The sequence below is a fragment of the Plectropomus leopardus genome, chromosome 18, assembly GCF_026936395.1.
Source record: "Plectropomus leopardus strain MGB_pleo_1.0 chromosome 18, ASM2693639v1, whole genome shotgun sequence".
NCBI classification, from domain to species: Eukaryota; Metazoa; Chordata; class Actinopteri; order Perciformes; family Serranidae; genus Plectropomus; species Plectropomus leopardus.
In genome coordinates, this window is record NC_142193.1 from 15,986,054 (window position 1) to 16,235,846 (window position 249,793).

General features: G+C 39.8%; 17 protein-coding genes across 22 annotated transcripts; 11 read left to right on the top strand and 6 right to left on the bottom strand.

Annotated features, from left to right (window-relative positions):
• Positions 1–58,904: 58,904 nt before the first annotated feature.
• On the top strand, positions 58,905–71,219 carry adgre5a (adhesion G protein-coupled receptor E5a). The gene is made up of 18 exons (XM_042504796.2): positions 58,905–59,310; positions 62,475–62,555; positions 62,841–63,011; positions 63,123–63,275; positions 63,947–64,069; positions 64,201–64,244; positions 64,344–64,454; positions 64,704–64,857; positions 66,111–66,233; positions 66,339–66,526; positions 66,608–66,772; positions 67,387–67,581; positions 67,848–68,065; positions 68,169–68,229; positions 68,309–68,400; positions 69,045–69,213; positions 69,298–69,393; positions 69,881–71,219. The coding sequence occupies exons 1-18, from the start codon at positions 59,280–59,282 to the stop codon at positions 69,920–69,922; spliced, it is 2,217 nt and encodes a 738-aa protein (XP_042360730.2). The 5' UTR covers positions 58,905–59,279; the 3' UTR covers positions 69,923–71,219.
• A 674-nt stretch (positions 71,220–71,893) lies between these two features.
• ptger1c (prostaglandin E receptor 1c (subtype EP1)) lies at positions 71,894–79,172 on the top strand. The gene is made up of 3 exons (XM_042504370.2): positions 71,894–72,335; positions 77,037–77,960; positions 78,799–79,172. The coding sequence occupies exons 2-3, from the start codon at positions 77,037–77,039 to the stop codon at positions 79,027–79,029; spliced, it is 1,155 nt and encodes a 384-aa protein (XP_042360304.2). The 5' UTR covers positions 71,894–72,335; the 3' UTR covers positions 79,030–79,172.
• Positions 79,173–79,416: 244 nt separating this feature from the next.
• slc27a1a (solute carrier family 27 member 1a) lies at positions 79,417–88,020 on the top strand. Its single transcript, XM_042504798.2, has 13 exons — positions 79,417–79,819; positions 80,103–80,270; positions 81,768–82,162; positions 82,920–83,087; positions 84,324–84,393; positions 84,491–84,582; positions 84,672–84,781; positions 84,895–85,104; positions 85,187–85,313; positions 85,422–85,559; positions 86,434–86,598; positions 86,712–86,858; positions 86,971–88,020. The coding sequence occupies exons 2-13, from the start codon at positions 80,104–80,106 to the stop codon at positions 87,126–87,128; spliced, it is 1,947 nt and encodes a 648-aa protein (XP_042360732.1). The 5' UTR covers positions 79,417–79,819; position 80,103; the 3' UTR covers positions 87,129–88,020.
• On the bottom strand, positions 87,329–91,397 carry trim35-13 (tripartite motif containing 35-13). Its single transcript, XM_042504805.2, has 6 exons — positions 90,897–91,397; positions 89,875–89,970; positions 89,557–89,787; positions 89,446–89,468; positions 89,260–89,378; positions 87,329–88,651 (listed from the first exon to the last, which is right to left on the bottom strand). Exons 1-6 carry the CDS (start codon positions 91,296–91,298, stop codon positions 88,116–88,118), a joined length of 1,407 nt encoding a protein of 468 aa, XP_042360739.2. The 5' UTR covers positions 91,299–91,397; the 3' UTR covers positions 87,329–88,115.
• A 4,771-nt stretch (positions 91,398–96,168) lies between these two features.
• Positions 96,169–99,501, bottom strand: vac14 (vac14 homolog (S. cerevisiae)). The gene has a single exon (XM_042504795.2). The coding sequence runs from the start codon at positions 99,355–99,357 to the stop codon at positions 96,997–96,999; it is 2,361 nt and encodes a 786-aa protein (XP_042360729.1). The 5' UTR covers positions 99,358–99,501; the 3' UTR covers positions 96,169–96,996.
• A 43-nt stretch (positions 99,502–99,544) lies between these two features.
• Positions 99,545–103,748, top strand: LOC121956537 (uncharacterized). Of its 2 annotated transcripts, XM_042504806.2 has the most exons (4): positions 99,545–99,973; positions 100,087–100,199; positions 102,655–102,757; positions 102,860–103,748. In XM_042504806.2, exons 1-4 carry the CDS (start codon positions 99,697–99,699, stop codon positions 103,705–103,707), a joined length of 1,341 nt encoding a protein of 446 aa, XP_042360740.2. In that variant the 5' UTR covers positions 99,545–99,696; the 3' UTR covers positions 103,708–103,748. The 2 variants fall into 2 exon arrangements, with proteins under 2 accessions (XP_042360740.2, XP_042360741.2); XM_042504807.2 differs by lacking the exon at positions 100,087–100,199 and having other exon boundaries at positions 99,545–99,930.
• A 1,774-nt stretch (positions 103,749–105,522) lies between these two features.
• LOC148186462 (uncharacterized) lies at positions 105,523–110,136 on the bottom strand. The gene is made up of 4 exons (XM_088091044.1): positions 109,735–110,136; positions 108,575–108,711; positions 108,366–108,471; positions 105,523–108,280 (listed from the first exon to the last, which is right to left on the bottom strand). The coding sequence occupies exons 1-4, from the start codon at positions 109,994–109,996 to the stop codon at positions 107,667–107,669; spliced, it is 1,119 nt and encodes a 372-aa protein (XP_087947170.1). The 5' UTR covers positions 109,997–110,136; the 3' UTR covers positions 105,523–107,666.
• Positions 110,137–111,316: 1,180 nt separating this feature from the next.
• On the bottom strand, positions 111,317–116,044 carry LOC121956240 (uncharacterized). Its single transcript, XM_042504371.2, has 4 exons — positions 115,570–116,044; positions 115,361–115,436; positions 115,161–115,263; positions 111,317–112,078 (listed from the first exon to the last, which is right to left on the bottom strand). The coding sequence occupies exons 1-4, from the start codon at positions 115,866–115,868 to the stop codon at positions 111,390–111,392; spliced, it is 1,167 nt and encodes a 388-aa protein (XP_042360305.2). The 5' UTR covers positions 115,869–116,044; the 3' UTR covers positions 111,317–111,389.
• Positions 116,045–116,997: 953 nt separating this feature from the next.
• On the top strand, positions 116,998–121,114 carry pgls (6-phosphogluconolactonase). The gene is made up of 6 exons (XM_042504812.2): positions 116,998–117,135; positions 117,502–117,776; positions 117,857–117,964; positions 118,078–118,179; positions 118,894–119,034; positions 119,410–121,114. Exons 2-6 carry the CDS (start codon positions 117,513–117,515, stop codon positions 119,554–119,556), a joined length of 762 nt encoding a protein of 253 aa, XP_042360746.2. The 5' UTR covers positions 116,998–117,135; positions 117,502–117,512; the 3' UTR covers positions 119,557–121,114.
• A 138-nt stretch (positions 121,115–121,252) lies between these two features.
• On the top strand, positions 121,253–130,854 carry colgalt1a (collagen beta(1-O)galactosyltransferase 1a). The gene is made up of 12 exons (XM_042504799.2): positions 121,253–121,579; positions 125,165–125,275; positions 125,364–125,481; positions 126,055–126,189; positions 126,304–126,508; positions 126,663–126,782; positions 126,957–127,033; positions 127,163–127,269; positions 127,370–127,502; positions 127,582–127,709; positions 129,147–129,353; positions 129,453–130,854. The coding sequence occupies exons 1-12, from the start codon at positions 121,356–121,358 to the stop codon at positions 129,718–129,720; spliced, it is 1,833 nt and encodes a 610-aa protein (XP_042360733.1). The 5' UTR covers positions 121,253–121,355; the 3' UTR covers positions 129,721–130,854.
• A 1,732-nt stretch (positions 130,855–132,586) lies between these two features.
• Positions 132,587–151,472, top strand: gmip (GEM interacting protein). Its single transcript, XM_042504792.2, has 21 exons — positions 132,587–132,889; positions 134,352–134,442; positions 135,239–135,335; positions 135,483–135,522; positions 138,447–138,572; positions 141,245–141,309; positions 141,448–141,555; positions 141,674–141,754; positions 142,024–142,185; positions 142,363–142,500; positions 143,520–143,710; positions 145,229–145,320; positions 145,410–145,472; positions 145,578–145,664; positions 145,775–145,917; positions 146,143–146,319; positions 146,417–146,554; positions 147,384–147,583; positions 147,674–147,998; positions 148,996–149,098; positions 149,734–151,472. Exons 1-21 carry the CDS (start codon positions 132,844–132,846, stop codon positions 150,372–150,374), a joined length of 3,114 nt encoding a protein of 1,037 aa, XP_042360726.1. The 5' UTR covers positions 132,587–132,843; the 3' UTR covers positions 150,375–151,472.
• Positions 151,473–151,647: 175 nt separating this feature from the next.
• On the top strand, positions 151,648–175,017 carry lmx1al (LIM homeobox transcription factor 1, alpha-like). Its single transcript, XM_042504808.2, has 9 exons — positions 151,648–152,822; positions 154,592–154,680; positions 155,577–155,766; positions 169,206–169,438; positions 171,150–171,313; positions 171,488–171,565; positions 171,660–171,780; positions 171,891–172,046; positions 172,954–175,017. Exons 1-9 carry the CDS (start codon positions 152,779–152,781, stop codon positions 173,109–173,111), a joined length of 1,233 nt encoding a protein of 410 aa, XP_042360742.1. The 5' UTR covers positions 151,648–152,778; the 3' UTR covers positions 173,112–175,017.
• Positions 175,018–175,425: 408 nt separating this feature from the next.
• Positions 175,426–177,831, bottom strand: chchd5 (coiled-coil-helix-coiled-coil-helix domain containing 5). Its single transcript, XM_042504816.2, has 4 exons — positions 177,686–177,831; positions 177,288–177,428; positions 177,018–177,169; positions 175,426–176,744 (listed from the first exon to the last, which is right to left on the bottom strand). Coding segments are annotated over exons 1-4 (318 nt in total). The 5' UTR covers positions 177,688–177,831; the 3' UTR covers positions 175,426–176,721.
• Positions 177,832–178,124: 293 nt separating this feature from the next.
• Positions 178,125–190,577, top strand: atp13a1 (ATPase 13A1). Its single transcript, XM_042504790.2, has 25 exons — positions 178,125–178,641; positions 179,969–180,058; positions 180,861–181,124; positions 181,284–181,439; positions 181,585–181,654; positions 181,936–182,042; positions 182,189–182,318; positions 182,458–182,513; positions 182,661–182,787; positions 183,276–183,413; positions 183,545–183,665; positions 183,802–183,959; positions 184,927–185,102; positions 185,219–185,329; positions 185,446–185,571; positions 185,645–185,753; positions 185,889–186,082; positions 186,974–187,070; positions 187,156–187,340; positions 187,456–187,570; positions 187,661–187,857; positions 188,008–188,150; positions 189,055–189,166; positions 189,253–189,396; positions 189,481–190,577. The coding sequence occupies exons 1-25, from the start codon at positions 178,288–178,290 to the stop codon at positions 189,589–189,591; spliced, it is 3,591 nt and encodes a 1,196-aa protein (XP_042360724.2). The 5' UTR covers positions 178,125–178,287; the 3' UTR covers positions 189,592–190,577.
• A 1,631-nt stretch (positions 190,578–192,208) lies between these two features.
• dsn1 (DSN1 component of MIS12 kinetochore complex) lies at positions 192,209–197,124 on the top strand. Its single transcript, XM_088069034.1, has 11 exons — positions 192,209–192,329; positions 192,604–192,640; positions 193,272–193,545; positions 193,645–193,718; positions 194,553–194,625; positions 194,754–194,841; positions 194,981–195,031; positions 195,163–195,234; positions 195,340–195,487; positions 196,719–196,806; positions 196,901–197,124. The coding sequence occupies exons 1-11, from the start codon at positions 192,223–192,225 to the stop codon at positions 196,978–196,980; spliced, it is 1,092 nt and encodes a 363-aa protein (XP_087925160.1). The 5' UTR covers positions 192,209–192,222; the 3' UTR covers positions 196,981–197,124.
• A 4,811-nt stretch (positions 197,125–201,935) lies between these two features.
• pbx4 (pre-B-cell leukemia transcription factor 4) lies at positions 201,936–236,712 on the top strand. 5 transcript variants are annotated; one of them, XM_088091066.1, is made up of 10 exons: positions 201,936–202,815; positions 205,079–205,192; positions 206,783–206,856; positions 222,907–223,151; positions 226,055–226,245; positions 226,399–226,534; positions 227,679–227,835; positions 230,122–230,225; positions 231,180–231,266; positions 232,749–236,712. In XM_088091066.1, exons 1-10 carry the CDS (start codon positions 202,631–202,633, stop codon positions 232,836–232,838), a joined length of 1,383 nt encoding a protein of 460 aa, XP_087947192.1. In that variant the 5' UTR covers positions 201,936–202,630; the 3' UTR covers positions 232,839–236,712. The 5 variants fall into 5 exon arrangements, with proteins under 5 accessions (XP_087947192.1, XP_087947193.1, XP_087947194.1 ...); XM_088091067.1 differs by having other exon boundaries at positions 201,938–202,815; positions 230,155–230,225; XM_088091068.1 differs by lacking the exon at positions 205,079–205,192 and having other exon boundaries at positions 201,957–202,815.
• An 86-nt stretch (positions 236,713–236,798) lies between these two features.
• Positions 236,799–242,296, bottom strand: lpar2a (lysophosphatidic acid receptor 2a). The gene is made up of 4 exons (XM_042504814.2): positions 242,136–242,296; positions 239,082–239,834; positions 238,122–238,384; positions 236,799–237,065 (listed from the first exon to the last, which is right to left on the bottom strand). The coding sequence occupies exons 2-4, from the start codon at positions 239,830–239,832 to the stop codon at positions 236,979–236,981; spliced, it is 1,101 nt and encodes a 366-aa protein (XP_042360748.1). The 5' UTR covers positions 239,833–239,834; positions 242,136–242,296; the 3' UTR covers positions 236,799–236,978.
• Positions 242,297–249,793: the final 7,497 nt, after the last annotated feature.

Consider the following 249,793-nt stretch of genomic DNA (forward strand, 5'->3'; position numbering starts at 1 on the left):
CTCCTGTCTACTGGAAGTTGGCAACATGATTTACGAGAACGGAGAACTTAATTTATATATTTTTTTCCTCTTGCATCCTCTCATTTATTTATTAGATTTTTCTCCCAGCCGCCTCTTCCTGTCTCTGGCGTGGAGGGGAGGCGGAGGATAGAGGGAGAGAGAGGATAGGATTAGATGGAGAGTGGTCTCGGGGCAGACCAGTAGACTGGCAGGCCTGCAGACATGGAACAGATCTGTCCCACACTTAATGGCATTAGTGCCGTCCCTGAAAGGGGGAGGGGAGGCCAGCAGGGAGACAGGCTAACATATTAAAACTGTTTCTATACCAGACGCTTGTCTACTCCACTCAAACTCCAACTTCAACTCCAACTCTCTTTCTTTCTGGGTGTTTTTGTGTGTTGTTCTGCTGAGTGTGTGTCGATTGTATTGTTGAAACTAAGCTCTTAGCTGAGATACACTATTTTGCCTTTAAACAAATCTTAACAGTGGACACCAGAATAAATTTTTCTAAATATGCTCGCACACACACATGCACGCACACACACACACACACACACACACACACACACACACACACACACACACACACACACACACACACAGAGTATGGCCTTTGTGCTGCACACATGTGGACTCAGGCAGAAAACTTGCTCTCCCATCGTGTCAGGTGCAAATGGACTTCAGCTCAAAAGCTAACATGGCCCTCGGTGGTAAATGACATCTCTGTCGACTCTGTCTATGTGGATAAAACTACAATCGCTCCTTTCTCTGCACTCTCTCCTTAACTCATTTACACTTACCCTCTTCCCACCAGGATTTTACACATCTTACCGATCTGTGTGACTTTGGTGTGATCAGTGCCGGATTGCTGACTGTCAGCACACCTTCCAAAACTAGATCCAAGCCCCACGGCACCCTCAGAGGCTTAAATTACCCTCTCTAACCTGCTTGGACAGCACACTCATACTACACACTACTACTCTTCCAGGAGCATTGGGAAACTGCATACAGGAGTTAGACAAGAAAGGGAAGAGAAGAAAAAGACAGTAAAAAAGGTGGCAGATTGGAGTCAGCAACAAAAGACTGGGGACCGAACAGAGTCAGGGAAGACAAAGAGGAGAGCGCTCTCCTTAAACATGCACATATCAAGTAAAGGAGACCATGGAGTGGCCGGGGGAGAGAAAGTGGCCAGGGAATGTGAGAGGACACTGACAGACAGGTGGAGCCAACATGCTGTGTCTTTTGATTAATGGAGCAGAGAGTTAGTAAATATACATGGACCCCGCCCTCCAGCTCTTTCAGCTGTCTCAGCACACCCCGGCATGGATGGATGGGGAAGATTTTTTTCCTCGCCTTTAAGAAAAGGTTAAGTCACGACAATATTGTTGTGGATCGTGAAAATATTAGTAATACTTCCCCCTCTGTCATGCGGGTTTGATTTATCCATCTTCCTCAGTAGAGGTTGAGGAGGAGGAGGAGGAGGAGGAGGGGGGAGGGAAAGCGGGGACAGGAGGAGATCGGCAGACACTAACAGCCTGGGGAGTGTTTTCTCTTTATCTCTGTGTCACAAAGGCCACCCCGGGTACTGCAGGTGTGTCTGGGAACAGCTTTAGAGAGAGCTATTGATCCTACTGAGTACTCCTACTGTATATAGCCGAGCTCTGCCCACAACCCTGCACCCTGAGGAAAACTATACAGGAACAGGCCATGCTAAAGGTCACCCTCTGATGGAGATAGGGAGCTGCATCTAGCTCTGCATACCTATTTAGTGTCTTAACTGGCTTGAAACCTTATTACTAAGTCAACACACATTCTCACACGCTTTCAATTCAAAGCAGCAGTTGTGTGTAGCAATTGTTAACACTGCCATGGAAAATGAAGGAGAAAGAAAAACAAAGAAAGCATGTCAGACCAATGTATAGTTAGTTATTAGTATATTAATACTTGTTTACAGAATACTTAAGAATACAATTAGAGGCATGTTGATTAAGTAGTTACCTGCAGAGCCAAGTAATTATCAGAATCAATTATTGCTTGTTTCAGCTATTAATTTAATTAGATGCATAATCAAGGCTTTTCTGTCACTTAATAAGCATTCAGCCCGTTTTTAAGATGCTTTTGTAACATGTCCTTCCTTAAAAACACTTCAAAAACACTTTATTGTCACTGATGTTTCACCATTACAAGAAAAGTGTCCTTTTTAAAGAGCAATTTAAAGAGGACCTATTATGCTCATTTTCAGGTTCATACTTGTAGTTATAGTGTTTATTAGAGCATGCTTACATGCTTTAAAGGGCTGGTATGTAGGATTTACTGGCATCTAGTGGTGAGGTTGCAGAACTGAAACTTGTTCCATATGGCAAGCATGCAGGAAAACGACATGGCTGAAATAAAAGCGTGAAAACATGAATGGCTTTCATGAACAACAGGGTGGACTCATGGGAAAGGGCCCACAGCAGATACAGATAAACATGGCTCATTTTAAGATAATGAAAACACAACAATTCTTATATATTGATGAAAACATAGTTATACATTTTATACTCCATTTTTTGCAAACAAATGCCCCTAAATCCTACAAACTGGACTTTTTATTTAAAAAAAAAAACAAACAAAAACAGCAATTTATTCTCATCATACTGTCTGTGCTGGAACACTTGTATTCACCCTCTGTGTCTCTTTAAGCCCCTCTCCTGAAAAGCCCAGTCTGATTGGTCAGCATTGTGGGGTCTTCCACATCTGCACTCTTGGGATCTGTTAACCATCATTGCAGCCAGGGAATGACTGAAACGAAGTATAGCAGCACTTTCTATAGCAAAAATCTTCACAACTGGTCATGTTCCAGCAGTAATATTATCTGGAATCAGGGTGAAATTTACAAGTTTACATTTTTCCCTGACGTTAACATGAAGCTACATGTTGCACTATAGGCTGCATAAAGTAAACAGTTGCTATCTGGAGGAGATAACCATATAAAGAAAGGTGTCACAAGATGACATCAACTTGTCTCATTAGTAGAGAAAAAATGTTGTTAACAGTATTGAGAATGGCCTCAAACCTGCAGGGATTACTTATAAATACGTTCACTAGGGTTGGTACCGTTAACATTTGAACCAATACCAGTACCAGCTCCACTACCTGGAATTTGGTACCCAACAGTGTCTTTTTGATACTTCACTTTTTCTGTATAAACAATAATTTATTTTTCAAACAAGCTGCAGCAGCAGTGATATGATAAACTAAAAGGTAAATTCTGCCTCTCTGCTCTTTTCTAATCATACATAAAGATAATTTTCTGTCTCTGCCCGTCTGTCAATTTGTGTGTGGGGAGGTGTTTATGTGTGTGTGTGTGTAGCACTGATAATAGGCTTTTACTAAAATATAAAGAAGCACAGCAGATCCGCATCACAGCAATGGTTTTGGCTCACTAGGAAACTCGGTGTTCTCACCCAGATGTGCTCTCAGATGGATTTAACGTTAATCGGCAATGGTAGTACCAAGGTAATTTAGTGGGTTCCCTTAAAAGTACACAGTTTGGAGGTTTTACCTCATAATTGAAAAACTTTGGTCACATTTAATTTGAACATCTGACATTATAAGTTTATACATGTGACAGAAAATAAGGAAAAGTATTAAAGGTCCCCTTTAATTTTAAAGCACATTGTTGCACCTTATTTCAAAACAACTTAACAACATGGCAGTAGGATCATTATTTTTTATTGGAGATACAATTCTCATGAATAAAAAAAATATCCAATTCACTGAGGCTAAAAAATACCTGTTATTTGAAAATGCCCAATTGATGAATAAATAAGTTTTTCCATTCGGCTGATAGTTGTAGAAATGTTCCTCATCACTCCATAAAACAAATACTCACTAAAGACTTTATTTCAAAAATTGTAAGCAATTTTATTTAGCGGTGAGTTTCTCAGACACTTCTTTAACTGGATGCTGAATTGGTTTGTTGGACGCCATGTTATGTGCAGCTGTATGTGTTTAGCCTGCAGTTAATTCTGGATGTGAGTGAATGTCCATTAAATGTAATCTTGTTTTTCAGTCCAGCGCTCAAACCACAACTTCAGAGAATTGGCCACCGATGAAGACATCATCCATCATCCCACTGACGCTCTGCCAGAACACTTAGAGATAAATATGGAGGCTTTTCAAGTTGTACCTGTCTTTGAAAAACCACACAATCATAAACACACACAGACTAAGAGTACACAGACCCATAATTCCTATCTATTTCTGCAAATCAAATGTGTAAAAAATCTATCTTTCTCCTGCCTATTCATCATCTTCCGCTCACTCTGTCAGCAGCAGCTTCGCCGCCTTTTATCCAGCATCATTATTTCACATCCCGATGGCTGCTGCTGTATGTCTGCTGTGTGTGCACGTCTACAAGCTTCTCTACCTCCCTATCTCACCTCCTCAAAATGTACCAAGAAACCCAAAATGGTCCACTCAGAAATTTGAGTTCTTGGTTTAATGAAATAGTGCTTTTAGAGTTGAACTGAGGAGCCCACTAGAACACTTATCTCAGCATCAACAGTGCTGCAGGAAAAAAAAGAGCTGCCTTAATCGGATTGCTGGAGCTCTAAAAGGTTTTCTGCACATGGGTTCCTCTGCAGGCCGCTGGGCTCCAGGGCCAGGCTGGGCACTGAGGCCTGACTGCCAGCCCGACTCCGTGGCTGGACTGTATGATAAAGTCCAGAGACTCATTGGTGTCTTTGTTAGCCGCTACGAGCCTACGAGTAAGATGATACTAATTAGAGGCTTTGAATACGTGATTCAATCAGTGAACACTGCACACAGACGGATGCAGAAGCTCGCAGATACACAACACCCACACCTTTTTCCGCACTAAAAAGATACATTATGCAGATATCATGGCATGTGTGTGCACGCACACATGCAGACACACACTTTTTAGACTCTGTGATTTGCTTTTGTTCTCCTTTTCTCACTGTACACCTACACATCAGTCCACGGACTCACACAGAGGAATTCATTTATCAGTGGTTCACTGTGCCCTGAAGCAAGTGAGAGCTGCAGCAGACATTGATCAAACTGACTTCTAACATGAAGAAGTTCAAAATTGCACTTTTCAAATCCCTTTACTGCCAGCAACCTTCCACTACCGAAATAAAAGAAATCAAACACACACACACACACACACACACACACACACACACACACACACACACACACACACACACACACACACAAATTACACCTTGCTGTATGTATTCTAGCAAACATGAGCACATACACACTCTTACAAAATGCAACATAACCCTGACATTTTTAGCTCACACTCGTACAAAAATGGCACCATTGCTTCACATACCCCTCAACTGAATGACTGAGAAAATATTTCAGTTACAACAAAGGTATTTCAAAAGTGACAGTGAAAACAGTGACTCAGTGACTTTCGATGGAGCAAGGCAGGTTTTGGGATAAAATTGTTCCTGAAATTAGCAGTACATATCATGTCTTAAAATTAGTAATTTGTACACTCTCCCTTTAACTTCCCCGAGATTGGTAAATTGTACCTTCAAATTATTTAATTTACACCCTTGATTTAATAATTTATGCCGTCCAATTTCCAAATCACGCACTCAAATTCCTTCCAATTATTAGTGTTATCACCTTCATTTCATTTGTCCTTGTTACCCTGACATTCTTGCTACACATGCTTTGATTTAATACTGCTTTATCAGGTTTCAGGGCTGTTAAATACAATGTAGCATTATCTTTGGAATTACTTAGACTTATTTTACAGGATAAGAGAGAATGCAAATGTGAAGGCTAAGTAGTTCCAAATTCAGCCCTTGTCAGTTTGCCATTGAGACGCAAAATCTGTCCCTATGGTTCAGATAAGCTCTCTAAACTACTCAAAGAATAACAAAAACCTGTGTTCCTCCTCCAAACGATACAAAATCCTGTTTGGCTTCCACAAAAGTCAAGGAAATGTACCATCTTTTTTGCACAGTAGCTCCAGAGTTATTAGCCTTTGTTCCAACTGTTTTGCATATTCAGCCTCCCTTCCAGCCCACATAGATGTTAATGCACTCCCACACAAACAGATCGGTGTGAACAGGGCAAACATATTTTCCATCTCTCTCTCTCTTTCTCTCTCTAACACACACACATACTGTCTCAACTGTCTTTCACTGCTGTCTTTTTCTAAAACCCACTCACATCACTCGGCACAAACGTGTCCGTGCGCACACGCACACACACACACACACACACACACACACACACACACACACACACACACAGAGAGAGAGAGGTGCACAAAGTAAGTTTTTCGTGAGTCTCTGGCAACCACCTCTCAGTGTGCTGGATCAGCTGAAATAGGATCCATCCCTCAGATCCCGCTGTACCTCTCACACATACTGATGTAGCCTGATCTCCTGTCAGTGAGACGGCCTGCAGGGAGTGAGTCTGGGGCTTATAGCACGGCCTCCAGAGACCATCTCGGCCAGATGCTCAAAAAGCTGAAAAGCCAGGAAACAACAGCCACTACAGACAGCCAGGCATATTACGCGGCCAGGGATGCTGCTCTGTGGACCTGTGCTGCCTTAGGCTGCAATATATGACATCACCACACAGTTCACATCTGGCAAGGTACCAGTGTTTTGACGTGAGACGAGTGCAGTATACACCTCAGGACACACGCAAGTGCGTGCTAACCTGCTTATACACACTTGCACAAAAGCACACACCTACTTAGCTCCCCGTGGCAACGGTGTCCCAACAGTGGGCATGAAAACAGACTGTGTCAAAGCAAATCTACAGTACAATGGCTGCGTGTCGCAGCATGATAGCATTCAAATGAAACCATAGCCACCATGGCTCTGACTCTGCAGTGGCTGGCGTGCAAAGAAAAAAATGTTTGTTTTTTTTACAACTTGGGTATTTATTTTGGTTTGTATTGGCTAATATGCAGTCACTTGTTTGTAGAGATTTGGAGCTGTGAATCTCAGTAATTTAGTTGGTCTTTCACTGTTTGTAGCCTCAATTTGTTTGCAGATGCACACGTGTCCATTAAAGCCCATTTTCATTCCAAGGGAGTCAAATATGGCAGCTAGGTCAGCGGCCGTTGGCATCTGACTCAAATGCACAAGGCACCTTTTAGTGCCTGTATGAGACGCACCAAGCTTTCAACTCACTCCGAAGTAAACCCAATGACACAGTATAGAAAGTAGGGCTGCACAATCAATCGAAATATTATCAAAATTGCAATATGGCTAAGTGCAATATCCAAATCACAGTAGTTTCTTTTTCTTCAGTGAAAATGCAATGCAATCATAACTTAAATGATTCATATAACAATTGTAATATCTGTCAAAATAATCCCTATAGATTTTTTTTTTTTTTTGTGCATATCGTGCACCCCAAATGACGACCAAGGAAGTCTACATAGCATGGGCAGGAGGGTTGGTGGATCAAAAACAGATCTTTAACCCAGTAGTCCACTGTTTGTGTCCCATTTGAAACATAACGTCAACTTTGAAATATGTTACATCATACCTGATATTTGTTAACTTACTAAGGCGAGTTAGGAAACAAACAGACTTATTTTAACTAAATGATCGTTAAACCCACTAAAGTTTTGTTGATGAAACCTACATTTTCTGTAAACACAGAAAGTTTATTTCAAAAAGACAGAGTGTATGTGACAAGCAGAAATTGAGACACTTACCCTGAGCATCCAAAACGGATGCTACAGGGGTGCCTAAAGCATCATAGTTTGAAGGATAGGGCCACTGACCTGTGAGTGAGAATGCATTATCCGTTTATATGCCTATGAATGCAAGAAGCCTGTGAATAAAATTTCTGGCTAATGTGGAGAATTATGTGAATAAAATTCAATATAGCAAACGTAAAGTAATACTGGGAGTTTAGAAATGAAGATAAGATAATTATTTATAGTTCATCCTGGGTTCAAGTGAATCGTCAATAAATATCAATCTCAACAGGGCGTAATTCTTTACACAGAGGTGCAAGTCGTTAAAATAAAACGGCACACACTCGCCTTGTTGTGGCAGTGTTGCATTCATTTCTTCCTGCAATACTGTTTTTTGCTCCCAGGGGAGGAAAATATTCCACTTTGCAACACAATGTGGAGTATCCACCCTTTTTCCTCCCATCTTTCTCACTCTCTTTACATCAAAATGTGTAAATATGGAATTATTCAGAAATTGATTGTTGCTCTCTTCTGTCCAGTGTGGCCTTCCTCCCATTAATCTCTCAAGCCTGCAGAAGCAGCTAAAAATCCATCTGGGGCCCTCACTGCAGACAATTGTCTGAAAGACTCGTTCCATTCAAACTGAATTAGAATCAATGTGGAACATACACAAGCACGAGCATCATTAGATCAAGAGACGCAAGTAAAGAGCGGGACAGTGAAGAAGAAGAAAAGCAGCTGATCGCTCTCCTCCTTTTCAGGCCGCATTATCAAGCCCTCAAATGAGATTGGCATGAATGAAATTTGGTTTTTCTTCTTTTCAGCGCTTCAAGTGTTCATCTCCGCGTCTGCCTGTCAGTTGCTTTCTCGCACTTTTACACACAAACAGAACGCGGGCACACAAAGGAAGAAGTTTTCTAAGTGAGCCCAGCCTTGAGCCTTCAAGTCTTGATGTAAGCACCACTTTCTATCTGCAGACAAGGAGAACAAGGGGATGCAGAGTTAGAAGAGGAGGAGGAGGAGGAGCAGGAGGAGGTAGCAGCGGCAGTAGAGGAGAAGGAGTGGGAGGTGGAGGAGAGAGGAGGGCTTGGAAAAAAAGGAAGCGAGGAAGCAACGGTGAGTCATGTGCAAAGACACAGCTGGTGTGACTGGGCTGCCTGAGTGAGAGCAAGATGGGTGACAGAGACGGAGGAAAAGATGAAAGGCTGTGGGAGGGTACAGTGGAAGAAGAAGAAGAGGCGTGTTATAGTGAAGCTGAAAGCAGGTCAGCAACAAATGGAAATACAAGGTGATTGATATGCCTGTCACAGAGGCAAAAGCTCGTGATATGAGTTAGGGAAAAATGGTACGGAACCTAGAGAGGAGTCAGCAGGAGATTAGCGAGTGTTAGATAGCGAGATTTAGTCGACAGGAGATGAAGAGATACTTTGGAGAGAGCAAAGCTAAAAAGCAACGGAGGATAGGGTGGGCGGACGATTTAAGTAATTTTGAAACTGATACAGTTTGTAGGCAGGAGAGAGTTGTGTGAGGGGGTTGAGACAGGGAGAGAGGAGATATGGTGTGAAAAAGAGAGATACAGAGAAAATAAGATATGAGAGGGGGTGAGATAGAGATAGATAGGCCGGCCTGGAGTGAGACAGAGTTATCGGCCATGATCGATCTGGCCGGCTGATGCCAAATGGGGGGTGTAATGATGGGTAATGATATGAGCCCGGAGTGGGAGCACAGTGTGTGTATATGTGTGTGTGTGCGTCCTGGATCCATGACCACACAGTCGCTCACACTTTCATTAATAGAGCCAATTCATCGCACCTCGCAGAGAGGGTTTAATACACGCCCCCATAACAATCCATATATACTGTGCACATACATGTCACAACTCTAATCTCTCTGTATCTCAACATTTTTCCCCCTGTCTTTGGCCCAATCCCATTTATTATTTTTATCCATACCCCTTGTTTTCAAGCGGCACCCTGCCCCTCGGAGCAGAGTTACAAAGGGTAGTAATGGGACAACTCTTAAAGACCTTGATTCGTCATTGGCAGTCTACAATGCTGACGTTTACAGCAACATGACAAGTGTTGTCGGACATGCAATTATGCTATCATCTGCTGTGGTGATTTCTCCTGCAAGGGCTCTAGGCGTCCTAACTCCCAACATAAGCTTCACACTATCAATCGATCAATAAGCTAGTAGCCGTGCTCTGTAGGCTTAAGTTAGCAACCCATGCTCCTACCCTGCCGGTCCGCACCATATAAAGACAGACAACATGACAGCTCCCAAAAAGTGAAGCCAAAACATCCGGATCACCTCCTGGTGGCCAGCTGCAGTATAGGTCATGTTCAAGCATTCATTTTTCTGATCAGCTTGATTTGAATGAGTTACTTGATCTGAAAAAAGTGGGTGTGGCATCTTGATTGACAGCTTTGTCTGCCAACTGGTGTGCTCGTGATCAGTGGCGCTGCTCACAATTGGGTCAAACAGGTGAATGAGCAGGAACTCCACACTGCAGACTAACAACAACAAACTAAGACAGGGGCATCCAGTAGCTTACCTGGTCGAGCAGACACCCCATGTGCGGAGGCTGTGTCTTCGCCGCAGAGGTTGTGGGTTCGACTACAACCTGTGGCTCTTCGTCATTCCATGTCATCCCTCTGCATGTCATTCCTCTTTCTCTCCAAATTTCATGCTTAAGCTGTCCTGGAAAATAAAGGCAAAAGACAAAAAAATATTTAAAAAAATAAGATAATACAATAATTAGCGTAATTTTTTTAATTAATTTGAAAGGAAATTACATTTAAGGGTTTCTTTTATCATGCAGCCATCTTGCCAATGTTTTCTCATAACATTTTGTTTAAAATACGCCTAAAAGAACCTCCATTTAGAGAACCATCTAGCGAAATACTTCTACCCACCCGTTTTCACAACAAGATTCAGGACACCCTAACCCTTCATGTGAACGTACAAAATGGAGGGGTGAGTGCCAAGTGATAGGGGCGAGGAGTGTATTTGGATAGAGGCAAACACTAGCTCTTTTTCCTGATCCAGACTCTTTCCTCACTCTTCTCGCCTCCTGCTCCTCGACACTCGTAATGCATATTCCTCCCCCATCATCTGCCCGTTTCTTTTCCCTCCGCCATTACTTCTTCATTTCTTTCTCACCACCATGAATTTCCCTGAATCTGTTCATCTGTTTTTTCAAACGAACCCGTCAACGTGCACTGCCGCCGGGTAGTGCTACTTTTCAATTGATAAAACACATGGCATGCCAAGCCGCACAAACACAATCACACACACACACACGCGCACCCACATTGACATGTTTATCTGCACACCCTTGGCTGATCTGCTGACTCTTAAACAGTTTCCACAGCAACATGAAGTGGCTAAGAGTAATGTATTCTGTTATGGCTGGGGATGATTAGCATTATCCTGTTCTGTTTCAACATCAGCGTGAGACTCCTCGTCTCACACTACGGTTTTAGAGGCCATCAGAAGTGATTGTAACCAGCCTCTGGGTGAGCTATATGATCAAAATGAGCAGTTTTGCTTGAATATTGATGTTAGGCTGTTAGGAAGCAAAACTATACAGACTGGCTGAGTAGTTATAAAAATGCATGTCCACTGGCGCCATTCAATAGATGAACTAGTCTGTGGCATTACTATGGAAACCAAATCCAATCCAATTCAGAAATTTAGGCCAAGATCACATCTTTCAGAACTGACTATTTTCCAGCAACAGTATTTGACCATACTGATAGTAACTCACAAACCGGCTGAATCAATGACGAGCAGAATATTAAATAGTTTTCTCAATCACTGGCAGCTTTAAACCACTGAACATTTGCATATATTACTGGTTCTGATTCAACACAGTTTTACTGAAACTCAATGTAACTGACTGACAGAATTTTCTTAATTGTAAAACGAATCCATTAAAGTTTCATTCGTGTACAGTATCTATTAGAGGATTTTAACTGTGCTTGATGCTGTAACGATCTCCTGCAAGGACACATAAATAGAACCGGCTCTCCAATCGAATTATGAAAACATGTTTCAGATGAGGAGCTCAAACAAAAACCAATTAAACTGAAACGATGAAACTTCAGCCGAGTGGAGGGCAGAAGGTGCTTGCAGCACATCTTGTTAAACTCCGACCACGCAAAACTAAAGATCAGTGCAGAGGATATTAGGTTTTCTTAACATCAGCCATCAAATCGTGATCATAAATCGTTATGACTTAAGTTGAGTCTCTGTGACAAACACTGTAGATTCGTCTCTTCATCATGTTGCCACAGACAAGACAAATGGAGAACAAACAGAGGAGGTGACATTAAAGTGCCCTAATGAACTGAATAATAAGACTGTAATAGCTTGTGGAGGTGAGATACTTTTCATCAGCAGCTAAATCAGTCAGTCAAATGCAGCTCTCTTCCCCACCTCGCTGTTTGTTGAACAAAAAGACTTTTTTCATAACAATTACAGTCATGGCAACACTGTTTTGTTTAGCAGAGGTGAAATCTTGTTTGCCCCTTGTTTGGTGGGCAGGATGGTTCACTTATTTTCAGTCATCCTACCTCATCCTCAATCCTGACTCTGGTTAAATACAGTAATGAGAGACACCTAACCTATCAGCTAAAAAAATGTTGTCATCGTACAATTTCTGCAAACCATAGATACATTATATTTGTGCATTATTATGTAGCGGGCACTTTAAGATTTTACATTTCAGCTACGCTATGGTTCACATGTGTTTATGTTTAGACACAAAAAATATTTGGTTATGGCGAGGGAAAGATCTTGTTGTGGCTTAAAATGACTCATTAAAAACAACAACTTTTTGGGGCATTTTCTTATTGAAAACACAGCGATGGGTAGCTAAAAAAACACCTATGGACACCCATGTTTTGGTGACAAAAATTGGTGAAACTGCAGCAAATTTTGTTGTTTCTTGGTGTCTAACAATGGTCTGCAGCCACAGTGTTCTCATACATTGCTCATATGTTTTCCTACAAAAAGAAATGGAACAAACTGCACATATCCCATAGGCCAATAAGGCAATAAGGCTGCGATCACATGACCAATATACTTACGAGAGCAAAAAAGTTAGCACTCCCTGTGAGGAAGCAGGTTGGGGTGATGGATGGCTCATAAAACACGGGACTTTTAAGTCATTTTAAGTTAGGTAACAAGTCCCTAACTTTATTCATTATTCCCTCCACCTTTCCATGAAAAAGTCATACTAAATCACTTTAGAAACACTGATATGATATCTCAAAAAAAGCACAAATGTAACGTATTCATCGTTTGCAGAAATGTACAATGTCAACATTTTCGTCTGGTGACTGATCTGGATTTGCTTTATCCATCATGACTTATTCATCAAAATCTACACATTTCCAAAAAAAGTCAGTCAAGATGAAGACAAGTGTCTGATAGAGATGTTGCTGCATCATTGCAGTTCTAAAGTGTCAGTGACACCTTTTAATGTTTCAGAAAGATGTAAATGGAGTCTGACTGCACAGTGGCTGAAGTAAAACAAATGTTGGTGCTCTCATTTTTTTGTATTTCTTCACCCTGACTCACACTTTTCTCTCTTTATTTTTCTCTAAATGCCAACCAAATTCATTTTTAAAAAAAGTTAAAACTCATTCAGAGTTAAAAAAAAAAAAAACCCACTGAAGTCAACAGTGTGAATGAACCTCGTAAAAAGTTTTCGCTGGTGTCATGAAAATCAGACCTTGTTTATCAAACCACTTGCCATAAACTGTTAATTCTGTTTGTCTCAAACAATATTCACACCGAGCCAGGAACTGTCAGTTTGAACAACTAAACTGGCTGTTTCATTCCCATTATGTAACTTGATTTGTCACAAGATATTAAGAGTTGATAAATCAAAAGGCGATGAGTTTCTGATGAAAGCCTGCGGAGGGCTGAATATAGGAAGCAGGAAGGAATGACACCGAGCGTCGGCCCATTATCTTTTCCTCCAGCAACTCCTCCTCACAACTTCACAAGCTGTGCCTAAAAAAACACTCATGTGGACAAACTGGCAAGTGAGGATGAGGAAAATAAATGAGAGGGAAAGGCTGGTTAATGAGAAATGCTATTTTTACTGCTTTGATGTCCCCCATCCACATAAGCACACAGCTTAGACAAAAACAAATTAGAGATGTCGACTGCATCCCAAAGACATTAAAAACATATTAGCACAACAACCATTTGAGACTCTGTCCACACACACTCACATGTGGTGAGTGTGTGTGTCTCCATTTCAAATTCACAAAAAGTACTCTCAGCGCAATTCGTACCGCTTGTCCACCCTGGCTGGCATTATGCATATCACTGTGAGCAGTTGTTCCTTATGGCTAATAGTAGACAAAATATCAACATAATGACACCATAGTTTCTGCACGGCTAGATGACTCAGAGGCATAGTACCATGATTCATTTCCCGTCTGAGAACTGTATAGAATACAGATCAACATCATCAGCATGGTGATGAAAACAAGGATCTAAAGGCACTTTGTCTAACTTTTTAAACCAATACTGATCATCACTTTTCTATTTGCTCCTCAGGTAACGTGCACATTTACACACAGCTACAGGATTGAAAAAAGAGAGGTCAGCGAGTGAAAAGAAGAGACCTTCTGAGAGACTAAAAGGCTGGCCAAACTGCAACAAATAAAGAAAGCAAAAGGATTTTAAGAGTTGTCCAATTACTATTTTCTTACATGATTTGCATTACCCAATTGAGCGTCATCACCTCTGCCACCTTTTCCTTGTCGCTGCGGGCTTGTCAACACTCATAAGCTTTAGCAAACTTTGCTTGTTAGCACGCACTGAGTAAATAACCAGCCCACCACTGACTGCAGGAATTTGCATGACTTTGTGCCAAGCAGCACTTGGCTTTTTTTTTTTTTTTTTTCCGTGGCAAGGGTCTTGCAAAAAAAAAAAAAAAAAAGGAATCCCAGAAACTTAATGATCTTCGCCTGCACAGACATTCCTCCACATCTGGTGCAGATAAAACTTACTGGCCTGCATCTCAGACTGTTATCTGACGAAACACAACAGCACCTCCAGGCACAGTTAGCACTTTTTTGGATGAAGTTAAAATTTAACCTTTTAACTTTAAACTATGTGAACTGTTAACCCTCAAATTCTGTTCTCACATTGAGGGCCAATGCTGTGCTGCCTGCTGTTCCACAGCGCCTTTAGAAACGATTCTCTCCCATATAAAGTAGCAGCAGACATCTTGTAGCACCCTGAGGAATCCACTGACTACACTTTTTGTCTCCTAAAACTAATTTCAATAACTAATCTTGGGATATTACTTAGGCTCGGTGTTAAATTAATATTATATTGATATCCCGATATGAGACAGGATATCGTCTCAAATATTGAGTACTGTAATATTAAAAGTGTTGTCTTTTGCAGGTTTTAGAGACTACATAGAAGTAAAATTATGTAATTTTCTGAATTCACTTTTACCATCTTATTTATTATTTGCAGATTATTGATAATTATCAAAAATCTCATTGTGTGAATATTTTGTGAGAACATCTGTATTCAACGCTACAATTTTGCCACAATATCAACATCAAGGTATTTGGTCAAAAACATTGTGATATTTTATTTTCTCCATATAGCCCAGTCTTACACTGTAAAATCTGTCATGCTGATTTTACCTTTAAAACAATCTAGGAAACACATTGCCTTGAAAAATGTAAGTAAGTATGACTATTAATCTTAATTTGTGCATTTGTTATATTTACTTTTTTTAAGTTGTTGCAACTTGAAAATGACAATTTTAATTCAATCAATCTTTCTAAGTCATCAACTTCAGAAAATCAAGTTTACTGTGCTATATATTTGTATTCTGCTGTTTGTAAACTAGTCAGTCATATTTATGTTTTCTTAAACATGTTAAAACAGAACTCACAGAACTTCTGACTTCATCACTGGCAAGTGAGTTAAGTCAGACTAACTTGGTAAAGTGAAGTTGCTAACACTTAGAAAGATCATGGTAATTTCACTTGTCATTTTTCAGTTAACTAACTTTAAGTTAACTTCACAAAGTTAAGTAAATAAAGCTGCATTTCCATTAAAATCAACAGTTAGATATAAAGTAAATGTAAATTAAGATTAATAGTTATGTCTACTCACACATTTAAAGATTATACATGTTAAAAAGCAGAAAACAACAATATTCTTTTAAATATTTAAAAAAAAATTTAAAATTTGAAAAAGACTAAAAATCCAAATTTGTAATGTAATTAAAGCATTCAGATAAATGTAAAGTAAAAAGTGCAATATTTCCCTCTAAAATGAAGTAGAGTAAGAAAATGCTTAAGTACTAGTACCTTAAATTTGTACTTAAGTGCAGTATAAATGCACCTGGTTACATTCCACCATTAATCTCAAGTAATATTGCTATCACAATCATCAGCGTTATCACATATCATATTTTCTAACACTGTGTAGCCCTAATACTAATGAAATGTATCTGATTGATGTCTCACTAATTAGCCTAAAAATCTATAGGATCCTAACAGAGCACACATTGCACAAAACACAGACAGAGACAATTGTGTGAAAAGGAGAGGCGCGGGGAGACAACAAAGGAGGAAAGGTTGAGGGTATTCATGACATTAAGGGAGCGGTAACAAGTGACATCAGAGAACTCGCATTGTGGGGAAAACAGAGGGGACAGGAGAGATGAGGGAAGATTGGTTAAAATGAGCAAAATAGAAATGGCTGCAATAACTGACCACTGACTCGAGACCACAGTCAATATATCTAAGTGGATTTTAGCTGTGCCGCGATAGAAGAAACGCTCCAGCATGCCCACAATGCACACACAAACACATCCAAACACACACACACCCACCAAAACAAACAAGCTCAAAATTGGTTTAATTCCACCAGCTGGGTTTGAATGTGAGAATAGAAAGTGACATTATATACACACAGTGCTATGGTTTCGCGCCTGCCTGCAGCTTCATTGGGTAGGTGGGGGCAGTAAGGTTGCAGGCTGCAATATTAAACCATCAATCACCCCCCAAATTAGGCATTTTACATCACACAAGCACTTACAGCTCTCTCTCCCCTCTCCCACAGGTGGGGTCCAAACCAGGAGAAAAGAGATTACATCACAAAAGCAATGATGGTGCAGCAAGACCCATGAATACATTACACCGTCACATAAACGCAGAGCATCGGCGGAAGGTAGCGGCGAAATAATAAATCATAATGAATAATATCAAATCAACTAGTTATTTCTTTACTCTGAGGTACATAAGGTATGCATATATGCAGGAACTTTCTTTGCTGTGATTAGTTTACACTAATCATAGAAAATTGGAACAAGTGATTTGAATTAACAGTTGCTCGCAGTGTCTCATATCTGATTCATAACACAATGCAATTTGTTTTGTTTTTTTGGTTTTTTTTTTTTTTTTTTAACTGAGCAAACAGTTCATTTCAATCAGCAATGGTGGAAGAGACGGCACCGTCCGTGTCCACTTTGGCGTTTCTCGTGTTTTGATTATTTAAAAAAAAAAAAAAAAGAAAACATCTGGGTTATCAATGAGCCGGGAAGCCATTAACAAGTGCAAGCAAAGAGAGCAACAGACGATAGAGAGGAGGGGAAAGACGAGGTTAAAGCAGAAGCGAAGGAGGAGGAAGAACACGTAAGACAGAAAGGAATAGAGAGGGTGAGGGGTAAATGAAGCATGAAGTTGCATTTATCCCAATTAGCTACTGCAGGGGTCTTGGGTGAGAAGGGAGAGAGTGTCCACCCCCATTAACAGTGTTTACTGACATGCCTGCTGATTACAAGCCGGGGAGAGAAACTGATTGCACAGCTCTCTTTGCAGACATGAAAAGAAAAAAAAGGCGCAAACACTCAGGCCATGCACAGACACACAAAACCGGGAATCGTTCTGTTTTACTTCTCACTTCTTTTTCATCCTCTTTCCTCTCACCATCCTACCTCTCTCTATGACTCCCTCATTCTTTCTCAATCTGCCAGTGTGCACGAGCTGAAGGTAGATTTCATATGCCCCCTTTGTGAGTCCCCCTCAATTCTTTCTCTGTCGCTCTGTGTTGTGTGGCAGTGATAATGGAAGTAATTACACTGGCTCCATGTCTGTTTCCCAACACAGCGGCAGCAGCACAGGCAGGCTGTGGCACCATGACGCCCGCTGCCTGGCCACATCCACACGCACTCTGAAGAATCGCAGTTGAAGGGGCCTGCACACAGAAACACAGACACCGGGGAATAAAATGGTGTTTGCCTATGAGGTGATAGAAAGCCTGTGGATATTTTTCCTGCTGTAGTTTTCACTCCCTATTCATTCTGCAAGCATTTTCACCGAGCTCGAATATGTTATGCGGTTTCAGTGGGATTTGCTAGAATCTAGTCTTATGGCGTTGCTGAGATAAGCTGCCCGTGGGCGAACATACTGCTGCACTCCTGACCCTCCAATACAAAACGATATAACCTCTGCAGCACGGGATTGCAGTTGATACAAGGGAATAGAAGAGCAGCCAATAAAGAGCATGGAGGAAATGTGTGAGTTCCTCTTGAAGAGCGGGAAGGACAAAGGAATGGAAATGCAGAGCAGCGTATCTCAACAAAACCAGAGAGGAGGAGAAAGAGAATGTGCATTTGGCAGAACTAAAGGCCTGGGGAGGTGAAAAAGGAAGATAAATAATGAATACAAAGTACTTGTTGGGTAAATGAAAACATGAAAAAGAGACATTTCATTCACCGGCTTCGGGATTTCAGGAACGTTTTATCTCTGCAGAAGTTATAAGCAACATTTCTACATTTTACATCACAAATGGGTCGAGGCCAGGAGGTGAGCAGAATGCACCTGAAGGATTATTTGGAAAAAAACCAAGTTGGACAGTTAGGCACCAGGCTTTTATGGCTCTGCGGGCAGCAGAGAAAACAGTCACGTCTGTGTACAAACAAGGGCACAAAGAGAAGCAGAAGACCAAGTAGAGTTGCCCTCCTCTCTTTCTTTTCCTCGCCTCTCTCCTCCCTCTTCTCTGGGTCTGACCTCTCTCAGCCTCTCAGCCCCTCTGTCAGCTTCGGTCTCCAGCCTATCTGAAGAGAGACACCTAGTGGTGTAGAACAAACCCTCTACCCCCTGGACATGGCTCCCTATCTCAGCGGACTTAAATGCACATCACCGTTACACATCCCCCTCTCTTAACGAAGCTGCATTAATCAAATTGAACCACTAACTACAGCAATTATTGGTGTGATTTGCACATCACTCGCTGTCAGCCTCAAACGCCTTCCCCAAAGACAGAGGTAGTTTTTTTTAGACGGGCTGGGCTTTCTGTGAGGTAGGACAAAAATGGTGATCATTGGTTATGGATGAGGTGCCAGCTTATGTAGCTGCTTGGTGTGTGGTACACCGCAGGAATGAGACTCATATTACTGACCAAGGATGATTAAAAGCCGCCCTTCAGGTAGGCGGTGTAATTAGAAATCAATTAAATTCAGAAAGAAAAAAAAGATTGCTTTTGGAGTAGCCTGATAATGGCAGTGCACAGAAGTTAACATGTGCTCCAACATGTTCTTTTGCATTATATTCTGAATGATTTGCGGATGTTTCATGCTTTAAGAAAATAGCTTTCTACGTGGAAGCCTACTCAAACACAGTGGATATCCAAGTTCAATCAAACCGCCTAACATCGCACGAACCGCAGCAAACTGTGAGAATTAATCAAACACACCTCTCAAGCTAGCAAAGGGTCTCTTGAGGGGTTAATAACACAGTTAAAATTAATGTGACAGGTTGCATACAGCGTGTCATTATTCTCCCCAAGAGGAGGGTAGACATGACAGTTATGATTGGATGGTACCTTTAAAATACCCGTCTCACCTTATAGGTGCGACACTAAATCAGCTGATGCGAACATCACTGCACTCCCTTCCAGTCAAAAATCAGTTGAATCATGGAGCTCTTGAAAAGCTGATCTGCCATGACTGCTCAATGGGCTTCACTGATAAAACCAGACAAGGTGGTATTACACTGGCGAGCCCCAATCAGAGAGGCTGCATCGATCTATCATGGTGTTATCTGCGGAAGAGGTATATTACCTGCGGCCCCGACAGCCCTGGGTATGCGTGGATGTATGGGGCCGATAGCGGAGCTGGCTGTCATCCCTCTGGGCTGATTAATGAGGAGCTCGGCCCAGTGTTTAATGTGTTTAATATGGGCCGCTGACGAGGCCGTCACACTGACGGAACCCACCCGTCTCTCTGACTGATGAAGTCACCTGCAGCTCTCCCTCTCTTTTTCACCGATACAGTAAAATAGATACACACACACCACCAAACACACACACACAAATTACAAAAACCTGCCTTCCACAGCATCATCTCTCCCCCGTTTAAAACTGTTACTCTTGAGTCCTGCTTTTTAATGTGTGCAAAATTGAAAAAAGAAAATCAACCAGTGCCATCAGTGGTTGCCATCTTTTTTTTGCTAATAGGCTGATGACAGTAGTCGAGACGAATATTGACTGATACTGATTAAGGGTCGATCGATATTGGTTTTTGGGGGCTGATATCGATACCGAGTATTAGTAGTTAATGAGACCAATCACCGATGTTTGGTACAGATATGCATTTACAAAAAAAAAGAAGAAAATCTTCCTGTCCGTATTTAGAATTTGGAATATAACAAACTTCAACACCAAACTTTGCTTAAATGCCTTTGGCAAATGTTTACTCAAAACTGAAATTTCCAACATTATACACAATAAAAAACTTTTTTATAAAGTCAAGTGAAAACTTATATATAAAAAAACTGATAAATAAAAAGGGCTCCCTGAGGTTTTGCAAAGTTCATCACACAGATAATCTGCAAAATGCCAAATATTGGCTCCAATAATCGGCCAGGGTGAAAATCTGTCGACCCCTAATACATGCACTCAGCCAATAAAAATGCTACTTTTTGGAGCAGTTGTCTATCAGAAACATTCCCTCCACATAATATGTTTTTCAAAACAGACCGATTCAAACATGTTTTAGATTCACAGACAGCTGAACACACACACAGGCAGGACTGCTCACCACTCTGCTCACCACTCTGCTGTGACCCTGCTTTCATGGTGAATAGGAGGGAAAATTAGGGCCAAACGCAGAGCTCTGTTCTGAGGGTTTTTTTGGGAGCCGGAGCTCTCTAATGGAAGATATTTACACCTTTCTGTGTGGAAAGATTTGGGCTCTCTTGCTCTGTGTAATGAAACAGCTAATGTTGTACCTTCTCTGCCCAGCAATCAGACTCTTCTCCTTTCTTCCCTTGCTCCCGCTCCATGATACGTCTATTACTTTCAGCCTGCCTCATGCTCTTTTTCTTTATTTCAGCTCCTCGACTCCCACCTGTTAATTTTCACTTCTTTCTGCCTTTCTCCCTCCCTCACTATCTGCTGCCTTCCCACTCCTTCCCAGCACATTTCTATCTCTCTCTCTTCATCTATCACCTCCTCTGCAATGTTCTCATTTAATCATCCCCTCAAGAAATATATTCACCTCTGAACAACTGGGCTCCTATTAGATCATACTCTGTTGTTACAGCTGTTATCATGGCCGATTCATGTGCTCTTGGGGTGGCCAGGGGCCACCATGTAAACAGTCCACTTCAGGAGATGTACACACAGAGAGGAGCAAAAACGTGTACCGTAGGAAGTAACCTATTTAACGGATAATGGCATGCGACTGTCCACACCATGTGAGAGTGACAGTGCCTCAGCACAAGACAGACACAGATGTGTTTACACCAGGATGTTAACAAGCTGTACATCCCCTGTTGCTTTATTACATTATGTCAGTTTTCACACCTTTTTCCGCAACTCACATCTCTCTCGTGCAAAGTCAGGACTGAAAGTAATAAAAATCTACCTTGTGGCAATTTGGTGTGCTGATATTCATAGCAGCTGGCTTGGCCAAGATTATTTCTTAACATTTTTTTTTATTATTTTCCTGGCAAGCTGCAACATTTAATATTACATGTTCAGAGAGGTAGCATCTACAGGATTCAAGTGCTAAGTGCTTGTTGAGTCACCCTTACATGTGTGGGCTGGATTGAAAATGTCATTTTCCAGTCCAGAGTCCAATGTGGAGCTGCACAGTGTGAGCTGTGCTCCCACAGGGAGTTTCCAGCTCAGGTACAGATCAAGCCGGGGAGCTGGGGAGGTGGGGCACGCTCAGTCCCTCCAGACTGGAGTAATGAAATATCAGCACTCTGAGATGCTTGTTCTGCCTTCGGGGTGATTAGCTAAGGTCCAGTTTAAGTTTACATTACGGACAGAATCCTAATGACTCTCGGCCCAGTCCTCTTACCGTGGGCTTTGCTGTTTTTAATATATATGTATCTGCTTTTTTAATTATCTCCGTGTCATGTTATACTTCCTTTGCACCGCCTGCGAGAGGAAAGACGGGCAACGCATGGCTGCTGCTCCCACTGCAGCCTTCCCTGCTCTAGCCACCCGAATCCCATCTGTGCATTTATTCACACGTGCACAGTTTGCACGAAGGCACACACACACACACACACACACACACACACACACACACACACACACACACACACAGATGAGTGGTGGAAATGGAAACAAATGCACACTTTCATGTGAGCATGCAACCACGCACAATTGCATATGCAAGAGCAGAGGAACATATGTAAATCAAATAAATATCTATTGTAGTTTATGCACAGTAGAAAACCTGATGAACATGAGACAGGCACATCATGCATGTGTAGTGAACACGAACGAGGACATAATCTAGATAGAGGAATGAAGGAAAACCCACAGGTTTCAAACTGTACCTGTTTTTTTTTTTCGACAGTGGCAAATACAGGTTTTAAATAAAAGAACATCTATTATATGTGGTCAATTCACGTATATAAGCACACAGCATGTAGATGGAGCGTGGTGCAATGTAAAGAGTGTTTTCAGCTCTCAGTTCCCAGGTGATGTATCATAACAATAATCACTGTCAGGCCCAGAATGAAGGTGTTTCTTTCAGAGAGGGGGATGAAGGCAGAACTGTGGTAATTATGCAGCCGTAATGGAGTTGGTGCCTAGTGAGAGCCTAATGAGCTTACTGAAGTCTACCATTGAGAATTGATTCCTGGGGAAAAAAAGCAGTTGTGCTTGCAGGAGAGGGCTAGTGGAGGTGAGCTTGTCTCCATTGTTGTGCACTTAATTGACAGGGAACCAACATGCACTGAAATTCCCCAAGAGCAATTAATAATAATGAAAGGCTCACAAAATCTTTATACATGTGATCTGAAGACCTTCATTCCACTGTCATCTGTCGGAGTCTGATCACATTCTTAATAATGTGAGTGTGTGTGTGTGTGTGTGTGCGTGTGTGTGGCAGTGCATCTCACTCTCTTTTTCACTTTCTTCTGTACTCTGCCTTAATGTACAAAATAAGATAAAACTGTTCATATCAGCAGGGGAAATTGAGATGTCTTTCCTGGGCTGGCAGAGCTGTCACAGACCTACTGCAGGAGAGGATGAAAAGAAAAGCACTTAACCCTGAAAGCAATGAAAATTAATCTGACCTCTTCGTGCTGCCCAAAGAACTGGCAACTAGACACACGTGTTCTTTAATTCTGTGTGTGTGTGTGTGTGTGTGCGCACACCCCTGTGTGCTGCAGTTATAACCTTCTCAATGCATGCACAGGATCATGTCAGAGAAAGTATAGTGGCAACACTTACTTTGACATCCATGTCTATAATGAATTATAAACAGTCTTTTAATTATAGTTATAAGGACTCATACATATTTATTTGTAATAAAAACATAAAGCATTTTATAATGTTTTATAAGATCAAATTTTGTAATACTTCAAATTATTTTTTTTTAATTTTAAAAAAAGTCTCTAATGTAATGTAATGTTTCCAAAAAAAAAGGTAACTCTAAAAGCACAACTTTAGAAACAACATTTTTTGATTAACCACCAAATGGTGGAAATTTACAGGTCAATTTCAAAGTGAATCATTCAGTTGTTCATCATCAAAATGGAGAACTGTTATAACTCATATAACATTTTATAACATTTATTCTTTTCTTGCTTATATTGTCACAGTGATGGAATTTCTAACTGATAAAACACCTTGAAATATATCAATAAAATTTTCAATACCACAGGGGAAAATTGGTATTAAGGCCGTAATAGTTAAAATTTATATTAAATATTAACAAGGCTATAACATGACAAGACGCAGAGTGACTGTTGTGAATATTACCAATAAGAGAGACAGAGAAATTGCAGCTGGTGCTGGTATATCAATACTGAGGAAAATGAGCATTTAAACCATTTACATCTAACTTTACCTCAGGAGTTTTATTCCTTTACTTAAACCACCCAACGACCACTGAGAGTAAATTGTAATAACATTGCAATGCATTATAAAATTACTGTAATGTCTGTCAACTCTAACAATTATAATACACTATGATCCTGGCAAAAAAAAAGTCAGTGAGTGACTGGCAATTATGAAGTTTTTATACTTGACCTTATAAGTGATGATTAAATGCTTTATAATGTGTTTAGATTTTTGTTTTAGAGCAATATGAATATTTATGAGTGCTTATGACTCAGACAAGTGGCTAGAAGAAATTTTGCACATTGTACATTTTGCAATCCACAGATATGTTACATGTGGTTGTTTAATACTGAGACATTGCTGCATTTTCCCCTGAGATAGTGCCATTAAAAGTTTTTTGTTCTCTTTTTTTTCAAGACATTGCTGCATTTCTATCCAGGATTTTGCCACCAAAATTGGGTATTTTTTAAGCAAAACCTTATCTTTTCCTTGTGCCTAAAAATAACCACACGTTGAACACAGCGTTGTTGCATGACAGTGTAAAGTTTCACTGTATTTACTACATAATTATGTGCGAATTTAAAGTATCTGTGGTTTGCAGAGACGTACAGCAGCAACATTCATTCTCATGATTGGGTTGTATGACTTTAATTAAAAAGCGCTACAAGCAGATTACACCACATCATTGAATATGCATGTTTATAATGATTTATAGACATGAGCATCATAGAAAGTGTTCTTACTAAAGTGAATCATATTACCTGATAGTTTTGTTGTAGCGGCACATGCTGTAAAAACAATGCTTCCTCGAGACAGAATAATATCTTTTTTTTTTTTACATGTTCAGGCTGTGACATTGTTGTGTCGTCTTTTTCACCTTCCCAAAAAACAGACTAGTCTATTAGTATGGCAAACAAGCTCCCTTTCAACACATCTGCCAGCCACAGACAAAGCTTTCAGACTCAATTTTCACACGTACTTCACTCAATAAGTGCTCTCTCAGCTTTTTACACTTTTCCTTCATTACAAGCCTTTTCTTTTTGCCTCTCGCTTGTCCCGTCTCATCATCTCTCTCACCACTAATGTTTATCCAATTTACTTACAATTACAGTGAGAGAAATGAAAATATTTATTTTAATTAAGAAAACTAAGTTATGAAGGGACTGACTCTGGGTGGCAGTGACCATATGGACACTGGTGATACAATCCTGGCAAGTAGGCTGGTAACAGATGCCGCAGACCAGTTTATTTTCCCTGGAAGCAGGAACTCAAAGTAAACTTAGTCTATTCTTGTGAGAGATTTGTTTAATTCTGAGAGACAATGTTTTAGCGGAAGAATTATTTCACTTTGGAAAGAAGAACAGGTGTTGAGTGCCGAAATGGGACATAGTCCTTATGAGTCCCATCACAGTTGTTTACTGAATCAACTAACTTTGTTTGTCTTCTTGAACCAATATGGGCATTTAGAAGTAGGAGTTTTATTGAGCCTCGTAATAGTTTTTTTAGCTACCAAGGCTTATAAGTCAATCCCAGGTGACATGTTTTGGGGTGAACCTGAAGCTTAGGAAGTATTTTAGTGGCTTTATCAGAAGCTTTGCTGCACACCCTCTCAACCGGCTCTCCCCCCACATGCTCCTTGCCTGAAGCTCAGAAATTTCGAATATGCACACCAGCAAAAATAACTCAATGAATATATGTGTGTGTGTGTGTGTGTGTGTGTGTGTGTGTGTGTGTGTGTGTGCGTGTGTAGGAGAGAGACAGAATTTGTGTGTACAATCTGCCCATCTGCCACGAACAGACAATGCGTTTCTTAAAATGTTGTCATATTCCACATTCAAGGCATAGTACCAAGCATGTGGCGGTGGGACCGAACATGCAGCAGCTAAACATGCAAGCTGTCTAATGGGTGAATCTCAGGAAACTCATTTGACAGCTTGCTGAAAAAACATCCTCCGCTCTGGGAGTTTTTTTTTTTTTTATGTGCACAGTGAGCTGATGTTTGGCTATTCACAGTGCAACACAGCTGAGTGTGATGTCGCAAGGCTCTTAAAGGGATAGTTTGGATTCTTTTTGAGGCTTTTTCTGTGTGCATCAACAGTATGTAAAAGCTTCAGTAATATACTGTTTATCTGCACTTTTGTCTTATTTGTGTCTCATTAAACCAGTCATGCACACATTACTGTCCAGCTTCTATCTGTGGACATGTTGCTACAGTGTTTATATGCATCTGCAAAACACTATTTAATGTGTTGTTATCAACTGATATTAAACTGATATATAACAATAGCTAACCTGGCTAGAGCAAACCCCTGGATGCATCAATGAAAAGGGTGAGAGACAAAGAATGACATGCAGGAAAGGGTTGGAGTTGAACCCGAAGACGCTGTGGTGAGGACACAGCCTCTGTGCATGGGGCACCCACTCTATCAGGTAAGCTAAGGGGCACCCCATAGTTTGTTTTTTGATTTAAGTGGGGTTATATAAGGGAATTATCTACAGTCAGTGTATTACATACAGTGGATGGCAGTCAGCATGCCCCTAGTTTGGAGAAGCAGGCAGGAGCACAACCACAGAAGGTCAGCGATGTACTGCTGTGGACGGAGGTTTGCAGCAAAATGTATTTTATCCACTTTAAAAAAGGCCTAGCTAAAAAAAAATCAATATCAGTTTAAATGGACACTATACTGAGAATATTTTCATGGCTTTACCTTGCTGTCAGATAGCCTTTCCTTTTGGCACAACATTTTCTAAACTGTAAAACATTCATATTGTAGCACTGTATTCGAGGCAGGTCAGCTGCTTGGGTCAGACTTCAGCAGTTTATGGAAAAAAACAACAAATACAAAAAAAGAAAATTAACTATAAAATGCTGTTCACTGTAGAGACAAAACAATACTTTTGTGAACCAGAGTGATGTAGAGGCTATCTACAAGCACCAATTAGTTGCTGAGAGGGCTAATGCAGGAAGGTCTGTCCAACATTTTATGTTGAAACAATGAGTCATTTATTGGACATAAACAAACAGGTTTTCCTTACATGATAGTTATTTTATTGATTTGTAGATTTTTAGCATTATTTTACTTGATGGTTGGGTACAGGAATGCATTTCCATATCTCGGAGGCTCATTTGGTTTTATATAATCCTCGTGATAGAAATGTTTACTTCACACACTGTGTTGTCTGAGTCTTGCAGTTGGAGAGTTGATGCGTATGTTCAGTCTTACTAACCACAGCTGTTTTCATTTCTTTCTTTGAACAGCCTTGAAAAGCACAAGCATGAACCATCTTTAAATTCTTATGAAAGTCAAGTTTGTCAGACTGCTGCAGTAGCACTTTAGGAATCACCATAGCACCTACGATTCAATATTATCACGATACCTAGGTCATGATACAATATTAATGCAATTTTAAATGTTTTGCGATATGCTAAGTATTGCGATAACATATATTGCAATTTATTACCTTTGTTCAACTGTAAATTATGTTGCCAAAAGAAAAAAATTGCCAACATAGAATACAGCTTTAAAGTTTCTCACAGCAAAATGTATCTAGCAGACTGAAAAAGCATTTGACTTATTATTTAAGTAGGCTACCAAAAGTTTAATTTGTGTTTGCAATATTAAAAATTCCAATAATATATATTTTTTTTAAAAAAGATAATTTGCATCCATGTATCTATACTAGGAGTCAACCGATATTGGTTTTTCAGGGCCAATACCAATACCGATTATTAGTAGTTAACAAGACTGATAACCGATATTTGGAACAGATATACATTTACAATAAAAATGAGAATCTCTCTGTTAATATTTAGAATTTGGAATATAAGAAACTACCACACAAAACTTTGTTTAAATGCCTTTAGCAGGGGCACCCTGTAGAGCACTTGATAGAGTCCTCACTGCAGGGGCCGTGGATTCAATTCCAGCCGCAGCCCTTTGCTGCATGTTACCTCCTCCCTCTCCCCCTTCACACTTAAGCTTAAAAATACTTTTAGCAAATGTTTAATCAAAATTGAAACGCTCAACATAATATACAGCAAGTTCCTAGCAACTTTTTTTTATTGTAAAGTGAAGTGAAAATTTCAATAGACAATGAATTTAAAAAATAGCTCCCTGAGGTTTTACAAAGCATAATTTCCTTCCATGCTGACCCTTTTTTTTTTCCATTTTTTTTATTAATTCATTTTATTGGCGATCATTAAAATAAAATGCCAATACAGATAATCGGCAAAATGCCACATATCCGCCTGGATAATCGGCCCGGCCGATAATCTGTCAACCAATAATCAATACAATAATGCCATGCAAAATACCGTAACAATATGCCCTCGCCCATAGCACTTTCTGACCTGAACAGCCGACCTGCAGCTTAATAAAGTGCACAGCATAGCTGGGCTTTTGGTAAAAAATATGGAAGTTATACAATTCAGAAATCTGGTAGCAAGGTAAAACAGCAAAAATATTCGCAACATGGCATTCACTTAGACTGAAATAGATTTTTTGAGGTGGGATGTTTTTCAAGTGGCTAAAATATGTTTTGCTGCTAACCCCTAATGTTTAGCTTCCATAGCACGACTCCTGCCTGCTTCTCTAAACGGGGAGCGTGTCGACCGCAGTCTACTTACACTGACTATGGATAACCACCACATACAATATCCGTACTATTCCTTTAATTCTTTAGTCATCATCAAGGGGCAAAGAGTGCATTCTTATTCCAAAAATATATACAGTATGACTATAATATATCCAGTATATTTGCTGATCAATACAAATGAGTCATTGATCAATTCCCTTATGCTCTTTTTCTTTCAAACCTCTCTTCCTAGTCCAGCTCACACTCTCTTAAAGCTACCGCTCTACTCTCATCAGTGCTCGCATTTTAAATTGCTAAATGATGGAGGATGGTGCTACGAGCAGGCGAACAGAGTTTTAACAAAACAAATCGTTGAAAATGAACATTTTAACATTTCGGCTACAAAAGCCGGAAAGCCTCGTGCCCAAGCCCAAAAAAAGCAAATGACACAGCAGTATTATTATTGCAATGTTTTGTATTTTGCATGGTGATGTATTACCTTTTTACAGGCCATTTCTGTTGGATCTCGGGTCTAATTAGCCACCTTATTCATCTCACTTGTGAATATATGACTTCATTGTTTGTTTCAGTTACAGACCACCTTGGATCAAGGGAGTCGGAGCAGTTGGGATGGGGTGGGGTGAGGTGAGGTGGGTGGGGGGGTTGGCTGTGTGGGAGGAGATGCGTTCTATTAATGTTGTTGCAATTCCTGCCGGTTCCCAATAGAGGTCGATAGAGGTCATAGATTACTTAACAGACCTTTAAATCAGCCTACTGCTGCCTGAAGGGAAAGCATTTATCATAATATTGCAGAGTTTTCTGTGTTTTGGAGGGGTTTTTCTTTTTTTTTTTTGCATCTGCACGGGTATGAGTGAGTTTGAGCAGAAAACATAGCTCACAAATTAGCTCCAGCATAAACATTTTCAGTGTCAGAAGAAAATGACAACAATGCGGCAACGGTGGCTCGAGCACAATGGAGTAGAGCGTTATTATTTGTTAAGTGAAGGAGTGTGGGAACACTTGAGGATGGCGGCCACCGGAAAGCACGCGGAGCCAAGTTTACACGTTGGTGCATCAAGCCACAGAGGCGTGTTGCTATAGAAGCAAGGGCAGGTTTTACAAAGGGACATTACACACCTACACACTAAAGAACTGTTCACTTAATGTGTTCCTGAGGGACTGGCTCACTGCAGCACACTCTATTCATCCCTCCCCCCTCTGCCTTTCAATCATCATCTCTCTCCCTCTCTCCCTCTCTCTCTCCCTCTCTCCCTCTCTTTGTCACTCTTTTCGTTTTCACTCTCTTTTCAGGGTGCAGGTGTCTAATTCTGTGTATTAAAAACTGCCTGCGGCTCTTAACTGTTGAATATTTCATGCCTTTTAATTTTTTCCCGGGCACTTAAAGCAACTTTTACAATGTCTTTCTCTCCCTGCCTCCTTATCTCTCCCTCTTTATTTCTCACCACTCAATAGATATCTGCTGTTACTGTGGTAACATTTGCAGTACAGATGTGCTCTACGTTATCATTATGAAATGAACTGACCCCAACATTTTACATTGAATAATGTAGTCTAACAACAACACATTCCCTCCCACATGCTCTCCTCGTCCTTCCAAATGAATCGCATCAGTAGCCAAACTGGGGACTCCGGCGCTGACAGCGGTGACAGTGACATACTTTATCATGGCATTTCAAATCTACATTGAGGTTATTAAATAGTCGAATGGAAATCCCACAATGGCTCGACTGGACCGTTGAGGATTGATACGTGTGGGTGTGCCAAGGCCAAACATTCATAGCGACCAGAATGATTAAAAGCAAAGGAGAACCGGCGATGAATATTAATCAGACATAAGAAATGACACAGGACAGAACAGCATTTACAGTCTCGCCTCATGCTGCTTGGAGAAGACGAAAATATACCAATCAAATGAAAAGGCTTTTGAAAATGCAATTAAGCAGCGGCCCTGACTTAATTAGGTTGCCTGTAGATACCAATGGTTTTCATTAAGGATTTCATTGAATCTCCCCGACATTCTCATTTTGACCCTGACCAATTCAAAGTGGACATTTTAACCTGCAGACTTTGTCTGCAGGTTAAAATGGTATTCATGAGCCGTTTCACTTCTCCTTTATAAAAGCACTTTTCCCCCCTCAGGTATACTACAGTCCAGCTCTTGGCTTCAATTCCATCCCTCCACTTCCATCAGGGGGCAGAGAAGGGGAAAAGGAGGGAAGAGACGGGAGAAGGGGAAAGAAGGATGAGGTCTGGGAAGTTGCATAGCCCCATTGAGTTGAGCCCAAACATTTCCAGGCATGCATCATGGGATCCTGCGGGACCCGCTGTGATTAAGACCTGAATGAGACGAAGGGGTCGCGGGTTGCAGTCAATCTCTTACAGGTCTCTGGGTCTCTCATTGCTCATTGATCGGTCACCTGGAGCAGCAGCAGCGGCAAACTGCAAACTATATAATTACGCGGCCAAAAAATAAATAAAAATACTTTCAAAAAAAAAAAAAAGAATTCATACACATACACCCACAGGCGACACCTGGACTCTAGAGATTTCCTGAGACAGCACAGAGAAGAAAAAGACTGCAGTAAAGTGTTTGAATAAATTCTGTCTGAACAGAAACAATGTACTCATCTGTCACAGTGGGTACCATTACAATGCTTCTCCTTGGAGCCTTCTTTTTTTTTTTATTTATTTTGTTTTATTTTTTTGCCACTATGTGTAGTGTTGTGCAGTGTGTGGTGTTGTTTTTTTGGGGGGTTTGACGGTGTAGATATATTGTCATGAGGATGTTTTCTGAGGTTGTCACAGCCAACTGGGAGATTATAATTGAGGGACCCTGTGCTCATGTGTTGTGTTTTCTTTAAAAAAAAAAAACACTAATTACGTTCTCATTAGAAGATCATCAAGGATAAACCAGGTATTTAGCTTAAATCGAACACTGATGGGGATGGGGAACACTTAAAACATATTATTACCATAATTAATACTGTTAACATTAGCCCTTTGAGTCAGAGAGCCTTTTATTTAAAATGGAGCAAAGTCACACCAGATTTGAATCATTACATAAGGGGGATTATGACAAGAAAGAAATGATACTGATGTCTATTTCTGTGGGACGAGTTGGATAATTTACATGTAATTTTATTTTAATGTGTCTAAACCTCAAGTGGATTTTCATACTTTGCAGTTCATGAGAATTTTAGAAGAGGTGACGCACATTCATTATTAATGATTGGCCCGTACAGCTACAATACATCACCTGTGCCCTTAACATGGCTAATTACGCATTCACAGGCCATAAGAAAGCAGGACAAATGAACTGTCTGTGGCTGCATTGCTTCATACTAATTACCTCAGTAAGCCAGATGTTAATTAGTTTTATTACCATCCATATGTTTAGTTTTAATTCATCACAAAACTAGCAAATCTATGTTTTGCCATCATGATTACCGACATGATTACAATATATATGATAAAAAGATATATTTCGAGTGTACGAAGTTGTTTCCAGCTACCTCGGTGGATACAGACATGCACATATTAGAGGCCAGAAACAAGACTTTTGATTCATTACAATTCAATTAGGCTCAGGTCGTGACAGCTCTCTTGGGCAGCTCCTGGTGCCGCAATAAACGTCAGCCAGAGAAGGACCCCCAGACAGAAATCTCTAAGAGCACGCAACCTGCAGAGATAGAGGTCAGCCATGTTAACTGGATCCTCAGAGAGCAGAACAGATCTATACCCCGCAGGCGAACTAAGCGACCACCAGCTGCGCTAGGACCCAGGTATCACAGCAGCCGCATCGGGAACATGCAACAGACAACACTGTGTGCTACTGCTGCACAAAGGGACTGTGACCCGGGATTTAGGTACAGCATGTATGTCAGAGGTGGATATGGAGAAGATGGAGGTCCAAGCATGAAAACCGACACCCGCCCAGCATAAAGCTAGTGAACTATAAAGACCACGATGACCACAATGCAGTAACATGTCATACAATACCGTGACATGACATGACATGTTTTTATTGATAATAGTTTCTGGAGTTCTACAGTATAGAGACACAAGATACATTAGACTCAGTGACTAAAAAAAAAGAACCTCACCTAATGTAACAAGTTTCAGTCTCACACCCTCGAGACTGAAGTTGTTTGCTTTCCTCACTTAATCTCTTCTGGCACACTGAGCTAAACTGCCAATCAAAGCGATTTCAATCACCAGTGGGCTCTGCCGTCTCTGACGGCAATTCACCATGCTAAATTAACAAAAATAAGCCAACAAGGGCAGCAAATGGCCAGCTAGTGCTGACAAGCAGGGCAAACTGTCTAAGGCAACAGATGCTGACCAACAGCCCGATATTTCCAACTGTTGGCTTGGTGTGTCAGGGCCCTTATGGGGTGCATCATTTAAACTGGGAAGCTGGAACTTCCTGAGTTCCCAGTCAGAAATTTCAACTGGAACATTCCCTGATGGACGAGTTTCGTCTCAGCAGGTCAGAAGAACCTCGCCAGCGCCAACCTCTCAATCCAAGATGGCTGCTTTGTGCATCAACAGTAAGTAAAAGCTGCAGTAATATACTGTTCTCTGCACTTTTGTCTTAATTTTGTCTTATTAAACCAGTCATGCACACATTACTGTCCAGCTTCTATCAGTGGACATGTTGCTACAGTGTTTACATGCATCAGCAAAACATTATTTAATGTGTAGTTATCAACTGATATTTTTAACAAAAGCTAACCTGGCTAGAGCAAACCCCTGGATGCATCAATCTTGGTTCTCTGACATGAACTGGAATGCGGTCAGCTCGGGTGTAGAGCTGCAGCTAATAATTATTTTCATTATTGATAAAATCTGTTGATTTTATGTTATTTATTGCTTAATCAATAAGCTGTTTGGTACTTTGGTCTATAAAACGTTGTCAGTGTGTCCCAAATCTCAAGCTGATGTCGCCAAATGTCACGTTTATTGCACAAACCAAGGATACTCAATTTACTGTCATAGAGGAGTAAAGAAACAAGAAAATATTCATATTTAAGGGGCTGGAATCAGAGACTTTTGACATTTAAAAAATACTCAAACCAATAAATCGATTATCAAATTAGTTTGCAATTAATTATAATGGTAGACAACTGCTGGATTATTCTTGCAGCTCTACTCTGACTTCCGGGGGAAATAACATCACAATAGCCGGGAAAAATCCTCTGTTTTTGTTTGTTTGAAACCATTGCAAAACTTTCATAGAAATCTTGACTGTCTATACCATACAGATAGAAACAGCTCTCACAAGCATAATTTAATGTGATGCCTTCTAAAATCCTTCGTCCTTTGTCCTCTGTAAAATCTGTCCTATAGTGCAAGCATCATTGTCTAATAGTGTAACACAACATTGCAGGCTAATTATTTATGTATTTACTATGATTTGTTACAACAAAATGATTCATACTTATGAAAGAAATCTGTGTTTATGTTTGTATTTACAGTAGCTCCTCACTGAGAAAAGATCAGTTACTGTTTATTAGCCTATAAAAACATTTGAGGTCATTCAGGTTAGCAAGCTGGCATTCGTTAAGGAAAACAAAATACTAATATTTAACACACTGAGAGTGACTGTTCCTGAACAACATCCATGTCGATAAATAAAACATTTGTCAGGTTCAGAGTGTGCATTTTATTTATTCTATACATCAGCATGTGCAGCGATAAGGTGTGCGATAACGAGCAACTGTGGAACATAGCAGCAAAAAGAAAAAAAAACAAAAAACGGAGGGAGAAATTTTATATTAATTACTGAGTAATCATTACTGAGAGTTATAAGGTGCTCTATTGGTTTGTTCTTTCTTAATAACACTGTCCATTGTAACTGGGTTGACCGGTACCTACCAGTACCAAATCACAACGCAGATTTTGGGGCTTCATTTCGGTGCCAGATTGTGTGCATAGTGAGCGTGTGGCATGGTATAATGTCAAAGGAGAGAGAGGTGGTAACACGTGACAGTGAGTGTGAAGCTAAATGTATCAGTGTAACGTGACCGAAATTTATGTAATCTGTCTGTGAATAAATTCAAAAACTCCTAATGACCCACGCAAAGTTCCTTGTTCCTTTAAGGGGGTTAGCCCCCAAGTTAGGGAGCGCAGTTAGCCTACCTCAAGGTGGACTGTTAACATGGACCAGCTACTCTCAGTGGTGTGACAGTCCCAGATGCTCCTACACAGATAATGAAGAAACGGCAAAATAGTCACTACTTTTTTAATGTAGCCTTGCACACGTTTTTATCAATCTATGGAACTGTTGTCTGATTTTATGTGAGTCTCATGGGTGTGAATGCTTTTTATTCATGTTGTTTGAGCCCCTAACCGAAGGCAATTTTCTGTTTATTGAATCTTGAATCTTGAATGTCTGGCTACTGGGTCCCTCATGAGTTAAGGAGACAAATATTGATTCCAACCCAAAATATATTTTGCTGTTGTTATTATTATTACTATAACTTTAGGGTTACATTATAGCAGTTGTATTAGGTTTTATTTATTATGCAAATGTGTTGTGATTTGTTAATGTTTAGCATGTATTTATATTTGTTATGGATGAGCAAGTGTACCAATACTCTGTGTTTGTATCTGTTACACCAGCTAAAAAATTTTGTCTTAGACAAAGTGGGCTGGACCTAATCTTGAGTTGTGCAGATTTTTACACATTTTACGCAGATGATACAAGTATTCAGCCTAATCCTAATATTCATATATCTAAGTAAAACTTCAACTTTTTGAAAGTTCATATCTTGTTCAACTTCCCAAAGTAGCTCTTTAATGTCCTTCATTGTTGTTTCCCCCCCCATTTTTTTTATAAGAACAGTTTAGTCACCAGTAATGTTTTAAAAAGTATCTTTTCAGCAACAGTACTGCAAAAAAAAACTAAACGCTACTCAAATGTATTTGTAATGGATGCAAATGTGATGCATAATCTAGTAAAAGCACTGCAAAAGCAAAATGTGACGTCACCTAACTTACCCTGACAAGCTAAAATAAAAATAAAAACCGACAACTTTTTTTTTTTTTTCGATGAGATACTATACTTCTTCACAAATCCAACACATCTGTTGTGTTCAATCTGCACCATGTAAACCAGCCTTACTAAGCGGGAAGGTTGGAGCAGGATAAGGGCTAAAGCCGGGCTCCAGGTGAATCAGAACAAATTAGGGAGTAGATGGTGGAATCAGGATGGCTCCGAGGGCCCCAAGTTCTCTGATGTGGTCCATCTCCCAAATGGAGCCTCTGCTCCAAACACCAGCTCTCTAATTAAAAGGTTATGCACATTTCATCCAGTGAGCAGGGCAGGACAACAGGGATACATAAGTAAAGAGTCACGGTAATTACTGGGTTTCAGTTTGCAGTCACGAGAAGATGAAACGAAAACCTTCATGCAAAAAATAGATGGTTTTTTTTGTTTTTTTTAATCTGTGTTCCTTTAACTTGTGTTTCTGAATCTTTTTCACACTTTCCCTCCAAGTGTGACAGTCACTCACACCAAAACTAGCCTGAAAATTAGTTAACCTGTGGTTTTCAGTTCACATGAATGTCACTAACGTATGGCATTCAAAGTCCTGCTGTGTCACTGTGACTGTGTATTAATTTTTTTTTTCTCCTGAGGCCATAGAAGTGTAAAAGTAGCTGCTTTTCCAGGGTTTAGGGTGCCTGTTAATCCCCTGCCTGTGTGGTTATGGAGGTAAAACACATTTCCGTGCTCATGCTCTGTAGCACGCCGCACTGGTGTGTGGCTTAAGCTCCGAGCAACAGGGAAGGGAAGATTCAGCCATTTTTTTTTTTCTTCCTTGGGAGAGAGTTTTTTTTTCTTTCCCAGTGTCGTGCTGTTGGACGCGTGTATTTTGGGGATTAGTGGCTTAATCGACCTTGTAATGGGGAGATCAGAGTGGCATGCAGGCATGGAGAGAAGTGCACACACACATGCTGATACACATATACTGTATTCTCTCTCGTCATATTTAGGCAAACACACTTAAGCACACAAATCTGCGCATCCTTACTTTATTAAAAACTCCTTTATTCCATAGGCCGACACGCTGACTGAAACCAACTACAACCTTTTCAGCTTTTACAGAGAAATGTGTACACACACACGCGCGCTAATAACCTCATACTTCTCCCCAACAGCCAGAAAATGTACACTCACACCACATAGTGTACCAGAGTACATTGGACACCTTATCGCTGTTTCCACCCACTGCTCCCTCTGTAATATGCTGCGGCTCTGTGGGTACATTGCACTGCAGACCGAGGGCTCTCCGGGGGGTCAGTGTATTGTCTCAGTGAACAATGAGCACTCTGGCTAATGCTTCCGTGGACTCGAGAGGTCAGCCCTGTGAGTCACCCCCTCCGTCTATGAATTTCCTACAGTACACGTCCATCTCTTTCCCTCTCTCCCTGAGGGTTTGTTTGCCCGCTGTGCCCGGGTCACTCCTCGTTCTGACTGGCGTGGCGGCTCGCTCGGAGTTGTGTGGACTGTAGGGGGGTGTGTATGTAAGTAATGCGTGTTATCTCATATCAGCGGCACTCGTGGAATCCAGTGCAGCGCAGCTGATAAGATGAACAAACAGTTGGGATCATTAGAGCGAAGACATTGTGTAATCACTGCTCTAATCTCCCCCTAATCCCAACATCTCCAACCAGCCAGGGGCTCCAAACTGCACGGGCCCATCCACCAACCCAATAGCCAGGCCTGTGCTGTGCACGAACCCGCACACCTCACACACACGTGACGCCACTTGGGCAACGTAAACTCTCACGCAGAACAAAAACGCATGCAAACAGTGCAGCCAGCACACACATACACACACCCGCCAACTCTCCACATTCCACTTTTTTTGTTTCTAAACTAATAACAGGCTGTGCGCACATGGTCAACCCAGAGGAAAAAATCAATACTCTCTCAGACAAAATCAAGATTTCTTTTATCCTTCTATTTATTCTCTTTGGCTTTCCCCCATCGCTTCGTTTCCTCTCTCTCTCTGCCTCTCCCTCTCCTCAATCGACATCGGCAGCTTCTTGATCTCAGTGGAAGTCCTTGGAGCACCAGGCACTAGTCACTCCACTGGCAGATCTTTCGCTGGTACTCACCCTCTGAGGTTGATCGATTAAAATAATAAGATATTTTCCCAGGATGCTCATTCTTGTCTCTGTGACCCTCACTTCTGCCCCAGCCCAGTCCATTCCCAGTTCATCTGTGTGTAACAAAGCGGACCCTTGCAACAGCGGGTCAAGCCTCCCTGTTCCAGCCTCTACGTGTGTTTGAAAGAAACTCCTGGATCGGCTTCAGCTCTCTCATCGCCCCAGGACAAAGACTCCAGCCACAAATGATGAGCTGGGACTGATGCTCACAGAAGATGGTGAAATACCCAGACCTACTACTACGCACGTGCGTGCACATACATGCACGTGCACATACACACACACACACACACACACACACACACAGTGGACAAACAGAGAAAAGGAGGGAGGCCAATGAGCAGGAAAAGGGGGTGGAGAGGACAAGCAAGCAAAGATGGAGACGCCACAGCTTCCAATCCACCCATACTGCCGTCTTTTCATCTCTAATGGGAAAGACAAACAGAAAATCTCTGTTTGAGGGCTCGTACAGATGGACAATAGAGGAAAAATACCCAAACAGAGGAGGGGCTGAGGAAGATGGGCAAGGAAGGAAAGAGATAGTTTGCGCTTTCTGCTGGCTGCAGTGATTGCACGCTGGCAGGGGGAGAGTTGGGAAGCGCTAAGGCTGCGAAGCGAGGAAGACATGGAGAGGCAGATATAATGCAGCATGTTTTTTCTCTCTTTTTTTTTGCAAAGCTTTGGCACCATCAAAATGCCTCAGTCATGCCAATAAAGCCTGTTTGAAATTAATTGAATTGACAGAGGCAGCCAGTGAGACAAAGATGGGGAGAGAGGGGAGAAAGGTGTCAGAACAGGGAAAAGGAAAACTCATTACAACCCAGGTTTTTTTGTAATATATAGATCCCTCATTTTGTCTCTGCAGTTTGTTTTATTTATTTGAAGTTAGTGGCTTAATGAGATCCCAGTGGTACTACAATAGCTAAGAATGAGGAAAAAGAGAGCGCGAGAGAGAGAGAGAGACAAGAGAGATGGGAGACAAATAATCTCGGGAAAAGAGGGGAGGGAGGGATACAGGCACGCAAAGAAACAAGAGAGAAGAAGAAGGGCTATGGATCAGAACAACAGAGGAAGTGTAATGTTGGCAAAAGAGGACAGGGGAAGTGAGACCATACTGCACCAGCTCACTGTAAAGTACATTACAGCTCCCCCGTAAAGCTCAATAGTTTCTTTTTTCCTCTTTGTTCTGCAGCCGTTCTGATAGATACGCATCCAAACTCCTGGGAAAAGACAAAGGCATGTTCAGCCAGGCTGGTGTGAGCTCAAATGAGATGAAGCCCAATGCAGATTGCATACCTCAACCCTGGCTGAGAGAGATTGGCCACAGTGCCGCGGCACCCGGCCAGCTCTTTGTGCCGAGCAAAGGAATGGAAAACAGATGCCACATAAAATGCCCTGGCATGGGGGCTGTATATTGATTCATTTGCTGTATTTTCTCTCTTTAAACAATGCTGCTTTATTACTTAGCTAAATATGCTGTATGGTTGCATGAGCATGCACACACTGGAGTTGTGGACTGTGTGAGTGCACGAGTGTGTGTTTACGCTCCAATGTGTATCTAAGCTTTTTTGTGTACGTACAAGAGTGCTGTTCCAAAATGTTCTCTCTAGTAAAGCAATTGAAAAAAGTTGAAAAACCAGCACAGAGGCAAGTTTTACGTGCCTGTGATTAAAGTGCACGCTGCTCCTCTTTTAAGATCCGCAGGTATATATTTCCTGTATAATCTTTAAAAGTGATAATGCGTCTCCGCTACTTGCCAAGCTCTTGTTATCTGCAGTACAGGAAGCAGGTGAGGTGCCCTCCAGAGAAATAAGATCAACGTTCACCTGAGCTCTACACCAGACCTGGAGTGACTCATAAACACAATCTGCCTGTATTTTCCTTTTCACTTTTTTGCACATAATACAGAACCATTTTCTCCTCAAGTTACACTTGATCATGTGGACCAGAACTGTGACTTTTTTCCCTTTGTCAGGAGAATCTCTATCCCCTTTAAACGTGCTTTTTTTCTCATCCTGAGTAATTGCCTTACACTTGGCTCATAGATGATGTCCCTTTCTCTCTTATCACCTGCTTCCACTCTCGCACTCTCTGCTCCATCCACACCGCGTACACTCGTTCCTTTCACCATCACCAAGGTTCATAGCTGTCTCATAAATGTCAGACTCTTACTTTTTCACAGTATTGCTTGATGCTTGCTATTTCATGTTGTTTGTAACTCTCTGTGTGGGGAGAAGGAGGTGGTGGTGGTGGTGGTGGTGGTGGAGGGTTTTTTTCTTGTTTTTTGGCAGGGTTGGAAGGGGCTGAAGGGGTAATGAAAAGGTATGTGTGACGAATTGAGGCAAAGGGCGAGGAGGCAAGCTGTGTGGCGATGAAGAGAGGAGAGGAGATGAGGGCACAGTGGAGGGGGGAAAAGTCTGTGAAAAAATGCAGAGTTGAAGGGTTTGGAAGAGCAGAATCAGCACTTATGCAAACACTCTGAGGAGCTAGCCACACACACATACACACTGACACACAGACACACACAGACACACACAGACACACACAGACACACACAGACACACACACCTGTACACAGCCATGCAGTTTTTTGCTGTAGCGCCGTTACGAATATCTTCCATATCAGGATGTCATACTGGGCAGAGTCGGCTCTTGGAACAGCGACTCCCTGTTGCGCTGTGAGGCTATTACATGGTCTAACAGAGCTCGACTAATAACATGGACCGGATCAGCCACTTCCCACTTCCTCCTCAGATCATCACGTATCACAGGAGTTGGGGCATTTTTACCACCCACTCATGCCAGAGACCTCTCTCAACCCTAATCCTACACAGAAACACACACAAAGTACAAGTTTTTTTTCCTCTCTCTTGCAAACCTTTCCAACCTGCATACATCCCATAAAAAAATAAATCAATTGTTGCCACTGGTCAGTTGGCGACCGGCCACTGTCAGTGTTTTATTGTGCTTTGTTTGGCTGTTTGTCGACGGTAATCTGTTTGAATAGCTGTGGGGGGCTTTCCAAAAGCACTTCCCGCTGAATTTACTGTCTTGGTGGCTGAGCACACATCTGTCTTTTCCTCAAACAGAATTCACACCCAAATTCACAGTCCAAATCCTACGCACATAAATACCTCCAAACCCCCAATCCCCAAATCCCTGTTTAGTAATTGTGTGAGCATGCATGTGTATTGGTGCGTTGTGGGGGTTGAGATGTTTGCTACTGTCACTGCGAATTGCCACCGAATGGGTGATTTCTTTTTGTTTTTTCCAGTTTGTGTTGTGTGCTGTGCCGCTGATTGAATCAATTCTATTGACTGACCTGAGCGATAAAGAGAGATGACACGTAAAAATCATTGTATTAAACAGTGAGGTCTTATCGACTCTCATAATGTTGCAATTGCGCCAAGCCGAAATGTCTCCCTGATTAGGTTTTAGATCACATGAGCTGCTGCCATAGCTTTTAAAAGGAATCCTTAAGGCTCGCCTCAGTGCTTTCTATGGCGCAAAATGAACCTACAAACAACAGAGCGGAGAATAAAGGCATCATTGGTCTCTTTCTTTCTACAAAGAGCGCTGTGCTCTTCTTCCATGGCCAAATAGAGGCGGTAATTTGGCAGTCGCCTGCAAGGTAAACATGAGAGGCAGTATTACAAGCAGTTTAATCAGTACGCTATGTTTTTTTTCTGTGTGTATACGTTAGTGCCAGACAATGCACTTAGCTTCAGGTGGCAAAAGATTGCATAAGACATTGGAAACTGACAGTCTGTGCGTATGTACAGAAAGAGGTCCCCTGGGAGACTGTAATGGAGCACCATTAGAGGAGTCACAAGCACCAGGCTGTATGGCTTTATTGCAAGCGGTGGCACACTAACTGCCAAGTGTGTTTTCACCAGGATGGAGCATTTTACACAAGACACACCCGCAGGCATAATGTCTATCGCTCTGCCTCTCTGTCTGTCTGTCTCCCTCGCCCACCGACACGTCCACACACCCTCCTGTCAAGCCCCTCCCTTGCCTCAGTCCTCCATTTTTTCCCTCCATCAACTCAGTGACACCCAGCAGTGGGCCGTGTCATTACAGAAAAACAGAGCAAGGGAAAGAGGGGAGAAAGGAGGGAGGAACACTGCAGAAAAAGAGGTGCAGAAATTGTGATGGCAAAAGAGAGAGACTTAAAAAAGGGGTTAGGAGGGCGGGAGCTTGAAAAAAAAAAGATTGAGAGGGAGCAAGTAAGTGGGATAGTGAGTGAGAAGTAAGTGAGGGACATGTGAGTGATTTCCTCAATGTCATGAGGCAACATGGGGGCGGCTGCAGCCACGGGTGAAGGAGCGGTGAAGCAAGCTTGATGGCCTACACATGTGATGAGAGGAACTGTTCCCCAGAAAGAGCTCAATAATTCAAAGGGAGGTGGGAAAAAAAGAGTGGAGGAGAGGGACGTGTCAAAACGGGAGCTGCTGGCTGACAGGTGTTTAGAATATACTGTATTTAGAGGGTTGGAGGGCGAGCACGGATCGCCCACAGGTCAGAAATTATCAATCAACACCAGCGCCACTTCCACTGCATGTGGACGTCAGGCATGCCAGGAAACACCTTGCAGGTGTGCCAGTGTTTATGGTCCAGAGGCAGAATTCCTGGCACGGTTGCGGTGCAACGAAATCTGTCACGCTTTGTTCCCAGGTAAGCTCTTTGTGCAGGACATCACTCTGGAACAATTCATTCACGCTGGCAGCCGCGCAGTATGGCCACAATCAGAGCTGCCACCAGCCTGCAGTGCAGACACAAGCAGAGGAATTATACTCTTATGAAAACCGCGGGGAGTCCATTCAGGGCCCCAATGCTCAATGCACAACTCCATTCTGTAAAGCAAACGCTGTGTCATTTGTCTCAGCTGGCACAGAGTTCAGAGTGAAAGTGAAGAAAATGTGCTGCAGATATAGCATAGTGAACTTCCATTTGTCTTGTGAGAGGTAAGACACCCAGCACTTACACAGCATGTAATGAGGGTGACACGGTAAGAAAAAGGAATGAAGGGACATTAATTCAGAGATTTTGCTCTTAGCTAAATTAATGTTGAGCAGGATGAGAATTAAAAAGAGGTCACAGTGGGTGAAGCTGTGACAAGAGGACACAGATTAGAATTCTTCATAATGCAGTAGCTTTAAATTTATTTCTAGGGGGCCAAATTCTATTCTCTCCTTGTTGAAAAGTTTTTCGAAATCAGGAATTGTTGCTAAGTTGGATGATAATAGCCAAGCTAATTAGGAGCTGACTTCAATTAAGCATTAAGCAACAAGATAATCTCCGCCATTCCTCCAACCTCTAATTTGAACGCAGATATTCATTTATGTGAAAAATGGTATTCATTTTCCCACACACATAAATATTCATCTCAAGACTCGCTGAAATGGTGCTTTTCAGCTTGATAGTTTTCCTGACATTAAAGCTGGTGCGTGATGGGGCTGCAGTGCATCCTGCTGGCTGAGAACAAGCACAACAAGCCTCGCACCCTCCCCGCACTGTACACGGCCACTTGACCAACTCCTGCTTTATCTGCAGTTTGTCATTTACAGCAGGAGCTCTCTGCAAACTCAGCCCTGATTGAAGCTAAACCGGAATGCACAGCCTGATTTTGAGCAGGACTGATATAACTCTGAAGCTCTATTACTTTTCCCCGGCTCTGAGACTGAATGGGAACTTTGACTTTTAGAGCTGACAGGCTTTGAATTATTTTAGATTTGGCAAACATGTCAGCTGTTATCACATGACTAACCTACCGCCGCTCATATAAAACTGGTTGGCGAGACTTAGAGCTGTGCCGCTGTTGTTCTCCAGGCAACTCCTGAAGCAATCCCTCTGACAAGCACTGATGTCCAAATGAATTATTCTCTATTAATCCTACACAGACAAATGCTTATACATGCAGTGCTTGGATAGAAGTTGGAATAGAGACGCGTGCACAAAGCATAAGCACATCAACAAATCCTCAAGTCTCAGATTTAAGCTCAAGGAATTTTAAAAAAATGCTTATGCAAACAGATGTACATAAAGCATCTAAAAAATACACCTACAGTGATTTCTGCTCACATTGATTGCCACTCATTTACTATAGATTTTTATAAGATACATTTTGTGCCAATAACAGGGGAAAAAAGATTAAGAAAAAGAACCTTTAAGGTCCAATGTTTAAAATATTTCCATATCTTTCATTTCAATAAAAAGCAAGTAGAAAGGTGTTGATTCAACTTCATGATAACTTTGGAGGATTTATCATGTATTTTATTTTATTTAAGATCCAAAATGCTGTTATTGTTATCTTGCCTTTTCATTTGAGAATGAGGAGCAGAAATGGGCATATGTATTTTGTGTAGAGACAATGGTATGCAAACTGTTCATGGTTAAAAGAAAATATTGGACAAAGTGTTTTATTAATAAATCAATTATAAAAACCAAAACTGATATATTATTTATTCTGTCTTAAGTAAAATCACTTACTAATGCTTAAAAATATTTAGGTAACAATTTGCATGGACAATTTTCAGAAGAAGGAAATTAAAATAAATGAGTTAGAATAGCTTAAATAAAACAACCTGACAATTAAATATCACAGCTTATTAATTAGTATTACGTTGGTTGTACTTAATTAAGCTTTTCATGGTCAAAGCAAATTGTGTTGGATGAACTGAACTAACTGGGTTTGTCAGACCACGAAAAAAACTCATCAGATTTACTCAATACATAAACACTGCCTGAGTCGGAACTACTTAAAAAGATCCAGGGAAATCCTAACTATAATTATTCAAAGTTGAACCAGGGGATTATTTTCTATAGTGTTGCTTTAAATCCTATAAATGTATCAAAACGCTCAATCCAAACAGGCACACAGTCAATATTAAGAAACTATGACCCTAAATGAGCTGTCAGGACTTCTGTGAAGTTGTGATGTAAAAACTATAGTATATATAAGTAGAAAATGCTGTTACAGTCCCGTCACAGTCACTCCCTGCGGATGTGGAATCCTGGAAACGCGGACCAATCAAAGCAGACAGGGCTTTTTTTGGGAAAAGAGGCTTTAAAGAGACAGAAAAAAATCTGTTGTTTTTTGTTTGTTTCTTTCTTTCTTTGTTTTTAGAAATAAAAATATGTAAACATCGAGTAGAAATCTCAAATACAAGTATGAACCTGATAATTAGCATAATATGGGGTCTTTTAAATGTGTTGTCTCTTAGTTGGTTTGCAATAAGTAAAATACAGAAACGGTCCTATTAGACAGGTCACACGATATGCTGTGGAGTTCAAAGTGATTCCACCTTTTAGCAGTATTTTGACTTTGACTTTCCTACTCAACAACATTTTCAAAGTACTTCAATTTTTGTAGGGTAAGCAGAAAATTTTAGCCTAAGCACTCCAGGGAATCTAAACACTTTTGCACTCATGACTTCGAAAAAAACCTATGGGTGCAACTCTGCGATATATCCCTTAACACATGCATGCATGGACACAACTAATGGTATGAACACTACACTATTGAGGATATTGCAATGCAATTATCCTAATGTTATCATGTGTAAGGGTTTGATCATTTATCCCCTGAGCAGCCCGGCAGCTTTTTGTTTATTCATGCTATTCAAAAAGCGAAAACGCATTTACATTTACACCGTAAACGCTCGCAATCAAATGATGGGATAATCAAGTTCAAATGTGTTTCGTGCAATATGAAGTACATCAGTCTATGATTATTAACTTGGAGATGTTGAATGGGCCTGGAGGGGCTCACTTTAAGACAAATGGGCTATCTCGGGGTTGTTGCTGACAGCAGTGAATGCTTAAATCCACATTAGCCACAGACATCAGTGCTCTGTAGTGTGCAGCTGCTGAGCTGTTAGTGGTTCAGTCTGGCTTCAGATACAGTACTTACTCGCAAAGAGCCCAGGCAATATGACCATAATAATATAATTACCACATTATTTTAATTAATTTGGGGTAATATACTTTAAACTTCGGACAGAATCTTGCAACTCCAACAATAATATCTTAAAAGGCACTGCCCTCTATACTGAGAACACTGACTCTACTGACACAGTGGTTAGTGTTTAGTTGGCTTGGTAAGAATATAAATATTGTCATTATTAACCATTAAAAAGCCTTAAACTATCATCCATCAACCACTGTGCATCAAATGGACCTCCTAAAGCATCAATTTTCTCCGAGCTAATCTGGCTAATAGCCTCAAAGACGTTGGTAAACAGTGTTTTATGAAATGTTTTCACAAATATAATGCAATACAATATGCATTACACATAACTTTGGGTGCAGCAGTAGGCTGTGACAGCTTTAATGGGGTTGTTATAATGTCTGAGACTGTGGTCATTAACATGATTACTGATACATCCAAGTATAATGTAGTCCAAACTTTGTACTCTTGCCTAAAATCTGCAAAACGCATTGAGACTTACTGATATTCATAGAGTTCTTTATGAATAGTATGCATTAATGGAGTCTGTGAGGGAAAGGTTGAGAATTTGTTTAAAGGAAATGTGGTCAAGAATGCTAATTTTACATTGTTTTTTCTTTGATTAATTATTCGAGAAAACTGAAATGGTAAGGCTATAAAGACCAAATTACATTTATGTTGTTGCTATAACATTAACCCCACCCCACCCCTTAATTTACTTGTTTATGTCCCCTAAAATGTCCGACCTTGACTACACTGACTCTTATCGGTACACGGTTTTTCACAAAAGAGGTGTTTTCACCTCGGTGGGCACTGTGTATTTCCTCAGAATCTGAGATTCAAACATGTGCCGGGCAAGTTATTTATACGATTATTTTCATCATCTATTAATTTGAGAATTATTTTGATGACTAATCATTTAGTCATTTAGCCATCTAAGTCAAAATTATGAAAAATGCTCATCACAATTTCCCCAAGCCCAAAGCAATGTGTTTATATTGCTTCCTTTGACCAAACAACAGCACAAAACCCAAAGACTCTTCATTTGCCATCATGAATTACAAAGTAAAGCAGCAAATCCTCACATATAAGACACTAGAACAAGCAAAAGTTTGACACTTTGTCTTGAAAAATGACTGAAACCATAAATTGATTATGAAAACAGCTGGTGATTCATTTTCTTTCCATCCACTAACTTATTAATGAAGAAGGCCAATCACCATCTAATACTGAAACCTTATATCAACGGGTAGACAGACTTCGGCACAACACCAGCAGAGAAACCTGAAACCTCCAGCGCAGAGCGGACTTGTCAGTGCAGACACCAGAGTTAAAGTTAGCATAGTGAAAGTTTTGACAACAAACATGGTAGAGCGTGCAGTTTTTGGATGTAAACCCTGGAGCTTCCTTCCGCTTTCTACCAAAAAAAAACATCGTAGCAGATATCACTGTATGTTTCACAACCACCTAGCTCTGTGTCAGCTTCTGGCAGTTAGCCCAGAAGCTTACAAACAATAAAAATAAATGATCCTAACTAAACTTACCACTCACATCTGCTAGTCGCCTATTTTGGTGCACAACAGACTCTGGGACTGATGGCTCAAATATGTCTGAATCCCCACAATGGTTTTCCTAAGCTAATACTAGCCATCTTAATGCTCTTTAAACCCAGCAATAGTGGATAGCAAAACATATCACAAGCGGTGGTGATCGAGGCGGAGGCCAGACCCAGAATACCTCAATGAGGGAGAAAGAGTAAAACTGCTCTAAAGCTTGGTAACTACCATTTTTTTCCAGTTAAAGTGGTTTTTGGGAAGTAAAGCCCTGTATAGCCCTCTGAGTTAATCTGTGATTTATAAATAAAACTGACTCGATGTGCTTTTGAACCCTTTTTAGAGGTTTGGTTTGGTTTATATCATTTTGTTTGATACTAACAAATATACTAATATTTGTTAGTATCAAACAAAACAAAAAAATCAGCAGGGCTCAACCATTATGATTGCCCAAATGCCACGGTAAGTAAAATGCCACGTAGGGTTAGTAAATGTATGAACTTACTTGCCTAAGCAGGCAAGTGGTAAGAAAGAATTAAACACATTGGTTTTTTTCCATAGCTGATATTGGAAGTAGCTAAGTTGCTAAGTTGCACATGCACTGTAGCCTTCCAATTAATATTTTATTTGATAACTTCTTATTTTACAAAAAAAATAACTGACTTCAGGCAACTACATTTCTGACCCGACCAGGCAAGTGAAAAATAAAATGAATGTTGAACCCTGATAAGTATTTTTTTTACTTACTTTAAAGACAGGTGTGGTCCTGATTTAATGCTAAATTTCTCCTTCTGAGAGTCACTGGTACAGATCTGTACAAGTCCGCATCCTGGCATACTGTTGTCGAATGTATAGCAATAGCATGCATTCTTTAGGAGAAACTATAGTTCCTACATGTCCTCATCCCCATCCAAGCATACAGGAGGTGTTTGGCCAGAGCCTGAGGCAAGGAGAAGCAGACCATGTGGATAAAAGCTTCACAGAGGATGAATTTTCCACAGTTTTCTCTTGCAGGCCTGCGCACCTCAGGGACCGAGTGTAGCCTCAGAGGCCATGCAGCCTCTCTGTGATACACAAAAGTCCTTGGATGAAGTTCACAAAGGCCAGGTGGATCGTGCAACCTGTATTCCCACTCACAGAGAGAGGGGGGTCTGTACTGTATGTGAATATGGATCCACGAGTCTCACAGTACACTAATCTATTCTGCTGTATACACTCCATTTGCAAATGATCCTGCAGATCTGACTATTTTAGTGAGTGACAAAGCCAATGTCTCCTTCGCTGCCCTCGTAATGACAGCACAGGGCAGGATAATATCTGCATCATGTCTCTAGTACGGGGTCCAACTGAACTCATTATACTGACCAGATTGCATTGGAAGATGATTCGAAATTCATCCACATCCATTTCCAAGAGGGTGGCCGTGAGCCTTGGAGCAAATTAGACTAGTCCAGTTCAATCTCTCTATGGGGAATTAAAAGGGCATCTGCCACTCTGCACAGCTCTCTATTAGCAGTAAAATGACAGTCTTTCGTGTTGAATCTTGACATGCAGGAGTTCACGTCGAAAAGACTGCTGAAAAGGCCAGAGATCTATTTTTCCAATGCTGGAAAGGTTGTTAAGGACTCTTAACTCATAATTAAGTAATAACAAAATAACTTCTGTAAGCATTTACTTAAAAAAAACAGTTAAAGAGCTTAAATTTACTTTGAGTCTTTTTAAAAGAGGTGGTTGGGTAACCTAACTTAAACAGCACCAGCCTCCTGCCCAAATATGGTCATCTCCGGCTCCAAAAAACCAAAATGATGATGGCCAAAATGCCAAACTTGAGGCCTAAAAACAGGAGTTTACAAAATGTGTAACGTCACAGGAGCAATGTCCATTATTATAATAGTCAATGATGTATATACTACTGAGACAGTATGACAAAGTTTCAGCCACTTCACAGAGTGTGCATATAAGCAATAATCAATAATAAACATACAACCACCTTCTTACAAGACTTTAAGGTCCAGTGTGCAGAATTTAGTAGCTTCTAGTGGTGAGGTTGCAGAACTGAAACCTCTTTCATGTGGCAAGCATGTATGAGAACTACACTGGCCAACACCAAAAAGCAAAGGTGCAAACAGCCCTTAACAGAGCTAATGTTTAGTTTGTACTTTCCGGACTCCTGAACAACATGGCTCCATGGGTGAAGACCCGCTCCTTGTGCAGATGTAAACAACTCATTCTAAGGTGAATGATTATTAACTAATAAAAACACACTTGTGGATATTATACAACATTTAGCAATCTCACACACAACTCAACAGAAATGGGGGTACTGACACCACATCGGGTGCAACCAGCGTTAAAAAGCTACAAATATTAAATAACCATGGTAGAGAATTAGAGCAAAACAAACCATCACCAATGCATCAATGCAAACAGCAGATATACAGTCAGTGAAATACAGAGGATAGTCCATAAAGACTCCACAGCAGCTTTCAGCACACAAACATCCCTGCTGAAAATGATGGTCTTGACCCAGTTCTTGCTGGTCTTTAATGGTTTGACATGCTAGTTTGACCAGCCTGACAAACTGTGCCTTGGTGCACAACACTTAAAAGAAGACTGATTTATGTCCTTAGCTTTTCATTATTTCCCCTCATGACCCTATTATGTCTCCGTACTCAAGGACATTTATCTGATTTGTATTTTACTGGAACTTCAATGGATAAACCAGCAACAGTGACAATAACAAGCTGGTATGAGCAGCGAAACCATCAAAACTTATGCGAAAACATACCTTTAAACTGGTCAAACGAGCAGGTCAAGCAGTTTTTTTAAGCAGGGATACATTAGAGCAAAGTAAGCATACATGATTATTTTTTTCCCCATTGACGAGTTACTGAATAATCAGCTGTTGTAGCGTACTCACTTGGGTGACCGGCTAGCTGTCAGCCATATGCACGCGAACTCCTCCACAGTTTACTGCAGGTTTAACTTCATCTCGTTCGTCTTCAAAACTTCGCTGCAAAATACAACCCGTCCGCAATTTAGAGCAGAAAGAGTGCTCCGTCACTACTGTCAAAACAGCAAATATGTCGCACACAAATAGCAGTGAACGTAGACGGCTGGAACATGCACAGCTGATAGCTCGCTCAACCAGCACGCACCTATGGTCCTCGCGACCTTTAGAGCGTGTTTGATTTAGGTCAGTGGGCGTGCCGGCCGGCAGGGTGGCGCATTAAAATCAGCAGATTTACCTTGCAACTTTTTTTTCTTCTTTAATCAACACACGTTCATACATAAAATAAACTGAACACGACAGAGGTACATGTAAACAGAGAAGAAATTAAAGAAAAAAGAAACATTTAAATAAATGATAAAAAAGTAATACAAATTCAAAATATCCACTCTTCAGTGCATGCGAAATTTATCAGACACACTGATTGTCCTAACTGCCTTTTTATTTTTAAGGCCACTTATTATGGTGCCATATTGTTGTTAAAGTTCTTGTAAGAAAGTCTGGTCTGGAGCCTGCCCATCTCTTTTTAGTGTGGAATTTCCCCAAAAGTAAAAGCAATTGCGAAAAAAAGACACCTCATGGCTTTTGAAATCCATAAAAATGTACCCAATCGTGACATCATCCTTAACTTTACTGCATTGCCTCCTATTTTATTTTATTTAGATTTTATTTTTTTGTTTGTTCGTTCTGTTCACAAAGTGATAGGCTTTAAACACCTTAAACTGCACTAGTGAGTGTAAACTCAGAACAGGTTGATGTACATGACTGGCTTTTCCTAAATGTTTATCAACTTGAAAACGTTTCTCAAAGGGATTCATCATGGAATAAAGCAGGAATGACTTTCTGGATAATAACATTCTTATGCTTGGACAGTCACATGTATACCTACAAAACCAAATATATAAAGTTGATAACTAGGTTTAGTGTTTTTCATAATAAGCTTTTTTGTTTTTTCATATTTCAGAATCCTTGGATGCATGAAGCATAAAAATGCAGTGAAACTGTTTAACTATTAACTATTTTCTGTTTTCTATGCACTTGATCCTGTTCTATAAAACTGAAAAAAATAGATCATGTAGCTGAGGCCTTATTTCCTCCAGCGTGTCAGCAGAGTGCAGACTGTCACCTTTTCAGAGTCGTGCCCTCCTACAACTGCAGCTTCCTCTCTGCTGCAGCTACTGATTTGGCACCTTTTTTTTCCCCCAATTCTCACACGGTTTGTCCTGACTTTTGTTTATACTCTGCAACAAATGTGACAGCATAGTACTTAAATGAAAGTAAAACTGCAGATGATGGGTCTAGATTACACCCTATTTTGCTTGTATGTAGAGAAAAAGACATAAACCTGAGAAGGAAATGTAAAAACTCTCATATGAACAGAGAGAGTGCAAAAGGAAGCATTATAAAGACATCTGTATATGATTATAATTGTAATCACTAATTACTGTTGTTAGCCTACATTTCTTTTCTGTCAAAAAACATACTTAAAAATGTAAACTGTACTTAAAAATTAAAAAAAAAAAAAGCAATGAAGCTGATTAACATGAGACCAATTAAATGACTGCCCTCATTTTAAGTGTTGTGTGTTGCCTGCCTGTCTTCTATTTTAGTTTGTCCATCAATGCACACTCACACTGGGAAATGTCCCCTTGGCAACTCAGATAATTCTAATAAAAAATGTATCATAAACTGTTTGAGAATTTAACTGTGTACCGTCTCATAATCCAGCTCAATATGATTAATTCTAAAAGAGTCTCAGAGATTCTGTTTTCGACCTGGGAGGTTAGAGTGGGTAGTGCAAAGTGTCTCCCTGTTAACATAAAACATGGTTTGATCATTTGCCCTGCAGCGGCCCTCTGGCTTTGGTACTGTACATGTAAACCAGCAGGGTGTTCAAAATGCTCAAGTCAGCATCTTTTAGAGTTTTCCTTGAACTTGCTGAATTTGCTGAGTTTGTGGCTCCGCCTTAATTTCCAAACCAATAACGGGAGGTAAATTGTTGTTGCTGATAAGAATAATTCTCAACACTGAAAATTATCTCACACCTATTACGGGCTCTACTGAGAGTTTCTCAGCCCTAATCTGCTCCAGCAAGATGCAATTCTCTCTACTAAACTTTTCAAAGGTAAACAAATATGAAATCTGCCCTTGATGCAATAGATGCACTAATGCATCTACAGCTAGTTTTTAGATTATGTGAGTCAAAAAGTAAGGTGGTGCATGGGAGACATGCACTCTAGAGATTAAAGTGCTGCAACTGGGATAACTTCATCCACTGGTCATTTTTAGCATTTGCAGTTCAATTTACAGGAGGAGCTCTCTGAGTGGTGGTGTATTACCCACTTTTTTCCACTAGATTGTACTATTTCACCGTTATGAAACCTTTACAAGCAGCAGCAACACACCATTTTGTTTTGGCATTAATTAAGTTAAATATGTGCAGTTTTGAGGCAGGTTCTTCCCGAGACACAGTGGATTAAAGCCCGTTTGATTTTTTATTTTATTTTCTTTGGAAAGGAATGGAGTGGATATCACTACCAGCTGGATTGAAAATCTTTTGAACCTGAGAGTTTTAAACATAATCTGATACTGTAAAAGTTTGTTCTCTATATATCTGTTCTCTATCATTTTTTTAAGGTGTGTGGGTTTTTTTTATCAGCCAGTGTTTCATCCATAAGTCCAAGTCTTCAGTTGTACAGCAAATGGAGATATCATTCAGTATGCTTCTGGCTTGTTTTTGCTATGTCACACTAATATTTTGAAGACCTTTTTTCACACCAATCATCACATGAAAAAAGCATTGACATTTAGTACATTACAAAGCCTCCACCCTCAATGTTATATTTTCCTTTTGTAGGATCTTCAGTACTTTAGACACGGAGTAGGACAAAGAAAGTGACATTCACTCTGATGTATTGCACTGAGGAACTGCTGTCACCAAGACAGAAAGAAGATAACGTACAAATACTAAAGTACTGAGCGTACAGTTATTCAACACAACAGATGTTTACCACTTCCTGCATGTGAACTCAGCTAGGTACTACAGGTACTATTTTCTCACAGCTATACAAAGGAAATGTCTTTTTGCACACATTATGAATTTAGTTTAAGAAGGTCAGTGTGCTGCACATTGCATTCAAACATTAATTTACATGGAAACATTACATAATTTTGTAAATTCCAAAACACAGTAAGATTACTTTTTTTCAGTACAAGCATTAACACACAGTAATGTAAGAAAAGTCAAATAAAGGTCTCAGCAGGAATCTTTATCAACAGACCAGCAGATTAAAAACTGAAATGGAATAGCTATACTGACTAGACTAGACAGATCCTCATGTTTTATGTATCTGTATTGAAATATTGCATTATAATATGCGGTATTATCAGTTCCCCAGAACTCAGTCATGGTGCTGGGTGAGATCATGCTCTGGGGCTAACTATAAGCTATAAGCTATAACTATAATTTTCACTTTTACTTTGAAAGACAAAAATCTTCTTCTTAAAAAAAACCCCCTAAAAACATACACTCAAGGAAGAAAATATTTTTTAAAAATCCGATTACCAATTAGATAAGCAGTTACAGTAAAACAATATATATATTTTTGATGGGGTAAATATAAAATCATGTGTCTTTAAAGACGCTTAAAAGAATGGAAAAAAGGACTGATCTCTGATTTCAAGCTTACACCCAACTGGTACCCACCAAATGATGTCAGTCGGCACTCAGGAGTTAAAAAAAATGACATGGGATATGATCAAGAGCTAACTCCATGTGAGCCATAAAAGTAATCATAACAATTGTAAAATCACCTCCTTAGATTGCGAGTATATGTTGAGATGCTAAAACTGGGGTTAAAAGTTTAGTAGCTTCTGAGACTAGATGTTTAGTTCAGGCAGATATAAAGTACTGTCTTTCTGCTCTGGGCCCCTTTTAAAAGACAGGAAGCACACGGGGGAAAAGGGGAAATGGAATTTAGACACTAAAAATTTTCATATGGGTGTGCTGACTTTATAGTTTCCAAAGTCACACAGTGACAAGAAGGAAAGAAAAAAGGTTTGACATTCTGCATTCAGTTTACTGTTAAGGCGTCTTTCTCTCTTGGTTTCCATAAAAACATTAACTCAGCAGTGGCCTGGCAGGATAATAGCTCTCCAACACCCATATGTGGTTGGTTAATCAAAAGACCAGCATTTTGCTTAACCACCAGCCACCTACTGTATAGTGAATGTTTCACACAGCCATGTGGCTGTGTGCACCATTTCCAAAACATTATCACAAGCTTTTCAAAGTATATTTTTCAAGAGAAAGTACAAATGAAATACATGCAAGTAGAAGGACTTCAATGTTATTCCATAACTGCAAAGATTACATCATCAATGTCATCATGCGTCTTTATAAATGCACTTCAGACTTCAGCTTTCTTTGGAAAAAGAAAAGTTTACAATGACTCAGTCTCAGTCATCACTGTAAAAATGAGGGGTTTGACCAGACTTCTCCGTCTCCACTCTGACCTCTCTGTTCAGGGTTTGACAGGAAGTTGTTGAGACAGCTGGGCCACACTGAGGTCCCTCCTCATTGTTTGAGAATCCAGAAAGAAACAAAAAGAAAAACAAACGCAGCTAACACAAAACATCCAAAGCTGTACATGTACACTATCTTGGTACGGACAGGAAGAAGGTCGTGAGATAACAGGAGAGGCCCTGGATGCTTGCCACCATAATATTGGCTGGAAATCACTTTTTGAAAAAGAGGCTAGAATTAGACACTATAGTTCAATTCACCAGCTCAAGTGAAACAGATTTATCATTTTAATACAGAGTATGTAAAGCTGTGATATTCAGGCTTTCACCTCATCAGTCTTTGCAAGAATTCATCAAACTCAGTGCAGTTTAGACTGGGGAGTGATCACAACAATCTCCCCAAAAGTTCATTATGCAAAGCCTAACAATGACTTTAATTTTGATTCAATGTATCTGATCTTTTATAATGTTATCAAGGTTATTAATCAATAATATTTATATATTTTATTCCACATTTTAGACCCTTGATGTATGAATATTCCCATAGTTGCTGGCTGCCTTATGAGAAAGGGTTTGTCCATATTTTTGCACTGAGTGTCCATTTCATTGTGATCCCTATTCAATGTTTTCTAATCATGCTGTACACAAACTGCACTTTGTAGCCTTTATATACAGCTTGCATGCTTGGTTGCAAAATGTGCACTTGATTATGATAAACTGTGTGGACAAAGGGAGCAGAAATATGTATTTTATCTGTGGTGCTCTACTTCTGGATTATTTATTACCATCCCCACCAGCACTGCACAGCCTGTGCTGTGGCTAAGAGCTGTCACCAAAGGAAGTCAGTACCCAACTTATATAGTACATGATGTACTGTGAGTTAGTATTGCACAGTGAAAAAGTCCCACTGTGTCTGGTCAGCTCGATTTGCCTTTGCAAGTACATGTTGTCTTTGTAATCTAGAGCGTGTGTCATGTTGTTATTCAAAGCCACCTTTTAAAACAGCTCTGACTTCTTGTCTTCACAATGTGCTTTTTATTTCAGTCTGTGTCTCACTTTATTTTTCATCCAAAGACTCATCCTCATCCACTTATGTCCACCCAGCCCATTAGCTACAGTCCTCAGGTGATTTAAGGGGGGCGCCATTCCCCTTATAAGCAAAGTAACCCCTTGTTAACCTGCTATCCCTCTCCATCCAGGTCTATAACCCCTCACCCCTTGTTTTGGTATTCTAAATATTAACCCCCCAAAAAATAATTACACAGTCATTGTCACATAGCCATGATTTAAAAAAAAAAGCTGTCAAGGTCTGCAGCACTGTGTGTTATGATTTTAGGTTTTAGTCTTTAATTTGGGGTTTTTTGTTTGTGTTCCATGTTTCTTGTTTTCCTTGTTACTCTTGTACTGTTTCCTGTTTTATGTTGTTGTTTCACTCCTCATGTGTCATGTCTGTTTTTTTAGTCCCTGTCTTTGTGTGTTTTCCAGCTTTGGGCCCTTGTCTTGATTAGTGCCCTCTATATATATATACCTGCATGTTCCCCTTCGTTTTTTGTCAGTTTATGTTAGTCCTGTTGTGAACCTGTCCTGTTATTCCTTGCTGTTATTCTCCCTGTGTTCTCCTGTGTGTTGCTGCTGCTGCTGCCTTCACCCAAGTCCTTCTTTGTTATTCTGGTTTGTTTCAGTTTAGTTTGTATTTTATGCCTACTTTGTCATTTTGGTCACTTGTTTGTATTTTGGACATGTTTATTCAGCATTAAAGTCTTGCTTTTTGTTTGCACACCTGTCTGTATTTGGTTCCTCATCCTGCCTCACCTTCTTGACAAGGTGGCTGCAACCATACCATTCAGAGCCCATTGGCCTCCTAAACTGAAGGCGGATCCCCTCCACAGAGAAAAACACATAGAAGAGTTCATGGACACATCTTGTAGTCAATGAGGTATATAAACAAGCATACCCAACAACACATTACAGAAAAATGAGAAAATATGTCAAAAGAACTCAATTGCTAACAAATGAAGTTAGCGTCCACTGTTAACAATAGACTTCATGTGACAACATTAACAATTTATGAAACCCCTTTTGATTATTTTTATCAAATACAGTATAGGCCTTTTTATGGAGAGGTTTTTTTTTTTTAAATGCTATAGGTCATGCAAATGTCAGTGCATTTCAAGGTCCATCTGTGCTCTGTAACACAGCTGTACACCACCAGTCCCTAAAGGGCTGCTGTCTGTCACCTCCATTTTCCCAGGCCCACAAAGCCCACCTCATTGTTTAGAAGTGTGAAATAATGCAATAATCACCCTGCCTGTCAGTGAGAATTGCGACAGTGTGTTCAGACCTGAAAATGACCTCACCACTGGGAGCTGGAAAAAAGAAAAGTTGCTGAAAATTTAACAATTTGCTTTGTTCCATTAGGTTGCTCTTTCTAAACTTACAGCATGTCAGAACTTCCTCTGTTTTTTTCATGTCAACCCACAAAAGTCAGTGTAAGTAAAGTAGCAGAAGTGATACCTTGTGATGCAGGCATTGTGAACATCAAAAATGTGTGATGGAGAAAAGAACATTATGTCCCCTCATGACAAAGGATTTTTTTCTGAGTTGTATATCCTCTTACTGACAATGTATGCATTTGATGTATAGTTTCAGAGCATCTGAGGGACTACACCTCGGTGGACATTAAGAAAAACCTGAAGATATATTTTTTTAGCCTAGCTTTTACTTAATGGTGCCTCATCATCATTCTTCATTCTTTTTTACTATTTTATTTAATTTTTATTGGATCTTTGACTCTTATTTTTTGTTAAAATCTCATGTTTAGCCCCTTTTTACCTGTTTCTTTCACATGTTGTTATCATTTTGCTCTGTGAAGCACTCAGGAGTGCATGATTGTATGAAAGGTACCACATAACTAAAGTTTTATTTGATTTTCTTCATATGAGCATGTCATTGGTATAAACAGATAATGGCCTTAGTTTGAAATATCAGCATCGGCCCAAAATGATATTTTTTGCAGATATAACAGGCCGACAAAACATTTTAATTAGTTTTAATTGGTCAAATTTGCCTTGGTTTATATAATATATAATTTATATATACATATATATATATATATATATATATATATATATATATATATATATATATATATATATATATATATATATATATATAATTTTACAGTTTTGTTTAATATTTTTTCCCTAACAATAGATTACATGTTTTACTTGCAACCTAGGTTAAAGCAGTTTTATTGTTTTGCCCAATGAATATGTACATTTTGAAAAGCACCTTATTTTATGTCTGCATTTGCCACCAGTGAGCCATCATAATAACAGTCTGCGTAATGTGTTAATTCCATCACAGAAGAGACTTGATGTTCTCTGCAATTACACTGAAAAACATATGTGCATAAGTCGTTATCAGAGTCAGCAAAAAAAAAAAACATGCATTCCTACTATTTTTGTTGTTCATTCGTAAATGTTAATCCATGACCCAAGCTGAAAATAAGCACAATAGGTTGGCCTTTGGGGAATGGGGAATTACACATATATGTACTCCACTATTCTTTGTTCGCTTCTTTCCAAATGAAGCTCAATATTTATATCGTTGTTACATTGTCTCAGACAGATGAACTCAGATGCAAAAGTTATATAAATGTCATCGCCATAGTTTGCAGCAATGTGCTGAAATCCTGCCTGTGGGAGGGTTTACCCACCAGCAGGACAATGCCCACTCTCATGACCTCCATTTCGCCCCCGTCTGTCCCCTAAATAGAGAATCCAGCGGAGAGGAAACATACAAAGAGATGAGCAAAGACATACAAAGAGAGAGAGAGAGACTTACATGTTCAAAACACTGTTAAATAACACATTGCTGTGATGGAAAAAGAGTTGAGTGAGTTGCTGTAGCCATTTCCTCTCACAATCGCTCCACCCTAACTAGATCAGTTCCTGAAAAGTAGCTCCTGACTTTGCTACCCTGCAAACCTCTGTGTCAGAGGCGTGATTCAGACAGAGAGAGAGAGAGAAACGCCTCCACAGTAAAACTAGTCATCTCAGCATGTCACCTCATTAGAGAGAGCAGATGACGATTCAAAGGGCAGGAGAGCAAGAGAGTGAGGAGAGGTCACTGTATGAGATGAGAAACTAGAGATTCTCCTCCACTCATATTTTATATGTGTATATATTTGACTTGCTGGTATCAGCATATACTGTAGCTTCTTATTCCACGCTCATTCATTTGCCTGGTGGATAATTTTTTTTTTCTTTGCGTTTCTCAACTTTTTAAAAGGCAAAAAGAAGAGAGAACTTCACATTTAAATGTAGAGAGCTTCCAGATTTATGTTTTGGTTGTTTTAACTTACCTCATACAAATCTGGACAGTGTTTCCCGCTTCACCATGGCGGGCAGGTGGAACCTCCTGATACTGGGTGAGTCACAACTGTCATCCATTTGCACAGTAGTTGGGACAGAAAATCATCTGCTGAGAAAGTTTCGAAAATGTGCCGCGCTCAAAGGAAGAGGGAAACTTTCTGGCTGCAGTAGCCTGAAAACTTTTAATAAGAAGTATTTTTATCTGCGTGTTTCTGCTGAAATCTACCACAAAATTTTAGACAAAAAAAAAAAAGATGTTTATGTCACTCATAGTATTACATGTATATCATAAGTAAATGTGTACATTAGTTTGATAGTTGTCTAAAATAAACAAGTCACATCAAAAGTAATTTAAAGTCAAATAAAAAAAACAAATTTAAAACAAAAAATACACCAGAAAATAACCGTAAAATTAAAACAATTCAATACAATTTCTAAATTATTTGTTTTATTACTTTGTTTGACAGCAGTCTTCTTCAAAAACTTAAAGAGTGTCAACATCACAGTACTTACAGATACAGTTCACCCCCAAATAAAAAATACATATTTTTTTCTGTTACCCTCTGTTACCCTTTTTTCTGTTGCCCTCTCTCAAATGTAATAAAATAGATGGCACTCAGCTTGTGGTGCTTAAAACACCAATTTTATGTGTTTTCATTTAAGATTCTGTCTGCAATGTTACATAGTTGGCATGTGTAGTTCAGTAGAAAGAAAATAGTACTGACATGAAACTGCTCACAAAATGGTCTGTGGTTTACCTTGAGCAATTGGGTTGTAATGAAAGCGATGTCCCTTAGTTTGAATTCTGTTGTGTCAATCACTTTTGGGCTGACTGAGAGTTCTTAGCCGCTTGTAGTTACTTGACAAAAAATTAAATGTCCAGAAACGATTCAAAAGGAAAAATGATTGTTTATTTTCCACTTGTTTTGTGTTGATTGTTAAATAAAACTGAAAAAATGGCTTGTTTTGGCTGGTATGAACAATAACATGAAAATAATAAGTAAATGAGGAGAAGACGTCAGGCTACAGAAGGTCTAAAGACTGGAAAGAGACATTGCTGTTGAGTTTTTCAAATGTATTTATGTGGTTTTCTTTAGCTTTGAGTATCTAGCATCTAGTTTGAGTGCCATCTAGTTCCATTAAGTTTGAGAATAGGCAGATATCTCTAAGGCAGATATCTCCAATACTCAGTAATTCACACCAAAACAATCTGGACTGATAAATAGCATTACCATAAGAAGAGAAATATGTATGTATGATCTTGGAGTAAACTGTCCTTTTAATACAAACTGCTCTGCAGCAGTTAGCCTGAAGCACAAAAAAGTGGGAAAAGAGCCCAAATGAATTAAGAGAATAGGAAGGCAAGTGATGCTGAACACTGCATCTCACTATCTGGTCCCAACTGCACAGAGGACCTCTGTTCCTCTGCTTTTAAAGTGATATTTATACACTATGACCTCATTGCACAGCCCCCGCTACCTGTTGCTTGATAGTACCCACAGTCACACAGGAAGAAGTACTATGTGTTGCCATGAGACAACCAAACATTGCAACTTGTGAAAACCCCAAAATATTTCACAATATCACGACCACTATCTAAGCAAGCTACTTTAAAAAAATAATTTTTTTATGTAGTTACACAGATATGAAGCTAATCTTCATCATGATATCAGCTGCTCAAATAGAGGAAAAAAAGCTTATCTGAAAAACATTTTAACAAGTTGGCTTTGCATTACGTAGTTTTGCATGCTGTACTTTTCCAATTACCCTTTACGTCAACCAACAGTCCACGGGGGGGAGGGGGGGTTTCAAGTAGAAAATTCCATTCACCTTAAATGTATTATTATTACTGCAAACACTTGTGCAGCAAATATCTTAAAATGTTATCTAATAATATAAAAACTATCTGCATAACTAGATACCAATTACACAGTCTCACAGAAATGCATGAAATGGACGCAGACTTTTACCAAGGAACAAACGTGTTAAAATTCCATGCTGGCAACATAAAAGCAATGCCAGGAAAACATCATGGTTTTGATCAAAATAGCTGTGTATTGGACATAAGTGATGGTAACTTACGTAATGACATAAAGTACCTACATAACGTATTTTGTGTTGTTACCAAAATTATGGACATAGCTACCATAATCTCTGTGGACTTCTGTTTTAATATCTTGTATTCCGCATTTTGGCCATCGCCGTCTTGTATTTTTTTGGGGGGTGCATTTTAACATGGGGGTCTTTGGGGCTTGCCTCAAGTGGCCATTAGAGGAACTGCAGTTTTTGGCATTTCCATGTTGGCTTCATTTTTCAGCCTTTGTGTTTGCCATTTGGACATCATGTCTGTAAAGTCACCTAACTATATAGAGTTCTGGATTCACAAGGGACACAAACTGTGGTCTCCTGGTTCAAAGTCTGTGTATGTTTGATCAACAGCCTTTCTACACGCCACAGACAGACTTTCTCACTCTTCATACTTAATTTGTGTGTCCATCATCACAAAAAATCCTCACTGACATTCTGTTGGCTTTGTTTTTCATTTTGCCAGCACACATTTTTAACAAACCAAGTGCTTGCCACTACATAAACTGTTGTCAAAACTTTGTGTCTGATTTCACAAATTTATATGGAACCAAGTTTTTAAAGCTAGTATTATGCCTGTTTGTGTTTTCATTGATTAGACAATTTAATTAAGTTGATTGACTGCTTCTTTTGATGATTACACTGGTGTAAACTAATAATGGATGGAAAAAGTAACTTTCTTCCTGTTTCCACTTACTGTACATTACACCCATCTGGTGTCATTTAAGGAACCGCAGAGGACTGACTCTGCACTCTTACAGTCTGAGGATGTAATTCTTTTTTGTGCTTGTGCCATGCCAGCTGATGTTTCCTCATTCATAGGAAGCAGAGATCTCCAGACACCCATGTGTTGTTCGTTTTGTATTATGGTGCAGACACAGTTGGAACAATCTGAGGAAATGAGAGCAAAGAATCAGAAGAAAACCCTTTTCTGCAGAGCCCTTTTTAAAACTCTGCCTGGTGTTATTTATGTGGTCAAACAGATCCTTCAGTGTTGCTATAGCTACACCGAAATATCTTTAGATGATTTTTAAAATAATAGAGTTGGCTTAGATGGGTTATAGTGTAGCAGATGTTACATTAATGCTCAGAAGGCGGTGAACTGTGGACTGACAGTCTTCTGCTTGCTTTTCAGCTCTCAACCTCTCCATCGTCATGGCCCTCTCACAAGCAGATTGCGGTCCAGGAAAAACACTTGTGAAGGATACATGCTATGGTATAAAAAAAACTTATTCAGCATATGACCCACACTGATCATTTGAGCATGTTGTGGCATGTGTACACTTTTATGGTGGTGGTTATACATTCCTTATCTTTGCATTTAGAATTTAGCAACTGAAAACATGTAACGCTGTTTGCTAGATTATCCACTTGAAATCAAATCAAGTATACAAGTGGTATATAAAATGCACTCCGATAACCGATATCTTTGGTATAAAAAGAGTCTCATTTGCACTTATACTTATGTGATCTTTTCCACATCCATGTCTCTTTAATTAAGATACTGATGAATGTGCCGTATTTAAGACCTTCCCTGAAGATCCTGGACATTGTGTAGAGAATTCAGCCTGTATAAACACGATTGGCAGCTACCTCTGCCAATGCTTGCAAGGGTTCGAGTCATCAACAGGGGCTGTGAATTTTTCAGCTGCAACGGCTGTAAAATGTTTGGGTGAGTCATCTCATATATTGAATAAACAAAGAGGCTCTGATTCAAGTTTTATTGAAATTTTACTGTGGCAATTGCCATCTAAATGTAAAATTCCTGTCTTTGTCTTTTAAGATATCAATGAGTGTAGGAGGTACAATGACATCTGTGGACCTAATGCCAAATGCATTAACACAATTCCCAATTACCACTGCATTTGTGAAGATGGGTTTAATACCACTACTGGAGTGAAAGATTTTCAAAAAGGCAACAATGTTACATGTCAAGGTAAGATGCTTATTAGTAGCCTCACTACTGGTATCTTGTGTAAAACACATTGGTGGTTAAGTGATGGTTTCAATAGTAACTAGAGTTACTGCCATATGGTTGTATCCCTCTGCCAACCAGTCAAGTTGCAGTCACAGTTTACATTCACGTGTATGAAAACATGAATGCTTCACACACAACACTCCCCCATCAGCAAATAAGATCTATACAATTAGCACACAGAAGTTTAGTGTCACCAGTTCAGTATCCAACCAAATGTCTTCTCATCTGTTTCTGAAATATAAGTGTTTTTGCAGAACATTATAATGACACAGTGACGTTGAACTGTTAACCTTTTGGATATGAAAAGTCAGCACTCATCGTCAGAGCTGTGATAGTCTGATAGCTGAAATAGACGCAAAACGTGGTACAGCATTGACAGAAAGTTTAAATAATTGATTTTAGTTCTGACCTTTAAGTTAGTTGAGCTGGTTGGTTTAAATGGCCGTTCTGTGTTTTGATTCTACTTTATTTTATTTTATTTTTTCAATCTTTAATTATCTCTTAAAACCTATCAAGTATTATTTTTGGATCTGGACATTCAGACGGACCAGGATATTTATTGTTCCATTAACAATGACTGAAACACACAGTGTGACTATTTCCCTCACCCCGATTTGTTTTCATTTTAGACATATGTATGATTGATAAGACAATCTGCGGAAATGGAACCTGCCACCGTGGATCCAGCGGCCATTACTGTGCATGCCACGCTGGGTTCACTAACCATGGCAACAAAGAGTCTCGCTGCACGGGTAAGGACGCAGCAGCACTTTTTCCATCATCCATCACTGACTCACTGTTTGTTCAGCACAGGATAAGATACATACCTCACAATATGAATGTCATCAGCTAGCACATCTAACAAAACTTCCTGTTTCCTTAGCATTGCACTGTGATGTATTTGAAGATATGGGTAATCTGCAAGAGGTAACACCACACCAAAAGCAAACCTACCACAGCTTAACATATATTTGAAAAGTCTATTGCCTAATATTTCTGTTCATTCTCCCCAAATTTTTCTCTTAGGAACTGCCCTTTGCACGTGATCTTGTGATGCAATTGAAAAAAGTCTGCGAGGACCATACAGAAAGACCTGTTGAGAATCCAACAGGACTGGATGGAAAGAAAATGCTACAGGTATATTTCTGTACAAAAGTCATTATAAAAAAAAACTCTTCAGTTTCTCGGAACCACCACAGTTAAGAGGAAATTCTACCCCCTTCAAGCTCTGTCACGTGGTGTTCAGATGTCTCAACTATGTAGACTGTTTATGTTGACCTGAGGTGGTATGCAGCCTGAAAGTCTGTCGCGCTCTGACTCGGTCTCCTGTTTTTCCCTGCACATGCTCATGTTGCTCGCTTTCCCCCTCCTCTCCTGTTTCTGTAGAGAGTGCTGTCTGTGATCGACGAGCTCTTGTCTGGTAAAGCCATCAATGATCGCACGAAAGTCTCTGCCTTTCTGGGCATAGTGGAGAGCATTCTGGGGCTCATGGGGCCTTTCATTGAGCCCCCCGGGACAAACATATCCTCCACACACACAGGTACAAAGAGAGTTTGTGCAGGTTTATGTAGGACTGGGCAATATGGAGAAAATGAAATTTCACAATATTTTTGAGACAATACCTCGAAACAGATTGTACAACGGTATTGTGGAGTTGCTGAATGGTGGTTTTACAAATATCACCAGAGGCTGGACTCGAGTCATGTGACTTACACTGGAATCAGACACAAGTGAAAAAATTTAATGACTTTAGGCTCAATTGACGGAATCAAAAAATACTTTCAGACTAATTCAATTTGGACTACGTTCACGTTCACTTGTAACTTCACTTTGACTTGAGCCTTTTGACTTAGAAATAATTGATACCTTCCTAAATACTAAACATTAAAAAGTGTTTTATCTAAAAAGTAAAGTGCCATGAATCAACTTATTCCCCTTCATTTCCTGAATCAGCAAACATTAGCACTGTTCATTTTTAGCAAGTCGACACTTGATTCCCTCAGATCCATTTAGTTTGAACAAATCAGACAGCGTCCAGTCAAGTTGCAGGAGAAAACGATGAAGAACTAAATACCAAAGATAATTCAATTTTTATACCAAAAAATATAATAATAATAATAATAATAATAATATGTATAGAGTGCTTTTCAATGTACTCAAAGTCACTTTACAGAAGTCAAAGAAGATCATAAAATAGAATACACTAAAATACACAATAAAAAACATGAAACTTTAAAATTCACTTGACATTAATCGCACATTTAAAGCAACATGTAATTAAAATTAATTGCAGTACGCGGGTGAAAAACCGCAGACAGAGATGAAACAACTTTCAATGAACTTGTATTAATATTGAAAAGCATTCATGACTTTCATAAATTTGAAATATTATTAATCTTTTGTTAAAGTTGCATTACATTTGGTCAAAGGCACATTATAACATGTTTAGGACTTGAAACTTGAAACTCATCAGTAATGTGGCTTTAATGATCACATGGGTAAAGACATATAATACACCAGCTAGAACAGTCTGGTAAGTTCTGAATGTTGCATCACTCAACTGTAATACAGCATTTATATCCAGGAAAAGACAACACTCACAATGTCCAAAATCTAAGATGGCATCTGGTCTTATATCACCATATTGATGTAATATCGATATATTGCCCAGGCCTTGGTTTACACCTCTTTGGATGCAATGTATTTTTTAACAGCTGGTAGCTATCTCATTTGCTGACATTATCTACTGTATTAATTGACAAGCAATGCAAAACAATTTGTCTTTGGATCCAGAGCTGGGGCTACTGGTACATAAGGGGGTTGACATACCTCAGGGAGCTGTGAATATATCATCTAAGCATACTCGGCTGGACATCCAGTTGGAGACAGCTGCTGGGGATCCCTTACATTACCCTGGTAATGACCATCCCTATAACTGACACATTTGTGGTCACTGTCATTAAGATGACTTACAAATCTGCACTAATGAATGTCCACTTAATCCGGCTATGATTGTGACAGGCTTTACAACAGTGTCCTTGCTGAGCTACGCAAACCTGAAAGAGTCTGCAGACGGCTTCTTTAGTGGGATGGAGCCACAAGTGAACCACAGCTATGAGATTGACTCTAAAGTCATGACTGCCACCGTTAGCAACAGAAACACAAAGCACCTCGAGAAACCTGTCAAGTTGACTTTCCACCACCTCAAGGTAGATTAAAGTTCAATGTTAGAATAATAATCTATCTCTACTGTGAAATATTACATCTATTATCTCTGTTTTGTTTCTCAGCCAAATGAATACAACCACACCTGTGTGTTCTGGGATTCCTCGGTGGACGGAGGCTCATGGTCGGCTCGTGGCTGCTATGTGATGGAGTCCAACTCTGAATACACTGTGTGTTCCTGCAACCATCTGAGCAGCTTTGCTGTCCTCATGGCGCTCTATGATATCGAGGTTAGAACATGGCAAATTATGATGCTTATAGTTTATATAGTTTAAACCTCAAGGTCCAGCCTGTAAGATTTAGGGGGATTTAGTGGCATCTAGTAGTGAGGATTACAACAAGGTAAAACTTCTCCCAGTAAGATTTCCTGCAGACTTACAAATCAGCATTTCTCCAATGCTGTTCAACATGTCGGAGACGGCCAAGTTCCTGCCAATATCTGTTCACCTTATTTTCTGATAGCTAATTATTCTGACAATTAGAAGGTTTTTACCAGGAGACGAACAATTCACACAGGTCTTTTTCCTCTCCTAAACCGGTAAAATACTGAAAACATTTAAGAAAAAAAAAAAATCAGTGTTTTGCTAACTATGGTGATCGATGCGAAAACATAAATAGACCTGTCTAGAGCCAGTGTTTGGTTTGACCATGCAGGGCTGCGGTGGAAACATTGCAATGCAACAACCCTTTGCAGACGAGAACGCGCAGCTATGCACTCAAGAAAACTTACTTATTAACTCATATTTCATTTTCACCAGCATATCTCTGTATATCCAAGACACTGGACCTTTACGTCTGTTTCTGTGCACTTTGATGTAACCCCTGTCTCTTACCTCCACAACAGAACAAGTTTGAGCTGCAGCTGATCACCTTGGTGGGTCTGTCCCTCTCGCTGATTTCCCTGTTTATGTGCATCCTGACCTTCTCGCTGATTCGCTCCATTAAAAGCTCAAGAACCACCATCCACCTGCACCTCTGCATTAGCCTCTTCATTGCCAACATCATCTTCCTCGCAGGCATCACTCGCACGGAGAACCGGGTAAATATTTCTGTAACTTGCACTGTCAGAACGCCTGCACTGTCCATGTGAGTGCAGTAAAAGTTTCTGACATCTTCAAATACAGCAGAGGAGAGCAGATACTGAGTAACAGCACAGCTACTGAATGATTTATGTAGGTGCTGAAGGTTTATAAACAACAATTCTGCAAGCAGCTTCTCCCTATTTCTTCCCCCCGTTTCCCAGCATCCTTTGTCCTTTTTTCACCACTGTCATCCTGATCTTCATCTTCCTCCCTGTTGTATTAGGTTGGCTGTGCCGTGGTAGCTGGGCTGCTGCATTTCTTCTTCCTGGCAGCATTTTGCTGGATGTGTCTGGAGGGCATACAACTCTTCAGGATGGTAGTCCTGGTCTTTAACACCAACTTCAAAATGCTCTACATGATGGCAGGTGGCTATGGAGTCCCAGCTTTTATTGTCGCTATCTCTGCTTTAGTTAATGCCAAGGGATATGGCACCAAGAGACAGTAAGTTTCCCCCCAACCGATGCTGATCTTGTTTCATTTTTTTTCTTTATAACTGAATTGTGTTGACATCGTTTGCTCAATAAACTCTCAACATGCTTTGCAGTTGTTGGTTACACCAGGAGTTCATTTGGAGTTTCTTTGGCCCTGTCTGCGTCATCGTCATAGTGAGTAAGAGAGGAAGTATTGAGTTTTAAAAATACTAACAATCCTTAAATTGATTTCTTCTTTTTTGCTCTCTTTTAGATCAACATTTTCTTCTTCCTCATCACTGTGTGGAAGCTGGCACAGAAGTTCTCAAGTCTCAACCCCGACTTTAACAACCTGCAGAAAATAAAGTGAGTGAGCACAAGCAACAATCAGGCACATAATCAGGCATCTATATAGACATAGGAGTAGATTTTGGGGAGAACGCAGGGGACATGTCCCTCTTAATATTTAGATCATGTGTATTTGCAAAGGCATAAACTGGTGGATTAAAAGAAGAAAAATTAAGAGCTTGATGCTCACAATTTCCAAGGGGAGGATCCCAACCCCCTATTTTTTTTTTTATAAAGGGGAACAATAGTAAAATATTATATCGACAATATGTTGAGTGAAAATAATATGAGCATAGGTAGCGTATATTTCCTTTTAGGGGAGAGATTTGTTTGTTTTTATATATATATATATATATATATATATATATATATATATATATATATAATACAATATATATATATATTTATTTGATTTTATTGAAGTGAATTAAATGAGGATAAAAACATCAAATGTAGCAGCCTCCAGTGTTGACATCAGATATCTTCGCCCTTGGCTGTATATGTGAGCATATTTGACATGTGGACCCTCACATTTTCTATAACGCTGTTTCTTCCACTTAAGAAAAATTAAATAAATACATAAATTCTCTCCATTTAAGTAAGCCTTTTCCTGTTACACTGCCTCAGATTGGACCTGTGTGTATCTTTGTTGCCTCCTGCAGGGCGTTCACCTTTACTGCAGTGGCTCAGCTGTGTTTGTTGGGCATCATGTGGATCTTTGGCTGTTTCCAGTTTAATGAGGGCACAATAGTCACGTCCTACCTTTTCACCATCTTTGGCAGCTTTCAGGGTGTGATGCTCTTTGTCATGCACTGTCTGTTTTCCAAGCAGGTCGGTGACGCTCATCTCAAACATAAAAGAACAAGCGCTACTGCTTTTTGCGGTATCACAACTCAGTGTGTCCTCTGATTTTAGGTGAGGGAGGAGTATGGAAACATCCTGTCCAGATTCTGTGCACCTTGGAAGAAGAGCTACTCAGAGTTCAGTTACTCCAACACCAGCAAAGCTCAAGTAAGCAGTAACTTGCATTTCTTCACAGTGTCTCTGATTCAGGTGGAATAATGAGAGGTTAAACTGTATTATCCAAAAATGTTGCAGTTCACAGTTGCTCAAAAACAGTCAGACAATTTTGACTGATAAACAACACCACGTGTCAAAGGAATTCTTTTTTTTGTTTTGGGGATAAACTGTCCCTTTAAGTAAGAGATACCTTGATTACTCACCAAGCAACAGTAAAATGAAGTCAAACATTTAGTATGCATGTGGACAGCATAGTTTAACATTCGATCTGTAATTAGATTGCTTAATAGAGTTAATGCAATTAAATCATTGGAAGATTAATTTGGAAATCTTCCAAAGGGAAACACACAATTCAGGGTTTGATGATGACGAGGTACCACAGGAGATGTAAGGTGTGTGAGCCTGTCTTGATGAACGAGCACTTAAAGTGTCTGTTAAGACTTGATCATGGCTTTTCTCTCCCTTCTGTGGCCCTAAGGGATCCAAGAGCACCCATGACACAGCAGAGTCTCGTATCTGAGGAGCTAAATAGCGACGTGGGAGCAAGGTCTGATTTATTTCCCGGAGACACACCGCCTAATGCTGAGCTACCATTTCAATGCACTGGTTTGCTTCACTGCAAAATGTTGTAAATGGTATCCTTTGTTGTATTTTCTTTGCATTTTCATTGTTCACTGTATTTGAAGCTACGTATTTAAAATGCAGCTGATCGCTGTTCTAATTAAATACAAATTAAGGATTTCCTTTTTAATGAGAACATGAGAGATGATACTCCACAGTGAGTGTTTGCGCTTTACTTTCATGCACACAAGTACTGGAGTATTTGTCAAGTGGTAAATAATGTCACTTGTTTTGATTATATATATATATATATATATATATATATATATATATATAAACATGTTTTGATTTATTCATGTGGGAAAAAAACAAAAAAATTTGGACCAAAGTAATCATATTATTAATACCTGTTTTATCAGGTACATGTAATATGGCTGGTTATATCATCCAGGTACTACTTAATTCAACCAAAGACAATCTGAAAGACATTTCTGAGGCAAGCACTTTTTTCTGTATAACTTATCTGCCATATTTAAAATGATATTATTGAAAAATGACCAACAAAAATGAGGACAAATATGAAACAGAGATGAATTTTAAAGATATGTCTGTGTATATATTGCTGGGCAATTCATTGTGTATAACTGTAAGTGATTGCATTTGTCCATTTAGCGTGCTGTAATATGTTAAATGTATCTATATATTTGAGAAGAGGTTATTCAGAAATTCACTGTTCAAAGATAAATTGTGTTATTATAATATAGAACAGTGGCTCTCAACCATTAGACTCACATTCAATCCCAGACCCCCATTCTGTCAGATTTCACAGCAGGGATCTCCGCCTGAAAAGATTTTGCTTGTTAGATAAAATTAAGACCTGAATACTAGAGTTGCCATCTACAGTTGAGGAGATAAATGTGGTGGAAGTGAAACCTATGATCAGAGTAGTCAGTCATACGGCTCTCAATAGAATTAAATAGTGAAAATAAGCTATTCCACATTTTTCTGGGAACCCCTTGACAAACCCCTGGTTGAGAACCACTGTGTTAGAGTATTGATACTGTTGTAAGCACTGGTTTTTAGCACAAGTTTGGGCTATTTGAACGATGTTTAATGAACTTTTGTTCTGTGTTTCAGATTTACGTTTTCTGTCTTTTACAATGTAAATAATATAAGACGGTCTTTTCATACTTTTTTGCCTCTCCTGGAAGTTTTAAATTAAATAAATATTCTATTGCACATTGTGTTTGAGAGCATTTCCAAGCGTGACCTTGAATTATTTTGTTCAATAAAAAGATAAGAAATCACTCTTAAAAATAATCTTTTTAAAAACATTTCTTTATATCAGAGCACAGAAAAAGCACCAAAACATCAACAAACAAAGAGTAGTTAAGTTAAGAGTTTTGTTTAAGAGCATACAGAGAGTCAGTGCGTAACCCAATATGACATTATCTTCATTTCTACCTTAATGTCTGACACTGTCTTATCTGCTTACTGCTGGACCATAGTTTTTTTTTTGGCTGTTTGGCGTGAAGATAGAAATAGTTAGCATAAAGGAAATAGAAGATTATCTTCTCTTCCTTCCTGTTTGTTTGGGATGTTGGTCTCTAAAACAACTCTGAAGTCTCAAAACTGCTACTTCAATTTTAATGAGCAAACAGACAATAATGCAATAATTAATAATTGCAATAGTCTAAGAAAAATTGTACTGTATACTATTTCAGTGCAGATTAAACTGAGTAAACACTATAAACCTTGGTAGAGTTGCTGATGATGTATCCTTGATGCATCTGCATACCAGAAACCTCTGAGGCTCTTTCAGGCTCCTCTGATGTGCGTCTCTGTGCTCGCTGTATGTTTATGTGATGTACTGTGGGTGATAATTGTCATGTCACCAGCTGAACTGCAGACTCAAGTTTCTCTCTGCTTTTAGGGAAATATAATTATCATTGAGAATTTCAGAGAGTAAGAAAATGTTAGTAATAGCTGACTTTTTTCAGTGTTGAATTATTCAGCTCTCACTGGATCAATACTACAAAATGAAAGTGATGGCTAATATAATCTCTGGTTCAAAAGATCAGCAGGGAAGATGAATAGATGGAAGGACCACTTCCAGAGGGGGTGAAGAGGATGGAAAATGCAGATCCGGTATGTCGAGATAAAATAGCTGTCAAGCCTCCAGAGAGAGAAAAAGCTGGACCAGGGAGAATCTGTCAGTGAGTCAGGAGAAAACAAAGGGAGGAGAACGGGAGCAAATGTTTGTGAACAATAGTGAACGTGGCAGCTCTGCGGACAAGAAAGATACATTTGCCCTTTCTTATTTACTCTGAGCCATCCCGAATAATCCTGTGTTCATCTGGAGTCATCTGAAGGTGAGTTTCATTCATTATGCATAACTATTTTATGGTAATTTACCTCACAGATAGGCCTATAGCACATTATTCTCAGGTAGCAAATTAGTGTAAAGAAGCATGAATCTGTAGGAAAGCTTGGATTCCTCCTCGATTTCATCTATTTAATCCATTTTTATTATGAATGAGAGCTGCAAGGCATTAGAGACAATTTTAGACATCCTGATTAGGGTGTTTAAGACATGGATAATGCAGAGGGAGCGCTGCCCCGAGGTCAGAAGTTCCTGTATTATACCTGAATTGTTAAGAAAAGCTTTGTTCTGTTTTGAAGTAAAAAAAAAATCAAGATGGTTGGAGTAACAGCTTTGATATTTGAGAGAAGCTCCATTATCCATCTGAGGACACTCCCTTATAAATTATAACTCGGTCAACCAGTCACCTTTCCTTTATTATAACATCCTCCCAGTCCTCATGTAACCCCTGTATTCCTTTTTATCATGCAGTTTCCCCTGTAATATCCTCACAACTCTCCAGGGAAAACACCTCTCTCTGTGAAAGATTGCGGACTATTGATGAAGTAAGAGAGAGGTAACAGAAGGAAATGCAAAAGAAAAAAATACCATAAATAAATAAAGACATGATAAAACTAATGGTCTGCCAGGTCAGCTGTGAGTTAGTGGTGCAGACGCAAAGAGAAACTGTGGAGTTTATTTTCTTTTTTATGAGCACCAAGAGTCTTTTTTTCCTTTTGTTTTTTTTTTGTTTTTTTTCTTTTTGAAGGTCTCTAAACTCAGATAACAGTCTATGAGAAGGTTGCTAACAGCAGACAGGTTGCAAGATTCAAAGGATTCTCATTGTCACCAAAAGATAGGGGAAACTGCTGAATTTACTTTGCTGCTTTGGCTTACTTTATGTTTTCTTATATAAAGAAATGTCAGCCCTTGAAATCTTTTGCCACTGGAGTGCTCTTGAAAGATTTCTACCCACGTATAAGTTTAAGCACGATTGCTGTTGCCCCCAGTAAAAGGCTGAGTCTGGAGAGTGAGAATCAATTAACATGTTGCAAATATCAAACCCAGTACCTGATGCATGATGATGCATAACAATAGGATTAACTGCTAATGCACGTTGCCTGCATCCTGTTGATTTAGGTTTAATGACATCACATATCATGGAGAAAATCAAATACAAAAGTGTTGTTGCTCAAATTTTCAGTTCAATACAGGAGCATAGCCAGATGTTGTAAACATTCTGTGCATAGGGGGAGATTTTCTTTCCCCATTTACAACAACTATAAGTACTATTTTATAGAATCCATAAAGGTCTGGACACTGTTTGGGAAAAATCATACACCGTAAAAGAACAGACTGCTGTTTTGAAGCCTCAGGTCCGGCATTTCGGCCAAAACAGTGATTACTTTTGGAGCCAGAAATGACCATATTTGGACAAAAGGATCGAGGAGGAGGAGCGAGGGGTGGATTTGACTGAGAAGCTGTGGAAACTATTGGCGGATAGTCTGTCACTCAAAGCAAGCATGCCCTTCATCGTGTGTAACTTTAATTCTTAATAAAATGTAAAAAGGAGTTTCATAAAAAAAAAAATACCCTTATGAAAGGGAAAAATAGCTAATGAAACCAAAATTGTTTTTGTACGTGGCTGTAAACATGTTTATTTCTGCTGTAAAGTTGGGAATTTTAACATGGGTGTCTACAGGGACTGATTCTATTTTGGAGTCAGCCTCAAGTGGACGTTAGAGGAACTACAGTTTTTGGCACTTTATATTGGCTTTATTTTTCAGTCCTGGGGGTTGCCACTAAGGAAAAGCTTAAAGCCTCCAAGGAGAAAAATCACCACGTGGAGCCTACATCCTATTCTGTTTTTCAGCTGTCTTTATCATTTGGAAATCATAACACAACAAATGTTGATGATCACTAGTTTTCCCTCTTGCCACCTAAAAAGAGACAAAATTACATAACAGGTGGGGTAGGAATTTGATGCAAACAGCATTGATAATCTTGAAATCTTTTTTGTAATACTATGCAGGTGTAGAGTTCGCAGAATGAATGTCTGGCTGACAAATCTGCTTATCCATCCCATAATACTATGTTCTTTTTTAATTGCAATTCAATAATCCCCCCAAAAAATGCAAAGTAAATGTGATCTTCAATAGTCTAAATTTAACATTAGGCCAACAGAATGACATCAGTTTGATTATAGTAGATGTCTTTAGGGAACAGCATAGTAGGATAAACAACATGGGCATAGATTATAATCTAAGTGGCACAAAGCTGAAGGTATTTTAAAAAACTAAAAGATTCAAGGCTTTTCAGAAACTATGTGGGACTGGAGCCCCCGAACCCCCCCTACTGCTCTGCCTCTGATTAAAAAACCATCCACATGTTTATCTTCTCTTTAGTTTCGGTTCAAAGCATCTTAAATGGCGATTACAACAAAAAAATTGTGAGTGATTCTATGTTATTATGTATCCCACATTTAAAGACCCAAACTCTCTCTCCCCAACACAAACTGAATCACACTGATGCCATTCTGACAGTTCAGCCAAAACCAAAATAATGAAGGAGTAATGAGTTAGGAAACTAGTCAAGTGAGGAGTTGTGGAGCAGAACCAAAAGATAAAAGAGCAAAGTAGGTGGAGAGATCTGAGGAGTGCCGAGAAATGTGATGAAAAGAAGAACTTTGTGAACGGGCACACATAACGCCTGGTTTTAGAGTCTGTTGTGCAAACTAACCAAATAACATCAGCAGAAATGACATAACTTCCCTACATGTACACACCACAAACAGCAGTAACATTTGTTTCAAGTTTGACAATCCTCTCCTCAAGACATCCACTTGGCACAGGTGCATACACAGTATTTTCTGTATTTAAACCTGAGGCCTTTGTCATGTTTCACCACATATCTTAATAGCAGCATTGCACCTGTTTTAAAATAGCTGCTCTAGGTACCTATTAATTTAAAATTGATTTTAAGATTATTTTATTGGCTTGACATGGTTTTAAGATATGTATTTGCTAGATCCCCCAGAGTTCAGCGCAAGACCCAGGGCAAGGCCATTTTTAGGCATATGACCCCAACCTATGGAGCTGCTTCCTGGGGGACCTGAGGGTGGCATGGATATCTAAAAAAACAAAGAACAAAAAACAATTTAAAATATGACTTTTTTCCTGCCTCTTAGCTATTATGCGTCTAATTTGACTTGCAATTTATTGTTATTTCTTATTTTACGATTATGTTTTGTTTTTTCATTTTTGTGTTTTTCATGTAAAGGTCCATTGTGTAGGATTTAGGGGGAAATATAGGCAAAAAAGGGATTTTAATGTCATAAGATTTTTTTTTTTTGTGAGTGTATAATCACCTAAAAAGAAAAATAGTTGTTTTTCATTACCCAGGAATGAACCATCTGCATAAGAAGTGAGTCAAAGTCTATGGAAATTATCGTCTGTAGATGGGGACATTGACATTGGTAGGCCATTGTAGTTAGCAGCCCCTTGGCAACAAGTGCATCGGAATAACGCAGACTTTTTAAACATAAAACTACTTTAATCTGTGTTTTTACTGGTTTACATCACAGGGTCTGTTTGCAAGGAAGAGACCTTTGTGGATCATTATGATCATAATAAGAAAAAAACTCAGAAAGTCTGGATCAGAAATACTACTGGATGGAAACTGCTTTACTCTGTTTTAACCATTTTAAACCACCTGGTGTGTTTGTTTTGGAGAGGAGGAGACCCCTGGGTATAATTTGGCCTCAGGTAGAAACCTCCTGAACACTGAAGGAATTTTAACCAGGACAAGTTTCAACAGGTTGCAGTCTGCAATCCCTTGCTCTGGATGCCACAAAATCCCCCTAAATCCTCCTAAATCTTATTCACTGGACCTTTAAACTCATGTTCTTTCTAACTGGCTTTGATTTCATTTCTTGTGCTCAAAAAGCATGGGGGGATCCAGATGACAAAAAAAACTAGTTGCTGGACAAGAGGTAATACAGAAGAAAAAAACAAAGTCTGAACAATAGATTCTGCTCCCATAAATATTTAATTGAGTTACCATCGAGGTGCGTTTGGAGCTATATGCTCATCATCAGACATGTGGTGTACATGTGCCATGACGTGCTATATAAATAAAATTTAATTTTATTTCCACTATCTGTTACTGTCAGGTGTATAAAGACAAAGACACCCTGCACAGTTCTTGAAATATCCTACAAATGTGACACACTGCAATAAACACATAGCTGGAGACCGATGATTCATTTGTAATTTCCATGAGCAGTCATGTTTTTTTAAAGTTTGTATTTGTGAGAGTGTATCCATCTATGTATTCCAGGCAAGCAATTCTGCGTGCATGTGTTTGCATGAAACTGGTCAAAAAAAATCTCTGCAGGGCTTCATCCACTCATCATCCACTTCATTACTGTATGCACAGCAGTTGCTCTTCTAATTAATGGCTAAACCCAAGTGTCATCTGCAGACCACTTGTTGTAATCAGTCTTTGAGTGGCCCAGAGAAGCTTATATCATACTATTCATTAGTACATCATTTTGCATTAAGTCTGCTTTGTTGTCCTGCTGTCTGTGAATCACTTGAGACTGTTTAGATTACAAACCAAGATGACATGAAAACATTGGCTAAAAATGATCACTCTGTGGCTTTGTTTGAACTAATCAAAGTATTTTAACTCTGCCTGTAATTCTCTGCAGATGACAATGAAGATGAGGACACCATCTGTACTCATGACCTCATTCTCCACCTATTCTACGCCGTCCATCCTCCACCAGAACCTGGCGATCAACTCCTCTGAACAGCCTAGTCCCTGGCTGAACACCAGTACGTGGCCACCCGTCAGATCTTCAGGTTTAGGAATGTCCTGCTTCACTATGACATTTGGCGCCATCTCCAACCTCACAGCTCTGGGCCTCCTGTTTAAGTCCCGTGTCCGATTACGCCGCCAGTCCAGAGCACCATTTCTGCTTCTAACAGTGGCTTTGCTTTTGGCTGACCTGACAGGTCATGTGACCCTAGGTGCCTTTGCTTTGCATCTGCACATGGATCAGAAGTATAAAACACAGGCCATGAAGCCCACTAAGGAATTCTGTCAGATTTTTGGGGCATGTATGGTGTTTTTAGGCTTATGTCCTTTGCTGTTGGGTTGTGCCATGGCAGTAGAACGCTGTGTGGCCATCACACAGCCCTTTTTCCACGCTACTATGATCACACTGGGTCACGTGTGGCGAGTTGTATTATTTCTGTCCTTTCTTGCACTTGTGCTGGCACTTCTACCTTTAATTAATGTGGGGACTTACACGACCCAGTCTCCTGGGACATGGTGTTTCTTGCCTCTCCATGGTCCACAGTCTACAGCTGACACCATTCTGGTTCTGGCCTTCTCATGTCTGGGCCTCACAGCACTCACTCTTTCCCTACTCTGCAACATCCTGAGCGTTCTGGCATTGCTTCAGGCCAGAATTAAGTCCCACAGTGTCAACACAAAATCAGCAGCTCGCTGCAGCACTCGACGTGCATCGTCCACGTCTTCCTCCTCGTTTTGTTCGTTGGATGTGGAGATGATGGTGCAACTGGCAATGATCACTGTGGTTTCCTGTGTTTGCTGGGGCCCCTTTCTTGTGAGTACTACTCTTTTAGAATGCATAATTTGTTTATAGATGTGTTTTCATCAGGTAATTTTAATGATATTGTAAATGTTAAACATAGAGACACAAAACAACTTCTCAGAGACTCAAAATGACAAATTAGAGACAGAAAACAACGTTAAAAATACTCAGAAGTGAGTACAGATATACAAAACCTGAGAAAGATGCGTAACAACTGCAATTAGACATAAAAAATGAAACAAAAAACAAAAAAACAAAGAGAGTCTAAACATATATAAAGTCTGTGGGTGGGTTTCCATTACAGATTTGTGCAAAACTTAAGTGACATTTTCAAAATGCAGATAAATTACAATTGCGAGATGACTAGGTTTCCACTGAGTGATAGGCCTGTTATGTAACTTCTCTTTCTGTGTTATGCGGCTTCTCCTCTCGCAATAACATGTAAAGCATGGCGATGGACTTCAAAACATTGGCAGGTTTCTATTGCAGCCACCTCACTAGCTGTCATTATTTCCAAACGAAGGCAACATAAGCATGTTACCTGAGCGATAATGTAAAGGTAAGCCCCTTGTATGTGGGAGTGGCCACGTATGAGTCGGTCATTAGTTTTATGAATCACCTGCAATACTAGCCCATGCAAGCGTAAAAACTTTTTTGCAATAAATGGGAGTTTTTTTAAAACTGACACATTTCTATCTGAAACCCGCCTTGTCTGTCTTGCCCCTATGTAGAAGAGGTGGTGGAGCCTTCTGCATGTTTGTGCCTGGGGGCCTGTTTTCTCATAACCCGCCCATGATGGTCAAGTAAGAGCTCTACCTCTAGTGTCTCTATGTGTCTCTGTGTTTTACAGATCCAGATTCTTTTGATGCAGTTCAACCAAAGGATCTCAGCTGGTGAGAAAGACAGGCTCATGCTTCTGGGCTTGCGTATGGCCGCCTGGAATCAGATCTTGGACCCTTGGGTTTACATCTTACTGAGGAAGGCAGTGCTTTTCAAAGGTTGCTGTGCTGTCTACACACAGAGACCTTCAGAGAAAGAAAATAGGTCCAGTGCAGACAGGCCAGCCTCCAGTCTGCAATGACCATGTTGCTCTTGGACTTTTTTTCTTATGGACTTAAATAAATTATCTCTTTCGTGCGTGTTGTGAAAAAATAAAAGTAAACTTTGCCGTGTTATTTTCTGCAATGCTTAGTGTCCATATTCAGCAAGCCAAGCTCCTACAAAGCAGCAGTGTGAATAAGGGATGGCAGCAGACTTCCCCAACATTTAGTTAGTAGTCTGTGCCGGTGCGGCTATCCATAGCATCCACCTGCAAAACTGTTTGCTGGGCATCCGGGCGGGGTTAGTATCGCCCAATCAGAATTGAGAAAACCTTGACAAGCGTCGAATTCATCCAATGGCTGACCTGCTTCAGAACGCTTACACCCGGGTGGGCAGGGCTTCTTTAGCAATGACTCTATTCAACATGGAGTACAGCAAATAGCCTGATTCACTCTGCATTTCAAGCCCTCATTCACTTTTTTGGACATTTTTGTATTCCGGGCACAAATGATGAACTGTCCCGCGTAGATGTCAGTCTACAGGACTCACTCACGTACGTTTGACACATTTCCAAAAATCGTCCGAAAGCAAAGTGTTTACTAGCTTACTTAACGGTTACAACAACCGTGCTAAAAAAGCAGTTAACTGCACAACTGTTGAAACTCTCCAAAACTACCGGTTTCCTCAAAAACGCGGTGTCTTCTCGTCTGTTTCAATAACCGGAGGAAGATTTGAATCCTCGACAGTTTCGGTGAGAGTAATTAGCAAGTTGTTGACCGGCGGGGTTATCGGGTGAAAGGTGACATCGCTTTCAGTCTGTTGACTCGTAGGTAAGTTTTGTGCATTGCATGCATATTTTGCAGTCAAGTTGACGACGATGTACTAATGTCTGTTTATGTTTATTGCTTAAATGTGAGCCGATTGATGTGTGTTCATCTCTTCGCTTTACATAATAGTTTTAGCTATTTTTTTTTTTTAAAAAAAGTCTGTGTGTACTTGTGTACCAGCCTGCACTACAGAAATTCATACATCTGAGTCAAAGCCATGTAGGCGATTAGCTCATGCCCACTCTCTCCTAAAAGCTCATCTTTCTTCATTATGTTGCATGACAAGAATGCACAATGCGGCGAGTGTCTCAGCCTCTTTGGGGTCCGTGGGACTCTTGCGTCTCTTCGGGGTGTCCTGGTCCTGGAGTCTGGCAGCGGGCCTTGGGGTTTATCTGGGCACACGGAGCTGGAAATACTTCTACATCGCAGCACGCACAGCCAAGAGAGACCTCAAGTGAGTTCAATATGTCCAAATGTACAGATGGGGGACACATTTAAAGAAACAAAACAACATAAAGTGTCCCAAGCCACCACAAGCCTCCAGAATAGCTTTAGAGATCCTTGCCAAGTCTGTGGATGAACACCATTCCTCCACAAGATATCCCCTCATAACCTTTATTTAATCAGGTAATCTCACGAGATCAAGATCTCGTTTGTAAGAGAGGCTCCAGTACAGCAGATGGAATGAAAAACAAACATAGCTAGACAAACCAGAAAGGAATATAGCATCAGAGACATCACTGAACAGATTTGAAGATGAAACTTTTTGTTAAACCATTTGTTCTTATTGAGATGGTGGTGGAGAGCATTGCCTTCTGTGAACTAATAGACCTTGGAAATACTTTTGAAAGACAGTGGGCCTTATTCACAGACATTTACGTATGCACAAATCTGTGCGCAAACCATGCTCGCAAATGTGTAAGCAGAAATTTGTTAATATTTTCCTACTTGAATTTGTTTCCACGCTGTGAACAAATATAGAAGTGCTGCAGACCAGGCGTACGCACAAATAAAGAAGGCACGACTCTCTTAGAAAATGTAAAAACACACCTTTTTACAAAATGCATAACATATTATAATATTCCTTAAAAAGTACTTAAATAGACAATATCTAAAACCATGAATTAACTTGCGCATGCATTTATTTGACGCTCTTTTATCCTCATTAATTATTGTTATAGTTGAAATATTTGACTATACACTTATTGTCCCACTCATAGTTTACAGTGGATTATATAAGAAAGATCATAATTAAAGGTGACATTTTTTTTGTTTTCACTTTTTCAGTTGAATTTGCCTGTAATAATGTCTACTCCCACCAATTCTTACTGTCATGAAATAATAATTATTATTATTACCACTGACATACATCCCACCCAGGGTATATTAAAGATTATGATCTACCTGCAAGGGGGTGTTAAGATGGGATATCTAACCTCACTGGGAGATACTGCAGCCCATGCCTTCAGGGGTGGGCGCATCTTTAGAGACCCGCATGTTTGATCATGTTTGAAGAGAGTGGCAACATTTACAGACGCTCACTGACAGTCGGACACTGGTGTCAAGCCCTAGTATGAGGGTAGAAATAACTTTCTCAATGGTACATCTCGAGGAGCGCCCACAAAGGTCAAACATGATTTTACTCCGACATAATATCTCTGCAACAGTGAAATCACTTTAAACGTTTTTTTGGTGTAAGGCCGGCAGTACGCGTTGGTCCAGAATCTTCCATAGTTTGGTTGAAATCAGGTGACTCTAAAATCTTTAAAATGGTATTTGCATCATTTTCATCAAGCTATTGCTACATGTCAGCTTCTGCGTTTGATGTTTCTCCACAATTTTATCTATTTGCTTTTCTTTAATTTGTCCCGTGTCTGTAGTTCTGATCATGATTTGGGTTTACATTTTTACTGACCTGTTTTCTCTTTGTCTCTTCTCTGACCCTCACCAGTGGCCTGTATGTGCTGTTGAGAGTGAAGCTGGATTTGTGGCGCTACATGCGCAATGGAAGTAACATTCCTTCCATTTTCACCCAGACGGTAAAACATTACCCAAATAAACCAGCACTGATCTATGAGGCCACAGGGGAAACATGGACGTTCACCCAGCTGGACGAGCTGTCTAACGCGGTGGCCCACTGGGCAAGAGGTCAGGGGTGGGTCTCGGGGGATGTGGTGGCCCTCTTTATGGAAAGCAGGCCGTTGCAGGTGGCGCTTTGGCTGGGCTTGGCCAAGGTCGGGGTGGAAGCTGCACTCATTAACTTCAACCTCCGCCATGACTCCCTGCTGCACTGTATCGGCGCGTCGGGATCTCGGGCTGTTGTGTTTGGAGCTGAGCTTGCTGACGGTAAGAGAACGTGTTCGACAAGGTCCAGTCAGGAAATCAGGTTCTAGTTTTATATGAGTGGAGGAGTGAATTCTAAAATGCTGCTTTACGGGATAAAATCTTTTCTGTCATTTAGTGAGTTCTCTAAAAAAAGACAAATAAATACTACAATCAGCAACACAATTCATTTTTAAATCACATTTTGTGTGTATCATCATGTGAGGGGTCAACATCTCGTCCCGTGGTGTCACACTTTAATATTCAGATGGTGTGTGAACTGTGATGATAATGACTGTGTCTCCTTCATGTCATGTGGTCAGCGCATGCTGTTTGTAACCACATTGCCAGTGAAACTCCTGTGCCATCTAATTTGAAGTTAACATTTGATTCTGTTTGTTCTCTGTAATACAAACATGTCACTCTTTTCTCTCTGGGGTTTCCGTGTGTGTGTGCACGACTTAGCTATATTTACTTTGAACATAGCTAACTTATATATAGCTTACTTTTTTGAATGTACTATTTGATCAGCACTAAATATGTTCCACGGATGTCTATGTTTCCATCTTAATGTGGCGATGGGTTTGTGACGCTTTCACGCCTTTAGAAATTAAATTATAATTAATTTAACCATATAAAATGAAATCTTAATTGTTGCAGGACGTAGCTATTTTCACTTGAAAAATATAAAAAGTTTCTACAGTACACTCCAAACTGACTAACTAACCTGACTGGTGTGCTCTCTTCCCGTCTCCCTCTTGTTTCTCGTACTGAATGTCAGCCATGTTGGAGGTCAGTTCCTCCTTCAGCCAGTCGATGGTACGGTTTAGTACAGGTGACCTCAGTGCAGAACATCTGGCCCGACTGAGTGCACAATCCCTGGACCCAATTCTAGCCTCTTCACCTCGACATGCCCCTGCACCGTGTGTTCCCCCCAAAGGCATGAACGGTGAGTACCTTATCTACCACTGAACTCAGCTGTGACTCTGCATGAGTCTTAATCTGTGTGATAAAGTTTCCTTTTAAATGCCGTCTTCAGACTATTTCTGTATGCCATGTTTGGCTGATATCCTTTGTTTGCTTGTTCTGAATTAGTCAAGTGTGCGTCACACAGTAATTAGTTTTCTCACTCTAAAATTGCTTCTTAGTAGTACTTCCTATTTGGAGTATGAATGACTTATTAAGATATGTACTGTCTGAACAAACCAATAACGCTGGTGAATGTGTCTTAGATGAATGAATACAAAAATCAGCATTGAAGGGGTAAGCCCCGGATATATCGTACATTAGGGATGTCGCAAGAACAGATGCTTCTGACAATGGCAAAATTCACGCTCGTTATTCTCCTCAACAAAGTTACTGGTAATGCGTTCTTTTGCACTCGACCGGGCAGCATATATGCCTACAAGTGTTCTTATCTGCCATTGAATTTCCAAGCGCAGCTGCTGCTACAGTTCTGCTTCCTCTCGTTTTCCTGAGGCCAGCGTTTTTTTTTAAGCTCTTTGCAATGGGAGCGCCACATATACAAACGTGAGCAGTGTGATGAGACATTGGGCATTTATCCTGCGCTGAGCGCTCTACATTTGAGATTTTTTTCCCCAGGGTCACTTTTAGGTAAAATTTTTTGCACGTCACTGTCACATTTAGCCCACCTGTCCAATCACAGTGGAGGAGGGGTACCACAAAGACCGACCATCACGTCTTACATTCACAAGCACTGACCAGCAACAACAACGAAGGAGGAATATGCTAATATACTTTAGGGCTATATATTCATATGTGTTCCTCGCCCACAAAATCTTAGGAACCGTTCAGGGAGTAATATAATTTAAATTTAGTTTGATTTCAGTGCGCTTAATAATGGAATGTCCATTTAACTCCATGGGATTTATTTTTTTGGTTATTGCCGTGATATTAAATTCTGTATAAAGAAAGTGAAATTTAACTCATATTGGCATCGACTAGTAAATTTCTGGTTTTATGCCTACACTGCATAACAAACTTGAGGTCTGTATTGTACAGGAAAATATGAGGTGCATTCAAAGCAATGACTATATTTTCTGTTGTGTCATTCTCTGGGTTTAGTGAAGGTGTTCCAGCAGTGACTGAAATGCTGTGAAGCCCCGTTATGGATCTTAAACTTGCAGTGTGTAATTGTAATCCTCTGTTGTATTCACTTCTGCAGACCGTCTATTTTATATTTACACCTCCGGCACAACAGGACTGCCCAAGGCTGCCATTGTGGTACACAGTCGGTACGTTACTCACCAAAAAAAAAAGCATCTCTCTCCAGACTTTAGCTGTGCGGATAATTATAGATGTCTGAGAATCTCTCCTTTGTTTTGACAAAAGTTACTACAGAATTGCTGCTTTTGGGTATTTCGCCTTTCGCATGAACCCTGCTGACATCATCTATGACTGTCTGCCTCTCTATCACTCAGCAGGTATGTGATGGCAGGCTCCAGCTCTTCATGAATACAGCTTTCCCCTTAAGGTTTGCATAACCGAAGTGTTAGCTTTCTCTTCTTGCCAGGTAATATCATGGGAGTCGGTCAGTGTCTGATCCACGGCCTCACTGTAGTAGTAAAGAAGAAATTCTCTGCCAGCCGCTTCTGGGAAGATTGCATTAAGTACAACTGCACTGTAAGAGCTTTTTCTTGGAAATTATTGAGAAGCTCCTTATTTTAATAAAATCAATAATCATAAAACATTCATTTCCAACAAGCCTCGAAAACAACCCTGCTCTCCTGTTGTAGGTGGTGCAGTATATCGGGGAAATCTGTCGCTACCTCCTCTCTCAGCCAGTGCGGCCATCAGAAAAAGGCCACAAAGTTCGTCTGGCAGTGGGAAACGGCTTGCGCCCCAGTGTGTGGGAGGCCTTCACAGAGCGTTTTGGCGTGGCGCAGATTGGCGAGTTCTACGGAGCAACTGAGTGCAACTGCAGCATTGCCAACATGGATGGCAAGGTCAGCAATCACTGTGTTAATTGTGTGTCCTGACTGATAAAATGTAAATTGGATCAGAGTTTAGCTAAATCTGTCCTGCCAGGTTGGAGCATGTGGGTTCAACAGTCGCATCCTCCCCAACGTGTACCCAATCCGTCTGGTGCGGGTGGACGAGGACAGCTTGGAGCTGGTTCGTGACAGCCGGGGGCTCTGTGTGCCATGCCGCCCTGGTAACTTACACTAATATTGCAATACTGATTTTTCTAGAGACAGTATGTGATTGCTAAATGTGTTGATCTTCTGAGAGCATCCCGCTGAGACTTCTCCGTGTCTTGCAGGGGAGCCAGGGCTTCTGGTGGGTCGTATCAACCAGCAGGACCCATTACGACGTTTTGACGGCTACGCTAACCAGGATGCTACGCGGAAGAAGATAGCTCATGATGTCTTCAAGAAAAATGATTCTGCATATTTATCAGGTTGCCCATCCTTTTTTATTTCTCAAAATACATATTTATATTGCATCATAGCACTCAACACAGCCTGCAGTGCTCCTTATACCTCTGTGCTGGCAAAATATATTTTGGGGGCGTCCGACTGTCCATATGTGTGCCTCATTGTCGTAAAGGCAATGTCTCAAGAAGGCTTTGAGGTAATTTCTTCAAATGTAGCACAAATGCTCACTTGGACTCGAGGATTAAATGTTTAGAGTAGCGTTCAAATGTTGTTTTGACCTCACAAAACATGTTTTTGGCTGAAAAACTTAAGAATTCATACATTAATTTTGACAGAATTTCACATAAATGTCTAATAGGCTAATTGATAAAGTGATGGCATTTTATATCCAAAAGGTCAAAGGTCAGCTTCACTGTAAAGCAATTTTCTGCAAAAACACCTTTCTGGCCATTACTCAATGCTGTAACTCGGGAACAGAAGGGGGCACATTTGATCTGAATTGGTGACTGATCATTGATGTCCACCTTGAAACTGTGCTGACTGTATCGTAGCTCTGCTGCCGGATGAAACATGCGTGTGAAGCATCCGTGTCTTAAAATTTGTAGCTTCTTTGCAGAAACATCCATAGCCTATTTGTCACATTGTTAACTGTCATGGCTACAGTTGACTCAGGTGTAAACTGTAACTGTAACTGCAACGTGACTTGCTCACAGAGACATACAACTGCAAGGCAGTAATATTAGTTTTGAAATGTTCAACGAGTCTTGTACATGTTCAAGAAAAAGAAACTCGAAAAATAAAGGCAGTATCAGATTGCCAAGCTTCCTTTGTCAGTGCTCAATAGTAATAATGTGTTATGATTATTTATCCATACTTTGCTTTCCATCTGTACCCTAGGTGATGTACTGGTGATGGATGACATGGGCTACATGTACTTCCGTGATCGTGGCGGAGACACGTTCCGCTGGCGAGGAGAAAATGTCTCCACCACCGAGGTGGAGGGCGTACTCAGCAGTCTTCTGGGTCAGACTGATGTGGCTGTGTATGGCGTGGCAGTGCAAGGTGATGGTTCATTTTGTGTGCTTTGGGACTATAATTGTGATTTCTCTTTAATGCATTTTGCTTTTGCATGTACTCACTACTTGACAAGCTTTTATCTCTGTGTGTCTTGTCAGGTGTGGAAGGTAAGGCGGGCATGGCAGCCATTGCAGACACGACAGGGAGTTTTGACTGCAATAGTTTCTTGCAAAAAGTCCAGCAAGCACTTCCTTCGTATGCCCGCCCTGTGTTCCTGCGAATCTCCCCACACGTGGACACCACAGGTACACTGTCCTTAATGCCCCTGAGTTTACAAAAATATGAAGCATCACTCATGATTTCACATCAACAAGTCATAATCTGTGTTATGCATCTCTACATTATCTCTCTGCACAGGTACATTTAAAATCCAGAAAACCAGGCTGCAGAGGGAGGGATACGACCCTCGTCTCACCACTGACCAGATTTACTTTTTGAACACTAGAGCTGCATGTTATGAGGCTGTAGACGAGGAGCTGTACAATGCCATAGCAGAGGGAAGAATGTCTCTATGAGATGGAGGCTGTAGCAGGGCAGACATGGTGCCTCAGTGAAAGACACGCTGTAGAGAAAGGATACGCTGGTGTCAGGTCAGTACGTCTTAAAGCACCACCTGTCTGGATTTTAACCTTTCAGGGTGAGAGGACTACTTACATAGGCAGCGTATTGTTACAGACGATTTTTAACACTGTATGAGTAACACACAAAGACTTAATGTGAGGGCATTTACTCCCTTTAATAACATGTTATAATTATTAAATGAACACCTCAAGCCTTTGAGCATCACCGCACATGCAGTGGGTTTCTCCCACAACCCAACTGAAACAGGATACATGTGAAAGTAGTGTTAGGACAGCAAAGGTAGAATCAGGTCAAGCTGTTACTGGGTATATACCCATTTATGAAAAGTGCTGCAAGGATAATTCTGTGTAGGTTTAAGCAATACTTGAGTGTGAAGCTATGAAGTTACTGATGTTTGTTTGGATTAAGCTGAAAGACAAGACTTGAACATGCAATACATGTGGCTACTAGATCAAACACTAACCATAGAGTCTTAGTTTTAATGCAATAGAAAACTAATCTCACTCGTCATATCTGAACCTCCGAAGAACACTGGCACAGGTTTGCAAATACACGCAAGTTCTTACTGTATGTGCCTTATATGAAACGACGGATCCGTGTTTCAGTTTTTAAATGCATTTCATGGAAAGGAGCTCAACAGATTGTGGAAATCACAGTAGTGATTTTTTTTTTTTCGTGCAAAGCTGAGTCACACAAAGTGACTGTCGTTTTATGTACAAACTTATCAGTGTAGTAATATATGGGTGTTAAAGCTATATACAATTTCAGATCAATATCCAGACAACAATTCTGTTGAAGCTAACTCAAATTAAATATTTTAAAACATGTCTGTTTCATGTCATTCATTAATAAAAAACAAATTTTGGATGATTTTTATGCAAACAATGGCATTATATCTCCAGTGTTAATTAGTCCATTAACTAGTCCATTGCCAACAGTATCCTAGTGGGTAAGATTTTCAGTGGATGCTCTTTGCAGGCAGTACAAAAGTAGGGATAGGCTCTGGGTGTGATGATCTCTGTGAAGGTGTAGAGGGGTGTTCTCTCTCCAGGGTCGTAAAAGGTCACCTTGCCTCTGTCCATGTCCAAAACTATTCTAACTACTTCTGGCTTCCTAGTCATGTTCAGTGGCTCCCATGGTGCAGTGCAGGCCTTATGCTCTCCATTGCGAAACCTTATAGTCCAGAATCCCTCTGCTGGTGTCAGCACGTGCTTGCCCTTCCTGTTGATAGACTCACTGGCCACTCCCACCACCCAGTAGGTGTTTTCCTTCACCTCCACATCCCAGCTGTGGCGTCCAGAGGTGTAGCCTTCAGCAGCCAGCATCTCAGCACTGATGTCAAAGCGTTCTGGGTTGTCTGGCAGCTTGAAGATCTGGGTCGAGTTCTGCACAACTGTGAGATCCTCTGAGATGACAAAGCAGCTAGCTGCCGTGTTTGGATCGATTATCACAGGATCTTAGGGAAAAAGCAAGATAGGAGTTAATATTGTGGCAGGGAAGGAACTTGTCAATAAAGCCGTGTTTCCACTGAACACTTTAGGTAGAGTACCCTTAGAAGCCATACATGACCTTTGTGGACACGTACCTAAATTTAAGATCTGTTTTGTGTTTGCACCTAAGACAACACTCTTAAATGTAGGTGGGGCTTTTACACAGTGGTAAGAGCTGCATTACTGCTCCATTCAGCTCTTGCTCCATTTCCTCAGCACGGGGGATGCAGAGGAACTTCTGGCCCATGTTGATTGTCCACTGAATGGGTTTGCATGATGATGTTTTCAGATCCAAAAAGAAAAGGCTGGATAAGAGTGCTAAGTGTTAAGAGTTTGTGTTGTAATGGATTGGATGTTTAAAAATAGCGGGTTTGTGCATTGAGTCCTTGTCAAGCAAGAGAAAGGTTTTCCCTTTACCATTCAACAGACTGCAGTGTTTCTAGCTCAGTGTGCCTCAAAAGAGGAATGATGAAACAATGAGTCAGAATGGAAAATATTTACTTGTACCATCCACAACTTTTGACAATGGAAACACAAGAGTAGTAGTAAAGTAGTTATTGTTTTAGGAACTCACTGTATTTAATGATTTTCTTCATCTTCTCCCACACTTTATACTTCAACGAGCCCAAGTGCCTGGCCACATCAATCAGAGCACCAGAAATCAGTTCTTGATCCAGGGAAGGTCGCCAGGTTCTGAAAAGACACTTGAGCAGTTAGCTGTTTAGAACCAAGTCTATAGAGCTACAGTGTAAACACTTACCTCTTAATTGTTTCCTTGTAATTCTGAAAACAAAAGAAGAAGAGAACAACTTAAGACCATTTTTGGAAAAGATTTGTCATTCGAGTTGTCTGAAGCAACAGTCTTATCTACCTTAAGAAATGGGATGTCTTGAGAAGTCATCTCCAGTTCCACTAATCTGATGGTGTTGGAGAGAGATGCAATTTCATCGTTCATTTCCTCAAAAGTCTGGTTCACCATCAGGTTCTTCTGGTCCTGTTCTGCCTTTAAAGCAGAGAGTCTGGCAGCCTCCTGCTCCTTCAGAAAATGGTGAAGGGCTTCAAATTCCGCCTTGATCTGTGTTTCAGTATGTTCAGCCTGGTTCTGGAAAGATGTGATTGACAGGTAAGCATTGCCTCCACACCGTGGCTCTCTAGTGAGTTCAAGGTAACATGATGGAACTGACCGTACCTTGACATGTTCTGCCATTTCTTCACAGACCGTTTTCGCCTTCTTGTACCGCTGCAACTTCTCTTTCAAAGGCAGGAGCGCATTCTTTAGTTCCTCCTGAAAAGTCATTGACAGGTCATCAAAACTTAAAAACAAGGTCAGCCTGGCAGACGGCCCAGCTGTCAGCACAATGTGGGGCTTTCAGCTGCCACATACTCTTTCCATGGCACCATTCCCTGTAAGCTGCATAATACAGCAGTGCCACATTAAGAGGACAATCAATGGAAAGAGACCTAATGCTCTGGCGCCATGAGCAGAACTGAGCTCATGCAACTAAGAATCAAGACGCAGTAATGGCAATCAATAGATTCATAACACATCAAGGTTTCCACTTCTCTAGAGAAGGCCGACGAGAGCAAGAGGAGAATGAATGTGTCACAGAAACCTTGTGGGAATCGAGTTTCAGTCCTCTCGGGACCCGGATGGCGTCGGCAAACCAAAAATATAAATCTATTATTAGATTGTGAATGAACTCTGACAAACACGTTCACACACATCAGTTTTTCAGGCTTAGAGAAGCACAAAGGTAGTTAGAAAAAATGTTGAAAAACACAACAAACGATGCCTTTGCGAAATGTTGACAAGCTGTAAGTTAAAATTATGCTCAGCTACAAAGTACCACTCCTTTTATTTTTTAAATGATGGATCGCCTTTGAGATTTAATTTGTAAATTTGCAAATAACCAGTCAAGCTAATCAACTATGATTACCATCTTCCCATTTCATTTATGAGGACTCATCCACACAATGTAGCTGTTGTTATATTGGTGATGTTAGATTCTAGTCCATAAAGACGTCAAATTCAGCATCCAAACAATGTGACATATTGTGGTACATTGTTGTCATTCCTTCCAGCTGTAATCATAAGAAGTAAGACAGGGAGACATTTTTGGAGATTTCAAGTTCTCTGAAGTGCCTGCTGTTGAGGATATGCAGCTCAGACAGTAAAAATGTGCCACCACTGTAACCAACCCTGTAACTCACCTTACAGTCATGAGCACCTTCCCGAATGGGATAGAGCCTGTGCCCAGTGTGTGCAGCTGCTTTCCCACATAACCCACAGATTGGCTCCAAGTCCTCCAAACAGAATAATGTGAGCTTCTCCCCATGCTCCCTACAAGCTTCTGGGTCATTCATGCTTCTTTTCATCTTGAAGGATTCGCAGGACTTCTCCAGCACAGAGCTCACCACGATTTGATCCATAGAGGAACGGCGCCAACACAGAGGACAGTGGTGCGAATCCTCGCTGCCTTGTGTCTCCCAGCTGTCTTTTAGACAGGCTTTACAGAATCTGTGTCTGCAAGTGAGGACCACTGGCTGAGTGAGAATATGTCCACAGATTGGACAGGAAAGGTCATCCTCCAGATGAGCACGTCGAGTGGCCATTCTTCTTCACTGGGCTTTGATGAGAGGGCAGTATTCGAGGCCCCTCCCACGTCACTTGAGGGCTACCTCATCTTGACCTTAGGAATAAGTGTTGATACCGCAGCTCCCGAAGGCATATCCCGTGTTATGCCTTGTTGTGTTGAGCATGCATATCGCACTTTCTCAAATAAACACCACAGGAAAAAAAACTAAACTGGCTGAACATTTAGGAGACTGTAGCTGTGCAGAGTGGAGCAAATGGTTGCTGGACAAACCCAACGATGACAAAAGAGAGAATGGTATGCTGAGATCACGTCTGTGCTATTTGAGAAGTCTTTTGAAACAGCCTGTCACGGTGCTATGTAAGAGTTTATGGAAAAACAATATTGGAAAAAAAAGGCTGGGTGTAGATATAAATAGAAGTAACCAAATTCGACATAAGTTATTGGGGTAAAGAAATATCGTCCTGCTGACCAGTGGAATATTTCCAAAGTCAAGTTTAGCTTAGGGGAGCGGCTTTTTAAGAACTGACACATGGTTATTTTTAAGATATCAGAGTCAAATCCACCTTCTGGTGGAAATAAACACAAACAGCTCATGTGTCAAGTTAAGTTTCTAAGGACAAATAGAGGATATTTCAAAGTAAGGTGTGCACACAGCAGCACGGTGGTCTTGAGAGTTAATTTGTTAATATTAAAGAATTTAACAGTAAGCTCATCTTGTTTGTGCTGTAATCCAGTACTGTGTTGTGGGTGTTAGTTTACTTGAGTCAGTGCTGTGCCAAAGAGCCAGGGCAAGAGAGTAAAGACAGAAAGATAATACAATCCTGCACTATGTAGGCCAGTGCTGCTGCAACTCTTGCACTTATTACACTGTGTTAGTCCTTACATGTCACACATGCTATATTAGGATTCACAGTCAGCTTTAAACCATGCATGTAGGAGAGTTATTAGAGTGTACGGTATCTGTGCAAACATACGTATATTACTCGAGGCTTTATCTTTAGATGGCGGCGCACACAAGTGCAGCGGCTTTTGGCTCTTAATTTATTGTTGTGTAAATGTGTTTGTCTTATGTATGTATGTCTTATTGTGATTTTTATGGTGTGGATGCATTTTTTACTGTGTTGAAATGAAGCACCTTACTTGAGCAGTGCTCTGATTTCATTGTATTTTTAATGTAATGACAAATAAAGGCATTCTGATTCTGATCCCTATATTGGCATTTCCTTAGATATTATGAAATGCAAAGTTTTAGAATTGTAAAATCAGGTATAAATGCATTTTAATGTTGACAGTCACCTAAAAGCCCGCCAAAATATTACATATTACAGAATTTAATAAGAGTGAAAACTTTATTTTCATTTACCCATCCTGAGAAATGTCTGACCAAATAAGTGGCAGTCTTGTTGAGATGCCACACACACACACACACACACACACACACTATGGCCTTGCTAGATTAGTAGTGGCTCTGCATGCAGTCACTGGACAGATGACAGGTATTTATTTTACTATTTTTTACTACACATTTTTGTTATTTAAGGTTAATTTCATGTGTTGTAAATAGTTCATAACAACTTCTTAAATGTAATTTAAAGCGACGGTTTAAAATCTGCTTTGCTTAAAGTGGGTGCATTTAGGTGTGCCCCATGTACAAAAGCTATGTCCTAATTCTGCCCCACAGCCCTGGGCTGCGTGACATCCCCTAACTTTCCCCCTTTTATGCTACAGCTTTCCTATCAAATAACGGCCAAAAATTTTTAAAAAAATGATATTTAAAGAAGTGGTTGAATTAATAGCTGTTTAATTTTGTTAAAATGTCACAGATGTTTTAATCTTTGAATTAGTCATTTGTTGAGGAATAGTGTATTAAACTGATCAACAATTTATTCAAGGTCTTGTGTTTAGAATTAGGGGCAGCTATTGGCAGAAAGTGAATATAAATATAAAAACTATGTTTTCTATAGTATATAATCACCCAAAAATAAGTGTGTTTTCGAAACCTTTGAATGAGCTATTTATATCTACACAGGCTACAGAGCAGGTCCTCTTCCATGGAGTGTAATGTGTTTCTACATTCACTTAGAATGGACATATTATCTTACTCTAGATAAATATATACGCATTTTCGCTTTGGCCACTGTAGTGCTCCTTCATGCCTAGCACGTGGGAGAAGTTTGAGTTTGTTGCAGTCTGCAACCTCACCACTAGATGACACTAAATCCTGCACACCAGGGCTTTAACCTTCAAAGCCATAAACAGACCAGGACAACAGACCCATTAAACAAAGTCCAGTTTAGAAGTAGTAATTCAATGCACCTATTGTACAGATTTTTTTTACAAGAGCTTTAAATTCTCCCAGAGAGACAAAATCATTAAACTGTAATATGTTCTGAAGATAATTCAATGACCAGGGTGCAAAACAGTAAATCTTGAGGACCTGTTTCTAGATTACAAAGATGGAATCAGTTGTGCAAAGACAGATGAATTGTTTTGCTTTGAGAGTTTACATGTGTTTACACACACACATCTGTGCATGTGTGTGTGTGTGTGTATGTGTGCGTGCCGGCATCTCTCACACAGAAATGATGAGGAGGCTTACAGATATTTCACAACAGTGCATAATTAAACATGTTTCCTTCAATTTTAAAAAGCATGTGTCTTCATAATGACTGAAAATAATCACTGTCAGCTCTGAATGTTGAAGTACTTCATGTGTAGCAGTTACAAATCCACGCTCAACAGTTTTTTAATGAATGCCTCTTTTTCAGCTTACCTTACGGTCGTTGAATGCCTCATATATGGAATACACTCTGTGGTTCACATGAAGGCCTGTTCTGTGGCACGTACAGCAGACCAGGTCTAACTCGGCCACACAGAGCAGAAACAGTTGCTCTCCGTGTGCTCCACATGATTTATGTGGAAGTTCAGGCCGCTCTTTAACGCAGAAAGGACACTCTTTAACACGGTGTTCAAACCAGAATTGCTCCAAACAATTGTTACAGAAGTTTTGATTACACCTGATGCAGGAGAGGACCACTGAAGCCAGGAAGACCTCCCGACACATGGCGCAGCAAGAGTCGTCCACAGTCTCCATCTGTGAAATTCAGTGCGGCACTGATGGATCTCTCCTCCAGGCAGTAGAGCCTATGTTCCTTGTGAATGTACAGTATGTACCATGGGTGTTCAACTACATATAGTGCTGCAGCAGGAGAGAGAGGAGACCCAGCTCCTCCAGTTTCACCATAAATAAACATGCACATGAAAGACAAGTTTTCAGCTCAGTTTCAAACTGGACAGGAGGTTTTTTTGGATCCACACCTTAGAAACGCTGCAATCACTGGGTCTGAGTGAGGATTTCAATATGAGTGTTATGAATGAATTTTAAAATATTTTATATGTTATATGATGGCTGGAGTCTGATGTCTACATATCATCTATTTCTATTCTTATTTATCAATTGTAAACATGAAAAATTTTGTAAATATGTTGTGCTTGGTGTTGAACTGTCTCTGTAGTCACACTGTTCATTTTGTAGTCACTTTCCAAAGGACTACAATCCCCTTGATGTCTTTCTTCTCAAGACTCAGTGATTGACACAAGTGTTCTGCATTAAGGCTAATAAAGTGATGCTCTCCCAGCTCCTCATACTGCTGATTCCACTTGTTTTTGTCTTATTGTTATGTATTGAAGAAGGTCTCTAACCGAAAGCTTGCAAAGTAAACATGATTTTTTAGAGGATTTGAATGTGCAGATGTGCTTTTTTCACTGTTGATAACGACTCAGCTCCTGCGCTTCAGTCTAAGTCCAAATACTGGGTGAGCAGTGTTTTTTGATTTGATCAAACCATGCTAATAAGAAAGTGGCACAATGACACATGAAAAAAATGGTACTGTATATGAACTATGATGAGCTACTGCAATTTTGAGCAATGAGGTTTAGATCACTCTTTGATATCAAGAATATCGTAATGTATTTATATATTAAAGTTTTAGTTTTGTTTTTATGACTCAATGTCTTTCAATGGGGAAAATGATGGTTTTTTTGGTCACTTTAACTCCTTTTAATTTATTACCCTGCAGCATAACTATTATTTTGTATTTTATACCCATCTTAACTTTTATTTTTTTTATTCTCTAGCTCTTTAATTTTGAATTGCATGTAAATGTCATTTTATAATGTTTTTTTTTTTTTTGCATGATGTCTCGATGCTTTTGATGTTTTATGTAAAGCACTTTTAATTGCCTTGTTGCTTGAGTGTGCTATATAAATAAACCTTGCAGATCTGGGGACAAGTAAAAGCAGTAACTCTAAAATTAAGTTAATTTACACACACACATATATATATATATATATATATGTGTGTGTGTGTGTGTGTGTGTGTGTGTGTGTGTAATTTTCCAATCAGTTAAATTGTATATAGACTGTTATAAGGTTTTAGAAGGATTTAAACGATAGACTGTGATCTAAACAAGTGAAAGGCTCCATTTACTGGGCCGAGTATAAAGGAAATAAAATCCTCTTGATTGCAGTTGGTTACTACTAATTCATTTGAGCAGAGCCCTGTCTGTATTACAAACTCATAATCACAATAGAAACTTATAGGCAATGTTAACCAAACACATTTACACAATTCAAAGAAGTAAAACTGATTTAATGGTGGACATTTGGAGCCGGGTGTATAATGAGCCTAAATGTAATAATAAATCTGGAGCAGAATATCGACCAGAACATTTTCAAAAGGCTGCGATTTATAAAGAATGTAACACAGACAGGAAAAAGGTCATTTGTAGTATCACTGACACTTCCCTTTCCTTCTCTACCCACACACACTTTTAACAAGTATTTCTGATACGTTTCGTTAAATACATGTATACAGAAAAATATAATATTTTTAATCATGTGGTCCACTTTATTGATCTTCACACAGCAATGACAAAAGTGCGAAAGAACACAACACAAAAAGACACTGTACATAGAGAAATACGAATTATCTTAAGAGGTTAAAGGAAAGAAATGGGATTAAAAACTGAAGGTGTGTAACATTTTTTGATTAGCTGCACTAACAAAGAAATGGCAAAAGGTGCAACAACATGGACCTACCCAGGATTTATGCCAGAGTTCAGTCATCCATGGCTTCCAAAGTTTAAAATCTCATTTGAGCTGGGTCAATACTCGACACGTGGGTTTGGCTGACAAGAGATTAAGGCAACCCTGAGCACATGCTGCTCTATTATTACTGCTCACCATGAAATATTGTGATTTACATGAATATTAAATAACAGATGTGTGCTATTAAACACTAAAATGCATGTCACAATAACTTGAAACAATGTGAACATTTCAATTAGCTGGACATAATCTCCGCTGCAGACAGAGCATGATCGGGATATGGCCGTATAACATCACCACCAGTAGTAAATGCTGTGTGAGATTGTATGTACATTCCTAAAATATTCACAGAAATTAGTAACTATTATTTTGCATGTGTATAGCCTGAAGCCCATTAAATGTGTTTAAAATGTTTTTTGTTAATGTGACAGAACATTCTTGATTTACAAACAATTCACTGGTTTTAAGACAATGTATATATCCAGTGCTCTGATTAAACAGTTTTTAATCATACTTGATATTTGGCTTCAACATGTATCTATATATTTAACATTTTCCTTCACTGTCCTCTCGCTGTCCACAGGATCAGAGGAAGCACAATATCTTCACATTAGCTTCCTGTCCGGGTGATCGGAGGCTCGTCCAGAGCGTTGGTGTCGGACCTCCAGGTGTTTGCTCTGAACGTGGTCAAAATGCTGGAGCAGCTCATTGTAATCCATCTGAGTGTGAGAGGCACGTTTAGAGGCCACTTTCTGTTTAGAGTCCATATACTTGGACTCATCCACAGTCCTCATGAGCTCTGGGTTGGGCACGCACCGCAAGCGATGTGAGAGCAGCTGGAAGGCCTGGCTCTGTGGCAGCAGCATCAGCAGGCCGTAGAGCGCCTTTATCAGGTAAGGGTTGTTCTCAACGTCCAGGAGCTGCAGGCGCAGGTAAGTGAAAATGGGGCTTTCAATGAGTTGAACCAACTTGTCGACCTCAACCAGGAAATCTACCGTCACCTCCAGATCTCCAAACTTCTGGATGAGGTCATAGGCGTGTTTGTAGTTCTGTGTGAGGAAACAGAGTGACACGGTAGCCACGGGGTTGTGGCACCAGGAGCGATACAGGCAGTAAAACAAAGCGCAGCTCTCCTGAGTACACAGGTCCTTCAGCTGGTTTCGTAACTGGAAGAGCTCAGCCGAGGTGAGCAGGATGGTGTTGAGCGTCTGAACCATAGTGGAGGCAAATTTGAGGTCCTCCTCCTTTAGCAAGATGTCCGCCATGGAGTGGAAGATGTTCTCCGCGTGAAGCAGCAGACAGAGCTGCCTGATGATGAAAGCTCCTCTGTTTTCCAGAAGTTTCCTCTCCAGACTGAAGCGCTTCAGCAGGTTGATCATGAACTTGTAAAAATAGGAGTTCATACTGGGAGTGGAGGGGGACGAGTCCACTGCTTTGGGCTGCTGTCCTGGCTTGGCACCCTCTGGGACCTTGAGCTCCAGTTTGTTGTCGGTGCTGTCGCAGGAGCCGACTTGGTCCGTTTGGCCAGCAGGAGATGATGCTATCTCAGCTAACACCTCCAGATCTTTCAGTATCACCTCATCCGACTCATCCGACAGCGTTTTCAGCAGCATGGGAAACAGGCTGTCCGTATGGCGGAACATTTTGCGTGGCGTCTTGATGTAGAGGTGGTAGAGCCATTTGAGCACAGCGATGCGGGTCATCATGCCAGTGGAGGAGTCGTGGAGATGGCGGTCCAACACCTGGACAATACCGTCCAGGTCCAGAGTGACCTGAGGCCTGTCAGAATTTGCTGGAGTGAAGAAGCTGATATTGCTGAAACCAACAGATTCTTGAGACGCATTCAGCATGTCATTACCATCCACCTCCGTCTTAGGCTGGCCGTCCTCTCTGGACGGTGACCCTGTACTTCCACTTTTGTCCTCCTCTTCATCTTCATCATCCTCGGGAGTCACCAGCTTCATCAGACTGTGATTACAGGCACTGGCTGCTTCTTTGGTATTCTTCTTTCTGTCGTCGTAGGAAAGGCAAGGCAGCACTGCAGTCAGGATTCCAGAGGAGTAGGGGAGAACTACTCTGCCTGCCAGCTGGATAAACTCTCTCATCCAGGTCATAGCCGTCAGCTGGATCAGGTCGTTTGTGAGTTTTGTTTCATCTGCAACCTGACAGTGGATGACCAGGATGTTGGCCATCTCAGCAAATTTCACGCTGGATGGCGTCTTCTTAATTTCCTTGAGAAACTCTCCAAGCACCACCTCACACGTCCTGCGGATCTCTTTGCTGTTGTCTCCGAGGATCTGGAAGAGCCCGTCCAAGATCTCGGGGAGGTAGTCTAACAAGTTGATGTCCGGCACAGACTCCAGGACATGAATCCAGGAGATAATAAACTGCCGAGCATATTGATTATTGGAGTAAATTCTCTCTCTGAGCAGGGGGACAAACGCCACTAAGTCAAACTTGTGACTCTCTGTCACAATGTCTTTGAGCAGTCTGTCCAGGAGTTCAGATCCACTTTTCACATTGGGGTCCGGGTCCGCTGCAAGCTTGCTGAGCCCATCAAAGAGCAGGTTGAAGTGGGGCAGCACAGCCCCCCTGGCCACCTTCACTATATTATAGAGGGCCTCGCAGGCATAGTAGCGCAGGCGGCTGTCTGAGTCATTAAAGCACGTGAGCACTGGCTCAATAAGCTCCTTCAGATACAGACCTGAGTCCTTGCCCAGGGCGATGGAGCAAGCTGCCAGTCCGATGAGACCCCCCTTACGGCTGTGGGGGTGCTGGGAAAGCGCAAACTCCGACGCCAGGATCTGGATGACATGTCTGATCTGAGTAGAGTTGTTTTGGGCCACAAACTCGCGCACCAGCTTCTCTATTTCCAGAGCTGCGACTTTCCTCTTCTCGTACAGTTTGTCATTCAAAGCCCTGACGATGTTGGGCGTCAGAGGAGAAAAGTCCTTCTCCGTGTTCATGTTTGCGGCTGCGGTTGTCCCGGAGACTGCTAAAAGAAATATAAGTTAACACGAGAGAATACTGTCCGCATTTATGTTCACTTGTGTGCGATAACACATCGGTTTTCCTCGAGAATCAGGAAGCTTTGTAATAAAACGCAGCTGACCGGTTACATCCGGCGGAAACACGTCACGGCTGCTACATTTATTTAGTTCCCGCTTTGTGAGGACCGTTAACTCAAATTAGCATCATTAGCTTCGCGCTCGGCTAATGCACTCAACACTATTTCGCTTCTTGAATTTGTCATATTTACTTTTTTTTAGCCGTTGAAGAGAGTTGTGTCACAGCCAGCGTCCGCCATGACGAGCCGCTTCTCCTTTCACTCCCAGCTCTCCTCCATCATGGAGACGATGGCCAGGTCTGCCCTGAGTCAAATCAGCAAGCTGGTGGACGAGGACACGGCGGAGCTCCGGCTGCGGTTGTCTCAGCTCCTGGTCGCTAACACCGCCCTGGCAGAGAAAGTAAACAGTCTGGAGTGCGAGCTGACGATTGTGAGGAGCGACTCTCCCACATTGTGTAAAAGTTATCGCACCGTAGGTGTACAAACTGTGTGCCACGGGGACGGGGACGCTCATGGTACTCTATTGTTTCACAGTAACAAAAGCTCAGAGGATTTGAACTCAAATCATCTTGCATTGTTTCTGTGTTTACTTTCGCTGCTTTACTTGTATTGTTTGGCTCTTCCTTAGTGCCTGGGTCGCCCACCATAGAGGGGATCTTTGGGAAAGATTGGTGTATGAATCTGTGGAAAGACAGAAACCCAGACAGTGCGGAGAGAGACTCACCGCAGTCCTCCGAGGAAGTAAGAGGGAGGTTTACAGAGCTGTTAATTCTTTGATATCGTTATGGCCTTTAGTAATTAAAAAAAAAAAAAAAGGCTGTTTTTACAGGCGTCCAACATGCACTGCAGCAGGTGATGTGCAGGTGTAAATGTATTCAAACGTCACAATACATCAAAAATATTCATGTTCTGAATATTGCAATGGATAACAACTGAAAAGCAAATTTGATGTAGTAAGGGAGTTTAAAGATGCCCTGATAAATGTCTGAACTGTGTAATTTATTTCCCACTTAAAAAGTGCATTAAATTTATTCATCTAAAAATAAGGCCTTAATTGGTATTACATATCTTAAATCAAACTTTCAAAAATCCTAAAATGCGAAGTTATTGGGAAAGGGATATTGTGATTTTTTTTCTGACATTGCCTCCTGAAATCTTCAAAAAAAAAAAAAAAAAAAAAGGTAATAGCAAAATTTAAAAAAGCTAACAAAGGATGTAGGACAGTTTAGGATAAAGCAACCAGCAGCACTTGTGTACATTTACTTCAGCCAATCGATTATATATATATATATATATATATATATATATATATATATATATATATATGGAAAAATAAATGGATTCTTTAATTAAGTTATATCTTAAGTGTTTTATATGTGTTCCACTGTAGAGTTTTTTTTGTTTACTAGCATTTGAAGTAGATAACTAACTTTTTAACTTGATCAAAAAACATTATTTTTATGTTTAAGTAAATATTTGGGCACAAATGTCCCCAGTAAGTAATTGATGAACTTCATATCTTTTTTTTTTTATTGTAAAATTGCTCTTAAATTTTACTTTGAGTCGCATTAAAAAACTCTAACAATGTCTAACTTAACTTAAACTGCAGGACCCCTGTTTAGGTTATAATATTCATATGATGTTTACCGAAGGAAATTATGGTAAAAAGAGTACACAATGATAATATTAAACTGTTATTATGCAAGTGAACACAACAGACACATCGCATCAAGAAATGCATGTAACTATTTTTATTATCAAGGTTTTTGTTGCTTTTTTTGCGTGTGTTTTTAATTAATGATAAAAGTTAGGGAGTCATAGTTGTCCAAAAGAGGAAGACGGATACGTGTATAACGCCCCAGTTTAGGAACAATTTTTACATTAAATACATGAGATAGTGAATCCTAACAATTCCTTTGCATCAATTTAAAGCTTAGCTGAAAAGCACAAGACCTGTCCCCATAATCACCCACCAAGTCACTGCATGCTCGGCTTGTCTGCTCTCATTTGCTTGTCTGTGTTTGTCAGATTGCATCCCTTCTGCCTCTGTAGTCTGTAATGTAATGTGATTTTAGAGATTTTTCAAGATGTAACTGCTTGTACCGATTGTGCTTAATATCATTTTGCATCTCCTAGTTGGCATGATGTTTGCTTTGCTCCTCTAAGCTTTTTTTTTCAGTTCAGCTGTTCATGTTTTGCTTTCCCCAGTTCTAATTTGTAATGTTGTGTGTTTTATTTGTTGGCCAGTTTGAGGGATTGTGTAACATAGGCTCATTAACAGTGATGTGGATCAATGTGCATTGTCCCAGAAAAGAAACAAATTAAATAAATAAGAAATCCTAAAACCTTGGTCTATAAATTGTCTAACAGTTGTGCACATATCACTCATTCATTCATTATGTTTTTTATTTTTGTGTCATGCCAAACCATTGCATGTGCAAAGCATGTGCAAAAAGGAACATAAACTTAAAAACAAAAAACATCCCAAAATAAACTGCTACATGAGCAGCCACTAAACATCTACAGATGATCTCAATAAAGAGCTTTTTTCTGTACTTTGTACAGATGGATTTTGTGAACACCCATCTCAAAATTTGTGCTACTTCCATATTTTTAAAGAAATCGATAACTTTTGTCTAACTCAACAAAGCACTGCACAGTTCACAATTAAAAGGGCAACAGAGAATATGGAACTCATCTTCTTTAACATTTAGAGTTTAGATTTCCTTGTCAGATTTGCGTTACTTTCTCTAAACTAACATGCCGTCTGGTTTCAATAGGCAAAGTTAAAATACCAGATTTCAGCTGAGTGCACAGAGATCTTTACCTCTTAGACAAATCATATACAACATACATCATAACATTTTCATCGCTGTAAAAGTAGGCAGTTATTGTTTAGTCCGCACATCATCAGCTGTCTGTCTGTTACCCATGGCAAACACAGATTATCCAAACAAACCAATATTGAGTTTTTTATTATTTAAAAAAAGCGTCACTAAATCCAGATTGTTGTCATGGTAGTTTCACATATTCTCCTTTTTATTAAAAAAGTAATTAATCAATGATAAAATTGCTGCTGATTAAATTATCACTTGGCTACTAGAACAGTTACTTCAGCTCTAGTCTGGTAAAGCATTGTTGTCAGAAAATGTCACCGTATTTTACAGTTTAACATTTGGACTTTTCCATTTGGCAGTTTACAGAGACCCTGTCCAACCACATTACTGAGACAGAGGTCAAAGATGAAGACGGGGAGGACGCGGCCAGCAGCTGCCAGCAGGAAGCGCTTACTACAGAAGGTAAGAGAGTGAAAAAATGTCGGCATTAAAGGAATACACAGCACAGAGTCAGCAGCCTTATGTGCTTCCTGGAGTGTTTGACTTTATGTTTGTATGCAACAGAACATGAAGAAAGCATGGCCGTGGAACCAGAGCGACACTCAGTCGGTATCTCGGTCGATGGCAGCACCTACAGCCTGCCGTTTGATGAGGATGAGGAGCCTGCTGTGTGTGCAGGTGGTATGGAAGAAGCGTCCTTGCAGCTGATTTGCATCAGTGACACAGAGGAGCCTTTCAGCTCTCATATCATTCCAATTGAAGAAGACGATGAAGATGACAATGTACAGTTTGTTGAAGAAACCCAGCCGGAGGAAACGTCGAATGCTGCAAGTATGCCCAGCTACAACAAAGAGCTCACATTCCCTGCAAACGACTCGGAAAACAGCACCGCTCCGGATTCCCAGGATGACTTTAATATGCATCATGTAGAAACCGCGAGAGATTCAGACAAAGATGGATTTAGCTGTGTAATATGCGGCAGGATGTTCTTCCACAAGGGCGTTCTAGCACACCACATAAAGTCCCACAAGTCCAACTATTGCAACGTTTGTAAGCAGGTTTTCCCCCACAAGCAGTTTAACACGCACACCTGCCAGCCTCCGGTTCCCTCTATGTCAGGCACTAGATACTGTGAGATATGCAGGAAGACCTTCGCAAACCCGTCAGCACTGAGGATTCACTATCTTGTCCACACAGGAGAGAAACCACACAGGTGCAGCTTCTGCGGGAAAGGGTTCACCCAGAAAGGCAATCTGAAATGTCACCTTCGTATCCACACTGGAGAGAGACCTTTCTGCTGTGTCAAATGTGGGAAGACATTCACTCAAAAGGTCAACCTCAACCATCATTTAATGGCACACAGAAAACAAGAGGTCCCCAAGGCGAGGAGAAATCAACCTGTCAGGAACTGACGAGAACTGTAGCTTTATTTATCTGAATGCATCATCTGATACTTGTCACATTAGTGTAGGGGCATTTAATGCCATGTCTGTAATGACTTGTAGTCTGTACTGTAGTGCTTCTAAAGCAACATGTCCTGTTCTTGCCAATTTATTTAAGTGTCAAGCACATAGATGTTGTTTCTGTCCTTGTAATAAAGCACATGAATGTTCTTTTTATTAAACTTTTATTTAATAAAACTCCCTTTAAAGTGTATTTCTTTGTCTACACTATACTGAAGTTGCCTTGAAAGTCTTTACATCTTCAACTCTGACAATTTGAACAAAACACATCTGAAGGAGCTCCGTAAGGGGCACGCAGGTGCGAGTGGAAAAGGGGGAAGGAAAATAAACAGCACAAGATTTCTTTCCTGTGTGTGGACAATTCACTCAGTTGGGTCAGCATGGTCTGTTCAGGGGAATTATATATATTATAAATGTACACTGAGCAGCCATAACATTAGACCCATTAACGGGTGAAGTGAATAATAAGTGAAGAATAAGTGAATAATCAAGGTGGAGGGCACGTACATCCAAAGTACTTTTACAGGTCGAACTAAGGCAAAAGAAGCCAATCTTATGTAAGAATGTACCGAATACAATGCAACAACAAAAAACACTAACCATCAAAAAATACGATTAGTATTTTTGGATGATCTGTGATATATTCTTGTAACCTTTGATGTGTTGCACTTAGTATATTGCACTTTTGATGTGTTGAATTCAGTATATTCTTGTGTAATATTGGTTTCTTTTCATGGAGGCATGTTCTGTCCGCCATGAGGGCCTGCCAGCTCTGCTCTGATTGGCCCAACCTGATTGTCTCAGCCTGAGAGTGGATTGTCTCTCAATCGAGCAGATCACGATCACCTGAGAGATGAATGTGTCTGTCTTCGCATTGCTTGCCCTGTGATGATGATTTAAAAACACCTGATGGAGATCTCTTGTAAGATCCAAACATTGCGCAATTCAAATTTACTGGGAGCTTTTAATATAGTGTGAGGATCTTTCGTTTGATTCTTCCCCCAGCAGGACAGAGCCACTGAAACTGCACAGGAAGGACCCGAGGAACGTGGAATGTGACACAGATGTCCTCTGTCCATGCCTCGACAGGTCAGTGGCGATCCATGGTGTCCTGTGGTTGGTGTCTTGAGTGTTAAGGGCAGATCCTGTGAGCGCTATAGGTTGCAAAGTGTAGCGCACTTGTTTCAACATGTCTCACAGATGCTCAATCAGACTGGGATCTGGGAAATTTGGAGGTCCGGTTGACTCATTGAGCTCTACGTCATGTTCCTTGGGTCATTCCTGAGCAGTTTTTGCACTGTGGCATGCTGCATTATATCAGGACCAGAGGTTTCCCAGTGAGCTGATCAATGTTATTCTCTCCACCTGTCAGTGGTTTTAACCCTCGTGTTGTCCTTGGGGTCATTTTGACCCAAATGAAATCTTTTGCCATCAAAATATGTTTTTTATACTTCTGTAAACAAGGTATATTGGCCCTAAATTCCAAAACTAAGGGGAAAAAGTGTGGTGGTGGGTTGGACTGAAGTAAGACTAAAGGTGTAACACAGAATTGATTGACAATTTATACAATATGCTTTAAATAACAGTCAAAACAGGGCGGGGACAGGACAAAAGCTGTATGGCAATCGGGACGACATTACGAGGGCTGATCGGCGTACGGGTGTAGATGCTAGTAACTGCTCTGTTCAGGTGTGATGACAGGTCAGTACACAATAAAATTATGTGATTTCTTGAACAGAAATTAACACAAAAAACAATGAAAAATTGGCTTGACTGTACATTGGCAACACAAATCATACAAACACATATAGTTACAGCAGTAACACCATTTAAACGTATTTAAATATTATGTAACAAACACATTTCATAACAGTCAAGTTTTTAAAGAGACAGACCTGCCCTCTTTTTGTTCAGTTAAATGCCAGCAAATTAGGCATAACGTGCGAAATACAGAGCAGAGGTGATGGTTGTGTAATGAAGCAAACAGAGGGAGTCGTTTTACTTCTACGCTGTAGTGAAGAGGTAGCTTCGAAGGTTTATGCTACATGTGTGCAAACGATGGAGCGCTTGTCCAAAGTATTTTGGCATTATTTGACAGAGGCCTTTTGTGGCATGAAACATGACACTGAGGTATGTTTTATATGTTACACCAACCATATGACAACATGCAATTGGTACACAGGGTTCCCACAGTCATGGAAAACCTGGAAAAGTCATAGAATTTCACAATCTCATTTCCCAGGCCTGGAGAAGTCACGGAAATTTATAAACTCCTTGAGTGTTTTGAAATAGTCATGGAATACTGTTTGTAATGAAATTGTCACAGTAATGTTCTGTGGCTAACCTTCCATGTAATGTAATATAACGGCAAATTTATTTTCTGTAGCTAATGATGTCATGTAGCTTTAATATGTGTCAGTGCATGACATTTTGTTTACTATCACGTGTGTGTCCCGCCCAACATACTGTCTCTCCCTCCATGTATGCCTACTAGCTGTAATTATGTTTGAATAAGTGAAAGATAATGATGTAAAAGTATGATATAATGGGATAGTTTGGATATTTTGAAGTGGGGTTGTATGGGGTACTTATCCAAAGACTGCATGTTGCATACAGTAGATGTCAGTCAGCATGCCCCCAATTTGGAGAAGAAGGCCAAGAAATGTACTGCTGTGATTGGCATGCAGCAGCAAAACATATTTTAGCCCCCAAAAAAATGAATACCAGTTTAAGTGTATGCTATATTAAGAGTATTTTCAGCATTCAGCTGTTAACGGCTTTAGTTCCTCATCTGTGCTCTCAAAACTACAGACTCCACTGAGAAAAACAGTTAGCTGCTGGTCTACCGCTGCGTCAATCAGTTTGTTTGTGTTATTGTGTGACTTTGGTGAATCTGAGCTAACCACTTTAAACGCCAAAGTTACACAAGAACACAAACAAACGAAGTGATTGAGGCAGCAGTGCACCAGCAGCTCTGTGGAGTCTGGCTTTGAAGAGACAGATATAGCAGCATCATTTTCCCGTTGGAAATCAGTCTGACAGCAAAGTTAGGCTGTGAAAATCAGTTTTGCATGCATTCTCTACTGATATTAATTTTTAGAGAAGGACTTTTTTTGTTAGAAGACCATGATACATTTTGTTGCTGACCCCTCCGCAGTAGTAGACTGCTTTGTTACCGTGTCAGACTCCAGTTTGCTGACTAACATCAACGCTATTTAATAAACGGTCTGTGGATAAGAAGCCCATGCAGCCCCACTTCAAAACAATCTGAACCATCCTTTTAACATTTAAGATCATCAATCAAAGTTTTCATACCCGTGGTATGTTTAACTTCTTCTTTTATTGTACTTCATTTTTGAGATAGAGCCAGTTCTACACTGAATAGTCATGGAAATTCCATTACGGGTCCTTAAAAGTCATGGAAAAGTTTTTGCAATCATGTCAGTGAAAATGTGTGGGAACCCTGGATACAACGGACGTATATTTTGCCATAGTTTCAATGAGCACCTCTAAACGGAAGCAGCAAACATGTCTCATCTGATCTGTGACACTCATCGATCAAGATGTGAAACTGACTTTTAAAGGCTTGTTGAGGGCGTCACAAATTTAACAATGAACCCGCCAACCAATCAAATAAACCCAACGCCGGCAATTCAAATCGTACACTCGGACAGATATTATCTGTTCCCTTGTTTGGCTGCGGCAACGTTACTATTAGCAATAAAGCTAAAAACACATCAAACAAACACATTTTTACAGCAGCACCATTAACAATAAGGCTGTAAAATAAGCCTTTCTTTAATATAGGTGGGGTGTTTCAAATCTACATTTTCCATCCACGTTTGAGTTTCCTATAGACATATTGGCACGTTGACCGCGTTTGTAGAAATTCTGATCATTATGGTCTGTCAGTTGAAACACTGGTGGTGATTTAAACCGTACTTGTATGCATAACATTTTCCACAATCCACACAGCTGTAAGGCTTTTCGCCGGTGTGAGTCCGAAGATGTATGTTCAGAGAGCTTTTCTGGGAGAAACTTTTGCCGCAGTCCGGACAGCTGTAAGGCTTCTCTCCGGAGTGCACGCGCTGGTGCAGCTTCAGGTATGTTTTCTGAGCAAACCGCTTCCCGCAAACCGAGCAGGTGAACGGCTTCTCACCGGAGTGCCGCCGTATGTGGACTTTTAAGCTGCTTAAATAGTTGAATATTTTCCCGCAGAATAAGCATTCAAAGCGTTTCGGTGTCTTCATGGGTCTCGGCTGGACGGTGAGTTCTTTGGTTGGGTTCATGTGGATAGTGTTGGTGTAGTCGGAGTATTCTGTGGTGGCCGAGGAAGAATTTGTGTTGTCCACCATTGTGCTTATTGTTGCATCATCTATCAGTTTGTCCATAATTGTTGTCTGCGTGTGTTGTTGTGTTTGAGCGTCAGCCGTCATGGGGAAGTTGTTTAATTCCGCTGAGTGAAGCTGCAGTTCATCGACGGACCTATGAAGCATGTTGCTGTCGTCAAAAATCCCAACAACTGTCAAATGAGAAGACACGCAGTTAAATCACAATAACTGTCCATTACAGTGATTTGTCTTCGTCAATGTTTAATCCAAACACACCTTTTCTGTTATCTGTGAGCCTCATCTGCTGACCGATCGGATGATCGTCATACGTCTCCTCTTTGACAAAGATGAGGTCAGGTTCTCTCTCCATTAAATCTATCCCCTGCCAAAAAAAAAACCACAACACAACACACAAACAGTCATCTCAGCTCAATGAGGAAATGATGCTTTGAAAAAAAAAACAAACTAGTTTATGACTCACTGACCTGTGGCCCCATGCTCATCATGGCAGCAGGCTCCACTGTCTCTTTTCTCTGAGGGGGGAGTTTATCGTCTCTCCACAGATCCATGCACCAGTCCTTCCCAAAAACTCCCTCGATGGCTGGAGCAGGCTGCTGCTGTTCTGGAAGAAGAAGCAGATGTGAAATGGTGACCTCTGCGGAGGAAATACACCAGTACCCCAAGATCAATTCCCTTTATAGGACACTTAAATGTAATGCTTTTTAGACCTTTTCAAGATGATTTTTAAAAATGAATTCTAAGACAGATTTTTGGACAAATTACCTTATTCTTGTTCAAGCATTGCAAGCCGAGTCTGGAGGTAAGTAGAATGTAATTGTGGTCATGTGCAGAGAGAAATATATATATATATATATAGTGATTAGAAGGAGTTAAGACCTATTAGGGCTAGGCCTTCTATAATGAAAACTAAACAACATTATTTATAAAGTTTAGATATTATTCAAGACATAAAATTAAAAAAAAAAAAATCTGACGCAATAAAGGCATGGCAAAGACCTAAACACAAACTATAATCACAGAGCCGTACCCCTCTGCTAAACAGCCTCTTTCTGCATTAGAAAAGTACGTAGTTAAAACAACCAAAGAACTAATAGAACAACGACCAACTGTTAGGGAGAAGAAAACACAGACTTAGTCCCAAAGGTAAAGACAAAGATTTACTATTTACTATGTATTATTGTTACTAAACAACAACAACAATAATACAGACAGACAATCTTATAAAAACCTGCTCAGAATTCATCCAATTCACCCGTTTTACACAAACTTCCTGCAGTTATTTGGTTTATTATTTGGGTTATTTGTACAGTTTATCAGTTGTTTATCAGCCTTTTTAGAAATGTATGAATTCAATGCTTTTTAAGGATCTGCAGGGAGCCTACTTTTTGGTTGCCTTCGCTATATAAATACATTTGTCTTAAAATAGCAGTACTATACACAGTACTGTATATTTCCCCAAAGCCTTACAGTCTAAATGTGTGGAGCTGATCTCCACTTTTGGACATGACTGACTTGTAGTCCACATAAAAGCTAACTAGCCTGATATGACAAACATCTAACAGTTTTGTCCTGCTGTGACAGACTGGAGACCAGGCTGTCTGTCCGGTTTTCGGCCTGTCCTGACCTGCAGGGTGTCTGCGGCTGACGCTGTTGACATGTGCGGGATATGTCTGCGCCTCCCTCGCTGCTCTCAGCTGGACCTCCAGTAGGTAGCACCTCTTCTTCAGCGCCTCATTCTCCGTCTTGTGCAGGGAGATCTCGGTGTGAAGGACGGAGGAGCATTCATCAGCCAGGTTTCCGATTTCAACCACAGCCGCCTTCGTTAGCTTGTCCAGGACGGCGGCTAGCTGCGCCCGAAAACTTCGGTTCGTCGTGTCGCACATCATCTCGACAGGGAGGCTTGATATTTAGATATTTTGGCAAGATTCCCACAGTGGAAGCGTTGCTACTAAATCAAATATGTTATACGGCGGAGCAGCAAGGCATTGTGGGAACACTGTGTGCTCGTGTGCCAATGTTTCCGAGGAGCACCTGAAGGCAGCACAGTATAAAAACAGACATGCTATTTTTGGAGTGAGACATTGAAACCTTTTTATATTTCTGTGGTATTCATGTAGATGAGTTTAGTCATATTAATAGTTTTGTGAATTTTATTTTTGATAACAAATTAGTTAAAGCTTTTGTAAATACAGCCTGGTAGTTTATTCACAAACGTGAATGTTTACTGCCCCTCAGAGGTCACAGAGGGGAACTGCAATGCTGCGTTGAATGTATTGGTAACAGTTATTATCAGCATAACCGTTATCAACCCTTTAAAACCTGAGAAAATTGGTTTGATTTCTTACAAAAACATGGATAGAAAGCAGTGAGCAACCTAATGAGACATGGCCCAAACATTAGGAGGAAATTAGGGAAAAAATCCCTGAAAACAAGCAAAAAAGAAACATAAAAACAAAATCAAACAGGAAAATTAGCTCCCCAAACTAGATTTCTCCCATGGGTAGCTCTGCTGTAGTTCAACTTCCTCCTGGGTAAAGTAATTGGCAAGGTTTTGCTTTCAAAGTGGCTTCCCTCAAAGTGATTATCATCATGATCGTGCGTATTATTAGTATTGCTACAGCAGCAAGTCTAACCTGCTAGTTCTGTTTACACAAGAGTCAATGCAGACAAGATGGAACAGATAAATATAATACTTTTTTTTATTAAAATAAATGTAATTAGAGAAGTTGTCAGCCATATGTCAACAACATGTTGTCAGTAATCAGAAGTGTATGGAGATCAAATGATTTTGATTTGACTGGTCATAAGTTTCAAGTAAAGTGCAAGTAACCCAAGACCTGAGTAAAGCAAGGCCAGTCTAAAGGCAGAGCTCAAGTTCAACACATTGATTCAAAGCTTTGCACCACGTGTATCACACAATACCTTTAGATTTACTATACTCTATAATAAATGTATGATAGATTTCTCCTTTGTGTCACAGTGCTCCCAGTGAGGACTCACAGTGCTCCCAGGGAGGATTCATCCCCTGTTGACTCCTGAGCAGCTCCACTGGAGTAGTGCCTTGCTCATTGCATATTTTTGTTTTCTGGTCACTGATTCTTAACCCATTTTCTAGCTTCTAGATTGCTGCAATATGTTCTGCTGTTTACTGATTAGTTAAGTCATATTATATATTGACACATAAAAGCAGGTGATACACACTCAAATCTGGTGCAAAGATAACTTTATTATGCACAAAATATTTCAAACAGCAGTAGTTGTTACATTTGACTGGCCATTTTAGGTGGTTCCATTTATGAACGTCCCACTAAATGTCGGCACACTAGATTCACTCCCGTACATGTTCAGACTAGGATCTAGATGTACTGCAAGGTGTTTTTTCAGGTTACAGTTCTTTGTGAAGCCCTTGCCACATTTGATACAAACAAAAGGTTTTTCTCCTGTGTGCGTGCGCTGATGCATATCAAGAGTACATTTCTGAATGAAGCCCTTTCCACAGATAGGGCAGCGGTAGGGCTTCTCCCCTGTGTGCGTGCGCTGGTGTGTGTACAAATGCCCCTTCTGTGCATATCTCTTTCCACACAGCGTGCACCTAAACGGTTTCTCTCCCGTGTGACTCCTCTGGTGTATTTCAAGCTGGCTGAAGCACCTGAAGCTCTTGCCGCACTGCAAGCAGCCAAACCTCTTGGCACCCGAGTTCCTCAAGTTGTGTAGCTTCATATTCCTGAGCACACTTAAGCTTTGAGAGGCAACATTTTGAGCCAAGCTTTTCCCAGCCACTAGGGTTGTGTGTGCAGGTGTAAGCTGCGGATTCCACTGTGTTTCCCTCCTGCCTGGTCCAGCGAGAGACGACTGGGTGCTCATGGTCACAAAGCTGTCGGTGAAGAGAGGCTGCTGACGCTCTGCGACCCCTTTGGGACGCTGCATCACTTCTGGACTCTCCTGCTTGTCTGTGAAAGCTTCCCTTCCTGTTGAAAGCATATGAACATGTTAAAATTAAGATATGATTGGCCCTAATTACCCTGATGAAGGCCACAAGCTTAATGCATTGATCTCACAATACATCTGTTGTTTACACTTCAACTGTTGCCGAGGGCTGTACCACTTAGTGAGATTAGTGGTTGACTGAGGTTTGTTGAGTGTAAATTCAGGGTTTTCCATCCTACGAAAGTGGCTCTCTTTTAACCATGAAAATCATGTCAGTACTGAAATCTGGATATTGGCTTTTATTTATTATGCGCAACACGAGTGGAACAACCTTCAGAAGCTCTTAAAATTAGCAGCACTAATCCCTTTCATCAATTTATATCTCTGCTGACTGACACAGAGCACAGTGAATGCATGTCTTTTTCTTGAGTTGAAGTTGTCCCATGTGTTGATGTTTTAGAGTATTTATTAATGTATGCAGTAGCTATTCTGTGTTTTTAATGTGCAGTTTAGTATCCGCCACACTTCTCATGTTTTGTTCATGCATATTGTAGTGTTAATTTGTAATGTAATCAGGGCGTCCTTAGGAAAGAGAGTTTGCTCTCAGCGGCCTTCCCTGTTTAAATAAAGGTTATAATAAAACATAATTATAACTTGGCTAGATCATAATGGTAACTTATGTTGTAAACTTAACTTGTTCCAAAGCAGGTTATGTTCTGAGTTTCAGCCTGAAATTGGATGAAAAGCACCTCTCACAGCTTCTTTGAGTAGCATCGCTCCAAAATCACTGTAAATATATGAGCCTTATAAATTGTCAGATGAGAGAAAATGTTATAAACAGGCTTCATTTTATGCAACTTGTTGAGCCATAACGTCACATTGATGCCACCAAATGAAGCTTTGCAGTAACAGTAGCACTTACTGCCTTTATCATAGGTACCTACAGTAGACCACATCGGTGATGCTGAAAATCTGAGTGAGAATATTGTTTTAAATCACAAGGTTGTTGTTGCTCTCAGTGAACAGCTGAATGTAGTGTTTTCCACAGTGAGTCTACAAGAAGCTTCTATAAAATTACAGGTAACGATAAATCGTTTTCAGATGTCAAATGCGTCATTTGACCCGTTTTATGTGAATATTCTCAGTGCCTGAAGCAGAAAGCCTAAGTTAACAGAGACAGTTGATAACCACCTTCGTGGTACCTGAAATCTCTGACCGAGGCTGCGGGGTTTGTGGAGCCACCTCAGTCACAGCGAGCCTGGCGCTATTGAACTGGAACATCCTTTGAAAACATTATTTATAAACCACATATTTTGATAAAAATAGTAGTTTGACACAAGAAAAATATTATACTGTCACTCAATTAGGTCTGAGCAATATATTGATATTATCAATACTGTCCTGTGAGACTAGATATTGTCTTAGATTTTTAACTGTCACAACGTCATGACAGCTGCTTTTGCTTCAGCCTTGTGAGTCTGTGTGTGTGTGTGTGTGTGTGTGTGTGTGTGTGTGTGTGTGTGTGTGTGTGTGTGTGTGTGTGTCATTATGGCAAAATATGGGCCAGATGTCGACTCTTGTCGCAGGAACTACCATAAAGTCATGCTTGTAATTTACACTCTGTTATGTGCCATTAATCATTATGTCCACAATATCAATGATTAGCAAAAATCTCACTGTGTAAATATTTTGTGAAGGCACCAAAAGTTAACCCTGTAATTCCACTGCAATATTGATATTGAGGTATTTGGTCAAGAATACTATATGTGATTTTCTTCATATCACCAAGCCCTACACTCAAGGTCAATTTTTTGATACAGAAAGGTACTCTCCTGAGTCAGAGTTTATTTTTTGATCAATTTTTTAGTTAGTTTTGTGCAAAACTAAAATAACAATAAATCATATATGCATAGCCACATCTCACTGATATGTGCCCATACGCTTCCCAAATTTTCTACAATTCTACAATTTCATTTAGCAGACGCTTTTATCCAAAGCGACGTACAACACAAGCAAAAATTTAGACTTAAGGAAAAAACCCTTAGTAAGTGCAAAAAGTGCTTCAGGTGTGATTGGTCACAGGTATTGCCGTCTAGTGGCAGAAGAAGTACCGCACAGCCAACATACAACATCACACAACTTTGTCAGTGCTAGATAATCATTAGGTGCTGGGTTTTGGACCTTCTGACTTAATTTACCCCAAAGGGCAAAGCGGAGAAGAGTCAGGTTAAGTGCCGAGGTGTTCCTGGAACAAATGAGTTTTCAATTGTCTCTTAAAAGTAGAAAGGGACTCAGCAGAACGCACAGAGTTTGGAAGTTTGTTCCACCATTTGGGAACAACAGAAGAGAAGAGTCTGGCTAGAGATTTAGAGCCGTGCTGGGCTGGAAGCACCAGGCGTCTTTCGCATGCAGAGCGTAGTGGGCGAGAAGGAGAGTAGACCTGGATCAGGGATTCCAGGTAGGCTGGAAGCTGGCTCAATCCTTCTTCTGTCTAAGATTCAGTGCTTGTTTACTGAAGTTTCAGATTATACTCTCTTATAAACTAGGCTTGTAGTGAAATACCGCCCCTGTCTGGTTTCACTTGGGCAATCAATAGAGGGTGTGACCCGCGTCAGCTGACCTCACCTATTGTTGCAGAGAGAAACTGAAACTCAGTGCTAAGCACTTAACGACCCCCCAGCACAAAAACAAACCCAAGCAAGATTTCACCTTACCTAAGCTGGCTCAATCCTTCTTCTGTCTAAGATTTAGTGCTTGTTTGAAATTTTGCAGGTATTGATACTCCAGAAGAAAAGTTAACCTTTTGTCCAACCCTCCCCTCCTCTCCGCAACTGCTATAGAATAACCTGTAATGACCTGTACACATAAACCTGTAAGTTGTATAATTAAAATCTAAATAAATACATTAATTAACGACTTTAAAAAGAAAAAAAAACAACACAGAAATAAGTGCAACAAAAAGATGAATGATTACAAAAATAAATAAATAAAATCCTACTCATCTTACCCAGATAATAATAGTAATATGACATATATAAATATATATACAAATTCTGAGTCAGAATATGTATACATTTTAGTTATACACATTCCTGTACAACCAAACCTTTATGAAATACTCACTGTTTTCACTTGTCCTATCTTGTTCACAGTCTGTGTTGTCCACCTCTGGCGGCTCTTCCTTCACCACTATCAGTTCAGGCTGCTCTTTCTGAGAGTTTGGGAGCTGGTGATAAAATAGTGTATTAATTGCACATGTTACAAATGAAGGACAAAGTAATAGTAGTAATATAGTGATATGATATGATTACTAAAGGACTCACTTCAGCTATGGCATGCTCTTCACCTTGATGATGATGCCACTCGGTGGAGGAACTTATGCTCTCCCATGGACTTTCACTAGGATGCAATAAACTTGGATTAATCACACAAGGCAGACTGACAGCAAAGAGACATAATTAATTTTCTGGTGCCAGGACAAGACAAGCACACTACCTACCTACAGGCTACACACAGGAACCAACAAGCCTACCTTTTTATGACAGGTCTTGCCCTGTCAGGCTCCAGTATCCCGTCCTCTGAACCGTCCCTCACCGCTGCGCATGCTGCTGCTGCTGCGTCCTGCCGGCCTCCCTGCGCGATAAACAGCAGTTTCTCCATCAGCTGCAGTTTCTCTGTCAGGGAGGCGATTTCGTTCCGCCCTCGAGTTATCTCAATTTTAAGCATCTTCGACTCGATCTCGACCAGTTTGCTTATTTCCAGCACAGCTGTTTTGGATAACGCGTCCATGATGGACACGAGCTGTGTCTGGAAAGAGAAGACTGTCGACATGGTTTCTGTAGCTTTCTGCACACGCACGAGTTGTTGTCGCAGTCAAGAGGTCTTCCCAATGTTGACTGTAAAAAATGTAGTTACAATGTAATGCACGAGAGGAGCTGTGCGTGCATGCTCACGAGATACGCGTGAGTGTCTCTCCAAAACTCAGGTGGTTGACACGGACGCGATATTTCCATCTGCCGGCTCGGAGGAAGCATAGCAACTAATTTTGAAGATAGTGGGGAAAATATTTACATAGGTGGAACTATTTACCTATATTTAAAGAGAAGTGCAAAAATATCAGAAACACTATAAGTTATTTTACTGTTCCTCCATCTAGGCCTAGATGTCATTAGTCATCCTTATTTAAAGATATAGAATGGGGAAAAAGCATGGGAAATGCGTGATAAATATAATAACTATAACTATAAATAACGTATTTAGCAGAATGTATCTGACAAAGCTTGTGTTGAAAAGGTTCAAGTTCAAATTTTATGTTAAATGGAATTTTTGTGGGCTGTTGCCAAATTTCAGAAAAAGAAACTTAAGATAAATGTTGAAATAGATGTATTTGTTGTAATATACTATAGGCAAGATACGATTGAAAATAACAAATTGTAGGCTATATCATAGGCTTATAACCTTTTTATTTTATTTATTTATTTTTTGGAAAATTTCATATTTATAAGAAGGAATAGTGAGACACTAAACTTTGCTATACTTTATGACTTTTGGCAATGTAGCAGGCATGTGTTTTCCCTTTAGTTTTTTGGCTTCTTATTCTATGTTTTTTTGTATTCAATAAAGAAAGTTAAGAAGAAGAAGAAGCACAGCAACAAAACTGCAATATCGAGTTCGCAAATATTCTGCGAGTTTTGATGAACTCCTGTTTTCATTTGTTAGTCGACAAGCTCAGCTTTTTATAGCCGGTGTTGTAGCTTCTTTGCCGTCAGCAGAGCCCTTTAGAGCATGGATAACCCGCCCTACTCTCCCTCTGATTGGATAATATTCATCACCTTCATTGCTTTGATTGGTCAAATATTATGATAATCAGGGTAAGCCAATCAGAGGCAGAGTAAAGCAGAGTAGGGCGGGTCATACCGTCACTAACTTAGCAAACGCTCACATGAGCTAGCCACGGACTCCACTGACCAGAATGCAACGCCGTCTAAACACAGAATGTGATTGGCTGCTGGGAAAAATATTTCAGGAAGTACTACTTCGAATTACATTTGCCGACTGAAAATCCTCCTCATGACAATCCGCTGTTGATTCCCACTGAGTAAGTGAGCTTCTTTCATTTTTGCCCAGAAATGTGTTGTTTAAGAGCTTAAATGTCAGATTTTAGTAAGATATAAAGAAATGAGGATCGCTTCTATGCATATTTTCGATACTTACCAATGCAATATCATGCAGAAGCAGCTGCAGTTTTTAGCTTAGAACTATCTTCACTTTCCTCTTTGCACCGTCCCAGCCTAATAACATTACACTATTAAGAATCAAGATTAGATTTAAGATAATTTCAGTCACACTATTTCAAAAGCAGCTTATTTGGATAATTGTTGGCACATCATGATGACTTGCAAAACGGTGTTGTCATTGACTTCCTTGTGTATTGCTCAAAACCTGTTTTTCTCTCTGTATTCAGACTGATCTCTCATGGCTGGCAGAAGAGTTGTGGTCTTTCCCTCCTCAGCCGAGCTTGGCCCGGTGCTGGCCCAGCTGGTGGCATCGAGGGCTGAGAAGGCCATCAGCTCTCATGGCAGGTTCACCCTGGGGCTCTCTGGAGGAAGCCTTGTGTCCATGCTCAGCAAAGAGCTGCCCGCCCTGCCTGACCTGGACTGCAGCAAGTGGGTGGTTGGATTCTGTGACGAGCGGCTTGTTTCCTTTGACGATCCTGAAAGCACCTACGGGCTTTACAAGGTGTTAGTTTGCATGTGTCATAGCTGCATTCATGTATGGTATTCTATGCGGTTAAATGTAACGCTTTGTTTCTTCTCCAGTGTCAGTTGTTTTCCAAGATCAACATCCCTGACAGTGGGATCTTAACCATTGACTCGTCTTTGCCAGTCAACGAGTGTGCTCAGGATTATACCCGCAAACTGAAGGAGGTGCAAACATCTTAACTGTTCTGTCATGTGTGCATTTTAATTCATTAAAGATGAAAGATTTTGCTATTTTGCAGAACGTTGCAGTATTATATTGCTACTTTACAAATATACAGGCATTCCCAGATGACGACCTCCCAGTGTTTGACCTGTTACTGCTGGGTATGGGACCAGATGGACACACCTGTTCCCTCTTTCCAGACCATCCTCTCCTTGAGGTGAGGACTATACTTTAATAAATTTAAAGCCAGAATGTAAAATATGCCTGTGAGTCTGTCAAAGTTTTGTCTTGAGTGCAGAAAGACTCTCTAATTCTCCATCGCACATATCGCAGACTTACAACCCCAATTCCACAAAAGTTGGGAAGCTGTGTAAAAACGTAAATAAGAACAGAATGCAATGATTTGCAAAAGTGAGAGCTACATATCAACAACATCCAGCAATGCCGCCTATTCCTCTGGACCTTAAAACATAATTCTATATCTAGATGTTGGGCCATGTTGGATAGTGTTTCTGTAAATCATACCCTCAGTTGTAGAAATATGGATCTTTTTTTCGCAGTGGGCATATGAAACACATTATTTAATTTAATTCTGGCAGCCCTGCTAATTAAGCTTTGGAAGCATGTTGGCATTTCCTCTTTGATGTGGTTCCTGATTTGCTTGTCTAAAAAAAACAATATGTGTTTAGCCTGCTCTTTTCAAGACACTCCCCTGACTATGTATAGATCATTGATAGGTTTTGTTTTAAGCTCAACTCTGTGGTTTGCACTGTCATCCCTTTTTTTGTGACATTTCTCTGTGGCTATCTGCCTCATTTTACATGACATTCACAGCATAGTATTGGTCTGTAGTTCTCATAGTTACAATTTTTTGGCTACTGTACACATTACACATGATAAATGAATGGGTTTGGATGCACCCTATATTCAGGAAACAAAGAAGATTGTGGCCCCCATCAGCGACTCTCCCAAACCACCACCTCAGCGAGTGACTATGACCCTTCCAGTGGTGAACTCTGCACGCTGTGTGGTTTTTGTATCAACTGGAGGAAGCAAAGCACCGGTTCTGAAGGTAATATTTACTGTCGTGCACTGAACACATTTCATATTCCTCATCTTTGAATCCTCCTGTTTCCCATGCACAATAAATCACCCTTGACTGCAGTGCAGGTTTACAAAAACCATTGAATATGGGATGGAGAAATGATTGATGCAGCAGCTTCAGCTGTTACAGTCGGGGGGATGGTAGAAAACCATGACAGGACTAAACATAAACCAAGAAAGTGAAAAGAACATGAACCTAAGCACAAATTTATGACCCAAAAATCAATAAAATAATCAACAGATCAAGAGTTTTTATTTCCCAAATAAACCCAGCATAAATATGCATCTGCTGAGTTATGTAACAGTGTTGCTGTATTGTGACACAGTGACCATTTTCTTGCAGGAAGTTTTGGAGGGCAGAGAGGGTCCAGCATTTCCAGCGGCCCGCGTCGCCCCGACTAACGGCGAGCTGTTCTGGCTTGTTGATGACCCCGCAGCTGCCTCCTTAACTATTCAGGTAGAGAGGTTAAGCTCTGGGGCCAAACTGTAGAGCTTTCCATCTTCTGAATGACAGCAGGAAGTAAACACTGGTGTGAAAAGCTAAATGAGGAACCTGGAACATACTGCAGAACATTCCTACTTTGGAAGTTTACTTAGTTTATGTAAGTGAGATTGTGAGGTAGGATGTGGAGATGAATAGAAAGACTCAGGACAGAGTTTTAATTTGCAGTGTAAGATTTAGCACTTATTGGACTTTGTGGTCACTGCGTGTGTGTGTGTGTGTGTCAGGTTTGGTTTTATTCAGTAAGGTTTAAAAAAAAAGGGGTTTTCTTATTGTCATTTTGGCCGTTTGTCTGACCTTCACATCCAGAATAATGTACAGTATGTGCAGAGTTTGACACTTAAAACATGCAGCTCACATGACTGTCTGCAGATATCAGTGGAATGGGAGATGTCTTGCACAGAATACAGAAATACAGAAAATAAGTGGAGATAATTTTAGGATTTTTGTGGAAAACTTGTATTAGAAAAAAAATCAGGATTGAAAGTATGTATCAAAGGTGTAGTGCGTAGGGTTTAGTGGCATCCGGCTGTGAGGTTGCAGAGCTGAAACTTCTCCTGTGCGCCCAAGCGTGAAGGACAGGGTTGTCCAAACTTTTTGAATGGGACCAGATTTAATAATGTGAAAATACCTGCGAGCCAGCTCCGTCTGGCGTCGTATGGGTTATTTGAAGGGAAAAAAATCACATACAAATGAGACAAACGCAACTGTTTCATCTCTAAGTGGAATAGTATTCAACTTTCCACCAGCTGTCGACTTTATACCTCTTTGCCACGGACATGTCTGTTACCTTGCTAGAAGTATTTGGTGTTAGGTAGCCTGTAAAATTCCTACATGGTGCATAACTACAAAAACTTTATGATTGTTCTGCCATTGGCAGGTGCATGAAAATGCATGAAAAGTGATCTTTTGCTTGATTAACCAGTATTGTGTTGATCATATAGTATATCTTGAAAGACAAGCCAAGGCCTGCTTAAAATCGGTTTGAGGGCCACAGTTGGCCCCTGGGCCAGTCTTTGGTTTGTCCCTTCTAGGCTACCGTAGAAACAACATGGTGGACCCAGAGGGAGAGAACCTGCTTCCTATGTAGATATAAACAGCTCATTCCAAGGTAACAAAAACATGGTGATTCTTATTTTCATTAAATATAAATAAACTAATGAAAACATAGTTATGAATATTATATGCAATTTCTGCCAATAGATGCCCCTAAATCTTACACACTAGAGCTTTAAAATATGTCTGGATGAGAGCTTTGAAGTAATATTTTAATGGCTTCAAATGTTAAGAAATAGGATATCCATGAAACATAAAACAGTCCACTAATTTGACAAAGTTACAATATTAATAAACTGTAAAAAAAAAAAAAAAAAAAGCTGTGTTTGTCCTGATGCTCAGCAGTGAGTTGCCTTCACACTCTTTGTAAAAATATCCAAAAATAAAGTCACCTTTGCTACTGAAAAAAAGTTTTAATTTGTAACATCTTACAGCCACCAATAACACTTACTTTCATTGGAAAAATAAAAAATAAAATTTGCCATTTGTATTCTCTGTGCAGCCTTGCTAACTAGTCCATCCCCTTTAAGATCATAGCGCACGCCACCCCTTTAAATCTCAACTTTGCAGTGTTGTCACATTAGGAGCTGCTGCTGCTGCACAGATTTTTCTTCTGTCATGAAAAACTAAACGGACAACTAATCTATAACTACGTGTCTCATCAGGAGCAACAGCCACCACCTGCCTAAATTTGTTATTTTTTTAAATATATTTCTGTATTTATTGTCGCAATGCACGGGCTCGCCTGCCTCCCCGCCGCCCTGCTCCTCCTGCTGCTGTCCGGCTGCTCCCCTGCTCGGGGTTATTTCGCGGAGGAGCGCTGGAGCCCCGAGTCTCCGCTGCTCGCTCCCCGGGTCCTCCTCGCCCTCATCTGCAGGAACTCCGAGCACTCTTTGCCGTATTTCCTCGGCGCTATCGAGCGCCTCAACTATCCCAAGGAACGTATGGCTTTGTGGTAAGTCGATACGAGGACATTTGATCGGAAGCTAGTAAGCAGCTAATAATAAAGTTATCATCCATGTTGCTAGCTAAGGTCGAAAAAAAATTTTTTTTTTTTTACCAAATGTTTATTTCAAAAAGTAACCATTTGCATTTAAAAAAAGGGTGCGTTGCTGATTGTTCGGCGCAGTTTTGGGGAGTAAAAATGGGCTGGACCCGCTGGTGTGACAGGGTACTAATGGTAACAGTGTAGCCTAGTTTGGGTTAAAAATGAGAGCAAATAAAAGCATGCATGAAAACAACAAGGAGCTACTGCTTACTAGAGACCGTAAATGAGCCTTAAAGCACCAATGCAGCCACTGTTATGCAGAGGTGAGCCTGCAGACCACTACCCATCACAGGGGCCATGCATTGATCTGTATACGTGGAGGGGAGGGGACTGATGTGGCCACGAGGGGAGCTACATCATTTCCTAACAAAATCACTTTTTGTTGAGTTTGCACTCTGCATTAATACACATGCAAACATTCATTATCCTCCAGTCTTCATCTCCTCCAGCCCATATCACCCCCTGACTACCAATTAGCCCTCTGATTTACTAGTGGAGTGATTGACTCTTAATTGGCCAGATGTGTTTTGTAGCTCAGTGAAGGTTAAGCTCTATGAGTCCCATCTGTGAGGAGGGTTTTGTTGGCATGTAGCCACTGATAAACGACTTAAATATTCTCCTCCAGTATTTACTATAATAAAGAACCTACTGATCAGTGACTTTACCACATTATCAATTAGCACTCTTAAAGGGACACTTCAGCCCCCCCCCCCCCAAAAAATAAATAAAAAGCACATTTTTTTCTTTTGACCATAGTACTATTTACTCAGCCTGGATTGTTTTGGTGTGAGCTGAAGAGTATTGGAGATATCGGCCGTAAAGATGACTGTCTTCTCTCCATTAAAATTGAACTAGATGGTACTTGGCTTGTGGTGCTCAAAGTGCCAAAAAACACATCTCAAAAACTCAACAGCAATGTCTCTTTCAAGAAATCATGACCCAGTTACTCAAAGTAATCCACAGAGCTTGTTGCAAGCAGTTTAATGTAGGAACTATTTTCTTCCTAACAAACTACACCTGCTGATTGCATCATCATGCAAAAAGAAGCTTGAGCCAGCTAACTTTTTGAGCTCAGCCCAGGACCACGCCATTAATGTTTACATATCGTGCTGTCACGAGCACCAGCCTCTCGTCCATGAATAGTCACACGTACTTATGCAGCATGGTATGGTTGGTGGGTGTAGTTAGGCAGAGAGAAAATAGTTCCATTATCACACTGCTCTGCAGATTACCTTGAATAATGGGGTCATGATTTCTTGAAAGAAACATGGCTTTTGAGTTATTCAAATTTATTTTTTGGATGCTTTGTGCACCACAAGCCTAGTGTCATCTATTCCATTATATTCAAGAAAAGGCAGACATCTCTACGACTACCTCACACCAAAACAATATAGACTGATAAATAGCACTACAGGCAAGAGGAAAAACATTTTGATTTTGGTGTGAACTGTCTCTTTAAGTACATTTTATGTAACTCATCCTTCATTATGGAGTTCTAAGAAAAGCATGGCACGAGACAATTTGCCTATTTGTGCAGAAACAGGTCAATCTTGAATATTAGCACTGCACGCTAAGAAATTATGGAAACTAAAAACCTAGCTGTATTATGCCCTTTTATGGCTCACTAATGTGTTTCTGGCTGCCATTTTCCAGACCTAAAATAGTTGCGCCTTATCTGTCACTTGTGAAAAACTTTCATTCTAAGGCAATTATCTTGTGGGATGTGCAAATAGATGTTATAGAGCGTTTAAATATGTGTCTTCCATGCTCGGGCAGAGTTGAGAGAAGTGAAAGGGAGGTGTTTCCCACATAATAACTAAACAACATGCTCCAACAGCCCACCCGCACTTATGCCCGCAGAGCTCAGAGCAGTTTTCAGGACTGCCCGGAGCACTCTGAGAGGTATGCTCTTCACTCACCAACTTGAAACTTGAAGTTTATTCTCCTGCCGCCCCTTTATGAAGAGGCTTTTATATGAGTGGAATTGTTTGATTGCTCCTTTTTTGTTTGGAAGTCATAAAACTCTTCTGTAAATACGGTTGAGGTAAGGACAGCGCTGTGTTGACATGTTCTGCAAGCACATAAAGTTACATCTGTAAAATGCAAACAGCTGTGCTGTGCTGTAAACACTTCACACTGTATGCTCTCTGCTGAAGCTTTCTGTAGCTGCATGTGAGCATGCCAAAGCCTCGGAATCAGAATCGACCAAAGTGTCATTTAAATCTTTGGTGTCTGCAATTAGCCCTGCATTTCTGCTCTAAAGGAGCAATGATGGAGTCAGTGTAGGCTGAACACCACCTGTAGATGTATGTTTAGAGCACCATAGTAACATGTTTGGAAAACTATGCTTATTACAAATATTTATTTGAGCTGAACACGAAACGGAAGGGTCCAAGTTTGAGAATTTGCACGGATGGACAGCAGGGGTGGTTTAGCAAGGAGCTGCTGTGTTCTCACAGATTCATGAGAAGTCTCTCCAGAGGATCCAGCTTGGCTGCCGTTCCTCTGAGCAGGATATAAACTCAGCTGAAGTGCAGCTGTGCTTTTAGCATAACCAAAGGCCAACCTAATACACTACTATTCAGGCTGATGTAACGGCTCCAAGATTAACATGTGGCTTGGTTTCATTCCTCTGCAGAATTAGATCAAACATGCAAGCTGCCTAATATTGACATTTGTTTCGCACATGGCTTCAGCCAGTTTGAATAATTTCCTTCTGTCCTAGATAGACAGATAAACAGATGAGCAGCAGCAGGTTATGAAGGCATTGCACAGGAGCAGTAAAAACACAGAGATACACATATCACACTAGACAAGAGAAATATATATATCAGTTTCAATAGAAAAAATAATGATGTACTGTATATCATAATAGATCCATAGTTATAGAAAATAAATACATTCTAGGAGTACACTATAATAAACTATAAATACATGAAAATGCAGAAAACGAAAATATAGAATTATATCCACAAGATAAAATATTAGTGGTATATAGATTATACATACATGCAAATTTGATGAACTTTCAAAGAATGCATTAAGGTAGATGTGTAAATTTGCCATATGCAAGATCATCGAGGAGCAAAACAGAGTGGACAACTATAAAGCTGACAATTCTCTATTAGATAAAAGTGAGGTGTTGTACAGTTATTGCTAAGCCTTGCAAAAAAAAAGTTTCATTTCTATAATGCTGCTGTTGTTTCTCTCTATACCTCCTTAATTCTTCATTCTTGTAAGTGTGTTATGCTTCCCCAAATAACATCAGCTAGACATTCAGTGTTTTTGTTTTGTGACGCCAGTATCACTAACACCAGTGTCAGTTCCCAGAGCTGCAGACAAAGAGCTTCCTCAAAGTGAACACTGGGCTATTGTTACTTGAGATGTGATATTGTCTTTTTCAACTCTCGTCTCAGCTCGGTTGTTGATAATGTTCAACCTCCCTCTGATGTTGAGTAATTTTAATCATTTGCTTTTGCTGCACATTTACAGGGTAGCAACTGATCACAACAAGGACAACACCACAGTTATTCTGCGTGACTGGCTCGTCAAGATGCAGAACCTTTATCATTATGTGGAGTGGAGGCCGAAAGAGGAACCAGAGTTAGTTATTCAATACAATCTCTGTAGAAATGTTGGGTTTTTTTTTAAACAGCTCACAGAGTCTGATTAGTATAAATGTCTCTTGCAGAGGTTATCTAGATGAAGATGGTCCGAAGCATTGGACAGACCTGCGTTATGAGCATGTTATGAAGCTTCGACAAGTGGCACTGGAGTCAGCTCGTGAGATGTGGGCGGACTACTTTATGGTAGGTCAACAAAGCTACTCTTTTAAGGCACAAAAGAAAGCACAATAACTGACAAGTTTTAAACACTGAGCCAATGCCTGGAGCCAGATCTATATTGTTCATAACAGCAGCAGAAGGATAAGTACAGAGTCAAATCCACAGTGGTCATTTAAGCACCAGGATGGATGGTAAAAATTGACCCAGTTATATATTCTGTCTCTTATGGTTAAATCTGGTCTGGTTCCTGTGGATCCATAAACTGACACAAGTTTGCCCCGACATGAACCTTATTTTGAAACACAGCACGTTTCTATTTGTATTCCCTTGCTCAGCCCACGTTGTCTATCTTCAGTGGGGTATAATTTTGAACCAAAGCACATCCAGAATTGCAATAATTTTGTGCTACAATTTTTGGGAAACTCTTCTCCCCTAAAAACAGATTTGAAATAAATAGTCTGTTTGTTGTTTTTTTTTTTTTTTTACTATCTCAGTTTTAGTGCTCCATTTAACCCTTAAGAACTGTTTTTTGAGTCAGTTTATGGTGCACAGTATTCAGAAATATATTTTACAGTTATTCTCATTCTCCTTGTGTAGTTGGTGGACTGTGATAACCTCCTCACCAATCCCGATGTGCTCTGGAAGCTCATGAAGGAGAATAAGACCATCATTGCTCCAATGCTTGAATCGCGTGCAGCCTATTCAAACTTCTGGTGTGGAATGACCTCCCAGGTACTGTGCAGACATTTGGGCGCACATGCTTGCATGTGTTAAGGATTTGTCTAATGGTATGTTTGATTTAATGAATGCTCTTAACTCAGATTTTAATTAACTCATCTTCCTTAGGGTTACTATAAGCGCACCCCTGCCTACATACCCATGAGAAAACAGTTGCGCAAGGGCTGTTTTGCAGTTCCCATGGTCCACTCCACCTTCCTGATAGACCTCAGGAAAGAGGCGTCCAGGCAGCTGGCCTTTCACCCTCCACACCCAGAATACAGCTGGGCTTTTGATGACATCATTGTGTTTGCGTTCTCTGCTCGGATGGCAGGTATTTTACAGTTCAACGCTTAAATCTGTACATTTAGTTTTAAAAAGCAATACCTCACCCACAAAATGAACATTTTTGAAGTGAAATATTTTAACGTTTTCAAGCTGATAGTTGTGACTTAAAAAAAAACATGTGCATCGTCTGCTCTCCACAGATGTTCAAATGTTTGTGTGTAATAAAGAGACCTACGGTTACTTACCTGTGCCACTGCGATCCCACAATACTTTGCAAGATGAAACTGAAAGTTTCTTGCACTCCCTCCTGGAGGTTAATGGTGAGTAGCTTGCATTCAGACTTGACGGCTTTGCTTTTGCATCTAACTTCCTTTTTCCATGGGCTTGAAGTCTGTATTCTACTTACTGCTGCTTTATCTAATGACACCTATCAGCATGAGTTTCTATATACAATTCATACCATTTATGCATCCATCTTCCCTTTCACTGTGTAGTGCGAAATCCCCCAATGATGCCCTCCAAACACATACCTGTTCCTAGAAAACAACCCGACAAACTGGGCTTTGATGAGGTGAGTATGGAGTGATGTGAAGATGGGATTTGCAAAAATGGTCCTCTATCCACTTCTGTGCTAAATGCCTCCCCCTGCTGTTACAAATCTGTAATGGCATTGACTGGCTCCACTGTTGCCCATGTGCAGGTGTTCATGATAAACCTGCAGAGGCGAACAGACCGCCGAGATCGCATGCTGAGGACATTATATGAGCAGGAGATTAGTTGTAAGGTCATTGCAGCCGTAGATGGAAAGTAAGTTCATGCTGATTAATGATGATTTCACAATTATTTAGTACTTAGTCCGCATGTCCACCCTTTCTCTTTTATCACATTTGTTCTTGTAATATTTCAGAGCGATGAATATCAGTGAAATTCATACTATGGGCATCCACATGCTCCCTGGATACAGTGACCCCTATCATGGTCGCCCGCTGACAAAGGGAGAACTGGGATGTTTCCTCTCCCATTATAACATCTGGAAAGAGGTGAACCCCAGAAGCCAAGAATTTAAAGGTTTGTGAACCAGACAGACAGGTGAATGATGATGACTCTGTCTTTCCTTAGATTGTGGAGCGAGGCCTGGAGACCTCACTGGTGATTGAAGATGACCTGCGCTTTGAGGTCTTTTTCAAGCGACGCTTGATGAACTTGATGAGGGAGGTGGAGGAAGAAGGACTGGACTGGGATCTTATGTGAGTTTATTCTTCCTTCACATTTGTTTGATATTACCTTGATTTTCCTCCAGCTGGAGATGGACTTGTTTTAACCGTGCATTTGTGTAGACAACCAGCTTCATCGTGAACAGAGTCGTTCATGTATCTGTCTACCAGAGAACTCAGGCTGTATAGAAGTTCACCTTGTCCAACGGCACCCACAAAAAGCACCATCAACACTTGCAAAAGAGATATAAGGGCCTAAATTTAGCACAGTTGCCTCTTTTTCAACACAGAGCTGAAAGAGAGGCAACTGGGAACGTCTGCACCTACATCATAGTAAAGAGGTTACTCTTCAGATTCATATCCACTTTATTATTGCATCTTATCATATTAAAAATACAAAAAGAGCAAAATTCTTGCCCACTTGATCAGCACAATGATGTCCCACAAAATCCAATGCTATTGTGGATATATTTTAAAGTGCATTACCAAAGTGTGTTAAAGTACATCGTAATTACACTGAAAGCCATATTAGAATAAATAATATTCCATAAAATATTTAATATGGTTAATTCTGAGATTATAGCAAAAGAAGCAGCAGTGGCACCATTGCAGATGGTATGCACCTTGTGTATTGTCTACAAAACATCAAATCAAGGGCATGGTAACCACACTGTCCCTACCATTTATGTGCATCATGCATCTTGCGTGTGTGGTGTGATGTGTGGCTCGCTCTGATCGTGGTCTTGGTTTTGCCGTTGCTGTGCTCCTGTCTGAAGCTACGCCTGTGTTGTGGGTCCTGATCGCACAGATCCTGTGATCATGCTTGATGCAACCTTCTATCTCCATTATTATGCGTCACGCCTCCACCATTAAATTACGCATGGCGCTTTTATCAACGGCCACAATATTTGCACATAACATAACATGCTATCATAGAGCGCATTTAGTAGTTTTACAACTATCACTATTGTAATACAACATGCATTCGTTGCCATTATTGCTGTGCATTTCTCCCCCTCTCTCCCTCTCTCTTCCCCTCTGTCTTTCTCTTTACTTTTTGTCATTATTGTAATTCAACTCTTATTTACGACATCTATTGCACGTCTGTCCATCCTGGAAGAGGGATCCCTTATCATCCTCTGCCGCGCTTCCTGAGGTTTCTTCCATTTTTATCCCCCCGTTTCAGGAGTTCTTTTCGGGAGTTTTTTCATAGGCGATGTGAGGGTCTAAGGGCAGAGGAATGTCGTAAAGCCCTCTGAGGCAAACGGTGTTTGGTGATAATGGGCTTTATGAATAAAATTGACTTGACTTGTTTTGACTTAATATCTGAGGATGTGCACAACCAGAGCTCCAAGTGGACGGATGGATACAAGAGGCAGCCACCATGCTCACACATAGTCAAAAGCAAGTTTATCTCTGGCTTAAGTCTGTTATTGGTTCTTAATCCTCTTTTGTATTTCTTTCTTTCAGTTATATTGGTCGGAAGAGAATGCAAGTGGATCACCCAGAGAAAGCAGTGCCTAATATACACAACTTAGTGGAGGCAGATTATTCATACTGGACACTAGGATATATGATGTCATTACAAGGTGCAGAGAAGCTTTTGAAAGCAGAACCACTAAGTAAGATTTTGCCAGTGGACGAGTTCCTTCCCATCATGTACGATAAACACCCAGTGTAAGTGTTCTCTACCCAGTACAAGTACACACACTCGATATGTGTCTGTCCGGGAGTGTTGTGTTTTTGTTATTCTTGACTTTTCCTTCTGCTTTACAGGACTGATTATATGGATCAGTTTGAAAACAGGGACCTGAAGGCATTTTCAGCAGAGCCTCTCCTAGTGTATCCAACTCACTACACGGGCGACGACGGCTACATCAGCGACACTGAGACATCCACAGTGTGGGACAATGAAAAGGTTCGTACAGACTGGGACAGAGCGCGCTCGGGAAAAACTAGAGAGCAGGCTGAGATCAGCACTGAGGCCCAGAACTCAGATGTGCTCCAGTCGCCTCTGGACAGCACAGCGCGGGACGAGCTATGAGTGGAACTGAATGAGAGCCTTGCAAAAAAAAGTTTTACACACCACCTTAGTTTTTAAAAATCGTGTTTCCTCTTTGATACTTTTTATTTGGCATCACAGCCGGGATGTTACATCAGAGTTTGCAGAGAGATTTAATTCATCCTGATGTGACAAGTTAAAAAGGGATCAGGTGCTTCTTTTCTGTCCTGTTGTCTGTTTGTAGTTTTTACTTTATAAAGGCACTAGACTTGCCATTTGGAATGGCATTTGCAGTACCCAACTTCTGTCTGTCATACAGAAATGAACCTATATATGAGCAGAGAATGCAATCAGACTGTTACATTTCAACCATTGGGCAGTTGACTTTGTCCTAATTTGACATTACACTGTGAAATGCTTTTTTTATAAGTATCTCAAGACTATAAATAATTTGGGATGTAACCACAGAGTGTCACTGAGCAGAATCAAGTCCTTTGCAGACATTTATGTCTTTAATCAGCCGTGAGTCATCCTAAATTCTTCGGTCCAAGAGGAGAAACATCTGCACGTCTTTTGCTTTGATCGTTAGCTTTTTAAACTTCACACTGCTGTTTTAAACAATCATTATCCAAAACCAGAGATGCTTGTTGGTAGCAGAGTGTCACCAAAGCAACAAAACACACAAGCAATAGTTGCAGTTAACTCAGAATCATGGATTTACAGTCTTACTGTAGCGTTTATACATTACTAATGTGTCCCTTGTCGTCACTTTGGGATCGTTTCCAGACCAATGCCGCCAACACGTTGTTAACATGGTTATAAAGGGGACAAACCACTGTACACGCCTCAAACTTGGTAGTTTGGGAGGAACATGGTTATAAACGCCCTTTAAGTTTCCACAAAAAGAACCCACCCAACCACAGCACAAAAAAGACCCTGCCTCTGAATCGTTCTCAATTAAACTAGAATTTGAGTATTTGGGGGGAGCAAAACTTGATTAAAAAAAAAAAAGAAAAGACCCCTGCAAAAGAGAACATGTTTTTATTATTTTGCAGATTATTTATTCTGTCACATGGCAACACTAAACTCTCAGCTGTTCACCCAAGGATCTTGCACAAAAAATGTTAGTGGTACATTGTGTTAACAATAAATAAATTGTTTTATTTTTAAAAGTAAGTCAAATTTGTGATTACTGTAACCAATTTTATGTTGGCAATGCTGTAGCCAGTTACGAGGATAGTGTGACCACTACTTTTTGGGATCTCATTTACACCTCATGTGTTTATTGCATTTATACCTGGTTCACTGGCGTATGTGAGGAGTCAGCAACCTTTAAAATCAGAAGTGCCATTTTTGGCTGGTGATAGTTGTGGCCAGAGGCATTATGGGTTTTTTTTTGGCCTTTTTGTGCCTTTAATGGATAGGAAAGCTGTAGCGTGAAAAGGGGAAAGAGAGAGAGGGGGTGATATGTAGCAAACGGCGGAGGCCAGAACTGAACCCGCAGCCGCTGTGGCGAGGATTCAACCGCTGCTCATGGGGCGCACACAAATGTCTATATAGGATAAAATGGTTACATTTTATATACAAAAGATCATATTCACTGTGACATCATTATGTTTTCTTATTCGACGTTCGGTCAGATACTGAAATGGTGACACTAATCTTGGATGTCCTTATTGAAACTGTGCTGATTGTTTAGCTTTTCTGTGCTGCCGTGTTAAAAATGTGTGTGAGCATCCGTGCTTTAGAATTTGTAGCTCCTTTGCAGCAACATCCATATTTGAAGCATTATCTGTTGTCATGGCTACATATGAGTGTGGACATACCTGAATGTAAACTGTAACTGTGGCTGCACTCGTTGGCAGTAATTCTAGTTTGGATATTAAATTCATTGCTAGCCTAGCTAGGGAGACAAAAGACAAAAAAATGGCTCACACACTGCAGGGCTCCAGTTAGCACTTATTTAATGCTGACTAACTAATGAAGAGCTGTGTTGCTCGAAACATCCCTACTGCTTTGGTGCATTAAATAACTGATAACTGGAGCCCTGCAGTGTGTGAGCCATTTTTTTGCCTTTTGACTATTTACTCACCGTTTGTTTCCTGCTCCAAGTCTGGACTGGATGTGCGTGCATACTTTTACTTCTGTATAGCTAGAGAGACAAGCCACCGTTATTGAAGTTTGGTGTATTTTAGAGGAAAAGGCACCAGGTCATATATGTACAACGCACATTTTTGTTGACAAAATTTCCAAACATTGGGCTTTGTATGGGTTACATATCTTTATAATTGGAGAATATAAGTATCAGTACATATATTTAACTTAACTACCTACATCAATTGTAAATTAAAATGTCAAAAAATGATTATTATTCATTTCCATATCATATTAATCTTCAAAGCCACAGAAAGCCACTGGAGAGGAGCTAACAAGCTGCATGTGGCTCCAGAGCCCATCCCTGCTACATGTAGAATAAGCAGGAAGCAGAGTTCGCTCTCAGTTTTTTTATCTCGATAACCCTCAAGATGTCATCGTTTACTAAAACGCTGCTTCAACTATAACGCTGTGGCGGCTGTACTTTACGTGACATTTATTTACTAAAGAACAACCTGATTTTTACCAAATGATGTATTCTGATGTACAGATGATGTGATTTCGGTGCACCACTACCTGCCAGTATCAAGGTCAAATGTCTGCTGTGAATGACGCATATCTGTAATCTGTCAACATGCCATCTAAATCATCTGCACTTCAACCTCCTCTGAGGTCAAATCGTTTGTTTCTTTTTTTTTTCTAAGACGAAACAATCTAAAAGCAGTTGCACCTTCTCACTTTGTGTGGTGTGAGAGCGTAGGTGGGGCCTACAGTAACAGCAAGCTACACTTCCTCTTCCTATAGTGCTGACAACAAGATTGGCCAACCTCCACTTCACCAGCGGAAGATCATTTTAAGAGCACAAACGGCAGCAAGCTCAGAGCTGCATGCTAATATTTCAGTGTGTCAGTGTGTGTGTGTGTGTGTGTACACACTGCAGTACAGATTTCCTGCCACTTCAACTACGCTGTTCTGTATAGTGTGTGTGTGTGTCATAGTGTGACCTCAGGGTGCAGATGATGTGTGGAGAGTGTTGGTAGGGTCTGGCTCCTGTGGTGATAGCTGATAGAAATGGAAGAAGATCAAGTGCCAAATAAGGATTCCTCTCAAGCCACAGGTGAGTAGAAAAAAAATGTTTTTTATTCTAATTTTGAGGAAGTGTCACCATTCACTTCATGTTAGCCATCATGCTTGTATATGCCTTTCGGTTAATTTGTACGTTTCTTGACTTGTCGGGACTGATTTTAAATGGACAGATATTCTGTTACTGTTTGCTGATTGGAAATTTGCTGAATTGCTGTAGTGTCGTTGTGACATAGGTATTGCATGTGGGTGTATGCAAAGTGTGGCCTGGATTTACCTTTGTTAATTCTTTGTGGCATCCTCCTGATCAAAGGAGGATTGATGAACTTCCTGAACTCTTTCTCCGTTTTGACACATTTCTTGTTCTGTCTTTTTTTTGTGTGACTTCTGTATTTTTATTGAGCACAATCAGCCTGTCTTTACATAAAAACACGATTATACAATTAAGATATCATTGAGACTGGTGTAACGCTTGCTAAACCTTCACACCTAATTAGAAATTTTGGCAATATGCTGGTAAGTACATCGCAACTTCAGGAACTTTTCACAGTGTGTCTTAACTTCACAAACAAAAACAGTTAAGAGTTTGTCTCTTTGAAAGTAGAGTTTGACTCTGTCACACTGGCAATCTAGTTTTGTTAAGACATTTTTGGTGTCTCAGTTCTCACTCTAACACTGAAACACTGCTGGTGTGAAAAACAAGGACTCTATGTTCATTATGGGACGTGACACAAATTGCAAGCAGGATGTGGTTGACCAAAATGGAGACGTCTCTCTGAGAGAGCGACATTGCTTTTTCTACAGTCTTTGCATCTGTTGTAAATCATCCATCCTTCTTTTTTGACTTTTTGTTGTTTCCTGCGGGGAAACACCAGTTAAATAGTAGGAGTTCAGTAAGTTGAGGCTTCATTAGCAAAATGTGCCTCGTTGTTCCGCATTGTATTTTAGTTCAGTCAAAGAAGTCTTTTTCTCAGAAATGTGAAGGAAATGCTGTAAGATGTGACTTCAGGGGAACTACGTTTGATTTCTTTATTATCTTTTTAGCACAATCATACTTTTTTCTTTTAAAGTATGTTGTTAGGCATTTAGCTGGTTCCTTTTGTTGAGCAGCTAAAAAGTAGTACAGAGGTAAAACATTGTCTGTTTCAAAAACCACAAGAGACCACCAAAAAGCAGCCCAGAGCTAAGCAGCTGATCTCTCCTTCCAACCTACTTTTTTTTGGGTTTTTTTTGTGGCTTTATAAAAAAGAGATTCAGTTTACATATGCAGAACTTACCTTTGTTTCTTCACATAAGCTTTTAAATGTTCTGGTTACACACTACTGTTTATAGAATGAAAATATTTCTGCTGTGTTGCGATAGTGTCAGCATGTCTGTGTCTGATGGTGAACAACATTTCAGGATCTGAAAATCCACAGTGTTACAGTTTGCATGATGTAAATAGTGAGACCCTTTTTTTATTTTATGTATCTTAGCTTTTCCATCTCTCATTTCAGATGTGACGAAGGTGCACCATAAATCTGAAACCAAGCGATACAGTGAGATTTTCAGAGAGTTTGATAATCTTGAGTTGTCTTTAATTCCTTGGTAAGTATTATGCAAGATTTATAAATGGAGCAGTGCCATCACATGTTTCTCTTGTCTCCTGCATCAATGAGCTTGTTCTGTTTGATGTGAACACTATGATTTAAAAAAAAAACCCCAATGGTTCGTGAAGTGCCATTCAAAGATGCTGTACACTTGGCTGGTCAAAGGAAGCCTGACAGGATGAAACTGTTTATATATACTTAAAACCATGATTTATCAACATGAATTCAACCAGCTATGACTTATCTTTTGGTATAGATTATTTCATGCACTGGGATCTTAATCCAATTTTGTGTCAACCACTGAAAGCACTGGAAACTCCTCTTTTTATAGCAAATCTGCCCACACATCACCCATTGCTTTGAAGTAAAGTTAAGTAAAACTGACAAGTGTGAAATTAAACGTACATTAAAAACATGTTTTTCTTCTTATCTGTAGTAGTATTTATCAATCTAGATTGTTGCGGTGTGAGTTGCCGAATGTTGGAGATATCGGCCGTAGAGATGGCCGTCTGCTGGTAGCGCCAAAAAGAACACTGAAAGAAATGTATGATATCTCCATCACTCAGCAATTCACACCAAAACAAACTGTCCCTTTAGACATTTGTGTGTGACACTGATCAGCCCATCAACATGTGCAGTCAGTGTGTTTTCCATATTTCTCTGGCAGATGAGCATATGGAAGCATGATGGAGTGTTTTTACATGTATGCTCCTCTACAAACACTGAGCTGTTATATATATTGCTTTTTGATTGTGCATGTGTCTCACTCAATGTGAATATATCCCTGTGTTCAGTGCAGGGGAGGAGCTGCTGCCAGACACTGACTCACAGTCCATCTCTGAATCCATCTCTTCAGAAAGTGCCGAGCTCACAGAGCAACACGATGTGGCTGTAAGGAATCAATACCTACTTGTTAAAATGAAAACAAGAACTGCTTTTTTTAGGAAACCCCTTCCTGTATTCTCTAGGTGTGTTTTGAAGTGATCAGTGATGCTTTTATAGACTAAAAGTCTTTGTGAAAATACTCTTTGTCCATAGATACGTGCTGAGGTCAATGAAGTGGATGGAAACCAAACAGGTATGATCTGTATGTGTGAGAGAGGAGAGTGTGTGTGTCTGCTCTCCTGTGTGTGTCAGGGTTCTGTAAGCTCAGTGAGAATCAATACAGCGCTCCTGTGTACCACAGATCTGTGAATTCGAGACTTTGCAGTCTAGTGGCTGATTTAACTAGTCTACTTACCACCTTATTAACTCTGACCACCTCGTGACTGACAACAGATCATTAGTTATGATGTGCAGAAGCTGCTGTCAGTTAAAAAAATTAGATACCAATACCAGGAAAGTACTTCAGGCATGCCCAGTGGTGGTCAGTGGACTGATTTTAACCAGCCTGAGGCTTGTCTTTCAAAATATACTACATGTGGCCTGCCACACAGTATTGGTTAATGAAGCAAGTTCATTTTGACTTTCTTTTTTTTTTTTACCTCACAATGGCAGGTCTGTCATACACATTGTAGACATGTAGAAAACATATAGACAGAGCTACTGTGTTTTCATAAACAGACACTGAAAAAGTTAAACTTGTTACTTTGCAACAGATATTCTTACTGTCTAGCGGGCATGGCTATAGCAAAGTGTAACGCTGACAGTGAGGGCTGTTAATTTTTGGCAGTGGAACGTTGATTGTTCTTTTCAGTGAAAGATGAAACAGTTGCATCTGTCTCATTTGTATGTGTTTTTTTATTTTTATTATTAATATTTTTTACAACCCATATGATGCGAGAGGCAGCTGGTCCCCAGCTACTTTCACGTCATCTAATCTGGCCCCCATTCAAAAAGGTTTGGACACCCTGGAGTGCTTCATTTAAATGATGCTGCCAGATACTAGAGGTATACATTTAAACTTTTTGCTGTCATCTCAGCATGCTGAGCTGCCAACTTCATCACACCACAGACTGAATGGGTTGTAGCTGCTGCGGTAGTGTGACATTCACGGCACATTAAAAATGAAACACTTTTGGCAATTATCTGCAAGAAAATCTTTGGCACGTAAAAATCTGGCAATGTGTTATTGTGGCCAAAACTTCAAAGACATGAAGTATCTAACGTAGTTGTGATGTTCTTTTTGAGATTTTCTTCAATCGTTAGTTGTTTTCTTATAATTAGCCATGAGTTGTAATTGCCCTGTTGTAACAGGATTAGGATAAAGGCACAGGATTAAAGCAGGAGACAGCTGCTCTCGGTTTTTTACCTTCGACACAAGTGGAAGAAAAGGAGGGGGTCTACAAAAAAAAGGAGGTGTAGTAAATACAGGGAAGACAGAAAAAAGACCAGACTGTCACTGCCAAGTACTACAACCAAAGTTTGACTCAAAATACAGGGCACAGCACACAGTAAGAGATTAGGAAAGATAGTGTTTAAAGAGCACAGCGAAAATAAAAAATCTTCTCTTCCATCATGGTAAAAGTCTTTTTAGAGTTCTTCTTTAGGCTTGAAGTCCAAATCTGTCTGCACCTGCTGAACGGTGGTCACTGATGGTGTATCCTGTTTAATGTAATCCGTGCTGTTACTCTAAAGAGACACGTTCTTTTGTGAATGGATGCATTTGATATCATCAAACTAAAATTAAGTCCAGCACATTACAAAAAAAAAAGCTCTCTGGCAATCTGTTGCATGTGTTCCCATTGGTTGGGATTCCCCCACTGCCCACGCTAGGTCACACACCAGGAGGTAAACCTCACTCGATGCTCCTCTAAAGCTTGTCACTTCACAATCTGGACCTGATGAGGATAATCCCCGATCGAAGTGCAGGAGGCAATGTGGCAGCACAGAGTGTGCTCGGAGAATGATTTCTGAAAGTGCAACTTGAAACAAAACACAGAGAGGAAAGACTAAAAGAGGTCAATCTTGGCACACAATCTGACCCTGAATTCATCGCTCTTCTCAAATTGCCTGTTTGTTATGGATTTTCCCTGAGAAGAAACCCGCTTGGATTTTTATACCAGTCTAACTGGATTTGATGTCTTGTGAAAAGGGGAAAACAGAATCAAATCTGCATGTCTGAGAGAGGAACTTGAGAGAGAAGTTGTTGCACTCGTTCTGGCAGTGTTTGCATACGCATTTAAAAACACAGCTGAAAACTTGGAACTGCAAAACTCTTGAAGTGCATCTGTGGCTCTAACCTTTTGCTGCAGGAGAAAAATGAAGATGTGTTTGAACAGATTTTGACATTTATTTGCAAAAGTTGTGCTGGAAGTGAGAAAGAGGAAAAGAGAAAGCGGTGTGGGGCGTGCTCGAGAGTCCATGTGATTGTCATGCACAAACTGTCTGCTCTGTGTTGGTGTGAATCAGAGAGGAAGAAGCGGAGGGGTTGTCATCTCAACGCCCTGCCTGCCTGACCACAGTAGAGCTGTGACATGATAGTGTTTGATACCGCACACTGGCACTGAGGGGTGACTCTGCTCTTACAGCTCGGCCTGTCTCTTTGTGGCTGGAGTGAGCAGGTGTGAGAGGGAGGGGCCAGCCAGAGAGAGGAAGAGGGGACAGGAGGGAAGTTATTTAGCAAAAGCTGTTTGTCTTTGGTCCATGAAACCTCCCTCTCTCTCAGGTTACATCCCCATGAGCATCTCGTGGAAGAGTTAGGATTTGTTCAAGAGATTTTCGCCAACCTACAACAGCACATTGTGCTCAAGAGATTTGTACAGTGTTCTGACGTCTGCTGGAAACCACAGGACCTTTATTCTGAGGAGCAGCTATGACTTGCAATATGCAGTCATTGTTTCCTTTTTGGGGTTTGTGTATACTTTTTGTTTAAAGTGATGTTCAATTTTTTTTATCACCTTGAGTGAGGAAGTCTAGGAGCCGGGAGATTGTCACTTTAGAGTAGACAGGTCTTTCTTTGAGGGTGGAGGCTGTTTGTAGCCCAAAGGACACTGTGTGACCCCTGGGTCTAGCTCTCAAGTGTCTGGAGCCCTGCAGTTATGCTGATGTACTCCCTCTCAGCCCAGGAAGCAGACCTGGCCCTCTGTCGGTGTGATGACGGTGTGGAGACGGCACTGCAGTACACCAAGATGTGGTGCCGCTACGCCAAAGATCTTCTGGCGTGGATGGAGAAGAGAATAAGCTTGGGTAAGTCCACATGTAACTGAGAATAAGGAAACAGAAACATAACATGCAAATCATTGCCAACGTGTAATACATTTGAATATAAACTATACAAAAAAGCGAGTATGATGTGGTGTTTATAAAATGCAAATATAAGGTCTCTACAACAGAGAATCCAGGGCATGAAAATTTCAGCCACTATGAAGGCCCTAGTCTCAGCAAAGTTCTGCCATTCTTTCGTTTGAAGTGTAAGTTATTCCTCATTTTGTATAAGAAGGCGAGCTCTGGCTCTATAAAAATACATTTTTCAAATGTATTTTTATAGAGCCAGAGCTGTTGTTCACCGCTTCAATTTAGAACTGTAATTAGCACTAGAAACATGGTCACTCATTCTTAGAAAGTCATATATATACAGGCATTACGACAGTAGTCAGCAGGCATCAGGAGGGCAGGGCCATCATGGTGTCCACCAATAAAGAACAGATACTTTAAGCATGTTAGAGGATTCATTAGTATGGTCAAAGAGCATGTTGTTACCTGCAATAACATGGTCTGTGTGTATTATTTCACTCTGTGGGGGCGTCTGCGGTTGGTGAAGTCACCTCAGTGAACTGCGCACACACAGAGCGAAAGGATTAGAGGGCAGATTAGCAGGGCAGAGCAGGGTCATAAAGAATACGGGGTGTCTTCGGAGTACATAGACCGTGATTAACCCCCGTATCAGCCTGCTCAGGTACCCAGTGTTCAGTCTGAGATGCAAGTCTTTTGGCAGTAATCAAAATATAGAGCGACAGGAGAGTTGCTCAGCTGTGTGAGAATCATGTTTAGGCAACAGCAACAGATGAGTAATGCTGGGTGGAGCTCAGCCCTTAACAACTGTGGATTACACATACTGTAGCAGATCCATAACAGCAACAGAAAAGTGTCCATTTTAAAAACAAGCGTCAGATCGAGAGCTACTGTCACAGATTAGGTTATGATGTTTAAGACGGTAGTTCTCAATTTCTTGTGACTTAAGGCCCATTTCTGATTGTTAAACCACCCTTCACCCTAAATAAAAAATATAACCACAAAAAAACCCAAAATATAATCTGGGCTATAAATATGTAATATGCCTCTGTCAGCTGTGTTGACCGAAATAAAGTACCAGATTTAACGTATTTAAGTTTGTATGTCGTTACCACGTCTTGGAGCTTTCACTTGCACAGGGTTGTCTCTAGGGGTTAGAGTCACCAGAGGCCCCATAAGACAATATTTTCAAGATACTTAGATACAATAATATTGTGATTTTAAATGTGCTGCAATATGCTGAGTATAATGATCAAATATGTTGTGATCTTTTGCATCCTTCCACTGCAAACTATGTCCCTGAAAACATTTTCAGTCTTTTCATCTCACTTCAGTCATTTTTTTTTTGCAGCAAAGTGCATCTAGTGGACTGAAAACTTTTCTATTAGGCTACCAAAAGTAGAATTTGTTTTGTAATATTAATCATTTCTATTATAAAATGACTGATAGTTAGTGCCAGTGTATTGATTCAATATTGCAGTGCAAAATAATTGCAATGCTATGCTGAATCGATCCCCCCACCGCAACCCCTAGTTATCTTCCACATCACATTTTCATTTCAAAACCTATCAATTTAGTGTCACTGCGTCCGAGGGAACATTAGCCAGCTTACAGTGGCGAAACATGTTTTTCTCTACCTGATAATGTGTCATGATTGATAGGGTTATATTCAAATTTAACTGATAATTGAAATTATACATTTTAATTTGACATATTTTATTCATGTTGTAACACCAAAATCTGTGACCCGTTGGATTCTGTGTCCTGTTAGAGTTTTGTGAGCTTTTTTATGTATCTTAGGTAACATATACAAACCAACTTGCAAACATAAATGACCCGCATACCAAAAACAGAACAGAAACAAAAAGCCACTGTCATGCAGCAGGGACATCAGCTGACAGATGGGAAAGTTAAGGTGTCTAATCATCGGACCCAATTTATCCTGCAAACCCAGCATATTGTTTGAAAGTCTCTCAAGATTTGTCCCTGAGACTCCGAAGCCATCTACAGAAACAACGACTGCTGGTAGCCTTTCATTCCTTAAGAATTATCCTCTTTGCTGCTAACATCAGGGTCTGCTGTACAGTCTGTAGCAATGCAAGAGAAACCTCCGAACAACAGTTTTATGAGTTGTTGAGTGAACAGGATTTTGGGGTTGGGGTCACAGATTTTGACCGGTCTCAGACTTCAGTTTAAGAATCTAAATTCTTGATCAAATTTTGACATAAGAATGATAAGCTTTGTAAGTCACCAAAAAAGACCATTTTTTATTAATTACAACCATTTGGCAGTATCTCCACAGCCCAACAATGGCACTCTGAGGTCCACTAAAATCCCTGGTTTAGAAACAGTCAGATTATAAACAGACCATTTCACGGTTTTAGACATTAACATTAAAGGTAAATGGGTCTTAGTTCATTTTCTGTTGTAGTTCATGCTCATATCAACAGCTGATGAGGTTAAAAGGGACACTGACCAGCCCTGCCAGAGCTCCAGGAGGTTTGATCTTTCAGTAAAGGTCAGGGTTATCTGAGGGGACATTTAGTGGTTCCAGTTTAGTTTGCTGTCAAGTTCCGCTTGTCCTGTCTTGATGAGCAATTTCTTAACATCATCATTTTTGTTGACAGAACAAGAATTTGCAAAAAATGTGATGAAGACAGCTGACGGAGCAAAAGCCAATGTGGGGCTGCAGGTACAGCTTTGTTTATGTGATATACATGTACTAAAAAAAGGTTTTGTTTGAGAGTGTTATTGAATAGTTTGCAACCTTTCTCCTTGCTTAGTTGTATTTACTATAGAGAAACTGTCTAAAGTTGGTCTGCCTTTGTAGGAAATGATGCCCCTGCAGTATATCTACACAATGGCGCTAGAGCAAGACATCAAGAACAGTCTGACCTCCAGAAAGACTTCAGAACTGATACACAACCGCTGTTATCAAGTACGGAAGTCCAAACACACACAAACAAAAAGTTTTGAGTTCTAGCACATCTTCATCTTTAAGAGATGGGTATGTGTAGCTGTGACTTTGTGTTTAATTCAGTATCTCTGTCCCAAAGGCCTTGGCTGCCAAGAAGAATGAGATCGACAAGTGGCGCAGAGAGTTTAAGGAGCAGTGGGCACGGGAACAAAGGAGGATGGTAAGTGAATTAGGAATCTTGTTTATGGCAGAAGTTGAGCTCCGCTTATTGCACTGTCAAAACTAATCTCCTCAAATTTAAGACATTCCAACTGACTGGATGCCTGAACAAGCATCTGATGCAAAATATTTCCCTCTGTCAAAGAAAGATCTGTCTGTTTTGACCTTGTTGATTTCTGCTTTAAAAAATGTTAAACTGCTCATGGCTCACACAGTAATCAAACAAACTCATCTGTGTTTTTCCCATCTGTGTGTCTGCCCTGTTTTCAGAACGATGCAGTGACAGCTTTAAAAAAGGCTCGTCAGCAATACTACCAACGCTGCGATGAGCTGGAAAAGGCTAAAGCTATCTCTGCTAAAGCTGTGGACGACACAGCTGGACTCAAAACAATGGATAAGAGGCGGAAGTCGAAGGATGAAGCCCAGACTAAGGTGAATGTCCCCTCAATGCACTAAAGCAATATAATCTGCAGTAATGCAGTTAAGTACATAATTAATACATTATTTTGCTCACACTGTGTTTATGATGTTTAATAATACAACTGAAGCAAACTGGTGGAGATTTGTGATCATTTAGCAGCTCTCAGGTGTTCTTTCCATCTCTTTCAGGTGCAGGAGGCAGAGCTCCTGTACAAACAGTGTGTGAGTGACGCCAAGATCCACCAGGATGAGTTAGTGAAGGTCAAAGAGCGAATTGTTTCCCACATTCGCAAGCTCATCTGTCAGGGAGACACTGTGCTCAAGGAGGTAGGTGTAAGATCGAAAGAAGTTAAACATCTATCAGCATGCATGCAGATACTGTTGCGTCTTTAGTGCAGCAATCTCAAAGCGCACATTACTGCACATGGCCGTGGTATAAATAGAATACATGTAGTAGCAATATCATGCGTTTATTTTAGTTATAGTGTCAAATCGCAATGACTTGAGCCACTGTGCAAACTTTAACAGCAATCAACTACAATCAGGACAATGGTCTTGTATTTTTCATTAGTTTTCATTTTCTTTGATTCTTAATTTAGTTTAGTTTCAGTTAGTTTTAAGAGTGTTTGCTCATTTCAGTTTGTTTTTTATTGTTTAAAAATATGTAGTTTTTGTTTAGTTTTTTATTAGTTTCAGTATTAGTTTTAGTTTATTTATTTTATGATATATGGTGTATTTGTCAAGAGCATTATTTAAGAATAGGTATTATATGCCCTTCATGTTTGTTGTATTGCGAAGTTTGACCCAAGTGACAAACACTAAAACTAAAAACATTTCCTATATTTCTTTTTTCAGTTTAATAGTTTTGTACGTACACAACATTAGAATCACAATATCTTAAAGTCTAAAGTCTCTACTAAAATGTTTAGTTTTTAGTTTAGTTTTAGTCAATTATAAATTAACTAATTAAAATTATACATATTTTGATCATTGTTATCAGATGTTGCTGAACTACATCTCCGCCCCCACTTCTACACAAATAAATGCATATATTTGCTCCAGAGTAATAATTTGCTTAAGCAGTGCTTTATTGCTTGTGACTTTGCCTCTATAATAGAATAAAACAAAAGAATTATTCCTGAAAAATTGAATGTGTTACTAACCTAAAAGCATCATTATATTATTTATTTTGTGTTGAGATCATCACTGCAAACATTCATGGGGATCTGAAATGAGCAAAGCAGCACTCTGACATTGTATATTACACTCATGCAACTATTTATTGATAAATTAGCACAATAAAATAACAGCTATGTCTGCCCCATTATGTCTTTTTTCTAATTTAGGCCACAGTCAACATGTTTTACTTCCAGCGGCAGCAGACGGAGTCCGTTCCCCTCGGCTATCACAGCCTGGAGTTGACGTGCAGGTCCCTGGAGCCTGGGGAGCCGTACCTGCTCTACATCCTCAGCAAACGTCGCCCTGAACAACCTCACCAAGCCTTTACCTTCCAGGAGTATGTTCCTCAGTGCAAAGGGTACGCTAAACTGACCAATCTGCTTTTTCCTGCGGATATCAAAAGTTTATGAAGCTTTTCCTTAATCATAATGTATTTGTTTAAAAGTCTAGTGTGTAGGCTTTAGTGGCATCAAGAGGTGGGGTTGTAGATTGTAACAACTGAAACTACTCCCATGTGCCGAGCAGAGAATGATGGTGGCAGATGCATAAGCCCTATTTAGAGCCAGTGTTTGGTTAGTCTGGTCTGAGCTTCTGTAGAAGCAACAAGGTGGAGGTAGTGGTGAACTTTGGAATCACAACTTCTGGAACCACCACATGATGCCATGAGGCCAAAACGATGTTCCCTAATGATTTACATTTTGAAAGAGGTGTCTGTGAAGCAGTGATAAAAAAAAACTGAACATCACAACCGTCATAAAATGACTCGGTTTGCTACTGGGATTTGATCCATTTAGTAAAGTCATTTCACCCTCATTAACAGAGGGCTCCTGAAGTTTGCCGTTTGGCCTGTGAAATCTGCAGTATGCTTGCTCTTTGGGACAAGTGATGTGGAAGATCTAAGAAACTTTATATTCCACAAATCAAACTATTTAGCCTTAACTCTTTGAAATGTGGAACAACATCACTTTCTTGTTCTGCTTTCAGATGCCTTCCACAAATATTTAAACCTTTGAAACTTCATTAAATTGGTGCAGTTTATTTCAACTGCAAAAAGGCATGGAGCAACTTGGTAATAAATGTTTTACAGATTTCATTTTTAAAAAGCTAGGGGAAGTGTCTAGGAAAAAATATATATTTATAATTATCATTATTATATGATTTAAATTAATAAAAACGTATATAATATTATATTATTATTATTATTATTTATTTTCATTGTTTTTTCTAAATTTCTGGTAATTTTCTTGTATTTTTTATTAATTTTTTGTCAGTTTTGGGGTAATTTCTTCTTTCGTTGCTCATTGCCTTCTCCCCATGTTTTTGACCATAATCAAGCCATTTTGCTCAAGTTTCAAAGGGTTAATGCACTACTGAGCAACTTTCATGGGAATGAACTGTCGCTGCCTCCAATGCATGTATCCAGTTCTATTTATACATCCATGATGTAGATATAAAACGGCTCATTCTAAGGTGACAAAAACACAAAAGTTCTTTGTTTTCAGTGATTATAAACTAATGAAACGTGTTCCATTTCTGCCAATGTATCCCCCTAAATCCTTCACACTGGACCTTTAAGGCCAGAAATTAAAAAGAATATTAAGTGAAAACATGAAGGTAATTATGTTTTATAAAGAAAAACTTAGACAGCTTGGATGTATCTGTGTGCTCAACTCTTAATTAAAGTAGTTGGTGCAAACTCTAAACCCAGATTAACAATCTTTCTCCTGTTATTGTTTGCTGAGATGTTTTTGTTCAATCAATTCAAGTGGGATGAAAGCAGAAAAATTGTATGATATCCACTGGTTGTGGACTTGTTTTGTACTTCTTCTTACGCTTTATTCATTAAAATGAATGTCACAATCCTTCTATTTGGAAGGAACAAACGAAAGACCAGCAACACTCTCAGCTCTGTGCAGGACTCCTCCCCCATGACGGACGATAGCCCTTTGAGACGACCCATCGATGGCAGTAAGAACTCCCCTGACTACACCATGATTGTCTTAACACTAATATTATCCTCTTTAATTAAAGTCTTCTTGTGTTTTGCTACACTTCAGGGAGAACTGGGTACAGTGACAATGACAGTTTTGGAGGCAGTCTGGAATCTCTGTCCAGCCCTGGTAAGCACAAGCCTGCTTTTGTTCCATAATTTTACTTTCACATGCATATGAAAGCCTTGCAAAGATAAACATGATTTGCTTTTCCCTCTGCTGTGTCCTGTGAAGCTCACACTAATAGGAGGCTGCCTAAAACCGCATCCACTTTGACAGTGTCATCAGACGACATGGATGAACGGGATACGTCAGAATCAGGTTTGTTACTCCCTTTCTAAGCCTCTATAAACAGAATATTCAGGTTTTTAACCTGACCCTTCATGGGACCCATTAAACTACATGACTCTATCTCCCTCCTCTCCCTGAAGAATACATTGACGTCCAGTCACTCAAAGCACGCACACCTTCACGAGCCGCACTGACACACCAACTCAGGAAGATGAAGAGCAAGATGGTCAAATGCAAGCAGTGTGAAAACTACATTGTCGTCAACGGGGTCGAGTGTGAGGAGGTATGAAATAGGGAGGGGGGATATTTAGACCATAAATTAATGCAAAAAACGTAAAAATTGGTGAATAGAAATTCACCAGAAAGCAGGAAATTAAGTGTTTGCTGCTGAAAATTTTCTTAAGGAGACCCCTAAATCCCCCTTTACTTTTGTGTTCCCCCAATGTTGGAACAAAACCTACATGCTTGGGTGATGTTGTCCTCTGTCCTGTCCCTGTCCCACCTTCAGTGCGGGCTGGCTTTGCACAGGAAGTGCTTGGAGGTGTGTCAGTTAGAGTGTGGGCAAAGGAAGGGCACTGTGTTCGGAGTGGACCTCTCTCTGCTGTCCCAGGAAAAGCCAGATGAGGTGCCCTTTGTGGTGCTGCTCTGCACGTCGGAGATTGAGAGTCGCGCTCTCTCAGTCCAGGTATTATTTACCACCACAGTGACTTAAACTTAGAATTTAAAAAAATCACTGATTGTTAGTCTTGGTTTGATAACAGTATTCTCTGTTTCTCTCTGAGGGGGTGTATCGTGTGAGTGGGTCCAAGCCTCGAATTCAGAAGCTCTGTCAGGCCATTGAGATGCAAAAGGAGCAAGTGGACCTCTCTGACCTTTCACCACATGACATCACATCCATCCTTAAGCACTTCTTTAAGGAGGTACAGGAGTCGCTGCTGAATAAAATTCACTGAGGAAATTAGGCTGATTATAAGACAAGATACTGTGCTACTGTGTTACTATTGCCATAGCAATAGAGGCAAATAAGAAACATAGATATCTGAATTTTAACAGCCACTGGATACTTGAAATTGAAATTAAAACTCCAATGAATGCATAGCGTTGAAATGTTTTACTTTTAAATTCATGTATCTGAATTTATTTTTTCCGAATTCATCTCTTTGTAATTAAAATATGAACATTCTTGATTTGCAGTTTCCAAAGCTGAATTCGAATCTTTTTTTTTAATTTATATATATATTCACCAACTTAGATCGAAAAACTCAAGCTTGAGAATTTCAAAATAAATTCAGGTTGCTCAAATTTAATCAGATTTAAAAATTATTTCTCTTTTTTTCTAAAAAAAAAAAAAGAAAAAAAAAAAAAGACATCCAAGTTTCCCAAGATAGGATAGGCAATGGACACTGAATGTTTTGACTAGTCATATTTCAGTAGCCTGAATCTTTTTTTTCTTTTGAAAGTCTGAAACTTGAATGTTTGGATCAGAATTTGTGAAAAACAGTAAAATCAGCTCATGAAATTCCAAATCAAGAAATGTTACATTTTAATTTCAGAGAGGTGACTTCACAACAAAAACATTCAGATGCTTAGTTTTCATGGTAAAATATTTAAAAGCTATTAATTCAGAGGTCAATATTAAGCATTCAGTGGCTGATAAAATTCAAATACTTATGTTTTGTTTTTTTTTCTCATACATAGCTTTTCTCTCTGATCTTAGTCAGTAACTCTCTACTCTTCACTGTCTCCCAGCTCCCAGAGCCCTTACTAACCTATGACCTATACAATCATTTCATCGCGGTGGGAAAGACCATTCAGCATGTGAGTGAAAGGGAGTCGGCACCAGACACTAACGAGACAATGGACATCGTTCACAGCCTGCAAAAGCTGCTTCTGAAACTCCCTCCATATTGCTACAGCACCTTGCAGCACATGATGACTCACCTGCAAAAGTGAGCACGCAGCACGGTTACCTTTCTCTCACCCGTCCCAGTAAATTATTCTAGTTCTTTTTTTTGTAAATGTTTCCTCTGTCTTCACAGAGTTTCAGAGAACCACGAGAACAAGATGTCCCCTAGCAATTTGGGTATTGTGTTTGGGCCAACACTGTTGCGCCCTCTTGTGTCGTCTGACATGTCAATGATTGCCCTGCTGGAGACCAGTTACCAGGCTGTACTGGTTGAGTTCCTCATTGCACACCATGATGAGGTTTTTGGCCCTCAGCGGAGACCCAGTACACCTCCTCCCCCGGTCCCCACTGCACCTCTTCCAGACACCCCTCCCAGAGCTTCCTGTACCCTGGAGGGGGAAGTTTACACTGGCCCTGAGCCTGAAACCTCCTCCAGAGAGCGGCCACACTCACTCGAAGTGAGTACTGCAGCGATGAAACAATAAGATTAAGTGGTTTGAATGTGCTGCAATTTCACAGCACTCACAAACGCAAAATCTTTAAGCATTTGACTGCTAGCTTAAAAAGAATCACCAACAGTTGTTTGACGTGCTCATTGGGCAGAGTGAGTGTGTATCTGAGCTACTTTCCCTGATTAATGTACCTGTTGTTTTAAGAGCCTTAGCACCTGGCACTCTCAGGATTAACACGCTGCTGCAATTCTCCTGCTCTATAAACTCTGCCCTGCCTTCTTTCAAGCTTTACAATGTGAATATTTTACCACTACTGCTAAGAAAAAAAGAGGTTACTCTACTAGAGAAATTTACAGTGGCTGAATTAGGTGGTTTAGAGGTAATAAAGTAAAGATAATCTGTGCTCACAACGCTAAAAATGTACAATTGCAAAACTCAGCAGCAATGGGTTTTTTTTTTCAGCAGTCAATACCCAGCTACTCAAGATAATAATAAGATACAGACCTTGTTGTGAGCAGTTTGAAGGAACTATTTTCTTCAGCGCTATAGCCACCAACTGTATCACCACGTAGAATGAGGCGTGCATTTACTGCTAGCTCACCTTACACCACTGAGCTAGCTTTTTATTTGTTGTTGGGATTTTTTTGGCATTTTGAGCACCACAAGCTGAGTGCCATCTAGCTCTATTATATTCTAGAGAAACCAGATATCTCTACAGCTGATATCTCCAGCACTTGGATTCTGAAACCGAAACAATCTAGACTGAGAAACAGCACTACGGGATAGAGGAAAAATATGGATTTGGGATTTTTGGGTGAACCGTCCTTTTCAAAATTTTAGATAAAGTACTTGATATATAACCTAAGGGGTCAAATCAGCCAGCAGTAATTCACAGGATTGCCCTGTAAGAATCACACACACACTGTGGTGCTGCAGTATTGCAGGTTTAGACGTGGTCTGTAAAAACTTGCAGAGATCCACTCAATTTGTGTCATTCCAACAGAGTCGAGCAATCAAGAGAGAGTCAAGCGAGGGTTATATATCTGACAAGTCGTCATCCAATGAGGCAGTGGACCAGCTCAGCCCTGAAGCCAATGAGAGAGCAGGTAGGCGGGACGTAGTGATAGGACAGTTACTCCCGACTCAAAAAGGTTAACAGAATAATGATAGAATTAAACAATAGTTGATGTGTTATGTGTTATTTGTAGTTTTAGTCATTGGTATAATGAGATTATAATGTCATCTTAATGTCATCTTGTACCTTTGCTGCTTGAGGACATGTTTTAATTAATCCTGTTGGGGATGTTGTACCTGTTGTTTACTTTATTTCTCACAGACAGGTGGTTTGTTCTAGCTCACACTTACTCAGTATCTTCCTAGGCAACAGATGCAGTGGGTGGAGAGTGCCTCAAGTGTCTGTTGTTGTTCCTATTTCTTTTTCTCACTTAACATGTTTCCTCCAGTTATTTAAAGAAATGAGACTTCCTTCCATTTTATTTTTTTTGCTGACGCCATCAAGTAGAGTGAGTCAGACGGCTTAGCAAAGTCTGAGGTTTAATCTCTTTTGCTTGCTTTACTCTTGCTGTAGTTCTGAGGTGCTCTCTTCTCTGTTTCTACAAGGCAAGCAGCTTCAAGGCTTCCATTCACTCTCACACGTTTCAATGCAGGGAAAGCCAAGTTTATTATAATCAATAACCTAAAATTTCTGATTCACATGTTTGCTCTCCCTCTTCTGCCTTAGTCCTGGCTATGAGAGGGGCATCAAGTGATCCTCAGGGTGAGCCGGTGGAGGCACCAGACTCTGATTTGGGGACTCAGCCACGCTATCGCTTCACCAGACAGCCTGTGAAGTATTACCGGCATCATAACCCAGGAACACGACTCTGCAACCCAGGACGTGGAGCCAAACAGCCTGCAGCCGCAGCCACGGGCCACCCAGGGAGTGCATCCAGCAGCCGCAGCTCCTCTCCAGAGCCAGGGACACAGAGACTATCCCAAAACTTTGACATCCACCCTGAGAAGGCCCACCAGCTGCAGCAGGCTACTGTTACTGCAGAGAATAAAGTGGATGCCCCACTGAGCCCCCGTGAGGTAGTGCAGTACATGCTGGGGCTAGACTCACTGTTTACATCAACTGCATCTGAGGTGTCGTCAGCCAGTACAACACAGGAGTCCTCTCAGGAGGTGACGTCTGTGTGTCAAGCAGATCAGGACATAAATCTGTCCAGTAACAGACAGAGTGCTGGACAGAGACAGGCTCTGTGTCAGTCACCAAAAACACTTCCTCTTGAGCTCAACCTGACTTCACCAGCACAGAAGATCCTGTCTGGTCTGAAGTTGAGACGCAGCCACTCAGGGAAGGACGAGCAGCTCTTTGTCTGAGGACAGATAGACATCTTCAGACAGTTCATTGGAATATTAACACATACCGGAGGACATGAAATCATTGAAGGAATACTTCACCCCACAAATGATCACTTGTACGTCAGTAGCTTATCCCGTGTTACACTGAATTCACTAAGAAGCCAAAAACCGAGAAAATTCTTGATGAATTGAAGTCAAAGGGGTCCGTGTTTAAAACTATATCAAAACATCTTGTTAACAAACAGTCACACAACTCATGCAGTATATTCCAAATCTCATTTATTCAGCTGTATGCTCAGTACTTCCAAAATAGACAGCCCCGTCTGACAGGTAGCTGAGCTAGAAGTGAAATTTCTCTATGCTTTCTTCAAAGCCAGACACCATTGACAAAAACAGTAATTTTAACTCACTGACCAGCAGCGCTGCTGGTCCTTCCCTGCCTTGATCACTTTGATTGTTTGTATTATTGTGTGACTTTGGTGGATGAGAACTAACCATTTAAAAACACCAAAGACACATATTAACACAAACAAAATGCTCCATTGACAAAAACGGTAATTTTACCTCACTAAACATGGGAGCTGCTTCACCGTCACAACCTTGATCATTTTGTTTCTTTGTGTTATTATTTGACTCTGGTGTTAGTTAGTTTGGATTCACCAAAGTCACAATAAACACAAGCTACTGATCGAGGCAGTGACGAACCAACAGCTCCTATGCTCAGCGAAATAAAATCACTGTTTTTGTCAACGGAGTCTGGCTTTGCAGAGAGCATAGCTGAGTTTTACTTTTAGTTCAGTTCAAAGTTTTAAGCATATGACTGGATAAATGAGACTTGGAATACACTGCACGACTTTTTCTGAGAATTGAAACAGCTTTTTTGATGTAGTTTTGCTGTTGTGAAATGCAGACTCTTTTAACTCAAATGAATCAAGAATTTTCTCCGGGGTGAGTAATTGACATATGAAGGATCACTGGGGGGAAGTATACATTTGATATCTCCTTTCTTGTGCGTAACTGTAACTAAGATTCATGCAATCTATTAATTAAGATACTCGCATATTTTACACACACACGCACACACATCTCACTTGTAACTCAAATTCTAACCGTTTTTTTAAAAAGTAACTTATATTAAAAATTCCCGAAAAATTACTCAAACTCACATTCACGTTCATTCTCTAAGGACACACAGTTGAATAGTTCAGGCCTGACTTACACAGCCTCACTACTAATCCTCTTTTAAGATTTTGATCTGTTGACCATCCAGCTGTCAAACACCCAACAACAGTTTAATTATTTATACATTTTTTAATATTCTAGTGTATTTGAATGTAACAAACAGGCTGTTTGAGACATCAGGTAAAGCAAACTAGCACATCAAGTATCAACTTTTCACCTGAACAAACTATATAATGACAGCAAAATACAAATGCCATCAAGTGTTGTGTCTTTAGGTAATTTTGTTATCTAGTTGTTGTATTTTTCTGTTTAATAGGCTCCAGATGGGATTTTTGTGGCATACAATAAGTCATGCCTGCACTGGTGTCGAAGTGAAGTTATCTGAAAATCTTATACGTTATAATAGTTTCATGCACCTTTCCTTTTATGACACAAGGGGGCGGTCTTCTCCCAGTGTGTGTGTGTGTGTGTGTGTGTGTGTGTGTGTGTGTGTGTGTGTGTGTGTGTGTGTGTGTATGTGCGCGCGTGTGTTGGGGGGGCGCTGCCAGACACAATAGTAGAAAGGCAATAAACCACTTATTACTTATTACATGTTTTCAAATTTCACTTTTCCTACTTAAACATCTGCATTACGTGTTTACGTGTTTCAGTTTAGGGTGTAATGCCATAGAAAGTGGGGCATTTTTTTTCTATATTCAAATGACATTGGACTGTAACTGCTCTCATCTTCATTTGTCTTTGTCCCTTTGATAATATTTTACCAGAAACAGGCAGTTTTAGACATGCTGAAAAATATCAGCGTCATAATAGATTGCAGTTTCCCCATGTGGAGGCAGATAAATGTCTCACCGCGAGCCTTTCCACATATCAGCTGCGCCCTTTAAAGTCTCCGTCTAACCTTGAACACAAATGCAAAAGCTCATCCCCATCTGAGTTATCAATAGGCTGCATCATCGCTCATCTTCCCCTCATCATCTTCCGCACCTTCTCCCTCCCTCCTTCCCTCCCCTGTCTGTCCATCTCCTCCCTCTGCGCCTTTTCACGCACAAAACAAGTCGGAGCGCACACACGGCTGGCGGAGAAAACGGGAGAGACAATAGACAATAGTTTCGGGGTCATCATGGTATTTGGATTTTTACCGTAGGCAACATGCGCGCCGCCACCGGACTGTGAGATAACAGGTGAACCATCTGTAAGCGCGTGTGTTCGTTTGCTGGCCGAAAGTTTCTCCAGATTTTTAATGTTGCCAACCGAGATTTCAGGAGGAGTGTGTTTCACCTCAAGGTATGACTCCGTAACTCAGGGAACAGGTTGTCGGTGGAGGCGGACTTGTGATTTCTAAATAATGTTGTTGCTTGAATTGTTATGTCTCTTATTCGTGCAGCAGCGCGTGCAATTAGGGCTTACATTATTTGGCATATTTCTTTTTTTCTTTTTTTTTTAAATACTCAGGTAAAGGAAGGAAGTCACGGTGACCTTGCTATCTGATAATTATGATCTTTGATTTGTTCATCCATTATAACAGGTTGTGTTTCAGTCGGTGTTTGCTTTAGAGATTGTCTGATGCTTTTTGTATATAATAATTTATTATCACATCACAGATGTTTTTAAGAATAATCACATCTAATTGTAGGACCAAAACAGACTCAAAACAACTCAACTTTTTAATTTTCATCGCATGGGCGTGATTCTGACCATTTCAACAACTTTCAAAACTGAACTATCAAATAAATTTCCCCAGTTTGTTAATTCCTGAGCACAAAAAGGTCGATTATTACCTTTAAACCGAGAAAATATTCTTTGGATTGCCAATCTTAAATGCGCCTTGACGCCAACTTTAAACAGCAATTTACTGATCCTCATGTAACACTAGATTTATTTTTTCTTTAATCGTGGCTCCAGGTGACCTGCGGCGAACTTAATGAAATATTTTTTTTTCCAACACTTTTATTCCAGTGATTATCTGAATGTCACGCTGTTAGTCTCAACGTGTAATTATCCATGCATTACACACAAATATGTCAGTAATGCATTCAAGCCGCAATTAGGCAAAACATCAAATCAGATTAGCTGTATTTACATAATTCATTTGTTTTATTTCATTACTTCTTTGTCTGTGGCAATGCGGTGGTTATCTGATATTCTCCAGCCTGTTTTGTATTTAGTGGACTTTACAGGCTAAATGTCCAAGTCTCACAAAGTAATCGTTTTATAAAAATTGGGATTATTTACAAATGTCACAACAACAAAAACATAAACATAATTTCCAGCTGCAACATACACCCTAAATATGATGATATACCATTTAATTTAGTGAGGAAATGATAAACAATGTCAGTCTAAAATTAGAGGCCACAGCACACAATCTGCATTAAAGTAGGAAAAAAATGAATTTAAAATATATATATGTGTGTATATATATTTCGTCTATTTTTTCTCAGCCAACGTATTTTTTCTGACTTTGTTAGATGCAAAAAGCCGTCAGCGTCTTCTAACGCTCCTTCTGCAGTACTGTATTTTGTCTCATAAATAAAACAGTCGTGCAAATTATAATAACTACCTAAAACTAATATAATGAAATTGTTGTATTGTATTTTTTGTGAAAACTTTTAAAAAAACATGTATTAAATATTCTCAACAAAAATGTTTAAAATGACACTGAGATTACTTAAAAGAAAATGTAAGATTTTTCCTTCCATAATAACATTTTTTAACGTTCTTTGTTCCTTTTATTTTTATGAGATTTTCAGAAATATGTGTCGTTTTTGTATTTTCAAATTGTATTATCATTGCTATTTCTGCTTTTAGGCCTAATATCTTGAATGAAATCCAAGCCACGTGCGTGTGCGACGTCTACTTTTGGATTCATATTGTGGCAACTTAAAATGTCGCCTTAAAAATACTGTTGTTTTTTTTTAAGACACTGCTTTTCATAATATGCGTGCATCGACCTACATTTTTTCTTATTATTTCTTTTATTTCCAAATAGATTAAGTGCAGTGCTGCTGATATTTTAGACAGAAATTGTGCATTTTTCTTTTGTTTTTCTGTAGCGATCACACTGAGGGAAGGAGAGAAGGGATGAAAACAGAGGAAAGCCCGCAGTCCTGTCTGCAGCAGCCTCCATCCTCAACGCCTTTTGGTGAGTGTTTGTTGATAAGTTGTGGCATAAGGCCCAAATAAAATAAACTCGCAATGAAACATCAGATATTACTACTAAAATTATCAGGATATCAAGTCTTTTTTAAAATAATTATAACAAGGACCACAATGAAGAAATACTATAACACGAACCGTCATCGCATGATCAAGTTTACTGTGGTTCGCTCTTGATACAATATAAATTCCCAGAGGAACATTGTGCACGTGTAGGCCTGTAAGGTGAGTTTGCGTAAAGCATAATAAAATCACAACTAATTACCTGTAGGAAATCACTGCAGGGGAAAAAATATTGTAGAAATACTCGATAGACGATGCAAAAGTTGCGTTTCATATGTGTGTGTGTGTGTATGAGAGAGAGAGTGTGTGTGTGTGTATGTATGTGTGTGTGTGTGTGTGTGTGTCATGTATCACAATATCTTTAAAGTCTTATTAAAAACAAGATTGCGAATTTCGATCGATAAAATTCTATTTGGGAAAACAATGAAAAATTCTCAAAGGTTTTCTAATCTTAAGGTGTCTTTTTTCTTTCTTTAAAATGTTTTTTTTCTTTATTAGTTCATTTCTTTTTTTTAAACGGAGTTTATATAAACTTTTTCCTATTGAATACAAGCTGCACCGAGTAGATGGCTTTGGTAACAAACTTAGTATATTTTGCACCAAATGGTGCAAAATACAAACACATGTTTGAGTAGTGGGCTACTATATCCATCTAACACGCAATATGCTTTAACAATTTTCTACAGCCTATGGGAAATTTTCAGGACGCCAACATTTCCTCGTGTGGTCGGGTGGCATTTGGGAGACTTGGACTCATGACCCCAGTCATTTTAAATATTCGGCCCTGTCTCCGTCTCTCTGATTACATTCTCCCCCCAGGTCCGGAGTACAGAGGAGGGGGAGAGGTGTGCGCCGGCTGCGAGTCTCCCATCGCCGACCGCTTCCTGCTGCGCGTGAACGAGCGCTCCTGGCACGAGACCTGCGTCAAGTGCGCCGTGTGTTTGAGCGCGCTCACCGGAACCTGTTACTGCAGGGACCGCCTGCTGTACTGCAAGCACGACTATGAAAAGTAAGAGCACACACGCGCGCGCGCGCGCACACACACACACACACACACACACACACACACGCACTGAGGTGGGGTTCACTGTTTGTTATTGCTCCATCGGTTGTGTTGGAGAGGCGGGCAGCAGTGGAAGGAGTACTCAAACGCTTTGCTTAAGGTAATAATCCCATGAAAGCAAAATACTGAAGCTCTCAGATCAGTTAGAGGACTATGAGGCTAATCTACAAGTGATAAAAAAAACTTTCCCAAATGTATATGCTCATCATAAAGCAGGACTGTTTTTGATATTTCAATTTTGGAGATGCATTTTTTTCTCTCAGTCTATAGCTATTTAAGAAACTACCTCCATATATTTAGATAGGTGGCCAAGCTACAAAAGTTTTGTCATTTCCAAGGTCATGCAAATGTTGTCAGCCCCTGCTTGTAACACGCAAAGATACTGAACCCTTTAAGTTTCAGTCAAGTAAAACTTTGTAAATAAATAACAAAAAAAAAAGAAGAACAAGACCAACAACAAAAAGGAACATGTGAAAAAATGAACAAAAGAAGATTAGGAATAAACCAGGGATAGGGGCTTGACAGTGATTTTTATCCCAAGTCTGCTGAAAGTGAGAGTCTGTCAGCATGCAAAACTTATTATGAAAATTTAATAATCTATGACTTTGCAAATAAAATAACAACAAACAAAAAACAAAAAAAACTTGTTAACTTATCCTAACAAAAGCATGTATTTGGAGGGAAAAATCCAAAGCAGACATGCACAGTATATTCCTCAGGCAATTGTGGTCTACTGATGTTTTTTTTTAAAACATTGAGAACATTTTTAAAATGTGTTTTTAAACACATTTTAGAAATTTGACAATTTGCCTGGACATTCGTGTGATAAAATGAAGCTCTGAAACACACTGACATAGAATAAAATGGTGTTCTAAAGTGTTTCATCCATCTGTGAGGCCACTTAAGAGGATTTAAGGGATTATTAAAGGAATATTTAACCCACAAAATGATGATTTGTGTATTACCCTGTGCTGCAGTGAATCGTTTTTTTTTCTTGCATACTTCCACCATAAACAGAGAATCCAAAAACAGAGAAAATTCATACTGAATTGGAATAAAAGGATGCTGCGTTTAACAACATCCCTTTTATCCCTGCTGACAATTATGACAATTCTTTAATGGCAATTATTTGTAGCTGACTGCAGATCTGTGTGTTTGCTCGTATAATGTAATAATTTGGGATTTATAAGACTGCTCCTTATAGTTTATGTCTGCAATCCTCTTTAAATGAACAGCACTTGCTATTTCAATGTCTCTCCAGATATTCTGCGACATAAAACACACAGTTGATACTTTCTTTTCAAAATGTAAAATGTCCTTTTTTTTTATTTTCTGACTTTGAGATCATACCATGTGTGTCTGTGCTTTTTGTTTTGGTTGTTTGGTGTGTGCCGCGGTCAGTGGGTGTGCCTGCGATGGGAGCTCCAGGGGTAGACAGTTGAAGGACGAGCCTGAAGCTTGTTATCATTGTTTTGAAAAGTGTCAGACGGCATCCAGCAGCACAGACTCTCCCACTGTACCTGACATCTGGAGGAGAGAGAGAGGGCAAGACAGTGAGGCAAAGAGAGCCATAGAGAGAGAGAGTCTGTCTGATGAAAGTCCCATTGTGTGACGTTTATCTGGAAAAATGAGTGGGAGACGTGGAGGCAATAGCTTATCATAAATGAAGCGCTGGGTTCATTTTCAGTGATGGAATGAAAAAGCGTATTTGCTCCCCTCATGTAATGACTGTAATTGTGGATCCAAATTAATAGTCAGCGGCTCATTCACTATGGTGTTGATTTAGTCCCCTATACATTGCATATGGATGATTGCCTTGTTGTGTGTGAGTCGGTGCCAGACTTGGCACACAGTTGCCTGTGACCTTCAGTGGATCAGCAACAATGTCTCCTTGTTTTCCCTGCAGTCTGTCCATCAGCGCCTTACACTACTACCCCCCCGAACCCCCTCATCTAGAGCAGGTGTGTGCATTGTAACAGATATAATAGATGTCCAAGAATTTGGGAGGTGCATAAAAGTCTTAGGGGAATTCATACAATTAATAGGGGATCCTTTTTTTTGTTCTTTTCACCCTTAGCTTGATTTTATTTTAGTTTCTGCTGGTCGCCTGATGTCCTTACACACTGTCAAGTATACATTTGAAGAATATATGTACACATGCATGGTGAGAAGACATCTTACTCATTCTGGGCTAATTTCCATCTCACCCTCAGTATCTCTGGCTTGTCCAAATATTTTTAAAATTTATCTTTTGCTTTGATTGCATCACCCCCCATACACTGTCAGGCCCAGACTCTCCATCAGTGTATGCTAAACACCACAGTGCACAGCATGGTTATACTGTTTGTGTGCTTGTTTTCTGTCTCATTATTCCTTTTAAAAACCTGTGAAATAGAATTAAATACAAAGTGTGTTTCAAGGTAGATTCTATGGTGGCCCTGAGGGTCACAACATTTCACAAAACATATAATTTAACAAAAAACAACAACATTTCATGAAGCACTACATCATCAAAACACTACAACATTTGTGAAATGTCACTGTGTTTCTGAAATGTTGTGTTTTGTGAAACGTTTTTGTGTTGTGTGAAATGTTGTGTTTTCTCAAATGCTGTTTTGTTTTCTGAAATGTTGTGCTGTTTGACCCCCAGGGCCACCATAGATATCTGATTTTTATTTCTCCATAATTAATCTATTCTGCTGAAGTGAAAAAAATAATAATTGCACATAGATGTCTATCAGTTCAAATGAGAAGACAAATCTAATTTTGAAATCCGACCCATCCCCCGCCCTGACTCATGTGGGCTAAACTGCCTTGAAGGCAAAAGTTTATTCGACATTTGCATGTTTAATGTTTTCAAAGGATATTTTGCCTCAGTGTGACTCTAAATTGATCACTGTGATGCTCAATATGTTAAAACATAACAGTAGACTTTTTAGGGTGAAACACATAATCCAAATATTCAAGCACTGTATAGAATACGGGTTCAGTAGTGAGTCACATTCAAGTTCAGTCCCTGAAACGTCTTGTAATAAATGAGTGCGCACCCTACTGCCTCTCATTATTGATGCAATAAAACAGGAGGTATGCCTTCAATTTCGAGATTCCCTGGTCTCAATCTGTTATGGAAATGAGGGGATTTAGACACAATAAACTCAAGTGCATCTTGTGGATTTTTCTTGTGGATTTATTTTTGTTTTGAAACCTCAAGAAATGCTCTGGAACTCCATCCTGTTATGGACCAGATGTTCAGCATGAGGCTGTAGAATAATTCTGTGGCAAGGAGGCTTCCCTCCATACTTTAAATTCCCATCAGTATGTTTTTAATTTTTTATGCACTGGTGCAATGCATCATTTTTTTTACAAGAGGGATGGGCAGAAAAATAAAGATTTGGATGGAAAACATGTACGACATCAGAAACAGGAAGTGTGAGTAGTACTGATGAGTAACATATTTCTCAAAATCTAAAGGAGTGGTGAATTCAAGGCCATAAGATAACATTTATAAGATTTATTGGGGGGGGGGCAAACACCCCATACATTCATAGCATACTCCACTCACTAGCTCCACATTACGTCAGAATCTGGGGAAATAACAAATCACTTCAGTCCTGACATACATAAAAAGGTAATGTTAACGTCCATACATAATTTTGTTCTTGAAATGTGATTGTGGGAGTAAATAATAGTTTGCTTAAAATTGTCAGTAATAACATGGAATGGAAAATTATTATTATTATCATTTTATTTTATCGTTTCAAAAACAGGACTTTTTGTGAGTGCTAATCAATCAACCACCGCTAATGTTAGCTATCATTGCTAGGGCACCTGTAGTTAAACTGCCCCACAGTCACCTAGTGACCAATAATGGTGCTTAAGTGTGTATTCAACTAGCGTAATGTTAATGTTTTTATGACATTATATTTGTGAGATAACCCATGTGAAGTCTTAGTCAAGCGTGATTTTGCATGTGTAATTTATGTTGAAAGTACTGGCTTTCATTTACTGTATACTCTATTTGTATATAAATTAAGTTCACTGTAAACCAAAAACATATTTAATTTGATTTAAAGTTACAGAATGATTAAATTGCAGCTGTAGTTACCACCACAATACTGTTATTTTAAGTTGCCACTACCGACTTAACTTCAACAGTATGTTGCTATCAAATGTATTACAGTTTTCTACAGTCGAATGTGAGGTTTACAGTGTAATACTGTAGCTAATCTGCAGAGGCGTAGATTTCAGGGGGGAGGCAGGGGACATGTTATGGAGGCCCATTAGGCCTACTGGTTAAGTGGAAAATACTGCATAACACCGTGAAATTATACAGCCTACTTTTCATGTTTACTATTGTTTTGACTTCAAAAACCATCAAGGTTTATTATATTTTGTAAGAATTTGATATTGTTGTTAGAATTTCACTGCATGTTTATAGCAGTTTGTCACATTGGATTGAAAATAAGACAATAAAACCACCTGATTAGCAGACAGACATGCATGAAAACCATCTTCAACATCCTATTCACACTCTCATTGTCTTTTAGGCTACACAGCAGCTCGATGTTATGGTCTCTTGCCAAACTGAGCAGTATAAGGCCAGTGTTCCCTGGTCAACAGTGCTGAGCCCAGACAGCACTGAGGGTAGTCTGGCTGTGCGGAGCCTGCAAGCTCCCTTGTAAGCTCCATAAAGGCAGCTTCAGCCCTGTGAAAAACAGGTCACCGGGGTGGATATTCACTAAACCTCGAGTTTAATACCTCACTCTGTGGGGTGGAGGCCACTGAGACTACATCTAGGTCTACAAACCCTGTCTTCGCAGACAGAGAGAGGGAGACCCCGCCGCCACAGTTATGGACTCTCCCTCTGCTAACCAGGTAGCTATATATGAGTCTAACACTGGCAGTCTGACAAAGTATCCTCTCAAGTTACGCTGCATATGTGTGAGTGAACTTCTGATTCTTACTGCTCTAAACTGAGGACAGAAACTGTATCTTCTAACCCCTGTTCTCCCCTCTGTATACCCCCCACCTCAGCCACCGTTTCTCTCCCTGTCTCTCTCTCCGTTACCTCGTTCATCACTGTCTGCTTTGTAATAATATTTCTCTATTCCAAACCTCATTTCCTTCTCGTTGAGATTGATGGCAGCGATGACACCAAACAGTTTATCTCTCCGTTTATCCCTTGTTTTCTCTTAATCGCCTCCCCTCCCTCAGCGCCTCTTTGTGTCTCGGGACAGGGATGGGAGGAGGCAACGGGGAGGCTGATTGGGTTCAGTGCTAATTACCCAGCATTCTGTGGCTGTCCTGTGATGACATCAGGCTGCAGGGAAATACTGTTAGAGGGAATTATGCAATGATACGTCAGAAGGACAACAAGCTCTTATCCTTATCAGTTATAGCACCTTAACTCTGGTTATTAAGTCAATGCCATATTAAATAGTTACTTTTAATACATTAAGTCCGAATATAGAAACTGTCACAGTTTTCAAAGGTCTTTTATTACTCTAGTGGTGTCAAACCATGTATATAGCTTTGATTTTAATTGTTCAGACTGTGAGATATTTGACTCGAAAATTTGAGAGGAAGTGAATAAAAATGTATTTGGCGTTTTAAATGGCATGGCTGTGTTAGGGGCAGTTAGGGTTAAGGCATTTCTAGAATTTAAGGAAAATAGGGGGCTTACCGCTGACCTCAGTAGGGGGGGTCCAAGGGGACTTTTATTTTATTTTAATTTATTTTATGAACAAGCTCTATTTTGATGCTTTTAAAAATGTATCCTGTCACCCTTTTTCCCTTAAAAGCATTTAAAAAAAAAAAACAACTTCCGGGTTGATTATTATTTATGATGAAAAAAATATTAGCAGTCGTTAGAATATAGCTTAAATATTAGATCCAGGCCATTTATAAAACATTTGGGTCTGAAGCCTCGGATGTTAAGGCCTTATGATGCCACAAATTTGCTTGTCATGCTCACAGCAACAAAGTTAAATTTAAAAAACATACATTAAAAATGTCAGAAAATGGTAATGTCTGTATAAGGGCAAAAGTAGAAATACCATAGCAAGTGAAAGCAAAACTCTGTACTACGAGAAATCAAGAGAGGCAAGTGAGAAAATGTTTGTTTTTTTCTTGCAAGTGGAAGAAAAGTTTGTGGTTCGGTGTTGGTTTAGGTGAATCACGGCGGCACTGACTGACAGGACTGTTCTGTATATATAAATCCCAGTGAGAGGCTACACATAATACATGCATGTGGTTTTGAAACGTTCAAACACTTTTCCCTTATCCAAAAGCCTTACACAGGCTAAGACCTGCAGCTCAACAGATGACGGTTGGAGGTGTGCCAGAGGAGAGGAAAGTGAGGATAGGGGAGTTTTTAAGTTGTGATGTTGTTGAAAAAGATTTTATGGTATAAATTAAAGAACATCAAGAAAAAACCTCAGTGATGGAGAGGGGATGAAGAAGGTAAAAACTATGTGTTTGGGATTTTTAGGAAGGGATGCGGCCGCTGATTTTTGTCTGGGTGTATGTGCGTGAGGAGGGGGGTGATATTGCCACTGTTTTTGCATAATGTGAGATGAGACCCCATCATCTTTCCTCCCCCACAACAATTTTATAACAGACAGCTAATAAATGTTTCATGGCAGAACAAGCTGCTCGCCTTGGCTTTATTAAATCTGAGATAATAAAAGCAGAGAGGGGAGAGGAAAAAAGAGAGAGAGAATAGGGGGTCGCACCAGAGAGGGAGAGATAGGGAGATCGGCGTAGACTTTTTCTCAAATCGACCGGCTGCATCTCCTGTTTCTGGGGCAACGGGTCCCGCTGTCCCCCGCCGCCCCCCCTCCCCGCTGCTTCCCACTCCGCCAGAGACAGACAGGAAATGAGAAACGGGCAGACAGGATATTGCGTTCTGGTGGCCTGGGGATTAACTGTTTTATCTAAACTAACACACACACACCCACTCACTTGCGCACACAAACACACATCCTCACACATTCTCGGCAGCATCAGGTGTAGAACGCACACACACACACACACACACACACACACACACAGAAACACATATCATGCAGACCATGCACGTCATGCAGTTTTTTGTTGTTACTTCACACAGGTACATTACATTAGGTGCTGAATATTACAGCAGTGCTCTCGTGTAGAGCTGCTCTTATTACCAATGTGAATAGTGAGAGTCATGACATGTAACTGTATAACTGTGAGATTGGCTGACGGTTTGTGTCCAAATGCCTCTAAAGATGTGCTCCACACGCTGCACTGCAGGCCCCTCATTGCCATTACAGAGCTTTTGCACATTGTGGAGAGCGTTCACTGAGCAAGAGGACTGCTTATGATGTTACTTTATCCATGCATGGATGGATACGATCCACAAATGACAGCATCTGTCAGTGTTTTATTGATGTTTGTACCCAGGCACCTTATCTGTGTTTACACAAACTGTGCATATTTGTGTTTACGTGTGCATATGACCGTATGGATACCCACATGTGTGTATCTTGTGTGTGTGTGACTGTACTCTAGTATATATATATATATATATATATATATATATACATGTGTGTATTTGTGTGAGTGAGTGTGAGTGAGTGTGAGTGAGCAGTGGCGGCAGGGGTAGCGAGTATCGTGGGGAATGCTGGGAGATTTTAATAACACAGAAGCAGTGCAGGGAGATTTAATAAAAGGAGATGATGTGATTACTGAACCCTGGCTCTGAGCCATTTTGCTTCACAGAGCAATATCCGCTGAAAGTGTGCACACACACATCCACACACACACACGCTCACTCACACGCACATGTCTAAGAAATGGATACTAAACAGAACTTAAAAGTAAGATTGTTGCATATCATTTGTTCTTTCCGCATCCATCGCATGAATCCTTAGATGCACCTTCATTTTCGGGGAATGTGTAAACTCCCGTTTGTATAACACACATGGTCATTCTCACGCTTGTGGAAATCACAAGCTCGTACACGGATACCTTGTTTAGAGACAGAAATGCATCTTTAACTAAAGGTTAGGATTCAAAATGAGTGACGGTGGCAGATCTTTGGCGAGCTTCAGCGTGAAGCCTAAATCTGTCAAAGTTAGCTTCTTCTGGGCTCGCACACACACGACTGATCCAAACCTAGTGCAATACCAGGCACTGCAAACCTGGAGTTAGTATAAGCAAACCCGTACCTGTATAAATATTCATCAATTATGAAAGCAAGAACAACAACTATAATCGCTCTAAGACACATACATATTTATGGAATGATTGTGCTGCGGTCCACACAATGTCGTGCTTGTCAGAGCTCAAAGGCAAAACAATGCCACATGACACAGCTTAGGGAGATGATGAAGATTCTGTTATTCTGTTTGTGTGCCTAGGATCTACAATAAAGCGAGAAGGAGAGGGATGATTATAACCACCCAATACTTACAGCACATCACCTTTTTCTGCCTCTCTGTGTTTGATCTCATAATCAGTGAGCTTGTAATTAGTTGTGCCCCCCTAACCCCTCAGAAATCCGTGGCACTGAACATAAAGGTGCCTGCAGCCAAAGTTCCTGAGGTTTTTTGTACATTGCAAGCTCATAAGCAGCGAGTCTTCTGTCTGCACTTACACTTCTCTTCTTTGTAATTCTGTGCATATCATGAATATGACACACATCTCTTCATTAAAGGAAAGCCCCCTAAATCCAAAGCAAAGTCCTCCTTCAAATATCTTTTCTGATAGATTTGTTCACAGCTGGTCTTAACTCTACACCTCAGCTGTTTAAATTCTAACTTTCATTTCCTCTTTTTTTCAAGCAGAAATTGAAATGCTTTTTTTTTTTTTAAAAAAAAAAAACAACTTCATATTATAGTCAGTCTTTTTTTCCCCACTGATGCCTGATGCAAGCAACTATTTCTGCTATATTTGTGACATTCAAACTTTTAAAATCATGTTTTATTGTGGTTTCATAACATAATCAAAACTAGCAGTCTTGTTGTCTAGATTTTTTGTTTATGTATACCTAATTTAAAACAGCAGATATGTTTTGAGGGAAATGTAATGCCGAGCAAAATACATATTTTATTAACATAATGAAGAAATATATGACTAATTAACCTACCTGGCAAGCTGCAAAAATGTTGATATTGAGAGTATCAGCCAAATGCTTATTTACAATGTATTTCAGTTGTTTTCTGCCAAAGTAGGCAATTTTGCAGTACAGTATCCACTCATTGTGACTACGTCATAATTTTATTATAATCTTTTTTATTAACCTTTATCTGAAATCGCAATCCCTCCCTAACCTTATGCAAAGTGCATTTGTTGCCTAAACCTAAGAAAAGAGTCCGGATGCAAACTTGAAGTTCTGGAATAAAGGTCTTTTGTATACTTTGTATGCCTACCAACCCCCCAACCGCCTCCCTCCAAAGCCTACGCAGTACATGAAGGTGTTTTGTTACCTGAAAGAAATGCTGTCTTTGAACATAATCCGGGAAGCAATTACCTTGCCACAATGACATAAAAATGAAATCAGTTAAGTAACAAACATAAAATATAAGAGACAGAGTGCAACTTGATGATTGTTAGTGAGTGTAATGATACATGGATCTAGATCGATATATCAGTGCGACGATCCCTGATGCAAAGTGAAAACAGTAATACATATTGTTATCTTTAGGATACACTTTTATTTTGAAATTTCTATGACACATCCAAGCACACCTTCTTCCTAAATATTTGGTGTTAGCGGCCTAGCCTAAGGCCGACAATGACAAGACAAAGACAATTAGAATATTTACTGATATTGTGTCATTTTGGTTGCAGGCCCCTGAATTTGATTTAAATGAACTGAATCGAAATTGTCATGTGGCAGACTTTGTGATAGCAGCAAATATTTGATTTGATTTTGATTTGATTTCACTTCATTTTCAGAATAAATTCTGAAATTAACCTGCGTTCCAGGATATCAGCTGTTTCACACAAATACACATAAATGCAAAAATACAAAACAACATTTAATCAAACAACAAAACTATGCTACAAATGTTACAAATCACAATGAAATGACGATGACTTCCACACAATTTTTTTAAAAATTATTTTAACATGTATATGCTACTGTAAACACAGCCTGTTTGTATGAAAAATAAAAACATATAACAAAAAAATGTAAAAGCAAAAGAGAAAACCTGTTTTGCTAAATTCTCCAAATAGAAGGTTTCTATATAAAAATGTGCAACAAAAATCAACAGCCCCAAAATACCTCCATTTAGATTCACATACATATTATTCCACCCAAAACATGAAAAACCAATTGTGTACCTATTTGCTGTGGAGTCTAAATTTACCTAATTCACATGGCTGTTCCTTAACCATCACATCTATAGAGATTCATTGTAAGCTACTCCCTGGTCAGGGCCAGTGTGAATGATACTTCTATTAGAGGGATTAGACTGATCTACTTACAGACCCCCCTCTGTGGCAGTTGCCCCAAGTTGCCTTCATTTGCCATGTTGAGTAAATTCCTGCCGTGCTGTGTACACCCCGATTAGGGAGTGTGGGACTTAACCACCAACATCATCGGTCTTATGTCAAGCAATCCTGCAACAATTCTGCTCTGTTGTGTTTTGTTCTCAATGAAAAGAAACGTTTAAGGTGTTGAATGTTTGGATGGGGAGTGAGGGAGGTGATTGCTCTCCTTTGTGTTAGATGCCAGATATCAGGATTAACCATGTTCTTGTAGATATTTCACAGATGAAGAGTCTCTCTAAGACGCGATGCACTGTTTCCGGAAGGAAACGGCAACCTTTATTTAAACATGAGGTCCTGTCACAGCAGAGCTGTGCAGGGCTGGGACACTTTGCGTTATGATGTTAAGTTAGCGACACTGTCATTTGGGGAATTTGGGGAGCGTTTGGCAGATGGATTGAGAAAGATTAGCCGTGGCAGCTGCGTTTGGGACAGAATCACAGATTAGGAGCTCTAATGTGCAGACCTGGCTCCTTCTTTACACTCCAGATTTGGGCAGCAACACCTTCCTAGCACTCAGTCAGGGAGCGTCAACACTTCTGTCTTCGTCCCTTCCTCCCCCCACTTATCTCCTCGCTCATCCTCCCGTCCCTCTTGACCATGTTTTAGTGCTATTTCTGCATCCCCTGACCTTTCTTTTTTATACACCTATGCTTTGAATACCTGTTAAAGAGATATTCTGGTATCTGGTTCTGGAGCATACTATTTCTCTATTTCCTGATAGTCCATTGTGTGGTGAACATGTCTAACTAGTAAATGTCTGACTATTGATACTCAGTGGGTGCATGCCTGTGTGTGCGCATGCATGTGTGTGTGTGTGTGTGTGTGTGTGTGTGTGTGTGTGTGTGTGTGTTTGTGTATGTGCCTGTGTTTGTGTGAGTAAGTGTGTTTTAGTGTGCATAAGTGAGAGGAGAGAGATTAACCCCATGCTATCCCCAATCCCTGGTTATGAGTTTACAGCGTCTGTCTGGCCATCGCACTGTTTAAACAACAATCTAATTAATCCTGTCTTTATTAGTTTCAGTGAACTGGGGAGGCAGGCTGGGAGGGCGTGAGGGAGAACTGGGAATGCTGGCAGAAAATACCAGGGAGGGAGGGGGGTCGGGGGGGGACCAAGTGCGAGAGCAAGGATTTGAGAGGAATTTTATGGCAGAGGCTTTAGGCCCTGTGAATGGAAATAGAGATGGTGAGGCAGGAAAGAAATTGAAGGGTTATAACAATTCACAGGAGGAGAGATGGAGGGACAAAAGGAGGAAAGTGGTCATGGGGAAAAGCAGTGGAGCTAAGAAAGACTCTGTATTATGCTTTTATTCATGGAGTTAAATAAGCACTTTAAGATTGTGGGTGGGATATGGATAGACTGGAGTTTACCCCGTCAAACAGATCTCCACATTTAAGGATTTTAAAGACTCCCAACAAGCAGCTTTCTTAACATCAGCTAACTACTGCCACCTACTGCATTGAGGCAGAAAAGAAAATCTTTAAAATGCGGACTACTGTAATTCCTCCCAGCAGATGTTTACCTTGTTGCACTGTGAATTGGGTAATGTTTATACGACCTTTAATTAAGAGACTATGCTAATCTCTCATTTGAGCTGAGGGTAAATGTGTTGGAGCTCGTTCCCTGTGCCTCCATCTTCAATTACCTCACCTTTCATTATGCACTCCTCGGGCCTCGTGCAGCAACATTCTCTTAAATTCTCTTATATATTCTCTTAATTTTCTGGTAAAAGACAAAATAAGAAAATCAACTCCAGATGCACCAAACTTTCTTAACCTTCCAAATCTGTTCTTATCCAGGTGTGCTCAATGAAAAATCACAGTTGATCATAAGTCACTATGAGCACAGGTAACGCCCCCTAAACACTGTTTAAGGGCAGGTGTTGTGCCATGTGCAAAGACTGGAGACATGAAACCAAAAAAGGTTGTAAGAAGAACTTTTGCAATAGTAAAACTGATGTAGGTCTACTGTTAAATGAACTTAAAGTAAATGTTATTTAAAGGAAGTGTATTGAAGTCTGAAAGGTAAAAGTACACATGCAAAAAGTTTTAAATGACTCTTATAAGTCAAAATAATAGAAATAATTAAAACAAAAAGCAACGAGTCCTCATACATACAATTTATATGAGAAGCTGGAACCATTATGTTTTTTGCATGAAAAATGACTTACACTAGGATAACAATAGTTATATATTGATTTCTAATTAACTAACTGCTTTAGCTGCATTTGTATATTTTCATATAGTTTGTGTGCAAATAGTTTGTAAAATAGCTTTCTAAAATAGAAGTGGAATAAAAACTTCAGTATTTCCCTCTGATGTGTGGTGGGATTGAAATGGCGTAAGATTAAAGTACTCAAGTAACATAAAGGTTTCACAGATTTATACTTAATTAATTATTATGAGTAAATGTACTTACTTACATTCCAGCACAGGATAGCAGAGGGACACACACTAACTGAATTCACAGTATTTGGGATCAATGGACCGAGTGTAGTAGTACTTCTTAGGCCCTGATAATTAATAATCCAGTCATTATAATTGCTTTGAACATCATCTAAATTTGATATATTTGTGTTTTGTTTTTTAATTTTCCTCAGATGTAAAAGTTATTTGTCCTTGTGCTGGGCAACCATTTGTGGTCTGTGAAAACACAATGTTTTTCTCTCATCTTAGTAAGAGTGCTCCACTTCAGAAAAGCAAAACCAAGAGAACATTGGTGAATCCAAATCATGGATAAGAGCAAAAATTAGAGAAATTTTGTATATCATTTCTTGCATTTGGCCCCTTGGCTCTTATAATGTCATGTTTTACATTTCATGTTAGCTATCATTCATATGTGTCTTTCTGTGCACCCCCAGGCTGTTTGTAAGGAAGTGCAGTGCCTGCCTGCAAGTGATTGGACGTTCAGAGCTGATAATGCGCGTGCTTGGCCAGGTGTACCACCTCGGCTGCTTCACCTGCTGTGAGTGTGAACGCCGGCTGCAAAGAGGTGATGAGTTTGTGCTGAAAGAAGGCCAGCTGCTCTGCCGCATGGACTATGAGAAGGAAAGAGAAATGTTGGCCGCCATTAGCCCCACACCGACTGAATCAGGTAAAGCTGATCTGTAAAAAGGCTGCTTTGCATAAAGCACATTTAAATCAGACTGAAGTTGCTTGGATTTCTGCACACATCCTCACAATTTTTCCCCTTTACATTCATGCATTCAGCATGTTTTTCAGCACAGCAAATGTCAATCACATTGCTCCACTGTAAACCAGTGGGCAGCCTCTGGAAGCCAAATGGGGGTTTAAAGGGACAGTTCACCCCAAATTAAAACATATTTTCTGTCTTATCTGTGAGCTAAGTGCTATATGCCTATCTAGATTGTTTTGGTGTGAGCTGCAGAGTGCTGGCGATATTGGCTATAGAGATGTCTGACTTTTCTCCAGTATAATGGAACTAGAAGGCATTCAGATTATGGTGCAAAAAGCAAACAAACAAAGTAAACAACAATGACTCTTTCCAGAATTTTTGAGTCACTTTAGATGATTTATAGACCTTGTTTTGAGCAGTTTCATGTAGGAACTATTTTACTTCTACCGAACTACACCCATATCCCAGCACAAAAAGGAGACGTGCATCTACTGCTAATTCAGCTAGCACCACTGAGCTCACTAACGTTTCAGCTTAGCCAAGGCGGATGCCATTAGTGTTTATTATTTCTTGCTGTCACAAGTATGAGCTTCTTATCCATGAGTAGTTACATGCCTCCTTCTGTGCAATGATATGGTTGGCGGGTGTAAACTGGTACGGCAAGGCAAGGCAGTTTTATTTGTATAGCACATTTCATACAACAGGGCAAATCAAAGTGCTTTACAGAGTAATAAAATATAACATAAATAATACAGATTTACAATAAAAGAGATAAGATATACAAGGTAAAATTAATTAGTAAACGATTTTTTTTAAAAATCACTATTAAAAATAGCAAAAGTGCAGACAAGAGGTGCAAAGATAAAAAGATAATTTAAAATGATTTAAAATCAAGTTTAAAAATAAGTTTGTAGTCATTAGTAGGTGGAGTTAAAAGGAACGGAAATAGTTGTTCATACATGAAACCGCTCACAATAAGGTCTGTGGATTATTTGAATAACTGGGTCATGATTTCTAAGACACATTGCTTTTGTGTTTTTCAAATGTATTTTTTTTGGCACTTTGAGCAACAAAGTCTGAGTGCCCAGAGCTTGGCAACCGACGTCATCATGCAGTGCATTGTGGGTTTTGTCTGGGTCGGAATCGCGATATTGTGTAGCCACTCAGCAAAAAAATAGATAATAATTAATTCTTAAAGGGTGCTGGGTAACATGTAATAGGTAATAGGTAGCAATATTGTTATTTTATGCCCATTTTTTCACTCAGTGTGCTGAAAAGTAGTTTAAAAGACAGTGGACTGTATGGGGAAAACATTTTACCCACCGCAAAAAAACATTACATTGCAAAGATTATGACTGGCTTTGTGACCCAGAATAACATCGAAACGTCTAAATTTAATAGCGTCTAGCATGTCATCCTTCATTTTCAGATTGTTAATTTTGTTTGGAAAGTGTAGCAGCAGTGTTTCAACTTCTGATCAGGGACAATAGTCTAGTAAAGGGCTCAGAGTTCAGTCCCTACAGAACTCGGGACCAGTTTAAGAAACACTTGGGATTGTTCTCACAGCAATTGCAGCATTAGATACTTATTTTTCATTTAAGGAAGTATGAAAATGTGCCTTTTCAAACGGGCTTATATGACTATTTTGTTGTCTGCTTTCCTTGCTCAGTGAAAAGTGAGGATGAGGATGGTGGAGGAGGCTCTGGTGGAGGGAAAGGTGGCGATGAAAGCAAGGAGCACAAGCGTTCAAAACGGCCCCGCACCATCTTGACCACACAGCAGCGCCGTGCTTTCAAGGCCTCTTTTGAAGTGTCTGCTAAGCCTTGCCGCAAGGTTGGTGAACCAGCTTATTTTATCAATGGAAATGAGCACCAGAGTATACTCCCTTGCCTTCGAAACTTTATTGCTCTTGGGCATCTTTATTGGTCTGCATAGCAATGCATGTCAATCTGTGATTAATGCTGTAAATCTGTATTTGAAAAACAATTTAAAACATTTCATTTGTAGGTGAGAGAGACACTGGCTGCTGAGACTGGGCTGACAGTGCGTGTTGTGCAAGTGTGGTTTCAAAACCAAAGAGCCAAGGTTCGGTTTTACATACAACATATGACATAAAATGTTTCACAGATCCACACACAAGGAAAAATTCATTTGGACAGTATGTGTTTTTGTGCTTCAGATGAAAAAGATAGCTCGCAGACAACAGCAACAGCAGCAGCAGCAGCAGGAACAAGAGCAGCTGGGAGGCACCAGGAGAGGACCAAGCAGAGGGGGCCGTCAGAGCAATGACGACAGTGAGGGTAAGAGCTTTAAGTGCCAATGCAGGATCAAGAAGAATAAACAAAGATTAGAGGAATGGAAGAATAAACTATGATATGGTATGACTAAAGGGATTCTCATCTTGACACAGATGGCTCTAGTACCCATGGCATGGATGGGATGCTGGGATATCCCTCTCTGCCACGTCAGCAGCTACTCGCTCTGGACCCCAACATCTACGGCGGAGAGCCATTTCGACATGGGCTTACACCGCCACAGCTGAACAACGAGCAGCTCCACTCCTATGGTAAGACAGGAGGCCAATCCTGCTGTTTCAAAAGAAACCACAATGAAAATTTGGTCATTTTCACACCCACCCTCATGACAGTCGTACAAGAATGTAATATTTGCAGTCCAAAGAATGTGCAATGTAGTTCACTAAAACAGAATATAAGATTTTTTTTTAGCATGTCCAAAACCATAATATGAAGCAAATAGTATATGGATTGCATACTACAGTAGATGGCAATAGAAGATGTTCAAAACAGACAATTGTGGACAGTGACCAAACAGCTCTGTAATGTTAATAACACCTCAATTTAATTTTAAGTACAAGATTTCACTTTGCTTAGTATAATGTTTTTTTAAAATTATTTTAAAATTTCCAGTAGAGCTGTGGTCTGCACCATTGGCGCGGGTGGCAAAGTTCTGAATCCTTGGATGGCGAAGCAATGACCAGCTGTACTCTCCCAAATGCTGCTTTCAAATAGAACTTGTGAACTTGTGTTTACGACACGGGAGTTCATGTACACAATGTCATCAACTTGGAGCTCTAAGAAAAGTTTATTTATATAGTACATTTTACATGGCAGGTGTATAGACTCAATGTGCTTAAGATGGAAAATAACATTGTATATAAAAAAATCATACAAATAAAAACATGTAAAGATAGAAGTATTACATAAATAAACAAAGGTAATAAAAACATAAAATAAAATATACATTTAGACGGTAATAACAGTAATGATAAACAGTACGCATATTAAGTACTTAGTGCATGGTATGCGATTTCACATGCAGTGTGTGTGTATGTTTTGTGGGTCCATTAGCTTTTGAATTTTGAGTAAAAATCTTTATTATCTACTTATTTTCATATCTTTTCTTTCATTAAACACCGTTCCCCCTCAGTGCACACTCACTCTTTCTCACTGCAGACTCAGAGACAGTGTTCCATGACCTGGACAGTGATGGAAGCCTCGGTCACCTTGGAGACTGCCTCTTGGCAACAGGCGATGGCAGTCTCCTGCCAGGGCGAGTGGGAAACCCCATCGACCGCCTCTACTCCATGCAGAACTCCTACTTCACCTCCTGACCCTCATAAACTCTCACCCTTCCCACTCCTGTTCCACCTTTCACCTCAGAGATGCAGCTAATGGAGTCTGTCCATCAACATGGCTGTGGGACCACTCTCCATGAAACACCCAAACACACTTCTAAGCTGTTAACACAGGCCAGAATCATCAGGCGTAGTCATAATATCACTTTTCAGCAGATTAAGCGTCACGTTCCCATCATCCCTCCTTGATAAGAATCACATGCTGGAAATACAGACACTGTAAATGTCCAAGATATGTAAAAAAAAAAAAAAAGACCTCAATTTCTCCTGTTGTATTTATGTAATGTTCAATGAAATATGTTTCATGGCACTTTCCAACAAAAACAAAAGACAAACACAAGACACTTATCAAACATATTAATATGTATATCATGATTTACAGGCGATAATTGGTTGTTGAAAGTGAATTCATCAATCAAGTTTCGTGTATTTAAGAGTCTTGGCGGGCCTTACGAGCAGCTGAGGGTCTTAAATAAATTAGTATATTGCAGAAGCTTTTTTTTAACAGGACTAGTGATTAGTTATTGTGTGTGAAAGACTACGGCGTATACAATTCTGTATATGGATTGGAGTACAATTTTGCTCTCAGGTTAGTGTGTGTGTTTATGTAACCTGAGCTATAACTCAGGATATTGTGATGGATAGGATTACAATTTAACTTGCCCAGTGACTTCAAGGACATAGATTGCAAAGAGGAAGAAACTCTATATAAAATGGTCATGTTACACTATATTTTTAGTTTTTGGTAATGCATGACAGGTATAACATGGACCAATAAAGCAAATTTTTTAGCACTTAGACAACACTACAGGGTAATTTGAGGAGCCTTATGCGGAAACAGGGTTGTATAGATGATTATTTCTTTAGCTTACCCTTCTCTTTTGTAATAAATGATGGAATATTAGGGCCACATTGTTAAAAAAAAACAATGGCTTCAGAGAATTAAGTCATAATATTTCAAGAATAAAATAAGTCAAGTATTTCAAGAAAAGTAAACTTGTAATTTTACGAGAAAAAAGTCACAAAATTACAGGAACAAGTCATTTTTTCATGATCTTAAAGATGTACTATGTCAAGAAAAAAAAGTTGGCAGATTACACTAATAAAGTAACCCCCCCCCAATTTCCAAGTTTATTTCCACTTTATAGTATGGCATTGTTTACTGGAAAGAAAACTTTATTCTCATTAAATTACAATTCTTTTTCTCAAAATGAAGACTTTATTCTCATAATATTATGATTTCTATTTTCAAAATCTCTCACATTTTTTTTCAGTGTGGCCCTCATACTCTGTTATAACGCAAACACTAAAAGCAGTGCAGTAAATAACAACCAGTAGCTCTATAATGCCCTAAAGTTAGGACAATAAGCACATGATGATGTGCTCTCAAATGTAAATGTGAGTATGACTGTGTTACAATTAATAGCTGTAGTCAATTTCTGTGATTTCTTTCTCAAACACCTCAAATTGGATGTTGCTAGATAGATATTTTGTACCCTCTTCTGTGATAATCAGCAAATATTTAAACTGTAGCATGATATTTATGTGTCACAAAGTAGGTCTAAAGACTCCAAACTGAAGTGGGCTAGTGCAGAAAGCATCGGGATCAGACTCACAATGTGGTGCAGAATAAAATAGGATTAGGGTGTTTCATTTAGGCGCCAGTGATCAGCTACAGCTTGTGACATTCTATCATGACGTTATGTTTGACTCTGATCACGGACTCATGGTATTTTTACAGTGATATTTTTGTGAATGTAACTTATTTGTGCGGTATTAGGCGAGTTCCTATCTTACTTTTTTTGTTCAGTGACTGCCAGGTGATGTGCTTTGAATGTAATGTTGCCGTATCTTCAATACAATCTGCGGTTTCATCTTTGAAGTGCGCTTGCCTTATTGTCCTAAATATGGTAAATTATGATGCATTGATCACTCATCTGGTACAAACCAAAGATATGAAAAGAAAGGAATCTTTTTCTCCTCCATTACCCCCCTCCAAAGCTTTAATAATTGAACCAGAAAAGGTCTGTTCTGCTTAGTGGTCACAGGGCTCATAACTCAACATCCTCCCTCTGTCTCTCTCAGTAGTCCCGCTGATTAGAAGTGGACAGCCTCCTCCTGATCTTTTCTTCCCAGACTCCCTGTTTCTCAGTCACTGAGTAGTCAGGAGAGCTAGTGTGGGAGCAATACATTCCAGTTTAATATTTGACTCTGACTCAGACCTGGAGAGGGCAAGGGAGGGAGGGACAGGCCCAAGCAACAGAAAACAACAGAGGGTGAACACACCACATGAGTAATACAAGTCTGATGTCAATTTTAATGAGATGGTTTGATAAAAATCTGTAAAAAAAAAAAACAAAACAGACTTCCTGCACACAGGCAAGTATAAATGTTATTTTCACATAAATACATTTACATAAGTATGAGAAGGCTGGGGTAGTCAGAAATCTGGAAAAGGCAAAAAAAAAAAGAAAAAATCCATCAGACTTTGACAATACACCCTCTTCCTGCAGTTCTGCTCTCTCTGTCCAAAGCCCCTCCCACCAGAAGACCACACACAAATGCACCTGCTTTATACAGTTAGCCTGTGTTTCCCATACATTCATTTATTTAATCTTAAATAACTGTAGAATTGAGCAAAGTGCATTTGCTCAGCTCTTCCTTGCTCCTCTCACTTTCTCTTTCTGTTTATCAGAGCAGAAATTAGATAAAAATTAGCAATCAAGCCACCCAAAAGTCCCTCCGCCTCACTCCCTGTCGCTGTAGTTTATGTCCCATGTAGGAGAGCAGGCAGCAGTGTGGGACACAGACCTTCAGTTGGTGGCTGTAGCGGCTTGATTTTGGCCAGTCCAAACCCCTTAGCACCGGATGTGAGGTGGCTGGTAGCGCACTGTGTAACAGCACCAACTGAAAGTTGGCTGAACCGTCAGGAGGTTGGGGCTGTCCTGTCCCCCGGAGCTGGGGTTCGCGCTGGCTGGATTCGGGTTGCTGGAGCCGCTGACTGGGGGTCAGTCCCCAGAGCTGCTGCCCACTCTCCTACCAGCAAGGAATGAGGCGAAGGACACTTCACCAATATAATGTTTATACTTTTTTTTTGATAAATCTGTCTTCCTTTTTCAGGTTACTTTGCAGTTTAGGCAGTTGTTACCAATTGAGACTTTCTCTGCAGACTTCTTTGTCACTAAATAATACTTTCACTGAAGAGACGTGCATGTCCATTTATAGAGCAGCCAACAGGAATGCTTTTTCTCTAAAATGACCAGTGATTGGCCAAGCTCTCCCATCACTGCGTAGATTTACTTAAGTCTGAGAACAGAGCCAAGAGAAGGTGCAGAAGTCAGGTGTTCTCTCAGTCCACTTGAATTACAATATGCTCAAAGTTTATTAAGGGATTTTTGCCCTGTGACACCAAAAAAAAACAAAAAAAAAAGACCAAAAACTGCCAACCCCAGCTTTGAGACACACAGAGGAAAACAGATATCCTAACAGTTACTGTACATACAGTAACACCGCTGGGAGCCAGGTGAAACCAGCACATCTGTGCTGCTGTGCAGACAGAAGTAATCCAAAGGTAGAGGTCTGAATGCTACGATGGCTGAGGAACTGCATCTGTAGAGGGGGAAAAGAACTGGAATTTATTGGTATATTGACTATTAAAGTAATGCCTGAAACAGAAGATGGTGCAATGATAGTCACATGAAAAAAAAGAGATACACACTAAAAAATCTAAAAAATTTCTTCCAGTCGGATAATCGGTATACAAAAGAGACAAGTGAGAAGGCATAATAATCTGTTCTTATCCCTTATGTTTTAATCACTTTTATTCACAACTGTTAATATGTGATCTTGAGTTGTGCACGGCCAATTCCAGCAAGGACTTACCAACTCCACTGAGGTCTACTGTCTCTGCACAGCCCAGGAAGCGAGCCACATGTGGTGAGCAGGAGGTAGGTTTGTCCTGGTTTTCTCTCAGACAGCGCTCAAACTCTGCAAACTCTGTGGAGCAACCCTGTCTGATCTTTTGGATCACCGGGCTATCCAAAAAAAAAACAAAAAAAAACACCAAACACACATTGAGGGGTGAGATACAAATGTTCTTTGACAATGGATGTTGAGGCAAATTAGAATGGATGTGCAAGTATGTTTCCTCACTGTGATGATGTGCACTGTGCAACCTTCATCTTCAGATCATAACATTTCTGCTGCCATGTTGATGGGTTGGAGGTCACACATAAACCATATGCCTCCATTTCTTTGTGGCAATACTTTGCCGTGATGTCCATGGCAGCCTGCCTGAAAGGTGGCAGATATATGTAAATCAGTCAGTGATTATAGACCAGTCCAATAAGCCATTAACCTGATAAACTCATTCTATCAAGCACAAGCAGTAGACTAAACGGAAAAGTAGTTGTGGAGGATGCAGCCTCATTCAGAAAGTAGCAAATGTCTTTTTTTAAGCCTGAAGTTTATATCTGCCTCTTTATAATCGGCACCTACTCCCTTGACTAGAGAACATTGTAAATATAATGTTATATGAGCCATATTCTTACATGTTGCTCTTTTAGGGTTGTCTCAAACGAAGAAGCTGATCAACCAAGGTTATGGCAGCAGTGCCTCGACATGTGGAGCCATGTTTGTGCGGCACCTACATTGTACACTCCCTTCACTATCTGATTGGATGGAAATACAACATTTTGAAGTCGATCTTTAAGGCTATTGTTTCGGGTTTGTGTCAATCATACGCTCTGGTCCCGCCCCGCGTAGTGACGATGCATCTATTAAAGGGGCAGCCACTTAATTACAGTGTTGAGTATAATAGAAGCAATAAATGATAAATGCAGTTGTTATTAATGCAAAGAAACCGATTTATTCGAATGTTGCATTGATTTTAAGCCAAACTTTACGATTTAAGCGCGTGGAAGATGATACAATGTTTAATTTTCGGGATTTTTCGTGGTGTGCTAAGAGAACCCTACGTGTCTTTGCGTGTTTACGTACGCGGAAGTTACAGTCAGGGAGCGAGCGATTCAGTAAACGGGCAGTGAAGGCTGGACCGAGCACCGCTCCGTGTGTAAAATCGTGTTTTTACCGACGACAGCACGACGGGGTGGTGGTAGATGATCGAGGGGGGCAGCGGTGTGAGTGAAGTACAATGAACGACGCCAAGAAAGAGCGGAGTATGGCTGCAGACGGGGTCCGGGGACCGGGTGAGCTGCAAATGGCCCCCTCTGAGAACCACAGCCAGCATGACAGCGGAGCCGGCGACGAGCTGGTGAGCTCGGTGACGCTGTACCGGCGAAGGCCCCGGCTACTACACGGCACAGTCCTCCCGTTTCTGGCTTTTCTCTACCCGGGCTGGCTGTACGTGTGGCTGGGAGTGTATGGTGCTTCAGAGTATCCAGAGGCAGGCCTCCTGTCGCTAGCCGCTATCGGGATCGCGCACGTCCTCACAGCGCTTTCTGGTTATTGGTCCGTGCACGCGCACTGTTGGCTCACTTGTTCCAAGGTAAATTGTAGAGTTGTAAAGTTGTAGCAGTGATTGTGCTCCAGATCAGTGATGGAATAACTGTTCAGATCCTTTACATAAATATAAGTACCAATGCCACACTATAAAAATACTATTTTACAAAATAAAGTCATGCATTTAAAAGTTTAATAAAGTAAAAGTACGTAAGCATATTTAGGAAAACACACTTAAAGTAAAAGTACCCAGTGTAGAAAAACGGATATTAAAAACACCCCCCAAATCTTGAAAAAGGAAACAAAAGAATTGTAAAAAACAAACAAACAAAAATTAAAAATTATTAAAATAATAATAAAAAAATCTTAAAAACACAAAATTATGTGGAACATTTTCAATAAAACCCCCACCCCAATGTCAGAAATATTTAAAAACTAGGCTTGCCATTTATAAGCACTTGCCTCAATCAACTTTTGGTAAAATTGACAATCAATAAATGGATTAATAATTATTTGAAACAGTCAAATGCAAAGTAAAGTAACTAAGGACTTCAGGTAAATGTAGTGAAGTAAAAAGTACAATATTTCCTGCTAAAATGTAGTGGAGTAAAGTATATAGTGAATAGTAAAGTAAAGTACAAGTAGGTTACCTTGAATGTGTACTTAAGTACAATACTTGTGTAAATGTGCTTAGTTACATTCCACCACTGCTCCAGACTAACGATGTCTCTGGGGAACCCACTGTTTTCCCTTGTCCCCTGTACACAGAGGTTAAAGGTAAAGGTCAGCATGAACCGAGGAGCAAGTATCAATGTCTTGCTCAAAGGCACTACAGCAGGGCAGGTGTGCTTGAACAAACAATGGTTTCCAAATACCCCTGATATATAACAGTCACATATAAACTGTTGAAGTATAGAAAATCACCTGTCCAGTGTGTGAATTTCAGGGTAATGGGAAATGAAAGTATCATTTTAAACTAACTTTCCGGAGCATTTCATAAAATAACCTCACTGGTGAGTTTGTACTGCCAATTTAAGATAGGAAATTCTGTTTTGCAAAATGACACAGTATTAAAAATAGCAGTTTTTGCAACAATATTGTTACAGCGATCAATGATCTTTAATAATTGACGTTGCTTGGTATTTCTGTGTGTTTTCTCAGTAAGCAGTTGTGTAAGAGAGTTTAGATCTTACAAAGACATTAAAGTAGATTTGCATTAACAATATATTTGGGTGATTTTTTTTGCCATCAAATATAAAAGTTGAGGATTCTTTAAGAATGAATTTCATATTGATCAAGCAGCTGTATGAAAAATAACAGCGACCACCCAGCCACAGTGTGTGAACTTGTCACCTGTTCATTTGTATAAACAGGAACCAGATCCAAACAAGGCCACGCTGGCGAAGGTCGTACCCACCCCCAACAACGGTTCTGCCGAGCTTGTGGCACTACAGAGGGACCAGGTCAGATAACGTTTGCTCTCAGGATGCTCCAAGTTGTCTTTATTGGAAACACATCCAAGATCTCACATTCTCTGCCTCGCAAAGCTCATATTTTGTCACACACCATTTAATCTTGCCAGTTGTTTGAAATCGTCATCAGCTCAGTTTGTCCAGTGATTGGTTTGGCAATTCGGGGATTTTTCTTGGCTCAAAATAAGGCGGAAGTGGTGCCATCCTGGTCATTTGTTTAAGCCAACATTTATACAAAGTATTTTATATAAAATATAAAGTATTTTGAGAGTTTTACTAATTATTTGATTGTAAAAAGACAATTATTATTTTATATATTATTATATATACGTTTTTAAAGTGCACTGAACTTACATATTGCATGACCTGATTTAAGTGTTTGAGACTGAGAACATGACCACAAATTCTTCATCTTGCCAGTTTTAGCATTGCTTTTCCTGGTGCACTGTGCTGGTTATGAAAGTGCCAACACATTGTCGTAATTCCACAGTTGCAGTTGCAACTGACAGAAATCCACTAAGTGCAACACTTGTTAGAAAGAAAGTGTTGTCCATTAAGACAGTTGTCAGAGTTTTGTCGAGAGCTTGAGGCGGCATGCAATTGGGCGAGGAGGGCCTTCTCCTTATCTCTGTGCAGGAAAAAGCCTGGCATGGCGTCAGTGTGAGCAAACTGTCATTGCATTTTAATCTCATTTGTGACTTATCTTTTGTTCAGTGAAAAATCAAAGAAACAACCCTTTCTTGACCGAATGCTTTAATTAGATTTTCTTTCTTTTTCTTTTTCTGACCAACAGGATGAGAATGGTGAAGGGATTTTATCTTTTGAGTTTCAAAAGATCCGCTACACATTTGACCACAAAGAGAAGAAATGTTTCCTTCCAATAGCATTTCCCATAAACAACCCAATGGGTTACTTTCAGTCCTGGCGTGGCTACCAGGAGGAGGCTGAACTCAGAGCTGCAGAAAAGCGCTACGGCACCAACCGTGCTGAGATGGTGGTGCCAGATTTCCTGGAGCTCTTTAAAGAGAGGGCCACGGCTCCCTTTTTTGTCTTCCAGGTATTTGTGTGAATGTTTGTTTCTTTATAACATGACTGGTTTTGTTGTGAAAAAAAATGGTTTTATACATTTTAATGTTTTCTTAATTTTAATTGCATTGATGTTGAGAAACTTGTAAAAGTGACTGTATCTGTATATCTGTTATCTGCCATCCTTCAGGTGTTCTGTGTCGGGCTGTGGTGTCTGGACGAGTACTGGTACTACAGTGTTTTCACATTGTTCATGCTGGTGGCGTTCGAGGCTTCCCTGGTCCAGCAGCAAATGAGGAATATGTCGGAGATCCGCCGCATGGGGAACAAGCCCTACATGATCCAGGTGGGCTTGATCAAGTTTAAGATTTAGCATATTTTATTTTAAATTCATAAACAAACATTTCTTCTTGCATCTGAGAATGCATTATGTACTGTTTATTTTCCTTGCTGTTAAAGTATCCTTACATGTTTAATGTGTTTTATGCCAGGTGTATCGCAACAGGAAGTGGAGGCCTGTTTCAAGTGATGAGCTTGTACCTGGTGACATCGTCTCAATAGGTGAATGTCCTGTCTACATTTTTTTGACTTCTTACTGCAAAAGTTATTATAGGTTAAGTTTTTAGGCTAATGACTTACAGAAACATTGCGTGCAGTTGTCAGCCTTAGCCAGATACAGTTCAGACACAGCACTTAAGCGCCGATTTGTGAGCACTGAGCCGACAATTTGCTTTTGTCAAGGAGCTCCAAAAACTGTCTGCAAGCGGAAACTCAGGGTCAAAGTCGTGTTGTGTGAACTAGGCATTAGTGTGTGTTTAAAATGTATATTCTCCGCTTCACAGGACGTTCGCCCCAGGACAATTTGGTACCGTGTGATGTGCTGCTACTCAGGGGACGCTGCATTGTGGATGAGGCCATGCTGACTGGAGAGTCGGTGCCCCAGATGAAGGTTTGAGGCAAACTCATAAACCACACGTAATAGCCATATACAGAGCTGAGGGCATAGACTTTGGAGTGTAAAAGCCTCAATTATTTTAGATGGCATGAGACTATTGTGGAGTATTGTAATTACTGCTGACTATATGGGGTGTGCAGGAGCCAGTGGAGGACTTGGACCCAGAGCGAATCTTGGACGTTCAGACAGACTCTCGACTCCACGTCATCTCTGGGGGGACAAAAGTGGTCCAACATAGCCCCCCTTTAAAGGCCAGTGCTGGACTCAAACGTAAGTGCTGATTCCAGTCTTTGTTTACTAACAACAACATATACTGACTGTTGAATTAGTGAATAAAATAGTGCATCTTCCACCCATCCCCATCATTAAATCAAGATGAAAGCCCGTTAATCTTTTCCCTCATGTGCAGCTGTAGACAACGGCTGTGTGGCCTACGTACTGAGAACAGGATTCTACACCTCTCAGGTGAGAAAGTTGCTTTATACTGTGTTTGTTTCTGCACTCCCTTTCTTGATTGTCATGCATTTTAATTTTTGTTTTGACAACATTCGTGTAGTACATGTTAAGCCAGTTTTGAAAGTGGACTGACTTTGTTAACAAACTCACCTCCAGGGTAAACTGTTACGGACCATCCTCTTCGGTGTGAAGAGAGTGACAGCAAACAACCTGGAGACTTTTATCTTCATTCTCTTCCTCCTTGTGTTTGCCATTGCTGCCGCTCTTTACGTGTGGTTAGAAGGTGAGGTGCACAGAATGAATTCATAAAGAAGTAATTCTCATTTTAACACATTGTGTTTATTGAAGGGGCCCAGACCAGGATATCCTCGGAGGCGGTCTCTGTTTATTCTGACAAAAGAAGAATCTTCCCTCAATTGTCATTTATGTAACTTACGCCCTACACAAATTAAATTGCACAGGAATGTGTGTTAACGTGCTACACAATAAGTTTAAGATAGTAGGTAAACTTATAAATGTAGTTATCGTAGTTTAACAGTAAGGCTAAAACACAGAAATGAAAAAAAGATCCATATATTGACTCTGGAGGCCTAATATGTCAGGTTATAACTGTTAACAAAGATTCTGTGCAATTATAATATTACACATTACTACAGATGTACTGCTCTGTCACACATATTGCTGCTGTATTACCGACTTTGTTACACTCAGCTGGAGGTGACAGCATAAATTATCTAAATAATATCTTTGTTCTTTGTATCACTCCTTCAGGGACCAAAGATGCCAGTAGGAACCGCTACAAGCTGTTTCTGGAGTGCACGCTAATCCTCACTTCGGTGGTTCCACCAGAACTCCCCATCGAGCTTTCTCTGGCAGTTAACACGTCTCTTATCGCCCTGGCTAAACTTTGTACGTCTGTGTTTGCTCCTATCCTGCATGTTTCTAAAATAGATATTAAGAGATCTGGATAAAGCAGATTATAACATAAAGCTTGAAACAGCAGGTGTTCATTCAAGTCTTCTTTTTCTGCCCTTGCTTAGATGTATTCTGCACGGAGCCCTTCAGGATACCGTTTGCAGGGAAGGTGGAGGTTTGCTGTTTTGACAAAACAGGAACACTGACCAGCGACAGTCTGGTGGTACGAGGGGTAGCAGGCCTCAGGTAAACCCTGCCGTTCATTATTAAACATCATAATTTATGAAATGCAAATGATACTGTACTATGCTCTAGATTAGGTAATATTCACATACATTTGTGCTGTGTGAAGGGTTTTGACTGATGTTTTTGTTTATGACAGAGAAGGAAAGGAGGTGATGCCTGTATCTGAGATCCCAGTTGAGACACATCGAGTGGTGGCCACCTGCCACTCACTGGTCACACTGGATGATGGACAGCTGGTTGGAGATCCACTGGAAAAAGCTATGCTTACTGCTGCTGACTGGACCCTCACTAAAGGTATGGGGAAATGACCTCCAATAAATGCACAGTGCAGGGTCGTGGCAGGTGTGTGTAGAACACGTGTGTGCTCATGCTTGAGTTGCACCTCACACAATCTTTACATTTGTTTCTTTATTGCAAAAAATCTTTCAAGAAACCTGCTATGTTAAGCATGATGGTCTAATCTGACCATTTCTTAAAGGGAAAACTTTAGTCTTTTGAAGTGGGGGTTGTAAGAGGCACTTATCCATAGTCAGTGTATTACCTACAGTACTAGGTGGCAGTCGGTGCACCCTTAGTTTGAAGAGGCAGACAGAAAATCCACCATGGAAGCTAAGCAATGTACTGCTGTGGACAGGATGGGCAGCAAAACGTGTTAAAGCCCACATAAGAACTTAAAACACCATAAGTGTTGATGTATATATACACATATGTATTTTTATATATATATATATATATATATATATATATATATATATATATAGATACACACACATATATATATATATATAGATACACACACATATATATATATATATATATACATATACTGCAGAAAGCTCTGCCCTACACGTAAGCCCTTAACTTGCTGATCATGAGAGCTGCTGGTCTACTGCTGCCACGATCAGTTCATTTGTTTGTGTTATTGTGTGATTTTGGCTTATATCAGAGTTTGTTTGGATCCACTAAAGTCATGCAAGAACACAAACAAACTAACTGATCGAGGCAGCAGTAGAACATCAGCTCCCGTGATCAGCATGCAAATAACTGTTACTCTCAATGGAGTCTGGTTTTCAATAGAGTGATATAATGGCTTCTGTTCCCCATTATAAATCGCTGTTTGACAACAAGGTAAAGCAGTGAAAATATTCTAAAACTAGCATACACTATAAATGATCTTGATTTTTTTCAAGTGATACTATGGATAACTACCTCATACACAAGCTTAAGTGTGTGTCTCACTGACTCTTGCCACTTTGACCAGATGAAAAGGTTTTTCCACGAGGCATCAAAACCCAGGGACTTAAGATCCACCAGCGCTTCCACTTTGCCAGCGCTCTGAAGAGGATGTCAGTCCTGGCCTCCTATGAGAAACTGGGCTCTACTGAACTCTGCTACATCTCAACTGTCAAGGGAGCTCCAGAGACACTCAGAGGAATGGTACATAGCCTTAATACATACTTGCTGTAGCTTAATCAAGTGTACCTACTAGTGCTAATGTGGCTGTAACCTTATCAGCTGTATCTTCTGATGCTCTAATGTTGCTGTGTTTATAGTTTGCAGAATGTCCAGCGAATTATGACGAAGTCCACAAGGAAATGTCTCGGGAAGGGGCTAGAGTGCTGGCCTTGGGATACAAAGAGATGGGACACCTCAGTCATCAGCAGGTTCTTACTTCATTTGACACAAAACTATCAGAGAAAATCTAATCTGTTGGTGTAGTTTTGTCTGACGAGAATAGATTAAGTTACAAACTGAGATGGATCTTTTTTGTGTCTTGTAGGTCCGGGAGATGAGTCGCGATGCTCTGGAGTGTGACTTGAATTTTGTCGGGTTCATGGTTGTGTCCTGCCCCCTCAAAAACGACAGCAAGGCTGTCATCAGAGAGATCCAGGAGGCTTCTCATCATGTAAATACACTGAAAACACACCATTGTGCACAGCTTGTTTTTAAGATGGATAATTCTTCACATTTGCTTTCAGGTGGTGATGATCACAGGAGACAACCCTCTAACGGCATGCCATGTAGCAAGAGAGCTCCACTTCATCCAGAAAGAACACACACTTGTTTTGCAGCCAAGTCCCGGTCAGGGTAAGATAAGCCAGTGGAGAATGATGCACTAACAAATGTTGTATCTTAAGGGCATCTTGTAGTAATCCATGTGCAGTGTTTTGACCAAGGACAAAGATCAGAATCATTTACCTCTCGTGTTTTTTTGTTTACCAGGTGAGTGGCAGTGGGAGTCCATTGATGGCAGCGTGCGTGTACCGCTGCCGCCTCCCTCCGTTTCCTCTTTCGTGCTTCAATATGACCTGTGTGTAACAGGGGAGGGGCTAGCCAGACTGAGTTGTGATCCCCGGCTACTCCACACCCTCCTGCCTCACATACGGGTGTTTGCACGTGTCAGTCCAAAACAGAAGGTTGGTCCCAAAATACCCTTAAAGTGATACTGATAGAAACAGAGTACTTCATTTGATACCCATTATGTGAATGGAAGCATTTAATTGCATAATACATCACTGGGTGTGACAGGTGTGTTTCATCTGTTTTCCTTGGACTTGAAATATACAGCACATAAAAAAATGACAATTTCGAGTACCAATAAAATCAAACAAGTAAAAATTTAGATACCACACAACATAAATAAATACATACACCTGTAGAACATATCAGTGTGTAAATATTAGCAGAGACATAGACTTTAATGACAACAGGTCTGTCTGTCCTCAAACCATTTTTAACAGGAATTTTGAAAAGCTGATGCCGTTTCTAACATTTGAATTCCATTGTTTTGTTGCTGCTGATGATCTTGCTTTTCTTATTTCCCTGTTAACTGTTAAAATATATTACTACTTGGCATTTGGTTTTGTTGAACGATACCTTAAAGGTACTGAGTATTTATATCCAGCCCGAATACAACATGACATGATGTCAAGGTTTTTAAACCACTGCTTCAATGGAGTTGTATAACAGGAAATATTTCTTTACCTCAAACATCAATAATCTGTGTTAGATTGTGTATATTTTGTCAAAGAGCAAAGGCCTCTTTGTTTACCAATAATACAGTGATACCCGTAACAGACCAAGTGGTGAGAGACCGATTGTGGTCTCAGTCCACCATATAACAGCAGAAGAAATGTATTAATTTTGTCTGGGAAATTTCTCTCTTGGGGTTTTTAAAAGGTATTTGGGGAAATATGGGGAATCAGTATTTTGAGAATAACGGTACGATGGTGCTATATGTAACAATGTAAAAGTATCTTATGTCTTTTGGAAGCTTGATCTATAATAACTTTCCTCTTATGTTTTAGGAATTTGTCATCACGAGCCTAAAGGGGCTGGGTTATGTGACACTGATGTGTGGAGATGGCACAAATGATGTTGGAGCTCTCAAACACGCCCACATAGGTGAGATTTATCAGCCACTAAAACTAAGAACATGTGTCCCCATGTGCGACCCCAACAGTGTGTAGTGATGATTGTTTTTCCTCAGGTGTTGCTCTGTTAGCCAACGCCCCTGAACGCATGCCTGAAAGAAAGAAGCGGGGGAGAGAAAAGGAAGCGTCCACAGCAGAATCCAGACCTCTACCACCTGCCAGTTCAGGAGGCAAACTGAGCTCCAGAGCAGCCAGACAAAGGGTGATGGCACAGAGAGAAGAGCAGCTTGCAGCACAAAAGGTGTGCGTCTTCAAAAGGGGCCTCCTTGCAGAGTCCTAAAATTAAATGTGCCTTTTGTGGAAATAATGCAGATGTAGTGCACAGATCTAAACATCAGCGTTTTACTTTGTAATAGGAGAGGATCAGTCAAGTCTTACGGGAACTTGAAGAGGATCAGGTACAAGTAGTGAAACTGGGTGATGCCTCCATCGCTGCGCCCTTCACCTCCAAACTCTCCTCTATACAGTGCAGTGAGTGACACAGGTTCATGACACAGTTGGCAAAAATCTGAACATGAAGGTGCTTCCCAACCCTGAGACTTTTTTTCTTCCCTTCCCCAGTCTGCCATGTAATAAAGCAAGGCCGTTGCACTCTGGTGACAACGCTGCAGATGTTCAAGATCCTCGCTCTCAACGCCCTGGTTCTGGCCTACAGCCAGTCTGTACTCTACCTCGAGGGGGTCAAGTTCAGCGACTTCCAGGCGACGCTGCAGGGCCTGCTCTTGGCCGGATGCTTCCTCTTCATCTCTCGATCAAAGGTGAGAATTTATGTCAGAAACAATATAACCCCTGCATGTTTCTGGTTGATTGTTCTCCAAGAAAGGTTATCTTTTACTGAATGCTTTTCTTTAATTCTGATGCAATGTCCATGTTCATATTAATGATCTTTTTGTGTCTTGTTTACACAGCCCCTGAAAACGTTGTCTCGAGAGCGGCCGTTACCAAACATCTTCAATCTTTATACCGTGTTGACTGTGCTGCTGCAGTTTGCTGTTCACTTCTGTAGTCTGGTGTATCTTTACAAAGAGGCACAAAGCAGAAGTCCGCCCAGGTAAATCACAGCAGGACACAAAGAGCGAGAGAGAGAGTAAACAAGTGAAATATCTAAAGAGGAATTCTGCTATTTTTTTAAACCCTTTTTGCCCCCAATTTCCCATTTTTTTGACTAAGTGACTTGTGGGAACAACAATTATTTGAATTAGTCCAGTATTGACAGAGAGTGCTGCAGCCGGTTGGCTGCGAAATAGGCTGTAGTCTACCACTCTGAGCATGTGTGCCCCTTCAATTTAGATCCACTAAAAGTGCTTTCATTTGTCAATGACAGGCTCAGATTGTTGTTCTGAGTGTCTTACAGCATTACGGAGCGGGCCCTACAGAAAAAAAGAAGTTTTTCCATTCAAGTCTGTGTGTCCAAGTTTTGCTGACAAAAAGTTTCATTCTGAAATCTCAAGAGAGTTGACCTGTTGCAGGAAGAAAACTGGAATTAAGAGTGGAGTGCTGGTAAATAGTTTGTTGTGTTGGAGTACAGAAAGCATAGCTCTTATCTAGAGACCTCAAATATTATGGCAGAATAGCTTATTTCAGATATCTAATGAAGACTTGTAGATTTCAGAATGAGACTTCTTTAGCGAGACTTTGACACAAAATAGAACAGAACAAGGAAAATAAAGAAAAGCTTTTCAATGCTGTCAGACACTGATAACAACAATCAGACCTATCAGTGGCAAAATAAGCACTTTTAATAACAAAGTGAAGGTGTCCAGAATGGTTACATTGCAGCTTGTTTGCTTGCTGTCACCTGCAGTGCTGTCTCAATACTGGACCAGTTTCAAAAATTGTTCTTCCCAGTCCCTCAGTCATTAAAAACATGGTAAAATAGAGTCCAGGTTAAAAAATATTGGAGTTCCTATTTAATACATTATAATAACATTTTACTCTTCCTTTCTCTTTTGCAGAGAGGAGCAGTTTGTAGATCTTTATAAAGAGTTTGAACCCAGTCTAATAAACAGCACCGTGTATATAATGTCTATGGCCATGCAGATGGCCACCTTTGCCATTAACTACAAGGTAATTATTCATAATAACATTATTATTTTTGGTCTTTTCAATTCTTTATAGTATAGTAAACTCACAGAATTTCTTGTGTCTGAAAGGGTCACCCCTTCATGGAGTCTCTCAGTGAGAATCGACCACTTCTATGGAGTATCGCTTTGTCAGGTTTAGCGATTGTGGGACTTCTTACTGGTTCCTCACCAGAATTCAACGAACAGTTTGCTCTTGTAGATATTCCAACTGAGGTGAGCTGATTTTACTTTACATTGTGTTGTTCTGTTTCTGATGTGCTCTGTGATGTAACCCGCTTCCTGTTCATTTCCTTGCAGTTCAAATTAATCATAGCCCAGGTTCTGGTGGTGGACTTTGTCGCCGCTCTGCTGGTGGACCGTGTCCTTCAGTTCCTGCTGGGCAAAGGAACTCTCAGGCTGCCTTCTTGAACTCAGTGCCAACAGCGACCGCTGCCCTTACCAACCAAACTGTAAAGGGAGAGAAGCCTTTGGAGAAGGGAGAGAAGTGAAGCTGTTGTGACAAACACAAGACAGCTGAGACAGTCATGGCGTGCAGTACTGTACACTCCGTGTTTCCCCTCCTTCGTCCTGTTCTACCCATCCTTAACTATCTGTGTTTCTGCATTTTCATCAGCTCTTTTTTAAAATTCTCTTTTTGTTTTCTTCATAACTCTTGATTTTTTCCCTACATTTCTCTCTCTCTCTCTCTCTCTATTCATCTGTTCCTCTCCGCTGCTACACAAGGCCATGAAGACAGCAGTATTGAGTGGAGTGCGAGACTGTGTGCCAGCCAGAGTGACACATACAGGCACACAAAAGGGGCATTCTCCAAGAGAATTGCAAAAGTGTTTTTGATTTTTTTTGATTCCTCTCCCTGATTTTGTAAAAAGTGAAAAACATCTCTAACAGACTTATAAAGACTTACAGATAAAAACAATATTGAAGTCAGCCAAGTGTTTTACAAGTACAAGTACAATACTGATGTGTCTGCACATGGAGAGGATGAGCATGTCCAGCTGGATGTGAACTATCCTGTTCCCAAAATTAGGTAAGTAAAGAATCAGGGTATGAGAGTGTTCCTGCACAGAGAAAGACATTTTTAATTAAACATTTTATTATGGGACAAAAAACAAAAGCAAAAACAAATGTGCCATCTCATTAAGCAGCGGTTAATTGAAGGGAGACTTGTGAACTTGTTTACTGACCAACTGATCTTAACTACCAAACATGCTGATGTCAGGAGATTATCCACAGATAACTGTTGCTATTTGTCTTTAATATAAACCTATACAAACCTTTGTATGATGAACAAATTAGAGCAGCTTATACAAACTTGTTTTCCCCACAAAAAAGAAAATCCAGAAATCCATTTTAGCAAAAATAAAGTACTGTACTAAGCATTATGGACAACCATGGAGCTGTGTAAGAGCCTTGAAATCTAACATGTAAAGAACTGCAGCTAGCTCTAAGTGAGTTTATCCCACAAATTGTATCAGCGGACTCCTAATGATGTGTTGAACATTATCCTAAATTTACAAAGAGCAAAACAAACAAACAAAAAATTCATAGTCAAAAGTTTACAGTCATGAGTCTGAGAAATCGGCTCTAGCCTTTTTTGAAGCTGTTGGAGCTGGTATTTTCTGCTAGATTAACAAAAAAGAGGCTGAAGCAAACATTTTAGACAAAATGTGGTGCATGATAGACCCATATGAAAGACCTATATTTCTCCCTTTTTAAAAAAAATTAAAAAATTATCAGGGACATTTTTGCCACTTTGCGTATTATGAATCTTCCAACTTCTAATGCGTCACTTTTGTAGTTAAAAAACGGCAATTAGTCAGGCGGTCTATGCTTGAGCCTGGTTAAAATGAATTGAAATCAGTGAGCCTACTTTTTAAAATGACATTTTCCAGGAAAGAGCTTGAAGGAAGGTTTAACCTTTTCCTTTAATTTGAATATTATAATACTTTTCTTATACTTGTTTGTGGATAATGCACAATCTCCTGTATTTTTACCCAAATGGCTGCACTTACTGCTATTGGTATTTACTTAATGGTGATTTTAACACATTTGGCACAGCCACCAAAATGATAAAACTCAAGACTAGAAAATTGTGTGGAATATTTCAACATGCGTGTGTCATTTTTTGGAAAGCTTTGTTAAGTGTTGGTTACTTATGACTGACTAAAGGAAACACATAGATGACAGTGTGAGAGGAGGGACATTGTAGGAGGTAGTTATTTATGACTGAATTTGCACACTCAGCAGATAGCAATACTATCTTGTAAAAAAAAACAACTAAAAACAAATAACCAATGGCTGGGAAATTCCATGATGAAGGTCAAAGCTGGTGAGCACAAGGTCTCCAGCACTGAAGGTCAAAGCACCAGAGCTCTGAAGAACCAGCTGAGAAACTCTTAAGCTATAAATCAGAAATCTAACCAAAGTGTACAAAAAAGACAAGGGCAATACATAAAGGCAGTCCAAACAGTTTATGATGATAAGTCTAAATATCACATTCTGATAATATTTGCTCTCAAGTACCCTTGGTTAGGTCATGTTTGCTCCTATGTATAGTCCATGTGCCTGTTGATTTCACAATTTAATGTTGAAACTTACTGCAAAAGAACCTTTTGAGGTCTTACAAAGGCTTTGCTAAAGTAGTCTGAGTACAAGTACTACTTTATACAATATTTGTAGTATTTTCCACTGTTTTGTCTCTTATTTCTAAAATCTTAAAATTAACTCATAGTAAGTTTGCATTTCTTTGACTAGATTTTGGCACATTAAACCCAATGATTTGAAACGTTATATGACCAACACATAAGAAAATCTGTAGGTTATCATGCATCTCCTAATCTGCGGTGCAGGTTTCTTTTGCTTCCTGAAAGCATTAAATTATACCAATATTGTCAATTTATATTCGACAGAAAATTAGAATTGTCTTAAACTTTAACATTTGTAAGTACTCAACGACTGCGGCTCAGCTACAGCTCCAACACAGCTGTTGTATTTGCAGTCCCTTTAGTTGGTCGCTTGTGGCATACTACTACATTTCCCATGATGCTTAGGACAGAAGAGGGGTTGGGCTTGTTGGGCGCGCGCTGCGAAGAAAACGATTTGAAAGAAAAAATGGCGGAAAAACATTCAGATATTGGACAAGAGGGGTTTGTATTCTGTTTTTTTCAATTTCTTTCACCTAATGACAACCGTTTTAACATCGAAATGTCGTATGTAACTTCATTGAGAAAATGCATTTAAAGCGTTGTCATTCATCATTGTTGTGGTCAGCTGTGCTTTACAGTCAACGTACTAACATAGCGTCAAACGTGTTGGCGAAACACCGTGGAAACTTCATTTTCTCAGACATGAGAGTATTTCACTGATATCCAATTTATGAGACGTTAACTTATCTTGTTAATTCACAAAATGTTCTTGCAGTTACGGAAGTGTCGCCGCTGCTCATGCCCACAATGAGGTAAGATATTTTAACTGATATTTAACCCCTTAAAACCGGAGGAAATTGGGTTGACTTTTTTCAAAAAACATGTAAAGAAGCCAATGAGCAACTGAAGAACTGACCCAAACATTAGTAAGAAACTGCTAGTTATTTGTTAAAAGTTACACGAAAATGACCTGGACAAAAGAAAAAATAGGGAAAAACCCGGAAACAAACAAGGAAATGTCTGAAATGAGACTGGAAACATGTTAAATAATAATGATTATAAAATATATGTATAATACATCATTTTAAATATATAATTGTAATATAATTATAGTTTTTATACACATTCCCTAGTGTTTTAATGACTTTTTAATAATCTCTGCTTCTCTTTTTTCCACCTTTTGCAACTTTCTTGCATTTTGTGGAAAATTTCTTGCCAAGTTTCTGATTGCCTTTTCCTCAATGTTTTTTCTTTTCTAAAAAAATCAAGCCAATTTGCTCACATTTGTGAGAGCCATCTGTATGCAGCACAATTGAACTGTTGTTGTACCAGGTTTCAAAGGGTTAAGTTAGCTAACCAACACCTCTCTGCAAATTCTAAATCCATGAGCTACTCATGTCATAGTGTCACTCACTTTGCTCTGTGCGATCTCTGTATACCAAGGTCAACTCAGGGAAACAGACATCGAAGAGATGCCCCTCCACAAGGCCCGGCACAGCTCCCCCGAACAAATCCCCCCGTACCGACGCCCATTCACCCATCAAACAGACACCAGGTGCAGGGGAAGGACAACTGGACACAGATCCACTAGAAATGCAGACAGAAAACACAGAGGGACCTTCATGTCCAGCTGACAACCCCACTGCAAGAAGGAAATCTTGGAGGAGAGCCACCATAACAAGACGCTCTCTCCCTGCCCTTCCCAACCCATATCAGGGTGAGGTGTTTGGCTTTTTTGTGCCTTGTGAATTGTCACCGTGTATTGTGTTTTGTTGTTGTTTTGTCATATAAATCCCTATTTAAATGTTTATTGTAGTTTTGTGCAGGAGTATAAGTCCATCCTTATCATCGCAAGAGAGGCTGGAGAAACTGATGGATGCTTCAATGAGGGTGAGTGTGGATGAGTCATAAGAATACAAATAAATTCATTGTGACAAATGTGTAAAAAAAAAATAAAAAAAAATACATGGGCAGGCACAGTAATGGTAGTGGCTGACTGAGATAATCCGTTTTTCATTTGACTGAAAAGTTTTGGAAAGATGATGAAATTAAAAAAAGTAATAAGTCAGTGTTTTAAAAATGGTTATGCAAGTATATCATTTAAATGTTTTTTTAAAAAAGCTACAACTATTGAATGGCAATTGATAACCAGAAAATTTGCATTGTAATAAAAGTGGTGTAACAAGAACAAAGGTCAACTGAAAAGAGTATATATATATATATATATATATATATATATATATATATATATATATATAAACATACACACACACACACACAAGATGGCAATGGAGTACTAAGGATAATGCTTTACCAGAAATGAGTAGACTGTAAGGGTCTGGGTTGCATTTGGTTAGAGGGAAACATAATGGTTTCTTTTTATTAGTCATTAGGAAAATGAATGAATCTCTGTCTAATCACAAAATAATTTGGCAACTATTTTTGTTGTCAAATAATTGTTTTAGCCATTTTGTTAAGTGAAAAAACAAACATTTTCAGGTTTCATTTCACTCAAATGGGCAAAGGTGATGCTTTTCTTTGTCACACATGATAATAAACTGAATAGTTTTTGGACTGTTGTTCATATTAAACCGACAATGAAGATGTCACCTTGAGCTTTTGGAAATTAGCCAGGATATTAATCACTATTTTGTGTAATTTTATTGACAAAAAAATTAATAGAGAAAATGTTTGGCATACAAATCACCTCTGCATTGTCTCTAGCTGGCAATAGAAAGAACTCAAGATTCCCTGCAATCGGTGCCAAACACATCATTGGAGGCTTTTAAAAAACAAGGTTAGTGCGTGCACTGCTTCTTTGTTTCATATTTCATGTAGCTCTTTGTTTTTTTAACTGAATTGCTGTCATAGAAATATTCAGTTCAAGTTATTTCTTTACCTGTGTTTGTGTCTTCCTTGGTGCAGTTGAGGTTTTGCAGAAAGAGTGGGGTCATTTGGCCAAAAGCATACGCGATGAACACCAGAGTCATCAGCTCCCTGCTTGTGCAGCCAGGTATTGTAGATGTTTTTTATTTATTTATTTATTTAGTACTCTATATGCATTATATATATTTTTTCTATTACATTTTACCTGCACATTGATATTTTGTCCTGGTTATAATGATGCTTCCATTATTTCCTTTAATTTCTAGTGATTCTGCAGTGCAAAGAGCCATGCAAAAAGTCCAGAAAGCCATCAACAGGCATGTTGCTCTTCATATCACTATAGCACACACAAATTATTCATACAAACCATATATTCAAATTTAAAAACACAGATGGTGGGACCTACCACGTGAGGTTCTTTTGTTTACCAGCCTGTGTTGTGTTTTAGGCTTCAGGCTGAAAGTGAATCTTGGGAGGCACTGTTGAACAAACACCAGAGCAAAGCAGAGGAATTGGAGAGGTGAACATGCGTACTGGCATTGAAGAAGACGGTAGCAATGCTGTGTTAGTGTGTGTCAATATTGTCTCCTGTAGTGTGTGTCAATAACGTGTTCTTTATTTGCAGGAAAGTGGAGCAGGGCCAGGAACGAGGCATATCATTAGACTCTACATCTGTGGCCCAGTCCTCCCAGTACCATTTCATACAGAGTAAACCCGACTATCACAGTCTCCTCTGCAGACAGCAGCCTATGCTTCACACCATGGCCATGATTGTATGTTTAAAATGAGGTTTTTATATCATTACTAAAAACAATCTTAAGCACATAAACAGTAGAAATGACTATTTAAGCAAAAGCAGAAATCTGTGAGTTTTTTTTTATTACATTGTTGTTATATCATCTGTATGATGGTGTATGGTAAAATACAGAAGCTGGTGTGAGGAAGAAAAAATATTTTGGCTTTGAGAGTGAAGGAACATAAAGCAGATGCCACTGATTTATGGGCAGCTTAAATGCTGTCCACAAGAAAGGGAAAGGAGAGCCTGGCTCTCAGCAGTCCAAGGTGACTGTGCCAGTAAATGAATAAATTCACATTCAGCCTATCTGATCGAACAATTCACATTGCTAGATGTGAGATAACATAAATACATAAAACAACAGCTGTATCTCTTTGTACTGTTTGGTTTAGTGTTACTGTAGCAACAAGTTACATTTTTAAAAAGTGTCAGATTTCTTCAAAAACATATTTGCTGCCAAAATGTTACAGTACATGCAGTACAATATGAACTAAACCTTAATATTGTTGCTTCTATTTGTCTTGAATATTTATTGCAAAAAACCCCACATTTTTTAATGCTGTTAAAGGGACAGTTGACTCAAAAATAAGGAACATTTCTTTCCTTTTACTTGTAGTATTATTTCATTTTGTGTAAGCTGCTGACTGCTAGAGATATAGTATCAATGTGCAGAAGGAAACATGCATCTACATCTATCTAGCACCGGTGAGCTAGCTCAGCTAAGGAGTATGCTGTAACTGTTTACATCCCACGCTGTCCACGAGCATGAGCCTCTCATTACAGTAGATGCTCATTCTTTCTCCACAGTTGGTGGGTGTAGTTCGGTAGAAAGAAAAATATTCTTACATGAAATTGCTCCCAAGAAAGTCTGGATTATGTTGAATAACCAGATAATGACTTCTGGAAAGAGAGCACTACAAACTGAGTGCCATTTAGCTTTATTATATTGGAGAGAAGGTAGATCAGCACTATCCAACACTTGGCAGCTCACACCAAAATAATTTAGGTTGATAAATAGCACTACAGATAAGGGAAAAACATGTATGTTTGATTTGGGGTAGAAATGTTCCTTTAAGTACACTGACTATATCTCACATATAAAGGGATTAGACTTGTTGAAAATGTATAAATAAATAAATCTGTACTGATTTTTTTTCAACTGTACTTTACCTTGTTATGTAATCAGGTATTCTTTTTTTCATGTTTAGATGGACACTCAGAATAAGATGGTTAGAAAGCTTCTGTCCATCAAAGAGCAGTCACAGCTAGTGGTGAAAGAGACCAGTGGCCGATTGGGTAAGGATTTTATCTTTCATTTTTTTATATGGAATTAACAATTATGTGGCAATTTAACATTTAATTTGGTTACTTTTTTACTTATTTATAACAGCTGCAGAGGCAGGATTCCAGGATCTTCCACCTGACCCCATCAGGAACCTCATGGCACTACCTTTATCCTCAACTACATAGTCACACAGGCAGAAGGCAAGCACTAGCAATCAATCATCTGATAGACCATGACTCTTTATGACTTGTATATAAAGCTCAAATATGTGTACTTTCTGCTTATTTCACCGTTATATGATTTAGGAAAATATAATTTCTTAGCTCTGTTCTTGTTGTCTCATGTTATTGGATGAAGTAAACTCTTGGTTTTATGTTTTCTGTGTCAAATAAAACCATCAGCAGCAGGTTTGGTTAGAGAGGTCGCCCAGGTAGTGCAAGTGCTTGACCAGCAGGTGGCAGTGGCTGGCTATACAAATTTAAGAGAAGCTTGGTGAATGGCCAGAGTGGATTTTTCTGTTAGGCTTTAATGAAGTGAATTCTCACCTGTAAAACCTGAAACTGATGAGATTAGTGCCAGCTGATAGAAATTAAGGAAAAGAGAAACGTTTCAGAAAACTTTGCTAACATTCTGCAAAACAAGCGTATCAGCTTCTTCATAGAATAAGCAAATAATAGAAACCAAACTGGTTTTGTCTTTAACAGTTTGAAATCTGAAGACAGTGTCGACATTTTAAGTGGTCTAATCACTGCTGTTTAAAAAATATCGCCAAACATGACAAAGGGGTCAAGTCATGCTGGTATACATGGTGTCATTTTCAAAAAGCGTCAGTAACTCAGTGATGAAATTTGCCAATTTTTTTCCAGTCAAAATTGACATGTGCAGCAGTAAAGGACTGACAATAAAAAATATTGAATATAAGTAAATTATACACTACAGTCTGCCTATACTCCATTTACAGTCCCTTTTACATGCTCATCCTTACTCTCTTTTTGGTGCTGCATCTATTTCACTTCATCAGTGTCCCCTGACCATTCAGGAGGAGGCCCCTCCCCCCACAGTGACTCACCCCCATCTCTTGCATTTGGCTGGGTCACTGATGCAGAACGAAGCTTTGACATTGTACCAGTCAGTCAAAGCTTTGTTCGCTATCACTCCCCATCTCTTGGTATCATTCACTCATTTATGTTCATACTTAATTTTGATGATTACATTAAGAAGAATCGCGCCTTTTACCCGCTGCCAACAATAAATAAAGAGCGAATGACTTCCTGTGCTCTGCTGTTATGATCCCCAACATGCTCAATTTTCCCTGTGATTGTATTCAAGGGAGTGACTGGAGAGCACAGGGACAAGCAGGGAGAAGACAAGCGGGGTTGTGACCGTGAGAGTTGTGAGTAAGGGAGGATGGTGCACAGCAGGAGAGATCGATTCTTATTTAGATGAAAATGAGGCTTGATGCTTGTGGGGTGAGAGGAGGGCAGCTTTCGCATCCAAATGAATAGAAGTTTCACAGAAATGATCCTTAAATGAATCACGAACAATCAAATGTATAAAGAAGTTAACAAAGCCACTGACAGTCTTTTTACTTTCGGGGAAGGCCTTTCTTGACAGTCAGGCTAACTTTGGGGTTAGATAATGACCCCTGCAGCTACTCACTTGCAATTCTATGATAAACTGTCGCTTTAAACAACCTCAATGACCCAAGTAAATGACATTTTAGAAGTCATTCTTTAAGTGTTTGATTTGGATGCAGTGCATATTTGGATAAAGGTGCTCTGGGTGTGTACAGGCTCTGCAGGTTCCTTGTTTGTAGACTATTCTTAGACAGGAAGAAAAGAAGGGCTCTTTTGTGACCATATATGAATATTTGGTTTTACTTATATGCCCGATGTTGATAAGATTGGAGGTTTGTTTGCAAGGATCCAGTGCTTGCTATAACCACCAAGAAACCTGAATTGTGACTTGTACTATATGCACATGCAAAGAACAATTACTGTTAAGGTTTGCTGTATTCTCTATTCTTGTTGTCTCTAACTTTAGATTGATTAGCTACAGATTGTGGTAGATGGATGTGTGGAGAGTCAGCATAAACCACTGCCAGTTTGGTCCTACTCCCTCATGCACACCCATCATCTCTTCTCAGTACAGCAAGGCTGGCTGCAGCTCTCCTCCACATCCATTCAGCCAGCCATTCGTCTTGGAAAGCTGTCTCTCTGATCTGAGTGATAAACTACAGCAGAATTGCCCAGTTTGCAAAAAACAAGGACACTTGTTTTCAATCTGTGCTGTCAACATTTTCATACTGAAAACTGATGGGATGTTTCATTCATCGGAGGGTTTAGGGACAAAATGATATTCTTGGGTCGGACTGTTTTGCTTTGAGATTTAATATTGTTCTAGAAATTGCCACAATTTGCCCACACAGATGGATATTAGTGCAGTGACTTTTAGGTACAACTTATGAAATGACTCCCAGAGACCAATTCAGTACTTCTTTTTACACTTACTTGTGAGCAGGGACAGGTTGTTGTGGCTTGTTAGCTTCATAAACCTCTGCACTTGCTCCAACAAATCTTTAAAAGATATGTGCAATGACAGAGAGGCCTCAACACCATGATTATTATGCAATGTTTGCATCTGTGTGTACAGCTTGTTATAAGCTCAAATAGCATGGCATCCCAGTCCTTTAAATGTCCACAAGCATTTATAGGAAATTCTTTATTAGGAATAACCCCTTAAGATTTACCATCTCATTTTCAAGGGGGTCCTCAACAAACATATTACAATATAAGCACAATTAGACATACCATTTAACATCAAATAAAAGTAACAGGATAATTAAACAACATTTAAATATTACAAAACGAAAACCAGACGACAACAACGACAAAACAAAAGGTATTAAGTATAAGACAGTACAAAATCAGGGGAACATACTCCAGATAGAGTCAGACAGTGTCGTTGTCAGCCTTAATTAATAAAGTTATTGAACATATTTAAACAAAATTCTTGATGTGTTATCGTGGACATGTACAGCTGATACTGTAATATGAGGACAGGGCATTTTTAAACAAATGGAAAGATGATATGGATCAAATATTTATAGGTAGATCACTCCAATCAGAAGGAGCTTTGGGGTTATGCCTTTATAGCTATTGACTTAGAGACTGTAGGAACAGGAAAAAATGAGCTGTGTAGAGTATCTCAAATGATAATTCAAGGTAAAAGTACCATGAACTGTTGTAAATACTAAGAGTAATTGAAATGTATACATTTAAAAATGACCTGCAACCAGTGTTGCTGTCCTCTTATGATAGGATTCAGCAAATTAAAAGTTTCACTGTACAATGATGAGTTATAAAAGGAGAGCCAAGAACAAATCTGTAGAGTATATTATAAGCTACGTTAAGAGGAAGAAGATTGTTTTTTATATGCAACCTGATATACAACATCTGCATAAACCAGTGTTGGAAAAAATGAGTTGTAATGCAGTTTTTTTTCTGTCAGTGAAAAACATTTATTTCTAAGTTCTATTGGATGATTTCACCGTATATTCATGAGACAAATGGCTCGAACCATTTTTAAAAATCTTTTTAAACTCAGATTTACTACAGTGTCAGACATCATTGAAAGGACAAATTGTCAAAAAGAGAAATGACACACTGAAATTGAACAGTAAAGGAAAACAAATGTATATTGCTAAATGTGAAATTTACCTAAAAGGATCAAGAGGGGATGTTATAAAGTTCAATGAGTTACCATGGCTTTCAAAATTAACATGTACATCTTTTAGGTTTAGTTTTATAGAGTGACCTCTTAAAATATATATTTCCTAATCTGATCAAAACTTAATAGAGTGAGAACTGTGAAACAATCGTAGTGCGAAGTCAGGTAATGTGGGACATCAGGTAAAATGAGACAATAAGGTTTTACATCTTGGGATCTTTAAATATTAACAGCCAGTCACCAAATATGTTCTTACATCTTTATCAGTCAGAGATAAGTGGGATGGGCAAGGCTAATATTTGAAAAATATACTGGTCCCAGAACTTGCCAGAAAAGCCATGTGGCATGTTGATTTTCTTTTTTGGTAATAAGAGAACTACAGCTAAAATAATAAGTGTGTAACAAGAAAAATTGTTTCAGGATGTGGCATTTTTATTCACTGTATGACTTTTGATCAATATATTTTCATATTACACTTTATTTTTCTGGAAAGGGGTTTTGAATGAGTGCTTAATGAATTCAGGTAAAATAGAACCAAGAAAAGCTAAAATGGGACATTTTATTGAATTGAAACCAGCATGTTGTTTTAGGCAACCAGGGGCTATAAAATCATGAACTATGCCAGTGTGTGCCACACTGTCATATTTCAGACATCTTTTTGTCCCTTAAAAAAGTGTTACATATGATGCTGTGAATTCATGTCAGCTACAAAAATCCAGAATCAGCCATTGTTGTTGTGCATGTGCATGTCCATTGTAGACAATATGGCCTTAAAGAAACAGGCAATGAGAGAAAAGGGAAAGTGTAGCAGAAAAGTTGGACAATATTTTTTAATAAGTAGCCAGAGGTTTTATTATTTTATCAATGAATGACTGAACTGATAATTGGATTTAATAACTTAAAAAAAACCAAACAGGACTATTCCATTTACCTTACTAGTTGTCCCATTTTATCTGAACATGTCATCGAAGTGAGACTGTGGTTCTCTACTGGTACAAAGTTTCTAAATTTAATTTAACATCATATTTTCATTACAGAAATATAGCAGAGAACCACAACAAGATACACAAGTAACACTTGCGGTATTCTGCAGAGTTTTAGGTGGTTTTCTTCTTAATCTACCAAAAAGTGTCCCATGTTACTTGACTTTTCCCTGACAGTGTTTCATGTTCAGTTTTACAAAATATAGGTTACATTTGTCATCTACATCACTAAATCTTGACACCACGACATTAGAAAGGTAGAAATTATGCAAAATCTTAAAATGAACTGAATCAATTATAAAAGGACATGCGATGCTGATGACGTAAGGGGCTATCCATTTGTAAAGGATGTACAAGAGGAGAATCTTGTCACCTGGAGGAATAATACAGTAATGTGGAATACAGTGTTAGAACATTAGTATAGATGCATTATTGCCAACATGATTTCAGCTATTGCAGAAATTAGTCAGTAGCTTTTCTATATAGTATTTTACCGACAAACCCACCCGCAAGCTCTCGCTCTGTGGTGCTACGAGTTCAATGGTCAACGCGACGCACACTGCTCGCTCGCGCAGCCCAGAACGTCCCACATACTCGCGCGACATCAACAACAATGGCAAACCGTAGTCTGTTTTGGTAGGAGATTTCTGATTGGAGCTAGACCGTCCGAAAGCGCTGTATTCTTGTCCTATTTCTTCTTTGAATTGGCGAGTTTTGTTTCTAGACAAGAGTGTTCGTCTATTGTTATATTTTCCGTTTTTAATTTTTTTATTTCGAAAATGTGCGAGGCGCTGTTGGCGAGCTCACACAGTCTGTGCATGTGTGTCCCTGCTGCTTTTCTGCTGGGCTACGGCTACTAGCTGCTTTTCACTCGGTGGTTAGCTAACGTTAGCCTGGCCGCGTTTATTAACTTAAGGGGGTAAAAAAAACACACGCGAATGTAGAGCGTGCTTGCGTTATCTGTTTTATGATAAGAGCCCTTGAATATTTTTAATCGTTGCTGCCGGCTACGGTAAGAAGTGTTGTATGATTTGTCGTAGAAGATACTTTGCTGGCTAGCTAACACGCTAGCTATTTGTGTGTATTCTTCGACTGAGGAAAACGGCGAGTTTTCTTTGAAAGTATGGATGACCAGACCAGGATGCTGACGGGTCTCACCGGACTCGGTGGACTAGCACAAGCCGATGTCGGTGACCCAGACTCGGTCAGGAAACAGCAGTCCCTCGGACAGCCTCAACAAGACATAGGGGATATCCTACAGCAAATAATGGCCATCACCGACGAAAGCCTGGACGAAGCACAGGCCAGGTAAGACAGGCGAATAGCCATTTTCCACACATGATAGCTAAGCTAAAGTGCGTTATGTGTGTCTTATTTTTGCTTTAGCTTTTCTGTGAAACGCTCACGTTAGTTACAACATTAATACAACTTCACGTTACATTGTAATCCGTTTCTAAACCAACACATTAACACAGAATAACTTGAACACACATAACCGTGCTGTTGTAGTTTGAAAGGAGGCTCTTTGTTACTTCAAATCGTGCTTTATTGTGTACAGTAGTTTGTAAACATGCTCAGTTGGTTGGAAAAGGAAGATAATGTTAATCCTGATTGGTTTGTCAGTGATGTGTTAAATTAAAAAGTTTGAATTCCCTGTTGAGTCTGTGACTATGGTTGCCGAGCAAAATGCAGATAACCACTTTCCCCAAAGCTTTATTTGCTTTGCATGGATTTCTTGGTTAAAGAAATAGTAGTTTTGTTAGGTCATAGCAGCAGTATATCTTTGACACTCCTGCATAAAGAAAGCAATTCTCGCATATTTCATGAGTTTCGGTTATCTCCCTATTGGCTCATAGGACAATATCCATGTAGTGACGCATATTTCCCTTTTACAGCACTGGTCAAAACTACCTAAAAAGTACCCCAACAACACACAAAATGTTTTTAAGATGCTTGAAGTTACTCAAGCTGAGCTATCTAATTGAAACCAGGTATTCTGGTCATGTTGCCAAAGCTCATACATATCTGTAATCCGACTATTGCAAATTAGATTTGCCTAATTATAACAACATGTATCTGAAATGCCGCTCAACATCAAATGAGCGCCGATAACATTAGTCATTGAAATGCAAATGAGCTGATACATTAAGGTAAGGATTATCCCACGTATCAGCCCAGTGCTGTTGGTGATGACAGCAATCATTCATTCACATGACTCGTCACTTAATGTTTGTGTTAGAGGTGTTTTACTTATCATTATTTTAAAGAGTATGCGCCGCAGTGAGCCACTGACCCGCACTCATTTGCCATGTGGCTCAAGGAGCATAAGGTCAGTTTCAGATGAAGCGACAGTATTTCAACAATAGACAACCGTCCACTGCAAGACTGTGGCCACAGTGTGATGTGTCATTAGCTAGTGATTTTCCACCCAACATTTGACCACCTGGTTCTCTTAATTAATTCACTCCTCTTTCACTCCCTCCCTCCCTGGTGTTCATCCTTTTCATTGTGTGCTGGGTGCAATCAATTCTCCTATAATGTGTACGCGAGTGCAGCTGTCCGCAAATCGAGTTTCTATTAATGAGATGGTGGTGAGGGGGAGGGATGATGCTATACCAGTCAGCCTATGAACACTTGGATATTACCTTTTCTCCACTACAAGTTTGAAGACTTAATCAGGCCCTATTTGATGGACTAATGCAAATATTTTTGCTTTGGAGTATTTCTTGCTGTCTATTTTTTTTCTTCTCCTAGCTTTTTTTCCCTTTATGATTTGGGAAAAAAACATTTATAAAATCAAATCAAATCAAATAATGCATTTTTCAAATATTTGGATTTAAAGGGCCAATTACAGTGCAGGAAGTCATGTAAGGAGCCCAGTATTAGATGTTAACAGGCCATTCTGAAAAACTAATTAAAGGTGTGGCTGCTTCAGAAGTACCAGAGGTGTCCTTGCTGTATGCTTGTATTGATCCAAACTCCCACTCAGAGCGTGTCGTCCTCATGCCATATATGTGAAGGATTAATACTAAAAAGAGTGCAGCCTTGTGTGGCTTGTACAGCTCAAATCCTCCCTGCTGCCATGTGCATAGTATGTATATAATCATTAAAGGCAATTCTGATAATGAAATATTCATCTTGACAGCACATGCTTAGCATTAGCTGACAGACTAGCTCGAACTAAGTGCTGAAACATGAGGCTGTTTGCCCATTTGCTGCTCATGTTTACTTCAGGTAAAATGCAAAACAAAAGATACTTCAGGACTGCACACAGGCTGCAGTTACAAGTAGGTGTGTTAGTATATAGCAGTTGATATGACTTGTTATGTACAGTCTTCAACATCATACTTAACTCTGATTGAGTTTGTCACCCACACATCAATCTTTCCCTCGGTCATGGTCAATAAATTAATTTGTGGTGGCTCACATGTGAGCATGACGCCCTTGTCATGCAGGGTGGCAGTGTGTTGGGATGGGGAGTGGTCAGGACAGCGCAAGAAATCGGTGTTGCAGAGTACACTTCCTGCGCACCATCCACCCTCATCCTCTCACCCTGTCGCCATATGTTCAGATGCTGGCCAGAGGAATCGCCGGCGCATTGGGGTGGATCAGACGACCCCACAGAGGGAGGGAGAGCAGGGGGGGGCATGGCAGGGGGTGGCCTGCCACTCAACTTCCAGCACAGGTCAGTACAGGACCGCATGAGCACCTCCTTCTCCCCCTCCTGCTCATACCCTCCATGCTGAAGGCAGCCCTCCCCCCAACTCAATCCAGCAGTGATAGAATTGGTGGACAAAATGACATATTTATAATGCTAGACACTTAATTCTTTACATCATACTGCCTCACAGAATATTCTCACAGGAAGGCAGTCTTTCGTTGCATATACAGCAGGCACACTATTTGCTAGTCCCCATGGTCCCCTCATTAATACTGCAGTGGACATTCACAACTGGAATTGGTGTTGAGGTCAGGTGTAGCCAAATCATATTCATCTGTGGTTGTTTTTATTCATGTGTTTTTAGTATTGATGTTTGGAAAAGAAAATCTTAATTTAAGGGTGATCTTCAGGTTTTTCCTGTTTCATGTTTCCCAATTCATGCTCATCAGAAACGGAGGCCTCATGCTGGTTTTGTTTTTCACCCAAACTTCAACTGTATGTTGCACTTTTCCGATTACACATTAAAGTTGATGCCTCTGAAATCTGTTTTTGCATTAAATTATGCCTGTTTTGATTTGTAAAACTCTATAAACACGTCAACATGCTTGTGTTTTCTCCCTCTGTACAATAGTCATTACAAGTACAGGGGGTGCACAAAATCACGGAAACATTTTTACAAAATAATACAACAGCACTTTAAACTATGGCCAATATCTATAGAGTTAAAAACTCAGATAGTCACAATAATTATGGTAAATTATGAGCCACATTGGTATAGTACGCTTGTATTGCATGTTTAGTTACATGTTTTTGTTTTTTGTGCCTTTCATGAGTTTTTGAATGTGATAAACCACAACTTTTAAAATGCAGTTCTGTATGTATTCAGCACTCCCCCTATCTGATGCAGTTGGTGTGCACTTGGTGCAGACGTTTATGTCAGAGACAAGTCATTTAGGGTCGTATTGGGGCTTTGCTAAAGCATACCAGTTTTACAATTTTTAATACACGGTTAAGCTGTAAGGGTGTTTGTGTGGGTGCATGGATGTGTAATAGCAGGACATTTTGCTGCTGAGGTGTTCTGATTTGATTACGGTGAACTGTAGAAGTTTTGCCCTTTCTCCTTTAATTGCTATTAGCCTGTTTGGCAATAAAGAGAATGTCTCTGATTAAATTAAAATTGCAACTTAATCCTAATCCTCTCTATCAACTCACCATCTACTTTCATGAAACAAGTCTTTCTGCAAGAGGTAGAAATTAGATTACTGTGTATTAACTCTGGAATCTGGTGCTCAGTAATAATGACCTTGAGGTTTGGCATCATTACCTGTCCCACAGTGCAAAGCATCCAAATGACAACATTACTCTTGCTAGTTCAGATTGACGCATCAGGGATGTTTCTGCACTGACAACGGCATTTGGCTATCGAAAATGCCTTTAAACAACACAGCTCTGTCCTGCTGTGTTGCACAACACTCTTTGAAATGCTATATGCATAATACATACAGCTCCTCTACCTGTTTTATGGGGGAGGACATGGAATGACTTGAGATGGAGGTCTGTTTATCGTAACCCTCCTCGCTCTCTCCCTCTCTTATTCCCTCTTCTCTCTTACAGGAAGCATGCCCTGAACTGTCACAGAATGAAGCCAGCCCTCTTCAGCGTTCTCTGTGAGATCAAAGAGAAGACGGGTGAGTTTCTACTTCACTCGTTCTCTTTGTGTTCTCCAGTCTGCACAGGTTGTAACCTAGAGTCGAGATGCAGTGTGCCTTTTGCTCCAGTTCGCCTGGCACCAAGTTACTTTTTTAATGGCCTCTCAGAGAACTCTATTGATTGGATATTGATTAAAAGAACTGATTTAGCTGCATGTATTGTACATGCTTTGGTGTAAGATTGTTCTAAGTATACATCACCGTTTGTTGTTTTCGCCCAGTAATTATAGAAAGTTAACCTATTTTTGGCGGCTGTCCAGGCTTCACACCGACCAGCTGAAACTAATCTTAGTAGATCGGTGCTTTTGAAACTTGAGTCAGAGAGCAAAACTTGGCTGCAGAACATGCTAACAACTCTGAGTTCACAGTGTGGTTACATGTGCACGAATCTGTTTATGAGGTTAACCCTGGTTATGATCATGTTTGAGATATGGTGTTTACGTGACCACAGAGAAATTGGGTTAGTCATAGTCTGTGCATACATCCTAGTGTCTTACTCCAGAACTCCAGCTAGCATCTTTGGGTTTGTCATTAACAGAATATCATGTTAACATGTTCAAACATTTATACTCCAAACATCTGATCATCAACGGTTTATTAATGTCCATGTTAACCCATTCTTTTATCAGATTGCAATTTTGTTTTCCTGTCTGACCTGGAGTCCCTGAATGCGCTTGATTTAACATGTATGCATCCCTGTCCATTTCCATCTCAAATCATGAAGAGTTATGTGACAAAATGTACGTGTGCCTGTTGAATGTCACAGCAATAATTACTATATTAAAGCAAAATAAATAAATACCTTCCACAATGTATCATATCTAAATTAAACAATTAAACTTGAATCTGGCAGAAAGTTCGTGCACAGCTATGTGACAGCAGGCAGATATGAAAAACTCCACAGGGGTTATTGTTTTACAGTCAAACTGTTGTGCTATTTCAGTACAAAGAGATGCTCTTTTCTCCCACACTGTTAAAACAGCTTCACCACACAGTGTAGGGTAATTGTGTATTGGGAATACATTGATATGCATATTAGTGCAGTACCTTTATCCGAACACAACATGCAAAGCAGCAAGAAAGTGCTCTGACACTGTCTTAACAAATAATGCTGTAATTCTTACACACGTGATCTGATGGAAATTATTGCCTATGTAAATATCTCAGATTTGCTCTTACTCATAAAATTATTCAGTAAGTAAACACGCTGCTTATTCTCATCTTGTTAGCTATTCGAGTCAGCTATCTGACAGATTCTAGTGTGGTTCAAAGGCGCAGGCCGGGGATGGATGGCAGATTGATGGTTATGGTAGTGTAAATGGGGTGCGTTTTTGAATCCTCTCCCTCTGACTCTCTCTCTCTCTCTGTTCTTGTCTTTCTGTATGCTTTGCTCTCTTTCACTTGCCTTGTGTATCTTCTAACGGCGAGCCTCTCTTGTTCAAATACAATTTGAAAATGCTGCACTGCTGCCTGTTGTGGCCTTCTGTCAATAATGTATTATTGCTCTCCAGTGATTGGACAAAAGTAAAGGCTAGGCTTGAGTGAGTGGGGCAGGGTACACTGTTTCCCAGGCAACCAGTGGTCTTATTTACCCTAATGCCATTCACTTTGATTTTCACATTTAGTCTCCCAGCAAACTAGAGAGATGGTCTGTGAGTACTCTTACAGTAAGCCGAGCAGAAAAACAGGCAAGGCATTGAGGTAGGTTAACAATAGATTCACGCTTGAGGTGAATATGCCAACCATGAGATATAGAGATCTTTGGCTTTGCCTGTACTCTGCTGGCCATCTGCCACGCAGTGCCCTCCTAACTGCACTGTGTACCTGCTTTGGCATTTCTCTGCTACTCCATCAGACCCCCTGCAGGCCCCATTATGTGCCTCTGGAATGTGAATTGACTTCTCTTCAGTGCAGCTTGTGGAAGACCCAATCAGTAGTCCTCTAGTATCTCCACAGATTTTCTGCAGTCTTTTTTTCAATAACAAACATGCACTTGTGTCAGCACACCCACACACACACTTGGTCTCTCTCGCACACGCACGCACACACACCGAACAAGGATAAAAGCAAACTCGGTCTTGGGTCTACTCCTACTGCCTCGGTCTTGTCCTCTCCCCCTCCCTCCCTCTGCCTCGCTCCCATTCTTGAAAGAGAAGACTTGCTCTGAACTCGGGGCTTTGATATGGTAATGTAATGGTGGTGGTGGAGGAGGGGAGGTGGGGTGTGGGGGATGGGAGGTGAATTCCTCTGAGTGCTGCAGTTGGTTAGATTGTTTTCATTGTAAAGGAAATGTTCTGCGCAAATGCCAGTGCCCCCCACCTCTGCACCACCACCACCACCACCCCAAAACACCCCCCAGTTTTACAACAGTGCCTGCGTTGTCCTGAGCTCTCACATTAAACATGACCTCCATATGCGTGAAATTTGATTCTTGTTAATACTTTATTAAAGATACTCTCCAAAAAAGAAATTAAAGCACATGGAGAGAGACAGGGAATGATCAAAGTTGAGAGCCAGTGGCTTTGCTTCAACTCAGTTCTGTTCTCCCTCGCTCTCATGGGTATTTGCTGTAAAAATAGCTCTTGGTGCAATGGGACAGCTTATGCCAAAATCTCTCACAAGCCACTGCAGTTACTCTCAGAAGTTTTTCATTTAGTTTGGGCATGTTTGCAGCATTTCTCATTACTTTTATGCATTCCTTGTGCTTCACACATGACAACAGTGAATCTGTCACTCACTCTGTTCTGTCACCCTGCTCGAGTCCCTCTCTTTCAAGCCTGAACATTCCCGGTTGTTTATTTTTGGACAGGTTTTAAATGAAAATAAAAATAGTTTTTGCAAGTGGAATTAAAGCTATACAGTTTTTTTTTTAGTTTGAAGATGGCAAAAAGTGTAGTGCAAGTCTCTCTCTCCTCCCCCTCACTTGGACAAGTTCTCACCCCAACACTTGCCACTCATCTTGATAAGCTGTCTGATAAACAACTCTGTGGGATAATGCTGCTAGTTGGCTGTGTAAAATACTGGCAAACTGGCAGGCACCCTACCTATTTTAGACTATAATGGCTGGCTCTGTTGCCTCTTATCATTAAAAGTTAATGAAGCAGTTACCGTTCTTATGAGATGCCTGTACTTTACCTGCACACCGCCACTCGTATTGGCCACGCATCCCTCAGCAGCAACAGCGAGGGTTTAACAGGAAGGACATCCCGATGGCCTGTTGCCAGTGTGATGTTAACTTGAGCCAGTTGATTGCTCTGTGAGGTGCCCAGTTGTGCCAGTGTCCTAACAATGTGTCTGGATATTTTCTGTCTGCCTCTGCCACAGGCTTTCTCTCTCTGCATTATCTGACCAGCGTCTGAGCCGATCACTTTTAATAAAGCACATACATTGCCTGATCCTTTCAATAATGAGTATGCATTAAAATGTAAGTAGAGATCAGCCCTGTTATGTCTGTTTAATTTGACAATGATATTTACCTATGCTGGATGGAAATGTCTTATTTTTCTCAACACCTACGAGCACCAACATTTCATACTTGATGCCTGCCAGCAGAGCCAGCAGCACTTAGCTAGTATGTTGGCAAAGCGGCTAGCTGACAACCCATCATCACATCCTATTAATGTTTTGACAAGATGGATGAATGGTGAGATTTAGCCAACTCCACAACTCGCTCTCTGTTTTTCAGTGCTGTTTCTATTTAATATAAAAGCCTCTCCATTTTAAGTAATGACACCTTATTAATAAATGCAAATACTTTATGTAAAGAAATATATGAAGACTATGTGATGAAGAAAAAATATGGTTGTTGTGTTGAACTATGCCACCCTGCTCCTCATAGGAATATAATCCACTTTGCAGCTTTTTGGCATTTAATAAGCCTTCAGAGTGGCTTCTATTGCATCTATCCTGTAACCTTTAGCAGCACAGCGTCACTAGTACTGCCCCTTGTGTTGTTTTGTCGTGTAAGATTTATCTGAATGGATCATCTTCTATACGACATTCAGAGACTAACCAAACTATTAAACAACGTATGTTAAGGGTCCAGTGTGTAGGATTTAGGGGTATCTATTGGCAGAAATGGCATATCATCATCTTCTTTACTACTCTTTTCATTAGTTTATAATCACTCCAACTTTTGTGTTTTTTTAAAAAATTTTATTTAATTACCTTAGAATGAGCCATTTACAAGTATATCTACATATGGAGCAGGTCCTCTTCCACAGAGTCTGCCATGTGTTGCATGGTAGTCCAGAAACATACAAACCAAACACTGTCTCTTGATATGGCCATTCCTGTTTTCACATTAACCACCACTGCTCTCCTACATGTTTGCAGCATAAAAAAAGTTTCAGTTCTGCACCTTCACTGCTAGATGCATCTAAATTCTTCACATTGAACCTTTCAGTCAGTGTATTGGGGATGTAATAAGGGATGTGTGCAATTAGTCCACTTATCAATTCAACTCATTTTAAAAATAATTTTAATTATAATGTACACATTTAAATAATGTATTGACATAATGTCCAGTGAAATGTTATGTCTCCCTACTTAAATGTTGCTGTCTAAAAACAAGCAGTTACTAATGTTTACAATGCTTGATTGTTTTTGGGCTTCTTTGTTTTAAAGGGAGGGATATTGCATTGGCCTGTTCTCCCTGCTTTACAAGTAGCTCCAAAGTGCAATTAAGACAACATCTCACAAAAAAACAGCAGGGTTTGGCATTATTTTGATTTTATTTAGTTGTCATGTTTTTGTATGATAATGTGCAGTGATCATAATGCATTCAGTGCCACCTAATTAAGCTGCATTTAAATGTGATTTGGCTATTTAAAAATGGGATTTACGATTTCAAATGGATGCTTCAATGTACGCAATAATTTTGGAAAATCTTTAACCTCATAGATTAAATAAAGCTTAATTTTGACTTTTTTGAGTGTTTTCTTCCTTAAGACTAGAACACTAATCTAAATTTAAACTCCAGTTTCATGTCAGGGAAATTAATCGTCAGGAACATCCAGAGTCGTAATGCTTTTACAAACCATATAAGGTCCTTAAACAAACGTTGGCATTCTTAGCACATGAGTTGCCTAAATAATGTTCCAACAACAAAATAGCCCCAATTACCTGTTAATTGAATTACAGCATGATTGTAGTTGTAAAAACACTAAAACAAAGCACTTTTTGAAAGTCACACATAGCCGTCAATTGTTAATTCACAGCCAGGATAAACACAACCTTCAAGAGCCGTTAGAAATCTCACTGAAATTTGTATATTAGAGGCCAAGCATGAAAGTTAACAACAAAACATTACATACCAGTGTTATCCAATTGGTGGCATTCAGTTTTTGTTGGGAAAATCCCGATCAACATCACATGGTTGATTTAGATGTTTGTAATTCACAGACTTTGACAGACTACAGTACATGAAGTCTTGTGAATCACATGCCTCATTAAAGCAACTTAATTATTATTAGTTTTCAAAGAGCCCAATTTGGAACAGAGCCATAAAATTTTATGAGTTGTTAGGAACCTGTGGGAAGTCTTTTATTATATTTTTATGAGGGAAAGCATACATTGCCTTTTAAGCCAAAAGCAGTAACAAGATGAAAACAGTTTGCAGTGGAAATGTGACCTGTATGAAGCTACCAAACCTGCATTGTCAGTTTTACAATCACTTGGGTTTAAAACAAGAATACGCCACCCACCTTTGTACAGTTACACCAGCTTTTCACTTGGTGAAATCCTCCGGTTTTTCACTTTTAAGAGTCAGGTTTATATATACGCTTACTATGCAGTGGTGCTGGATTATCTCATTCTCTGTTGTGTTTTGTAGTGTCCTGCCACTCAATCGTTTTTTTTTCTTTCCTTGCAGTAGAGAACGAAAAAAAGATAGAGTGTGTGTTGGGGGGGTGCAGGAGCGATACAGGGAGATTGATGAGGCAGTAAGAGCAGGAGTAATTACTCGGTGTCCATTCCCCAAGCCAGATTGGCAGACGGCTAATATCACACAGACCCCTGGCCCTGACAGACACACCACCACCCCCCACCACCACCCAACTCAAAGTGGGGAGGCAGAGCACCCCAACCTTCAGCCCAGGCCTAATGGTGTGTGGGCCAACTGATTTCCTCATGTGGTATTATTCCTGTAGGAACCGGGCCTCTGTATATTGTCTGGAGGGAAACTGCTGTCTGGGGGTGTGATGTAGGATGGGAAGAGCTCAGTGGAATTGTTCACCTTCAGTACTGCCACAACATGATTTGGGCCATGATGAAGAGCAGTGATTTGGCTGCACTGTCACTCAATATTTCACGGGGATCAGGGTATCTTGATTTGGACAGCTGAGAATAAAATTTAAATAGTTGGCAAGCATTGTGTTAATGAATTGCACGGGTATTTTAGGACAAATCTAGGATTTTTCTTGTCTGATCCAATTTGCTAAGAAAGATTTAGACTTTGACACCAGAGCGGTAGGTTTCTTGGAAGAGGAGTTAACAGCATGGGTCAATGCTGGTCAAGCATTTGCTAGTTTGCTTGATAGCTTAAACTGGCAATGGGTGTTTTGAAAAAAGTAAGAACGAGATAAGCTGAAATTAGACAAAATTAAATAAATGTATTTGTCCCATATTTTTAATTGGGGTTACTTAATAAACAATTAAGGGCAGCAAATAAAACTCAGGAAGTAGGCACACACATACTGATGATGGACAGTGCTGAATTTAATTGGCCAGAGTGACATGATGGGAAAGGTGCCATGTTTTGCACACTTTGGATCCACAAATTTCCATCAAATTATGCCCAGCTATGAGAAACCAGGAAATATTGACCCATCAGCAGTGGTCAGGGATCACCCACAGGGCCGACTCCTACCTCTTCATCTCATCTGCCCTCCCTCTCAGCATGTCTGCGCCTCTCACTCTGCTTTTAGGCTTTGCTCTTAAAAGAAGCCGGCGTCTCTTTAATTAAAGATATGTAAATGTGGTCTCAGCTGGATTGCATTAGTTTGGTGGCGGTGGGGTGGGAGAGTGTCGGAGCCTAGCTCCTAATCCTGACTAATTAAGGATTAATTACAATTGATGGGAGCCTTCCACCCCTCTGCAGTAGTGCACGTTGCTGTCCCGGACAGTATGTTTGTATATTTCACACCATGTCATAAATGCAGGGGAGAGATGGAAACATCAGGGCGATTTAGGGAGGGGGGGTTACAAGCCACCCCGAGATTAGCAGCATGCATTGGGTTATTACAGATACTGGGAAGTCAGTGCTCCTTTTTAATCTTGTGGTGCTCTTCATCAGTATAGATGGATGGATTGGTGTAATAGCGCTGTTTGCTAATCCAGAATGAATCCATATACTGGGAGGATGATTAGTTTGTGTTTTCACCAGTTTGTAATATGTGTATCTATTTATGTGTGTACAGGCTAGCAAAGCCAATTTAGGAGACCTTCCTGTAAAACCACTGGTATATTGTTATCCTGAACAGCCAGACATATTATAGACACAGTGATTTTATTCCTCACTAAACTGGTACATCGGACCTGTGCAGACTAACCATGTAGCCTCAGCTCTCTCTGGCACCATCTGACTGTGTCATAATGCTTGTTCACTTGTTATAAATGGGCACTGCTCTTCTGATCTATCGCTTAATTGCCACCTAATTTGCATAACAGTGCAAATTAACGACCTCTCAAATGAGCGTTCATTTTTCACAAAGTCTTTAGGAGCTCCTTAAGAGTCTGTGCTAATGAGCACAGGAGGCAGCTGGCCTGATGAGAGTTGACTGGGGGAAGATCCTAGCCGTGCTTTAACAAGCCTCCTGCTTGGGTGCTCTTCATCATCCTCCTCTTCCTCCTGTGACATTTCAGATTTTTTCTTCCATGTCTCTTCATTTTTCTCTGTGTGCAGGACTGTACTAGAATGGGGAGATCATGTTGGAGATGTAGTTACGGGGGCCTCAACAGTGTTTAATAAACCCTTAAAACAGCCACACTTACACAGTAATATTGTTAAATATCTTATATTGCTCAGTCGCCTAAAATAACACACCAATGTGCGGTCTGACACTAGTAAGGATGCTGGCATGTTCCAAATTGAGTCAAGCTTACTATGAAACACAAACCGTGAGCACATAACAGTATACTCACAGCAACTCCAGGTCTGTAATATGCTTTCTATGCTACCTGAATGAGTTTGGGAGGTGCATGCTGGTTAGCTTGCCTACACTGAAGTGACTCAAGCCAAATGTTGTGCTTCTTTTTGGTCGAGCTCATCCTTGTCCACGCAAATGCACGGAATATGACTTTTTTGATATTTTGCTTATATAGTAAGTACACCAATGTACTGCGTGTGAAGATCGCTTATAATCTGTATCCTCTGTGTTCATTTTGATACTGTTACTTTTGAATGGACTACATTTATATCATTCGTCAGTCTATTACTATACCTACTTATATTGGAAATAGTTGCAATAAATGATAATGTTGTCATTTTAAGGCATTATTTTCATTGTCAGTATTCTCAAAAATACTTTATATCTGCTGATTACATTTATTTTTCAGCCTATTTTTACTTTATCTGAATGGCTATCAGGGAAATGTTTTCAGTAATTTACCAAAACAATGCATATAAATGATAGACATTAAGGTATTGCAGATCCTTTATTGCCTGATATCTGTGCAGATTAAGTGACAAAACAAATTGATCTATCCCTCATTAGTGTTTGTGTGTGTTTTTGTGTGTGTGACGGTGTGTTCGTGTATGACCATTCAAGGGGGGTACACATCGTCATCGCTCGAGTGTCCAAGCCTCTCTCTTTAGTTAATTAAGGGCTGATTAATGATGTGTTCCACTGAAGTGTTGTGTTTGCCCAAGGTGTGAGTTCTCCAATTCACACCTTAATCAGACCACACTGTGTTTGCTCTGAATGCTTACCTCTTTCTCTGTGTGTGTGTGTGTGTGTGTGTGTGTGTTTGTCATAGTGGGGGGCTGCGTGCAACAGGACTCTTATGGGCTACCCAAACAGATGCTGATTAGCGTGAGCTGCTTAAAGTAGGAATAGACATATGGATTAGGCTCATTAGTTGACTGTACTCTGTATTAAAACCCCACTATTCTAGAAGAATGGGATACACACTTCTTATGTTGAATTTGCTGTAGAAATTTAGCTATTTTCCTCTATCCATTTGGCAAAAAGCCCATCAGGGAAATTATTCATTTTTAATGCCATATTCTACAACTTGCCCAAGGCAACATTTTACTCACCCAAGCAACCCACATTCCACCAAAATGGCATGGTAAATCAAAATATAATATGCACAGAGGAACTTGTTTGAGAAAGTCGACATTAATCAATTGTTACAACATAAAATTTTCAAAAATAATTGCCATTGGCATCAAGGCTCCCACTCAGATTGCTTAAGACTGCTATCGTGATATGAGCACATGTGATTTTTACATTTACAGACTTCAGTGGGTGACTAAGTGGACATAATGAACGTGAAGTTTGAATTTCACTGCATGGATTTAAAGGTCAAGGACTTCGAGGAAACTGCTCTCTCTCTTCTCTAAAGCCACTTATCACTGTTTTTCTTCAAAGAGGAAGTCAAACTGATCAGACATGAGAATCTGAAAAAACAAAAGTCAGACTAGGTCTGGTGTAGGGATAGGTGATATGGCAAAAATGTCCTATCAGGGTAATATTATGTCCCAATTCAAAAATTGTTTCATAATTTTATTTGAGAAAAGTTAAAATAACTATACTGTACTTCGTCACATTTGATGATTTTCTTCATTTATTTGAAACTTGTTGAAAAAACAGCGGCCTCACATAAGACAATATTTGAGTTTAAAACACAAGACTCAATACAGCTAAACTAAAATTCTTTAAAAATAGTGCCTTTAAGTTTCCTGTGAGCAATAATGTAATTATTACAGGGTTCTGTACTTACAACTTCACTCACCTCTTCCATGTCTGCCCAAATCATGTTACCTTGCGAGGCAGCTGAATTTGCAATATCACGCATTAATCATACAATCATACGAGAATCCAGCCCTGATTTGCTCCCCTAAAAGTAGCACCTGCTACTGGTGGACATATTTCTACTAGGGATGTCACAAGCACCGATACTTGAGCATCAAGTTGATGCCAAAATTGTGACGGTACTCATTTTTCTCCAGTTCTTTAGGTAGGCAGTTTTCTTCAGGGGCATATCTTGCACTGGACTTGTTGGGGGTTATCTTTATAAATTTTAAAACCACTCCAGACACTTGACTTCAACATCTTTACATCGTATATATGAGCCTGTCACAGGTGGTCAAACAATCGGATTAACAAAATTAGGCATATCACTGAGTTCAAATGTCCTTTTCCAAGAATAACAAATAATTAATGCTGAAGCATAATGCATTATGTTGGATCACTATTTCTTAATTAATGGGCTATGTGGAATTTTTAGGGTGAAAAGGGGGGCATTAAAATTCTGATTTGGGTATCGATTACCATGGTAATGATTCGAGCTTTGAAGAATTTGGGTCAGTCCTAGTAGTGCAGATGCAACACTTCCAGGCCTGATGGGGCAGCAAATACACATACAAGTCTTCTAGTCTCCGGTTAATTACCAAAGAAGGAAGAAGAATGCCTATCAGCACAGAACAATAAAAAACATGTGGTAGACTGCTTAGCCTGGAGTAGTTGAATAAATACATTTTTTTCCTGAGGCCAGCATATTTTTGTATTTTGTTTACCACTGGACGCTGCGTATTTACACTCTGCTACATACAGCATCAGCATGACGAGACGCTGAGCATCTATTCAGCACTGAGCATTGTACATTTGGCTTATTCTGGTTGCTTAAAGATGAAACATATTCATCTTTGGGTAAATAGCTGCGCTTTTTACTGTCACCCAGCCGTCCAATTACAGTGGAGTAGGAGAGGGACAAATAGCCTACCACAGAGACCAACTGTCCCATCTTAAATGTAACAATGCTGAACAACAACACCATTGGAGGAGAAATATGTTAATGTTCTGTAGGCTAATATGTGTTTTCTAGCCCCAAAATATCATGAACCTGCAGAGACTAGTACACTGCATTCCCGGCAGATCATTAGGGAATGATTATAAAATTTTATTTAAATAATTTTGTCTTTATTACCATGACATTGAATTGAGTATTGAGAGTATCAAGAATGATAAAATTTCAGTGGTATTTATATTCACAACTAAATTTTTAAACGTTTAAGTTGTACCCTTGCACTGTGGGCTTCATGCAGTCATATAGCCCAACCCTTGGCTGGTCAGGTCTGGGTTTTGTCGAGTTTTCTGTAACGTTTTTTTTCCCTAAAATTTGAATTTAAGGCCATGTTTCAGGGGACTGAAACCAAATTCAACCTGCCAGGTTTTAAGTGTTAAGCATGGTAATGGAAGGAATTTATTCTTCCCTTAGGTTTATTGTTTTTTAAGAGTAGGTTTATACAGGCAGATTTTCCTTAGCAACATTTGTATTGCCCAGACACTATTTTATGTCCTGCATACAGTTTTAATCCTTGTATGGGCTTTTACCTATCATATCTCCAGAGCTGCAGTTGAGAATTGTTTTTGCGAGGTAAATTTGCATATTCATGTAGCATATTTTCATTGTGAAAACCATCTTTCTATGGCCCATTCTCTTTATCTGAATTCTCTGTCTGTAATGAAAGGAAAAACTGATGTTTTCACAGTCCTATCTTTTCACTCTTTCTGGCTCACTCGCTCTCTGGCACGTCTGTACTCTGGATTCTGTATATTTCTGTAGCTTTTCTCTCTCTCTCTCTCTCTCTCTCCCTGTGTCTCTTCCTCTCTTGCACACATATCTTCTCCTGTGACTCCTTTTTTCAATTCTCCTTGGTTCTCCTTCTACCCTCTCTCTCTCCTTACCTTTTTTCCCCTTTTTTTCCTTCTCTATCCTTCTCCCTCTCTCCCGCTCCCTTGCTCTCTCCCAGTGAAAGGCTGAGAATACCCAAGGGAGCTGATGCAATTAAAATGCTAATCCTGTCTGTCTACAGAGAGAGGGAGAGGGGGGGCTGACAGCATGAGGGATTGCGGCTCACATGGAGAACTCGACTGAAATGGAGAACAGAGGGAGGGAGGGGGGCACTGGGGAGGTGGGTGGGGGTGTGCTGAAAGGGAGAGGGGGGAGGGGATGTGTGTTGGGGGGAGACAGAGTGAAAAAGGGGATGCTAGCGAGGGAAAAGACAGACAAGGATAAAGCTTGTGTTGTGAGCTGAGCAATGATATACTGACTGCGTTTAAGTCTTATCTAGCCCTATGTGTGGAAGGCATTACAGTTAATGTACAGCACCACACTATTGGTTAGGTTGTTCACCCTTACCTGCACCACTTCATATATTGTGTGTTGTGTCTGCATAGTGCACCGTTTCCACATTGGCTGTGCAGAAATGAGAATGATTATGTATGCAGTGAAAGCCCAGCTGGATACCCTGAATATTTCATAGTATGTGTTGCTCGCTCCGTCTCTCAATGCCACACAGCCCAGCTAGGGTGGTAGCGTGTGCATAATGGTGTGATTTCTAAGAGCTGTGGATGCAGGCTGTGGGCCTTAAGCTGTCTTCCTATTTTAAAAAAAGGAGGAATTTAAGTATCATTACTTACAGCACTCTGAATTTTAGTCACTCAGTAACAGAACCAGCCCGGCGGCGATGTCAGGAGCTAGTTGATCAAAAGGAGACTCTGCTTAGATTTTGGAAAAACAGCCAGTGAGCTCTCAGACCTGTAGATTTTTATTATTATTATTGTTTTCAGGATGGCATAGTTGGTTAGGTTGTGAGTGGAAGACTTTCTGGCTCTTTTTTTTTTTTTATACCTGTGTCCAATTCGTATGCTATTTTTCTGTGCATCTTAACTCATCTCAACAGCTGCTGTAATACCACTAGGCCACTAGACTGTGCATGAGTGCAATTGTGGGTAATCACAGCTTAATTGGAGTAATTAGGGGAATGTAGGGGCATTAGGCTACAGCTGGGGGCCATAATGAGGAGTGGGGGCAAAAGGGAGGGGGAGAGGTGAGAAGCTTGAAGAGTCACAGTTGCCCTCTTCACTGTAGGTCGGTTGTACTTCCCAGTGGATGGACAGTAACCACATAGTTGGAGCTGTCCAAGCCGGAGTGGCCTAAATTTTGTCAGTGCACACAAAACTTTAAGTGCCATCAGAGCATAGGCACAGAATCCAAATAATCATGGGGATTCAACAGGTACAAAACAAATACCTCAGGTCCTTGATCGATAAATTAGCTATAGGTTATCGGCTAGGAAGTGCAAAGATCGTTTGTGAATGGCTGAAAGGGAAGAAAAAGAGGAGGGAAAGAGATGGGCGAATCAGGGTCATTAGTTCAGGCGGCTGGGTCTGCTGCATTCCTGAGCCCTGAGATGGGGGAGCAGCGGAGCAGGAATGTGCCTCAGAGAGAGAAGAGACCTAAGCAGAGGGAAAGAAAAAGGCAAGAAGGAACAAGAAAAAAAGGGGAGGGAAAGTTGGACGCTTTGCTAGGAGAGGCCTTAAATGGTGGAACAGACTCATTTATCAAATGAAGTTTGAAAAAAGCAAAAACTCATCTGCTCTGTAGCACTTGGAAACTTAAACTGTTTTTGTCCTCATTTCTTTCACATCTGTTAGTGCTACAGTGCAGCTCTTCTCATTTGTTAGCTCTGACTGCTTCACGGCAGCAAACTTTTTTCCTGAGCGCGACTCTTTGACAACAGCATAAAGAATCACAAGATTGTAGTTGTGCTAACAAGAGAAGCTTTGAATGAGTGAGTTCATGCACCCCCTAACCTCTGATGATGAGCTTTGACTAACTAGCGTAATCCTTAAGGAGGACAAACGCCTAACCCAGTTTCCACTGGGATTAATCTTGTCATACATATTGTTAGCGTCTGTCTCCTTCAGAGTCCCGTCTGGTTTCACCACTGTTTAAATTGGCTTTACCTCATTAATTTAGTCTCATGTTCTACAGATTAACATAAATGTGGACACATTACTGTGTTTATTTGTGACTGAACCAATATTTCACATTCATATTTTAACAGTTTGCACTGTTCTCCATATCAGTAGGGCTGCAGCTAACTATTACTATCTGTTGATTATTTTCTTGATCAATTGAGTAGATGATTGGTCTATAAAAAGTCAGAATTTGATGCAAAATACCAATCAGTGTTTCCCAAAGCCCAAGATTTTGTCTAATACCCAAATATATTCATTTTATGGTCATAGAGGAACCAGAAAAAAAATCACATTTCAGAAGCTGGAAACATTAAACTTAGACTTTTTTTTCGTAAAAACATATTCAAACCTATTAAGCAGTTATCAGATTGGCTGGTGATCAATTTAATAGTTGACATCTAATTGATAAATCATTGCAGCTCTCTATATTAGTTAACAAATATGTAGAGCGAATCAACATCTTGCCTACTTTCGTAACGCAATTATATTCTTATATTCTTTTGACCAAATACCTCAGTATCAATACTGTATTGATATTTTATGGTTCATTTTTGGTGCTTTTACAAAATATGTACACTGAACATCAGTAAATGATCAGAAAATCATTATGTCATCATTAATGTGGATATAATGACCAAAGAGAAATAATAAAACAGGTAGAACAGTCTGGTATGTTTATAAAATCACATTATTTTACTGTAATTTAGGCTGTAAAACCAGGAAAAAACAACATCGACAATATCCAAAATATAAGATGATTTCTAGCCTCATGTCCTGCCTTCAAAAAAATGCATTGCTATTGGACACAAACCTAAGCATATAATCTTATTTTTTTTTTTCCTGCAAGTAAACATGTGCAGGGAATTGTTCATTTAATTATCTGATAATAGTTTAATGTGGTTGTTTTTGTGTAATCTACAAATCAAGTTCATCACAGTTCCTCATACAAAACAGCTCAAAGCTCGAAGATATTCGATTTACAGTGATATAAACCTAAGAAATTCAGGGAATCCTGACATGTGAGGAACTAGTGAATGTTGCATTTTTGCTTGAAAATGTAAGGACATCAAATTAATTATCAGGGTAGTCGCTGTTCAGTTTTCTGTTGTAGGCTTTTTGATTATTCAGCCAATCATTCGTGCTCTAATTTGTTGCTCTTTTCATAATTAGCCATAAAATCACTTTTGAATTAATACACTGAAACTAATTTTTTTGCTAATCCACTTTAAAGGGAATTTTCGAGCTACAGTTATTTTAAATTGCTGTATTTGTACCGTAGTCATTATCACACTTTGCAAAATGAATGTATTATTAGTAAATAATGTGCTTAATACTTTCAATTGTGATACCAAGTTTCTGCTCTTACTTTTTGAAGTTGAATGAAAGGAAGAGAAAATTTAGTTAAGTGTTAAAAGCTTGGGGCTCTGAAGAAAAGATGGTTGTCTGCACTAAACTTTTCAGTAACAGAGTGGTATCTGTAAGGGTGTGTGTGTCTGTGTGTGTGAAAGAGAGAGAGATGAGAGCATGGCTGTAGGCTGACAGAGGTCCTGGTATAATGCAGTGGTGGAGAGCAGCAACTGATAACTATACTTATGGCCACTGGGGCTCATAGTGACAGCACATGCACTCCCATTACTGGTCCCATGCCTCATGCCCTTATCTTTGGCAGCCTGCCACAGAGGGACCACACTGCCCTCTGCTGTTGATTTAGAGGAAATTCAGGCTCATTGAGAATTCAGCCAGGCGCTCATAGCAATGACTCAGGGGAGAAACTTGACTGGGTTTTGGCAGGGCTGCACTTCTTTGAATTTTAGCAGTGATAAAGTGTCTTCTTATGCACCCCTAGAACCCTCAATATTAGCCTATCCCTTGAAGGGAAATGTGTGGTCTGTCAGTTTTCAAAAACTTTTTAAACAACAGGTTTGATCAGCCTGAGGAAGGCTTGGGCAGACTATAACACAAACAGGATTTTAGTCTATGCAGGTGAATGTTGACCTTGCCTGTCTAACTCCAATGCTTTCTGTCTTCTTCTGTCCAGTACTGAGTATACGAGGCGTGCAGGAGGAGGACCCACCAGATCCCCAGATTATGCGGTTGGACAACATGCTGTTAGCAGAGGGTGTGTCGGGACCGGAGAAGGGCGGAGGATCGGCTGCAGCGGCTGCAGCTGCAGCAGCAGCAGGGGGATCACCCACAGACAGCAGCATCGAACACTCCGACTACAGAGCCAAGCTCGCCCAGATCCGCCAGATCTATCACTCTGAGCTGGAGAAGTATGAACAGGTGTGTGCGGAGCAGATGGAAATGCTTGAGCATATACTGTAATTCACACATATAAACAAGGGCTGCACAATTAATCGAGTAGTTATCTCAATCACGATTTTGGCTTCCCGTATTGTTCAGGGGGGACACGCCTCCTTCAGTATTTTGAACATGTAAGTAGCAGAGGGCTTTTATTTTGAGGACACCCAACCCCACCCAGTGTTAAAACGAAACTTGTGCCCTTGGCTTTTAAGTAAAGCAAATTATCATATTGACATTTAAAATGCATGTTCTGCTCACATAAAACTCTGCTTCATATCAAATCAAGTGCTTCCTAAACTAACAGCCATGGCAGCTGTTGTGTGTGCAGCAGCAGCCAATGAAAAACTTTCCTGAAGTTGCAGCTGCAGTCCCGAGTAGAGTAGAAGAGTAATATACAACAAAGAGCAGGTGGTCAAAATAAGGATCAGATGTCTGGAGCAGAAGGGGAAGAACTAGTCCCTCCATACGAATCATCTCTTGTTTGGAACAATTTTTGATTTAGAGCGCATGACACTTGAAACTGCACCGCAAAGCAACATAACTAACTTAAGTCACCTGAAAAACCCAAGGTACATAATATGATGAATGCATGAAGGCCAAGAAATATAATGTTGCTATCCCCCTCCTTAAATCTATATTTTGCTTCCAGAATTTGCACTGAACTCAGGTTAAGAGGAACTTTATTATTAAGTTTTTTTTTTTAAATGAAAAGATTTGTTAATAAGCAAGAATGTTGCACAAAGTGAAAGTGAAAGCAATGCTCTGTTGATGTAATTTTGATTAAAAGTTTTGGTACAATTATGTTTTTAGTTTAGTTTTTCTCTGGGGGATGCAATCTGAAAAAGGACCCGTCTTACTTTGATACAAAGATTTGTAAATTATCAGGAATGTCTCACAACATAGCAGTAAAAGCAGTGCTCTGTGTATTCCAATGTGAAAATTTAAAAAATATATATCTTGTCCTTATAAACAATGAATAATCGTGAGCTCAATATTGATTACAATAATCTTTTGACCTTAATTGTGCAGCCCTAATATTAACATGTTATATGAATTTACATCTGTCTGTTAGATAAAGTACTGATTCGCCATCCAATCATCAGTTTGGTAACAGTTGTCCTGTGCAAAATGACAGGAAATATACAGAAAACTGTTGTTCTGTTAGAATTTGACCCGAAGGATTTTATTCCAACAATGCAACAATAGTCGACTTATTATTTCTTTTTCCATGTTTGTTTTGGAGGTATTTTAATTACTATAATTATCTACTGTCATGTTGTTTGGAATGACAACATGCATGAATTGAGAACCACACACCTCAGGCAGCTGAGAGTCTGCAGGTATCCTTCAAACAAAGAGTACACCTGGTGACTTCAACTTGATATTTATAAAGGAAGAGTGTGTGCACCTCATGCAGATTTGAGACCAGGTGTAAGCACAATTTTGATAAGAGATATCTGCAGATGATATGATGAGGAGATTTAATGTAAATATTGTTGTTTGCTTATTTCACTGATTACAAAATTACTTTTGGACAGCTTTCTGAAAAAATGTCAATCAAATGTACATTTATCAAAAACATTTTTAAATTTATGAGATAATTTTATTGTTAGTATTTGCATTTGAACCATCATCTTCCTTTTAAGTACAGTTTTGTTTTATCCTGTAGTTGTGAAGCACCTTATAAAGTCAATTTTCACGTGTGCTTTTAACTAATCATTGATTGTACTGCTGACATTCAATAATAACAATGACTGAAATTTTACTGTAGTGATGATGGTTTGCAGAAATATGTAATGAATACTGGTATGGTCCCAGAGCTGTGTGTGATGACAGCTCCTCTGCTGTTGGAGAACTTTGCCAATACTGGTGAAGTTGCACCTTCTTTGCTGTATTTTTCATTGACAGGTCTGAGTGGTGGAGCGGGCACAAGTATCAATATGCAAATGGTTGCTTAAGGCTGTCACTCATTTATGGCAAACTGTGGGAGTGGAAATAAGGCTCACACACATGCGGCCAGCTCCATAATGACTGAGATTTACAAAACAGAATCAGGTGTATGTGCATCTTCATAAATCAGATGAAAAGAATGCATATGCACATTTTTCACTTTTCACATTTTTAAGCATCTGGACCCTGGACTCTTCCTCTTCATGCATTCTTTTTTACTCTGATGTCCTTTAGTGTGCCTAACTCAAAATTTAACAGATAAAATGACAGGTGGATAAATATAGTGGCTTCACAACAAATCATGATATTTCATTTTGATGTCGATACATTAAAATACACATGTTTGGTGTGTCCGTGGCTGAGTGGATAAAGCAGGCGGCCCATGAATAAAGGCAGTGTTCTTGCAGCCTCAGGTTCAACTCCCGCTCAAGGCCCTTTACTGCATGTCATCCCCACTCTCTACCCCTTTCACACTATTAATCAGTCCTATCTAATAACAGTGAAAATGCCAAAAAAATAATCTTTTAAAAAAAAAAACAACACACATTTAGAAATTGTATGAATTGTATGAATTATTGAGATGATGTTCTCTCCAAGACCACATGGAAAAACATTCCTGGCTTTTGTTTAGCTCTGCAAATTCTTGATTCTTAATCACACCAAGCTGCCCTTACCTGGTTATTTCACTGATACAGGTTTTAAAGCCATTGCTGTAGACTTTCTTTTATGGTTCCAATGCTTCTACTTCAAAAACAGCCTTCTGACATTACTCTATTTTTCTCAGAAAAGATGACTGCAGCTGATCAACAGAGGAGTCAGACAGCCGGAGCATGTCATCATCAAAACCATGTCACGCCACTGGACAGAATCTGTGCTCATGCTGTCTTTTTACAGTAGTATTCAACTCCTTTCTCTCTCTCTCCTTGGTCCAGGCCTGCAGTGAGTTCACCAACCATGTAATGAACCTGCTGAGAGAGCAGTCTCGCACACGGCCCATCTCTCCCAAGGAGATTGAGCGCATGGTGGCCATCATCCACCGCAAGTTCAGCTCCATTCAGATGCAGCTCAAACAGAGCACCTGCGAGGCCGTCATGATTCTGCGCTCACGCTTCCTTGACGCCAGGTCTGTCTGTGTGTGTGTGAATGTGAGTGCATGCATGCGTGCTGGATGGCTGGTTATTTTCTTGAAAGCTGAAGTGATCTAAGCGTGTCGATGTGGTGTCAGACCTGTACATTCCCAGCATGTTCGTCATTATCTCTTCTCTCTGTGTGTCAGACGTAAGAGGCGCAACTTCAACAAGCAAGCTACAGAGGTGCTGAACGAGTATTTCTACTCCCACCTGTCTAACCCTTACCCCAGTGAGGAAGCCAAGGAGGAACTGGCCAAAAAGTGTGGGATCACTGTGTCTCAGGTGAATTATTTACACCATTATTATCCAGGAAACTGGAGCTGTTTTTGTGGAAGCTGAGGTTATTTTGATGGTTTTACTTGAGATCGCCTGTCAGTGACCCCCTTTACACCTTGTGTTAAAATGCGCTTTGGGTTTGCAATCTGATGGTGCCTGAAAGTAGAGGTGTAAATGGACTCTAAACTTATTGAGAACAACGTGTTATGTAACAGGCCAAATCCCCTCTCCAGAGGTGGTCAGCGACGCTTTGTGACCACGTTCAACACAAGTGTCAATGCAACTGCTTTTTCGATCCACATGCAACAACTACATGGGCAAAAATATGTAATTGCGTGCGACTTTTCCAAACCAGTGGGCTAGCATCGGCTGTCCTTCATGTGACGCTGAAGCTGTGGTATCTCTGTCATCTGATGCTAATACTTACATGGTGGGTCCCTCATCTGTAATGTATTCTTCCCATCAATGAGTGATCACCGTCAACCTCGCTGACGTATTCAAAGGAAAAATAATACACCAGCAGAGATTTTATTTAAATATTTCATATATTTTTATGCCAATGTTGGCTCTGAAAATGCAGACAATGTCATGATGTGCACCCTAGGTTATTTTATTTCAAAGAATTTTATTTTATTTTTTTTATTTAAGAAACAGTTAACAGCCAGATAGTTGTTGACATATTCGACTGCAGGGCCTGCAGAGGTATACTTTACAGGACAGAGTCAAGATAACATCAAGTGTCTGCTTTCAGTTTGGTCCAATAAAGTATACATGCGAAAACTGGCAACTGATATCTCAAGCGAGCCATTTATGAAGCAATGGCTAAGCAAATTGTGGAGAAGGAGTTGAAACTGTTCGGATCTCAATGTGGATACCAGAGACACAAATAATACTAAGTGTGAAAGTAATGTGGATAAATCATATTTAGATACAGTCTCAATATGAATCACAATTTAATGCAAGGCGTAAAGGGGGTCTGATCAGTTTCACCACATATATTATAGTGTCTTCTAAAAGACTGTTTTTTCTGTTATTAGAAGTAAAAAGGTGAAAACTGGAATTTGAATCTTTTGCAGAGGGACTAGGGACAGCTTAATTAATGCAAAAGAAACACTGCATTGAATATCTGACATCCATCTGTCCCCCTCAGGTCTCTAATTGGTTTGGCAACAAGAGAATACGCTACAAGAAGAACATTGGTAAGTTCCAGGAAGAAGCGAACCTCTACGCAGTGAAAACAGCGGTGGATGCTGCCAATGTGTCTGCGCAGGCTAGCCAGGCTAACTCTCCTGCAACGCCCAACTCAGGTACCGCATGCTCCATCTCATCTACACACAAGCCTGTCACTTCTCATCAACAGGCTTCAGTTCCTCTACACACACTTTCATTCTTAACACCAACTTAACCACACTTTGTCTGTAAGAAAAAAAACACACCGTATACTGAAAAAGTTCTCACAGCTATCTGCCCACACTGTGTGTTTAAAGTCATGGGAAAACATCCTATTTATGCATGACACAATTGGTAAAAGATGCTTTCTTTAGCCAGCATATAATATACTTTTGTATAATCAGAAAACTGCACTCAAATTTTACTTATCTGGCACTGCCGCAAGCAAGCCAGCTGTTCAGGATATTGCCCACTTTTACCTCCTGGCTGCGTAATTTGTCCTTTTAATCATGAACTACAAGTATAGAATTGCTGTTATGCTCATGCGTATCAGTTAGGACTCACCTAATGTCTGCTTCAAATGCTTTCTGTCCATCTCCCATATTTTCTTTGTGCAAAGCATCTCCATTTAATTATTTATTCAACTGTTTTTGTTGTGCGCGTTATATCAATCTTTGCATTAATGTCACCCATTCTTATTATAGCACAATTTTTCAACACATAGTAATACTTTAGTAATCAGAGTTTGCTAAGGAATAGAGCAGGTAGGTGGTCATTCTTTTCAATTAATTCAGTCAGTTTCTCCTTTAAATCTTCTGTGTGCTCAAAATAAAACGGTGACCACTTAAGAGTGACTAAACTCAAAGCTGTCTGTGAGAGAAAGGGTTTTTCTACAAATGAGAAGTGATACTAGACATGAGGGAGACTACATGGTGTCAGAAATGCACCATTTCCTATTTTTGTTACCAGCTGAGAGTCACAGACAAAACAATGGCAGTGCTGCAGGAAGCTGCATTGACCAGATGTTATGTCTTTTTGGATGGGGGAAAATGAAAGTGTTAAGATGGTTAAAGGGAATAGAGCATAAGTCACTAAATAAGCAGATGTGTGCAATGGTCCATAGCTCAGTAATGTTTAGTTCAAATCACCAGTGACATTTGTGTATTTTTCATCAAAGTTTTGAACCAAGTATTACACTTTAGAATCATTTACAATCATTATCTTTATGGGATTTTGTACCATGCAACATAAAATTGTACATCACCAGCCACCTCTTCAATTTTTTAAGCCAATATAGACAAACAATTTAATCTGAATGTACCACCTTTGGCTTTTCAACAAGAATTTCCTGATGTGGAGAGGGATTCAAATGTGGTTAAAGGAACCTTTCACCTGAAAACCAAACTATATCTAATATTTTTCTGCTTACCTGTTGTGCTGTTTATCAATCTAGATTGTTTTGATGTGAGTTGCCAAGTGTTGAAGATATTAACTGTAGATGCTCGCTTCCCTCTGCACAGTGATACCAATGGCGGAGGTAGTTTGATAGAGGGAGAATAGTTCCTACATGAAACTGCTTACAACAAGGTTTGTGGATTATCTTGAGTAAGGGGGTCATTATTTATAGAAAGAGACATGGCTGGTGAGGTTTTCAAACATTTTTTTTATTGGTGCATTGGGCATCATAGAGTACCACGTAGTTCCATTATATTCTAGAGAAGGCAGATATCTCTACAGCCTCTCCAACGCTCTGCAACTAACACCAAAACTAGATTTATAAAAAGCACTACAGGTAAAAGGGAAAGATATGTACTTTTGAGTTGGGATGAACTGCCCTTTTAAGGCACACCACAACACAAGCAATGAATCCTTATGTTGGAAAGTAGCTTTCGATCCGTATCAGGCATCCTGAGCGTCTTTATACGTCTACAAAGTGAAACACCTCATGTCCTCCATCACTGCCCAGCAGTGACTTGATTGTCGCCCACTGTGACGGACAAACACCACCAGCTCTTGGGAACTGAAATGTGTCACACTCAGTTTTCCTTAATCAGAAGCCCAGTCTATTATCCACACAAGAGGGCAGCTCAGCCAAAGAAATCAACATTTCTGTTTGCAGCTGTAAAATGTGTGTTTGCAAATATTGGAATTACATGCACCTCTTTTTTCATGGTTTTACTTTCCAGCTGGCACACATCTCAGCTGTTGGTGTGTGCAGCTGTTATGTGTGCGGAGGAGAAGCCAGGCTTTTATGCTCGTAAAACGATCCATTCAGAATAAGCCAGCTGAGAACATTGACCCGCATATTGTAGCGGGTTATTAGAATTTACTTCTTTCAGTCAATGTCCATGACCAGTGCTGACCTTTTGACCCCATGGCACTGTGGTTGGGCTGATTGGATATTGGCTATATATTGCCTGCAGGGTCACCGGGGTCATACAGTTTGTCTCACACAGGCGACGCCTACCTCAGCCTGCGTTCGCTCAACGGAGAGGGTCTCAGCATCGCCCCCTCTCTACAGCCGCAGGTATGCACTGAGGACAGCTGCATAGTTGACCTCAATGCCATTAACCCAGAATCCCTGGATACCTACCCTTAGCCTAGCTCCTTTCGACCTCTCCTCAGATCCCGTCCTGACTTTACCTTTGACCCCATCAACCTGCCCCAACACAAACACACACAGACTGACCCTTCTTTGGTCTGCACAGTGAGCCCTGGGGAGCTTATGGCTTCACTCAAGAGGAAAAATGACAGTTTGTTGCTTCAGATCCCTTTAGAGTAACACATACACATAGTCCCTACCCTTATGTATTTAAGAGAGCATGGAGTCAGCCTCAGCACGCAACCCCTACAACAATTTAGGGGCATCAGGGACGTCCTCAAGACTCCTGTAGTTGTTTAGAGCTGAAATATCTGCGGATTGAACCAGCAACCCTCCGATTATTTACTCCCTTTTTAGTCTTTGTTTTTTCCCTGCCCCTTCCACACATCCCTTCATCCCAGCTCTTCATATGTTCACCCCTTTAAGTAGAACAAGAAAAAAAGTCCTCAAACTGAACTGTCCTTGTGATTTTTGTCTGTTAATAGACTCATATAGTTGTGTTGTTCTGGAGGAGTCCACAGATTTCTGCTGTTACGCTACATAGTTTGAAAATTCAACATTAAAGGTGCAAGACTGGCTCTTGGCCTCAGTTGCAGTTTCTCATTTTATGGAAATTAGAGCAGAAGAGGTTTAATGGAGAGTCATGAAGTTAATGGGTGAGCCACAATGTTTAGTGGTCGCATCGACTGGAAAACAACTGTCATTAAAACGAGATCACTGGCAGGAAAGCAGTCAGTAATATAGACTGGCTCTGTTGCAGACAGTAGAGGTTTGTGGACACTCGCTCATCTGTCCAGTCTGTGGTTTAGTTAAAATGAGACACTGTTTAATGTGGTGAAATTTGTGTTGAAATTTGTGGGTGTGTTTTGTCTCTGACAGGTGGATACCCTGCACCGTGCTACACACCTGACGGGCGGCTATGAGGAGCTGTCGGGTAGTGGCCTCTACACCCCTCATCGCCTGGATGTGAGTAAAAAAAAAAACTCCTTTTGTAATGAATTAGTTTGCAGTTAATAATCAGGATATTTGACTGGAATATGCTCGGCTCAGTTTGCTCAGATTTTGTTTCTGTTATACATTTTACAATTGTTTAAACAGCATTATTATGATCATCTTTTTCCTTTTTTTTCCTTTTCCTTTTTTTAAATGTGATTAAGCTTCTAGCTGTACACTGAAATTATCCTACTTTAAGCAACTATACCCAGTGTTAACCTCAACATCGAGGTCTCTTTAATTTGCAAATCACCAAATCAATGGGATGTGACAATGAAGCAATAACTACTTCTTGCTTAATTATTTGAGAGAGAATTTAGTTTCAGCAATTTATAAAATGTGGCTTATGTGTTAAAATGCACTCAAAGGGTACCTTTTATGCTTTCTGTATTTTGTCTTATACATAGTTACATTGAAGGATGTTCATATTAAAACACGGTCAAAACTTATAAGAACAAATAAGGAGGCAAACAAATGTAGAAGTAATCCATGTGAGCAAAAACCTCAGTGTGTTCTGAATTTTCTTTTTCCAACCGTTTTATCTGCTCTGGCTACAGTGTGATGTCATAGTGCGCCTGATTTCTTACATGCATCTGCTACAGGCACGCGACTGCAACTGTTGACATGACTTAGCCTACACTGCTACGAGAAGCTGCATACCAACATCAGGGAAACATGTAATCTTGGTTGCCAATATTGTCAATTTCTCCCTAACTTCAGATCATACTCCTACTGGAACGCGTCTACTTGTGTTAATAAACTGTTAATGTTAATTTTTCATGGTAAAAAGTGCCGTCATTGTGTGGCCCTGGCAGCAATGTAGAAGATCCAGAAACGCTGACCAATCAGAGCCAACTAGGCTTTTCCAGGAAGGCTGGGGGTGAAAGAGACTGACGCTAAACAATGCGTTTCAGACAAAGGGCAAATACAGGTGTTCCAGCACAGACTGTATGAGGAAAATAAAGTGTTAATGACTATTAAAGCATGTAAACATTTATTTAAGATGCATACTTGAACAAGTATGACCCTGCAAATGAGCAGAATAGGTCCGGTTTAAGTAACCATGTTAAAGTGGGCTTTCTCCAGTAAGATGATTTCTTAAACATCAGGAAAAAAAAGAAACTTGGTTTCTGTAAATTGAGGAAGAGGATCAGAAAAAACAGATCTCCCCAGCTAGATTACTCCTTGAGAATGCCAATTTCTCTTGCCATATATATGTGTAAGAAAGCATACATACAAGTATGCATTCTCTGCTTATTCTGAGCTGAACATAAACAGCTGATATCATGTGTTATCAGATTAGTAGTTCTTAGGAATTAATTGCATTTTGTTGCAACCAGTAAGCTATCCCAAGGCTGTGTCATTTGGCTTGTAAGCGTAAATATAGCTGATTTAGATTACCAATTATAAAACTCCCTCTTCAAGCAGAACAATGTCTTCCTTGACTGTTTGCAGGCTAACAGCTGGCAGGACACCACCAACCCCCCCTCGGTCACCTCTCCTCCCGGTCCTCCTGGCAGCGTCCACTCTGACACCTCCAACTGATTCGGTGGCTCTCCCCGCCATCTCTTCATTCCCACAGCGGTCTGCTCTGACTACCATCCTCTGTCCTCATTTTTCACTATTCCCTCGTCTCTCAACTAGACAGCCGCACGAGGCTGCGCTCGCATTTCATAAACACCACACTGTGCTGGAACACAGGACAGCCGAACAGTAGTTAGGAGGAGTTTTCCCTCCACCCCACAGCTCCACTTCAATGCTAGAAGCTCCAGAGTAAAAAGAGGATTGGAGCTTACTGATGCTGAGACATATAGAAAACATCTCTCCTATCAAGGACTTCTTGAAAAACCACTGACCCAGCTGTGTAGTTGAACATGATGTCTGTACATTATGTGTATATGCACGTTAATTCCACAAAGTACTCACACAGCTTGTCCATGTGCTGTTGACCTCTGCACTCGACCCTTTGCTTTGGAAAACTGTGTGTGATTGCCTGTATCTCTTGAAGCCTTGGCGTTTGACAGCCAAACTGTTGATACGGATCACCAGGGAGCTCTGCTCACCTCGCTCGTACCAAAGTGCTGCCCCGGTAGTTGTCAACACATCTGTTCCTCCGAGATCACCCTCTGCCAACTAAACACAAGACACTGCTGTATCTTCCAGTCCGTTATCGCTCAGTGTTTAATTCTGTTGGAGATTTAATATAAAGTGAGATGTGCACAACAGTGCATGCAACACCCCACCCCCATAACACACGCCTCACAACTTTTCGGTCGTTTTCATAGTGAGCTGACATAAACGATGTGTCAAGCACAAAAGTTAGCATCCTTGTTATGGGTGTCTCTACCTGTCAGCGGGTAGTTAAGGGGATCACTGCTCTATACCAGGCAGGACAGGTGATAATAGGGCTGGTGAGAAGAGGAGGAAAGGGCAGAGAGAGGAGGATATCTTTGGTTGAGTGGATGTAACTAGTAGCCCTTTTTTGTTGCTAACCAATAGAGGGTGTTGGTAGATGGCTTGTAGACTTTACTTCTTGCTTTCTGTCCACTAGTTTATTTGATTGTAGGCTATTTTCTAATGCTGTTTCACCAAGAATGCACCAGCCACCACCAAAAATGAGCTCAATAAAGCATCTAAGTGACGATGAAGGGCGGAAAGATTGTGGGGCATCGATGTGTTATTGGGACAAACGTGACATGAATTTAGAAACGTGACTGTCTTCCATGCATGTAGGACTTTTAGGCGTGATATTGTTTTTCATTTAACCTTCCAAGTTTTTAGCTTCGTTTTTATTAACAAAAAAATAAATAAAAAATAAAGGGTATAATTATTACAGTCAGACCAAAAAGGAAAAAGTGCATCATGTATTGCTAATGATGTGTGTGTCTCTGTGTGGGCGTGTGTACAGTGTTCTTGGGATGTCTTAGTCAAACTGGCTGGTGCCCTCTGACCTTTGTAAGCATTATAGAGACTGGGTGCTTCCACCAGCCAATGACACACCAGGTTGGGGCGGGTTTCGACTGAGATCCCCCCCCCACCCCCCCCCCAACTTGAAACATTCAAAGCTTGTGAGCCCGAGGCAACACACTACAACCTTCTGTTGTACCAAAACCAAAAATACCACGTTCAGCAATGTAATAATGCTACTCTGTGTCTCTCTAAAGTTGGTGCACAGCCACCTTTTCAGTTTGAGGAGAGGAGGGAATTATATTTGTATCTGTGTCTCTCTGTGTGGTGTTGTCATGCCTCAAGTTGATTTGATTTTTTGGGGTTTTTTGTTGTGGGGCGTCATGGGAGGGTGGGTGGAGTGAGGACCGTCATATCACACCTGTTTTTGATTGTGAGCATCGAAGGTATGCTCTCCCCTTAACCCTTCCTTTAATACCTTCTGGTAAAACCACAACTATTTTGTTTTTAGTTCTATGGCCGATTGGGCAAGGGCTTCTCTCTCTCCTCTGTTACCAAAAAAAGAGGCAGCACTGGGTGTGGTAAAACTCGTGTTTAAGACAAAAACCTTCAACGTTTTTGGGGGATTTTCATTCTTTTTTGGAACTATTTTATACATTAACTGTTATGTGAATAACAAAAGCATTTTTGATAGTAAGGTACAGCCTTATGAAGATTTAAGTGTCGGTCGAGACTTTGTTAAAACCATATGTTACAGAACAAAACTTGAGCTTATAAGCTGGTCACGTGATATCCCACATCTAATTACTTGTTTTGTTACTCATCACAGTTCATACGACTGTATCTTATGAATAACGTTATCGCCACACCAAATTATCATGCCCCCCTCCCCCTTTTTCTACCTGTTGTAATGGATGTCACTGTACAGTTTGTGTATGTTTCAGTATTTTTTTTTTCTTTTATAAACTTTGATGTTTTGGTTGAGATGCCAGTTTTCTTTGGCCTTTGTGTCACAGGATTCACGATAACTCTCTGTATCGATTTTGAATATTATTTAGGTCTTTTTGTTACATAACCGGGTGGCAATGTAGGGTTTACAGGTGTCACGTTTGGTGCTGTGGAAAGACAGTTGTATCAGTTGAGGTTCTGCAATGGACATTATTTGGTGTGCTTTGCCGTACAGAGTTATGGACCCCCTTCCCATCCGATAACCCCCCAGTTTCTACTTTTTTACAGTCACTCTCTCAATCTTTATTTTCAATATGCTCAAGTTATTCTTTTAACTTTCTGTTTTGGGGCTGCAACTAATGATTATTTTCATCGTGGATTAATCTGTCAATTATTTTCTTGATTAATTGACTAGTTGTGTGGTCAAAAAATGTCAGAAAATTTTTTAAAATGTCCCAAAGCCTAAGATGACGTCCTCAAATGTCTTGTTTTGTCCACAACCCAAAGATATTCAGTTTACTGTCATAAGGGAGGAAAGAAACCAGAAAATATTCACATTTAACAAGCTGGTACCGCAGAATTTTTCTTTTTCCTTAAAATAAAAATCAAACACAATAACTTATTATGAAATTAGTTGGCAATTATTTTACCAGCTGACTGTCCCTGATTTTTATGAAACTTGTTGGAAGGCTGTAATGTGGACTAAAGAGGAACCCATTACATTTCGGAGTGGATCTGTGTTACACAAATTAGCTTTTACTATTGTTAACATTGCGATATGATGCGTTAGGCCTTAGTGGGGCTCTGTGCTCTCCAAGTGCCCGTTTAGTTTTTAATTCTTTGAGGTTGTGATGCTATTTTGTGAATATGCAAGCAGTACTTCACAGATAAAAGAGGAAGTTAATACCGAATTTTGTTTGAGGAATTTAACTGCTAAAAATAAACTTAATTTAAAATTGTTAATTCTTGTGAAGAGAGGCAGACCTTCACATTAAAGCAAATGCACCGATAATGTCAACTTGCATCAAAATAATGAGTACAGCAAAGTCATTCATGTCTGATAACTTCAGACATCATTGTAAACATTGTATTTTTGCAACAGATCTGCAATTTTTAGATCACAGAATTTTTATTTGACTGTTGATCATGTTTAAATCTCCTTTGGATTTTGACTAAATGACTTCCACAGCACCAAATGGTTTCTGAAACCCTTTTGATTTCTTTGTTTTTATTATTAGTATATTTGTATCTCCCCTCTTTCCCTTGTATTTACCCCTCTCTCTACCTCTGTCTTTCCATTTCTCTTGTATATAACCCCCACTGTTTTCAGACTTGTGAGTCTGTATGAACTCCTTTTATACCTCAACTTTAGAATTGTTCTAGAAAGAGTAAAACAAAAAGGAAGAATATGACAAAATGTAGTGTTCTTATTAGAAAATTAATAAAAATGATTTAGTGTGATTTTTCAGTATTTGATTTCAGATTTTAGGAGTGTTTCATTTTATAATTTGTCACAAATGCTCTTGTGATAGTCAAATGTAATAAAAGGAGAGATTGCACCATCTTTTGATTAATATGTGAATCTGTCAGCCTTGGCGAGACAAAGGAAAACACCAGAGAGATGAAAGCATTTGTCCCACACAGATAAAATCCTTTTCAAAAGATGCATCTTTATATATTTTTCATTCAATTTACAAATTTAAACACGGAAGAGAGGTCATTTGGCAGGAGTTGACTGACATCCAGCAGAAAAACCAAAGAATATCACTGTCTGTGTTGGTTAGATGACAGTTAAAGTCAATATTTGTTTAAATTGCAGGCATACAGCCATCATAGCCCCAGCATCGTCCAGCTTTCCTCTTTACCGTTAGTACAGATGGCCTGTTCCTCTGACTTCTGGATACAGCCAAGACTTTCCTGTAGAAAAAACATAATTTATTAGGAGGACATAAAAGAAAATTTAGGAAATGGTTACTATCCTATTTTCTAACAATAACTCAGCATATAGTTATTTAAAGCTACAGTTGGTATCTTTGATAAAAATAACTCATATTTGCTGAAACTGTTTCTATATTGGGAAAGAAGTACATAAGATAGATGGGGGAAAAAAGTTTCTCCTACTCTTTCATGTTCCTACTTATTATAATGGCATTCACTAGAATAATACTGCCAAAAACAACCGATCAGAGCAGAGTAGTCTCTAACACAGCTGTCAATCACTGCTGGTGAACTGCAAGCAATGTATATAGGAATGTGATTTTTTATTATATATTTTTTATTCAAATATGAAAAAAGTTAGGTTTTTTTTTAGGTAAAAGTTAGCAGCTGTAGTTTTAATGGTTTCCCTCCAGCCACTTTTATTAGAAAAGCAGTCTTGACACAAAGATCAACAAAATGAAAAAAAGAAATCAAGAAGGGGGAATTTGCTGGTTCCTTCTCATATCAGGTACAAAGCATCTGATGTTTTACACAGGAAATCAGCATGTGCATTGGTGAATTGGAAGTGAAAACCTGCATGAGTCACTGAGGGGGCGTAACAGCCGAGCAATAATTAGAATATGGGGCTTTTTTACATCTAGACCACAGGAACAGATACCTAACCTGAAATAAAAACCTAATGTGCTTTAAGGGTGCAAAGCAGTAGTACTCATCTTAGGGCCCCTGGGCCAGATTTGATCTGTGATAGAGTGCTGGCCATTTTCTAATTCATATTAGGACATTTTTTTGTACTTTGAATGTAAATAAGGTGACAGAGTGCATAAAAGCATCAAAATAGAGCTCAAATCCACAAAGGGCAACTGCATACACCTCACCTGTGCACAGCTGCTGCTGCTGGATTTGCCTTGATTATTCATTCATTTGGTAAATCATATTAATATTTGTTCATTAACTGGCTCGCAGCCTCCTGTCATTTTTGCAAAAGTGACCCTGCGGCAAAGCAAGTTGAGTATCCCTGGTTGTCATGTCACGTACCTCTGGCAGTGGCGAGTCGATCTCGGCAGGTGACAGCTCCCTCTGCTGGTTACCACCTCTCTGACACAGGCAGCACAGGATCCGCTTGAATGTCTGCCGCATCTCGTTGTCTCGCAGGGAATAGATGATGGGGTTGACCAGAGAGTTGCACTCCGCTATCACCAAACAGAACTTCTCATAGGCGTTGGCGTGGCTGGCTTTACCCAGCAGCCCGTCCAGTAAGAGAGTGACGAGGCCGGGCATCCAGCAAATCACAAAGGCACCTGCAGAGATTAGAGATAGATTAGTGATAGAGTTGACAACAATACACTCACACCTTCCACAAAGTCAGCTGTGTACTTTCAGTTATCTGAAAGTACAGCTTCAGAGCATTAGGAAATATTTGCATCTGATTGCTTAATATCAAATTTGACTGCCATTTAGCCAATATTTGCCTCCAGGAGATGAGTCACCTGAATAATCAGAGGTATATTGTGACGAGAAATGTGACTTCCATGGTTTTTTTTTAAAAAACATGAAATAGCTTTGGTTATCACACTCTCACAAACAAACAAGCTAGAGCTGCAGAACTGGTTTCAGGGGGGAAGTGGGAGACTGCATGAAGCAATATGTGTAACAGCTGAGTAATAGCACTATTGGTAGACTTTTGACATCTTCAAAATATAAAATTTCCCTTAACAAACAAGTGATTTGCAAGAAGCCTTTACACCTTACTTTCTGATAAAATATCAATAAGGAAGCAGATGCATTTTTGTGAGAAAACTGATGTGAAATGTGCAAAAGTGCAAGAAAAGTGCAAAAATATAAGTCTAATATTTTGCAGAGTTGATGTGTATTTTTATAGTTAGCCAGCGCTAGACTTTGTTTTGTGCTTCATTAACAGCAAAAACCACACAAACGTGACCTTTGACCCAAAACTAACATTCAGCAGTTGATGTTTGCACACAAACAACCTCTCACCCAGGACCATGGAGATCGTTTTCATCAGGTTGATAACAGTCTGCCTGTGCTGCACGTCCAACGTGTGCTGAGATGCATACCATGTCTGGTATCTCACGTAGACGAAGATGCGAGTGTACATTGCCACCATGATAAGGAAAGTGAGCAGGTTGAGAACTGCCCAAAATATGAGGAAGCGGCGGCTGTAGAGAGGAGCGACGGTGGAGCAATCAGCCAGGTCGCACTCGCAGTTCCAAAACGTCGAGGGCACCAGGCCCATGATGATGCTCACAGCCCAGATGCAGACGATCAGCAGCACCACACGCCGCTTGGTCATCTTGCTGTGCAGCTGCATGGTGATGATGCTCTGGTGGCGCTCCACGGCGACAGCTAGCAGGTTGGCCACAGAGGCTGTCAGACTGATGTCGATTAAAGCCCCACGGATGTACCACTGCTCCTTGGTGAGTGTGCTGGTCCAGGGGCCCGTGTGCAACATCAAGTTGGCATAGGCGATACCAGCAAACAAGTCCGCCGCAGCCATGTTACCCAGGAGGTAGTAAATGGGGAAGTGGAAGAGGCGGTTTATAGAGATGGCCACCATCACCATCAGGTTGGCCAGGACTACGATTAGACATACTGTCAAGCCCAGTCCAATCACAACAAAGTCCCGCGTCGTCCACACTACGCTGATCTTCTTATCCACTAAATTGTAGAAGAAGGTGACATTGTTGCTGTAGTCACAGGTCGTCCACAGACTGCTCTCCATCGCCATCGCTGAGGACACAAAGCAGAGATGTCAGACTATGTACCAGTTAATTATAAGAGGTGCAAGAACAGATTGTGTATCGATATACGGCTTTATACTGAAAATCTTGGGGTGGCACCAAAACCAAGAGCTGTAATTGAATATCAGGAGTTTGATTAACTTGCTGAAGCAGATGGGCTTGTTGAAAACTGTCAAAATGGAAATACTGCCCCCCCCCCCCTTGTGGGTGCCACTGTCCACCTAGCACATATTCAATAATTACCATATATAATAGAGTTAAGACAAAAATGCATCCCTTTATCTCAAATATTATGCCATTAGACATTGGACATTACAATAAATTAAAAATAGTGACATAAGACTCCGTCTCAAACTCTTATTTTTGCTGAATTAAAAAATAAAGTACTTTACTGAGCTGTGGATTTTCAGAGAACAGTAACTGTCAACACATAACTTAACCGTTAGCGTGAACAGGACATTGTACAGATAACGATCAACAGTTGTGAAGGAGAACTTCAGGCTAGAGTGAGAAGTATGTGTTTTTACCACAGTGACAGTTGTGACTTGATAAAGCACTGCAATACTTTAACTCTTTGTGAACAGCTGTATGTAGAAAATGTCAGAAAGTAGTATAAAAAATGCTCATCAATGTTAACAGACGGAGCCAGCCCTTCCCATTATGGGATATAAACATTTGCTCAGGGTCTCCTGATCTTAATTTTTTTTTAAATGAACATGAAACAATGTAAAAATATATAAAATAAAAACGGAACTTTCTAAACAAGACCTGACAGTTGGTGCCTTTTTGCCAATAAGAGTAACAAAACAATATGCTCAGTGATGGGCAAAATGAACAATTTTAAGCAGGCTAAGTTATTTACTGTACCCAACTAAACAAGCACTCATGAGATTGTACGGTTTAAAAAAAAATAAATTCATAAGTTTAGGGGTTAACAGACAAATGTCAATTTTCCACCATGACTAGAGTTTATATTTTTTAAACGTGCGGAAACCTGCTAAAATTGGCTAAAGACTTATTTCCACAAGCCAGTGCACCTGAGCTGCGTACTTGTCTCTGTAGCAGACATGTCTTTATTTTTCTTTCTTCGTGTGTATTACATTCAACAGGCTAAAACAACAAGTTAGTACACGATAAAAAGCACCATGGAGGCCAGTGAAAATGTCATGGTGCTTACTTCTTTTTTTTCTCGCTGGTTAAAGGGCTAAATTAGCATAATATTGATTGCAACCTTTTCCCATCACATACAAAAGTCAGTGGTTGGTGGCTGTTAGTGGGGCTTTTGTGCGGTGAGAGTGGGGCTAAATACTTCATTATCTGTAGACTATTTAAAAATAGTGTTGCTGCTGATATAGTCATATGCTTATATGCTTATTTGTATATTATGTGTATTTAAACTGAAATTTAAAAATACTGCCTGGGGTCCTCAAAAGTCTAGGGCCAACCCTGCCTGGAGACCAAAGGTGACATTTTTAAATTGCTGGTTTTGTCCAACAAACAGTCCAAAACCTAAACATATTTAGCATTTTAAGACAGAAAAAGCTGTCAATCCTCAGATCTGAACAGCTGGAACCATCCTGCAGATTAATCCTTTGAAATGGGACCATATTAGTTTGAATTCATTCAAAAACATGGAGAGAAGGCAATGACCAATTTAACAAGAGAAAAATGCAAGAAACTATTTCAAAAAGTAAAAAAAAAAAGTAAATAAAGCAGAAAAGCAAAAAACAAAAACTATCCTGAAAAAAAAAATCTTTTTTCCTGAAGAATTATTTTTAGATATATAATTATACTATCTATAAATATAATTTTCTGTCAGGTTCTCTAATTTTCTGCTTATTTAAAAAAAAAAAAAAAACAACAACAACCAACTGTTTATTGATCATTTTTTTGGTCACCATTACATTTCTTGCCAATTTGTTAAGTACCTTCTGTTTTGCATAGATATCAAATGAATTTGCTCGGGTTTCAAAGGGTTAAGTCGCCTGTGAGGGAAACGCAGCACAATAAAACTGACGTCAGCTCAGGTTTCAAATGGTTAATATGTGGCAAGCAAACAATGAAAAAGCAGCTCCATACAATTTTACGATTAATTCTGCGATAACAACATTTTAAAAAATAAGAAACGTAATATTAACGTCACAATATAAAACAGTTTACCTCGACGAGACGTGTTTCAACTTGCAGTGAAACATGTGCCGCGGATACTAAAACGAAACTCGTGAGCCGAGCGCATCTAAGCTACTTTTAGACTTCCTATAGAAGAAATGTTTAATTATAAGAAACCTACCGCCAGTTTTAGAGTCTCCTCCATCCAGACAGGTCGCACATGAAACACGGGTCAGGAGCTGCCATCTGATGAAGGTGTTTGAGGTGCTGCTGTTTGTCCACACAGGTCGACGCCTCTGTGAATCATGCTTACTCAGATCAGCTGGACCCGATAGACAGGTAGCGGTGCTGCCTCTAAGTGCACCCGAAAACATCGGAAAAACCAGATTCAAAAAGTGGGTTTAACTATTTTTTAACTATAAAGAGGATATTTTGCTTTGACGAACCGCCTCAACATCTTACTCAAATTTGAGGTGTTGCTCAAAAAGTTTCAGCTAAAATCGGAAGCGTTTTACTCACTATTTGAAGTTAGTTTTGTGTGCGAAACAAAAACTCGGAGCTACAAGTTAAGTAGCATAAGCAATGACATACCAAAGCAGTGACAATGGGATTAAAATGCTTTCGCTCAAAATTACAACAGAATAAATTCCCAGTAATTCAGGAGGAGCACGTTAAGGCAGCAGAGCATACAAAACGAAAAACGTATTTTTTAGAGGCAACAAATCAGATATTTATACTGATAATAATAATTACAATTTTTAATTTTTAAGTAGCCTATAAATAAAGATAGTCAGAGCCCGAAAGCTGCCAACTATTGAAGCTGCTGAACATACTTAATAATATTTATTGTTACTCATATCTTAAAGACTTGGCCTTTGTTTTCTTTCATTTGAAATCAGCCTTTGACTAAAACTACCATATTTTCAGCAATAATTATTTAAGTGCACTGTGCCTTTAGGAATAAATTCATAAATAAATAAAAAATACTTCCAGGAAGTATCAGTATGGTTTTGTGTCTGACTTGAAGCTGGTATAAAATTAGTGTAAGGGCAATCCAGCCAACAGCACTCTTATAGGCTACATTTGTAAATTGTAAATGCTGCTTTTATATTGATCAGAAACAAGAATCACTTTAATCACTTAATCATCTCTTTAGCTTTTCCTCTAGAATCATTTCGACTCACACATTTCATTTATTTTTTAAAAGTATTCATCTTTTGGTAAATACGATTTTTCTCTTCTAAATCCTCTGACTGAGTATATATTTATTTCTTTAGATATGAACTCCTCTTTTATGTATTTAATGACTTTTATGGCGGCTATATTTAAGTATACATTTGTGTTTACTGCCCTCCAGTGGCCAAAGTGAGGAACTGCGACACTAGTGTAGATTGATAAATACAATTATAATAGTAATTAACTTGCATTTTTACAGTGATTATTACGAATGACGACTGTAACATCAGTATTAGTAATAAAGACACTGATATTCCAGAAAAGTTCTACTTCTGACATACAGAAGAATTTTTTTGATGACTACGCCTTTTTAGTGCTATTTTGAACAACATACTGTAGGTAGTTATACTATAGTATGAATGAATGAACTGATTAATTCATTAATCTTTATGTTTAAAAAAAACATTTATTGATTCATATGATTTTATTATGCTATTCTGGAAAAAAAATACTATGCCATATCTTTATGATATTTTGGAAGAAATACTATAATATGACTTGTTGATGATACTTTGAAAAACATTGTATAAAATGGTTTTTTTCTGCAATTTTTATAAACACACTATAGTATTCATTAAAAAAAAAATCATATTTGGACAACATACCATAGTATGACTTTTTTTTAAATCATATTTTGTATGACATACTATAGTATAGCAGTTTAATGTAATTTGGATGATATACTATAGTATAGCAGTTTTATTATATTTTAGACAACATACGTTAACAGAACTTTTTTTTGTCATATTTCTGATGGCATGCTATAGTATAGTATTTTATCATATTTGGGATGACATACTATCCTGTGATTCTTTCTTAAATTTCAAATGTCAAGAATTCATGTCAAGAATGTCATGAATTCTTGACATTTGAAATGTTTAAAATGTGTTTGTTGGGGGTTTTTTTTGGCATGTCATTTTTTGAGATTTTTGCCACACTATGGAATGGAATTTTTGGTCATTATTTCAGCATGCTATTTTACTATGTTTCGGGCTGTGTTTGCAAAATACTATGCGAGGTCTTGTCTGTGAATGCCATTGTATGAGGTCTGATGTGGTTTTGGCAGTTTTTTGGACCTGTCATTTTTTGACATTTACATACTATAGTACGGCATTTTTAGTCATTTTTTCAAGGTGCTATTTTATGGTGTTTTCGATATTTTTTCCAATATCTTTTGCTATGGTGTGTCTCTGCATACCATTTAAAATGGGTTAATGTGGTTTTCGGCAGTTTTTTGGACCTGTCATTTTTGGACATATTTGCCATACTATAGTACGGCATTTTTAGTCATTTTTTCAAGGTGCTATTTTATGGTGTTTTCGATATTTTTTCCAATATCTTTTGCTATGGTGTGTCTCTGCATACCATTTAAAATGGGTTAATGTGGTTTTCGGCAGTTTTTTGGACCTGTCATTTTTGGACATATTTGCCATACTATAGTATGGCATTTTCGGTCATTTTTCAAACATCCGGTTTTACTGTGTTTATGACTGTTAATGCAAAATCCTATGCTATGGCGTGTCTCTGCATGACATTTTAGATGGTTCAATGTGGTTTTTGGAAATTTTTTGGACTGGTCATTTTTTGACATTTTTGCCATACTATAGTATGGCATTTTTGGTAATTTTTTCAACATACTACTTCATTGTGTTTTTGGCCTTTTTTTTTGCAAAATCCAATGTTATGGTGTGTCTTTGCATGCTGTCTCATGTGTTTTAATGTGGTTTTCGGCAGGTTTTTAGACATGTCATATGTTGCAAAAATATCCAAAAAACATCATAATGATGCATGCTGAAAAAATGATCACAAAAGGCAAGGCTATAGTATGGTCAAAAATGTCCAAAAATGAAGAGTCCCAAAAACAGCTGAAAACAGCATAAAAAAGCATGCCGAGACGTGCTATAGCATAGTATTTTGGAAAAATTGCAGAAAAAAACCTCCATAAAAATGCATGTTTAAAAAATGAACAAAAAGGCAAGGCTATAGTATGGCACAAAATGTCCAAAAATGCCAAGTCCCAAAAACAGCTGAAAACACCTCAAAACAGCACCGAATAGCGTGTCTAGATGTGCTATAGCATAGTATTTTGCAGAAATTGCCAAAAACACCATAATAATGCATGTTGAAAAAATGACCAAAAAGGCAAGGCTATAGTATGGCAAAAATGTCCAAAAATGACAAGTCCCAAAAACAGCTGAAAACACCATAAAACAGCTTAAAAGAGCGTGCCAAGATGTGCTATAACAGAGTATTTTTGCAAAAATGGCCAAAAACACCATAATAATGCATGTTGAAAAAATGACCAAAAAGGCAAGGCTATATAGTGTGGCACAAAATGGCAAAAAATGCCAAGTCCCAAAAACAGCTGAAAACACCTCAAAACAGCATGAAATAGTGTTCCAAGACGTGCCATCACATAGTAATTTGGAAAAACAGTCAAAAACACCATAATAATGCATGTTGAAAAAAAAGACCAAAAAGGCAAGGCTATAGTATGGCAAAAATGTCCAAAAATGACAAGTCCCAAAAACAGCTGAAAACACCTCAAAACAGCACGGAATAGCGTGTCTAGATGTGCTATAGCATAGTATTTTGCAGAAATTGCCAAAAACACCATAATAATGCATGTTGAAAAAATGACCAAAAAGGCAAGGCTATAGTATGGCAAAAAAATGTCCAAAAAATGCCAAGTCCCAAAAACAGCTGAAAACACCTCAAAACAGCATAAAATAGTGTTCCAAGACGTGCCATCACATAGTATTTTGCAAAAACGGTCAAAAACACCATAATAATGCATGTTGAAAAAATGACCAAAAAGGCAAGGCTATAGTATGGCAAAAATGTCCAAAAATGACCAGTCCCAAAAACAGCTGAAAACACCTCAAAACAGCACAGAATAGCATGTCAAGATGTGCTATAGCATAGTATTTTGCAGAAATTGCCAAAAACACCATAATAATGCATGTTGAAAAAATGACCCAAAAGGCAAGGCTATAGTATGGCTAAAATGCCAAAAAATGCCAAGTCCCAAAAACAGCTGAAAACACCTCAAAACAGCATGAAATAGTGTTCCAAGACGTGCCATCACATAGTAATTTGGAAAAACAGTCAAAAACACCATAATAATGCATGTTGAAAAAAAAGACCAAAAAGGCAAGGCTATAGTATGGCAAAAATGTCCAAAAATGACAAGTCCCAAAAACAGCTGAAAACACCTCAAAACAGCACAGAATAGCGTGTCTAGATGTGCTATAGCATAGTATTTTGCAGAAATTGCCAAAAACACCATAATAATGCATGTTGAAAAAATGACCAAAAAGGCAAGGCTATAGTATGGCAAAAAAATGTCCAAAAATGACAAGTCCCAAAAACAGCTGAAAACACCCCAAAACAGCATAAAATAGTGTGCCAAGACGTGCCATCACATAGTATTTTGCAAAAACGGTCAAAAACACCATAATAATGCATGTTGAAAAAATGACCAAAAAGGCAAGGCTATAGTATGGCAAAAATGTCCAAAAATGACCAGTCCCAAAAACAGCTGAAAACACCTCAAAACAGCACAGAATAGCATGTCAAGATGTGCTATAGCATAGTATTTTGCAGAAATTGCCAAAAACACCATAATAATGCATGTTGAAAAAATGACCAAAAAGGCAAGGCTATAGTATGGCTAAAATGTCCAAAAATGACCAGTCCCAAAAACAGCTGAAAACACCTCAAAACAGCATGAAATAGTGTGCCAAGATGTGCCATCACATAGTATTTTGCAAAACAGTCAAAACACCATAATAATGCATGTTGAAAAAATGACCAAAAAGGCAAGGCTATAGTATGGCAAAATGTCCAAAATGACCAGTCCAAAACAGCTGAAACACCTCAAAACAGCATAGAATAAATGCCATCACATAGTATTTTGCAAAAATTCAAAACACCATAATAATGCATGTTGAAAAAATGACCAAAAGGCAAGGCTATAGTATGGCAAAATGTCCAAAAATGACAAGTCCCAAAAACAGCTGAAAACACCTCAAAACAGCACAGAATAGCGTGTCAAGATGTGCTATAGCATAGTATTTTGCAGAAATTGCCATAAACACCATAATAATGCATGTTGAAAAAAAAGACCAAAAAGGCAAGGCCATAGTATGGCAAAAATGTCCAAAAAAGACAAGTCCCAAAAACAGCTGAAAACACCTCAAAACAGCACAGAATAGCGTGTCAAGATGTGCTATAGCATAGTATTTTGCAGAAATTGCCAAAAACACCATAATAATGCATGTTGAAAAAAAAGACCAAAAAGGCAAGGCTATTGTATGGCAAAAATGTCCAAAAATGCCAAGTCCCAAAAACAGCTGAAAACACCTCAAAACAGCATGAAATAGTGTTCCAAGACGTGCCATCACATAGTAATTTGGAAAAACGGTCAAAAACACCATAATAATGCATGTTGAAAAAATGACCAAAAAGGCAAGGCTATAGTATGGCAAAAAAATGCCAAAAAATGCCAAGTCCCAAAAACAGCTGAAAACACCTCAAAACAGCACAGAATAGTGTTCCAAGACGTGCCATCACATAGTAATTTGGAAAAACAGTCAAAAACACCATAATAATGCATGTTGAAAAAATGACCAAAAAGGCAAGGCTATAGTATGGCAAAAATGTCCAAAAATGACAAGTCCCAAAAACAGCTGAAAACACCTCAAAACAGCACAGAATAGCGTGTCTAGACGTGCTATGGCATAGTATTTTGCAGAAATGGCCAAAAACACCTTAATAATGCATGTTGAAAAAATGACCAAAAAGGCAAGGCTATAGTATGGCACAAATGTCCAAAAATGACAAGTCCCAAAAACAGCTGAAAACACCTCGAAGAAGAATAAAATAATGTGCAAAGACATGCCATCACATAGTATTTTGCAAAACCGGTCAAAAACACCATAATAATGCATGTTGAAAAAATGACCAAAAAGGCAAGGCTATAGTATGGCAAAAATGTCCAAAAATGACAAGTCCCAAAAACAGCTGAAAACACCTCGAAGAAGAATAAAATAGTGTGCCAAGACGTGCCATCACATAGTATTTTGCAAAAACGGTCAAAAACACCATAATAATGCATGTTGAAAAAATGACCAAAAAGGCAAGGCTATAGTATGGCAAAAATGTCCAAAAATGACAAGTTCCAAAAACAGCTGAAAACACCCGAAAACAGCATAAAATAGTGTGCAAAGGCGTGCCATCACATAGTGTTTTGCAAAAACGGTCAAAAACGCCATGATAATGCATGTTGAAAAAATGACCAAAAAGGCAAGGCTATAGTATGGCAAAAATGTCCAAAAATGACCAGTCCCAAAAACAGCTGAAAACACCTCAAAACAGCACAGAATAGCGTGTCTAGATGTGCTATAGCATAGTATTTTGCAGAAATTGCCAAAAACACCATAATAATGCATGTTGAAAAAAAAGACCAAAAAGGCAAGACTATAGTATGGCAAAAAAATGCCAAAAATGCCAAGTCCCAAAAACAGCTGAAAACACCATAAAACAGCTTAAAAGAGCCTGCCAAGACGTGCTATAACAGAGTATTTTGCAAAAATGGCCAAAAACACCATAATAATGCATGTTGAAAAATGACCAAAAAGGCAAGGCTATAGTATGGCACAAAATGGCATAAAAATGCCAAGTCCCAAAAACAGCTGAAAACACCTCAAAGAAGAATAAAATAGTGTGCCAAGACGTGCCATCACATAGTATTTTGTAAAAACGGTCAAAAACACCATAATAATGCATGTTGAAAAAATGACCAAAAAGGCAAGGCTATAGTATGGCAAAAATGTCCAAAAATGACCAGTCCCAAAAACAGCTGAAAACACCTCAAAACAGCATAAAATAGTGTGCCAAGATGTGCCATCACATAGTATTTTGCAAAAACGGTCAAAAACACCATAATAATGCATGTTGAAAAAATGACCAAAAAGGCAAGGCTATAGTATGGCAAAAATGTCCAAAAATGACCAGTCCCAAAAACAGCTGAAAACACCTCAAACAGCACAGAATAGCGTGTCAAGATGTGCTATAGCATAGTATTTTGCAGAAATTGCCAAAAACACCATAATAATGCATGTTGAAAAAATGACCAAAAAGGCAAGGCTATAGTATGGCAAAAATGTCCAAAAATGACAAGTCCCAAAAATAGCTGAAAACACCTAAAAAAAAGAATAAAATAGTGTGCCAAGACGTGCCATCACATAGTATTTTGTAAAAACGGTCAAAAACACCATAATAATGCATGTTGAAAAAATGACCAAAAAGGCAAGGCTATAGTATGGCAAAAATGTCCAAAAATGACAAGTTCCAAAAACAGCTGAAAACACCCGAAAACAGCATAAAATAGTGTGCAAAGGCGTGCCATCACATAGTGTTTTGCAAAAACGGTCAAAAACGCCATGATAATGCATGTTGAAAAAATGACCAAAAAGGCAAGGCTATAGTATGGCAAAAATGTCCAAAAATGACAAGTCCCAAAAACAGCTGAAAACACCTCGAAGAAGAATAAAATAGTGTGCCAAGATGTGCCATCACATAGTATTTTGCAAAAACGGT

Excerpts from the sequence above, each read along its gene's own strand:
- adgre5a (XM_042504796.2), top strand. The coding sequence starts at position 59,280 with ATGGCGGGCAGGTGGAACCTCCTGATACTGG. Across the intron at positions 66,773-67,386 it reads TGGCGCTCTATGATATCGAG|AACAAGTTTGAGCTGCAGCT; the intron begins GTTAGAACATGG and ends CCTCCACAACAG. Across the intron at positions 69,214-69,297 it reads ACTGTCTGTTTTCCAAGCAG|GTGAGGGAGGAGTATGGAAA; the intron begins GTCGGTGACGCT and ends CTCTGATTTTAG.
- ptger1c (XM_042504370.2), top strand. The coding sequence starts at position 77,037 with ATGACAATGAAGATGAGGACACCATCTGTACTCATGACCTCATTCTCC. Across the intron at positions 77,961-78,798 it reads TTTGCTGGGGCCCCTTTCTT|ATCCAGATTCTTTTGATGCA; the intron begins GTGAGTACTACT and ends TGTGTTTTACAG.
- slc27a1a (XM_042504798.2), top strand. The coding sequence starts at position 80,104 with ATGCACAATGCGGCGAGTGTCTCAGCCTCTTTGGGGTCCGTGGGACTC. Across the intron at positions 84,583-84,671 it reads GCCTCTCTATCACTCAGCAG|GTAATATCATGGGAGTCGGT; the intron begins GTATGTGATGGC and ends TCTTCTTGCCAG. Across the intron at positions 85,560-86,433 it reads TGATTCTGCATATTTATCAG|GTGATGTACTGGTGATGGAT; the intron begins GTTGCCCATCCT and ends TCTGTACCCTAG.
- trim35-13 (XM_042504805.2), bottom strand. The coding sequence starts at position 91,298 with ATGGCCACTCGACGTGCTCATCTGGAGGATGACCTTTCCTGTCCAATC. Across the intron at positions 89,971-90,896 it reads AAGGTGCTCATGACTGTAAG|GAGGAACTAAAGAATGCGCT; the intron begins GTGAGTTACAGG and ends ATGACTTTTCAG. Across the intron at positions 88,652-89,259 it reads GAAGAAAATCATTAAATACA|ATCCTGTGATAATCGATCCA; the intron begins GTGAGTTCCTAA and ends TTTTTCCCTAAG.
- vac14 (XM_042504795.2), bottom strand. The coding sequence starts at position 99,357 with ATGAACACGGAGAAGGACTTTTCTCCTCTGACGCCCAACATCGTCAGG.
- LOC121956537 (XM_042504806.2), top strand. The coding sequence starts at position 99,697 with ATGACGAGCCGCTTCTCCTTTCACTCCCAGCTCTCCTCCATCATGGAG. Across the intron at positions 99,974-100,086 it reads CGGGGACGGGGACGCTCATG|TGCCTGGGTCGCCCACCATA; the intron begins GTACTCTATTGT and ends GCTCTTCCTTAG. Across the intron at positions 102,758-102,859 it reads GGAAGCGCTTACTACAGAAG|AACATGAAGAAAGCATGGCC; the intron begins GTAAGAGAGTGA and ends TGTATGCAACAG.
- LOC148186462 (XM_088091044.1), bottom strand. The coding sequence starts at position 109,996 with ATGATGTGCGACACGACGAACCGAAGTTTTCGGGCGCAGCTAGCCGCC. Across the intron at positions 108,712-109,734 it reads CAGCCGCAGACACCCTGCAG|AACAGCAGCAGCCTGCTCCA; the intron begins GTCAGGACAGGC and ends TTCTTCTTCCAG. Across the intron at positions 108,281-108,365 it reads GCTCACAGATAACAGAAAAG|TTGTTGGGATTTTTGACGAC; the intron begins GTGTGTTTGGAT and ends CTCATTTGACAG.
- LOC121956240 (XM_042504371.2), bottom strand. The coding sequence starts at position 115,868 with ATGTCGACAGTCTTCTCTTTCCAGACACAGCTCGTGTCCATCATGGAC. Across the intron at positions 115,264-115,360 it reads AAGAGCATGCCATAGCTGAA|CTCCCAAACTCTCAGAAAGA; the intron begins GTGAGTCCTTTA and ends TTTTATCACCAG. Across the intron at positions 112,079-115,160 it reads AGATAGGACAAGTGAAAACA|GAAGGGAAGCTTTCACAGAC; the intron begins GTGAGTATTTCA and ends TGCTTTCAACAG.
- pgls (XM_042504812.2), top strand. The coding sequence starts at position 117,513 with ATGGCTGGCAGAAGAGTTGTGGTCTTTCCCTCCTCAGCCGAGCTTGGC. Across the intron at positions 117,965-118,077 it reads ATACCCGCAAACTGAAGGAG|GCATTCCCAGATGACGACCT; the intron begins GTGCAAACATCT and ends ACAAATATACAG. Across the intron at positions 118,180-118,893 it reads CAGACCATCCTCTCCTTGAG|GAAACAAAGAAGATTGTGGC; the intron begins GTGAGGACTATA and ends CCCTATATTCAG.
- colgalt1a (XM_042504799.2), top strand. The coding sequence starts at position 121,356 with ATGCACGGGCTCGCCTGCCTCCCCGCCGCCCTGCTCCTCCTGCTGCTG. Across the intron at positions 121,580-125,164 it reads AAGGAACGTATGGCTTTGTG|GGTAGCAACTGATCACAACA; the intron begins GTAAGTCGATAC and ends GCACATTTACAG. Across the intron at positions 127,503-127,581 it reads ATTATAACATCTGGAAAGAG|ATTGTGGAGCGAGGCCTGGA; the intron begins GTGAACCCCAGA and ends GTCTTTCCTTAG.
- gmip (XM_042504792.2), top strand. The coding sequence starts at position 132,844 with ATGGAAGAAGATCAAGTGCCAAATAAGGATTCCTCTCAAGCCACAG. Across the intron at positions 145,665-145,774 it reads ACGGGATACGTCAGAATCAG|AATACATTGACGTCCAGTCA; the intron begins GTTTGTTACTCC and ends CTCTCCCTGAAG. Across the intron at positions 146,320-146,416 it reads GTCGCGCTCTCTCAGTCCAG|GGGGTGTATCGTGTGAGTGG; the intron begins GTATTATTTACC and ends TTTCTCTCTGAG.
- lmx1al (XM_042504808.2), top strand. The coding sequence starts at position 152,779 with ATGTTGCCAACCGAGATTTCAGGAGGAGTGTGTTTCACCTCAAG. Across the intron at positions 171,314-171,487 it reads CTGCTAAGCCTTGCCGCAAG|GTGAGAGAGACACTGGCTGC; the intron begins GTTGGTGAACCA and ends TTTCATTTGTAG. Across the intron at positions 171,781-171,890 it reads GAGCAATGACGACAGTGAGG|ATGGCTCTAGTACCCATGGC; the intron begins GTAAGAGCTTTA and ends ATCTTGACACAG.
- chchd5 (XM_042504816.2), bottom strand. Across the intron at positions 177,170-177,287 it reads GCACAGTGCACATCATCACA|CCCGGTGATCCAAAAGATCA; the intron begins GTGAGGAAACAT and ends TTTTTTGGATAG. Across the intron at positions 176,745-177,017 it reads AGTAGACCTCAGTGGAGTTG|ATGCAGTTCCTCAGCCATCG; the intron begins GTAAGTCCTTGC and ends CCCCCTCTACAG.
- atp13a1 (XM_042504790.2), top strand. The coding sequence starts at position 178,288 with ATGAACGACGCCAAGAAAGAGCGGAGTATGGCTGCAGACGGGGTCCGG. Across the intron at positions 180,059-180,860 it reads TGGCACTACAGAGGGACCAG|GATGAGAATGGTGAAGGGAT; the intron begins GTCAGATAACGT and ends TCTGACCAACAG. Across the intron at positions 189,167-189,252 it reads CCTTTGCCATTAACTACAAG|GGTCACCCCTTCATGGAGTC; the intron begins GTAATTATTCAT and ends TGTGTCTGAAAG.
- dsn1 (XM_088069034.1), top strand. The coding sequence starts at position 192,223 with ATGATGCTTAGGACAGAAGAGGGGTTGGGCTTGTTGGGCGCGCGCTGC. Across the intron at positions 195,032-195,162 it reads GTCCAGAAAGCCATCAACAG|GCTTCAGGCTGAAAGTGAAT; the intron begins GCATGTTGCTCT and ends GTTGTGTTTTAG. Across the intron at positions 195,235-195,339 it reads AAAGCAGAGGAATTGGAGAG|GAAAGTGGAGCAGGGCCAGG; the intron begins GTGAACATGCGT and ends CTTTATTTGCAG.
- pbx4 (XM_088091066.1), top strand. The coding sequence starts at position 202,631 with ATGGATGACCAGACCAGGATGCTGACGGGTCTCACCGGACTCGGTGGA. Across the intron at positions 206,857-222,906 it reads TGAGATCAAAGAGAAGACGG|TACTGAGTATACGAGGCGTG; the intron begins GTGAGTTTCTAC and ends TCTTCTGTCCAG. Across the intron at positions 227,836-230,121 it reads TCCTGCAACGCCCAACTCAG|GGTCACCGGGGTCATACAGT; the intron begins GTACCGCATGCT and ends TATTGCCTGCAG.
- lpar2a (XM_042504814.2), bottom strand. The coding sequence starts at position 239,832 with ATGGCGATGGAGAGCAGTCTGTGGACGACCTGTGACTACAGCAACAAT. Across the intron at positions 238,385-239,081 it reads AACGATCTCCATGGTCCTGG|GTGCCTTTGTGATTTGCTGG; the intron begins GTGAGAGGTTGT and ends TAATCTCTGCAG. Across the intron at positions 237,066-238,121 it reads TCGACTCGCCACTGCCAGAG|GAAAGTCTTGGCTGTATCCA; the intron begins GTACGTGACATG and ends TTTTTTCTACAG.